We start from the raw sequence: 210,000 nt of genomic DNA, 5'->3' as shown, positions 1-210,000 counted from the left end.
AATGATCCAATGTTGACCTAAATGACTAATGATGATAAATACAATCCACCTGTGTGTAATCAAGTCTCCGTATAAATGCACCTGCACTGTGATAGTCTCAGAGGTCCGTTAAAAGCGCAGAGAGCATCATGAAGAACAAGGAACACACCAGGCAGGTCCGAGATACTGTTGTGAAGAAGTTTAAAGCCGGATTTGGATACAAAAAGATTTCCCAAGCTTTAAACATCCCAAGGAGCACTGTGCAAGTGATAATATTGAAATGGAAGGAGTATCAGACCACTGCAAATCTACCAAGACCTGGCCGTCCCTCTAAACTTTCAGCTCATACAAGGAGAAGACTGATCAGAGATGCAGCCAAGAGGCCCATGATCACTCTGGATGAACTGCAGAGATCTACAGCTGAGGTGGGAGACTCTGTCCATAGGACAACAATCAGTTGTATATTGCACAAATCTGGCCTTTATGGAAGAGTGGCACGAAGAAGGCCATTTCTTAAAGATATCCATAAAAAGTGTTGTTTAAAGTTTGCCACAAGCCACCTGGGAGACACACCAAACATGTGGAAGAAGGTGCTCTGGTCAGATGAAACCAAAATTGAACTTTTTGGCAACAATGCAAAACGTTATGTTTGGCGTAAAAGCAACACAGCTCATCACCCTGAACACCATCCCCACTGTCAAACATGGTGGTGGCAGCATCATGGTTTGGGCCTGCTTTTCTTCAGCAGGGACAGGGAAGATGGTTAAAATAGATGGGAAGATGGATGGAGCCAAATACAGGACCATTCTGGAAGAAAACCTGATGGAGTCTGCAAAAGACCTGAGACTGGGACGGAGATTTGTCTTCCAACAAGACAATGATCCAAAACATAAAGCAAAATCTACAATGGAATGGTTCAAAAATAAACATATCCAGGTGTTAGAATGGCCAAGTCAATGTCCAGACCTGAATCCAATCGAGAATCTGTGGAAAGAACTGAAAACTGCTGTTCACAAATACTCTCCATCCAACCTCACTGAGCTCGAGCTGTTTTGCAAGGAGGAATGGGAAAAAATGTCAGTCTCTCGATGTGCAAAACTGATAGAGACATACCCCAAGCGACTTACAGCTGTAATCGCAGCAAAAGGTGGCGCTACAAAGTATTAACTTAAGGGGGCTGAATAATTTTGTAAAATTCAGTTTTTGATTTGTTAAAAAAGTTTGAAGTATCCAATAAATGTCATTCCACTTCATGATTGTGTCCCACTTGTTGTTGATTCTTCACAAAAAAAATACAGTTTTATATCTTTATGTTTGAAGCCTGAAATGTGGCAAAAGGTCGCAAAGTTCAAGGGGGCCGAATACTTTCGCAAGGCACTGTATGTATATATATGTGTCACAACCAAAATATTCATTACGTCAATTCTGTTCCAGAACATTTCTTAAACTGTGGAACGGAAATGGAACGAAACGGGGAGGGACCTACCTGAATTGGTCCAATAGAAACTCTTGTTTTAAACTAATTTGGACTAATGATTACACCCCCGTCGTGACCTTTTTTTCTTTGCATTCCTTCTCTGTAGCATCAATGGCATTAGCGGAATCTAAACCAAACCTCAGCCATCTACAGGTGTCTGAGCTAGTGAAGAGGCTCTTTGACTTGACGCCGTCCCAGATTCACCCGCTGCCCAGCTACGATGACCAGAACTTCCACTTGGTGGTCAGTGAGGACAAAGAGTACGTCCTGAAGGTAATGAACTCTGAGGACAGTCAGAACCCCACTCTGCTGGAGCTGCAGACTCATGCCATGACCTTCCTGCACGAGAGGGGGCTTCCTGCCCAGACTGTCCTCCCCACCACCTCAGGACAAGTCATGAGCCTGGAGGACATCGGTATGTATGTATGAAGCTCACATGGTTTAATTGCATGTAATGCCTATTAACAAAAATCAGTGTCAGCTGGTTTTCTCTTCTTCCTGGTACCCAGTCAATCTATTTAGTAGAAATGGGCACCTATAGGGCATTCCATACGGGAGTGACACAAAGATATTTATAATGTTTTGGATCTTCCTGAAATGAAATCCATTGAAATTAAACCCAAAGGACCTTTCTATGGATTTCATTTCAGGAAGATCCAAAACATTATAAATATCTTTGTGTCACTCCCGTATGGAATGCCCTATAGGTGCCCAAAATATTTTGGCCGATCTTGTATGGAATTGCCCATATCGAAATCAATAAAATTGTTTTTGATACAATATACAGTGTGTTATACTACCATTCAAAACTTTGGGGTCACTTAGAAGTGTCCTTGTTTTTGAAAGAAAATCACTTTCTTTTGTCCATTTGAAATAACATCAAATTGATCAGAAATACAGTGCAAACATTGTTAATGTTGTAAATTACTCTTGTAGCTGGAAACGGCTGATTTGTAATGGACTATCTACATAGGTGTACAGAGGCCCATTATCAGCAAACATCACTCCTGTGTTCCAATGGCACGTTGTAATAGCTAATCCAAGTTTATCATTTTAAAAGGATAATTGATCATCCGAAAACCCTTTTGCAATTCTGTTAGCACAGCTGAAAACTGTTGTCCTGATTTAAAGAAGCAATACAACTGTTCTTTAGACTAGTTGAGTATCTGGAGCATCAGCATTTGTGGGTTCGATTACAAAATGGTCAGAAACAAATAACTTTCTTCTGAAACTCCTCAGTCTATTCTTGTTCTGAGAAATTAAGGCTATTCCATGTGAGAAATTGCCATTAAGATATTGTACAATGCTGTGTACTACTCCCTTCACAGAACAGCACAAACTGGCAATAACCAGAATAGAAAGAGGAGTGGGAGGCCCCCGGTGCATAACTGAGCAATACGACAAGTACATTAGAGTGTCTAGTTTGAGAAAGACGCCTCAAGTCCTCAACTGGCAGCTTCATTAAATCGTACCCGCAAAACACCAGTTTCAACGTCAACAGTGAAGAGGCGACTCCGGGTTTGTTGGCCTTCTAGGCAGAGTTGCAAAGAAAAAGCCATATCTCAGACTGACCAATGAAAAGATTAAGATAGTCAAAAGAACAGACACTGGACAGAAGAACTCTGTAATCTTTCTAGGGTAGGTGGGACGGTAGCCTCCCACCTGGCCAATATCCAGTGAAATTGCAGAGCGCGTAATTCAAAAATACTAAATTCAAATATTTAACATCCTTGAAAACGTGTTATACATCAAAATAAAGCTTAACTTCTTGTTCATCCAGCCGCCGTGTCAGATTTCAAAAAGGCTTTACGGCGAAAGCAAACCATGCGATTATCTGAGGACAGCGCCCAGCATACAAACACATGAAAATCATATTTCAACCAGGCAGGTGCGACACGAAAGTCAGAAATAGCGATATAAAAATGCCTTACCTTTGATCTTCTTCTGTTGGCACTCCAATAGGTCCCAGTTACATCACAAATGGTCCTTTTGTTCAATAATGTTCATCTTTATATCCATAAAAACTCAGTTTAGCTGGCGCGCTTCAGTCAATAATCCACCCAGTTTCACTCCTTCAAAATGCATACAAAATTAATCCCAAACGTTACCAATAAACTTTTCCAAACAAGTCAAACAACGTTTATAATCAAACCTTAGGTATCCTAATACGCAAATAAACTATAAAATTTAAAACGGAGAATAGTATGTTCATTACGGGAGATAAATAAGAAAGAATGCGCTTTCCTCCACGCGCTTGGAAACACTACAGCCAAAATGGGAGCCACCTAGAATAACTATAATTTCTGGGTCATTTTTCCAAAAAACAGCCTGAAACGCTTTCTAAAGACTGACATCTAGTGGAAGACCTAGGAACTGCAATTTGGGAGGACTTCGGCTTATAATTATCGTACTATCCATTGAAAATAGTGGTAAGCTATACTCTATCATTACATCTAACCCGTAACACACTATACTCCTCTATCACTACATCTAACCCATAACACACTAGTCACTACTCCTAATGCATTTTCTACAGTTATATACATACTAACACATTCTCAAATCAGTTAGTCAATATACATAATTCCCTCCTCTGGAACAATGAACACCCTCATGTTCCACGAAACCTAAAAACATATTGGCTTGAAAACGAAAGAGAGAAAGTACATGTTTAATAACTTAGCACCACTCATTGATGCGATGTAACATTAAAACTCTGAATACAGGGTAAAACTAAAAACTTCCGTGGTCGTCCCAAGCTGTCATCCATTTCCCCACCCCCTCCCCCTCCAAGCTGTCATCCAGCCCCCCTCCAAGCTGTTATCCAGCCCCCCTCCAAGCTGTCATCCATTCCCCCCAAGCTGTCATCCAGCCCCCCTCCAAGCTGTCATCCAGCCCCCCTCCAAGCTGTCATCCATTTCCCCCCCCCCCAAGCTGTCATCCAGCCCCCTCCAAGCTGTCATCCAGCCCCCCTCCAAGCTGTCATCCATTCCTCCCCTCCAAGCTGTCATCCACCCCCCCTCCAAGCTGTCATCCACCCCCCCTCCAAGCTGTCATCCATTTCCCCCAACACAAACCACCTCCCCTCAGAATGACACTTAGAGAAATGTTTCTGGAGACTCTCATGGTCGTCCCAAGCTGTCATCCATTCCCCCCCCCCCCCCCCCCCCCCACCCCCAACACAAACCACCTCCCCTCAGGATGACACTTAGAGAAACATTTCTGGAGACTCTCGGCCAAATGAATGTTATCAGCGCCCCTACCCCTCATCGTGCTTTAGCAATCCTCTCTCTCGCTGTACCCCAATCACAACTAAAACATTTTATAAATTATCCAACCCGAATGTAGAATGACAGAACTCAGTGCTGACTTTGAGTCTAGGGCTCTAATTCCAGTTTATCAACCTAGCACAGATCATCCCTGTTAGAACATACATTTATTAACAACTTTTTATTGTTGGTCACAACTCTTCTCAATACAGCCCCCCTTTGTCCCTCTTTTCCTGTCATGAGTAGCCTGGTAGCCCCCCCTCCCCCCTTTACGTCACTCGGCACTCATCATTCTAGCGTGTCTTCTTCAGATATCGTTTACAGTTCATTTTCCCAACGGCACTTGTAACTTTTGCCTGTCACATTTCATGGCCCTTAATCATGTCCCGATTTTAATATCCAAGTCGATACTTCCGTTTCCCGCACGTACAGGAGTCTCTTACCTGAGCTTGTTCTCTCTCTCTCTCACTCCACACACGCTCTCAGCACTCCAGCCCTGGTTTATGGCTTGGACTCAGATAGGAGTGGTAAAGGTCACTGTCTCTCATTGCCTGCCTTTGTCGCTCTTTCTTCAGCCGGTTAGGGAGGGTTTTGAGGTTTACACACACGGTCTATGTTCAAATTATTCCTCCCATGCATTAAGACACAATCTGACGTTACCTTCCATGATAACCTCAAAAAGCACAGATCATAACAGTTAAGTTCATTACATTTGTTTCAGGAAACTAGACAAACCTAGACTATATGACGAATTATGACATTAACCTTTTCTTAATAACATCTCTAAGACAAATGTCAAAAAGCATAACATACCGTTCCTGCTAAAAAAACATTTTCTAAAGTAGTCCATACTCCCTTATTCTACTGGCGACCTCTAGGAAGAGTTTCCAGATCATGAAGTTAGCACCCTAACCCCTCGCAGAATTCCCACTCCAGGATCCCAATCTGGTGGCGTTTGTATCAAAACACATGAAATCATCAATACATATATCACAATACATTTGAAGTAACTGTCATCCCTTATTAACATATTCTTCCCTTTCTATGTGCAGCCTGAACACAGTACCACTGTATAAGTACCACAAAGACCAGAACCTCAGGGAACTGGTCATTTTCCACTTTTGCTCATGTGACAAAAAAACAAAATAAACATGTTAAATCAAAAATAAACAAATTCAAATAACTAATCAACTTAGAATTATAACTCCCTACGGAAATAATAATCTAAAGTAATGGTACAATTTTGATAAAGACGGGTGATTTCTCATTAATTTTATAATTAAATCCCACTGTTCCGTTACTTTATAATGAGATCATTTCTCATTAGGATTTTTTTTTCTCTCCCTGTCCTCCGGAAACCATTTAAATACCTCTTCAAAACACTTCCATCATCCTGCAAACCCAATTTAACTGCATTAAAAAGACCCCTTCCAATAAATCCCACAACACGGCGACAGTATCTCTCCACCAAGTCTAACGATTCACTGGTCTCCTTTTCCCCATGTGGTTCTCCATAACCACCGCACCACATAAAAAAATGAAGTTATTTTTAGGTTTGGTAACCCCTATTCTAATTCCTCGTGACCCCCTCTTTTGTCCATTCTAGAACTCCATTCCAGAATAAGATGCCATAAAATGTAAATGTATAAAAAAAAAAAAACTACTTAACATATCTAATGATTTCAACAAACCCTAAGGCCTTCTGAGTTTGCAAGGAGTGTTTGGCCATATTTAAATGTGTTAACTTTAGAATCCATTCCCCTGGCATTTCGCCTAGAATCTTCAAATCTAATTTATTTATAAAGCCCTTCTTATATCAGCTGATATCTCAAAGTGCTGTACAGAAACCCAGCCTAAAACCCCAAACAGCAAGCAATGCAGGTGTAGAAGCACGGTGGCTAGGAAAAACTCCCTAGAAAGGCCAAAACCTAGGAAGAAACCTAGAGAGGAACCAGGCTATGAGGGGTGGCCAGTCCTCTTCTGGCTTCTGGCCTCTTCTGGTGGAGATTATATCAGAACATGGCCAAGATGTTGAAATGTTCATAAATGACCAGCAAGGTATAATAATAATAATAATAATCATCATCATCACAGTAGTCGAGGGTGCAATAAGTCAGCAGCTCAGGAGTAAATATCAGCTGGCTTTTCATAGCCAATCATTAAGAGTATCTCTACCACTCCTGCTGTCTCTCTGTCCGGTGAACAGGTCAGGGTTCCATAGCCGCAGGCAGAACAGTTGAAACTGAAGCAGCAGCACAGCCAAGTGGACTGGGGACAGCAAGGAGTCATCATGCCAGGTAGTCCTGAGGCATGGTCCTAGGGCTCAGGTCCTCAGAGAGAAAGAGAGACTTAGAGAGAGCATACTTAAATTCACACAGGACACCGGATAAGACCGGAGAAGTACTCCAGATATAACAGACTGACCCTAGCCCCCCGACACACAAACTCCTGCAGAATAAATACTGGAGGCTGAGACAGGAGGGGTCAGGAGACACTGTGGCCCCATCCGATGATACCCCCAGACAAACAGGCAGGATATAACCCCACCCACTTTGCCAAAGCACAGCCCCCACACCACTAGAGGGATATCTTCAACCACCAACTTACCATCCTGAGACAAGGCTGAGTATAGCCCACAAAGATCTCCGCCACGGCACAGTGACTCAACCTACTCAAGTGACGCACCCCTCCTAGGGACGGCATGGAAGAGCAGTGACTCAGCCCCTGTAATAGGGTTGGAGGCAGAGAATCCCAGTGGAGAGAGGGTAACTGGCCAGGCAGAGACAGCAAGGGCGGTTCGTTGCTCCAGAGCCTTTCCGTTCACCTTCACACTCCTGGGCCAGACTACACTCAATCATATGACCTACTGACCTGTATGTTTAGGTATGTACGGCAGGACCAAATCAGAAAGAAAGGTAGGAGCAAGCCCATGTAATGCTTTGTAGGTTAGCAGTGAAACCTTGAAATAAGCCCATGCCTTAACAGGAAGCCAGTGTAGGGAGGCTAGCACTGGAGTAATATGATCAAATTTTTTAGTTCTAGTCAGGTTTCTAGCAGCCGTATTTTGCACTAACTGAAGTTTATTTAGTGCTTTATCCGGGTAGCCGGAAAGTAGAGCATTGCAGTAGTTTAACCTAGAAGTGACAAAAGCATGAATAAATTTTTCTGCATCATTTATGGACACAAAGAGTCTGATTTCTGCAATGTTACGTAGATGGAAAAAAGCTGCTCTTGAAACAGTCTTGATATTAGAGGTCGACCGATTATGATTTTTTCAATGCCGATACCGATTATTGGAGGGCCGGGGGAAAAAAAGCCGATACCGATTAATCGGCCGATTTTGAAAATGTATTTGTAATAATGACAATTACAACAATACTGAATGAACACTTATTTTAACTTAATATAATACATCAATAAAATCCATTTAGCCTCAAATAAATAATGAAACATGTTCAATTTGGTTTAAATAATGCAAAAACAAAGTGTTGGAGAAGAAAGTAAAAGTGCAATATGTGCTTTGTAAGAAAGCTAACGTTTAAGTTCCTTGCTCAGAACATGAGAACATATGAAAGCTGGTGGTTCCTTTTAACACAAGTCTTCAATATTCCCAGGTATGAAGTTTTAGGTTGTAGTTATTATAGGAATTATAGGACTATTTCTCTCTATACGATTTGTATTTCATATACCTTTTGACTATTGGATGTTCTTATAGTCACTTTAGTATTGACAGTGTAACAGTATAGCTTCCGTTCCTCTCCTCGCTCCTACCTGGGCTCGAACCAGGAACAAATCGACAACAGCCAACCTCGAAGCAGCGTTAACCATACAGAGGAAGGGGAACGACTACTCCAAGTCTCAGAGTGAGTGGTGTTTGAAACACTATTAAGGCGCACCCCTCTAACTAGCTAGCCACTTCACATCACATCGTTACACCAGCCTAATCTCCGGAGTTGATAGTCTTGAAGTCATAAACAACAGAGCTGCTGGCACGAAAGTGCTGTTTGAATGAATGCTTATGAGCCTGCTGGTGCCCACCATCGCTCAGTCAGACTGCTCTATCAAATCATAGACTTAATTATAACATAATAACACACAGAAATACGAGCCTTAGGTCATTAATATGGTCGAATCCGGAAACCGTTCCGTATTTTATCTAACGGGTGGCATCCATCAGTGTAAATATTCCTGTTACATTGCACAACTTTCAATGTTATGTCATTATAACATTAATAATGGAACCGGTGCATCGTGCTGATTGGCCAGTGAGAAGCTTTGTCATATCATGCCTGATCTTCAACAGTAGCAGCCAGTAAAGATCTCCTTCCATGGCTCAGTGGTTTCGTGCCAAACGTTTGCACATTTGGGCTGTGTACTATGTGTTTTGGAATCACATCAGTGGCAGGCCTCTTCGATCGTTTGAACGCTCAATCTTTATTTTTGACCAGCTGCAGCTTTTCCCTTGGCTCTTCTGGCTGACCCCTATATACTTCTGCATTTAATCGTGTGTGTACAGCTTCTGAAGTTAGTACTTTTGAGGGTCTGTCTAATTTGATTGTGTTAGAACAGTTCAACAAATTCTGTGTCTGACCAGGTTGCTACATACATGAATGAACGTAAAGTTAAGTCTCCAAGTGATGCAGCAATCCTTGCAGATGAGTACAGGCTAACACATAAAAGCCATTTTGAGTCAAACAGTGACATGTGCCATAAAAATTACTTTACTCCTAGGAATAGTAGGTCACCTTTTTCTGGGGCTTCTTTCCAAAGACCTCAGCAGAAGTTTGGGTCTGGAGGACTTAAAGCACCGGTTAATGCTAATACCCGTCGCTACTGTTTAGTTGAAGGACATTGGAAGAAAGATTGTCCTCTGCTTAAATCAAACAAGTCATGTCAAGATAAACCTGCTGTGATGGCAGCTCCTGTTACAGCCTCTGACCACAAGGGTGAGCTTTTTCAGCCACTAGTTGAGTTTGCTTCTCAGTCTTCCCACTGATTTTTCAGCCTTTATTTCAGATGGTGTAGTGTCCCTGGTAGATGGCAACCAAAATGTTTCAATCAAGATCTTAAGAGACACTGGAGCTTTAGCTTATTTTATTCTGGAATATGTTTTGCTGTTCTCTAAAGAGTCTGATACTGGCAGTTGTGTAATTGTATGGGTTTAGTTCCATTCTCTTGTCCTTTTACATAAAGTTACCCTAAAATGTGGTCTGGTAGAGGGTGATGTAGATGTTGGGGTTAGACCCCAGTTGCCAGTAGAGGGAGTCCACATAATTTTGGGGAATGTCTTGGAAGGTAGTAAGGTGTGGGCAGATGGCAAACTAAACATCTGTAAGAAGCAACCTTCAGTGTCACCTGCAAGGGAATCGAGGGATCAAAACTGTTTGTCTCCCGAGGTATTTCCAGTTTGTGCGGTTACCCGCGCAGCCTCTCGTAAGGAGATTGAGAGTAAGCCAGAAAGTCTTGAGTTGCCGGTCAAACTCCAGACAGAACAGTTGACTAGTTCTAGAGATTCATTGATGGCTGAGCAAAAGGCCGATACTAACTTGGCTGATCTGTTTGATAAAGTTGTTCCTGATTCAGTGGTGAGGAATTAGTGCTCAGTGTTATTTTCTTCAAACTCCACATGGTGATGTGGCAGGTCATATGGGTGTTCGTAAAACTTATGATCGCATACTTCGTTCTTTTTTTCTGGCCACGTTTAACGTGGGATGTATCTCAGTCTATTACAACTTGTGATATGTGTCAGCGCACAAGCAAGCCAAACCAGGTTGTATAGCCAGCACCTTTGTATCCAATACCAGCAATATGGCAACCTTTTGAGCCTATTATTATCGATTGTGTTGGGCCTTTACCAAGGTCCAAGTCAGGTCATAGCTACTTATTAACTGTTATGTTTCAAGCAACCAGATATCCGGCAGCTTTGTCCTTGCGTACCATAACTTCAAAATCAGTAGTTACAGTGCCTTGCGAAAGTATTCGGCCCCCTTGAACTTTGCGACCTTTTGCCACATTTCAGGCTTCAAACATAAAGATATAAAACTGTATTTTTTTGTGAAGAATCAACAACAAGTGGGACACAATCATGAAAAAAAATCTAACTTTACCTCCCATTTATTTGCTCAGGTTCTCAAACAGCTTAAAGTTAAACACAACAAGTCTACTGCGTTCCATGCCCAGAGCCAGGGAGCTTTGGAACGTTTTCATCAAACTTTAAAATCCTTGCTTTGTGCATACTGTACAGAACTGTCTGCAGATTGGGAGGAGGGGTTACCTTGGCTGTTACTAGCTGCTCGCGAAGTAGTGCAGGAAAGCAGTGTTTAGCCCAAATGACTTAGTGCTTGGTCATACGGTGCGTGGACCTTTAGCAGTGTTGCAGGATGGTTGCTTGCCTGAGGAACCACCTCAGAACCTTATTAACTATGTAAATGGCTTTAGGTGGAAGTTGAATAGGGCTGGTGAACTGGCGAAATAAACTAAAATCTTCTCAACAGCAAATTAAACTGAAATATGACGGACAGGCTGAGTTGCGTGAGTTTAGTCCCGGTGATCGTGTATTTGCTCTTCTGCCTCTTGTAAGTTCACCTTTTCAGGCAAAATACTGTGGTCCTTTCAATGTGTTGCGTAAAGTGTCAGATTTGAACTCTCATTGAAACCCCTAGTCATAGGAAGTCCTCTAAATTATGCCATGTGAACCTGTTAAAATGTTATCACTCCCGGGATCTAAGCAAAGTAGAAGGCCCTCCAGCGGTGAGGTCAGCGTTGACTGCTGCTCCAGTCACTGCATCTTGTGGTTTTAATTTGGTGGAGGGGGAGAAGAGGAGGACGTTAGGGTTTCGGATGAGGTCTTACAAGGTCGGTTGAAAAACTCCCAGACTTTGCAAAACCTTGGGGTTTTGGTAGATCATTTAGACTCTGAGAAACGTGATGAATTGATAGCTCTTATTAGAAACTACCCTGTATTGTTTTCTGACACTGTTACTGTAATTTAATTATACCAATGTGTTTTCATTAATTGAATTCCCTTAATCTATTTTATGAGAAGTTGTAAGATTCTTGTTTGCATAAAATAGACGGAGACCAGTCTTATCAATAATAGGTAACATAGTTTATTCTCGGAGCGCGCTCCCACTTTACCACGAGCAACAGTTTATATACAATAACATGACGTCATTTCATTGCTCCTAAAATGAATCTCCCCCTCCAGACTTGGTCAAAGTGAACTTTAAAGGTTCATTCTGAGTTCATTCTGACCCCCCCAGCACATACACAGGACACACAACACAACTGAATTCACTTTTGACCCCTCAACATTATCGATCACCACTTAGCTGACAGTTCTAATTAACAGAACCTAGGAATGCACTCACTGTCTTATCTAAAACACCCCAGAGCTAAGTTTCGTCGGTTCAACCATAGGTTAACTACCTTATCTGTTTACTTAATCCACAACCCATTTCTTTCTTCCGGGTTGGAATGGTGTTCATTAACTTTAATTACTCCTTGTCTGTGTCATACAATCCCTTCTTATGAACTCATATTGTTAATCAGATATAATAAAACAGAGTATAAGTTTACTTAGTTACAGTTCTATTTAAAATGGGGATATTGTTTATTCATATTTCTAACAGACACTCCATCGCAAACCCACTTAATTGAGCATGATATAGACATTGGAGATGCTAAGCCTATCAAAAGGAGATTTTATCGTGTATCTGAGGAGAAGAGATTGAAACTGGAAACAGAGGTGCAGTATATGTTGGACAATTGTATTGCGGAGCCATGTTGTTCAAATTGGGCTTCACCCTGTCTTTTGGTCAAAAAGTCTGATTCTACTTTTAGACCTTGCACTGATGATAGAAAAGTTAACAATGTTACTAAAGCAGACCTTTACCCTCTTCCTAGGATGGAGGACTGTATTGATCAAGTTGGGTCAGCAAAGTATGTTAGCAAATGTGATCTTTTAAAGGGATATTGGCAAGTACCCCTTACCAAAAGAGCTTGTGAGATTGCTGCCTTTATAACTCTGTCTGGTTTGTTCTCTTATACAGTGATGCCTTTTGGCTTGCGGAATGCTCCAGCCACCTTCCAGAGGCTAATGAATCGGGTGGTCTCAGGTCTGGAAGGGTATACCGTGTATTTGGACGACATGGTCGTCTACTCGGACTCCTGGGAGGAGCATGTTTGGAGAGTGCAAGCCCTGTTCGAAAGACTGGTGTGGGCCAGGTTGACTATTAATTTGGCAAAATGCGAGTTTGCCAAAGCTACAGTCACATACCTAGGCAAGGTTGTTGGTCAGGGATTTGTCTGTCCCGTGGAAGCCAAGGTCCAGGCTGTGAAGCAGTTCCCACAGCCCTCCACAAAGAAAGAACTGATGCGCTTCCTGGGAATGGTGGGGTACTACCGTGCTTTCTGTAAAAACTTTTCAGTAGTAGTGTCCCCACTGACCAATCTGTTGAAGGCCAAGGCTTAATTTATCTTGTCCACCCAGTGTCAAGAGGCATTTGATGCAGTTAAGGCTCTTTTGTGTTTGGCACCTGTATTGGCAGCACCACATTTTAGGAAACCTTTCAAATTGCAGGTAGACGCCAGTCAAATCGTCGCTGGGGCTGTGCTTCTCCAGGAGAATGATAACAATGTCCAGTCAGTTTCTTCTCCCGGAAATTTAATAAGTATCAAACTATTCTGTGATTGAAAAGGAGGCTTTAGGTCTCATTTGGGCTTTACAGAACTTCGAGGTTTATGTCGGTTCTGGTTTGACCCCTTTAACTGTGTTACCCACAACCCACTTGTTTTTCTGCTCAGTCCCGTGCTCCTTTTACCTAGTTTGTATCTTCTCTCTGCTGCCCCCTACGGGCTGTCTGCGCCTCTTCTCTCTGCTGCCCCCTACGGGCTGTCTGCGCCTCTTCTCTCTGCTGCCCCCTACGGGCTGTCTGCTCCTCTTTCCTCTTAAATTCCTCCCCAGGTGCCAGGGCTGCAGAGTTTGTATCTTCTCTCTGCTGACCCCTACGGGCTGTCTGTGCCTCTTTCCTCTTAAATTCCTCCCCAGGTACCAGGGCTGCAGAGTTTGAGGGGTGGACGGTCAGTTGGGGGACATGGGGCTACTACTAGGAGCCGGGACTGGTATCCTTTTTTTTGTGTGGGGGGGGGGGGGGATTTGAATTGTTTTGAATATGTTGGAGGAAGTTGGGTTGAGGTTGGGACCCTCATTTTAAGGAGGGGGGGTGTCACGGCTCCTCTGCAGTGCAGGGGTGGTTCCTCCTGCAGGCAGAGGGTCGTTAGTGATTGGAGTCACCAGTGATTGGAGTCACCTGGGCTCTAAGTATTTAAACTGTGTCACTAATCACTTCTCTCTCTCTGCTCCTCCAGGTATGAACCTATTTTGTAGTTTTGCATTGTTTTCACTCAGTCATTCACACACACAGATTCACACATCCATGTACTTTACATACACCTTACATTATGATACTTCCACACCTCATACCCTTTTCTTAGTTTAAAGTTAATAGTTTGTTTATAATAAATAACTTTTTTAAATTGGCCTATACCTGTTTGCGTCCCCTCATTTTTGCCACAGGCTATGAGCCGGCCTGTGACACTTATGTCTGAAACACAAGCTTCTAGCAAGGGCAATTTTGGGGCTTCACCATGTTTCATTGAAATGTACACCTGTGTCATCCACATAGCAGGGAAAGTTGACATTATGTTTTCGAATGACATCCCCAACAGGTAAAATGTATGGTGAAAACAATAGTGGTCCTAAAACGGAACCTTGAGGAACACCGAAATGTACAGTTGATTTGTCAGAGGACGATCCATTCACAGAGACAAACTGATATCTTTCCGACAGATAAGATCTAAACCAGGCCAGAACTTGTCCGTGTAGACAAGATTGGGTTTCCAATCTCTCCTCATTGAGTTCCCCAATAGAATGTGGTGATCAATGGTATCAAAAGTAGCACGAAGGTCTAGGAGCACGAGGACAGATGCAGAGCCTCGGTCTGACGCCATTAAAAGGTCATTTACCACCTTCACAAGTGCAGTCTCGGTGCTATGATGGGGTCTAAAACCAGACTGAAGCATTTCGTATACATTGTTTGTCTTCCGGAAGGCAGTGAGTTGCTGCGCAACAGCCTTTTCAAAAATTTTTGAGAGGAATGGAAGATTCGATATAGGCCGATTTTTATTTGTTTTAAAAAAAAAGATTCTGGGTCAAGGTTTGGCTTTTTCAAGAGGCTTTATTACTGCCACTTTTAGTGAGTTTGGTACACATCCGGTGGATAGAGAGCCGTTTTAAAACCGCTTGGAATCCGCAATATTTACATGTGGTTCTCTAACACTTTCTCTCACCAAGGCAGCTGCCATTTCGTCTGCTTTACGATTACCTATGGCGATTAAAACAAATAATATATTTTTTATAACTGTACGACTAGTATGAGCTTCACCTTTTCACCACTGCTAATTTACTGGGTAACTGACATGCTTCTAATCATGTCTCTACCTCCAGACCATTTTATTTTATTGGTGTTCCTGTTGCTGTTAACATGCCCCGATGTGACCACAATGTACCGAAATCATGAACTACTCCAAATGCATACCACACAGTGTACCCCGTTACTCTGTTCCCTTCTGTGTTCATGGAACTAGAGCCATCTGTATACAATACTTTTCCAGATTCCAATGCTGTCTCTTACAAGTCAGGCCTAGGTTTTGGACCCCCCCCCCCCCCCCCCCTGTCCGTCCGTCAACTCTGGAAGTGTCTCAGCAATTTCAGAGACTGACTAAATAAAATGTCTAACAAAATTGAAAACTCCTAAAGTGTACCTGAGCGTGCGAGGAGTGTTTTGGCCATGCCAAACACTTGTGTATCTTGCTCTTAGAAATCGAAAATGCCAAATATGTTACTTCTTGCTTTGCTAGTTGTGCTCGCTCATACGATGCTATATGACCCTATTCCGCCAATGTGGTGAGGTCTCGCATGAGTTTCTTCGTCTTTTGACGCTAATAACAAATCATCCACGTATTGTACCAACACAGAACCTACCATTGACACCCTATTTATTTATCTTAACTTTGTTTAACCAGGTAGGCAAGTTGAGAACAAGTTCTCATTTACAACTGCGACTGCGACCAAGATAAAGCAAAGCAGTTCAACACATTCAACAACAGTTACACATGAAGTAAAACAAACATACAGTACAAAAACAAGTCTATATACAATGTGAGCAAATGGGGTGCGATAAAGGAGGTAAAGGCAATAAAAAGGCCACAGTGGCAACGTAACTACAATATAGCAATTAAAAACACGAATGGTAGATTTGCAGTAGATGAATGTGCAAAGTGTTAGAGTTGCATAAATTCAAATCTGGTATCAGGATAAATATAACAATGAGTCACCGATTTTATACTATGTATTTTTTATTAGCTAAGTAATAAATGGCAAATGCAACTTTCGTATATTCGGCCTCACTGTAATACAACGCAGGGCAGAACAGAGAACTGACAAGATGTATGTAAACAGTATTCTTTATACTGTGATAGGCCAACAGACGTGTTGGAACTGTCTATCACAGTAGAGACTGGGCGTGGTTTAAACTTGCCCAGCCTATTGCAGGCGCTCAGGCGGGTCCCCGCCTCTTGGTGCTTCTTGGAGTTCTCCCTCCTCGATGTATAGATCCTTACTGTTCTGGTATCGCAGCCTAGTTAGAACAGTTGCTCAGTTCCTGCTATTGTGTTGTTCAGTATTTTTCCATCTCAGTTAAACCTTGTGATGACCACCCCTCCCTATCACAACTTTGTAAGATGCAGCAAGTCACACCATGTGCTCAATATTGTTACATACAAACACAAGGACAAAGCATCTGCTGGGCTGTTATCTACAGTTTTGCAACATGCAGGTCACACCATGTTACTCAGTTCTTGTCACACACAAACAGGCAAGTAGTAAGCAGTTGTTTAATCTCATAATGATGCTCCAGTGCACAAATGCAGACACCTCACACAACCAACATCAGATAATATTTAATCATATATATCTAATGGCTATAATGTAAAACACAGGATCCAACAAAAGTAGAAATACTGGGGTGCAAGGGAGCTAAATAAATACAGTAGGGGATGAGGTAGTTGTTTGGGCTATTTATAGATGGGCTATGTGCAGTGATCTGTGAGCTGCTCTGACAGTTGGTGCTTAAAGCTAGTGAGGGATAAGTGTTTCCAGTTTCAGAGATGTTTGTAGTTCGTTCCAGTCATTGGCAGCAGAGAACTGGAACAAGAGCCGGCCAAAGGAGGAATTGGCCCTGGGGGTGACCAGTGAAATACATTTGCTGGAGCGCGTGCTATGGGTGGGTGCTGCTATGGTGACCAGTGAGCTGAGATAAGGCGGGACTTTACCTAGCAGGGTCTTATAGATAACCTGGAGCCAGTGAGTTTGGTGACTAATATGAAGCGAGGGCCAGCCAACAAGAGCGTACAGGTCGCAGTGGTGGGTAGTATATGGGGCTTTGGTGTCAAAACGGATGGCACTGTGATAGACTGCATCTTTTAACGATTGTTTCAATGCAAAATGATACCAAATCAAATGTATTTATATAGCCCTTCGTACATCAGCTGATATCTCAAAGTGCTGTACAGAAACCCAGCCTAAAACCCCAAACAGCAAGCAATGCAGGTGTAGAAGCACGGTGGCAAGGAAAAACTCCCTAGAAAGGCCAAAACCTAGGAAGAAACCTAGAGAGGAACCAGGCTATGTGGGGTGGCCAGTCCTCTTCTGGCTGTGCCGGGTAGAGATTATAACAGAACATGGCCAAGATGTTCAAATGTTCATAAATGACCAGCATGGTCGTATAATAATGAGGCAGAACAGTTGAAACTGGAGCAGCAGCACGGCCAGGTGGACTGGGGACAGCAAGGAGTCATCATGTCAGGTAGTCCTGGGGCATGGTCCTAGGGCTCAGGTGGGACTTTGTGTAAATCCCATCGGTACTCTACTAAAAGTGTTTGGTAAAACGTGACCTCATATGTCTTGTCCTCCATCACATAGAAACTGTAATCCCTATGAACCACTTATCGATCGAACAGAGACTATACACGCTGGATGGAAGTGCTAATCTCAAAATGATAAATTGTTGCTCTTTTGAAAAAGATGCAAACTCTTGTATAGCTGCATTTCCTGCTAATGCACTAGGTTCCAGTGTCACCTTTTACACTCAGGCTTCCAATGCCGATAGCTCCCCGTTTTTACATGTGGGGCCATATCCTTACGCTTTGAAGGGTTTTCTCTATGTTTCTTAGTCTATTCTCTGCCATTGAAACTATAGTTAGTGATTTTCTCTATGGCCCTATTAACCCCTCGGATGTCTGCGAGGTGAGTGGAGTCATAATCCACTCTCAAAACATCGTCTTGAATTAAATCTACTACCCCCACAATTACCGTTTTGATCACAGGGTTAAAACCAGCCATCAAAGTAGAAGTGCAAATTCTATCAATGCACTCCCATTCCCAGTCCTTCTGTAGTGGTGTACTGGTGTTACTCATTCTGGGTTTATCGTTATGCGTATGGTGTTGATAGAATGCTGACATCAAAATGCTGGTATATGGAGCTGTTTCTGTTATGTTTTTATGCCAAGTCATAATTGCCTCCCCTGTATTTAATTTTTTTATTTATTTGAATTCCCTGTCAGCAGGAATTTTTTTTAATCTAATATGCTAAATTCTTCCCATATTCCAGCCGCATTGGTAGAATGCTCTTCTTTTAGCACCTCCATGGCTTTATTCAACTCTGCTAGCTCTATATTACAGGGAGAAACAGGTCTGTTTGTCGCCATATCAATAGTTATTCTCTAAACACTCCCGTCTATAATACACTTCTATTAACTATTTTCTAAGATAGCACTACACACTTCTCCCAGATAATAATTCATTAGTGACGGCACTTAATAATACAATGTATTAGAACCGATACCATAGCGTCTGTGTATTTATTACTGGAGAATACGGATTTCTTTAATGGCTTGGTGCCGTATCACCACCCATATCCCTATTATTGATAACACACGCCACCAAAATTGTTCACACTTGTCTTCCTATTTCCACATAATCTGCCATGATTCACCACCCCAACAGGGGAACACAACTAACCTCCCATTCACACTTTTATGGCTACTACAACTAGACTCTCACCCCGTTATAGTTTATGTAAGGAACCAATCTCGCCGGATATACCTCCTAGGACTTACCCTTCGCAGGTTCACCTTCCGGGACATTATAGTAGGTAAAGGGTAAGTCCTAGGACTTTATAGTACTAGTAGGACTTACCCTACAGGTACCAGCCTGTATGAGTTTACTTTCCGGGCCTTACCATTTACTATAAAGCTATGACTGGTCGTTACACAATGGGCCTATAGAATTCAACTTTGGCTCTTCGTATCCCATAATTAGTTCAGCCAACGATTCTCATCTCTCCAAGATGTCAAAATGAATGCAAACAGATATAGGAACTAACCTACATTGTTTGTTGCCAGCTCTGCTCCACTGATCTGGACTCTTTGGTTTGACTATAATTCGTGGTGAACTCCTGGCAAGCTCGCCATCTGTTAGGTTCTTTATATTTCAGAGTAAATAACTCACGGACACTAGAGAAGCTTTAACCAAGTTTAATTCTTCCCAACGGTTCTGTACAGCTGTAATTTCATACAGCAAAACATTTCTCACCATCACAGTTATATACATCCCACTTAAGACACTCCTCCTTCTCTCCAATCCTCACATCTTATGATTCAACAGGAAAATGGTAACAGGATACCAAACCCTTATTACTCCCTTAAGGGAATCTGTCCTCACCTCCTGACCTCAACCCCTCCACCTAATCCACAGATGTGCATCTGTCTTCCCTATATCAACACGTTGCTCACCTCTCATCCACCCAACACATTCCAAACTCTTCTGTCTTTCTTCAGAGAACCCTTAACTTCTGACATAAAACCCTGTCTCTCTTACTCCTTTGATTCATTGCTGCTTTCCTATCATTTATTTAATATCTCAATGTTCAAAGTTTAGCCAATTCCAACAATAGGTTTGATGTCTTTTATTTTACAATGTCGAAAATAGTACAAATAAAGAAACCCTTGAACGAGTAGGTGTGTCCGAACTTTTGACTGTATATATTGCATTCTAAATGTATTTCCACCCCTTGACCTTTTCCACAATTAGTTTTTACAGCCTGAATTTAAAATTGATTACATTTATATTTTTTCGTCACTAGCCTACACACACTACCCCATCAAAGTGGAATAATGTTTTTGAAATGTTAATTAACTAATTAATGAAAAGTTGAAATCTCTTGAGTCATTTTAAATATTCAACACGTTTGTTATGGCAAGCAAAATAAGTTGAGTAAAAATGTGCTTAAGTCACGTAGTTTACATGGACTCACTCTGTGTGCAATAGTTTTAACATGATTTTTAAAATTACTACCTCATCTCTGTACCCCACACACAAAATGATGTTTGAAGTTCCATAGTCGAGCAGTGAATTTCGAACACAAAGACCAGGGAGGTTTTTCAATGCCTCGCAAAGGACACCTAATTTTTTTTAAAGCAGACATTACACATCCCTTTGAGAATGGTGAAATTATTAATTACACTTTGCAGGGTGTATCAATACACCCAGTCACTCAAAGATACACGCGTCCTTCCTAACTCAGTTGCCGGAGAGGAAGGAAACTGCTCAGGGATTTCACCATGAGGCCAATGCCCACTTTAAAACAGTTACTGAATTTAATGTCTGTGATAGGAGAAAACTGAGGATGAATCAACAACATTATAGTTACTCCACAATACTAACCTAAATAACATAGGGGCAGCATCCTGTTTGCAACAAGGCACTAGTACTGCAAGAAATGTGGCAAAACAATTAACTTTTTGTCATGAATTCAAAGTGTTTGTGGCCAAATCCAATACAACACATTACTGAGTACCACTCCATATTTCAAGCATAGTGGTGGCTGCATCATGTTATGGGTATGCTTGTAATCGTGTCTGCTTTATATCTTGTGAATTTGTCCAATTTAAGACCCAGACAACCAGGTTAGGGCAGTTCATAACTAATCGGTGACCTTAATTGATCTTTCAAGTATAAGGGAGGAGTGAACTTGCATATACAGACACTTGGCCGTCCAGCAATTTGAGTTTGTTTCGCCTGGTGTAAAAGTTATATTTAGTTTCTGGAAATATTAATAACAATACTGCATCACTAGAGAATCAGACCAGGGGAAACCTTCAATACTGCATCACTAGAGAGTCAGACCAGGGGAAACCTTCAATACTGCATCACTAGAGAGTCAGACCCGGGGAAACCTTCAATACTGCATCACTAGAGAATCAGACCAGGGGAAACCTTCAATACTACATCACTAGAGAATCAGACCAGGGGAAACCTTCAATACTGCATCACTAGAGAATCAGACCAGGGGAAACCTTCAATACTGCATCACTAGAGAATCAGACCTGGGGGGGAAACCTTCAATACTGCATCACTAGAGAGTCAGACCTGGGGAAACCTTCAATACTGCAGCACTAGAGAATCAGACCTGGGGGGGAAACCTTCAATACTGCATCACTAGAGAATCAGACCTGGGGAAACCTTCAATACTGCATCACTAGAGAGTCAGACCTGGGGAAACCTTCAATACTGCATCACTAGAGAGTCAGACCTGGGGAAACCTTCAATACTGCAGCACTAGAGAATCAGACCTGGGGGGGAAACCTTCAATACTGCATCACTAGAGAGTCAGACCTGGGGAAACCTTCAATACTGCATCACTAGAGAGTCAGACCTGGGGAAACCTTCAATACTGCATCACTAGAGAATCAGACCTGGGGGGGAAACCTTCAATACTGCAGCACTAGAGAATCAGACCTGGGGAAATCTTCAATACTGCATCACTAGAGAATCAGACCTGGGGGAAACCTTCAATACTGCAGCACTAGAGAATCAGACCTGGGGAAACCTTCAATACTGCATCACTAGAGAATCAGACCTGGGGAAACCTTCAATACTGCATCACTAGAGAGTCAGACCTGGGGAAACCTTCAATACTGCATCACTAGAGAGTCAGACCTGGGGAAACCTTCAATACTGCATCACTAGAGAATCAGACCTGGGGGGGAAACCTTCAATACTGCAGCACTAGAGAATCAGACCTGGGGAAATCTTCAATACTGCATCACTAGAGAATCAGACCTGGGGGAAACCTTCAATACTGCAGCACTAGAGAATCAGACCTGGGGAAACCTTCAATACTGCAGCACTAGAGAATCAGACCTGGGGGGGAAACCTTCAATAGTGCATCACTAGAGAATCAGACCTGGGGGGGAAACCTTCAATACTGCAGCATTAGAGAATCAGACCTGGGGGGGAAACCTTCAATACTGCTGCACTAGAGAATCAGACCTGGGGGGGAAACCTTCAATACTGCAGCACTAGAGAATCAGACCTGGGGGGGAAACCTTCAATACTGCATCACTAGAGAATCAGACCTGGGGGGGAAACCTTCAATACTGCAGCACTAGAGAATCAGACCTGGGGGGGAAACCTTCAATACTGCAGCACTAGAGATTCAGACCTGGGGAAACCTTCAATACTGCAGCACTAGAGAATCAGACCTGGGGGGGAAACCTTCAATACTGCAGCACTAGAGAATCCGACCTGGGGGAAACCTTCAATACTGCAGCACTAGAGAATCAGACCGGGGGAAACAAATCTTCAATACTGCAGCACTAGAGAATCAGACCTGGGGGGGAAACCTTCAATACTGCAGCACTAGAGATTCAGACCTGGGGACACCTTCAATACTGCAGCACTAGAGAATCAGACCTGGGGGGGGACCTTCAATACTGCAGCACTAGAGAATCAGACCTGGGGAAACCTTCAATACTGCAGCACTAGAGAATCAGACCTGGGGGGGAAACCTTCAATACTGCATCACTAGAGAATCAGACCTGGGGAAACCTTCAATACTGCATCACTAGAGAATCAGACCTGGGGGGGAAACCTTCAATACTGCAGCACTAGAGAATCAGACCTGGGGGGGAAACCTTCAATACTGCAGCACTAGAGATTCAGACCTGGGGACACCTTCAATACTGCAGCACTAGAGAATCAGACCTGGGGGGGAAACCTTCAATACTGCAGCACTAGAGAATCAGACCTGGGGGAAACCTTCAATAAGAGGTCAAACTGAAATCATACCAGTTGCACTGCATTTTAATGTTGAGGAGTCTGAGTATTATTACTAGAGGTCGACTGATTTAATCGGAATGGCCAATTTAATTAGGGCCGATTTCAAGTTTTTATAACAATCGGAAATCGGTATTTCTGGGTGCCTATTTTATTTTATTTGTTTACACCTTTATTTAATCTGTATTTAACTTGGCAAGTCAGTTAAGAACACATTCTTATTTTCAATGACTGCCTAGAAATGGTGGAGTTAACTGCCTCGTTCAGGGGCAGAACGACAGATTTTCACCTTGTCAGCTCGGGGGATCCAATATTGCAACCTTACAGTTAACTAGTCCAACGCAATAACGACCAGATTTTCACCTTGTCAGCTCGGGGGATCCAATCTTGCAACCTTACAGTTAACTAGTCCAACGCAATATCGACCTGCCTCTCTCGTTGCACTCCACAAGGAGACTGCCTGTTACACAAATGCAGTAAGCCAAGGTAAGTTGCTAGCTAGCATTAAACTTATCCTATAAAAAAACAATCAGTCATAATTACTAGTTAACTACACATGGTTGATGATATTACTAGATATTATCTAGTGTGTCCTGTGTTGCATATAATCTGACTGAGCATACAAGTATCTAAGTATCTGAATGAGCGGAGGTAGGCAGAAGCAGGCGCGTAAACATGAATTCAAACAGCGTTTTGCCAGCAGCTCTCCGTTGTGCGTCAAGCATTGTGCTGTTTATGACATCAAGCCGATCAACTCCCGAGATGAGCTGGTGTAACCGACGTGAAATGGCTGGCTAGTTAGCGATCGCTACTCGCTCTGAGCCTTGGGGTGGTTGTTTCCCTTGCTCTGCATGGGTAACGCTGCTTCGATGTGGTGGCTGTTGTCGTTGTGTTGCTGGTTTGAGCCCGGGGAGGAGCGAGGAGAGGGACGGAAGCTATACTGTTACACTGGCAATACTAAAGTGACTATAAGAACATCCAATAGTCAACGGTTAATTAAATACAAATGGTATAGAGGGAAATAGTCCTATAATTCCTATAATAACTACAACCTAAAAGTTCTTACCTGGGAATATTGAAGACTCATGTTAAAAGGAACCACCAGCTTTCATATGTTCTCATGTTCTGAGCAAGGAACTGAAACGTTAGCTTTCTTACATGGCACATGTTTTACATGGAACATATTGCACTTTTACTTTCTTCTCCAACACTTTGTTTTTGCATTATTTAAACCAAATTGAACATGTTTCATTACTGACTTGAGGCTAAATTGATTTTATTGATGTATTATATTAAGTTAAAATAAGTGTTCATTCAGTATTGTTGTAATTGTCATTATTACAAATACCTTTAAAAATAAAATTAAAATCGGCCGATTTAATCGGTATCGGCCTTGTTGGAGCTCCAATAATCTGTATTGGTATCGGCGTTGAAAGATCATAATCGGTCGACCTCTAATTATTACCTCTGGCTAGGTTAACGTTAACAGTCAGAGCTGCTTTTTAAAATCTACATTGCCAAGCATCTAGAGGCAGATTTAATTTGATCTTTGTTGACAAGGAGGTGGTGAAACAGGATGAGCTTATATTCCAATTTCCCCCAGAGGGCTGCAGATCTCTTCCAATTACTATTTTTTATTTTTCCCTGGTAGACTGCGGCTTTGGCATGCAGAAGTACGTGGTGAGACTGCTGACCTATTTACCGGGGACCACCATCACCAAAGTGCCCTGCTCTCCACAGATCCTGTATGAAGCTGGCAAAATGGCCGCCAAGATGGACACAGTCCTGCAGGAAGTATGATTATCTTCAATTAGTCTGCCTGAGGTGCGTTCAAGTAGGCTAATGTTTGCAAATGTTGCTATTTAAAGTGCATACAGTTCGGTTGGCAACATTTTAACTTGAAGAGGGTAAGACATAACACCTCAATTAAATGATGTCCCGTGACGTCAAAAATATTTTCACTGTTTGCAACCCTATATAGACCTACTATGTGGCCGTTGCTGTGGTGAGAGAGAGAGAGAGAGAGAAAAGCGCTCCTGTAGTCCAGTGTGTAGCCCAAACAATTCGGTTGGGAACTTAGGGGCCAATCTGTCAGTGAAAAGCATGCAGACAAAACAAGCCTTTTGAAATATTTCAACTACAATCGTGGGCTAACACAGGTTGGAAAGCAAATGGCTTCTGCTGAAAAGAGAAGACTAATCTGTCAACTGTAGGATACGACATATATTATATCAACTTCCAAATAGGCCTATAACACGAACAGTATTGTTTTACAAAGTTAAACAAGAGAGAGGCTTTGGGTATGAGAGCGAGGCCATCGCTGGTGAGTGAGCTGTGCATAAGTGGGTGAGTCAGTGAAACTGGAAAGCTTTTTTGGGACTATAATTGTCTCTGCGTACTGTACAATATATCTCACCACAGACCTAGGCCTAGGTTATTGATGGATTCAAGACAAGGTCGTTTTTTTATTGATCTGTTTGTCAGTAGCCTGTCATTTCGATCATTTGTGCAGTGTTTTAAAAAAAGAAAGATTCTGCCAGTCTCCACTCATGTAAAATGATGCATGAAATGTTTTTATATAAAACAACATTTTTTTCCCAGACCCTAGGCTACTAAAATTGTGCAACTTCTGTAAGCGCGACGGTACGAATGATAAATGATAAATAAATAATAAAGAAATAAATAATAATAATAAATACTTTATTATAAAAGTTATGTTCCTTTTTCATGCATTCCGGTACCTCCGAGACCACCAGGTCACTTTTTCATGCATTCCGGTACCTCCGAGACCACCAGGTCACTTTTTCATGCATTCCGGTACCTCCGAGACCACCAGGTCACTTTTTCATGCATTCCGGTACCTCCGAGACCACCAGGTCACTTTTTCATGCATTCCGGTACCTCCGAGACCACCAGGTCACTTTTTCATGCATTCCGGTACCTCCGAGACCACCAGGTCACTTTTTCATGCATTCCGGTACCTCCGAGACCACCAGGTCACTTTTTCATGCATTCCGGTACCTCCGAGACCACCAGGTCACTTTTTCATGCATTCCGGTACCTCCGAGACCACCAGGTCACTTTTTCATGCATTCCGGTACCTCCGAGACCACCAGGTCACTTTTTCATGCATTCCGGTACCTCCGAGACCACCAGGTCACTTTTTCATGCATTCCGGTACCTCCGAGACCACCAGGTCACTTTTCATGCATTCCGGTACCTCCGAGACCACCAGGTCACTTTTTCATGCATTCCGGTACCTCCGAGACCACCAGGTCACTTTTTCATGCATTCCGGTACCTCCGAGACCACCAGGTCACTTTTTCATGCATTCCGGTACCTCCGAGACCACCAGGTCACTTTTTCATGCATTCCGGTACCTCCGAGACCACCAGGTCACTTTTTCATGCATTCCGGTACCTCCGAGACCACCAGGTCACTTTTTCATGCATTCCGGTACCTCCGAGACCACCAGGTCACTTTTTCATGCATTCCGGTACCTCCGAGACCACCAGGTCACTTTTTCATGCATTCCGGTACCTCCGAGACCACCAGGTCACTTTTTCATGCATTCCGGTACCTCCGAGACCACCAGGTCACTTTTTCATGCATTCCGGTACCTCCGAGACCACCAGGTCACTTTTTCATGCATTCCGGTACCTCCGAGACCACCAGGTCACTTTTTCATGCATTCCGGTACCTCCGAGGACCACAGGTCACTTTTTCATGCATTCCGGTACCTCCGAGACCACCAGGTCACTTTTTCATGCATTCCGGTACCTCCGAGACCACCAGGTCACTTTTTCATGCATTCCGGTACCTCCGAGACCACCAGGTCACTTTTTCATGGCATTCCGGTACCTCCGAGACCACCAGGTCACTTTTTCATGCATTCCGGTACCTCCGAGACCACCAGGTCACTTTTTCATGCATTCCGGTACCTCCGAGACCACCAGGTCACTTTTTCATGCATTCCGGTACCTCCGAGACCACCAGGTCACTTTTTCATGCATTCCGGTACCTCCGAGACCACCAGGTCACTTTTTCATGCATTCCGGTACCTCCGAGACCACCAGGTCACTTTTTCATGCATTCCGGTACCTCCGAGACCACCAGGTCACTTTTTCATGCATTCCGGTACCTCCGAGACCACCAGGTCACTTTTTCATGCATTCCGGTACCTCCGAGACCACCAGGTCACTTTTTCATGCATTCCGGTACCTCCGAGACCACCAGGTCACTTTTTCATGCATTCCGGTACCTCCGAGACCACCAGGTCACTTTTTCATGCATTCCGGTACCTCCGAGACCACCAGGTCACTTTTTCATGCATTCCGGTACCTCCGAGACCACCAGGTCACTTTTTCATGCATTCCGGTACCTCCGAGACCACCAGGTCACTTTTTCATGCATTCCGGTACCTCCGAGACCACCAGGTCACTTTTTCATGCATTCCGGTACCTCCGAGACCACCAGGTCACTTTTTCATGCATTCCGGTACCTCCGAGACCACCAGGTCACTTTTTCATGCATTCCGGTACCTCCGAGACCACCAGGTCACTTTTTCATGCATTCCGGTACCTCCGAGACCACCAGGTCACTTTTTCATGCATTCCGGTACCTCCGAGACCACCAGGTCACTTTTTCATGCATTCCGGTACCTCCGAGACCACCAGGTCACTTTTTCATGCATTCCGGTACCTCCGAGACCACCAGGTCACTTTTTCATGCATTCCGGTACCTCCGAGACCACCAGGTCACTTTTTCATGCATTCCGGTACCTCCGAGACCACCAGGTCACTTTTTCATGCATTCCGGTACCTCCGAGACCACCAGGTCACTTTTTCATGCATTCCGGTACCTCCGAGACCACCAGGTCACTTTTTCATGCATTCCGGTACCTCCGAGACCACCAGGTCACTTTTTCATGCATTCCGGTACCTCCGAGACCACCAGGTCACTTTTTCATGCATTCCGGTACCTCCGAGACCACCAGGTCACTTTTTCATGCATTCCGGTACCTCCGAGACCACCAGGTCACTTTTTCATGCATTCCGGTACCTCCGAGACCACCAGGTCACTTTTTCATGCATTCCGGTACCTCCGAGACCACCAGGTCACTTTTTCATGCATTCCGGTACCTCCGAGACCACCAGGTCACTTTTTCATGCATTCCGGTACCTCCGAGACCACCAGGTCACTTTTTCATGCATTCCGGTACCTCCGAGACCACCAGGTCACTTTTTCATGCATTCCGGTACCTCCGAGACCACCAGGTCACTTTTTCATGCATTCCGGTACCTCCGAGACCACCAGGTCACTTTTTCATGCATTCCGGTACCTCCGAGACCACCAGGTCACTTTTTCATGCATTCCGGTACCTCCGAGACCACCAGGTCACTTTTTCATGCATTCCGGTACCTCCGAGACCACCAGGTCACTTTTTCATGCATTCCGGTACCTCCGAGACCACCAGGTCACTTTTTCATGCATTCCGGTACCTCCGAGACCACCAGGTCACTTTTTCATGCATTCCGGTACCTCCGAGACCACCAGGTCACTTTTTCATGCATTCCGGTACCTCCGAGACCACCAGGTCACTTTTTCATGCATTCCGGTACCTCCGAGACCACCAGGTCACTTTTTCATGCATTCCGGTACCTCCGAGACCACCAGGTCACTTTTTCATGCATTCCGGTACCTCCGAGACCACCAGGTCACTTTTTCATGCATTCCGGTACCTCCGAGACCACCAGGTCACTTTTTCATGCATTCCGGTACCTCCGAGACCACCAGGTCACTTTTTCATGCATTCCGGTACCTCCGAGACCACCAGGTCACTTTTTCATGCATTCCGGTACCTCCGAGACCACCAGGTCACTTTTTCATGCATTCCGGTACCTCCGAGACCACCAGGTCACTTTTTCATGCATTCCGGTACCTCCGAGACCACCAGGTCACTTTTTCATGCATTCCGGTACCTCCGAGACCACCAGGTCACTTTTTCATGCATTCCGGTACCTCCGAGACCACCAGGTCACTTTTTCATGCATTCCGGTACCTCCGAGACCACCAGGTCACTTTTTCATGCATTCCGGTACCTCCGAGACCACCAGGTCACTTTTTCATGCATTCCGGTACCTCCGAGACCACCAGGTCACTTTTTTGCTCCCACCCTCCCGATTTAAAAAAATAAATAATAATAAATAAATAAAATAAATATATATTTTTACAAATGAAGCACTGCATGACCCCCTTGTAGTATCATTCATAAAACCTTTTTTTATAACACATTTATTCAGTATCATTCATGAGGAAATAAAATACCCTTTTTCATGAGAGCTTCTTGGATGCAAAAGGAATTGATATGAAACCATTTCAAAACACAATTTTTATGAGTGTCTCAGTGTCAAATCAAGTGTATTTATATAGCCCTTCGTACATCAGCTGATTATCTCAAAGTGCTGTACAGAAACCCAGCCTAAAACCCCAAACAGCAAGCAATGCAGGTGTAGAAGCACGTGTCATATTCGCATTTCAAGTAAAGAATGAAGCCAGTAAAGTGTCATCTTTAAAAAAAAAATTGTTAGGTTTGTTCTCAGGGCAAACAAAATTAGCAGTGTTTTTGGAAGCTGTTGAAAAACCATCACAATACATATTATTCTAGGAGGTTGATGCTTATTCTGTGTGAGTGAATACATTTCTCGTACATAGAGAGCAAGAAAATGGGTTCTGTCAATTTGAAATTGTCACAATGGATTGAAATATGCATTGGACATAGAGTAATACTGAAGGCCGTATTACAATACTTGTTTATATGCTGGATTGTTTGTCTTTGAATGTGAGCTTTGAACGCACCTCTAAATGTCGACCTAACAAAATACTGTCATGATTTTACCCCCATTTCCCTGCATGCTCTATCAGATGATTTCAAGGACTTTTGGTTTATATATTATATATATATAACGATTGATTGGCAAACAAATATTTCAGTGTTAATTAAAAAACATAATACATAATTGCTCATAGCTGTACAACGGCATGTTTAAAAAAAAACAGTTCCCGGTTGATGAGTCTGTTTTCATAGATGGAGCATCCTCAACTCCATGTACTACAGAGGGAGAAGTTCATCTGGAGTCTGTCCAACATCCCTCTGCTGGAGCCGTACCTCCATCTAATGGACGGGGATCCTGTACAGCAGGTGGTCAAGTCAGTCATCCAACTGTACAAGACTTGTGTTCAGCCCAAACTCGGCTCCTTCCGCAAGTGTGAGTCTCTCCCTTCACCAGCTGTTCTGTCAGAGCTCTCTCTTTTGATAGACCTGGTTCAAATGGAAGAAAACAGACTTGAACAGCGTGGACGAGTTCATCAAGAGGCACAGGTTTTGTTTTCCATTGCATGCCACAATAAATATGACCTTCATTTTAACAAAGTAACCAGTCTGTTGTAATGATTGACAGGTCAGGTACTGAATGCAGGTGGAGAATGTAATGGTTTATAACTGAGCGGTGAAATCAAACCTGGGGTCAAATAGTATTGGTTTTCTTTCAAACTTTCACTGGGCATTATTGAGTTTACTCAGTGCAATGGAACCAATGAAATTGGCCACGAAAAGTACAAACCACGCCCATTTGGTACTCTAGGTAGACTCACGCAAACGCTCAAAACATTTGAACGATTTGAATTACTATTTGAGCAAACGTCTGCGCATATTTGATATGTCAAGTAAACATGCATTTGTCTCTATGTAGGCATCAACCATGGTGACTTCAATGACCACAACATCTTGGTGCAACCAGACGATTCAACCGCCTACAAAATCTCTGGCATCCTGGACTTTGGGGACATGAGCAGCGGCTACTACGTGTTCGAGCTGGCCATCACCATCATGTACATGATGATCGAGAACCCCACATCTCTGGATGTGGCAAGAGACGTGCTAGCCGGCTGGGAGAGTGTTATTCCCCTCAACGAAGCCGAGAGGGACGCACTCTACCTGCTGGTGCTCTGTCGCTTCTGCCAGTCCCTGGTTGTTGCCCGCCACACTGTGGTGCAGCACCCGGAGAACAAAGATTACCTCATGATCACCACCAAGACGGGCATCCGCCATCTTTGCCGACTTTGGGAACTGGGCAAGGAGGTGGTGGAGAAGAGGTGGTTTCAGAATGCCGCCCAGGATTCTGGTCTTCAAGCCCAAGAGGTTTAAGGGAAGCAGTCTCTCTTGAAGGATATTTCAGGGAGCACTTTCTTTTCATTGGCTGTGTCCCGATTTATTTTCCCTTCAGCCAGTGCTTTCACCAATCCAATGATGTTGAATCCATGTGGAGTCTGCAGGTGCACCTTTTTAAGTATTAAAAGGTACACTCAGCAATATGAAATCATTAAAAAGTGTGGCGTGCCTCAAGCTAATAGTTGGTTGTCATCCTGTTCTGCATGATCATTTCATATTGCTGAGTCTACCCTTTTAGCAGACCGACCATCTGATAAAAGGTAAACTCATTTAAACGTATTAACTGGAATCCATCAGTCTGGCAGTGTGACCTGAGGAAAATCTGACCCAAATCCTGTTCTAAAACGGTTTTGAATCTTGGTCAGTCTCAGATTTGTCTGAACCCATCCAGTTGAGAGAAGTATAGATTTGATTTTCTCTGTGATAACTCCGTTTAACATGCATTAAGTAATCTCTTAACACTCCCAAAGCTTTGATTTACGAATTTAACCCCCCCCTGCACGGAATTTGTGCTCTTTTCAAAACGGCATGTTGACATTGTCATACTGTGGATAATGTCTGTTGGGATGAAGGCCATAGGGGCGGCAGGGTAGCCTAGTGGTTAGAGCGTTGGACTAGTAACCGAAAGGTTGCAAGTTCGAATCCCCGAGCTGACAAGGTACAAATCTGTCGTTCTGCCCCTGAACAGGCAGTTAACCCACTGTTCCAAGGCCGTCATTAAAAATAGGAATATGTTCTTAACTGACTTGCCTAGTTACATAAAAGGTAAAATAAAAAAATAAAAATGAAATGAGTAGGTCGGATGATTTGAGGTGCTTATATGCATAGCAACAAGTTACTCTGAATCAGCTGTTGCAGTGTCCACAATCCACACTATGTCCTGTGTCAATTTTCATCATTCCATTTTTAGGGCTCACTTCAATTAGTGTAACTCACTTTACAAAATAAGCAATTCAGCAGCTATGACCTACATTTAACTGAAGTGCCTGTGTAAGGAGTCATTGATGTATCATGATCGTTTGTTAAAATCATATTTTGTAAGATTCATCTAATTCCGTTGCATAATAAACCTACAAATCTGTGAAATTAAGAAACTTTCAAAGTATTTATTTAATGAAACTGGATATATCAATCAATGAAGCAGTGTGGATATACAGGCATGTCTGAAATGATTGTCACCCTTGATAAAGATGAGCAAAAACATACAAATACTGAACGAATATTACATGCTAAAAAAAATTGTACTCTTTTTTTTTTTTTTTTACCAATACAATTGCTCAGAGAAACAGATTTTGTTAAAACAAAATCTAGGGGTAAAAATTATTCCCTGTTTTCAATACTTTTTCAATAAATCAAGTCTAATTTTAATTGTCACAGGCACCAAATACAATTTCACCTTACAGTGAAATGCTTACTTACAAGCGCTTAACCAACAATGCAGTTAAGTAAAAAAATAAAAATATCAACAATGCAAATAGTCTGGGTAGCTGTTCAAGAGTCTTATAGCTTGGGGTAGAAGCTGTTAAGAAGCCTTTTGGACCTCGACTTGGCACGCCGGTACCACTTGCCGTGCGGTAGCAGAGAGAACAGTCTAACTAGCGTGGCTGATCACGTTGAGGGTGAGGTTGTTGTCCTTGCATCACACGGTCAGGTCTCTGACCTCCCTCCCTATAGGCTGTCTCATTGTCAGGCCTACCACTGTTGTCGTCAGCAAACTTATTGATGGTGTTGGGAGTCGTGCCTGGACGTGCAGACATGAGTGAACAGGGAGTACAGGAGGGGACTGAGCACACACCCCTGAGGGGCCCCCATGTTGAGGATCAGCGTGGCGGATATGTTGTGACCTACCCTTACCACCTGGGGGGCGGCCCGTTAGGACGTCCAGGATCCAGTTGCAGAGGGAGGTGTTTAGTCCCAGGGTCCTTAGCTTAGTGATGAGCTTTGATGGCATTATGGTGTTGATCTGTAGTCAATGAATAGCATTCTCATTTGTGTTCCTTTTGTCCAGGTGTGTAAGGGCAGTGTGGAGTGCAATAGAGATTGCATCATCTGTACATCTGTTGACGCGTTATGCAAATTGGAGTGGGCCTAGGGTTTCTGGGATAATGGTGTTGATGTGAGCCATGATCAGCCTTTCAAAGCATTTCATGGCTAGAGATGTGAGTGCTACCGATCGGTAGTCATTTAGGCAGGTTATCTTAGTGTTCTTGGGCACAGGGACTATGGTGGTCTGCTTGAAACATGTTGGTATTACAGACAGGGAGAGGTTGAAATTGTCAGTGAAGACACTTGCCAGTTGGTCAGCACATGCTCGGAGTACATGTTCTGGTAATCTGTCTGGCCCTGCGGCCTTGTGAATGTTGACCTTTTTTAAAGGTCTTACTCACATTGACTGTTGAGTGCGTGATCACACAGTCGTCCGGAACAGCTGATGCTCTCATGCTTGTTTCAGTGTTTGCCTCAAAGCGAGCATAGAAGTAGTTTGTCTGGTAGGCTCGTGTCACTGTCACTAGTCCCGTATTGATGCTTTGCCTGTTTGATTGTTCGTCGGAGGGCATAGCGGGATTTCTTATAAGCTTCCGGGTTACACGGAACCCAAACCGGCTGTGAGCGTGCGCCATTGTGCATACATTTATTTTGTCCCCCAACACCAAATGCGATCAGGACACGCAGGTTAAAATATCAAAACAAACTCTGAACCAATTACATTAATTTGGGGACCAGTCAATAAGCAGTAAACATGTATGGCAATTTAGCTAGCTAGCTTGCACTTTCTAGCTAATTTGTCATATATAGCTAGCTTGCTGTTGCTAGCTAATTTGTCCTGGGATTGTTATTTTCCCTGAAATGCACAAGGTCCCCTCTACTCTGACAATTAATCCACACATAAAACGGTCAACCAAATCGTTTCTAGTCACCTCTCCTCCTCCCAGGCTATTTCATCTTTGAACTTATATGGTGATTGGCATCTAAACTTTCATAGTTTTACCACAACAAGCGGCAACAAAGTTTGTTTTTCAATCATCCACGTGTGTATAACCAATTGAGGAGATGGCACATGGGTACCTGCTTCTATAAACCAATGAGGAGATGGCACATGGGTACCTGCTTCTATAAATGAGGAGATGGGAGAGGCAGGACTTGTAGCGCGATCTGCATCAGAAATAGGAATTACTTCTATTTTAGCCCTTGGCATCGCAGACGCTCGTTGACGTGCGTGAGCAGTGTGGGTGTAATAATTGATTAACACAGATTCCTAAATTTATTTTGCAACGCACGCGGCGCGAGTGGTCTAGTCAGGGTATTAAGAGTCCCGCTCCTTGAATGCGGCAGCGCTACCCTTTAGCTCAGTGCAAATGTTGCCTGTAATCCAGGGCTTCTGGTTGGTGTATGTGCGTGAGTAGAGTCACTGTGGGGACGATGTCCTCGATGCATTTATTGATAAAGCCAGTGACTGATGGCTTTATCAATAACACATTTTTCTATAAAGTTAATATCCTGATTGGTGAATGATTCTGTCCTCATTATTGGTCATTTAAGACGTCCGCTACACTTGTTGCATACAAGACAAGATGCATGTTTTTGGAATCTTTTTATTCTGGATATTTGTGTTCTTTTCACTCTGTCATTTAGGTCATTATTGTGAAGTCACTACAATGACTTGGATCCATCCTCAGTTGTCTCTTGACAGCCATTGAACTCTATAGCTGTTTGTTTTTTTAAATCACCAAGCAGTTTCCTTCCTCTCCTGCAGCTCAGTTCAGGATGATTATCTTTCATGTTTCTGGGTGGTTTAATACATAATCCACAACATAATTATTAACTTGACCATGCTTAAAGAGACCATGCTTATTCAATGTCTGATTTGTTATTGTTATGCCATCTACCAATCACTGCCCTTCTTTATGAGGCTTTTGAAAAGCTCCCTGGTCTTTGTAGTTGAATCTGGTTCAAATTCAATACTTAACTGAGGGACCTTAGATGTTGTATTTATGGGGGACAGAGGAGAGGTTATTCAAACATCAATCCCTATTATTTACATTGACTCATTAGGATTGTTTTATTTTTAACTCCTGAACTAATTCAGGCTTACCTAAAGACGGGCTGAACACTTATTGCCTTCAGAAACTATTCACACCTCTTGACTTCTTCCAAATTTAGTTGTGTTACAGACATAATTTAAAATGGATAACATTTTGATTTCTCTTGTCACTGGCCTACACGCAATACCCCATAATGTCAAAGTGGATTTTTAAAAATATTTTTCTTCTTGAGTCAAGTATTCAACCCCTTTGTCATGGAAATGCCTAAATACATTCAGGAGTAAAACGTTTCCTAATATTTTTGAATGACTACCTCATCTCTGTACCCAACACATACAATTATATGTAAGGTCCCTCAGTCGAGCAGTGAATTTCAAACACCGATTCAACCACAAAGATCAGGGAGGTTTTCCAATGCCTCACAAAGAAGGGCATGTATTGGTAGATTGTTTTTTATTTTTTATACCAGACATTGAATATCCCTTTGAACATGAAGTTATTAATTACACTTTGGATGGTGTATCAATATACCCAGTCAGTAGAAAGATACAGGAGTCCTTCCTAACTCATTTGCCAGAGAGGAAGGAAACTGCTCAGAGATTTCACCATGATGCCAATGGTGACTTTAAAACAGTTACAGGGTTTAATGGCTGTGATAGGAGAAAACTGAGGATGGATCAAAACATTTGTAGTTACTCCACAATAATAATTGACAGAGTGAAAAGGAAGCACATCATTTTTATATTCCAAAACATGCAGCCTGTTTGCAACAAGACACTAAAGTAATACTACAAAAAAAATTGGCAAACCAATCAACTTTTTTGTCCTGAATACAAAGTGTTAAGCACAGGCAAAATCCTACAGAAAATCTTGGTTCAGTCTGCTTTCCACCAGACACTGGGAGATGAATTCACCTTTAAGCAGGAAAATAATCTAAAACACCAAGACCACATCTACACTGGAGTTGCTTACCATGGAGACCGTGAGAGTGGCTGAGTTACAGTTCTGACATAAATCTGTTTGAGAATCTATGGCAAGACCTGAAAATGGTTGTCTAGCAATGATCAACAATGAGTTTGACAGGTTGAAGAATTTTGAAAAAAAAGCGTAATAGGTAAACGTTTACAGAATCCCGGTGTGGAAAAGCTCTTAGAGATTTGCCCTGAAAGACTCCGTTGTAATTGCTGCCAAAGGTGCTTCGACAAAGTATTGACTCAGGGTTGTCATATCTATATTTCATTTTCAATAAATTAGCAACATTTCCACAATGTTTTCACTTTGTCATTATGGGGGTTATTGTGTGTAAATGTTTTGGGGGAAAAAACAAACATATTTAATCTATTTTGAATTCAGGCTGTAACACAACAAAATGTGGAATAAGTCAAAGGTTATGAACACTTGCTGAAGACATTGTATACCATTGTATACCAGTGGCGGTCAGTGCCGTTTATGATGAGGACAATATACCTTTCTCGTGAGCGTGACCTTATTTCTTTACAGCGTGTTGGATGACTGTCATTCATATTCCGTTCACCCAGTTCAATGTAACATCGATAGGTTTAGGCTACTACATGATACTCAAATTTTCCCTATACCCATTATGACGTTGCTACAACATTAGGTGCACACAGGTCGAGAGAAAGATTTGAGATGACAGGTAGTGACACATGGACAGACAGTGACACATTCAATACCGCCGTGCACACTCTTGCCTGCGTCTAGCTTATCTAGGGTGTAATCATTAGTCCAACAGTTGCAAATGAGAGGTTCTATTGGACAAATTCAGGTATTTTTATCCGTTTTCGTTCCGTTTAAGAAATGCTTTTCAACAGAATCGGCGGAATGAATACACTAACTGCATAAACACAGTTCACTTCCATAGCAGCCATGTTGTATTCATTCCAGGCCCCTATGTACTCACATTTTCCCTTCGTTTGTGGACTTCAACTAACACATCAGCCCTATGTGACCAGGCAAAAAAAACGAAGCCAAATCATGTCATAACCGCTACACACAGCCTACACACGTTACTTTAGCTAATCCATATTAGCTAATGTAACACCCTAGTCAATACAGCTAATAGAACTAATGCGTTATTAAACCCGCTATAATCATGCAGTAACGTTAGTGTATAGTCAGTAAGCAGTTAGCCAGGTGGGCCCTGGAAGCAATAAATTAATAAAACTAAAAGCTTACCATGACACGGAAGAGTTCCAGTGGATAGCCAGTTAGCTAACATAGAATCCCTCTGTTTGAGATGGGTTTTTGAGTAACTAAACTTGCCAAATGCATTTGCCAGCTAAGTGAAACTCAAAAAATTACTCTCGCTCTTGCTTCTCCTTAATTTTTAAAGAAATTAATTTGTTGAATTTTTGTCTGAGTCAACTACTCACTGCATCTTATGCACTGCAGTGCTAGCTAGCTGTAGCTTATCCTTTCAGTACAAGATTCATTCTCTGATCCTTTGATTGGGTGGACAACATGCCAGTTCATGCTGCGAGAGCTCTGATAGGTTGATGTCCGTCTTCATAATCACTGTAAGTCTATGGAAGGGGGTGAGAACCATGAGCCTCCAAGGTTTTGTATTGAAGTCAATGTACCAAGAGGAGGAAGGAAGCTAGCTGTCCTCCGGCTATACCATGGTGCTACCCTACAGAGTGCTGTTGAGGCTACTGATGATCTTCATTACAAGATGGTGTGTTTTAATAAATGATTTGTTGATGTGAATATATTTAGTATAGTTTTACAGTTTTTTTTATTTTATGAAATTCACTGTTGAGGAGGATGGTCCTCACCTTCCTCCTCTGAGGAGCCTCCACTGCTGTATTCCATTTATAAAATTGCCATATATTTGTTTAAATACAGACTTGCCCAAAAATAAGTGAAAAATATGATCCAATGGATTATGATCATTTTCTGGAGAAAACAAAATGGTGTAAAAACAAAAATGTGCTATTTTAATTCGCTCCCATGGCTCAGATAGCCAAGTACACACAGCTGTTTGGCTCATCTTAGTCACAAAGAGGAAGACATTTGCAGCTGTTAATAAATGAATGAACAATGCCATGCTGGTGAGTGGTAACAGTCAAATAAAACCCAGCCCTGAAACTAAATGTAGGCTCAAAATAATTTGTATGTCATATCATAGGAAAAGATACGCAAGTGGGCAGTTTGGATTTGTCACGCCCCCAAAATATATCATACTTTGACTAACACAAAGATTTATTGACTTAAATCATTGTGCAACATCATGGGTAACCTCCTGGTCATCATCTTTCAGCTCCAAAAAGTGGATTTCTACTGGTGTCGGGGCTCTTATGTGTACCAACCTTTACTGCAAAGAAGAGAGACTTTGCACGTTTTTTGAAAACACACCAATAACTCTCAGGGTTGATGTTTCCTTGAGTGGATGGACGGGGGCCGGAACACAGTTATAAATCATTTGCACACTGAAAATTGGCCGCAAGAATCAAACAAACAGGTATAGTATTTGACAAAAACAGAATCATTCCAAACCTTGATTAGGCTACGTTGGGATATGACATGCCTCTTTATTTATGCGTGGGGATACTTGGGAAAAGATTTCCTAAATCCTGGTGATTTTACAGAATTTGATGTCCAACAACAAGAATGAATAAACAAATAAAATGGTGTGTGTGTGTGTGTGGGTCACAAATTTGGTTCTAGGTATATCATCCTTTGCATCAATCACTGAACATGACAGTTGATGTGTGTTGATACCTGTACGATTAGCCCATTGCTGTATTACATGGCTTTTTGTCAATCTCTACTATTCAACACAATATTGACAACATGCTTTTCCTGGAAGAACCAAGACCAACAGCAGTAGCCGACGATGAAGTGTGATGTACCATCTCTTGGGCTAATCGCATCTAAGAACCATTTTGTCTTTCATGTTCACGCTATCGATCGAGCATTCTATTATTTCTAAACAACGGTATATCTATCGTTCTTCCTGTGTTTCTTCTCAAATAGCCTTCAATCAATGAACAACACGTATAGATAAAGGCGTTAGAAGTAAATTCATATTGAATCGATCATGCTTTACATGTCACATCTTGAATATATGATTGTGCTCACCACAATACGATTTTTGGAACGTGCAAAATGGACTCGTAAAACCACTCCCATTCAATCTCTATTGATACTACTGGTGGCTGCTTTTGAATTCTGACATGGGAGATTAATAAACTCCTCCTGATGGTTGAAACATTACTTCCGTCCAGGAATTTAGGGACCAACTTCCTCCTCATCGCACATTTTTACCTGGCGTCAAGCCATCGATCCAGGTTTTATACAGACTGTGACAACTGCCCCTGAGATGGTCTAGATTTGACAATCCAAATGAGCCACAAATGCATCACAAAATGGTGTTAGTAATTGTGTCTTGCTTGGTTATCTTGTTAACAGCTCTATTATTGAGGGGTATGGAAAGCTGTTTTAACAAATACAGTGCCTTGCAAAAGTATTCAGACCCCTTGGATTTCTTCACATTTTGTGTTTACATGCAAAAGTATTCAGACCCCTTGGATTTCTTCACATTTTGTGTTTACATACAAAAGTATTCAGACCCCTTGGATTTCTTCACATTTTGTGTTTACATACAAAAGGATTAAAATGGATTTGTCTTTTCCCCACCCCCCTCAATAATCTACACAAAATACTATGTAATATTAAAAAAGGGGGAAAAAAATATATATTTTTAAAGAAATAAAACAAATGTAATCGTTGCATACTGCATTCAGAAAGTATTCACAACCCTGGACTTTTTTCAACATATTTTTACAAAGTGAGATTAAAATGGATTTGTAATTTTTTGTCAATGACCTACACAAAATACTCTGTCAAAGTGTAATAAAAATTCTAACATTTGTAAAAATAAAATAAAATAAAAAACACGAATATATATATATATTGATTAGATAAGTATTCAACCCCGATTCAATACGTGTTAGAATCACCTTTGGCAGTGATTACAGGCATATTCCTACACACAAAGCAGCATATCATATCCCAATGTAGCCTAATCCAGGTTCGGAATGATTGTTTTGCAGTTTTACTTTAGTGCCTTATTGCAAAAATATATATATATATATATATATATATTTTAATTCTGTACAGACTTCCTTCTTTTCACTCTGTCAAATAGGTTAGTATTGTGGAGTAACTACAATGTTGTTGATCCATCCTCAGTTTTCTATCACAGTCATGAAACTCAGTGACTGTTTTAAAGTTACCATTGGCCTCAAGGTGAAATTCTTGAGCGGTTTCCTTCCTCTCCGGCAACTGAGTTAGGTAGGACACCTGTATCGTGGTAGTGCCGATGTATATTAATACACTATCCAAAGTGTAATGAATAACTTCACCATGCTCAAAGGGATATTCAATGTCTGCTTTAAAAAAATATTTCCCCATCTACCCATAGGTGTCCTTTAGCAAGGCATTGGAAAAACCTCCCTGGTCTTTGTGGTTGAAACTCACTGCTCGACTGAGGGACCTTACAGGTAATTAATTATATGTGTGGGGTACAGAGATGATTTTTTAAACGACTACCTCATGTTAAAACACTATTACTGCACACAGAGTGAGTCCATGCAACTTATTATATGACTTGCTAAGCAAATGTTTTACTCCTGAACTTATTTAGGCCATAACAAAAAGGGGGTTGAATACTTATTGACTCAAGAAATGTCAACTTTTTAATTCATTTCACTTTGCCATTATGGGGGTGTGTGTAGGCCAATGGGGGGGGGGGGAAACGACATGTAATCCATTTAAAATTCAGGCTGTAACAACAAAATGTGTAAAAAAAAAACATATTCAAGGGGTGTGAATACTCTCTGAAGGCAGTGTACATGTCAAGTGACCAACTAACTGAACTGCAATCAATGCAAGAGAGAAAATTTGATGTCGTAGTTGCATTTAATTGATCTTAAGTACACCAAAAAAAAACTAACTATTATACCCTTGAACTACTTGTGCATTGAAACTGACACACCGTCCTACTTTTGACACAGCTAAGTGCTCCAAATGTGCAGTGTTGATTTAATACGCTACATGACAAAGTTCATCTCCTCTAGTATGTATTCCTATGTGTGTGTTTATAAAAACCTTTTAGCTTTAGGCTTCACATTTAACAGTACAGTTAAAACCCCCTGCCTATCCCCATGGCGTGATGATATTAGTGCCACCAAAAACAATGTATCGGTATTTAATTTCCGATAGCACTAACATCGCTCCATATATTCCCATGGCGTGATGATATTAAGTGCCACCAAAAACAATGTATCGGTATTTAATTTCCGATAGCACTAACATCGCTCCATATATTCCCATTCACAGATGGGCAAGTGCTTTTTCCATCAGTCATAATTGCTGTCCAAAAAACAACCATAAAAAGGTCCCTCTTTATCATTTACCATCCAAGCAAGCTGCAGCTCAACTGAAATACTGTTCATTAAAATGTCATTAACAATAATTGTTACAATATTACATAAAAGATACCCCCATTAAATATTTATACAATTCATTTACAAAAATCCACACGCAGATGAAATTCCAAACACAATCCTCCAACAACATATGATACAATTATCTTATACTTCAAGAACGCCATGTATTTCCAAGTTTGAGATCTTTGATAAGTGGCATAAGTACTACCAACAACAATTTATGTCAAGATGATTTTAATCCTAAAACATTTACAAGCTGTTATTAAATAAGAACATGTCAAGATAAAGCTCTAGAAATGAAAGGCCTCCTTTCTTGCATCCATCTTGAAGCTGAAAATGTACACCGCACATTCAAAATTCAAAAAGCTTTTACCCAAGGCACCATATGATTCACATAATGTGGTTTGAATGGACTAAATAAGGCATTCTGCATCCGTCAGAACAGCTAACTAAAAACTGGACGATATGAAAACAACAGGGGGGACTGTGGTGTGCTTTAAGCGTAGTGTAGACTATGATGCATTTGATGAGTATATTATTTTCAACAGGACTATAGAGGTGTCGCCGTATCATTACAGTCAAATGAAGGTGGTTTTGTATAGCTCTACTGTTAGCAAGAGGCACAGATGCTAAAGAATAAATGACACAGCATTACTATACATGTAGCACACACCTCTAAGAGCCTTGCGGAGGGGTAAAGGGGCAGGTATGTCCACGGATGTGGACTGTGTGTTGTGCTCGTTGTGGTGGCTAGTGTTCCCAGTAACACCAGATTTAAGAGCTGTGGTTTCCAGTGTTCCCAGTGCCAGCCAGCAGTGTCATGGACACTGAGCCCAGAGTTTGACTGTCCTGTCTGCAGAGGAGGACAGGAAGGAGAGGTCGTGCGTGTGCCACCTACATTGGATGACCTTGTCACCGTGCTCCGCCGCCACCGTCAGAGGAAGCTGCTTCGTCAGGTCACCTGGTGATTCATTAACACACACACACACACACCATGAGGCACGTGGCCTCCACACTAACTGTAGGGCTACATCACCATGAGGCACGTGGCCTCCACACTAACTGTAGGGCTACATCACCATTCTTCACTCATCTCCTGAAGTGTGCACGAACACATGCCCCGTCATCTATTTGAAAGCTTTCACCTGGGGAGTTTGCACCCTTGTCAAATCCATGAGAATGAGTGGGAAAGTGCACACACTTCAGTGCACACTTCAGAGCCATGTAGAGACCGGGGGGGGGGGGCAGTCAGGATGATGATGATGTCAACATCTGACTACATGAGCAAAGCAGTCAAGACAAAAAAAAAAAACTACAAGTAAATCAAACAAAGGTCTTCACAATAGAGAAAGTAGTTGTGTTACACAGTATATAAAGCACTTGTGTGTTCGCGGATCAGGCGGTACCTTGTTGGGTGTGTGTGAGCGAGCGGACCAGGCGGTACCTTGTTGGGTTTGTGTGTGAGTGCGGACCAGGCGGTACCTTTTTATTTTATTTTTATTTTACCTTTATTTAACCAGGCAAGTCAGTTAAGAACATATTCTTATTTTCAATGACGGCCTGGGAACAATGGGTTAACTGCCTGTTCAGGGGCAGAACGACAGATTTGTACCTTGTCAGCTCGGGGGTTTGAACTCGCAACCTTCCGGTTACTAGTCCAACGCTCTAACCACTAGGCTACGCTGCCGCCCTCGCTGCCGACCTTGTTGGGTGTGTGTGAGCGAGCGGACCAGGCGGTACCTTGTTGGGTTTGTGTGTGAGTGCGGACCAGGCGTTACCTTGTTGGGTTTGTGTGTGCGCGAGCGGACCAGGCAGTACCTTGTTGGGTTTGTGTGTGCGCGAGCGGACCAGGCGGTACCTTGTTGGGTTTGTGTGTGCGCGAGCGGACCAGGCGGTACCTTGTTGGGTTTGTGTGTGCGCGCGGACCAGGCGGTACCTTGTTGGGTTTGTGTGTGCTCGCGGACCAGGCGGTACCTTGTTGGGTTTGTGTGTGTGCGCGAGCGGACCAGAGGGTACCTTGGTGGGTTTGTGTGCGCGTGAGCGGACCAGGCGGTACCTTGTTGAGTTTGTGTGAGCGGACCAGGCGGTACCTTGTTGGGTTTGTGTGTGCGCGCGGACCAGGCGGCACCTTGTTGGGTTTGTGTATGCGCGCGGACCAGGCGGTACCTTGCAGGTCAGTGATGATGACTTTGTTGTCGTAGGAACCCGTGAGCAGATAGTGTGCCCCGGGAGAGAAACGGACAGAGCGCAGGTCGCTGGTGTGTGGGCGGTACGTCTGCACCATCCGGCCTCCTCTGATGTCATAGAGCATGCAGCTGCAGTCCTCTTGTCCCGTTGCCAAGAGACGAGCGCTGGGGTCAACAGCTACAGAGGCCACTGCACTGCCTGAGAACAAACAACAAGGGTCTGTCCATTAGGGCACGACGTAGAAAAACACTTTGCAACAGGAAACACAAATGTATGTTCTTATTGGACAAGTTCTGTTATAAGCTCAACATCTTCACCCTATTGAACTCAACCCATTTGTAACATTTAAGGCTAAGGTGAATGTTAGTCCACTGACAATACTATCAGTGCCCCCTTGTGGGTAAACTGTATCATTACACAGACATATTTTCCAGCCTTCGGCTCAGTCTTGCCCAGGTAGATGAAGAAGACTGGGCAGAAACAGAGTTTTAAAACGGATGCTTATCACCATGTCATCTCCAACTCTTATCCAGTCGGACCAGTTGCCTGGTGTGCCAGTCATATTGACAGGGACTAGCAGAATGCCTACCAGAGCCATGCAGGGCTGTCCCCACCACCCTCACACAGCTGGGGACTCTCAGGTCCCAGAAGCGGACAGTCTTATCCTGGGAGCCCGTGGCGATCATCCAGCCACCCCACGTGTACAGAGACAGGATGTGGCCTGGGAGAAGGACACATGGATACAGTATAAACGTCATATTGTTAATGAATTACCGTCATGTGTTTTGAAGGACTCTGTTGCTATATATGACAAAACTGAAATGCTGAATTGTTTCAATGAGCACTTTGTATCATCTGGTAGGCTGTTTGATTCAGTGTCCTCTGTCTCTGTACAACCCCGTGTGGATGAACCAGTGAGAGCTGGTCAAACTTTTAGCTTTTTGCCATTCTCAGTGCAGGTGGTACATAAATCCCTGAAAATCCTTAGATCAGAGAAAGCCTGCAGGTCCTGATCTTTTGGATCCCTGCTTTTTAAATCTGGCAGCTGATTTCATAGCTGAACCACTTACATCTCTGTTCAATCTAACCCTGGAATGTAAATGAAATTCTGAAAATCTGGAAATCAGCATTTGTCCTACGACTTTTAAAAAGGGGGAGATCAAACTCTTAAATAATTATAGGCCAATCTCAAAGCGCTCACCCCTGGTGAAAATACTTGAAACCCTTGTAAGTGAACAGCTAAAATAGTTTTTATTTAGTAACTCTATTTTATCAATGTACCAATCGGGCTTCAGGAAGAAGCATAGCACAATTACAGCAGCCATGAAGGTTTTAAATATCACTGAAGCCCTTGACAAAAAACAGCACTGTGTCTCACTTTTTATTGATCTCTCTAAGGCGTTTGATACAGTTGATCATGCTATACTAAGGCAGAGATTGTCGAGTGGAGGTCTTTCGGAGCATGCAGTTGCATGGTTTGCTAACTATCTGTCGGATAGAACTCAGTGTACTCAATTTGATGGTCTGTTAAATTGTCTGTCTGTAATGGTGTGCCCCAAGGCTCTGTACTTTGTCCTCTCTTATTCACTATTTATATAAATGATTTAGACAAAATGTCCAAAATGCACAACTTCACATTTATGCTGATGATACTGTTATTTACTGTTGTGCCTCGTCTCTTACAAAAGCTTTCCAGAACATGCAAACTGCTTTTTATACTGTTCAACATACCTTGTGTCAATTGAAGCTTATCCTCGTCAGGCTCAGTCACTGGTATACTTTTATTTACAAAGCCATTTTGGGTTTATTACCTTTTTATTTGTGCATTTGTATTGTTCAGAAATGTGGTGGGTACTTTCTTCGTTCGCTGGACTTTATATCCTCCTAACTGTTCCAAATGTCCCAACTGAATCTGGTAAAAGGGCTTTTTCGTCCTCTGCGCCATCGTCTTGGAACGCCTTACAAAATACTTTTAAACTGGAAGAACTTGTCCTGATTGGTGTTTTTAAATCACTGATGAAGGATTTTGAGGCTGATTCCCTGACCTGTCAATGCTTTTAATTTGCTGTTTTATACTCTTGTGAATTCAAATGTTTTTTACTAGATTACTTGTAGTTTTTCATGTTGTCTGTCTGTAATTTGTTTGTAATGACTTGGTGCTGCCTATCTTGGCCAGGGCGCTCTTGAAAAAGACATTTTAATCTCAATGAGCCCTTCCTGGTTAACTAAAGGTTAAGTCAAATAAATACAAATTGGATACTGTCTAAATGAAGCATTTGGAATTTGATTAGTCTGATATTATTATTATTACATTATAATCTCTCTGGTTAAGTGTTAATAGTTAAGTGCTTGTTCAAGTGGACTGTGTGTGTGTGTGTGTGTGTGTTTGTACATACACACACCTGTATGCCCACTGAGAGCGTGCAGCCCCTGTCCTCTCTGACAGTCAGTGGTGTAGATGTTACAGTCTCCGGCTCCGGCGCTGATCAGGATGGATCCTCCACTCTCAGGACCCTCCATGAACGCCAGGTCTCTGATGGTGCCGTCATGCATACTGAACTCCAGGTCTGGCCCTGCACACACACACACACCCTCAGTCAAAAACGGCAGGCAGTGTAGCCTAGTTGTTAGAGCGTTGGACTTGTTAATCCAAAGGTTGCAAGATTGAATCACCGAGCTGACAAGGGAAAAATCGGTCGTTCTGCCCCTGAACAAGGCAGTTAACCCACTGTTCCTAGGCCGTCATTGAAAATAAGAATTTGTTCATAACTGACTTGCCTAGTTAAATAGGAGGTTAATAAACATTTTTTTTTTAAAGATGACAAATGCAGACACATGAAAAATAACACACACACACATACCTGTGGCATTGCAGGTTTCTGCGTTGAAGGGCAGCACTTTGACATATTTATCATTGGAGCCTGTGGCCAGCAGTTGTCCACAGTGACTCCAGGCCACACAGTAGATGGAACCCTTGTGATGCTTGTTCCTTCTGAAGCGCACCACCGGCTGCTTGACTGGGCCTGACCCACTAGAGGGAGACAAATCAAGGGGAGAAAACATACAACAATTAAACAGCCAATGGGCTTCAGAAAGCTTCATCTGTTTTGCATAAAACCTGGTTCTTTCCAAACACTTGTTGGTCTTTGAGAGAAACAGTAAGTAGCAGGCATTTGTTCTAGCCCAGCACTAATACACCTAATCTGTGAATCAGGCATGTCAACACTAGGCTGGACCAAACACCTGCACACCCTGTAGTTCTCTAGGACCAGGGGTTTGTGGCCACACCTTGTAGTTCTCCAGGACCAGGGGTTTGTGGCCACACCCTGTAGTTCTCCAGGACCAGGGGTTTGTGGCCACACCCTGTAGTTCTCCAGGACCAGGGGTTTGTGGCCACACCCTGTAGTTCTCCAGGACCAGGGGTTTGTGGCCACACCCTGTAGTTCTCCAGGACCAGGGGTTTGTGGCCACACCCTGTAGTTCTCCAGGACCAGGGGTTTGTGGCCACACCCTGTAGTTCTCTAGGACCAGGGGTTTGTGGCCACACCCTGTAGTTCTCTAGGACCAGGGGTTTGTGGCCACACCCTGTAGTTCTCTAGGACCAGGGGTTTGTGGCCACACCCTGTAGTTCTCCAGGACCAGCGGTTTGTGGCCATTTGGGGTAGGAACTTTGTTAGTTTTGGGACCGGTCTGAGTACAGGTAGTTCGTTACCTTGTGTTGAGGGAGTCTGGGTAAGCACAGACGCGCAGGGTTTTGGAGTTGGAGCCCACGGCGTACAGCGCCCCCGTGGGGTGAAAGGCCACAGCGCGCAACGCCTGCGTGTCCTCCAGACTGTTCACTGCCACAAACTGGGCCTTGGACTTCTCCATCTGAACACACATGAATCCATTATGAATCAATTAGATTTTTAAAACCTTTTTATACAATGCCTTCAGAAAGTATCCATACCACATTTTGTTGTGTTACAGCCAGGATTACATGTATTTTCTCACCCATCTACACACAATATCCCATTTTTTTGGGAATTTTAGCAAATTTATTGAACATACAGAAATATCTAATTTACATAAGTATTCACACCCCTGAGTCAATACTTTGTAGGAGCAACGTCCACAGAGATTACAGCTTTGAGTCTTTCAGGGTAAATCTCTAAGAGATTTCCACATCTGGATTGTACAGCATTGGCCCATTATTATTTTCTAAATTCTTCAACCTCTGTCAAATTGGTTGTTGATCATTGCTAGACAAAAATCTGCATGTCTTGCCATAGATTTTCAAGCAGATTTATGTCAAAACTAACTCGGCCACTCAGGAACATTCACTGTCTTCTTGGTAAGCAACTTCAGTGTAGATTTGGCCTTGTGTTTTAGGTTATTGTCCTGCTGAAAGGTGAATTAATCTCCCAGTGTCTGATGGAAAGCAGGCTGAACCAGGTTTTCCTTTAGGATTTTGCCTGTGCTTAACTCCATTCAGTTAATGTTTTCTCCTGAAAAACTCCCCAGTCCTTAACAATTACAAGCATACCCATAACATGATGCAGCCACCACTATGCTTGAAAATATGGAGAATGGTACTCAGTAATGTGCTGTTTTGGATTTGCCCCAAACAAACACAAAAAAAGTTAAATCGCTTCCCACATTTCTTGCAGTATTACTTTAGTGCCTGGTTGCAAACAGGATGCGTATTTTGGGATATTGTATTCTGTACAGACTTCCTTCCTCAGTTTCTCCTATCACAGCCATTAAACTGATTTAAAGTCACCATTGGCCTCAGTGAAATTCTTGAGCGTTTTCCTTCCTCACCATCCAAAGTGTAATTAATAACTTCACCGTGCTCAAAGGGATATTCAATGTTTGGTAAACTATCTACCAATAGGTACCCTTCTTAGCAAGGCATTGGAAAACCTCCCTGGTATTTGTGGTTGAATGTGTCTTTGAAATTCACTGCTGTAACACAAAATGTAGAAAAAAGTCAGAGTGTGAATACTTTCTGAAGGCACTTTATAAGTAATTGTCACAAAGTTATTCTCAGTAACCTGGACTATACTCAGTAGGAGTGAGTGGACAAACTCCCTACGATGAAGATACCTAGAGAGGAACCAGGTTCAGAGGGGAGGTCCACTCAGGGTTAGTCTCTCAGTCCACTGGAAGCCTACCTTCTGAGAATTGTTGCGCATTGGGGAGCCGCCCGAATCATCCTGAAGAGTAGGCAGAGTGGCCCTGTTTCTTTGATCACCGAGGGAATCAAAACACACAGAGTTTATGTTATTGTGTACCAGTGGACTTACTTCAAATCCTCCCAAACAAGGGGACCATAGTGTCTGTATATTGTTTAGAACAGTGGTTGCCAAACTTTCCACCCCTAGTGACCACAAGGAAAACCTTGAGGGTCCCGGTGGATCCTAGTATGTTCCTTAACCACAGGAAGCATTTTAGGAAAAAACAGATTCTAGTCTGGCCCTCTTCGTGACCTCTCACCTCTGAGTGTTCTGGACAGGGGACTCGTTGAAGGAGGGCATGCCCTGAGACCCTGCCATAAGAGGGGTACTGCTGACCCCCCCCGGCTTGTCCCTGAGAGGGCCTGTCTCTTGGGTGTGGGTACTAGAGTTGGGTCCAGGGGTCCCGTTACACTGCTGGCTCACAGACTGGACCCCCCCCTCTCCCACATTGTCCATTCCCACATTCATCTCCTCCAGCTTCTGGATGGACCTACACACACACACACACGTCATCGATTGGAGTCAATGAAGCAGCTGAGAAATGATGCATTATTCCACACTAACTGAAACACAAGCTCATTGAACTACTGTGACACAAATAAATTACTATTTTAGATCCATAACCCCCCCACTCCCCCCTTTTTTAATTATTTTTAACACAAATGGTAATTGGGCAAATTTATTTTTTGAGCGTGTCAAAACCTAATCTACGAATAAAATGATGAGAAGAATAACGGATGTATGGATTAAAGAAATAATGTATGCCTGGAGGGATAAAGAAGGATAATGATAGATAGAAAACTAAAGGAGGGATAAAGAAGGATAATGGATAGATAGAAAACTAAAGGAGGGATAAAGAAGGATAATGGATAGATAGAAAACTAAAGGAGGGATAAAGAAGGATAATGATAGATAGAAAACTAAAGGAGGGATAAAGAAGGATAATGGATAGATAGAAAACTAAAGGAGGGATAAAGAAGGATAATGATAAATAGAAAACTAAAGGAGGGATAAAGAAGGATAATGGATAGATAGAAAACTAAAGGAGGGATAAAGAAGGATAATGATAGATAGAAAACTAAAGGAGGGATAAAGAAGGATAATGGATAGATAGAAAACTAAAGGAGGGATAAAGAAGGATAATGGATAGATAGAAAACTAAAGGAGGGATAAAGAAGGATAATGGATAGATAGAAAACTAAAGGAGGGATAAAGAAGGATAATGATAGATAGAAAACTAAAGGAGGGATAAAGAAGGATAATGGATAGATAGAAAACTAAAGGAGGGATAAAGAAGGATAATGGATAGATAGAAAACTAAAGGAGGGATAAAGAAGGATAATGGATAGATAGAAAACTAAAGGAGGGATAAAGAAGGATAATGGATAGATAGAAAACTAAAGGAGGGATAAAGAAGGATAATGATAGATAGAAAACTAAAGGAGGGATAAAGAAGGATAATGGATAGATAGAAAACTTAAAAGGAGGGATAAAATACATAATAGATGAAGGGGTGGAGGGCTGAAACAAGATATTTGTTAAAGATCTTTTCACTACAAAAAGAAAACTCAAAGCTCCTGAAAAAGCAAAACAAACAAGAATGAAATAATACAGATCTATGATAGAGTAAGATTGGACTACGATCTTCAGACAGAGCTGAACGCTTAGTCTTTCAAGCCTCCGACAGTCGAGATGGGAGCCACATAGCTGGAGCAGAGGGAAGAGGTGACATAATGACAGGTGAAAGAATGTGTCTGTAATGGAAGGAAGGACTCATTTAGGTTAGAGGGGTTAATGGCTAGATAAACAGGAGGTTGAACTGGTGGGTAATAGATATTATGCAGTTGATATGATTGAAAGGCTTAGAGGCTAGAATGTGTGATGTCATCGCTGATTTAACAATGGGAGCTTTAGAATGCTGTAGAAAATACCATTCAAGTGATTCTCTGGTTCCCGGGAATTTTGAATATTAGTAAAAAAAAAAAAAATCTGAATTGTTTCCCCATATACTCTAACCTTTCTTGGGCTTGTGTGCAAGATATTTACCTAGCCGTTTATTGAAACAAACAAGGAAGCTCATCTGTGTCAATCAAGATGACATCAGCCTGTCAACTTTCAGGAGTTTTTTTTCCTGCACATTGTTTTGTGAAATGAATCCCAGGGGGCCTATAAAAACACTGGAGGCTCCTTGTATGTGGGAGATCATCAGAATACACACAAGGCTATCCTCTATCACAAGTTCAGCACCCACCGATCCCTGGGATGTGCTTATGTCAACTTTCACCCGGAAAGCAGATGCTGAGTGGACTCTGGAGACATTGAAGTGGACAAAGGAAAACCTATGCGTATCATTTGCTATCAACAAGACCCTACCGTTAGTAACGTCTCTCTGAACAATCTTGATAAGTCGATTTTGCAGCATAACCCTGTACAACACCTTCTCCATCATCGGAGACATGAGCTCCTGCAAGGTGGTTTGTGATGAGAATGGCTCTTCAAAAGGGTTATGGTTTTGTGCACTTCACAACAGCATGATGCTCAATGAGATAAAAATGTTTATCAGACCCTTTAAGGATGCCCAGAGGATGAGTGATGCCATACATTATAATTACCCTCTAGATGTAGAATAGAGCTCAGTGTCTGAGTCTAGTGTCTCAATCACTATATCTGACACCCTCAGGCAATGGAAGAAATGTACGCGAAGGAGTTCAACGGGAGGCGGATCTATCTGGGCCATGCCCAAAAGAAAGGAAAGCGCCAGGCAGAGCTGAGACACAAGTTTGAGAAGAAGAAGAAGTAGGAACAGGAGGAGATGTTGGGTGAGTCTTGACGTCCCTCTGTTCGATTTACTTCACTAACATCATTCAGGAAATTGTAATCCTGGGTCCTTACAGATGGTTTGTGTCTCCCTCCAGGTGAGGTCTACCCCTGCATTCACAACAAGCATCCCGGTCTGGCTGGGAGGAACACAGGCATGGAGAAAGACAACTGAGTCCCTGTGATAAAAGATGGATGAGGCAGTGGCTTGGTGGCTCCCAGTCGCTCTTTTTATGTGGAAGCTAAAGTGTCTCAGCTTGACACTTGTCTGACCGGAACACAAATGTAATATCGAAAAATATGAAACTCCAAAAGCATTAAAATTATTTATTTAAAAAAAAATGATTGCATGATTCACCGTCTGGCCAGGTATAACATCTAGCATCACTGGATACATCTTCCTGCTGAGCGGCCTTTCAGGTTATGTCGATATAGGACTCGTTTGACTATGGATATAGATACTTTTGTACCTGTTTCCTCCAGCATCTTCACAAGGTCATTTGCTGTTGTTCTGGGATTGATTTGCACTTTTCGCACCAAAGTACGTTCATCTCTAGGAGACAGAACGCGTCTCTTTCCTGAGCAGTATGACGGCTGCGTGGTCCCATGGTGTTTATACTTGCGTACTATTGTTTGTACAGATAAACGTGGTACCTTCAGGTGTTTGGAAATTGCTCCCAAGGATGAACCATTCAGTGGTCTGAATACTTTCAGATTGCACTGTGTGTGTGTGTGTGTGTAATTATATATATATATATAAAGATAATGTGTGTATACATTTTGTTATGTTTACAGCCTTATTCTAAAATGGATTCATTTGTATTTTTTCCTCATCTAAAACACAATACCCCACAATGACAAAGCAAAAACAGGTTGTCATTTTTTGCAACAAAAAAAACAACTGAAATAAGTATTCAGAACTTTGGCAGCGATTACAGCCGCGAGTCTTCTTGACGCTACAAGCTTGGCACACCTGTATTTGGGGAGTTTCTCGCATTGTTCTCTGCTTATGTATAGGTAGGCTACTTTGTCAATCACCACATCCTCATCGGCAGACTCGACAGCCTTGGTTTCTCAAATGATTGCCTCGCCTGGTTCACCAACTACTTCTCTGATAGAGTTCAGTGTGTCAAATCGGAGGGTCTCTATGGGGGTGCCACAGGGTTCAATTCTTGGACCGACTCTCTTCTCTGTATACATCAATGATTACGCTCTTGCTGCTGGTGATTCTCTGATCCACCTCTACGCAGACATCACCATTCTGTATACTTCTGGCCCTTCTTTGGACACTGTGTTAACAACCCTGCAGGCAAGCTTCAATGCCATACAACTCTCCTTCCGTGGCCTCCAACTGCTCTTAAATGCGAGTAAAACTAAATGCATGCTCTTCAACCGATCGCTGCCCGCACCTGCCCGCCCGTCCAACATCACTACTCTGGACGGTTCTGACTTAGAATATGTGGACAACTACAAATACCTAGGTGTCTGGTTAGACTGTAAACTCTCCTTCCAGACTCACATCAAACATCTCCAATCCAAAATTAAATCTAGAATCGGCTTCCTATTTCACAACAAATCATCCTTCACTCATGCTGCCAAACATACCCTCGTAAAACTGACCATCCTACCGATCCTCGACTTCAGCGATGTTATTTACAAAATAGCCTCCAACACTCTACTCAGCAAATTGGATGCAGTCTATCACAGTGCCATCCGTTTTGTCACCAAAGCCCCATATACTACCCACCACTGCGACCTGTATGATCTCGTTGGCTGGCCCTCGCTTCATACTCGTCGCCAAACCCACTGGCTCCAGGACATCTACAAGACCCTGCTAGGTAAAGCCCTGCATTATCTCAGCTCACTGTTCACCATAGCAGCACCCACCTGTAGCACGCGCTCCAGCAGGTATATCTCACTGGTCACCCCCAAAGCCAATTCTTCCTTTGGCCGCCTCTCCTTCCAGTTCTCTGCTGCCAATGACTGGAACGAACTGCAAAAATCACTGATGCCGGAGACTCTTACCTGCCTCACTAGCTTTAAGCACCAGCTGTCAGAGCAGCTCACAGATCACTGCACCTGTACATAGCCCATCTATAATATAACCCATCCAATCTACCTCATCCCCATACTGTATAAATGTATTTATCTATCATGCTCCTTTGCACCCCGGTATCTCAACTTGCACATTCATCCTCTGCACATCCTACCATTCCAGTGTTTAATTACTATATTGTAATTACTTCGCCACCATGGCCTATTTATTGCCTTACCTCTCTTATCCTACCTCATTTGCACACACTGTATATAGATTTTGCTACTGTATTATTGATTGTATGTTTGTTTATTCCATGTGTAACTCTGTGTTGTTGTTGTTTGTGTCTTGTGTTTAATATATCTTGGCCAGGTCGCAGTTGCAAATCAGAACTTGTTCTCAACTAGCCTACCTGGTTAAATAAAGGTGAAATTATATATATATTTTTAAAGATCCTCTCAAGCTCTGTCAGGTTTGTAATCGTTCCTGTTATGCAATTGTTTCTACTCACCACCAGATGGCAGTATATAGCCACAAGTTCATTATTTTTTTATTTTACTATTCATCACGACCTCATGTTAACTCATTAACACACGTTTTGTTTTATTTACTACATGAGTGGTCAGTTAGTAGTGATGATGTTGTGATTTGAGTAGAGATGAGCAGAGTTTTGGGACCTACTGGTTAACAAACACTTCTTATTCGTATTACTACACAATTCCAACCTAAACCTATTGTTTTACTGTTGGCTGTTTGGGAATCTACTACTTAATAGCTACTAAGCAGTGTGGTAACTACGCAATTGTGTTCATGCTAACATGGTTTAATTGATATCACAATATGTAATACAATTTATTTATATTATCATTTATATTTATTTAATCATTTTTGAAGCCACAACAATCTGTTGCTGGGGAATTCAAAATTCATAAATGGAGCTGTAGATCAAAGATCAGGACAGTCAATGAGATCAACATGAATGTTGAAATTTTAGACTGAATGACAACAAAAATATTTTTTTTTATTTTTTTTTTAAAGTTACAGACCAAATAATTTTCGAACTCAAATAAATCAAAATATGCTTTCAAAACAAATAACATGTTCGCTGTGGAAATCGTTCTTCTTGCAAAGCATGTAAATGTTTTCATCTAACTATTAGTTCATTCGGGAAGTATTCAAACCCCTGGACTTTTTCCACATTTTGTTACATTGCAGCCTTATTCAAAAATTGATTAAATTGCCCCCCCCCCCCCCCCCCCCCCCCCCCCCCCCCCCCCCCCATCAATCTACACACAATGACAAAACAAAAACAGGATTTTAGACATTTACACTACCATTCAAAAGTTTGTGGTCACTTAGAAGTGTCCTTGTTTTAGAAAGAAATGCTATTTTTTTTGTCCATTAAAATAACATCAAATTGATCAGATTCAGTGTAGACATTGTTAATGTTGTAAATGACTTTTGTAGCTGGAAACGGCAGATTTTTTATGGAATATCTACATAGGCGTACAGAGGCCCATTATCAGCAACCGGCACATTGTGTTAGCTAATCCAAGTTTATAATTTTAAAAGGCTAATTGGTCTTTAGAAAACCATTTTTGGTTACTACATGATTCCATATGTGTTACTGCATAGTTTTGATCTCTTCACTATTATTCTACAATGTAAAAAATTGTAAAAATACAGAAAAACCCTTGAATGAGTAGGTGTGTCCAATCGTTTGACTGGTACTGTATTATTTATACAGTCTATTTCGGCCCCTCCTGTGTGTTAACCCCTCCCTCCAGGTGTGTGTGTGTGTTGTCTCTAACCTGTTGAGGAACTTCTCAGTGAGGTTATGCTGGGCATCTGGCCCCTCCTGTGTGTGAACCCCTCCCTCCAGGTGTGTGTGTGTGTTGTCTCTAACCTGTTGAGGAACTTCTCAGTGAGGTTATGCTGGGCATCTGGCCCCTCCTGTGTGTGAACCCCTCCCTCCAGGTGTGTGTGTGTGTTGTCTCTAACCTGTTGAGGAACTTCTCAGTGAGGTTATGCTGGGCATCTGGCCCCTCCTGTGTGTGAACCCCTCCCTCCAGCAGCATCTGCTGGTACAGCTGTCTCTGCTGCTGCTTCTGCTCCAAGTGCTGCTGAACACGCTTCTTCTGTCTGTAGTACTCCTGGATCTGCTCACCGTCGTGCTGTTGAGGAAGACACACACGCATTTAGAAAGAGAGACGAATATAGTACACCAAGACCGAAATACACCATTATGTCAGGTCATGAGGTTACCTCCAAAACACGCGGCAAACTACAGTACAGCCCTCTCTACAAGGCCTCAAAGCTAATCCACATGAAAAGAAAAAATCGCCATCAAACACACAACGGGCCAACTCTTCATCTCTCTAACGTGACTCTATGCATGCACAGAAAAATCCAATCTAAAGCTGCTGGGCTTCCGAGATATATTAAAATGAGCAATGAGTGTGCTCGCAGGCTGGCTGTGTCAAGACCAGCCATCAAAGCAGATTGTACACCGCTGTCTGTGACCCTGTGTCGTCAAATTATGGCCCCCGCATAAAATGAGGCGGTCGGCAGTAGCTCATAGACTCCCCCGTCAGGTGACAGGGTGTCTGTGGGGTCGACTCCCCCGTGGACGAGGTCGTTGGATTTATGGGTAACTAAAGTCAGTGGGTGAGGAGATGGGGGTGTGGGGGATACCATGAGAGAGAGACCATATGAGAGACACACACAGACAGACAGACAGAGAGAGAGAAAGAGAGAGAGAGAAACAGAGAGAGAAGAGACAGACAGACAGAGAGACAGAGAGAAACAGACACAAAGAGAGACAGACAGAGAGACAGACAGAGACACAAACAGAGACAGACAGAGAAACAGACAGAGAAACAGAGAGAGAGAGAGAGAGAGAGAGAGAGACAGACAGACAGACATCAATATGTATTGCCTTTTATAATGTATGTCCTAATGTTTTTTTCCTGAATGGCCAGATGGGGGTGCAATCTTGTTTGCAGGAAATGACAGAAATACATAGAAATGTTAGTGATGGGCATTTACAGTTATATGCGCTGGTCTCGCTAAACCTAAATCATCACAGGAAATGCCTTGCGTGATACAAGGGGGTGAAATTACCTCTTTTTCGTTTGGCGGCCCACCGTCCGCCCCGGGGGCCAGAGGGGTGCGCATGACATTTGGTCCACTGGAGGCCAGAACCAGAACCGGTGGGACAATCCTGTTGACACAGGGACAAAATATCCACATGACTATAGGCTTGGCAGGAACAGGTTTACAGTGTCCTCTCCAAAAATGGCATAAACTGCTAAACAAGCACACTTTCAACCAATCCCAAACCAGCCCCTACACCCTAGGGAGGTCTAGTACCATATTGCGTATAGACTATCATCATCATCGTTTGGCTACAGAACAGTCGACCGGTACAGACCGCATATACCACAGAGCATATAGGAAAATAACTATCTATTAATTCCTTTCAGATCTACACAAGTGTAGGTAGGACCCTAATGGTCGATTTGCGCATCTGATTTTCTTTTGACTAATGTTTTCGTACTTCATTTCACAGTTGCCTTTACAGACTACAGTCAGCTAGTCAGTGAACCAGCACGCGACACGGTGCCCGACGCACGCGACACGGTGCCAGACGCACGCGACACGGTGCCAGACGCACGCGTCACGGTGCCAGACGCACGCGTCACGGTGCCAGACGCACGCGACACGGTGCCTGACGCACGCGACACGGTGCCAGACGCACGCGACACGGTGCCAGACGCACGCGTCACGGTGCCAGACGCACGCGACACGGTGCCCGACGCACGCGACACGGTGCCCGAAGCACGCGACACGGTGCCCGACGCACGCGACACGGTGCCCGACGCACGCGACACGGTGCCCGACGCACGCGACGCGGTGCCAGACGCACGCGACACGGTGCCAGACGCACGCGACACGGTGCCAGACGCACGCGACACGGTGCCAGACGCACGCGACACGGTGCCAGACGCACGCGACACGGTGCCAGACGCACGCGACACGGTGCCAGACGCACGCGACACGGTGCCAGACGCACGCGACACGGTGCCAGACGCACGCGACACGGTGCCAGACGCACGCGACACGATGCCAAACGCACGCGACACGATGCCAGACGTACGTCACACGGTGCCAAACGGACTCCCTAGAGGACTGATCAAGCTTGTAAACACATGGCTCAGCTTTACATCACAACAATAAAGACCTTAATGCTGATACAGCCTCTATTAATACCTACAACTGCAAAAACAACATTCACTACTATGTGGTCAGTCTTTATATATAGATATATATAAATATAGATATTTAAAAACTAGCTATCTTACCAGATATAAATGACAAACAGAAATAGTCACATTTTCCAATAGGTGTCAGGATACTGAATGTGGCCACTAGTATGTTTCCATCTCTATACCCAGCAGCCTCGACGGGCTCTTTGTAAGAGCAGAGTGGTGGACCTCTCAGGACAGTGGTAAGACACTGTCTCTCAGGACAGTGGTAAGACACTGTCTCTCAGGACAGTGGTAAGACACTGTCTCTCAGGACAGTGGTAAGACACTGTCTCTCAGGACAGTGGTAAGACACTGTCTCTCAGGACAGTGGTAAGACACTGTCTCTCAGGACAGTGGTAAGACACTGTCTCTCAGGACAGTGGTAAGACACTGTCTCTCAGGACAGTGGTAAGACACTGTCTCTCAGGACAGTGCAGCAAAGCTATAATGTATGATAAAGCATTGGTAACAGTATTATTAGTAATCGTGTTAAGGCTAAATATAATACAGTGCCATATGCAGAGATTCCCTATTTGGTTCAATGGCTAAATATAATACAGTGCCATAACTGGTCTAGGAACAGTGGGTTAACTGGCCTAGGAACAGTGGGTTAACTGGTCTAGGAACAGTGGGTTAACTGGTCTAGGAACAGTGGGTTAACTGGTCTAGGAACAGTGGGTTAACTGGTCTAGGAACAGTGGGTTAACTGGTCTAGGAACAGTGGGTTAACTGGTCTAGGAACAGTGGGTTAACTGGTCTAGGAACAGTGGGTTAACTGGTCTAGGAACAGTGGGTTAACTGGTCTAGGAACAGTGGGTTAACTGGTCTAGGAACAGTGGGTTAACTGGTCTAGGAACAGTGGGTTAACTGGTCTAGGAACAGTGGGTTAACTGGTCTAGGAACAGTGGGTTAACTGGTCTAGGAACAGTGGGTTAACTGGTCTAGGAACAGTGGGTTAACTGGCCTAGGAACAGTGGGTTAACTGGTCTAGGAACAGTGGGTTAACTGGCCTAGGAACAGTGGGTTAACTGGTCTAGGAACAGTGGGTTAACTGGCCTAGGAACAGTGGGTTAACTGGCCTAGGAACAGTGGGTTAACTGGTCTAGGAACAGTGGGTTAACTGGTCTAGGAACAGTGGGTTAACTGGTCTAGGAACAGTGGTTAACTGGTCTAGGAACAGTGGGTTAACTGGTCTAGGAACAGTGGGTTAACTGGTCTAGGAACAGTGGGTTAACTGGTCTAGGAACAGTGGGTTAACTGGCCTAGGAACAGTGGGTTAACTGGCCTAGGAACAGTGGGTTAACTGGCCTAGGAACAGTGGGTTAACTGGCCTAGGAACAGTGGGTTAACTGGCCTAGGAACAGTGGGTTTAACTGGCCTAGGAACAGTGGGTTAACTGGCCTAGGAACAGTGGGTTAACTGGCCTAGGAACAGTGGGTTAACTGGCCTAGGAACAGTGGGTTAACTGGCCTAGGAACAGTGGGTTAACTGGCCTAGGAACAGTGGGTTAACTGGCCTAGGAACAGTGGGTTAACTGGCCTAGGAACAGTGGGTTAACTGGCCTAGGAACAGTGGGGTTAACTGGCCTAGGAACAGTGGGTTAACTGGCCTAGGAACAGTGGGTTAACTGGCCTAGGAACAGTGGGTTAACTGGCCTAGGAACAGTGGGTTAACTGGCCTAGGAACAGTGGGTTAACTGGCCTAGGAACAGTGGGTTAACTGGCCTAGGAACAGTGGGTTAACTGGCCTAGGAACAGTGGGTTAACTGGCCTAGGAACAGTGGGTTAACTGGCCTAGGAACAGTGGGTTAACTGGCCTAGGAACAGTGGGTTAACTGGCCTAGGAACAGTGGGTTAACTGGCCTAGGAACAGTGGGTTAACTGGCCTAGGAACAGTGGGTTAACTGGCCTAGGAACAGTGGGTTAACTGGCCTAGGAACAGTGGGTTAACTGGCCTAGGAACAGTGGGTTAACTGGCCTAGGAACAGTGGGTTAACTGGCCTAGGAACAGTGGGTTAACTGGCCTAGACAGTGGGTTAACTGGCCTAGGAACAGTGGGTTAACTGGCCTAGGAACAGTGGGTTAACTGGCCTAGGAACAGTGGGTTAACTGGCCTAGGAACAGTGGGTTAACTGGCCTAGGAACAGTGGGTTAACTGGCCTAGGAACAGTGGGTTAACTGGCCTAGGAACAGTGGGTTAACTGGCCTAGGAACAGTGGGTTAACTGGTCTAGGAACAGTGGGTTAACTGGTCTAGGAACAGTGGGTTAACTGGTCTAGGAACAGTGGGTTAACTGGTCTAGGAACAGTGGGTTAACTGGTCTAGGAACAGTGGGTTAACTGGTCTAGGAACAGTGGGTTAACTGGTCTAGGAACAGTGGGTTAACTGGTCTAGGAACAGTGGGTTAACTGGTCTAGGAACAGTGGGTTAACTGGTCTAGGAACAGTGGGTTAACTGGTCTAGGAACAGTGGGTTAACTGGTCTAGGAACAGTGGGTTAACTGGTCTAGGAACAGTGGGTTAACTGGTCTAGGAACAGTGGGTTAACTGGTCTAGGAACAGTGGGTTAACTGGTCTAGGAACAGTGGGTTAACTGGTCTAGGAACAGTGGGTTAACTGGTCTAGGAACAGTGGGTTAACTGGTCTAGGAACAGTGGGTTAACTGGTCTAGGAACAGTGGGTTAACTGGTCTAGGAACAGTGGGTTAACTGGTCTAGGAACAGTGGGTTAACTGGCTAGGAACAGTGGGTTAACTGGTCTAGGAACAGTGGGTTAACTGGTCTAGGAACAGTGGGTTAACTGGTCTAGGAACAGTGGGTTAACTGGTCTAGGAACAGTGGGTTAACTGGTCTAGGAACAGTGGGTTAACTGGTCTAGGAACAGTGGGTTAACTGCCTGTTCAGGGGCAGAACGACAGATTTATACCTTGTCAGCTCGGGGGTTTGAACTTGCAACCTTCCAGTCCAACGCTATAACCACTAGGCTACCCTGCCGCCCCAGAGATCCACTATTTGGTTCAATGGCTAAAGATCTGTAGTCCCTTTTGGGCGGTTAATCACCACCTGCTCCCGAATGGCGCTAGATATAAAGCACTGCATCGCAGTGATAGAAGCGTCACTACAGACCCTGGTTCGATCCAGGGCTGTATCACTATCGAGCCGTGATCGGGAGTCCCATAGGGCGGCGCACAATTGGCCCAGCGTCGTCCGGGTTAAGGGAGGGTTTGGCCGTCACTCTATATAAGAATTTTGTTCTTAACTCTCTTGCCTAGTTAAATAAAATGTAACAAATATATATACTTTAAAAAAGATTAAACAGCACACACACAGCGATGCTTAATGTCTCACGTGGATCTACAACAGAATAAACAGGTGTTCCACGTGGATCTACAACAGAATAAACAGGTGTTCCACGTGGATCTACAACAGAATAAACAGGTGTTCCACGTGGATCTACAACAGAATAAACATGTGTTCCACGTGGATCTAGAACAGAATAAACAGGTGTTCCACGTGTTCAGGGGTGAGGAAAGGTTCAGGGGTGAAGAAAGGCGTTTGGACCTGAATGGAATTGGGGTTCATTGTGAATCCTGGTAAGGAGTGTATCTGTTGATGGAATTTATATGAATGACTAGAATATTCCACCCTGAAGCCATATAATCGTATGAAATTGATTAGAATTATGTTAGTGTGACTGTGAGTGTGTATGTTAGTGTGACTGTGAGTGCGTATGTTAGTGTGACTGTGAGTGTGTATGTTAGTGTGACTGTGAGTGCGTATGTTAGTGTGACTGTGAGTGTGTATGTTAGTGTGACTGTGAGTGCGTATGTTAGTGTGACTGTGAGTGCGTATGTTAGTGTGACTGTGAGTGTGTATGTTAGTGTGACTGTGAGTGCGTATGTTAGTGTGACTGTGAGTGTGTATGTTAGTGTGACTGTGAGTGCGTATGTTAGTGTGACTGTGAGTGCGTATGTTAGTGTGACTGTGAGTGTGTATGTTAGTGTGACTGTGAGTGCGTATGTTAGTGTGACTGTGAGTGCGTATGTTAGTGTGACTGTGAGTGTGTATGTTAGTGTGACTGTGAGTGTGTATGTTAGTGTGACTGTGAGTGCGTATGTTAGTGTGACTGTGAGTGCGTATGTTAGTGTGACTGTGAGTGCGTATGTTAGTGTGACTGTGAGTGTGTATGTTAGTGTGACTGTGAGTGTGTATGTTAGTGTGACTGTGAGTGCGTATGTTAGTGTGACTGTGAGTGTGTATGTTAGTGTGACTGTGAGTGCGTATGTTAGTGTGACTGTGAGTGTGTATGTTAGTGTGACTGTGAGTGTGTATGTTAGTGTGACTGTGAGTGTGTATGTTAGTGTGACTGTGAGTGCGTATGTTAGTGTGACTGTGAGTGTGTATGTTAGTGTGACTGTGAGTGTGTATGTTAGTGTGACTGTGAGTGCGTATGTTAGTGTGACTGTGAGTGTGTATGTTAGTGTGACTGTGAGTGCGTATGTTAGTGTGACTGTGAGTGCGTATGTTAGTGTGACTGTGAGTGCGTATGTTAGTGTGACTGTGAGTGCGTATGTTAGTGTGACTGTGAGTGCGTATGTTAGTGTGACTGTGAGTGCGTATGTTAGTGTGACTGTGAGTGCGTATGTTAGTGTGACTGTGAGTGCGTATGTTAGTGTGACTGTGAGTGTGTATGTTAGTGTGACTGTGAGTGTGTATGTTAGTGTGACTGTGAGTGTGTATGTTAGTGTGACTGTGAGTGTGTTTGTTAGTGTGACTGTGAGTGTGTTTGTTAGTGTGACTGTGAGTGTACCTACCCATTTCATTAACCCTTAAATGAACCCTGAAGGGCCTAGTACCTACCCATTTCATTAACCCTTAAATGAACCCTGAAGGGCCCAGTACCTACCCATTTCATTAACCCTTAAATGAACCCTGAAGGGCCTAGTACCTACCCATTTCATTAACCCTTAAATGAACCCTGAAGGGCCCAGTGCCTACCCATTTCAATAAACCTTAAATTAACCCTGAAGGGCCTAATGCTGTACCTTTCTGGCGAGTCGTCGTCCAGCTGGTGCACGTTATTCTCCACCATGCTTTGGCTGAGCGCCGGTCTCACGCTGCCCTCCGTGCCCCTCTTGTTCTGGGCCTGGGCCGCCAGGCCATGGGACAGCCCGTCCAGCACCGGGTTCAGGGACCGAGACATGTAGGTGTCTGCCGACTGGGGCCTCTGCAGGGGCGAAGAGGGACAGGGGGAAAGCCGGCTGATGAGGGGGGTGAGCAGGTCGGCGTGGCCGGCCTTGGTGGGCTTGACCAGGCGATCCACGTGGATGGCCAGGGTCTTCTGCTGAAAGGCGCAGGAGAAGGCGCCTGGCGAGAGGTTCTGGAGCCACGAAAGCAGGGAGAGGTCGAGTTCGTCGCAGCCATTGCCACACAGCATGTCCACGCCCAAGAGCACCTCGTCCTCCGTGATCTCCTCCCCCGTGGCTTTGCTCTGGAAGAGAACAGTACAGATACGTTTAATAATGGCTCTCTTTTTGTCTCCTTTCCCTCCATCTGAACTGGTATTACCGAGGCAAGAGACAACTCCTGCTAGTCATATTTCTATATTAACTTCACCTATCCTGTGTTTTCAGATCAGCATAATATTTTTTTTTTTTATTTTACCTTTATTTAACTAGGCAAGTCAGTTAAGAACAAATTCTTATTTTCAATGACGGCCTAGGAACAGTGGGTTAACTGCCTGTTCAGGGGCAGAACGACAGATTTGTTCCTTGTCAGCTCGGGGGTTTGAACTTGCAACCTTCCGGTTACTAGTCCAACGCTCTAACCACTAGGATACCCTGCCGCCCATAATAATGTAGACTGATCTACTGTGAAGCTCCCCTACCATTGTGTACGTGGTGGAGTGCCTCATCCTTGGGACCTCTGTAGAGTTTCAGAAATGGAGAACAATGTTGTGTTTCAAAAGGGACATTTTCAACCCTTTTCTCAAAAGCACTTGACATTCTGAAACAAGGTTAGAAAACTGGCCTCATTCACCTCCAGCCAACACATTGGCCATATTTACTGAGCCTGGATTCTTCTCTAGGTGACTACCTTCTAGGGAGTTTTGACTGGCCACTGTGCTTCTGCTTCTCTTTAGGTCGTTGGGGTCCTGGTTAACTAACGTAAAGCACTGTGACACCTGCTGATGTAAAAAAAAGGGCTTTATAAATACATTTGATTGGCCAACACTGACCTGACAGAACTCCACACAGCACTCGTACAAAACTCCTTTGATGAGCAGCTGGAAGAGGCGGTTGCCGCTGGCCCTGAACCCAGCCTCGCTCAGCTTCCTGTCGGCAGGGATGAACTCGGCCACCATGGCGCAGGCCTCCTCGAAGCAGTGCACCCGGGCCGTGCTGGGGTTCCAGTCCTTGAACTCAGCATGTTGGGTGAGGCAGGGCAGCGTGAGGAGCAGGCATAGTTTACTGTAGTCCTCTTTAGAGGGACAGAACCCCTCCAGGCTGTGGAGACATCTGACCGCCTCTTGCATGGACAGCTCCAGCTGTCGGGCAGCATAAGGAAAGGGGGTGGAGATTAATTCACTGGCGTTTACTGAGTAAAGTCGTACTAAATAGATATAGCATAACCCACTACTTCTAATAGATATAGCATAACCCACTACTTCTAATAGATATAGCATAACCCACTACTTCTAATAGATATAGCATAACCCACTACTTCTAATAGATATAGCATAACCCACTACTTCTAATAGATATAGCATAACCCACTAATTCTAATAGATATAGCATAACCCACTACTTCTAATAGATATAGCATAACCCACTAATTCTAATAGATATAGCATAACCCACTACTTCTAATAGATATAGCATAACCCACTAATTCTAATAGATATAGCATAACCCACTACTTCTAATAGATATAGCATAACCCACTAATTCTAATAGATATAGCATAACCCACTACTTCTAATAGATATAGCATAACCCACTACTTCTAATAGATATAGCATAACCCACTAATTCTAATAGATATAGCATAACCCACTAATTCTAATAGATATAGCATAACCCACTACTTCTAATAGATATAGCATAACCCACTAATTCTAATAGATATAGCATAACCCACTACTTCTAATAGATATAGCATAACCCACTAATTCTAATAGATATAGTATAACCCACTACTTCTAATAGATATAGTATAACCCACTAATTCTAAGACAATTTAAGATCACTGAAATGTAATTCATCAATTAGGAAGTGCTTATTATTTTATTTTTTCATTGAACATGAAATTTACTTCCAAATTACACTGGAAAAGTCCCGGTTTCCTTCCTTGGTGATGTTTTTAGCTTGCTACACCCGAAGCATAAAAACAGAGACCGAAATCATAAGCCATCTTATCAGTTGATCACTTCAGAGACTTGTAGAAATACTTGAAATGGATCTTGCTCAACTGACGGTTGGCTTTTGCTGCCAGTATCTCAGTATGTCTATTTGAATACGGTCGTACACGCAACGCTTGCGGTATAGACTGGCTTGTCCCACTCACGTTCTGAGGGTCGTCAGCAGCTGACATGGCGTTATTTACACACAGGGCCTCCAGAAATGTTTGTTTCAGGACGATGTAGCGGAACCTAGACAAGCCAGGCAAGATCACAAGACACATTTATAACATTCAGTAAACATTTTTTTTTAAATGCCAAAATTGAAAATGTGCATTTCTTCATATGTAATTAAACAAAATGGCTTGACTGTACAAAGATAACATCTAATTTCACCTCTCGGTCTCGACACCTCACTCTTGACTGGCTAATCAAATCTCTGAAGAGTTAACCTGTGACCTGTGTGTCTGGCAAGAGTTAAGATTCACATTTGGGTGGAAGACATTGGATCAGATAAGCATGAAAAGAAAAAAGGTTCTCTCACCTCTTTTTGTCAAACTTCTCCATGCCTTCTAAAGGCTGAATGAATTGTAGGACCTCTTCCCATTGGCCATCTAGAATCAGCTGCCTGTGACACAACATGGGAATAGCTATCAGGTCATAGAGTTAACCTGGGTTGTGTCCATTAAACAAAAACAAGATGTTTTACATTTATTTTTTTAGTTCAGATCATTTCACTCCGTTTTGGGTCGTTTTCTTCCGTGTAGTGAACAAGACCCTGTTTGACCTTCATCCATTCACCTTGTACCTTCTGGTAGCAGAGTGGTGACTAGTAATATGATCTGAGTTGTTAGTTACAGAGGTTTTATGAAAAACTGTACAGTTCTCCTTGAATGCTGTTAGTATTTGTGTGTAGTACTGCAACAGAGCATCCTAATGTGTTAGTATTTGTGTGTACTACTGCAACAGAGCATCCTAATGTGTTAGTATTTGTGTGTACTACTGCAACAGAGCATCCTAATGTGTTAGTATTTGTGTGTACTACTGCAACAGAGCATCCTAATGTGTTAGTATTTGTGTGTACTACTGCAACAGAGCATCCTAATGTGTTAGTATTTGTGTGTACTACTGCAACAGAGCATCCTAATGTGTTAGTACTTGTGTGTAGTACTGCAACAGAGCATCCTAATGTGTTAGTATTTGTGTGTACTACTGCAACAGAGCATCCTAATGTTAGTATTTGTGTATAGTACTGCAACAGAGCATCCTAATTTGTTAGTATGTGTGTACTACTGCAACAGAGCATCCTAATGTGTTAGTATTTGTGTGTACTACTGCAACAGAGCATCCTAATGTGTTAGTATTTGTGTGTACTACTGCAACAGAGCATCCTAATGTGTTAGTACTTGTGTGTAGTACTGCAACAGAGCATCCTAATGTGTTAGTATTTGTGTGTACTACTGCAACAGAGCATCCTAATGTTAGTATTTGTGTATAGTACTGCAACAGAGCATCCTAATTTGTTAGTATGTGTGTACTACTGCAACAGAGCATCCTAATGTGTTAGTATTTGTGTGTACTACTGCAACAGAGCATCCTAATGTGTTAGTATTTGTGTGTACTACTGCAACAGAGCATCCTAATGTGTTAGTACTTGTGTGTAGTACTGCAACAGAGCATCCTAATGTGTTAGTATTTGTGTGTACTACTGCAACAGAGCATCCTAATGTGTTAGTATTTGTGTGTACTACTGCAACAGAGCATCCTAATGTGTTAGTATTTGTGTGTACTACTGCAACAGAGCATCCTAATGTGTTAGTATTTGTGTGTACTACTGCAACAGAGCATCCTAATGTGTTAGTATTTGTGTGTACTACTGCAACAGAGCATCCTAATGTGTTAGTATTTGTGTGTAGTACTGCAACAGAGCATCCTAATGTGTTAGTATTTGTGTGTACTACTGCAACAGAGCATCCTAATGTTAGTATTTGTGTATAGTACTGCAACAGAGCATCCTAATGTGTTAGTATTTGTGTGTACTACTGCAACAGAGCATCATAATGTGTTAGTATTTGTGTGTACTACTGCAACAGAGCATCCTAATGTGTTAGTATTTGTGTGTACTACTGCAACAGAGCATCCTAATGTGTTAGTATTTGTGTGTACTACTGCAACAGAGCATCCTAATGTGTTAGTATTTGTGTGTACTACTGCAACAGAGCATCCTAATGTGTTAGTATTTGTGTGTACTACTGCAACAGAGCATCCTAATGTGTTAGTACTTGTGTGTAGTACTGCAACAGAGCATCCTAATGTGTTAGTATTTGTGTGTACTACTGCAACAGAGCATCCTAATGTTAGTATTTGTGTATAGTACTGCAACAGAGCATCCTAATTTGTTAGTATGTGTGTACTACTGCAACAGAGCATCCTAATGTGTTAGTATTTGTGTGTACTACTGCAACAGAGCATCCTAATGTGTTAGTATTTGTGTGTACTACTGCAACAGAGCATCCTAATGTGTTAGTACTTGTGTGTAGTACTGCAACAGAGCATCCTAATGTGTTAGTATTTGTGTGTACTACTGCAACAGAGCATCCTAATGTGTTAGTATTTGTGTGTACTACTGCAACAGAGCATCCTAATGTGTTAGTATTTGTGTGTACTACTGCAACAGAGCATCCTAATGTGTTAGTATTTGTGTGTACTACTGCAACAGAGCATCCTAATGTGTTAGTATTTGTGTGTACTACTGCAACAGAGCATCCTAATGTGTTAGTATTTGTGTGTAGTACTGCAACAGAGCATCCTAATGTGTTAGTATTTGTGTGTACTACTGCAACAGAGCATCCTAATGTTAGTATTTGTGTATAGTACTGCAACAGAGCATCCTAATGTGTTAGTATTTGTGTGTACTACTGCAACAGAGCATCCTAATGTGTTAGTATTTGTGTGTACTACTGCAACAGAGCATCCTAATGTGTTAGTATTTGTGTGTACTACTGCAACAGAGCATCCTAATGTGTTAGTATTTGTGTGTACTACTGCAACAGAGCATCCTAATGTGTTAGTATTTGTGTGTACTACTGCAACAGAGCATCCTAATGTGTTAGTATTTGTGTGTAGTACTGCAACAGAGCATCCTAATGTGTTAGTATTTGTGTGTACTACTGCAACAGAGCATCCTAATGTTAGTATTTGTGTATAGTACTGCAACAGAGCATCCTAATTTGTTAGTATGTGTGTACTACTGCAACAGAGCATTCTAATTTGTTAGTATTTGTGTGTAGTACTGCAACAGAGCATTCTAATTTGTTAGTATTTGTGTGTAGTACTGCAACAGAGCATTCTAATTTGTTAGTATTTGTGTGTAGTACTGCAACAGAGCATTCTAATTTGTTAGTATTTGTGTGTACTACTGCAACAGAGCATTCTAATTTGTTAGTATTTGTGTGTACTACTGCAACAGAGCATCCTAATGTGTTAGTATTTGTGTGTACTACTGCAACAGATCATTCTAATTTGTTAGTATTTGTGTGTAGAACTGCAACAGAGCATTCTAATTTGTTAGTATTTATGTGTAGTACTGCAACAGAGCATTCTAATTTGTTAGTATTTGTGTGTACTACTGCAACAGAGCATTCTAATTTGTTAGTATTTGTGTGTAGTACTGCAACAGAGCATTCTAATTTGTTAGTATTTATGTGTACTACTGCAACAGAGCATTCTAATTTGTTAGTATTTGTGTGTACTACTGCAAGAGCATTCTAATTTGTTAGTACTTGTGTGTACTACTGCAACAGAGCATTCTAATTGGATAGTATTTGTGTGTACTACTGCAACAGAGCATCCTAATTTGTTAGTATTTGTGTGTACTACTGCAACAGAGCATCCTAATGTGTTAGTATTTGTGTGTAGTACTGCAACGGAGCATCCTAATATGTTAGTACTTGTGTGTAGTACTGCAACAGAGCATCCTAATGTGTTAGTATTTGTGTGTACTACTGCAACAGAGCATTCTAATTTGTTAGTATTTGTGTGTACTACTGCAACAGAGCATCCTAATTTGTTAGTATTTGTGTGTACTACTGCAACAGAGCATCCTAATTGGATAGTATTTGTGTGTAGTACTGCAACAGAGCATCCTGATTGGATAGTATTTGTGTGTACTACTGCAACAGAGCATCCTAATTGGATAGTATTTGTGTGTAGTACTGCAACAGAGCATCCTAATTGGATAGTATTTGTGTACTACTGCAACAGAGCATCCTAATTGGATAAGCCTGATGGAAAACAAAGAGGGGTAAACAACGACTCTGAAAATCGTATTATAGTGAAACGTTTATGTAATCAGCCACTTACTGACGCTAAATTGAATAATGTCCCGAGGGGGATCTTTAGATTAAGTCTCTCTGGTGAAGGTCACGGAGTACTGTACAAGGTGCAGTGCAGCATGAAATAAGATTTGTGTAAAAAAAAAACGGCAGGACCTCACATACGCCAACACTATCGGTGTACTTAAAAAGGGGACATATCATTCCAAAAATGCTGTTTTCAGTATTTAAAATGTTGTCTCATATCAAGATGAGTTCACATCCCATGCCAGCAGTTCGTGTAGATTCAGCTCTATGCCTCCGGCCTCAAATTTATAGAAAAGATAAGCACTGCAAATCTGGAGATAATATGGTGCTTAACTTTTCCATTCATTTTTGGATAGCTGAATCTACAAAACAGATGGTCTGGGACATGGACTTGTTTACAGAGTCGTGGAGCGTGATTAATATTATTATTTTATTTAACTAGGCAGTTTCAGTTAAGAACAAATTCTGATTTACAATGATGGCCTACCACCGGCCAGACCCTCCCCTAACCCGGATGGCGCTGGGCCAATTGTGTGCCGCCCTATGGGACTCCCAATCACGGCCGGTTGTGATACAGCCCCGGATCGAACCAGGGTCTGTAGTGATGCCTCTAGCACTAAGATGCAGTGCCTTAGACCGCTGTGTATCAGAACTGGGCTGGAGGAAAAACCTGCACATTAAAAAGAGTCCTAACGGGGTGGTCTTTCTGAAGAGTCTTCTTCCTGATGGAGGCATGCCTAGCTGGGTGTTATTCCCATACAGACTGCAGAATGACGCTGTGTTTGTAGCCATGCTGGTACCTGAGGAAGAGCATGTCGTCAGAGTAAAGGCCATTAATGACGCCACTCTCCTTCTCCAGAGACAGCATGCTGATGTGAAGCTTCCTGGAGTTGAGGAAGTCCAGCATCAGCTTGATCACCTCCACCTCTTTGATGTTAATGGTCTCCTCTGCTGTCATGGCGACAGTCTGTCAGGACAGGTGGAGAGAGAGAGTCTGTCAGGACAGGTGGAGAGAGACAATCTGTCAGAACAGGTAATGAGAGAGACAATCTGTCAGAACAGGTAATGAGAGAGACAATCTGTCAGAACAGGTAATGAGAGAGACTACCTGTCAGGAAAAACATTTTAAATTTAGGGCAGCTGTTCCAATGTATTCCCACGAAAAAATACACGTGATCGTGTCTCAATGTATTAAATATTGTTTTAATTTAAATACAATTTATATTTCAGGCTTAGTTAGTTAAGGTCAATTTACAGTTCATTTACAGTGTACAAATGATTATAATGCTGTACCTGCCCCCTCCCTCACACCATCTGCTCTGACAAAAATCATTCTGCCAGACAGTGTTGCCAAGGACTACCTTGAAAACAATGTTGCAGGTGAAAATGTATTGTCGCGGGTGTTGTGTTTTTGGGCCAATTCTAAACTGCACCGTGGCATTTCTCTTAGAAATGTATATATTTAACTGTGACCTGCTGCTGTTGACTATCAGGCAGTGAGCAGGCTGTTACGGAGTGAGTGAATGGTGGAGAAGAGGAGGGCTGGAGGGGTGTGTGTGTGAGTTGAGAGCACTGGTTGAGAGAGCGCTGCAGCAAGAGGCCGCTGAGTCAGGGAGACAGCAGGACAAATATGTGACACATTTTTATCAGTTGTAGGTAGGCTATTTATTTACACTGAACAAAAATATAAAAACGCAACATGTAAAGGTGTTGGTCCCATGTTTCTAGAGGTGAAATAAAAGTTCCCAGAAATGTTCCATACTTATTTCTCTCAAATTTTGGCCACAAATTTGTTTACATCACGGTTAGTGAGCATTTCTCCTTTGTATTGCCAAGATAATCCATCCACCTGACAGGTGTGGCATATCAAGAACCTGATTAAACAGCATGATCATTACACAGGTGCACCTTGTGCTGGGTGACAATAAAAGGCCACTCTAAAATGTTCCGTTTTTTGTCACACACACAATGCCACAGATGTCTCAAGTTTTGAAGGAACGTGAAATTGGCATGCTCGACCAGAGCTGTTTACAGAGAATTGAATGTTAATTTCTCTGCCTCCAACGTAGTTTTAAAGAATTTGGCAGTGCAGACCACATGTATGGCATCGTGCGGGCTACTGGTTTGCTTTGCCCCATTGCTGTGGTGGGGTTATCATATGGGGCAGGCATAAGCCACAGACACCAAACACAATTGCATTTTATTGAAAGCAATTTGAATGCACAGAGATACCATGAGGAGATCCTGAGCCCCATTGTGAGGCCCATTCTTTAAGGTATCTGCAATCAACAAATGCATATCTGTAATCCCAGTCATGTGAAATCCATAGATTAGGGCCTACTGAATTAATTTCAATTGACTGATTTCCTCATATGAACTGTAACTCAGTAAAATCTTTGAAATTGTTGCGCTTATATTTTTGTCCAGTATAGATTGGTCATTATGGAGACACCATTTTTCCATAAAACATAGTAACGCAATAGAGCTGATAAAAACGGCGACAAATAATTGGAAAACGACTTTAGGCGCACTAGAGCTCTTTAGATAAATTAGCTCAAAAAGGTGGTTTAAAGTAAACTGCATTCTAATGTCGACTTCTCTAACGGATAACAGTATCAAGCGAAGGGTTTTACTCTTGCTCGGTTCTAGGGTCTGGAGCGCTGCACCAGTGGAATTAAAATAATGGAAGTTCTGGAACTCCCTCGCGGTCTTGTATTATGGGGGGAAAGTCCACAATGAAAATGACATTAAAATGTGTCGAAAGACAAGCTACATTTGCATCTGTTGGCCATCAAGTAGGCTATTCATTTATATGCCATTGTAAGCTACCATTTCCTACAATAAATACATATTGAAATTATGATATTACTGGAGTCGTTGCAAATCAATTCGTGCCACATGTGTATCCTACCTGGAGCTGGCAAACGGATTGAATAAATAGCCTGTAACTCCGTTTGAGTTTGTTGTAGCCTTGCGTTATTATGCAATTATTCATGGCCATGTTAAATTAATTCAATTGGAAGTTATGAATTATGATCATAGATCTATCGCAAATGTATCATTGTCCATATTTTAATGTCAGTTTTATCGTGGATTTTTCCCTGAAATTAGATGTCCTATCAGGGACTATAGGCTTCCTGCATCTAGCTCAGCAAACCATGGCAAAATTGAATTGCAATTATAAACCCAGATTTTAGTCCGTAATCTATGCGTATTGAAATAACAAATCAATCTCGCAAATAATCCATTTATAACTGTTTTGTAGTCTTAACATCTGGCCCATAATAATGGCACAATTACCCGAAAATCACCAAACATTCATTTCTTGAAGTTCGTCCAAGTGTTTCTTCACAGAGATTTCAAGATCCTCTGTCCAACTTTTATCACTCAAACTCTGCTGTCGGATTGACCTATAGTTATGCACATGCGCAAAATGGATTTATTTCACGCAATAAGGCACAAGGGGGTGTGGTATATGGCCAATATACCACGGCTAAGAGCTGTTCTTAACCACGACGCCACGCTGAGTGCCTGGATACAGCACTTAGCCGTGGTATATTGGTCATATACCACACACTCCGAGGTACCTTATTGCTTTTAAAAACGGATTACCAGCGTAATTAAAGCAGTAAAAATAAACGTCATACCTGTAGTATACGGTCTGATATACCACAGCTGTCAGCCAATCAGCATTCAGGGCTCGAACCACCCAGTTTCAAAATCATTTTGGGGGGCAAGTTTTAAGGCCTTCTGGGCGGGTTTTCAGAGGTCATTGGGCAAAACTTTTTGCTAGACCTAGTAACCATGCACAATAGTTTCCTACCCCTTAGAAGGTTTCTTCCTAATAGGCCTACAGACATCTTGGGGGAGCTTCTTACCACTGTTCGTTAGTAAGCCTTGACTTGTATTTTCCTTTGCGATGTGTTTTAAACGTGGTACTAGTATTACCAATATAATGTGATTGATGAAAAACAAGCATAGGTGTGTGTGTCAATAAACTCAAGAGGATTGTCAGGGGGAAAGATTAAGATGTTGTCAAGGGAAAGCAAAATTATGAACCAAAAACTGTAAAAGATATGGCCTAGTACCAGGTCTACATTCAATGCTGTGGTAAGGAGAACTACATTCTGCAACACCTAGTTATAAAGGCCTGCCATCGGAGTACAAGTTGTAAACACGGGTACATCATCCTCTCTCTACCTTCCATGTTTACACCATACTATCTGAAATCAGTGGCACCAGCCAAAAGCGGTCTGTTGATTCATTTGCATTGCAAACATCTACTGTGGGCTACACATGACTGCTGGTTGAGTAGCTAAACAACTTACCTTATGTGTGCTACCTGACTTGTCGCTGGCATAGACATTAGCACTGCACACGTACAATGATTATTATAGCCGAGTAGGCTAGCACCAGGAACAAGTGACAGATAGCCTACTAAATAACCATGCTAGATAATAGAATGCATCACGTTTATAGAGCCGGTTAGCAAAGCATGTATTGATTGAGCTGCAGGAATAAAAACACACTATCAACCACCAACAGCCGCCACCCAAAAACAAATGCAACCTTCTCACCTGTTTATCCCTACAAATAACGTCACATAAATTGCGAATGTAATCCGCAGGTTCGCCAGCAGATGAGAACGTTTACAATGTATTTTAGCAAGGATATTTTATACAAATCTTCGTTTGTTTTTTCTCTCGCTTTCCCACCGTATTTCTAGTAGCCTATACACAACCTCCGGTTGCCAAGTGCACAGCAGCAAGCCACCAATCAACCGGAAGATACGCTGCGGTTTCACACACCTACGACGGTGCATCCCGCGGTCCGCTCAACAACTTTCAGCTCGATCACAGTCAGCTCACGCAATTCATATATATTGTCACTTAGTCCCTTAATAACGGCATTGCAACTGTTTACATCCCTGGCAATTGCTTTTCCAGACATTATCTAGCATGTTCCAGCCGTTAGATGCAGTGGAATAGAGGAAGACAATGGCAGGGAAGGGCATAAAATCCCTTGGCAATTGGAAGGTGTGCCGTTTGTGGAACGAATATTTTTTAAGATTGACAAAATGCACAATTGCATAAGAAAGTACGTATAGACTTAATCATAAAACCTACATTTTATCAGATTTTCTGATCGTACATTTATAACCTAAAGCCATTGTATATATATATATATATATATATATTTTAGTCCCATTGGGTAAAATAAGGGTTGATTTTGGAGTTATTGCAGTATGCGTTGGGGGATATCACCTAGCAATATATCACCTATTTCCATTGCACAAAGCATTATAATTACAGCAATCCTCAAGAGAATTGTCTTGAACAATACTGATGGAGCAAGGCAGGAGACAATCTGTGACCTTAGTTTCTTATGACTGGTTATTACGGTTGCAAAATCGTGGTAACTTTCCCCAAATTCCTGGTAATGGATTTCCTGCATATTCCATTCTAAACTCTGGGAATTTTCCTAAAGGGATTTCCAGAAAACCTGGGAAATTTTCACCGCTGATTATCCAGGGAGAATATTTACATGACAATTGAGGAACGAACACTTTGAGGACACGCTTCATTTTATTCAATGCAAAACAAACCAAACCTACAAAGTTCAGCAGTAGGTTGAATGACAGCACAGCGTCTGATAAACAACATGGAAGCAGTTCTTTGTCAGGAGTGATGGACAGATGAATTTACGGCAGCCCTGCACAATGTCCACTTATACCCATTTAAACAATTAAATAGCCATTCATCTTGACCTTAAACAGTCAAATACAACAACTGTGACAGTGGTCCCACTGTAACATCCCTTTCTACAAAATTCCTGGAACTTCATAAAAACGTGATAATAATCGTTACATTTCCAGAGACATATGCAACTCCTCTTTTGGTAATTCCTTAAATATATCCCTGTGAAAACCAAACACCAATGTGTGTGCGTATAGTATTTGTCGTCAGATATTTTCATCCCCAACCTTCATAAGTTGTTGCTCGAGGAGGCTCCTTTCGAGTAGTTTTAAAGACGGAAAGGAACGTGTTGAAGACTCTACCCGTATGTACTAAAAGTCTGTCACATTCTGCCTTCACAGGTCTCTAAAAAAGTACTTTATCAAAAGTACTTTACCTTACCAGAGTATGTTTATCGAAGAGAAGAAGTGTGGCATCTACCACAAATTTTAATTGACTTAAAATGAAAAGGACATATTTGGATTTTTCTATTCATGATGAATGTGCAAAATAATAAATAAGCCGTATCCTAATGTCACCGTAGCCTGGTGTCAAGCAGTATCCTAATGTCACCGTAGCCTGGTGTCAAGCAGTATTCGAAGGTCACCGTAGCCTGGTGTCAAGCAGTATCCTAATGTCACCGTAGCCTGGTGTCAAGCAGTATCCTAATGTCACCGTAGCCTGGTGTCAAGCAGTATCCTAATGTCACTGTAGCCTGGTGTCAAGCAGTATCCTAATGTCACCGTAGCCTGGTGTCAAGCAGTATCCTAATGTCACTGTAGCCTGGTGTCAAGCAGTATCCTAATGTCACCGTAGCCTGGTGTCAAGCAGTATCCTAATGTCACTGTAGCCTGGTGTCAAGCAGTATCCTAATGTCACCGTAGCCTGGTGTCAAGCAGTATCCTAATGTCACTGTAGCCTGGTGTGATAAGTCATTTGACATTGAGAGTTTTAAAAGGAGAGGATTCTGAAAACGTTTGGGAGGTCTACTAATCAACTGAAACAAAATGAACGATAACTACTGTTTATCAGCCATTCCATATTTCAAAGTACACAAATCTAAATCCTTTAAAACAATGTTCTATATAATGAATTTATGGCCACAATTTGTAATACTAAATCTAAACGCATTTTCAAAAATGGTCCAAATCATTACGGACAGACCTATCTGATATTTCACCAAATCTGCGTCCATTTTTGTGACAATTGAAAGGAGATAACATAGATTTGAGTTTATTTTTGGTTCACAAACCTGCTCTGAACCCACAGCATTAAGGAAGTTCAGTCTGGTTTAACACTATAAGAGGAGGAAGAAGCTATAAAAAAACCCAGATAGAAATAGACTCGGCGTAGTTGTGGAATACTATATCGGACTTATAGATGATTTGTGAGGATAACGCTAGCTGTATGCTTGCTGCAAGGTATTTCACTTTTTTTTGCCCTCAATCTTGTGTATAGCTTTATGCAGACGTATGTTGCATTTGAACCCGACAACATGGAAAAAAATCCTCTAAGGTATAGTTTTACAATCAGCTTATTGCACTGACGAAAGAAAGAAAGAAAGAAAACAAGCTTAAGGCCACACCATTTCAACAGATGAGTAACATTCAGTGCTTTAGTGTCCCTGATAAAACATTGTAGGTACCCTTCTCCTTTTCGTCTCTCTTTGGGCAAAAAAAAAAAAAAAACACACACACGCGTGCTGTAATAAAATTACTCGAAATCAGACAAATCTCTTACACTAAACCGATCAGTGACATTCATTTACACATATTAAATAGTGTTTTCACATTCCAGTTGTGCATTTCTTTAACTGAGTCCCCGTGTCCAGTTTGGAATTTCAAAAGGAAAATGGACAGGAATGAAGAGAGAGAGAGAAAGAGAGAGAGAGAAAAAGAGAGAGAGAGAAAGAGAGAGAAAAAGAGAGAAAGAGAGAGAGAGAGAGATAATAAAGAAGTATGCGTTCGTCTAACTGGCATTGCAGGTGCTGAATCCTCATGGAAATTTACAGTGAAGTGCAAATTGAATGTGGACCGTTCAATTTGAAGAGAAATGGCGGGGGTGGCTGGGAGTATACGGTAAGTTCCATTAGGACTTGGCAGGTAACGCTTTCTTGGGGGTGGCTGGTTTCCTGGTTTGCCATAGGTGGCCGTGGATCGTGATGGCATCCACACTCGCCGACATGGTCTTGGCGGGAATCTGGCTGAACTGCTTCCTGTCCGAATTGTACTTGTAGAGGCCCTCGATCATCTTGCTCATAATACTCTTGGGCCCGATGCCCGTCAACTTGGTGGCCTCGTCAGTTTCGGGGCTGTATACGTACAGGGAGCGGAACTGGCAACCCCCGTCCCTGAACAACACCAGGAAGTTGTTGGCTTCGGATTTCTCCATTTCCTGCAAAAGCGAAGCAAATAAATGATCATCATCATACAAGACAACAGACGTGTCGTGATGATTTTCATTGTGACCTCTTGCTGCTTTTAAAAAAAATACAGTGACTTCTGGAGGTAAAAATGTCAGTTTTGAATATGAACACTAATCTGCATATTCTTCGTAAATCATCTATTATAATTTGCCATTTAGCAGACTTTTATCCAAAGCAACTTAAAGTCATGTAAATATCACCATGATCAAATGAAAACCATTAATCTGAGAAGTTACTTTATTGTATTGATGAGCTGTACATTAAGATGACCAACACTGTAGAAATAGAATGACCAGATTACCTCCACAATCTTGTTCTTCTGACCTTCGTTGACCTTGCCCGCCAGGCAGCAGTGGGCTAGCGCGTTCTGGATTATATGCTTGTTTGATTTGGCACTCGGCTCCTTGTACAGTTTGGGCCCTGTGCACACCAAGGGGGAAAAAAAGGATGATCAATCGTCATAGCAACCACTCTACCAAGGGCCTCGGAGGTTGTGCCAGCAGTTTGTCAGTAAATCATTTATAGGCGTCATCTTAACATCCTTCATCATGGAATCTCAAGACCAAGGGCCTTCTACGCTATCATCATCCTCTTCTTGATCATTTCAGACTGAAATTTTGCTGAGTTAATTACACTCTGTTTGTGCTTGTCTCAAGTCAAAATCAATAAATAATGCACAACAATCATATATGCACGTTAGATTCAACATGTTACTCAACCAAATGTGCAGAGTAGGGGTTCGCAAAATTGCAGTAACTTTCCCAAAATGCACTGGTTTCTCAGAAATTCCAGTAACTTTCCCAAAATGCACTGGTTTCTCAGAAATTCCGGTTGGAAGATTCCTGGAATCGAGAGAGAATAAGCAGAACATCTGGGAATCCGCCAACCTGGAATTCTGGAAAACCAGGGTGTTTTGGTTAAGTTATCAGAATGTTCCTACCCTAGTGCAGAGTGACAAAAACGTAACTCAAGCTGTTAGTGGTATTAAAATTTTAAATATGAAAAAATATGATAGCGATTTGAAATGATGAATTGGACACAAAATCAAAATCAGATGTCATAAACAGCATGTCCCGTTGTATTTCAGAACTTCACAGAGATAATCAAGATCAATTATAAACACAGCTAATAAATGTGTCTTAGTGGCGATGAGGTGACCACCCACCGGTGTACTCAGTGTTTGACTTCACAGATGAGGCAGTGGAGCCATTCTCCCAATCGTCCTCCCCAGTCCGGCTCCCAGATCGACAAGGGGACAGAAAACCATCTGCAGAATCAGGCCTGACACACACACACACACACTTAGGTCACCTCTCTCCACGGGTAAAGCATTGTTACCTCATATGTAGAGTATAGCCTCTTTAAGGGTTTCAGTACAGGCTGTGTGTGTGCAACGTACAAACAGTGTCTACCCTAAAAATTTGATAATTGTGACAGGGATGGGCTTTGGCCAGTACTGTTTTTTTGTATACCAAGTACAAGCGTTCTCAAAAGCTCTACACAGTCTAAGCAAACGGAGCCGTTGGTGGTCCGTTTTGAGTCGCGTTCCAAAAAAATTCAGCCGCACAAAATGTACGTGACTCCGTTTTCTTAGACTTCAAACAACTGTGAAGCAATGTGATGAAATCAAGTACTCTATGGGGATAGTTACTACAAACACCTATATATCTCAACCAGCACATCTGGTTGAGACAGACTTAGCATGGGGAAGAGGTGACGGTCTGTTAGTGAATGCAGCAAGTGGAATATAGGCAGGGATATTCCCTGTTTTGTGTAGAGAGGGCAACAAGCATTAAAGCAGCAGTTGATGGCGAGATCTGACAAGGTCACAGTGAAGGGTTTTGGTGGGACCATGAGGCATCACATGGTTCACGTTCATTAGGCACCAAACGGATGAAAACATTGCAAACGTGCTCCTTTGCACGCCCTAATGAACATAGCCCTGTACTTGGTATTGGCCCAGTGTCTTACGACTTGCCATTAGAACTCACGTTCTTACATTTACATTTTAGTCATTTAGCAGACACTCTTATCCAGAGCCACTAAACAGTAGTGAGTCATACTGGTCCCCCGTGGGAATCAAACCCACAACCCTAGCATTGCAAGCACCATGCTCTACCAACTGAGCTACACATCTACAGAAGCTGGGAGAGTGAGGTGGCTTCAGGTTTAAACTACTACCCCAGGAACTAACCTTCTCCTTCTCAGTTTAGGAGAGCTCAGTAAGAAGCACAGACTGCCAGAGTGTAAGCTGGCACTTCTGACAGTTCCAGAACATTAGGAGTTCAAAGAGAGAGTACGTAAGAAAAGAGAGGGTACGTAAGAAAAGGAGAGGGTAGGTAGGAAAAGAGAGGGTAGGTAAGAGAGAGTAGGTAAGTAAAGAAAGGGTAGGTAAGAAAAGAGAGGGTAGGTAAGAAAAGAGAGGGTAGGTAGGAAAAGAGAGGGTAGGTAAGAAAAGAGAGGGTAGGTAAGAAAAGAGAGGGTAGGTAAGAAAAGAGAGGGTAGGTAAGAAAAGAGAGGGTAGGTAAGAAAAGAGGGGGTAGGTAAGAGAGGGTAGGTAAGAAAAGAGAGGGTAGGTAAGAAAAGAGAGGGTAGGTAAGAAAAGAGAGGGTAGGTAAGAAAAGAGGGGGTAGGTAAGAAAAGAGGGGGTAGGTAAGAAAAGAGGGGGTAGGTAAGAGAGGGTAGGTAAGAAAAGAGAGGGTAGGTAAGAAAAGAGGGGGTAGGTAAGAGAGGGTAGGTAAGAAAAGAGAGGGTAGGTAAGAAAAGAGAGGGTAGGTAAGAAAAGAGAGGGTAGGTAAGAAAAGAGAGGGTAGGTAAGAAAAGAGGGGGTAGGTAAGAAAAGAGGGGGTAGGTAAGAGAGGGTAGGTAAGAAAAGAGAGGGTAGGTAAGAAAAGAGAGGGTAGGTAAGAAAGAGGGTAGGTAAGAAGAGGGTAGGTAAGAAAGAGAGGGTAGGTAAAGAAAGATAGGGTAGGTAAGAAAGAGAGGGTAGGTAAGAAAGAGAGGGTAGGTAAGAAAGAGAGGGTAGGTAAGAAAGAGAGGGTAGGTAAAGAAAGAGAGGGTAGGTAAGAAAGAGAGGGTAGGTAAGAAAGAGAGGGTAGGTAAAGAAAGAGAGGGTAGGTAAAGAAAGAGAGGGTAGGTAAGAAAGAGAGGGTAGGTAAGAAAGAGAGGGTAGGTAAGAAAGAGAGGGTAGGTAAGAAAGAGAGGGTAGGTAAAGAAAGAGAGGGTAGGTAAGAAAGAGAGGGTAGGTAAGAAAGAGAGGGTAGGTAAAGAAAGAGAGGGTAGGTAAAGAAAGAGAGGGTAGGTAAAGAAAGAGAGGGTAGGTAAGAAAGGAAGAGTGCAGAGAATATAGAACATGTTAGCTGGGTTAAAAGCTGTTGGTGGGAGAAAGGGGTTAGCAAAGTAGGTCAGAAGTGATACTCAAGTTCAATGAAACAGTGTCAATCGTGTAATTTTAGGACGAATCCTAATTTACACTTAAGTCAAATTGAAAGGTCAAGTTAGGATTCACTACTTAAGAGTAGAAGAAATGTTAAGATGAAATTCAAGTACGCCTACATATGAATCATTTTTATATACTGTAAACAGAAAGGTGTCTTACCTTGGTGTTCTCTTCTCAGATTGCACAGTGTCGCTGTCCCCCAGGTTGAGAGAGGCCAGAGACAAGCTGTCCCCCAGGTTGAGAGAGGCCAGAGACAAGTTGTCCCCCAGGTTGAGAGAGGCCAGAGACAAGCTGGGCACTGAAAAAACACGAGGTTGTGAAACCTAGATGTGAAACACAAGTTTGGCCAAAGACTGGACCACAAAGTTACACCACGATCACAGACACGATGCCGTCCGTCACACTTTGTGCCCACCTTGTCACGACTATCTGCAGCATCATCTGATGTGCACAAACTAAAACACACCTGCTGATTTGGAGTTCACTTTCATAGTTAAAAACGGACATTGGTTGCCTAGGAACCCACCCAGAGTCCCACATAGCATAATGAAGTGTCTTTGCCAGACTACCAGAGATCGATTCATGCAACACATTACAAGCTCAAATGAGTCAAATTGGTTTGGCAAAGCAGTTAAGAAATCCGTCAGGGTTAACTACTGCATTTAAAATGAGATGCTTTCACAAGGAAGCAATGCAAATGGATAGTAGCACTAGTAGATGGCATGCATATCTCTACTACAACTATAACAGTCTCTGGTTTGCCATAAGAAGCCAAGCTGAGCTGCAGAGAAACAGTGTTTTATCACAGGAGGCACTGAGCTGCATAGAAACAGTGTTTTATCACAGGAGGCACTGAGCTGCATAGAAACAGTGTTATCACAGGAGGCACTGAGCTGCATAGAAACAGTGTTTTATCACAGGAGGCACTGAGCTGCATAGAAACAGTGTTATCACAGGAGGCACTGAGCTGCATAGAAACAGTGTTATCACAGGAGGCACTGAGCTGCATAGAAACAGTGTTATCACAGGAGGCACTGAGCTGCATAGAAACAGTGTTATCACAGGAGGCACTGAGCTGCATAGAAACAGTGTTATCACAGGAGGCACTGAGCTGCATAGAAACAGTGTTATCACAGGAGGCACTGAGCTGCATAGAAACAGTGTTATCACAGGAGGCACTGAGCTGCATAGAAACAGTGTTATCACAGGAGGCACTGAGCTGCATAGAAACAGTGTTATCACAGGAGGCACTGAGCTGCATAGAAACAGTGTTATCACAGGAGGCACTGAGCTGCATAGAAACAGTGTTATCACAGGAGGCACTGAGCTGCATAGAAACAGTGTTATCACAGGAGGCACTGAGCTGCATAGAAACAGTGTTATCACAGGAGGCACTGAGCTGCATAGAAAGTGTTTTATCACAGGTGGCATGCTCAGGCACAATCGCAACGCCAACACAACACCACCATTGACTCCTGACTCTTGAGAGAGGTCGTCTCCACGGTTACCTGCTGCCCTGGCCGGGGATCTGGAGGAGTCCATGCTGTCCCGGTGGATGGACCTGGGCCGGGCTCTCCTATGCTTGGCGCCGGGCGGCCGCTGCGGCTTCATCACCGTGTCCATGTCCTCCATGAGCTTGAGCTGCTTCCTCCTCAGGTACTCCTGCTTGATTAACTCCCGGCGACTTTTCTCATCTTCCTTCCTCGCGTGCTCTTCCTCCGCCTTCACTCTGAGAGGGAAGAGGAATGGTCGTTTATGAGCGTCAATAGAAGACAGTAGATTATACTAGATGAAGAACAGCTAAAACTATGACCGAGACGTAATCGTACATAAACTATGGGATGTAATTGTTGAGAGATGAGACCAAACAATCAGTAGTAAATGTACTTCAATCCATTACATCACCATTTGATGTACTTTGACAAATACAATTTGATTAATTAACATTTAAAAAAGGCATGATACAATGTATGACAGGCTTTTAAAACAACTTATTTTTTGTTGTTTAAGTTTCCTCTACAATCAAATGGGAGTGTCTGGACGTGGATTTGCATATATGTATGAGAGCACGTGTGTGGTGGAAGGGAATACATAGTATGTACCGTGACTCCTCCTTCTTCCGCTCTAGCTCCGCCTCCTGCTGCAGCTTCTTCTGCTGCGTTTCCTTGTCCCTCTTCAGCCTCTTCTCCAGGAGAGCAGCTCTCTTCTGAGCCATGTTGTCTTCCCCGTTCCCATCACCCTGCGAGCAGAGACAGTCAGTCACAGCCAGAAACCCACTACAGGGTCGCAAATTCAGAAAACTTGTATGTAGAACAAACATGACATGTAGAATAAGGAAACACCATTGGCTCTATTCATGGATTTTCTATCTGCTACGTAGTGTGGCTACTGAACGTAGTCCAGGAATTCCCTGGCTAATGTGAGCTGTTGTTGTTGTTGTGTTTTTTTTTTTCTGGTACATTTAAAGGAGCAGTTTCACAGACCAAGATTATACAGTACTTATTCCTCTGGACTGAAAATCCCTTTAAGTGGAGACTCCCCCTGAACACGCTAGCACTGTCAAAGGAGACTTTTAATTGATCTGCTGCTCTTTAATTATTTGTTATTCTTATCTCTTACTTTTTTTGAGTGTGTATGTGGAGGGGGGGTTGTATTTTCGTAACACTGTTGTTGGTTAAGGGCCTGTAAAGTAAGCATTTCACTGTATTTGGGGCATATATAACAAATACAATTTGATTTGATTGAGCATGGTTTTTAGTCTAAGAGTCTGAGCAATGGCCCCTTGTTGAGGGTATTAAAGTAATTTTACAACTAAACTGTGAACGGTGCTCTCCCTATTAGCATCACCTGTGCTGACCAATGTTTCTTACTATAGCACACTCAAGATCCAATACCACGTGCAAAAACGGATCATTTGATTTCAAATGTGACCTCCTCACAACTATCCAACAACTAGCTCAACATCCAACCCACTTCCAGCAGCTGCATTTGAATAATTCACAAGCTCCAGTTTCGTGACCTAGATGAAGCCACAGACGACTGGCTAGTTACCGTCCTCACAATAGGAAGGACCATGTTGTCCTCAGCCCGACCTATTTAAAGAGCCATTCCTCATCTCGTATTAAAAAACAGTGTTTCCTTTCCAAAAAACAAAGATGGCTGCCAACAGAACCAAAGCAAATTGCTTTGTCATAGAACTGGGGCACAGGTTTTTTTTCTTCAATTACTTAGGAAAAATAGTAATTTTTGGCAGCCAAATGTCCAGAATCTGTCATTTACACACTGATGTAATGGCTATTGTTTTGGAGATTTATTCAGACGGAAAATATTCCTTAACATTAAAGCCATTCCAACTGTACAGTGAGTGAAAACAGTTGAAATAGCAACGTATTAAAAAGGTCATACAGAACATTTGCCTCTGGGGGACACTCTTGAGCCAAAAGGGGTTCTCTAAATGGACAGAAATATTGAAATGACCAATGGAGGCTGCTGAGGGGAGGCCGGCTCATAATAATAGCTTGAATGGAGCAAATTAAATGGCATCAAACACATGGAAACCAATGTGTTTGATGTATTTGATACCATTCCATTTATTCCACTCCAGCCATTACCACGAGCTCATCCTCCCCAATTAAAGGTGCCACCAACCTCCTGTTTCTCATAACTATTAACAACTAAACAACTTCCATAGTGTATCTTATTACTTCCTACCTTAAAGAAAAAGCCACAGGACATTTTCTCGGTATCGCCATAGGTCCCCTGCATGCCTTCACTCTCCTCCATTCCCTCTCCCTCCAGGGGCTTGAGCACGTACAGAGGCACCTCAATCAGGTTGCTTCTGGCCTGGCCAAACATGTCTGAGATAAGGGGGGTCTCTGTGGGGGTGACCGTGAAGGACTCTTTCACTGGCTGGGCCAGCACTTCAGATATGGTCGACACTATTACGGGTTTAATCTCCTCCATTTTGTACTTGTGCTTCTCCTCCTCCACATCATCCTTCTTGGAAATCTCTAGTGTCCCTTGTTGTGTTCTCTGGTTGTTTTTGGCTGGGGAGGAGGGTGACGATGCACTAACAGCCTCTCTCTCTGGGGATAGCACATGCTCAGTGTCTCCGTCTCCGATCTCAGGGGTTTCACCGGTGGGTGTGTCCCCCCCCATGTAGGCCTGACATGGGAAGAAACGGCGCAGACGGGGGAGGCTGTCCACGGACTGGGGCGCTGTCAGGCAGCGGTTATAGGGCGCCAGCTTAAGCTCGCTGGGGCGAGGCGTGCGGGGGTTCCGTGAGTGGAAGGAGGGCGACTTCCTCTTGATGCTGGTGGGCGAGCGGTGGGCGGAGCGAGGCGAGTCTGTCGGGGAGGGCGAGTCGGAGGAGCGGACAGAGGCGCGAGCATATTTCTGGGGTGAGGGCTGGGTCTCGGGAGGGGGAATGACCCAGGCCTGTTGATGCCGTTGTTCCCTCATGGCCATGATGACCTCCTGCTGCTGGGCCAGGCGCTGCATCTCCATCTGCAGGAAGCCCAGTGAGTGGTTGAGCTTCTCCATGGAGCGTGTGTAGTTCGCTAGATCCACCTCGCTGGGACCTTGACCTCCCTCTTCTCCCGTGCTTCTTCCTGGGGATTTCAGCCAGCAGACCCCGAAGGGCGCCTGCCCCTGCTCGGCCCCGTCAGGCGTGTCCACTTTGCTCCTCCCAGTTTTCCTCTCCTTCTCTGCAGTCATCTTCCCCATTTCCTCCTCTCCTCCTCCTACTGAGGCACAGTCAGCCTTCCTCTTGGCCACGTCCAGGAAAGTGGAGTGGTCCATCCTCTGGCGGTGAAGCGTAAACGCTGCCTCCACCTTCTTCTTCTGCGTCTCAATGGCTTTTCGCTTCTCCTCCAGGCACATGTGCAGCTGAACCATCTCTGTTGCCATGGCCTGAACCGGGTCACTAGGTGGAGGGGCCAGGGCTGGCCCAGTGGGAGGGGCTTGGGTAAGGGGCATGCTCTGTTGATGAACGGGGCTGTGCTCTGGGGTGGGTGCCCAGGAGACGGACAGGGGGAGGCCCAGTTCTGAGCCCTCGGGGGTGGTCTTGAGGGAGCTGCCCCCCCCGCTGCTGCTGCTGCTCGTTCTTCTCCCTGATTCGGGTTTGCTGAGCTTCCGGAACTTCTGCTCTGCGAAGCTGGTCATCTTGATGCCGGAGCTTGAGCTGCTGAGGCAGGGGCTGAGTGTGTCCATGTCCAGCTCTATGCTCGTAGCTTCCCCCAGCGAAGAGTCCTCGTCCAGCATCTCGGCGATGTCCTCCGTTCTCAAGTGGATGTCTGTGTCCACCTCTGTGGTTTTAGTGGTGTTCAGTGAGTCCAGGTCCATGTTCTCCTGTTGGGCCTTGGGGTGCAGGCCGACTACACCTCTTCCTCGGTTTTGACTGTGCAGGAAGAAGCCATGGTTGATACCCTCCGTCAGGGAGCATTGTGGAGGCTTCCTCCCGATGTTGTGGATGATCTGCAGGGCCTCCTCCATGCTGGGTATGGCTGCTCCTTTTCCATGCCCATCCAGGGCTGAGGAGCCATTGGGTTGAGGTCTACCAGGCTGTCTTGGCAGATCGGGGCCTGCTAGGCTGTCCGGGCAGCCCTCCTCCTCAATGCCCACGCCCTGCCCATTGATGGGCTGGAAGGACAGGATCCTCTTCATGCCCCGGGGCATTTGGTGGATCTTGAAGCCCTCTGTGCTGGTAGAGCGAGTCATGGCATGGCCAGGGGGAGTAGACGTCTGGGTGTCCTCTTTGTCGAAAGGAATGTCGAAGGATACCCCGTAAGGCCCAGACCTGGTAAAAACAAACAGTCCATCCATCCATCCATTGTTGTGTGTGTAGTGCATTTAATAACTAAACCAGTGTAATGTAAGCATTACAGGTGTACGATTTCACATCAGAAACATCCTACTCATATACCAAACGATAATGTCAATTTATTCACATAGTCCGTGACACTCACCTTTTCTCCTTGGGCCAGGTTCCTACGTCCACAAAGGACAATGAGGTCGATCTCTTCATTTCACCTGGATGATGAGAATGAACAAAATAAAACAGTGAGTATCAGATAGAAGGGACTCCATTCAAATTCAATTGTTTATTAATGTTGAAAGACAAAAGTTTGAAGTGATCTTGTTACCCGAGTTCCTAGGTTGAGGCCGGAGAGGCAGACTAGAGAGAGACATTTAGAAAATTAGATTGACAAATCATGAAAACTTAATGAAAGCTTTTCTTTATTTTTCTAAAGCTTTGGCCCCCATAGCTTGAGCAGTATATCATGTATGTCCAACACAGAATACCATTCCATATAAGTTTGTATAACATCTACCCAATATCCCCTGTAGTTGCTATAACTTTTAACAGATAACCACATCAAAATAATCCAGGTCAGAAGAGCTTTGGTGTGCTGTATTGTACTGAACTGTAGTGAGCTGAACCGAGTTGTATTGAACTGAGCTGAACCGGGTTGTATTGAACTGAGCTGAACCGAGTTGTATTGAACTGAGCTGAACCGAGTTGTATTGAACTGAGCTGAACCGAGTTGTATTGAACTGAGCTGAACCGAGTTGTATTGAACTGAGCTGAACCGAGTTGTATTGAACCGAGTTGTATTGAACTGAGCTGAACCGAGTTGTATTGAACTGAGCTGAACTGAGTTGTATTGAACCGAGTTGTATTGAACTGAGCTGAACCGAGTTGTATTGAACTGAGCTGAACCGGGTTGTATTGAACTGAGCTGAACCGAGTTGTATTGAACTGAGCTGAACCGAGTTGTATTGAACTGAGCTGAACCGAGTTGTATTGAACTGAGCTGAACCGAGTTGTATTGAACCGAGTTGTATTGAACTGAGCTGAACCGAGTTGTATTGAACTGAGCTGAACTGAGTTGTATTGAACCGAGTTGTATTGAACTGAGCTGAACCGAGTTGTATTGAACTGAGCTGAACCGGGTTGTATTGAACTGAGCTGAACCGAGTTGTATTGAACTGAGCTGAACCGAGTTGTATTGAACTGAGCTGAACCGAGTTGTATTGAACTGAGCTGAACCGAGTTGTATTGAACTGAGCTGAACCGAGTTGTATTGAACCGAGTTGTATTGAACTGAGCTGAACCGAGTTGTATTGAACTGAGCTGAACCGAGTTGTATTGAACTGAGCTGAACTGAGTTGTATTGAACCGAGTTGTATTGAACTGAGCTGAACCGAGTTGTATTGAACTGAGCTGAACCGAGTTGTATTGAACTGAGCTGAACCGAGTTGTATTGAACTGAGCTGAACCGAGTTGTATTGAACTGAGCTGAACCGAGTTGTATTGAACTGAGCTGAACCGAGTTGTATTGAACTGAGCTGAACCGAGTTGTATTGAACTGAGCTGAACTGAGTTGTATTGAACTGAGTTGTATTGAACTGAGTTGTATTGAACTGAGCTGAACTGAGTTGTATTGAACTGAGTTGTATTGAACTGAGCTGAACCGAGTTGTATTGAACTGAGCTGAACCGAGTTGTATTGAACTGAGCTGAACTGAGTTGTATTGAACTGAGCTGAATTGAACTGAGCTGAATTGAACTGAGTTGTACTGAACTGAGCTGAACTGAGCTGAATTGAACTGAGCTGAATTGAACTGAGTTGTATTGAACTGAGCTGAATTGAACTGAGTTGTATTGAACTGAGCTGAATTGAACTGTATTGAACCTGAGCTGAGCTGAATTGAACTGAGCTGAATTGAACTGAGCTGAATTGAACCGAGTTGTATTGAACTGAATTGAACTGAATTGAACTGTACTGTATTGAACTGAACTCACCTAAGTAATAGAATGTGTGCTACTGCAGTTCTATTGTAGTTGTTCGGTCATTATTGTAAAAGACAATGTTTTCTTCATAATTCCCACAGTGGAGCATGCAGGGCACCTTGGGTCTGGCGAGAGAGACCAGACTTCTCAATAACCAAACGCAACATGTAAAGTGTTGGTCCCATGTTTCATGAGGTGAAATAAAAGATCCCAGGAATGTTCCATATGCACAAATTTTGTGCATACATTTGTTTACATCTTTGTTAGTGAGCATCTCTCCTTTGCCAATATAATCCATCCACCTGACAGGTGTGGCATATCAAGAAATCGATTAAACAGCATGATCAATACACAGAGTTTTGAGGGAGCGTGCGATTGGAATGCGGACTGCAGGAATGTCCACCAAAGCTGTTGCCAGAGATTTGAATGTTCATTTCTCTACCATAAACCGACTCCAATGACGTTTTAGAGAATTTGGCAGTAAGTCCAACTAGCTACACAATCGCAGACCATGCGTAACCACGCCAGCCCAGGACCTCTAAATCCAGGTTATTCACCTGCGGGATCATCTGAGACCAGCCACCTGGACCGCTAATGAAACCGAGGAGAAACTGTCTAAAGCCTTTTTGTGGCGGAAAACTAATTCTGATTGGCTTGGCCTGGCTCCCAAGTGGGTGGGCCTACGCCCTCTAAGGCGTCACTGCCCATAGATTAGGGCCTAATTCATTTAAATTGACTGATTTCCTTATGTGAACTGTAACTCAGTAAAATTGTTGAAATTACTGCATGTTACATTTACATACAGTACCAGTCAAAATATTGGACACCTACTCATTCATCTTTTTAAAACTATTTTTCTACATTGTAGAATACTAGTGAAGACATCAAAACCATCAAAATTACACATATGGAATCATGTAGTAACCAAAAAAGTGTTAAACTAATCTAAATCTATTTTATATTTGAGATTCTTCAAAGTAGCCACCCTTTGCCTTGATTACAGTGTTGCACACTCTTGGTATTCTCTCAACCAGCTTCACCTGGAATGCTTTTCCAACGGTCTTGAAGGAGTTCCTACATATGCTGACCACTTGTTGGCTTGCTTTTCCTTAACTCTGCGGTCCAACTCATCCCAAGCCATCTCAATTGGGTTGAAGTCGGGTGACTGTTGAGGCCAGGTCATCTGATGCAATACTCCATCACTCTCCTTCTTGGTCAAATAGCTCTTACACAGCCTGGAGGTATGTTTTGGGTCATTGTCCTGTTAAAAACAAAAAATGATAGTCCCATTAAGCGCAAAGAGTTGGATGGGGAGCTTTGCTGCACAGCTATTTTCAGGTTTCTCCAGAGATGTTCGATCGGGTTCAAATCCGGGCTCTGAATGGGCCACTCAAGGACATTCAGAGACTTGTCCCAAAGCCACTTCTGCGTTGTTGCTGTGTGCTTAGGGGTTTTGTCCTGTTGGAAGGTGAACATTTGCCCCAGTCTGAGGTCCTGAGAAGGTTTTCATCAAGGATATCTCTGTACTTTGCTACATTAATCTTTGCCTCGATCCTGACTAGTCTCCCAATCCCTGCCACTGGAAAACATCCCCACAGCATGATGATGCCACCACAATGCTTCACCGTAAGGATGGTGCCAGGGTTCCTCAAGACGTGACCCTTGACATTCAAGCCAAAGAGGTCAATATTGGTTTCAACAGACCAGAAAATCTTGTTTCTGAGAGTCCTTTAGGTGCCTTTTGGCAAACTCCAAGCGGGCTGTTATGTGCCTTTTACTGAGGAGTGGCTTCCGTCTGGCCACTCTTCCATAAAGGCCTGATTGGTGGAGTGCTGCAGAGATGGTTGTCCTTCTGGAAGGTTCTCCCATCTCCACAGAGGAACTCTGAAGCTCTGTCAGAGTGACCATCGGGTTCTTGGGCACCTCCCTGACCAAGGCCATTCTCCATCGATTGCTCAGTTTGGTAGGGGCACCAGCTCTAGGAACAGTCTTGGTGGTTCCAAACTTCTTCCATTTAAGAATGATTGAGGCCACTGTGTTCTTGGGGACCTTCAATGCTGCAGAAATGTTTTGGTACCCTTCCCCAGATCTGTGTCTCGACACTATCCTGTCTCGGAGCTCTACAGACAATTCCTTCGACCTCATGGCTTGGTTTTTGCTCTGACATGCACTGTCATCTGTGGGACCTTATATAGACAGGTGTGTACCTTTAAAATCATGTCCAATGAATTGAATTTACCACAAGTGGACTCCAATCAAGTTGTAGAAAAATCTCAAGGATGATCAATGGAAACAGGATGCACCTGAGCTCAATTTTGAGTCTCATAGCAAAGGGTCTGAATAAGGCTGTAACGTAACAAAATGTAGAAAAAGTCAAGGGGTCTGAATACTTTCCCGAAGGAACTATATATACACTGTATTTGCCATTTAGCAGACACTTTTATCCAAAGGGACCTACAGTCCACTCTTGGAAAAAAAGGGTTCCAAAAGGGCTCTTTGGCTGTCCCCATAGGAGAACCCTTTTTGGATCCAGGTAGAACTATTTTGGGTTCCATGTAGAACCCTCTGTGGAAAGGGTTCTACATCAAATGAAGTTGTATTTGTCACATGCGCCGAACACAACAGGTTAACCAACAATAAAATAATAATAATAACGAGGCTATATACAAGGAGTACCGGAACCGGGTCAATGTGCAGGGGTACGAGTTAGTCGAGGTCATTGAGGTCATATGTACATGTAGGTAGAGGTAAAGTGACTATGCATAGATAATTAACAGTGACTAGCAGCAGCGTATGTGAAGAGTGTGAAGGAATGTGAATGTACGTGTGTTTGTGTGGCGTCAATATGCATGTGTGTGTGTGTGTGTGTGGTGTGTTGGAGTGTCAGTGTAGTTTGGGTGAGTGTGTGGTTAGAGTCGAGTGAGTGTACATCGAGCCTGTGCAAGAGAGTCAGTGCAAATAGTCCGGGTAGATTAACTGTTCAGCAGTCTTATGGCTTGGTGGTAGAAGCTGTTTAGAAGTCTCTTGGACCTAAACTTGGCGCGCCGGTACCGCTTGCCGTGCGGTACCAGAGAGAACAGTCTGACTTGGGTGACAATTTTTAGGGCATTCCTCTGACACCACCTGGTATAGAGGTCCTGGATGGCAGGAAGTTCGGCCCCAGTGCTGTACTGGGCCCTACACACTACCCTCTATAGCGCCTTGCGGTCGGATGTCGAGCAGATGCCATACCCGGCTGTGATGCAACCATCATGCTCTCGATGGTGCAGCTGTAGAACCTTTTGAGGATCTGAGTTCAAAATATCTTCAGCCTCCCGAGGGTTACCCCACTGTTGGAGCTACATCCACAATAACATCTGCTAATGTGTATGCGACCAATAACATTTAATTTTATTTGAATAGGTGTTGTCGTGCCCTCTTAACAACTGTCTTGGTGTGTTTGGACCATGATAGGTCCCATAGTGATGTGGAACTCAAAAGGGTTCTTACCTGGAAACAATAGGGTTCTACCTGGAACCAAAAATAGTTCTACCTGGAACCAAAAATAGTTCTACCTGGAACCAAAAATAGTTCTACCTGGAACCAAAAATAGTTCTACCTGGAACCAAAAATAGTTCTACCTGGAACCAAAAAGGGTTATTCAAATGGTTCTCCTATGGGAAGAGTGCAGTGTGTGAATACATTTTCTTATGGGTTCCCCCAGTGGGAATCAAACATGCTGTAACAACTGAGTCACACTGGACCATTAATGAATAACAAATAGTACCTGGGTGGTTCTGGGCTGGGCGGTCTCTCCATGAAGCTCTTCTTGGTGACATTGGAGATGGGAACTGAGGGAATGTTCCGCAACGATGTGAGGGCTGGCTCTGAAAACACAAACATCATAACTCTCCTTAAAACAAATCCATAGAGGAGGAATGATTTCACTGGGATGACTGAAGGTTTGCCCAATTTTTTTTTTTAAATAAACAGTTCTGAAGTACGAAACATCTTACCTTCAGTATCCAGAACTCTTGGTTGTACAAAGGAGGGTTTCACCTCTTCAAACCAACAGAACAGCTCGGCCAGGAACACAAGGTAGTTATTCTGGAAAAGACCAAAACACAGACAGGATATGGGGTTGAGGCATGTAGTAAATAGAAAGAGGACTGTCTGCAAACATTAACCTTAACATTAACAGTGCCCAACACCTGCCAAAATAATCCTGCAACATGAACTCGTTGAGAAAAGCATGACAGTTCATAATTGTCAAATGTAGTATACCTGTGCATCCACAAGATGTCTCTGTTAACTTCAAACTGTTTTTGTTTTTTTTAATCAGTCAGTACACATCATAAATACTTTATGGTCAGTTACGGTCAGTTAGTACATTGAAATTCTCTTCACAAAAAACACTTTATTATAGACCCAAGTCAATCCACCAATCTTTTAAGGGTAAGAATGTGAGCTCCCTCAGTTACTTCTCTCATCTCAATTATACAGTATTTCCCCCTATTTTTTTATTTATTTTACCTTTATTTAACCAGGTAGGCTAGTTGAGAACACCTTTATTTAACCAGGTAGGCCAGTTGAGAACACCTTTATTTAACCAGGTAGGCTAGTTGAGAACACCTTTATTTAACCAGGTAGGCTAGTTGAGAACAATTTCTCATTTACTGTGACCTGGCCAAGATAAAGCAAAGCAGTGTGACACAGACAACGACTCAGAATTACACATGGAATAAACAATAAACAAGCCAATAACACAATAAACAAGTCAATGACACAGTAGAAAAAAGGAAGTCTATATATAGTGTATGCAAATGGCGTGAGGAGGTAAGGCAATAAATAGGCCATAGGAGCGAATTAAATACAATTTAGTAGATTAACACTGGAGTGATAGATGAGCAGATGATGATGTGCAAGTAGAGATACTGGTGTGTAAAAGAGCAGAAAAGTAAATAAAATAAAAACAATATGGGGATGAGGTAGGTAGATTGGCTGGGCTATTTACCGATAGACTATGTACAGCTGCAGCGATCGGTTAGCTACTCAGATAGCTGATGTTTAAAGTTGGTGAGGGAAATGTAAGTCTCCAGCTTCAATTTTTGCAATTCGTTCCAGTCATTGGCACCAGAGAACTGGAAGGAAAGGAGGCCAAATGAGGTGTTGGCTTTGGGGATGGGTGTTGTTATCGTGACCAGTGAATTGAGATAAGGAGGAGCATTACCTAGCATAGACTTATAGAGACGTGGAGCCAGTGGGTCTGGCGACGAGTATGTAGCGAGGGCCAGCCGACTAGAGCATACAGGTCGCAGTGGTGGGTGGTATAGGGTGATTTGGTAACAAAATGGATGGCACGGTGATAAATCAATCACACTGAAAACAACAGAGGTGTTTTTCTTTTCTTCATATATCCCCAAGGGTCACGTTTTTTTTTTTTACAATACAAGAGTGATCGTGATAACTTAATCTATCATTTAGATAATGACATGTGGTACTAATGACACTCAAATATGCCTCAGTGGGAAAAAAATATATATGGACCAGCCTAGTTTCTGCTATTCTCCCGGATGGGCACAGAACCAAATGAATAGGACAGTCTGTGGATGTGTATGGCCAGACCACCTGTACACAGAACCAAATGAATAGGACCGTCTGTGGATGTGTATGGCCAGACCACCTGTACACAGAACCAAATGAATAGGACCGTCTGTGGATGTGTATGGCCAGACCACCTGTACACAGAACCAAATGAATAGGACAGTCTGTGGATGTGTATGGCCAGACCACCTGTACACAGAACCAAATGAATAGGACCGTCTGTGGATGTGTATGGCCAGACCACCTGTACACAGAACCAAATGAATAGGACCGTCTGTGGATGTGTATGGCCAGACTACCTGTACACAGAACCAAATGAATACAAAATACTTTTCTATACCATTTTTTAAAGCGGTTCACAATTTTTTGGCCCCCTTTCACCCTGCCTTGGAATCAGAAGGCTGATGGCACTATAGTGTGATAAGAGTATCTGCTAAATTATTTAAATGTAAAAATGAACTCTTGCAAAGCATGCTGGGTATTATTCTAATGAGCTCCACCCCTGAAACAAGGACAATAACAATACCCAGTGTACTTTGCAATTTATTTTTGATTTTTTTACATAAACATTTAGGTCATTTAGCAGACTTATCCCGAGCGACTTACAGTCGGTGCATTCAACTACGGTAGATAAATAACCACATATATAGGGCTGTGAAGTAATGACATTTTGGATGATAGTAATTGGCCAGCCAAATGACAGCGGTCACCGTAAAACCCTTTTAAAAATGTTTTTATTACGTACATTTTCTCCTCTCCTCCACTCCTGACTGCATGTTCTGGAATTGAAATTGAATTAATAGAATAGGCGTCCCCAATGATGGCATGATGGGTGGATTCGGCGGCCATTGCGAGTTTACCCACAGGCACAAAGCAGGAAGTAAAATATGTGCTAAAATACGTGCTGTGATTTGTTGATTCAACTCAACTGACATTCGAAAAAAATACATTTCATTACATGAAAACGCACCAGTTAGCATCATTTGAATGAACATTCTACATTACAATGGAAATGATTGCATCACAATACCAGGCAGTCATTGCGAGTGTAGCCATGAGTTTACCAGTCCAATGGCCAGGGTTAGAGGAGATTCCCTAAAAACACGCCACTTCAATACAGCTACGACGTTTCCGTAGCAGTTTAGGATAACTCACACAGCAGGTTAGGAGAATTAGGTTAAGGCTAGGCATAATAAATACAACTAGTACTATTTTAAATGGAAACCGTGAGCAGGTTTTTGGCCATGCAGAGCATAGCATGTATCCATAAATGAATTCTAAGAGCATAGCATGTATCCATAAATGAATTCTAAGAGCATAGCATGTATCCATAAATGAATTCTAAGAGCATAGCATGTATCCATAAATGAATTCTAAGAGCATAGCATGTATCCATAAATGAATTCTAAGAGCATAGCATGTATCCATAAATGAATTCTAAGAGCATAGCATGTATCCATAAATGAATTCTAAGAGCATAGCATGTATCCATAAATGAATTCTAAGAGCATAGCATGTATCCATAAATGAATTCTAAGAGCATAGCATGTATCCATAAATGAATTCTAAGAGCATAGCACGTCCTGTTTTTACATTAGCCAATAATCTCTTCAACCCAAATAACCAGCGATGCAAAACCAGAGCATCAGAATCACTTTGCTCAATATTACAAGGTGGTGATAATATTAATAACGTTTGTTATGAGGCTAACGTTTAAATATTTTAATCTCTAATGAATCAGGACAGATTATACAGTAGCCAAAGCATTGACAAACAACCATTCGGCCAGAACACCGACAAAAACACAATTATCTAATGGCAAACTCTGTATACAGTACCAACTGAACTACAGAAAACATGGTCACAATGATTATGATTCATATATTGTCAACCAAGTTTAATCATTCAAAGTACATTGCTACTTCTGAACAGAATCCCCCCCCCCCCCCCAATAGCAATCTCTAATCCTATAACATACAGTATAAGAAACAATATCAAGCATTTCTCAACTGCATGTAGTTTCTTCTGGCCTGCTGCACTATTTCTGTAGCCTGGTCCCAAATCTGTTTGTGCCGTCTTGCCAATTCCTATGGTCCTTGTCACACTAGACTGATCTGGGACGAGGCTATAATTTATATAGCTAGCAGTTAGCTGCAGTAACCAGCCTACCTTCTCCAGGTCTGTCCAGCTACAGTAACCAGCCTACCTCCTCCTAGTCTGTCCAGCTACAGTAACCAGCCTACCTCCTCCAGGTCTGTCCAGCTACAGTAACCAGCCTACCTCCTCCAGGTCTGTCCAGCTACAGTAACCAGCCTACCTCCTCCAGGTCTGTTCAGCTACAGTAACCAGCCTACCTTCTCCAGGTCTGTCCAGCTACAGTAACCAGCCTACCTCCTCCAGGTCAGTCCAGCTACAGTAACCAGCCTACCTTCTCCAGGTGTGTTGCGGAGGCCCTCCCATTAGATTGTGAAGTGATATCTCTCCTAACATACTCTCCAGTCAAAACAGCCAGTCTGTTCTGTCCCCCGGTTTCCTACTGATCTCCTACTCACAACACCGCAACCCTGTCGCCTGACAATACCTCGACTCCGTTGCCAGATTTCCCTGTCACTCACTGTTCAGTGGCGGGTTGCCAGATTGGCAGATTTCAGCGTGTCAGTCCGTGTCTATGAAAAGAGCTCATTGGTTACCGAATGCAAACAATGTTGACGCTAAAAATGGAGGGATAATCTGTTTAGCAGGGACCACACTGGTAAACCCGACCCCTCGGTGGGCGCCCACACACATGGTTACCAAAGAGCTGTGATGCCATTAAAATCACTTACTGTAGCCCCCCCCCAAAAAGAGGGTGATTAGACTACAGACCTGTGCGACTGATAGGAAGACAGAGAAACACAGCCCTCTTATCAGCCAATAGGTTAAAAGCAAGACAGTAGTTTATAAAAAAAACGGTGAAACTACAACCGACCTCCACAGAGAAAACTCATCATGTGTTCCTCAATAGATAGCAGCACAATTGTGATTAAGCTTGTTAACGTTAGAAGATTCAACATGTCTTTACTCTCCTTTTCATTTTCAGTCTGCAGATGGCAATTTAGATCGGCAGTAAATTCATTAAATATAATGTGAGACTCAAAGTGAGGAGGTTGACATGATTTAGTACCAAGGCTTCTAATCATAAAAGGAAGAGACTGTCACGTCCCTGTGTACCCAGAGATAAACACAAAACAGCATGCCGTTTACACACACACACAGGTCCCTTCAACCTCTCAAATGACTCCATGGGGTGGCAGGTAGCCTAGTGGTTAGAGGCAGGTAGCTCTAGTGGTTAGAGGCAGGTAGCTCTAGTGGTTAGAGGCAGGTAGCTCTAGTGGTTAGAGGCAGGTAGCTCTAGTGGTTAGAAGCAGGTAGCCTAGTGGTTAGAGGCAGGTAGCCTAGTGGTTAGAGGCAGGTGGCTCTAGTGGTTAGAGGCAGGTAGCTCTAGTGGTTAGAGGCAGGTAGCTCTAGTGGTTAGAGGCAGGTAGCTCTAGTGGTTAGAGGCAGGTAGCTCTAGTGGGTAGAGGCAGGTAGCTCTAGTGGTTAGAGGCAGGTAGCTCTAGTGGTTAGAAGCAGGTAGCCTAGTGGTTAGAGGCAGGTAGCTCTAGTGGTTAGAGACAGGTAGCTCTAGTGGTTAGAGACAGGTAGCTCTAGTGGTTAGAGGCAGGTAGCCCTAGTGGTTAGAGGCAGGTAGCCCTAGTGGTTAGAGGCAGGTAGCCTAGTGGTTAGAGGCAGGTAGCCTAGTGGTTAGAGGCAGGTAGCTCTAGTGGTTAGAGGCAGGTAGCTCTAGTGGTTAGAGGCAGGTAGCTCTAGTGGTTAGAAGCAGGTAGCCTAGTGGTTAGAGGCAGGTAGCCTAGTGGTTAGAGGCAGGTGGCTCTAGTGGTTAGAGGCAGGTAGCTCTAGTGGTTAGAGGCAGGTAGCTCTAGTGGTTAGAGGCAGGTAGCTCTAGTGGTTAGAGGCAGGTAGCTCTAGTGGGTAGAGGCAGGTAGCTCTAGTGGTTAGAGGCAGGTAGCTCTAGTGGTTAGAAGCAGGTAGCCTAGTGGTTAGAGAGAGGTAGCCTAGTGGTTAGAGGCAGGTAGCTCTAGTGGTTAGAGACAGGTAGCTCTAGTGGTTAGAGACAGGTAGCTCTAGTGGTTAGAGGCAGGTAGCTCTAGTGGTTAGAGGCAGGTAGCTCTAGTGGTTAGAGGCAGGTAGCTCTAGTGGTTAGAGGCAGGTAGCTCTAGTGGTTAGAGGCAGGTAGCTCTAGTGGTTAGAGGCAGGTAGCTCAGTGGTTAGAGGCAGGTAGCTCTAGTGGTTAGAGGCAGGTAGCTCTAGTGGTTAGAGGCAGGTAGCTCTAGTGGTTAGAGGCAGGTAGCTCTAGTGGTTAGAAGCAGGTAGCCTAGTGGTTAGAGGCAGGTAGCCTAGTGGTTAGAGGCAGGTGGCTCTAGTGGTTAGAGGCAGGTAGCTCTAGTGGTTAGAGGAAGGTAGCTCTAGTGGTTAGAAGCAGGTAGCCTAGTGGTTAGAGAGAGGTAGCCTAGTGGTTAGAGGCAGGTAGCGCTAGTGGTTAGAGACAGGTAGCTCTAGTGGTTAGAGGCAGGTAGCTCTAGTGGTTAGAGGCAGGTAGCCTAGTGGTTAGAGGCAGGTAGCCTAGTGGTTAGAGGCAGGTGGCTCTAGTGGTTAGAGGCAGGTAGCTCTAGTGGTTAGAGGCAGGTAGCTCTAGTGGTTAGAAGCAGGTAGCCTAGTGATTAGAGAGAGGTAGCTCTAGTGGTTAGAGGCAGGTAGCTCTAGTGGTTAGAGGCAGGTAGCTCTAGTGGTTAGAGGCAGGTAGCTCTAGTGGTTAGAGGCAGGTAGCCTAGTGGTTAGAGGCAGGTAGCTCTAGTGGTTAGAAGCAGGTAGCCTAGTGGTTAGAGAGAGGTAGCCTAGTGGTTAGAGGCAGGTAGCGCTAGTGGTTAGAGACAGGTAGCTCTAGTGGTTAGAGGCAGGTAGCTCTAGTGGTTAGAGGCAGGTAGCCTAGTGGTTAGAGGCAGGTAGCCTAGTGGTTAGAGGCAGGTAGCTCTAGTGGTTAGAGGCAGGTAGCTCTAGTGGTTAGAGGCAGGTAGCTCTAGTGGTTAGAGGCAGGTAGCTCTAGTGGTTAGAGGCAGGTAGCCTAGTGGTTAGAGGCAGGTAGCCTAGTGGTTAGAGGCAGGTAGCTCTAGTGGTTAGAAGCAGGTAGCCTAGTGGTTAGAGGCAGGTAGCCTAGTGGTTAGAGGCAGGTAGCTCTAGTGGTTAGAAGCAGGTAGCCTAGTGGTTAGAGGCAGGTAGCCTAGTGGTTAGAGGCAGGTGGCTCTAGTGGTTAGAGGCAGGTAGCTCTAGTGGTTAGAAGCAGGTAGCCTAGTGGTTAGAGAGAGGTAGCCTAGTGGTTAGAGGCAGGTAGCGCTAGTGGTTAGAGACAGGTAGCTCTAGTGGTTAGAGGAAGGTAGCTCTAGTGGTTAGAGAGAGGTAGCCTAGTGGTTAGAGACAGGTAGCTCTAGTGGTTAGAGGAAGGTAGCTCTAGTGGTTAGAGAGAGGTAGCCTAGTGGTTAGAGACAGGTAGCTCTAGTGGTTAGAGGAAGGTAGCTCTAGTGGTTAGAGAGAGGTAGCCTAGTGGTTAGAGACAGGTAGCTCTAGTGGTTAGAGGAAGGTAGCTCTAGTGGTTAGAGAGAGGTAGCCTAGTGGTTAGAGGCAGGTAGCGCTAGTGGTTAGAGAGAGGTAGCCTAGTGGTTAGAGGCAGGTAGCGCTAGTGGTTAGAGAGAGGTAGCCTAGTGGTTAGAGGCAGGTAGCGCTAGTGGTTAGAGAGAGGTAGCCTAGTGGTTAGAGGCAGGTAGCGCTAGTGGTTAGAGACAGGTAGCTCTAGTGGTTAGAGGCAGGTAGCTCTAGTGGTTAGAGGCAGGTAGCTCTAGTGGTTAGAGGCAGGTAGCTCTAGTGGGTAGAGGCAGGTAGCTCTAGTGGTTAGAGGCAGGTAGCTCTAGTGGTTAGAAGCAGGTAGCCTAGTGGTTAGAGAGAGGTAGCCTAGTGGTTAGAGGCAGGTAGCTCTAGTGGTTAGAGACAGGTAGCTCTAGTGGTTAGAGACAGGTAGCTCTAGTGGTTAGAGGCAGGTAGCTCTAGTGGTTAGAGGCAGGTAGCTCTAGTGGTTAGAGGCAGGTAGCTCTAGTGGTTAGAGGCAGGTAGCTCTAGTGGTTAGAGGCAGGTAGCTCTAGTGGTTAGAGGCAGGTAGCTCAGTGGTTAGAGGCAGGTAGCTCTAGTGGTTAGAGGCAGGTAGCTCTAGTGGTTAGAGGCAGGTAGCTCTAGTGGTTAGAGGCAGGTAGCTCTAGTGGTTAGAAGCAGGTAGCCTAGTGGTTAGAGGCAGGTAGCCTAGTGGTTAGAGGCAGGTGGCTCTAGTGGTTAGAGGCAGGTAGCTCTAGTGGTTAGAGGAAGGTAGCTCTAGTGGTTAGAAGCAGGTAGCCTAGTGGTTAGAGAGAGGTAGCCTAGTGGTTAGAGGCAGGTAGCGCTAGTGGTTAGAGACAGGTAGCTCTAGTGGTTAGAGGCAGGTAGCTCTAGTGGTTAGAGGCAGGTAGCCTAGTGGTTAGAGGCAGGTAGCCTAGTGGTTAGAGGCAGGTGGCTCTAGTGGTTAGAGGCAGGTAGCTCTAGTGGTTAGAGGCAGGTAGCTCTAGTGGTTAGAAGCAGGTAGCCTAGTGATTAGAGAGAGGTAGCTCTAGTGGTTAGAGGCAGGTAGCTCTAGTGGTTAGAGGCAGGTAGCTCTAGTGGTTAGAGGCAGGTAGCTCTAGTGGTTAGAGGCAGGTAGCCTAGTGGTTAGAGGCAGGTAGCTCTAGTGGTTAGAAGCAGGTAGCCTAGTGGTTAGAGAGAGGTAGCCTAGTGGTTAGAGGCAGGTAGCGCTAGTGGTTAGAGACAGGTAGCTCTAGTGGTTAGAGGCAGGTAGCTCTAGTGGTTAGAGGCAGGTAGCCTAGTGGTTAGAGGCAGGTAGCCTAGTGGTTAGAGGCAGGTAGCTCTAGTGGTTAGAGGCAGGTAGCTCTAGTGGTTAGAGGCAGGTAGCTCTAGTGGTTAGAGGCAGGTAGCTCTAGTGGTTAGAGGCAGGTAGCTCTAGTGGTTAGAGGCAGGTAGCCTAGTGGTTAGAGGCAGGTAGCTCTAGTGGTTAGAAGCAGGTAGCCTAGTGGTTAGAGGCAGGTAGCCTAGTGGTTAGAGGCAGGTAGCTCTAGTGGTTAGAAGCAGGTAGCCTAGTGGTTAGAGGCAGGTAGCCTAGTGGTTAGAGGCAGGTGGCTCTAGTGGTTAGAGGCAGGTAGCTCTAGTGGTTAGAAGCAGGTAGCCTAGTGGTTAGAGAGAGGTAGCCTAGTGGTTAGAGGCAGGTAGCGCTAGTGGTTAGAGACAGGTAGCTCTAGTGGTTAGAGGAAGGTAGCTCTAGTGGTTAGAGAGAGGTAGCCTAGTGGTTAGAGACAGGTAGCTCTAGTGGTTAGAGGAAGGTAGCTCTAGTGGTTAGAGAGAGGTAGCCTAGTGGTTAGAGACAGGTAGCTCTAGTGGTTAGAGGAAGGTAGCTCTAGTGGTTAGAGAGAGGTAGCCTAGTGGTTAGAGACAGGTAGCTCTAGTGGTTAGAGGAAGGTAGCTCTAGTGGTTAGAGAGAGGTAGCCTAGTGGTTAGAGGCAGGTAGCGCTAGTGGTTAGAGAGAGGTAGCCTAGTGGTTAGAGGCAGGTAGCGCTAGTGGTTAGAGAGAGGTAGCCTAGTGGTTAGAGGCAGGTAGCGCTAGTGGTTAGAGAGAGGTAGCCTAGTGGTTAGAGGCAGGTAGCGCTAGTGGTTAGAGAGAGGTAGCCTAGTGGTTAGAGGCAGGTAGCGCTAGTGGTTAGAGACAGGTAGCTCTAGTGGTTAGAGGAAGGTAGCTCTAGTGGTTAGAGAGAGGTAGCCTAGTGGTTAGAGGCAGGTAGCGCTAGTGGTTAGAGAGAGGTAGCCTAGTGGTTAGAGGCAGGTAGCGCTAGTGGTTAGAGAGAGGTAGCCTAGTGGTTAGAGGCAGGTAGCGCTAGTGGTTAGAGAGAGGTAGCCTAGTGGTTAGAGGCAGGTAGCGCTAGTGGTTAGAGAGAGGTAGCCTAGTGGTTAGAGGCAGGTAGCGCTAGTGGTTAGAGACAGGTAGCGCTAGTGGTTAGAGACAGGTAGCTCTAGTGGTTAGAGACAGGTAGCGCTAGTGGTTAGAGAGAGGTAGCCTAGTGGTTAGAGGAAGGTAGCTCTAGTGGTTAGAGAGAGGTAGCCTAGTGGTTAGAGGCAGGTAGCGCTAGTGGTTAGAGAGAGGTAGCCTAGTGGTTAGAGGCAGGTAGCGCTAGTGGTTAGAGAGAGGTAGCCTAGTGGTTAGAGGCAGGTAGCGCTAGTGGTTAGAGACAGGTAGCGCTAGTGGTTAGAGACAGGTAGCTCTAGTGGTTAGAGGCAGGTAGCGCTAGTGGTTAGAGACAGGTAGCGCTAGTGGTTAGAGACAGGTAGCGCTAGTGGTTAGAGACAGGTAGCGCTAGTGGTTAGAGACAGGTAGCGCTAGTGGTTAGAGACAGGTAGCTCTAGTGGTTAGAGGCAGGTAGCGCTAGTGGTTAGAGACAGGTAGCGCTAGTGGTTAGAGACAGGTAGCGCTAGTGGTTAGAGACAGGTAGCGCTAGTGGTTAGAGACAGGTAGCGCTAGTGGTTAGAGACAGGTAGCGCTAGTGGTTAGAGAGAGGTAGCCTAGTGGTTAGAGACAGGTAGCTCTAGTGGTTAGAGACAGGTAGCGCTAGTGGTTAGAGACAGGTAGCTCTAGTGGTTAGAGGCAGGTAGCTCTATTTTTTTTATATTTTTTTTAATTTATTTTACCTTTATTTAACCAGGTAGGCAAGTTGAGAACACCTTTATTTAACCAGGTAGGCAAGTTGAGAACACCTTTATTTAACCAGGTAGGCAAGTTGAGAACACCTTTATTTAACCAGGTAGGCAAGTTGAGAACAAGTTCTCATTTACAATTGCGACCTGGCCAAGATAAAGCAAAGCAGTTCGACAGATAAAACGACACAGAGTTACACATGGAGTAAAAACAAACATACAGTCAATAATGCAGTATAAACAAGTCTATATACAATGTGAGCAAATGAGGTGAGAAGGGAGGTAAAGGCAAAAAAGGCCATGATGGCAAAGTAAATACAATATAGCAAGTAAAATACTGGAATGGTAGTTTTGCAATGGAAGAATGTGCAAAGTAGAAATAAAAAATTATGGGGTGCAAAGGAGCAAAATAAATAAATAAATAAAAATTAAATACAGTTGGGAAAGAGGTAGTTGTTTGGGCTAAATTATAGGTGGGCTATGTACAGGTGCAGTAATCTGTGAGCTGCTCTGACAGTTGGTGCTTAAAGCTAGTGAGGGAGATAAGTGTTTCCAGTTTCAGAGATTTTTGTAGTTCGTTCCAGTCATTGGCAGCAGAGAACTGGAAGGAGAGGCGGCCAAAGAAAGAATTGGTTTTGGGGGTGACTAGAGAGATATACCTGCTGGAGCGTGTGCTACAGGTGGGAGATGCTATGGTGACCAGCGAGCTGAGATAAGGGGGGACTTTACCTAGCAGGGTCTTGTAGATGACATGGAGCCAGTGGGTTTGGCGACGAGTATGAAGCGAGGGCCAGCCAACGAGAGCGTACAGGTCGCAATGGTGGGTAGTATATGGGGCTTTGGTGATAAAACGGATTGCACTGTGATAGACTGCATCCAATTTGCTGAGTAGGGTATTGGAGGCTATTTTGTAAATGACATCGCCAAAGTCGAGGATTGGTAGGATGGTCAGTTTTACAAGGGTATGTTTGGCAGCATGAGTGAAGGATGCTTTGTTGCGAAATAGGAAGCCAATTCTAGATTTAACTTTGGATTGGAGATGTTTGATATGGGTCTGGAAGGAGAGTTTACAGTCTAACCAGACACCTAAGTATTTGTAGTTGTCCACGTATTCTAAGTCAGAGCCGTCCAGAGTAGTGATGTTGGACAGGCGGGTAGGTGCAGGTAGCGATCGGTTGAAGAGCATGCATTTAGTTTTACTTGTATTTAAGAGCAATTGGAGGCCACGGAAGGAGAGTTGTATGGCATTGAAGCTTGCCTGGAGGGTTGTTAATACAGTGTCCAAAGAAGGGCCGGAAGTATACAGAATGGTGTCGTCTGCGTAGAGGTGGATCAGGGACTCACCAGCAGCAAGAGCGACCTCATTGATGTATACAGAGAAGAGAGTCGGTCCAAGAATTGAACCCTGTGGCACCCCCATAGAGACTGCCAGAGGTCCGGACAGCAGACCCTCCGATTTGACACACTGAACTCTATCAGAGAAGTAGTTGGTGAACCAGGTGGTTAGAGGCAGGTAGCCTAGTGGTTAGAGGCAGGTAGCCTAGTGGTTAGAGGCAGGTGGCTCTAGTGGTTAGAGGCAGGTAGCTCTAGTGGTTAGAGGCAGGTAGCTCTAGTGGTTAGAGGCAGGTAGCCCTAGTGGTTAGAGGCAGGTAGCCTAGTGGTTAGAGGCAGGTAGCCTAGTGGTTAGAGGCAGGTAGCTCTAGTGGTTAGAGGCAGGTAGCTCTAGTGGTTAGAGGCAGGTAGCTCTAGTGGTTAGAGGCAGGTAGCCTAGTGGTTAGAGGCAGGTAGCTCTAGTGGTTAGGGTGTTGGGCCGGTAACCAAAAGGTTGCTGGATCGAATCCCTAAGCTGACAAGGTAAAAATCTGTCGTTCTGCCCCTGAACAAGGCAGTTAACCCACTGTGCCCCGGTAGGCCGTTATTGTAAATAAGAATTTGCCTTCAATTATTATTATTTTTTTTAAAGTGAATCATGGCCACAACGAATGGGATCATTACATCATCATACTGCAACGCTGAATCTCTCTCTCTCAGCATGATGGGAACTGCACTGTACTGGCGACTAGGGTGTGATGAGCCCACAGAAAACTGGGTCATCACATAACCAGCTCTGGATTCCACTGTCCTACAGTACAGAGCTGAGAATATGTTTGGAATATGGCCGCCGGGCCACCCAACATAGAACATTGACTTGAATGGGAATGTAGTTCTTGTAAATCAAATGTTATTGTGGTTAGCATAAACCCAAATCCCAGTACCATGATAGATACAGTAGAACATGCCTTCTCAGTGTCAGTAAGTTCTGTTTTGCCTGGTTCGCAGCACTGAACCAAATTCCCTCCAAAGTGGATCCGATTCCAGATCCGATTCCAGATCCGATTCCAGATCCGACAGCAGTGTCCGTTTTCAATGCTTGTATTTCTGGCTTTTTATTTTAACGGAAATATACTGTAAACAATTGTTAGTCTACCGGGTCGTTCCACCCACGGCTGCAGGAAGTAGGGGGTGCTGAGGCAGCCAGAAATACAAGCATTTCACTACACCTGTAATAACATCTCTGAAAATATGTACGTGATCAATACATTTGATTAAAAATATATATTTTCTGAAATGAATGTATTAGAATGGCTATTTTGTTTTTATTCACAGGTATTCATCCGTTTGAGCCTTCATCCGTTTGAGCCTTCATCCGTTTGAGCCTTCATCCGTTTGAGCCTTCATCCGTTTGAGCCTTCATCCGTTTGAGCCTTCATCCGTTTGAGCCTTCATCCGTTTGAGCCTTCATCCGTTTTAATCCTTCATCCGTTTTAATCCTTCATCCGTTTTAATCCTTCATCCGTTTTAATCCTTCATCCGTTTAATCCTTCATCCGTTTATTCCTTCATCCGTTTAATCGTTGGTTACACGGTTATACAACTACCGTGCCAGCCCTAATGAACTCAACTCCAAACTCACCTTTGGACACGGGTACTGCTCTACGACAGCCCATGCCTAAAGAGTCCGTTTTCAGGACAGTACTTCTGAGGCCGTCCTCTACAAGGATACAGAAAACTGGGCTATAGTGAATGAAGAGCTGTTTGTTTCCCAATACATTGGCAACAACACACGTGGCCAACACCCTCTATTCACAGCCTAGGAGACAACAACACACAGCATGTGTCCATCCATTCTACTCAGCCTAGGAGACAACACACACCATGTGTCCATCCATTCTGCTCAGGAATACAAACCCATATAAATGGCTTCCAGTGAAAAATTAAGGGGGGAAAAAATTAGAGAGGAGAGAGAAGGCTAGCGAGAGAGAGGAGAGAGAAGGCTAGCGAGAGAGAGGAGAGAGAAGGCTAGCGAGAGAGAGGAGAGAGAAGGCTAGCGAGAGAGAGGAGAGAGAAGGCTAGCGAGAGAGAGGAGAGAGAAGGCTAGCGAGAGAAGAGAGAGAAGGCTAGCGAGAGAAGAGAGAGAAGGCTAGCGAGAGAAGAGAGAGAAGGCTAGAGAGAGAAGAGAGAGGAGAGAGGAGAGAGAAGGCTAGAGAGAGGAGAGAGAAGGCTAGAGAGAGGAGAGAGGAGGCTAGAGAGAGGAGAGAGGAGGCTAGAGAGAGGAGAGAGGAGAGAGAAGGCTAGAGAGAGGAGAGAGGAGAGAGAAGGCTAGCGAGAGAAGAGAGAGAAGGCTAGCGAGAGAAGAGAGAGAAGGCTAGCGAGAGAAGAGAGAGAAGGCTAGTGAGAGAAGAGAGAGAAGGCTAGCGAGAGGAGAGAGAAGGCTAGCGAGAGGAGAGAGAAGGCTAGCGAGAGAGAGGAGAGAGAAGGCTAGCGAGAGAGAGGAGAGAGAAGGCTAGCGAGAGAGAGGAGAGAGAAGGCTAGCGAGAGAGAGGAGAGAGAAGGCTAGCGAGAGAAGAGAGAGAAGGCTAGCGAGAGAAGAGAGAGAAGGCTAGCGAGAGAAGAGAGAGAAGGCTAGCGAGAGAAGAGAGAGAAGGCTAGAGAGAGAAGAGAGAGGAGAGAGGAGAGAGGAGAGAGAAGGCTAGAGAGAGGAGAGAGAAGGCTAGAGAGAGGAGAGAGGAGGCTAGAGAGAGGAGAGAGGAGGCTAGAGAGAGGAGAGAGGAGAGAGAAGGCTAGAGAGAGGAGAGAGGAGAGAGAAGGCTAGCGAGAGAAGAGAGGAGAGAGAAGGCTAGCGAGAGAAGAGAGAGAAGGCTAGCGAGAGAAGAGAGAGAAGGCTAGCGAGAGAAGAGAGAGAAGGCTAGCGAGAGAAGAGAGAGAAGGCTAGCGAGAGAAGAGAGAGAAGGCTAGTGAGAGAAGAGAGAGAAGGCTAGAGAGAGGAGAGAGAAGGCTAGAGAGAGGAGAGAGGAGGCTAGAGAGAGGAGAGAGGAGGCTAGAGAGAGGAGAGAGGAGAGAGAAGGCTAGAGAGAGGAGAGAGGAGAGAGAAGGCTAGCGAGAGAAGAGAGAGAAGGCTAGCGAGAGAAGAGAGTAGGCTAGAGAGAGAAGAGAGAAGGCTAGTGAGAGAAGAGAGAAGGCTAGAGAGAGAAGAGAGAAGGCTAGTGAGAGAAGAGAGAAGGCTAGAGAGAGAAGGCTAGAGAGAGAAGGCTAGAGAGAGAGGAGAGAGAAGGCTAGAGAGAGAGAGGAGAGAGAAGGCTAGAGAGAGAGAGGAGAGAGAAGGCTAGAGAGAGAGAGGAGAGAGAAGGCTAGAGAGAGAGAGGAGAGAGAAGGCTAGCGAGAGGAGAGAGGAGAGAGAAGGCTAGCGAGAGGAGAGAGGAGAGAGAAGGCTAGCGAGAGAGAGGAGAGAGAAGGCTAGAGAGAGAGAGGAGAGAGAAGGCTAGAGAGAGAGAGGAGAGAGAAGGCTAGAGAGAGGAGAGAGAGGCTAGAGAGAGGAGAGAGAAGGCTAGAGAGAGGAGAGAGAAGGCTAGAGAGAGGAGAGAGAAGGCTAGAGAGAGGAGAGAGAAGGCTAGAGAGAGGAGAGAGAAGGCTAGAGAGAGGAGAGAGAAGGCTAGAGAGAGGAGAGAGAAGGCTAGAGAGAGGAGAGAGAAGGCCTAGAGAGAGGAGAGAGAAGGCTAGAGAGAGGAGAGAGAAGGCTAGAGAGAGGAGAGAGAAGGCTAGAGAGAGGAGAGAGGAGAGAGAAGGCTAGCGAGAGGAGAGAGGAGAGAGAAGGCTAGCGAGAGGAGAGAGGAGAGAGAAGGCTAGCGAGAGGAGAGAGGAGAGAGAAGGCTAGCGAGAGGAGAGAGGAGAGAGGAGAGAGAAGGCTAGCGAGAGGAGAGAGGAGAGAGGAGAGAGAAGGCTAGCGAGAGAGAGGAGAGAGGAGAGAGAAGGCTAGCGAGAGAGAGGAGAGAGGAGAGAGAAGGCTAGCGAGAGAGAGGAGAGAGGAGAGAGAAGGCTAGCGAGAGGAGAGAGAAGGCTAGCGAGAGGAGAGAGAAGGCTAGCGAGAGGAGAGAGAAGGCTAGCGAGAGGAGAGAGAAGGCTAGCGAGAGGAGAGAGAAGGCTAGCGAGAGGAGAGAGAAGGCTAGAGAGAGGAGAGAGAGAAGGCGAGAGAGAGGAGAGAGAGAAGGCGAGAGAGAGGAGAGAGAAGGCTAGCGAGGAGGAGAGAGAGAGGAGAGAGAAGGCTAGCGAGAGGAGAGAGAGAAGGCTAGAGAGAGAGGAGAGAGAAGGCTAGAGAGAGGAGAGAGAAGGCTAGCGAGAGAAGAGAGAGAAGGCTAGCGAGAGAAGAGAGAGAAGGCTTTAGCGAGAGAAGAGAGAGAAGGCTAGAGAGAGGAGAGAGGGAGAGAGGAGAGAGAAGGCTAGAGAGAGGCGAGAGAAGGCTAGAGAGAGGAGGCTAGAGAGAGGAGAGAGGAGGCTAGAGAGAGGAGAGAGGAGGCTAGAGAGAGGAGAGAGGAGGCTAGAGAGAGGGAGGAGAGGAGGCTAGAGAGAGGAGAGAGGAGGCTAGAGAGAGGAGAGAGGAGGCTAGAGAGGAGAGAGGAGAGAGAAGGTAGCGAGAGAGAGAAGGCTAGCGAGAGAAGAGAGAGAAGGCTAGCGAGAGAAGAGAGAGAAGGCTAGCGAGAGAAGAGAGAGAAGGCTAGCGAGAGAAGAGAAGAAGGCTAGCGAGAGAAGAGAGAAGGCTAGCGAGAGAAGAGAGAAGGCTAGAGAGAGAAGAGAGAGAAGGCTAGTGAGAGAAGAGAGAAGGCTAGAGAGAGAAGAGAGAGAAGGCTAGAGAGAGAAGAGAGAAGGCTAGAGAGAGAGAGAGAGAGAAGGCTAGAGAGAGAAGGCTAGAGAGAGGAGAGAGGAGGCTAGAGAGAGGAGAGAGGAGAGAGAAGGCTAGAGAGAGGAGAGAGAAGGCTAGAGAGAGGAGAGAGAAGAGAGAGGAGAGAGGAGAGAGAGGAGAGAGGAGAGAGGAGAGAGGAGAGAGAAGGCTAGCGAGAGGAGAGAGGAGAGAGAAGGCTAGCGAGAGGAGAGAGAGAGAGAAGGCTAGCGAGAGAGAGGAGAGAGAAGGCTAGCGAGAGAGAGGAGAGAGAAGGCTAGCGAGAGAGAGGAGAGAGGAAGGCTAGCGAGAGGAGAGAGAAGGCTAGCGAGAGGAGAGAGAAGGCTAGCGAGAGGAGAGAGAAGGCTAGCGAGAGGAGAGAGAAGGCTAGCGAGAGGAGAGAGAAGGCTAGCGAGAGGAGAGAGAAGGCTAGCGAGAGGAGAGAGAAGGCTAGCGAGAGGAGAGAGAAGGCTAGAGAGAGGAGAGAGAGAAGGCTGAGAGAGAGGAGAGGAGAGAAGGCGAGGAGGAGAGAGAGAAGCGAGAGAGAGGAGAGAGAGAAGGCGAGGAGAGGAGAGAGAAGGCGAGAGAGAAGGAGAGAGAGAAGGCGAGAGAGAGGAGAGAGAGAAGCGAGAGAGAGGAGAGAGAAGGCTAGAGAGAGAGGAGAGAAGAAGGCTAGAGAGAGGAGAGAGAGGCTGAGAGAGGAGAAGAGGAGGCTAGAGAGAGGAGAGGAGAGGAGGCTAGAGAGAGGAGAGAGGAGAGAGAAGGCTAGAGAGAGGAGAGAAGAGAGAGAAGGCTAGCGAGAGAAGAGAGAGAAGGCTAGCGAGAGAAGAGAGAGAAGGCTAGCGAGAGAAGAGAGAGAAGGCTAGCGAGAGAAGAGAGAGAAGGCTAGCGAGAGAAGAGAGAGAAGGCTAGCGAGAGAAGAGAGAAGGCTAGCGAGAGAAGAGAGAAGGCTAGAGAGAGAAGAGAGAGAAGGCTAGTGAGAGAAGAGAGAAGGCTAGAGAGAGAAGAGAGAGAAGGCTAGAGAGAGAGAGGAGAGAGAAGGCTAGAGAGAGGAGAGAGGAGGCTAGAGAGAGGAGAGGAGAGAGAGGAGAGAGAAGGCTAGAGAGAGGAGAGAGAAGGCTAGAGAGAGGAGAGAGAAGGCTAGAGAGAGGAGAGAGGAGAGAGAAGGCTAGCGAGAGGAGAGAGGAGAGAGAAGGCTAGCGAGAGGAGAGAGGAGAGAGAAGGCTAGCGAGAGGAGAGAGGAGAGAGGAGAGAGAAGGCTAGCGAGAGGAGAGAGGAGAGAGGAGAGAGAAGGCTAGCGAGAGAGAGGAGAGAGAAGGCTAGCGAGAGAGAGGAGAGAGAAGGCTAGCGAGAGAGAGGAGAGAGAAGGCTAGCGAGAGAGAGGAGAGAGAGAAGGCTAGCGAGAGAGAGGAGAGAGAGAAGGCTAGAGAGAGGAGAGAGAAGGCGAGAGAGAGGAGAGAGAGAAGGCGAGAGAGAGGAGAGAGAGAGAGGAGAGAGAAGGCTAGAGAGAGGAGAGAGAAGGCTAGAGAGAGGAGAGAGAAGGCTAGAGAGAGGAGAGAGAAGGCTAGAGAGAGGAGAGAGAAGGCTAGAGAGAGGAGAGAGAAGGCAATAGAGAGAGAGAGGAGAGAAGGCTATAAACAGAAGAGAAAATAGAGACATCAAACTCCAACAAACCAGAGCTGTGGCTTGTGAGGACAGAGTTGACTAGATCTATTCCAGACAGATCAAATTGTCCACCATGCTTTGTATTACATAATATGAATATACACACTGCACACACCAGATGCCTGTCCGTTTGCCTGGTTTACCCAGTGTCCTTAGCTCTTTGGACTGCCTTAGTTCCATAATGATAATTGTATTTGCAAAGTCTCTTGGAACTTTGTGCCAACATGACCTTTAAACATGAAGTTGACCCAACTCTGTGTACAGTAATACCCTTTTCACACCCTTTAAACAGGAAGTTGACCCAACTCTGTGTACAGTAATACCCTTTTCACACTACTGACATGAGCCGGGCCACGAGGAGCTGTACTGTGCTGGTATGGTGAAGCACGCAGCCTAGTTGTTGGAACTGTGCTTAAAATAACAATCAGAAAAGAATGTATCAGAGGCCAGCACAGTACAGTAGTGAGAACAGAGTATTCATATCAGAGCCAGCACAGTACAGTAGTGAGAACAGAGTATTCATAACAGATCCAGCACAGTACAGTAGTGAGAACAGAGTATTCATATCAGAGCCAGTACAGTAGTGACAGAGTATTCATATCAGAGCCAGTACAGTAGTGAGAACAGAGTATTCATATCAGAGCCAGCACAGTATGGTAGTGAGAACAGAGTATTCATATCAGAGCCAGCACAGTACGGTAGTGAGAACAGAGAATTCATATCAGAGCCAGCACAGTACAGTAGTGAGAACAGAGTATTCATAGAGCCAGCACAGTACAGTATAGTGAGAACAGAGTATTCATATCAGAGCCAGCACAGTAGTGAGAACAGAGTATTCGTATCAGAGCCAGCACAGTACAGTAGTGAGAACAGAGTATTCATATCAGAGCCAGCACAGTACGGTAGAGAGAACAGAGTATTCATATCAGAGTCAGCACAGTACAGTAGTGAGAACAGGGTATTCATATCAGAGCCAGTACGGTAGCAATAACAGGGTATTCATATCAGAGACAGTACGGTAGCGATAACAGGGTATTCATATCAGAGCCAGTACGGTAGCGATAACAGGGTATTCATATCAGAGCCAGTACGGTAGCAATAACAGGGTATTCATATCAGAGCCAGTACGGTAGCGATAACAGGGTATTCATATCAGAGCCAGTACGGTAGCGATAACAGGGTATTCATATCAGAGCCAGTACGGTAGCAATAACAGGGTATTCATATCAGAGCCAGTACGGTAGCGATAACAGGGTATTCATATCAGAGCCAGCACAGTATGGTAGCGATAACAGGGTATTCATATCAGAGCCAGCACAGTACAGTAGTGAGAACAGGGTATTCATATCAGAGCCAGTACGGGTAGCGATAACAGGGTATTCATATCAGAGCCAGTACAGTACGGTAGCGATAACAGAGTATTGATATCAGAGCCAGTACGGTAGCGATAACAGGGTATTGATATCAGAGCCAGTACAGTACGGTAGCGATAACAGAGTATTCATATCAGAGCCAGTACGGTAGCGATAACAGGGTATTCATATCAGAGCCAGTACGGTAGCGATAACAGGGTATTCATATCAGAGCCAGTATTGTCGCGATAACAGGGTATTCATATCAGAGCCAGTACGGTAGCGATAACAGGGTATTCATATCAGAGCCAGTACGGTAGCGATAACAGGGTATTCATATCAGAGCCAGTACGGTAGCGATAACAGGGTATTCATATCAGAGCCAGTACAGTACGGTAGCGATAACAGGGTATTCATATCAGAGCCAGTACGGTAGCGATAACAGGGTATTCATATCAGAGCCAGTACGGTAGCGATAACAGGGTATTCATATCAGAGCCAGTATGGTAGCGATAACAGGGTATTCATATCAGAGCCAGTATGGTAGCGATAACAGGGTATTCATACCAGAGCCAGTATGGTAGCGATAACAGGGTATTCATATCAGAGCCAGTATGGTAGCGATAACAGGTATTCATATCAGAGCCAGTACGGTAGCAATAACAGGGTATTCATATCAGAGCCAGCACAGTACGGTAGCGATAACAGGGTATTCATATCAGAGCCAGTACAGTACGGTAGCGATAACATGGTATTCATATCAGAGCCAGTACGGTAGCGATAACAGGGTATTCATATCAGAGCCAGCACAGTACGGTAGCGATAACAGGATATTCATATCAGAGCCAGTACAGTACGGTAGCGATAACAGGGTATTGATATCAGAGCCAGTACAGTACGGTAGCGATAACAGAGTATTCATATCAGAGCCAGTACGGTAGCGACAACAGGGTATTCATATCAGAGCCAGCACAGTACGGTAGCGATAACAGGGTATTCATATCAGAGCCAGTACAGTACGGTAGCGATAACAGGGTATTCATATCAGAGCCAGTACGGTAGCAATAACAGGGTATTCATATCAGAGCCAGTACGGTAGCGATAACAGGGTATTCATATCAGAGCCAGCACAGTATGGTAGCGATAACAGGGTATTCATATCAGAGCCAGCACAGTACAGTAGTGAGAACAGGGTATTCATATCAGAGCCAGTACGGTAGCGATAACAGGGTATTGATATCAGAGCCAGTACAGTACGGTAGCGATAACAGAGTATTCATATCAGAGCCAGTACGGTAGCGATAACAGGGTATTCATATCAGAGCCAGTACGGTAGCGATAACAGGGTATTCATATCAGAGCCAGTACGGTAGCGATAACAGGGTATTCATATCAGAGCCAGTACGGTAGCAATAACAGGGTATTCATATCAGAGCCAGTACGGTAGCGATAACAGGGTATTCATATCAGAGCCAGTACGGTAGCGATAACAGGGTATTCATATCAGAGCCAGTACGGTAGCAATAACAGGGTATTCATATCAGAGCCAGTACGGTAGCGATAACAGGGTATTCATATCAGAGCCAGCACAGTATGGTAGCGATAACAGGGTATTCATATCAGAGCCAGCACAGTACAGTAGTGAGAACAGGGTATTCATATCAGAGCCAGTACGGTAGCGATAACAGGGTATTCATATCAGAGCCAGTACAGTACGGTAGCGATAACAGAGTATTGATATCAGAGCCAGTACGGTAGCGATAACAGGGTATTGATATCAGAGCCAGTACAGTACGGTAGCGATAACAGAGTATTCATATCAGAGCCAGTACGGTAGCGATAACAGGGTATTCATATCAGAGCCAGTACGGTAGCGATAACAGGGTATTCATATCAGAGCCAGTATTGTCGCGATAACAGGGTATTCATATCAGAGCCAGTACGGTAGCGATAACAGGGTATTCATATCAGAGCCAGTACGGTAGCGATAACAGGGTATTCATATCAGAGCCAGTACGGTAGCGATAACAGGGTATTCATATCAGAGCCAGTACAGTACGGTAGCGATAACAGGGTATTCATATCAGAGCCAGTACGGTAGCGATAACAGGGTATTCATATCAGAGCCAGTACGGTAGCGATAACAGGGTATTCATATCAGAGCCAGTATGGTAGCGATAACAGGGTATTCATATCAGAGCCAGTATGGTAGCGATAACAGGGTATTCATACCAGAGCCAGTATGGTAGCGATAACAGGGTATTCATATCAGAGCCAGTATGGTAGCGATAACAGGGTATTCATATCAGAGCCAGTACGGTAGCAATAACAGGGTATTCATATCAGAGCCAGCACAGTACGGTAGCGATAACAGGGTATTCATATCAGAGCCAGTACAGTACGGTAGCGATAACATGGTATTCATATCAGAGCCAGTACGGTAGCGATAACAGGGTATTCATATCAGAGCCAGCACAGTACGGTAGCGATAACAGGATATTCATATCAGAGCCAGTACAGTACGGTAGCGATAACAGGGTATTGATATCAGAGCCAGTACAGTACGGTAGCGATAACAGAGTATTCATATCAGAGCCAGTACGGTAGCGACAACAGGGTATTCATATCAGAGCCAGCACAGTACGGTAGCGATAACAGGGTATTCATATCAGAGCCAGTACAGTACGGTAGCGATAACAGGGTATTCATATCAGAGCCAGTACGGTAGCAATAACAGGGTATTCATATCAGAGCCAGTACGGTAGCGATAACAGGGTATTCATATCAGAGCCAGCACAGTATGGTAGCGATAACAGGGTATTCATATCAGAGCCAGCACAGTACAGTAGTGAGAACAGGGTATTCATATCAGAGCCAGTACGGTAGCGATAACAGGGTATTGATATCAGAGCCAGTACAGTACGGTAGCGATAACAGAGTATTCATATCAGAGCCAGTACGGTAGCGATAACAGGGTATTCATATCAGAGCCAGTACGGTAGCGATAACAGGGTATTCATATCAGAGCCAGTATGGTCGCGATAACAGGGTATTCATATCAGAGCCAGTACGGTAGCGATAACAGGGTATTCATATCAGAGCCAGTACGGTAGCGATAACAGGGTATTCATATCAGAGCCAGTACGGTAGCGATAACAGGGTATTCATATCAGAGCCAGTACAGTACGGTAGCGATAACAGGGTATTCATATCAGAGCCAGTACGGTAGCGATAACAGGGTATTCATATCAGAGCCAGCACAGTACGGTAGCGATAACAGGATATTCATATCAGAGCCAGTACAGTACGGTAGCGATAACAGGGTATTGATATCAGAGCCAGTACAGTACGGTAGCGATAACAGAGTATTCATATCAGAGCCAGTACGGTAGCGACAACAGGGTATTCATATCAGAGCCAGCACAGTACGGTAGCGATAACAGGGTATTCATATCAGAGCCAGTACAGTACGGTAGCGATAACAGGGTATTCATATCAGAGCCAGTACGGTAGCGATAACAGGGTATTCATATCAGAGCCAGTACTGTAGCGATAACAGGGTATTCATATCAGAGCCAGTACGGTAGCGATAACAGGGTATTCATATCAGAGCCAGTACGGTAGCGATAACAGGGTATTCATGCGTCAGGTGTACTACAGTGAATCATTTAAAAGCCGTTGCCACATGGACTCACTTTGAGGGACGAGGAGACGTACACCATGTCCTCCAGGCTGAAGTGGCAACAACGGTTCAGATGCTCCTGACAGAAGTCCTGCACCAGCTGCAGGTTGTACAGGCTGTCCGCCAGCGACATACACTCCTTCAGACAGATATCTGACAAGGACAAAGAAGGGTCTGAGAGACAAGTGCTGCACCAATCAACTTGGAAGAGAATCAGGAAGTGGAATGTCTGTGATGATGAAGGCAGTTAATAATGTAGATCCCTTCGTTGTCTGGGATTTACCGATCAGGGATCAGGATAATGGATGTTTTGCACAAGGTACTCAAGCCGTTTTCGTAGTGTAAACAGAATCTTTAAATCAATCATCACTGAGTTGGTGGGGTTCAGTACTGAGCTGTGTGTGTGTGTGCGCGCGTCCATATATATATATATATATATATATATATATATATATATATATATATATATATATATATATATATATATATGTGTGTGTGTGTGTCCCATCCACTTCATCAATAGGTTCATGAGATTAAGGATGAGTTGATTATGAGGTTTGATTTTCATCACTAATGGCTGATGGCTCACTCAGTCCTCCTGGGACATGAAAGGCCAGAGGAGAGGCCTTAACACCTTCAGACTCAGTGAGGCCCCTGCAGAGGGTCATGTGTTGATCAGATCAAATTAATGTTTATTGGTCACAGTGAATCGCTTGTCAACTCTTCTCAACAATGCAGAAAAATAATAATATCAATCAAGAATGAAATGCACACACACTCTCCCCTCTCTAACACACACACGCACTCTCCCCTCTCTAACACACGCGCGCGCACACACACACTCTCCCCTCTCTAACACACACACACACTCTCCCCTCTCTAACACACACACACACTCTCCCCTCTCTAACACACACACCCCTCTCTAACACACACACCCCTCTCTAACACACACACACCCCTCTCTAACACACACACACCCCTCTCTAACACACACACACACACACACACACACTCTCCCCTCTCTAACACACACACACACTCTCCCCTCTCTAACACACACACACTCTCCTCTCTAACACACACACACACACACACCCTCCCCACCCCCACGGTGGTACTGTGTAGAGGTGTACCTTCCAGTCTGATTAGCTGTGGGCAGTAGAAGTGCAGCAGAGCGGCCAGGGCGCAGCCGTCTACGGTGTCCTTCAGCAGGTTATCGACAGGGGGGATCCAGGGCACCTGCTGGGCAACAGTCTGCTGCTCCTTCCTGGAGCGAGTCTGGAGCGCCATGGGACGATACACACATACACACGAAAAAAACAAAGAAATACACAGACAGACATGTTGGAATCACCGTACAAAATGTGTCTCAGTGTACGTTTGACATTATTCTGAAATTGTTTGAAAATAAAGGAGAGCGACACACTATAGGAGCTCAGATGCAAAAATGTGTTTGCCAACGTTTCGACAGCCAAGCTGTCTTCATCAGGGTATATAATGCAGGGAGACACCATGACAATACTACATCTGACATCAAAAACAAGACATAATGTAATCATATCCAACAATATAAGAGACAAAAATCACCCTGCTTCAATCACATGTTCAGTAACCTCCTAATCTAATTCAGGGAAACTTGGACGAAAACTTGAGTTAACTGCAAAAATAAAGCGTCACCAATAACTGCAATTACATGTTGATGTTCGTGTGTGGAATGATGACATTTACCATGGAGATGGCGGTGAGAGACAGTCCCTATGGAAACAGACAGATGGAGGGGGGGGGGGGGACTTCAGGAGCCGAGAAAGAGAGAGGCATAAGATAAGAGACACAGAGAGAGAAAGAGACATACGAGATAGACATATGAGAGAGAGAGACCTAGAGAGAAAGAGAGAGAGAGAAAGAGAGAGAAGAGAGAGAAAGAGAGAAAGAGAGAGAAAGAGAGAAAGAGAGAGAAAGAGAGAGAAAGAGAAAAAGAGAGAGAAAAAGAGAGAGAGACCTAGAGAGAGAGAGAGAGAGGGAGAGAAAGAGAGAGAGACCTAGAGAAAGAGATAGAAAGAGAGACCTAGAGAGAGAGAGAGAGAGAGAGAGAGAGAGAGAGAGAGAGAGAGAGAGAGAGAGAGAGAGAGAAGAGAGAGAGGAGAGAGAGAGAGAGAGAGAGAGAGAGAGAGAGAGAGAGAGAGCTAGAGAGAGCTAGAGAGAGAGAGATAGAGAGAGAGAGATAGATAGAGAGAGCTAGAGGGAGGGAGAGAGAGACAGATGAGAGAGACAGCGAAAGAAACAGATAGACAAGAAGAGAGGTATAGTCCAGTCAGCATTAGACTTTGGGTCTGTTTTGCTGCCGAAGATGTCAAACAGAGGATCCTCTCATGTCAAAACAGACATCTTTCCTTGAGACAGCTAACTAGTACAGGACACACAGCAGAAACCAGGAGGATTTGAAGTCTAAATTGTGACTGTTCTCCCAGTTGAAGAAACCATGTTAGTAGATGTGTTTTTGGTTCCTGTATTACTGTGGACATTGCTTAGTGCCTTTCGTGGGATGGTCACTTTTATCAAATCAAATCGTATTGGTCACATACACATCGTTAGCAGTTAGCAAGTTATTGAGAGTGTAGAGAAATGCTCCTAGATCCGACAATGCATTTCTATAGTAAAATGGCGCCGGAGATGAAGGCAGGTTTTTTGTTTGTTTATTTCTGCTGTTTGTAACTTTTTAATTAATTAATTAATTAATTAACATATTTTGTACATAATGTTGTCGCTACCATCTCTTATGACCGAAATTAACTTCTGGGCATCAGGACTGCGATTAAACACCATGGACCTGCAGAATCCTTTTTTTCCTTTAACAAGTCTGATGAGCCCGGCCTGAATGGTATACTGCTTTCTCAGGAACAGGCCCAGATCCCCATCATTTGCGTGAAGAGGAGGCGGAGAAAAAGGGCCCGGAGGGTGGGCTGTCTTCAGAGAATTTGTAGGCGATTGAATAAATCCCCACTCCCTTCCATTCTGCTAGCAAACGTGCAATCTTTGGACAATAAAATAGGTGACCTATGCAGAAGATTAAATTACCAACGGGACATTCAAAACCGTAATATCTTATGCTTCACGGAGTCGTGGCTGAACGACAACATTATCAACATACAACTGGCTGGTTTTACACTGTATCGGCTAGATAGAACAGTGGCGTCTGGTAAGACAAGGGGCGGCGGACAATGCCTTTGTGTAAATAACAGCTGGTGCACTATATCTAAGTAGACCTTACAGTGACCTTACAGGTGCATGTTATCCAAGGAAGTCTCGAGCTATTGCTCGCCCAAGGTAGAGTATCTCATGATAAGCTGTGGACAACACTACCTACCTAGAGAGTGTATCTGTATTTTTCGTAGCGGTTTACATACCAATAAAAAATAAAAAATGTTTATTTAACTAGGAAAGTCAGTTAAGATCAAATTCTTATTTACAATGACTGCCTACTGGGGAACAGTGGGTTATAACTGCCTTGTTCAGGGGCAGAACAACAGATTTCTACCTTGTCAGCTCGGGGATTCGATCTAGCAACATTTCTGTTACTGGCCCAACACTACAACCACTAGGCCCAACACTACAACCACTAGGCCAACACTACAACCACTACAACCACTAGGCCCAACACTACAACCACTAGCCCAACACTACAACACTAGGCCCAACACTACAACCACTAGGCCCAACACTACAACCACTACAACCACTAGGCCCAACACTACAACCACTACAACCACTAGGCCCAACACTACAACCACTACAACCACCTGCCGCCCCGACGAATGTGCTGTCTTCCACCACAAGCAGAGAAGAATACGCTCACCGAGAGGCGGAGCTCCTGGTAGCCGGGAACTTTAATGCAGGGAAACTTAAATCTGTTTTACCAAATTTCTATCAGCATGTTAAATGTGCAACCAGAATGGAAAAATCCCCAACTCTAGACCACCTTTATGCCACACACAAAGAGGTGTTCATAGCTCTTCCTCGTCCTCCATTTGGTAATTCTGACCATAACTCTATCCTCCTGATTCCTGCTGACAAGCAAAACTTAAAGCAGGAAGGACCAGTGACTTGGTCTATAAGTGGTCAGATTGAAGCAGATGCTAAGCTATAGGACTGTTTGACAGCACAGACTGGAATATGTTCTGGGATTCCTCCGATGGCGTTGAGGAGTACACCACATCAGTCACTGGCTTCATCAATGACGTCGTCCCCACAGTGACATATATGCTGAGGAACTTATTCAGCTCCATCCATGGTGGTCTTGAAAAGCCTCCCTAAACCATGTTACTGATCAAATACTAATTAGAAGTGATGGTTTGATGCTTTCAAACCAATTACATTTTCTGCTTTCAATTATGGTTGGCATGTCCCAGCAATGTCTGAGAAGGCTACAGGGCAGGGCTATGGAAGGCTACAGGGCAGGGCTATGGAAGGCTACAGGGCAGGGCTATGGAAGGCTACAGGGCAGGGCTATGGAAGGCTACAGGGCAGGGCTATGGAAGGCTACAGGGTAGGGCTATGGAAGGCTACAGGGCAGGGCTATGGAAGGCTACAGGGCAGGGCTATGGAAGGCTACAGGGCAGGGCTATGGAAGGCTACAGGGCAGGGCTATGGAAGGCTACAGGGTAGGGCTATGGAAGGCTACAGGGCAGGGCTATGGAAGGCTACAGGGCAGGGCTATGGAAGGCTATAGGGGAGGGCTATAGGGCAGGGCTATGGAAGGCTACAGGGCAGGGCTATGGAAGGCTACAGGGCAGGGCTATGGAAGGCTACAGGGCAGGGCTATGGAAGGCTACAGGGTAGGGCTATGGAAGGCTACAGGGCAGGGCTATGGAAGGCTACAGGGCAGGGCTATGGAAGGCTATAGGGGAGGGCTATAGGGCAGGGCTATGGAAGGCTACAGGGCAGGGCTATGGAAGGCTACAGGGTAGGGCTATGGAAGGCTACAGGGCAGGGCTATGGAAGGCTACAGGGCAGGGCTATGGAAGGCTATAGGGGAGGGCTATAGGGGAGGGCTATGGAAGGCTATAGGGGAGGGCTATGGAAGGCTATAGGGGAGGGCTATAGGGGAGGGCTATGGAAGGCTATAGGGGAGGGCTATGGAAGGCTATAGGGGAGGGCTATAGGGAGGGCTATGGAAGGCTATAGGGCAGGGCTATGGAAGGCTATAGGGGAGGGCTATGGAAGGCTATAGGGGAGGGCTACAGGGCAGGGCTATGGAAGGCTATAGGGGAGGGCTATGGAAGGCTATAGGGGAGGGCTATAGGGGAGGGCTATGGAAGGCTATAGGGCAGGGCTATGGAAGGCTATAGGGCAGGGCTATGGAAGGCTATAGGGGAGGGCTATAGGGGAGGGCTATGGAAGGCTATAGGGCAGGGCTATGGAAGGCTATAGGGCAGGGCTATGGAAGGCTATAGGGCAGGGCTATGGAAGGCTATAGGGCAGGGCTATGGAAGGCTATAGGGGAGGGCTATAGGGGAGGGCTATGGAAGGCTATAGGGGAGGGCTACAGGGCAGGGCTATGGAAGGCTATAGGGCAGGGCTATGGAAGGCTATAGGGGAGGGCTATGGAAGGCTATAGGGGAGGGCTATAGGGGGGGGCTATGGGAGGCTATAGGGGGGGGCTATGGGAGGCTATAGGGGAGGGCTATAGGGGGGGGCTATAGGGGGGGCTATGGGAGGCTATAGGGGAGGGCTATGGGAGGCTATAGGGGAGGGCTATGGGAGGCTATAGGGGAGGGCTATGGGAGGGCTATGGGAGGCTATAGGGGAGGGCTATGGGAGGCTATAGGGGAGGGCTATGGAAGGCTATAGGGGAGGGCTATGGAAGGCTATAGGGGAGGGCTATGGAAGGCTATAGGGGAGGGCTATGGAAGGCTATAGGGGAGGGCTATGGAAGGCTATAGGGGAGGGCTATGGAAGGCTATAGGGGAGGGCTATGGAAGGCTATAGGGCAGGGCTATGGAAGGCTACAGGGCAGGGCTATGGAAGGCTACAGGGCAGGGCTATGGAAGGCTACAGGGCAGGGCTATGGAAGGCTACAGGGCAGGGCTATGGAAGGCTACAGGGCAGGGCTATGGAAGGCTACAGGGCAGGGCTATGGAAGGCTACAGGGCAGGGCTATGGAAGGCTACAGGGCAGGGCTATGGAAGGCCACAGGGCAGGGCTATGGAAGGCTATAGGGGAGGGCTATAGGGGAGGGCTATGGAAGGCTATAGGGGAGGGCTATGGAAGGCTATAGGGGAGGGCTATGGAAGGCTATAGGGGAGGGCTATAGGGGAGGGCTATGGAAGGCTATAGGGGAGGGCTATGGAAGGCTATAGGGGAGGGCTATGGAAGGCTATAGGGGAGGGCAATAGGGGAGGGCTATGGAAGGCTATAGGGCAGGGCTATGGAAGGCTATAGGGGAGGGCTATGGAAGGCTATAGGGGAGGGCTATGGAAGGCTATAGGGGAGGGCTACAGGGCAGGGCTATGGAAGGCTATAGGGGAGGGCTACAGGGCAGGGCTATGGAAGGCTATAGGGGAGGGCTATGGAAGGCTATAGGGGAGGGCTATGGAAGGCAATAGGGGAGGGCTATAGGGGAGGGCTATGGAAGGCTATAGGGCAGGGCTATGGAAGGCTATAGGGCAGGGCTATGGAAGGCTATAGGGGAGGGCTATGGAAGGCTATAGGGGAGGGCTATGGAAGGCTATAGGGGAGGGCTACAGGGCAGGGCTATGGAAGGCTATAGGGCAGGGCTATGGAAGGCTATAGGGGAGGGCTATAGGGGAGGGCTATAGGGGAGGGCTATAGGGGGGGCTATGGGAGGCTATAGGGGAGGGCTATGGGAGGCTATAGGGGAGGGCTATGGGAGGGCTATGGGAGGCTATAGGGGAGGGCTATGGAAGGCTATAGGGGAGGGCTATAGGGGAGGGCTATGGAAGGCTATAGGGGAGGGCTATGGAAGGCTATAGGGGAGGGCTATGGAAGGCTATAGGGGAGGGCTATGGAAGGCTATAGGGGAGGGCTATGGAAGGCTATAGGGGAGGGCTATGGAAGGCTATAGGGGAGGGCTATAGGGGAGGGCTATGGAAGGCTATAGGGCAGGGCTATGGAAGGCTATAGGGGAGGGCTATGGAAGGCTATAGGGGAGGGCTACAGGGCAGGGCTATGGAAGGCTATAGGGGAGGGCTATGGAAGGCTATAGGGGAGGGCTATGGAAGGCTATAGGGGAGGGCTATGGAAGGCTATAGGGGAGGGCTATGGAAGGCTATAGGGCAGGGCTATGGAAGGCTACAGGGCAGGGCTATGGAAGGCTACAGGGCAGGGCTATGGAAGGCTACAGGGCAGGGCTATGGAAGGCTACAGGGCAGGGCTATGGAAGGCTATAGGGTAGGGCTATGGAAGGCTACAGGGCAGGGCTATGGAAGGCTACAGGGCAGGGCTATGGAAGGCTACAGGGCAGGGCTATGGAAGGCCACAGGGCAGGGCTATGGAAGGCTATAGGGGAGGGCTATAGGGGAGGGCTATGGAAGGCTATAGGGGAGGGCTATAGGGGAGGGCTATGGAAGGCTATAGGGGAGGGCTATGGAAGGCTATAGGGGAGGGCTATAGGGGAGGGCTATGGAAGGCTATAGGGGGAGGGCTATGGAAGGCTATAGGGGAGGGCTATGGAAGGCTATAGGGGAGGGCAATAGGGGAGGGCTATGGAAGGCTATAGGGCAGGGCTATGGAAGGCTATAGGGGAGGGCTATGGAAGGCTATAGGGCAGGGCTATGGAAGGCTATAGGGGAGGGCTACAGGGCAGGGCTATGGAAGGCTATAGGGGAGGGCTATGGAAGGCTATAGGGGAGGGCTATGGAAGGCAATAGGGGAGGGCTATAGGGAGGGCTATGGAAGGCTATAGGGCAGGGCTATGGAAGGCTATAGGGCAGGGCTATGGAAGGCTATAGGGGAGGGCTATGGAAGGCTATAGGGGAGGGCTATGGAAGGCTATAGGGGAGGGCTATGGAAGGCTATAGGGGAGGGCTACAGGGCAGGGCTATGGAAGGCTATAGGGCAGGGCTATGGAAGGCTATAGGGGAGGGCTATGGAAGGCTATAGGGGAGGGCTATAGGGGAGGGCTATAGGGGGGGCTATGGGAGGCTATAGGGGGGGCTATGGGAGGCTATAGGGGAGGGCTATGGGAGGCTATAGGGGAGGGCTATGGGAGGCTATAGGGGAGGGCTATGGGAGGGCTATGGGAGGCTATAGGGGAGGGCTATGGAAGGCTATAGGGGAGGGCTATAGGGGAGGGCTATGGAAGGCTATAGGGGAGGGCTATGGAAGGCTATAGGGGAGGGCTATGGAAGGCTATAGGGGAGGGCTATGGAAGGCTATAGGGGAGGGCTATGGAAGGCTATAGGGGAGGGCTATAGGGGAGGGCTATGGAAGGCTATAGGGCAGGGCTATGGAAGGCTATAGGGGAGGGCTATGGAAGGCTATAGGGGAGGGCTACAGGGCAGGGCTATGGAAGGCTATAGGGGAGGGCTATGGAAGGCTATAGGGGAGGGCTATGGAAGGCTATAGGGGAGGGCTATAGGGGAGGGCTATGGAAGGCTATAGGGGAGGGCTATAGGGGAGGGCTATGGAAGGCTATAGGGCAGGGCTATGGAAGGCTATAGGGGAGGGCTATGGAAGGCTATAGGGGAGGGCTATAGGGGAGGGCTATGGAAGGCTATAGGGGAGGGCTACAGGGCAGGCCTATGGAAGGCTATAGGGCAGGGCTATGGAAGGCTATAGGGGAGGGCTATGGAAGGCTATAGGGGAGGGCTATAGGGGGGGGCTATGGGAGGCTATGGGGGGGGCTATGGGAGGCTATAGGGGAGGGCTATGGGAGGCTATAGGGGAGGGCTATGGAAGGCTATAGGGGAGGGCTATGGAAGGCTATAGGGGAGGGCTATGGAAGGCTATAGGGGAGGGCTATGGAAGGCTATAGGGGAGGGCTATGGAAGGCTATAGGGGAGGGCTATAGGGGAGGGCTATGGAAGGCTATAGGGGAGGGCTATGGAAGGCTATAGGGGAGGGCTATAGGGGAGGGCTATGGAAGGCTATAGGGGAGGGCTATGGAAGGCTATAGGGGAGGGCTATAGGGGAGGGCTATGGAAGGCTATAGGGCAGGGCTATGGAAGGCTATAGGGGAGGGCTATGGAAGGCTATAGGGGAGGGCTATGGAAGGCTATAGGGGAGGGCTATGGAAGGCTATAGGGTAGGGCTACAGGGCAGGGCTATGGAAGGCTATAGGGGAGGGCTACAGGGCAGGGCTATGGAAGGCTATAGGGGAGGGCTATGGAAGGCTATAGGGGAGGGCTATGGAAGGCTATAGGGGAGGGCTATGGAAGGCAATAGGGGAGGGCTATAGGGGAGGGCTATAGGGGAGGGCTATGGAAGGCTATAGGGCAGGGCTATGGAAGGCTATAGGGCAGGGCTATGGAAGGCTATAGGGGAGGGCTATGGAAGGCTATAGGGGAGGGCTATGGAAGGCTATAGGGGAGGGCTATGGAAGGCTATAGGGGAGGGCTACAGGGCAGGGCTATGGAAGGCTATAGGGCAGGGCTATGGAAGGCTATAGGGGAGGGCTATGGAAGGCTATAGGGGAGGGCTATAGGGGAGGGCTATAGGGGGGGGCTATGGGAGGCTATAGGGGGGGGCTATGGGAGGCTATAGGGGAGGGCTATGGGAGGCTATAGGGGAGGGCTATGGGAGGCTATAGGGGAGGGCTATGGGAGGGCTATGGGAGGCTATAGGGGAGGGCTATGGAAGGCTATAGGGGAGGGCTATGGAAGGCTATAGGGGAGGGCTATGGAAGGCTATAGGGGAGGGCTATGGAAGGCTATAGGGGAGGGCTATAGGGGAGGGCTATGGAAGGCTATAGGGGAGGGCTATGGAAGGCTATAGGGGAGGGCTATGGAAGGCTATAGGGGAGGGCTATAGGGGAGGGCTATGGAAGGCTATAGGGCAGGGCTATGGAAGGCTATTGGGGAGGGCTATAGGGGAGGGCTATGGAAGGCTATAGGGCAGGGCTATGGAAGGCTATAGGGGAGGGCTATGGAAGGCTATAGGGGAGGGCTACAGGGCAGGGCTATGGAAGGCTATAGGGGAGGGCTACAGGGCAGGGCTATGGAAGGCTATAGGGGAGGGCTATGGAAGGCTATAGGGGAGGGCTATGGAAGGCTATAGGGGAGGGCTATAGGGGAGGGCTATGGAAGGCTATAGGGGAGGGCTACAGGGCAGGGCTATGGAAGGCTATAGGGCAGGGCTATGGAAGGCTATAGGGGAGGGCTATGGAAGGCTATAGGGGAGGGCTATAGGGGGGGGCTATGGGAGGCTATAGGGGGGGCTATGGGAGGCTATAGGGGAGGGCTATGGGAGGCTATAGGGGAGGGCTATGGAAGGCTATAGGGGAGGGCTATGGAAGGCTATAGGGGAGGGCTATGGAAGGCTATAGGGGAGGGCTATGGAAGGCTATAGGGGAGGGCTATGGAAGGCTATAGGGGAGGGCTATGGAAGGCTATAGGGGAGGGCTATGGAAGGCTATAGGGGAGGGCTATGGAAGGCTATAGGGGAAGGCTACAGGGCAGGGCTATGGAAGGCTACAGGGCAGGGCTATGGAAGGCTACAGGGCGGGGCTATGGAAGGGTATAGGGCAGGGCTATGGAAGGCTATAGGGCAGGGCTATGGAAGGCTATAGGGCAGGGCTATAGGGGAGGGCTATAGGGGAAGGCTATAGGGCAAGGCTATGGAAGGCTACAGGGCAGGGCTATAGGGGAGGGCTACAGGGCAGGGCTATAGGGCAGGGCTATAGGGGAGGGCTACAGGGCAGGGCTATAGGGCAGGGCTACAGGGCAGGGCTATAGGGGAGGGCTATAGGGGAGGGCTACAGGGCAGGGCTATAGGGCAGGGCTATAGGGGAGGGCTACAGGGCAGGGCTATAGGGCAGGGCTATAGGGGAAGGCTATGGAAGGCTACAGGGCAGGGCTATAGGGGAGGGCTACAGGGCAGGGCTATAGGGGAGGGCTACAGGGCAGGGCTATAGGGCAGGGCTATAGGGCAGGGCTATAGGGGAGTGCTACAGGGCAGGGCTATAGGGGAGGGCTATGGGGGAGGGCTACGGGGGAGGGCTATAGGGGAGGGCTACAGGGCAGGGCTATAGGGGAGGGCTATAGGGGAGGGCTACGGGGGAGGGCTACGGGGGAGGGCTATAGGGGAGGGCTACAGGGGAGGGCTACGGGGGAGGGCTATGGGGGAGGGCTATAGGGGAGGGCTACAGGGCAGGGCTACAGGGCAGGGCTATAGGGGAGGGCTATAGGGGAGGGCTAAATTGGGGATAACACACAGCAAAGACAGAGCTAGGCAAGACTCCCAATAAAACCCCTTTAAAGAGCCCTTAGGCTTGGTCCTAATCCCAACCGTCCACCACATCAATCAACTTGCTGTCCTGTTCTCGCTCTCTGACAAGTCACTTCCTCTTCAAAAAGACATGTTCAATTTATCCTGCACAGATGTGCAACTTAAAAGGATTACTGATGTGTTTTACTCTGCTCTACCATTGCCTTCGCATTGACAGTGTCTGTTTGGTTTCCCAGCATACTGTGCTGCAGCTTAAAATAAAACCTGGGTCACCCTAGTCAGCTTTTCTTTGTCCCGATGACTGCAGCACATCTGTCCTGGCAGGGTACACGGACCTGAACCAAACCGGCAACTCAAAGAGCGGGACAGATTTTGGGAGCGACTAGAGCTAGTATCTAGGTCACAGCGCCCGGAGAGAGAGAGAGAGAGAGAGAGAGAGAGAGAGAGAGAGAGAGAGAGCGAGAGTGGGAGGGAAGGGAGCGAGAGAGGGAGGGAAGGGAGCGAGAGAGGGAGGGAAGGGAGCGAGAGAGGGAGGGAAGGGAGCGAGAGAGGGAGGGAAGGGAGCGAGAGAGGGAGGGAAGGGAGCGAGAGAGAGGGAGGGAAGGGAGCGAGAGAGAGGGAGGGAAGGGAGCGAGAGAGAGGGAGGGAGGGAAGGGAGAGAGAGAGAGGGAGGGAAGGGAGAGAGAGAGAGGGAGGGAAGGGAGAGAGAGAAGGAGAGAGAGAGAGGGAGGAAGGGAGAGAGAGAGAGGGAGGGAAGGGAGAGAGAGAGAGGGAGGGAAGGGAGAGAGAGGGAGGGAAGGAAGGGAGAGAGAGGGAGGGAAGGAAGGAAGGGAGAGAGAGAGGGAGGGAAGGAAGGGAGAGAGAGAGGGAGGGAAGGAAGGGAGAGAGAGAGGGAAGGAAGGGAGAGAGGGAGGGAGGGAAGGGAGCGAGAGAGAGAGGGAATGGAGCGAGAGAGGGAAGGGAGAGAGTGTGTGCGTTCTGTGTTGATGGGGGTGGGGTTAATAACCCTTACTTAATCTGTGTGTCATCTAGGCTAACACACACACACATAATGTGCCAGTAACATTGTTACAGGAACAGAGTGCTTTCAACAACAAGCACATCGGTCTGGTGAACATTGTAATGTATTGGGAAGTGGCAGTGGCTGGAGTCTAGCAGTGGCTGGAGTCTAGCAGTGGCTGGAGTCTAGCAGTGGCTGGAGTCTAGCAGTGGCTGGAGTCTAGCAGTGGCTGGAGTCTAGCAGTGGCTGGAGTCTAGCAGTGGCTGGAGTCTAGCAGTGGCTGGAGTCTAGCAGTGGCTGGAGTCTAGCAGTGGCTGGAGTCTAGCAGTGGCTGGAGTCTAGCAGTGGCTGGAGTCTAGCAGTGGCTGGAGTCTAGCAGTGGCTGGAGTCTAGCAGTGGCTGGAGTCTAGCAGTGGCTGGAGTCTAGCAGTGGCTGGAGTCTAGCAGTGGCTGGAGTCTAGCAGTGGCTGGAGTCTAGCCGTGGCTGGAGTCTAGCCGTGGCTGGAGTCTAGCCGTGGCTGGAGTCTAGCCGTGGCTGGAGTCTAGCCGTGGCTGGAGTCTAGCCGTGGCTGGAGTCTAGCCGTGGCTGGAGTCTAGCCGTGGCTGGAGTCTAGCCGTGGCTGGAGTCTAGCCGTGGCTGGAGTCTAGCCGTGGCTGGAGTCTAGCCGTGGCTGGAGTCTAGCCGTGGCTGGAGTCTAGCCGTGGCTGGAGTCTAGCCGTGGCAGAAGCCTAGCAGTGGCAGAAGCCTAGCAGTGGCAGAAGCCTAGCAGTGGCAGAAGCCTAGCAGTGGCAGAAGCCTAGCAGTGGCAGAAGCCTAGCAGTGGCAGGAGCCTAGCAGTGGCAGGAGCCTAGCAGTGGCAGGAGCCTAGCAGTGGCAGAAGCCTAGCAGTGGCAGAAGCCTAGCAGTGGCTGGAGCATGGCAGTGGCTGGAGCATGGCAGTGAAGAAACATTTATTTCACCTTTATTTAACCAGGTAGACCAGTTGAGAACAAGTTCTCATTTACAACTGCGACCTGGCGAAGATAAAGCAAAGCAGTGCGACACAAACAACAACACAGTTACACATGGAATAAACAAGTGTACTGTCAATAACACAATAGAAAAAATAAAGTCTATATACAGTGTGTGCAAATGGCATGAGGTGGTAAGGCAATAAATAGGCCATAGTAGCAAAGTAATTACAATTTAGCAAATTAACACTGGATGTGCAGATGATGATGTGCAAGTAGAAATATTGGTGTGCAAAATAGCCAATGGGGTCAATGGGTGCTCTGTTCTGGGGTCAATGGGTGTTCAGCCCAGGGACAGCTCTGTTCTGGGGTCAATGGGTGTCCAGCCCAGGGACAGCTCTGTTCTGGGGTCAATGGGTGTTCAGCCCAGGGACAGCTCTGTTCTGGGGTCAATGGGTGTCCAGCCCAGGGACAGCTCTGTTCTGGGGTCAATGGGTGTTCAGCCCAGGGACAGCTCTGTTCTGGGGTCAATGGGTGTTCAGCCCAGGGACAGCTCTGTTCTGGGGTCAATGGGTGTTCAGCCCAGGGACAGCTCTGTTCTGGGGTCAATGGGTGTTCAGCCCAGGGACAGCTCTGTTCTGGGGTCAATGGGTGTCCAGCCCAGGGACAGCTCAGTTCAGGCATGCGGGGGAGCAGGAGACTGCCTCTGTACACTGACAGCTCACATCAGCATCAAACAGCCGCTATCTTCGCCTCTAGACAGGGTGGAGTGGGGAACACACACACACACACACACAGCCAGCCACTTCATGCCAGGTTACTGCAGGCACATTCTGGTGGGACATCAGTGACATATCCTCCAGAGAACTATATCACACAGCCAGCCAGCCAGCCACAGACATTTCCTCCAGAGAACTATATCACACAGCCAGCCAGCCAGCCACAGACATTTCCTCCAGAGAACTATATCACACAGCCAGCCAGCCAGCCAGCCACACAGCCAGCCAGCCAGCCACAGACATTTCCTCCAGAGAACTATATCACACAGCCAGCCAGCCAGCCAGCCACAGACATTTCCTCCAGAGAACTATATCACACAGCCAGCCAGCCAGCCAGCCACACAGCCAGCCAGCCAGCCACAGACATTTCCTCCAGAGAACTATATCACACAGCCAGCCAGCCAGCCACAGACATTTCCTCCAGAGAACTATATCACACAGCCAGCCAGCCAGCCACACAGCCACACAGCCAGCCACACAGCCAGCCACACAGCCAGCCACACAGCCAGCCACACAGCCAGCCACAGACATTTCCTCCAGAGAACTATATCTAAGAGTTTTCTCAAGACTCCTTAAGAGATGTAATATCTCTCTCTCTCCATAGAACATGTTCACTAAAGGGGTTGTGACGCAGAGGAGGGAACAGTCTGGCAGGCCCAGCCTCTGGCAGACCAAGCCACACTAACATGGCAGGGTTAAGACCAGGACAAGCTGCCATGATAGGGGTTACGACCAGGACAGGCTGATAAAAAAACATTTCTAGATGGGCACGCAGAGAAGAGAGGAGAGACGTTGGATGGGATGGGGGAGAGGAGAGGAAGGGGAGTGAAAACGAAGAGGGAAATCAGGAGAGGAATCAAGGGAAAGAAGGGGAGGAGATTAGGGAAGAGGAGGGAAAGAAGGGAAGGAGATGAGGGAAGAGGAGGGAAAGAAGATGACATCATCTCTTTCTCCCTCACTTGCCAGTTGTGCTGTGTCAGAGACCATTTTACCATGTCAACCCTGCTGCTCAGCCGACCATAAAACTGAACCAGCCTGCCTGATGACATGATTGTTCAGAGCCAAAGAGCATGATTCAGCTGGCACAACAACCTGTCGGCATCAGAGAAGCCTCACGTAGCATGTTTTATGAAACACGCTAGCTAGACACAACAACTCCTAGATAGGTAGTCTGCTTTCTTGTTTGACCTGTGTGTGTGTCCCAGACTAAATGACTTGTCTTGTAAGTATCATTGAAAGGACTTGACATAAAAATGTTCACTGTGTGGGGTGTGAAGAAAGTACAGGAGAGAAAGTAGCCTGGTCCCAGATCAGTTTGTGCCAATGGGGCATGACAATAAACAGAGGAGTTGGCAGGACACCACAAACAGATCTGTGACCAAGCTGAGTAAGGGCATTGCATAGACATATCATGCTGTTCATGTTGACAATGAGCTTGCCTGGTGCTGCTATAACATAAAATAGAAATATTGAGGCTTAAATATGGAATGATATTAGTGACAGCAGAGATTGAATTTGAATACAATAATGTTCCATTTGTATTTAAAAATTGAATTCCAATTCAAACCGTTTTGAATCTGTATTGCAAAAAATAATAATAATGATTAAATGCATACATTGAATTTGAAACAAGTGCATATCTAACTGTAAAACCAGGTCATTGAAATGTAGAAGATGCTCCTAAAACCAGAATAAAAAGGATGGAGTGGAGTGGGTAGGAAAGAAGGCCGAAGAAGATAGGAGGAGACACTCACCCCTGGCCTGCCAACAAGCTCAGCTCTCTTCCTTTCTCTCCTCCGCTCCTGACCAATGATATCCTTCAAATACTCATTTACCTGATTAAAAGAGGGAGAGAGTGAATTATCTTGTTAATTGGAGGGCTTCCATGACCTTTGACTGTACAGAATCTTGTTTTACCACAATACATTGCCAACCCGAAATATGTTTCTCTTAGTTCTGCTAATATGGTATTTAACCTTTATTACATTCTTACTGTTATGTAAGAATGTCACAACTATGATATAAGAAAGGTTTACAAAAGTCCCTTCAAAAGATTACAAACCTTCCAGCAATTTGACTTGCCGAGTTAAATAAAGGTGAAATAAAATAAAATAAATGAAAATGTCCCTGTAGTTGAAAGATACATTATTGGAGTTCAAAGGTTATCAATGTCTGCAGTGTGCCACACGCTTTCCCCGAAAGATTCCATGACAACACCAGTTATTGTGTGTGTGTGTTGTGTCATGTGTCTATATGATTATCCAAAATTAAATCTAGAATCGGCTTCCTATTTCGCAACAAAAGCATCCTTCACTCGTGCTGCCAAACATACCCTTGTAAAACTGACCATCCTACCGATCCTCGACTTAGCAAATTGGATGCAGTCTATCACAGTGCCATACGTTTTGTCACCAAAGCACCAAATACTACCCACCACTGCGACCTCTATGCTCTCATTGGCTGGCGTTTGCGTCATATTCGTTGCCAAACCCGCTGGCTCCAGGTCATCTATAAGTCTCTGCTAGGAAAAGCTCCGCCTTATCTCAGCTCACTGTTCACCATAGCAGCACCCACCCGTAGCACGCGCTCCAGCAGGTATATTTCACTGGTCACCCACAAAGCCAATTCCTCCTTTGGCCGCCTTTCCTTACAGTTCTCTGCTGCCAAAGACTGGAACGAATTGCAAAAATCACTGAAGCTAGAGACTCATCTCTCCCTCACTAACTTCAAGCACCAGCTGTCAGAGCAGCTCACAGATCACTGCACCTGTACACAGCCCATCTGTAAATAGCCCATCCAACTACCTCATCCCCATACTGTTATTTATTTATTTTGCTCCTTTGCACCCCAGTATCTCTACTTGCACATTCATCTTCTGCACATCTATCACTCCAGTGTATATACTTTTTTTTATATACTTTTTCTACTGTATTATTGACTGTATGTTTGTTTTACTCCATGTGTAACTCTGTGTTATTGTATGTGTCGAACTGCTTTGCTTTATCTTGGCCAGGTCACAGTTGTAAATGAGAACTTGTTCTCAACTGGCCTACCTGGTTAAATAAAGGTGAAATATATATATATATATATACACATACATACACACACCTGGTTAAATAAAAATAAAAATAAATGAAAAATGTCTGTGTACAGGTGTGGAGTGGTGTGTGTATAAATAGGTAAGATAGTATCTAAGACTGTGTGTTTTAGTGTTTGGGTCTCCAGCAGGCCAGAGCTGGACGCCACCCAGTGTTCCCAGTACAGAGGAATGTAAGGCCCAGTACAGAGGAATGTAAGGCCCAGTACAGAGGAATGTAAGGCCCAGTATAGTCCAGTACAGAGGAATGTAAGGCCCAGTACAGATGAATGTAAGGCCCAGTATAGTCCAGCACAGAGGAATGTAAGGCCCAGTACAGAGGAATGTAAGGCCCAGTACAGAGAAATGTAAGGCCCAGTATAGTCCAGTACAGAGGAATGTAAGGCCCAGTATAGTCCAGTACAGAGGAATGTAAGGCCCAGTACAGAGGAATGTAAGGCCCAGTATAGTCCAGCACAGAGGAATGTAAGGCCCAGTACAGAGGAATGTAAGGCCCAGTACAGAGGAATGTAAGGCCCAGTACAGATGAATGTAAGGTCCAGTATAGTCCAGTACAGAGGAATGTAAGGCCCAGTATAGTCCAGCACAGATGAATGTAAGGCCCAGTACAGAGGAATGTAAGGCCCAGTACAGATGAATGTAAGGCCCAGTATAGTCCAGCACAGATGAATGTAAGGCCCAGTATAGTCCAGCACATAGGAATGTAAGGCCCAGTATAGTCCAGCACAGAGGAATGTAAGGCCCAGTACAGAGGAATGTAAGGCCCAGTACAGATGAATGTAAGGCCCAGTATAGTCCAGCACAGAGGAATGTAAGGCCCAGTATAGTCCAGCACAGAGGAATGTAAGGCCCAGTACAGATGAATGTAAGGCCCAGTATAGTCCAGCACAGAGGAATGTAAGGCCCAGTACAGAGGAATGTAAGGCCCAGCACAGAGGAATGTAAGGCCCAGTACAGAGGAATGTAAGGCCCAGTACAGAGGAATGTAAGGCCCAGTACAGAGGAATGTAAGGCCCAGTACAGAGGAATGTAAGGCCCAGTACAGATGAATGTAAGGCCCAGCACAGAGGAATGTAAGGCCCAGTACAGAGGAATGTAAGGCCCAGTACAGAGGAATGTAAGGCCCAGTACAGAGGAATGTAAGGCCCAGTACAGATGAATGTAAGGCCCAGTATAGTCCAGTACAGAGGAATGTAAGGCCCAGTATAGTCCAGCACAGAGGAATGTAAGGCCCAGTACAGAGGAATGTAAGGCCCAGTATAGTCCAGCACAGATGAATGTAAGGCCCAGTATAGTCCAGCACAGAGGAATGTAAGGCCCAGTACAGAGGAATGTAAGGCCCAGTATAGTCCAGCACAGAGGAATGTAAGGCCCAGTACAGAGGAATGTAAGGCCCAGTACAGAGGAATGTAAGGCCCAGTACAGTCCAGTACCATCGATCACCACATTCTTTTGGAGAGATTGGAAACCCAAATTGGTCTACACGGAAAAGTTCTGGCCTGGTTTAGATCTCATCTGTCAGAAAGATATCAGTTTGTCTCTGGAGGGTTTGTACTCTGACAAATCAACTGTAAATTTCGGTGTTCCTCAAGGCTCCGTTTTAGGACCACTTTTGTTTTCACTATATATTTAGCTCTTGGTGATGTCATTCGGAAAAATGTTAACTTTCACTGCTATGCAGATGATACATAGCTGTACATTTCGATGAAACATGGTGAAGCCCCAAAATTGCCCTCCCTAGAAGCTTGTGTTTCAGACATAAGGATGTAGATTGCGGCAAACGTTCTACTTTTAAACTCGGACAAAACAAAGATTCTAATTCTAGGTCCCAAGAAACAAAGAGATCTTCTGTTGAATTTGACAATTAATCTTGATGGTTGTACAGTCGTCTCAAATAAAACTGAAGGACCTCGGCGTAACTCTGGACCCTGATCTCTCTTTTGACGACCATATCAAGACTGTTTCAAGGACAACTTTTTTCCATCTACGTAACATTACAAAAAAATCTGAAACTTTCTGTCCAAACAATGATGCAGAAAAATGTATTCATGCTTTTGTCACTTCTAGGTTACACTACTGCAATGCTCTACTTTCCGGCTACCTGGACAAAGCACTAAATAAACTTCAGTTAGTGCTGAACACGGCTGATAGAATCCTGACTAGAACCAACAAATTTGGTCAGCCCTCACTCACACTAAGGCAGCATCTCACTCACACTAAGGCAGCATCTCACTCACACTAAGGTAGCATCTCACTCACACTAAGGCAGCATCTCACTAACACTAAGGCAGCATCTCCCTGTCCCCTATATAGAGCACTAGATTTGACCAGGGCCCTGTGGGACGCACCCTAACACTCCCCCCTCCACTGTCACAGAGACAGGCCCAGGGCAAGACCGCCCCCACACAGAACAACATGCACAGTCGGTCCCAATTCACCCCCTAGCCTTTTCCCTTGGCCCCATCCCTTTGATTCATTTCATTTATTCATACAGGGTGTGTGTGTGTGTGGGGGGGGCCCTTCTCAGTAGACATTGTACAGATTTTCAGAGGGTGTCTTGTCCTGCAGACGGGGAAAGAGTGTCGCCTGTCCTGCAGAGGGGGAAAGAGTGTGTCGCCTGTCCTGCAGAGGGGAAAGAGTGTGTCGCTTGTCCTGCAGAGGGGGAAAGAGTGTGTCGCTTGTCCTGCAGAGGGGGAAAGAGTGTGTCGCTTGTCCTGCAGAGGGGGAAAGAGTGTGTCGCTTGTCCTGCAGAGGGGGAAAGAGTGTGTCGCTTGTCCTGCAGAGGGGGAAAGAGTGTGTCGCTTGTCCTGCAGAGGGGGAAAGAGTGTGTCGCTTGTCCTGCAGAGGGGGAAAGAGTGTGTCGCTTGTCCTGCAGAGGGGGAAAGAGTGTGTCGCCTGTCCTGCAGAGGGGGAAAGAGTGTGTCGCCTGTCCTGCAGAGGGGGAAAGAGTGTGTCGCCTGTCCTGCAGAGGGGGAAAGAGTGTGTCGCCTGTCCTGCAGAGGGGGAAAGAGACGGACAGAAGCAAAGTAGCAAGATGCTGTGCAGCTCAGCTCAGTAGTGTGAAAAGGGAACAAATGTATGATGCCCAGCTGGTCTAGACTGTAGGTGGTCCTATTCGTGTGTGTGGGTGTGTGTTAGAATGCCGTGCAGGTAAATACCTTGTTGATCCAGCTGGTCTAGACTGTAGGTGGTCCTATTCGTGTGTGTGGGTGTGTGTTAGAATGCCGTGCAGGTAAATACCTTGTTGATCCAGCTGGTCTAGACTGTAGGTGGTCCTATTCGTGTGTGTGGGTGTGTGTTAGAATGCCGTGCAGGTAAATACCTTGTTGATCCAGCTGGTCTAGACTGTAGGTGGTCCTATTCGTGTGTGTGGGTGTGTGTTAGAATGCCGTGCAGGTAAATACCTTGTTGATCCAGCTGGTCTAGACTGTAGGTGGTCCTATTCGTGTGTGTGGGTGTGTTAGAATGCCGTGCAGGTAAATACCTTGTTGATCCAGCTGGTCTAGACTGTAGGTGGTCCTATTCGTGTGTGTGGGTGTGTGTTAGAATGCCGTGCAGGTAAATACCTTGTTGATCCAGCTGGTCTAGACTGTAGGTGGTCCTATTCGTGTGTGTGGGTGTGTGTTAGAATGCCGTGCAGGTAAATACCTTGTTGATCCAGCTGGTCACGGCGTCCTCGGTGTCGTACGGTGTGTCTGCATCTTCATCGTGGTGGGAGGAGTACCGAAGGATGCACGCCACCACCTTCTCCGCGCTCACCGTCTCCACCGTGTACGCCATCATCAGTGTGTCCATCATCGCCAGGTGGGCACTCTGACAGAGGAAACAGGAAACGAGGTAATTGTGGATCTGAAAAGGCTTTAGGTCAGTGATGTTAGTAGGGAATTCTATCATGGGGACACGTTCTAATCGGGTTACTCTGGTATCCTCCTTAGTAGGGAATACATCATGGGGACACGTTCTAATCGGGTTACTCCGGTAAGCTGCCTTGCTCCCTATACACTTGTTAACTGGTACCACGAACCTATACGTTTTTTGGGCCAGGCACAAAAACACCAGTGTAAACCCCAAGCACCCGTGTAAATACAACCCCAAGCACCCGCGTAAATAAAACCCCAAGCACCCGCATAAATAAAACCCCAAGCACCCGCGTAAATAAAACCCCAAGCACCCGCGTCAATAAAACCCCAAGCACCCGCGTCAATAAAACCCCAAGCACCCGCGTCAATAAAACCCCAAGCACCCGCGTCAATAAAACCCCAAGCACCCGCGTAAATAAAACCCCAAGCACCCGCGTAAATAAAACCCCAAGCACCCGCGTAAATAAAACCCCAAGCACCCGTGTAAATAAAACCCCAAGCACCCGTGTAAATAAAACCCCAAGCACCCGTGTAAATAAAACCCCAAGCACCCGTGTAAATAAAACCCCAAGCACCCGTGTAAATAAACCCCAAGCACCCGTGTAAATAAAACCCCAAGCACCCGTGTAAATAAACCCCAAGCACCCGTGTAAATAAACCCCAAGCACCTGTGTAAATAAACCCCAAGCACCTGTGTTAAACACTATATTGGAAAAGCCCTAGAAGAGTATGGAATATGGTGGAAGCTAAACCTGGCCTATCAGAAGGGTGGGTGGAGCTATTGCAACCTTGATTAGACCCATCAAGATCTATCCAATCTACAAAACGAGGTAAGGGAGCAAGTTATGGGAATGGAATTGAACCACGGAGTCCTAGCTACCCCTCCTCCATATAGAGTCTAGCAGTTCTCAGTTGGCCGTTCCCCAGTGGCTGTTGCCCTGAAAACACTTGGGTCCATCCCTCATTCAGCGACCCAATTAACTTTGTGTTCTCACACCCTGAAGGGAGAGAGAGATAGAGAGAGAAGCCTACACCAAGCCTGCAGCCTGGGTCAGGAGTTGAGTGTGTCTGTCTCAACCACAGTAGTACAGTAATATCATGCATCTCTAGTACAGTAATATCATGTATCTCTAGTACAGTAATACAATATACAGTGGCTTACGAAAGTATTCACCCCCCTTGACATTTTTCCTATTTTGTTGCCTTATAACCTGGAATTAGAATATATATTTTGGGGGTTTGTTTTTTATTTACACAACATGCCTACCACTCTGAAGATGCTAAACATTTTTTATTGTGAAACAAACAAGAAAAGTTGGGCAAAAAAAAACAGAAAACTTGAGCGTGCACAACTATTCACCCCCCCAAACGTCAATACCTTGTAGAACAACCTTTTGCTGTAATTACAGCTGCAAGTCTCTTGGGATATGTCTCTATAAGCTTGGCACATCTAGCCACTGGGATAAATGCCTGTTCTTCAAAGGTAAAACTGCTCCAGCTCCTTCAAGTTGGATGGGTTCCTGCTGGTGTACAGAAATCTTTAAGTCATACCACAGATTCTCAATTGGATTGAGGTCTGGGCTTTGACGAGGCCATTCCAAGACATTTAAATGTTTCCCCTTAAACCACTCGAGTGTTGCTTTAGCATTATGCTCAGGGTCATTGTCCCAGTCTCAAATCTCTAGAAGACTGAAACAGGTTTCCCTCAAGAATCTCCCTGTATTTAGCACCATCCATCATTCCTTCAATTCAGACCAGTTTCCCAGTCCCTGCCGATGAAAAACATACTCACAGCATGATGCTGCCACCAACCTTGCTTCACTGTAGGGATGTGGTTCTCGGGGTGATGTTAAGGCAAGGGCTGATTTCAAGGTTTTACTGCTAACCTACAAAGCATTACATGGGCTTGCTCCTACCCATCTTTCCGATTTGGTCCTGCCGTACGTACCTACACGTACGCTATGGTCACAAGACGCAGGCATCCTAATTGTCCCTAGAATTTCTAAGCAAACAGCTGGAGGCAGGGCTTTCTCCTATAGAGCTCAGTTTTTATGGAATGGTCTGCCTACCCATGTGAGAGACGCAAACTCTGTCTCAATCTTTAAGTTTTTATTAAAGACTCATCTCTTGAGTAGTTCATATGATTGAGTGTAGTCTGGCCCAGGTCTGTGAAGGTGAACGGAAAGGCACTGGAGCAACAAACCGCCCTTGCCGTCTCTGCCTGGCCGGTTCCCCTCTCTACACTGGGATTCTCTGCCTCTAACCCTATTACAGATGCGATTTATTTATTTTTACACCTTTATTCATCCTTTATTTAACTAGGCAAGTCAGTTAAGAACACATTCTTATTTTCAATGACGGCCTACGAACAGTGGGTTAACTGCCTTGTTCAGGGGCAGAATTACAGATTTTTACCTTGTCAGCTCGGGGATTCAATCTTGCAACCTTACAGTTAACTAGTCCAACGCTCTAACCACCTGATTACATTGCACTCCACGAGGAGACTGCCTGTTACGCGAATGCAATAAGAAGCCAAGGTAAGTTGCTAGCTAGCATTAAACTTATCTTATAAAAAACAATCAATCATAATCACTAGTTATAACTAATATCAACAAACATGTGAAGTTATCTAGCGTGTCCTGCGTTGCATATAATCGATGCGGTGCGCATTCGCGAAAAAGGACTGTCGTTGCTCCAACGTGTACCTAACCATAAACATCAATGCCTTTCTTAAAATCAATACACAGAAGTATACATTTTTAAACCTGCATATTTAGCTAAAAGAAATCCAGGTTAGCAGGCAATATTAACCAGGTGAAATTGTGTCACTTCTCTTGCGTTCATTGCACGCAGAGTCAGTGTATATGCAACAGTTTGGGCTGCCTAATTTGCCAGAATCTTACGTAATTATGACATAACATTGAAGGTTGTGCAATGTAACAGGAATATTTAGACTTAGGGATGCCACCCGTTAGATAAAATACGGAACGGTTCCGTATTTCACTGAAAGAATAAACGTTTTGTTTTCGAGATGATAGTTTCCGGATTTGAACATATTAATGACCACACCTTTCTGTGTGTTATTATGTTCTAATTAAGTCTATGAATTGATAGAGCAGTCTGACTGAGTGGTGGTAGGCAGCAGCAGGCTCGTAAACATTCATTCAAACAGTACTTTTGTGCATTTTGCCAACAGCTCTTCGCTGTGCTTCAAGCATTGTGCTGTTTATGACTTCAAGCCTATCAACTCCTGAGATTAGGCTGGTGTAACCGATGTGCAATGGCTAGCTAGTTAGCGGGGTACGCGCTATTAGCGTTTCAAACGTCACTCGCTCTGAGACTTGGAGTAGTTGTTCTCCTTGCTCTGCATGGGTAACGCTGCTTCGAGGGTGGCTGTTGTCGATGTCTTTCTGGTTCGAGCCCAGGTAGGGGCGAGCAGAGGGACGGAAGCTATACTGTTATACTGGCAATACTAAAGTGCCTATAAGAACATCCAATAGTCAAAGGTATATGAAATACAAATCGTATAGAGAGAAATAGTCCTATAATTTCTATAACAACTACAACCTAAAACTTCTTACCTGGGAATATTGAAGACTCATGTTAAAAGGAACCACCAGCTTTCATGTGTTCTCATGTTCTGAGCAAGCAACTTAAACGTTAGCTTTTTTACATGGCACATATTGCACTTTTACTTTCTCCAACACTTTGTTTTTGCATTATTTAAAGTTTCATTATTTATTTGAGGCTAAATTGATTTTATTTATGTATTATATTAAGTTAAAATAAGTGTTCATTCACTATTGCTGTAATTGTCATTATTACAAATAAAAAAATGAAAAACTAAATCGGCCGTTTAATCGGTATCGTTTTTTTTTGGTCCTCCAATAATCGATATCGGCTTTTTTTGGTCCTCCAATAATCGATATCGGTATCGGCGTCGAATCATAAAATCGGTCGACCTCTAATGTACATTACATGACATCCAAATACAAATCTATTTCAATTACAGGTTGTAATGCAACAAAATAGGAAAAACGCCAAGGGGGATGAATACTTTTGCACTGTATCTCTAGTACAGCACTATGATGCATCTGTAGTACAGCACTATGATGCATCTGTAGTACAGCACTATGATGTATATCTAGTACAGCACTATCATGCATCTCTGGTACAGCACTATGATGCATCTGTAGTACAGCACTATCATGCATCTCTGGTACAGCACTATCATGCATCTCTGGTACAGCACTATGATTTATATCTAGTACAGCACTATCATGCATCTCTGGTACAGCACTATAATGTATTTCTATGGTCTCAACATCCCTCCAAATAATATGAATATCATTTTTCCTACTTATATTACTTCTATGAAATGTAAAATACTTGTTTGTGACTTGTTAAGAGTACATCATAAAGCTGTTGGAGATGTGGAGAAAGAGGCCGTGATTACTATAATGAACACAACAGAGAGGCAATACTTTCCAGAGACACTAATGAAACATGGCTGACACACCACTGAGACACGGCTGGGACACGGCTGGGACACGGCTGTAGAGTCAATAGACTACATCTTCTGCCATGACTCAGGACACAGGCAACACAAAAGAGAATGTGGTGTTCAGTCCACCGACTCGACTGGCACTACACGTCTTCTCCTCTCAGTGGCTGGACTGACTGACAGCCATGTGCTGCAGGGTCATACACTGATTCACAGACCCCCCCCCCCCCCCCCAGAACAGGAACCAGGCCATACAGCACTAACAGACCAGCAACCAGGCTATACAACACTACCAGACCAGGAACCAGGCCATACAGCACTAACAGACCAGGAACCAGGCTATACAGCACTAACAGACCAGGAACCAGGCTATACAGCACTACCAGACCAGGAACCAGACTATAGAGCACTAACAGACCAGGAACCAGGCTATACAGCACTACCAGACCAGGAACCAGGCCATACAGCACTACCAGACCAGGAACCAGGCTATACAGCACTACCAGACCAGGAACCAGGCTATACAGCACTACCAGACCAGGAACCAGGCCATAGAGCACTAACAGACCAGGAACCAGGCCCTACAGCACTACCAGACCAGGAACCAGGCTATACAGCACTAACAGACCAGCAACCAGGCTATACAGCACTAACAGACCAGCAACCAGGCTGAACAGCACTAACAGACCAGCAACCAGGCTGAACAGCACTAACAGACCAGGAACCAGGCTGAACAGCATTAACAGACCAGGAACCAGGCTATACAGCACTAACAGACCAGGAACCAGGCTATACAGCACTAACAGACCAGGAACCAGGCTATACAGCACTAACAGACCAGGAGCAAGTATGTCCTCCAAATGTTTATAAGGAGTCCTACTACCAAATATTTACAGCACGTAATTATGTGCACACGCTTTGAGTTTTTCCATGCACTAACTCAATTCATCACACTTAACCTTTCAATGAATGGCCCCACTGTAGCCAATATACTATTTACATTCTAGCCATTCCAAACACACCAAGACAGTCGTGAAGAGGGCACGACAAAGCCTTGTCCTCCACAGGAGACTGAAAAGATTTGGCATGGGTCCTTAGATCCTCAAAAGGTTCTAAAGCTGCACCACCGAGAGCATCCTTACAGGTTGCATCACTGCCTGGTATGGCAACTGATCGACCTCTGACTGCAAGGCACTACAGAGGGTAGTGCAAACAGCCCAGTACATCACTGGGGCCAAGCTTTCTGCCATCCTGGACCTCTATATCAGGCGGTGTCAGAGGAAGGCCCTAAAAATTGTCAAAAGACTGCAGCAACCCTAGTCATAGACTGTGCTCTCTGCTACCACACGGCAAGCGGTACCAGAGCGCCAAGTCCGGTACCAAATCATTTTTTTCACTTAGCAATTTGTACTATTTTGTGTATGTCCATTACATGAAATCCAAATAAAAATGTATTGAAATTACAGGTTGTAATGCAACAAAATAGGAAAAACACCAAAGTGGATGAATACTTTTGCATAGCACTGTATATACAGGGTATTACGGTACAGAGTCAATGTCGAGGCTATATACAGGGTATTACGGTACAGAGTCAATGTGGAGGCTATATACAGGGGGTACCGGTACAGAGTCAATGTGGAGGCTATATACAGGGGGTACCGGTACAGAGTCAATGTGGAGGCTATATACAGGGGGTACCGGTACAGAGTCAATGTGCGGGTGCACCGGTTAGTTAAGGTAATTGAGGTAATATGTACATGTAGTTCGAGTTAAAGTGACCATGCACAGATAATAAACAGAGAGTAGCAGCAGCATACAATAGGGGTCTAGATAGCAGTTTGATTAGCTGTTCAGGAGTCTTATGGCTTGGGGGTAGAAGCTAAGGCCATTATTGAACATGGGGTGAGACATTCTTACTCATTTGTAAATAAAGCCAGGTTATTATTGAGAATAATTTCAGTGTTTAGGAGGGAGAGAAACAAAAAGCCCACCGTGCCAATTTTTCGAAAATGTCAAGTGTAATTCCCCCATTGTCCAGGTTCTCTCTGAACTCCAGGACCACCGACAGTTTTTGTTGTTGCCTGATGCAGGACACTAGTGCCAGAGAAGAGACTCTCAGACTGAAAACACCTCCATTCATTTCCTGAAAAGATAGTCAATTTGTGCCATAGTTTAGACTACCGATAGATTTAAGCATTATAACTCCCCCTTGTGATAGTGTGGTGCAATGACAGAATGACACCATCTACCACTAACGGGCATAAACTCAAAACTTCTAAAGGAAGAACCACTGTAAATAGCTACACAGACTACCTGCATTCACCCTTTTTTGCACTAACTCTCTTGCACACTGGACTCCTACACAGTCACACATACAGTACTTACACTGACACCCTAACACACACACACACAACATACTCCCACACACACACTACATACTCCCACACACACACACACACACACACACACACACACACACTCGAAAAGGCAATGTAACTGAGGACTTGGTGGACTGTATAATCTTTAGGCTATGTTTTACTTGGTGTTGTCACCCAGGATAAGGGCACCGATGACAACACATAGGACTATGGTCGAGGTGGTATAATGCCACGGATTAGCACCGCCATCTTCAGCAGACAACTGCATAACGAACTCAATACCTCTAAAACACTGAAATGAAATACCCACATAAACAATATAACATCTATAGAGTTACAGGGCATATAAACAAAATAACAGGGGACAAGAGCATCCAGTCCCCGAGCATCCAGTCCCCGAGCATCCAGTCCCCGAGCATCCAGTCCCCGAGCATCCAGTCCCCGAGCATCCAGTCCCCGAGCATCCAGTCCCCGAGCATCCAGTCCCCGAGCATCCAGTCCCCGAGCATCCAGTCCCCGAGCATCCAGTCCCCGAGCATCGAATCCCCGAGCATCGAATCCCCGAGCTAACTAGGTTAAAATTCTGTCGATGAGCAAGGCACTTAACCCTAATTGCTCCTGTAAGTCGCTCTGGATGAGTGTCTACTAAATGACAAAAATGTCAAATGTAAAAAATGTCAATAAACATGTGAAAGATATTAAAATATGTACTTACACTTCAGCAAGGACACACACGGGCCTTGGCTAACACAACGAGAGCTAACAAGTGGGAAAACACAGGAGCTGGAACTGTCTCTCACTTGACATCTCTTTGAGCTAACGTTCACTGAGCTGGAGATCTCCCAGCATGCTCTCCTCCACTTCACAGGTGGGCGGAGCTACAGCGCTGATATTATGAACTTGATCTATTCTACTATGATAACTACTATTTCTTCACAGCCTTTTGTACAAGGAGTACAGGAGGGTACTAAGAACACACCCCTGATGGGACTCTGTGTTGATGGTCAGTGTGGCGAATGGGTTTTTGCCTACTTTCAGCGCCTGGGGGTGGTCGTCCAGGATCCAGTTGCACAGGTAGGTGCTCTGTTCCTGAACTTGGTGATAAGCTTGGAGGGGACTATGGTGTTGAATGCTGAGCTGTAGTCAATGAACAGCATAGGTACATAGGTATGCCTTGTGTGATTTGATTTGATTTGTCCAGGTGGGTGAGGGCAGTGTGGAGTGCAATAGAGATTGCATAATCTGCGGCTCTTTTGGGGCGGTATGCTAATTGGAGTGGGTCCAGGGTGTCTGGGATGATGGTGTTGATGTGAGCCATTACCAACCTTTCAAAGCATTTCATGGCTATAGCTGGTAGTCATTTTAGGTAGGTTACCTTGGCATCCTTGGGCACGCGAACTATGGTGGTCTGCTTGAAACAAGTTGGTATTACAGACTGGGTCAGGGATAGGTTGAAAAGGGATCGGATGAATCTCGGAACACACTCCAGTCTGGGCCAGCGAAACAGTCCTGTAGCTTACCATCCGCTTCACTGGTACTTCCTGTTTGAGTTTTTGCTTGTGAGCAGGAAGGAGGATAGAGTTATGGTCTGATTTGCCAAAGGGAGGGCCTTGCATGCGGAATAAAAGGTATTCTAGAGTTTTGTCGCCTCTAGTTGCACAGATGACATGCTGGTTAAAATGAGTTGAGACAGATTTCAGTTTCCCTGTATTAAAATCACTGGCAACGCCAATTTGGACTGACCAATATAGACGTTTTCAAATACATGCCAACTTAAAAGTTTACATCACGAAATGTCGATCTGAAATCTTTTAAGCAATGTTGAGAGAATCCTATTTGAGCCAGAAAAAGGAAACCTTGCAGTCCAACTCACAATCTCTCAGAAAAAATGAACTATCAAACTGAGCCTATACAAAAAATATGAACTATCAAACTGAGCCTATACAAAAAATATGAACTATCAAACTGAGCCTATACAAAAAATATGAACTATTGGAACCAAGACTTAAAAACTGATATTGGCACAAGATGGAGGGAGTGTTGGAACATACCTAACACAATTACAGTTAACAAAATGTAGGCTTAATCCAGTATAAATGAATGAATAGAATTTATAGAATTTACAAGAGTCAAAATGAATACATTCTACAGCATAATGGCAGAGCTATATCTTAAGTATACAATTAACAATGATTCAATAATTCATGCCTTCTGGGAGTGGTATAAAGTCCCAAAGTTATGGGCGGAGTTAGAAAGTTGGCTGTCAGAAGTTTTACAATGTAAATGTACCATACTTTTCTCATTAATACATTTTTAAAATTTATTTTTTACTTAACTGGAAATCAAGTGATCCTCCATTGCTGGGATGATAGAAGAATCAAATGCATTATTATGTGGCCATGTGGCATAGTCTTGCAGGCGTTGGAGATGGATACAGTGGGAACATGTGGGTCAGGACTAGAGGTCGACCTCTAGTCAGGACAGGTGTGATGTCGTTGATGTTTCTATGGGTCTGTCTGTTTGTTGTCTGTGTAATTTTAAATAAAAAAATAAAATACACGTTTTTTTAAAGTAAATTTAAAATTATTATAATATTTTTTTTAAATACACCGGCCACGAGAAACACCCTCTGAATGTTGGCTTATGGCCATATACAGCTCGCTTGAGTGCAGTCTTTGTGCCAGCATGGTTTTTTCATGGTAAATAGACCGCAATGAAAAATATTGATGATAACTCTCTCTGTAAATAGTATGGTCTGAAGATTATCATGAGGTATTCTAACTAAATAGAGTGGAAATCATATCCGGATCCTAAATAAATATCTAGGCCCAGGTTCATACCAGAACAATTCTATGATTGAGCCCTTTAGCGCACTTTAAGTCCAAGCCCCCATTGCAATGGAGCTACAGCAGCTGGACCCAGGAAATATGGAGGGGGAAGGAAGGGAGGGAAAGGAGAGAGGGATGTAGATTCCAGTTCGACTTCAGAGTCGGTTAGCCTCTTTCACTCGAGTAGGGGCGAAACTGTTGCCTAAAACAAGATGGCCTTTCTCCCTTTAACAAACAGCCTTTTCGCCAAAAAACGAGATGCCGCGCCTCCACCTCCTAAGGCGAGACGCCCTTTTCCTCCTAAAACGAGACTCCCTTTTCCTCCTAAAACGAGACGCCCTTTTCCTCCGCCCTAAAACGAGACGCCCTTTTCCTCCGCCCTAAAACGAGACGCCCTTTTCCTCCGCCCTAAAACGAGATGTCCTTTTCCTCCGCCCTAAAACGAGATGCCCTTTTCCTCCGCCCTAAAACGAGATGCCTTTTTCCTCCTAAAACAAGATGCCTTTTTCCCCCTAAAACAAGATGCCCTCCTAAATGCACTGGGACATTCTTGTATGCTCATCTCAGGCTAAGTCAGACATGAGCTAAGATGAGGATTATTGACAATATCCCTTTTGGCATTAGCACTAGTATTAGCGTTTTATGTGCTAGAACTGCAGGCTCCATGTTACGCCCCTGAAAAGGGGGAGAAATACTAGCCACTGCAGCACAGAGGTGCATTTTGCTTTATCCTTTAAACTGATTACATCTATATTTCCTCTGTGGTAAGAGATGCTCCCCTGTTGTCAATATCCATATTTTACTGCCAGGCTAAATCACTGCTGGGATGTGTTCATTAAGTTCTGCAAACAAATGTCAAATAAAAAAAAACATGCATTAGTTCAAGTCCAGGTAGTAGAGTGCAGTTTCTTCTGTTTGCTCAATGAACATGACCCATATGTGTATTTTGCTGCAGAGCTGTTTGCATACCTTCCCATAGAGCCGTTGGGAAGACAAAGCATACCAGACAACCCTCCATTGAAACCAGCTTAAACAGAGGACAAATGAGGGGCAAATATGTACAGTCTCAGTCTGCCATGTGATCTGGGTGATACATGACAATGTTGAAGTAGTTGAACAAACGTTTGTTGTGTATAAGAGGCCTGACCTGCTAGTAACCTCTACTGGGAGAGCTGTGACCTCTACTGGGAGAGCTGTGACCTCTACTGGGAGAGCTGTGACCTCTACTGGGAGAGCTGTGACCTCTACTGGGAGAGCTGTGACCTCTACTGGGAGAGCTGTGACCTCTACTGGGAGAGCTGTGACCTCTACTGGGAGAGCTGTGACCTGCTAGTAACCTCTACTGGGAGAGCAGTAACCTCTACTGGGAGAGCAGTAACCTCTACTGGGAGAGCAGTAACCTCTACTGGGAGAGCAGTAACCTCTACTGGGAGAGCAGTAACCTCTACTGGGAGAGCAGTAACCTCTACTGGGAGAGCAGTAACCTCTACTGGGAGAGCAGTAACCTCTACTGGGAGAGCAGTAACCTGCTAGTAACCTCTACTGGGAGAGCAGTAACCTCTTTATTTAAAATTGTATTTATTTAACCTTTATTTAATTGGCAAGTCAGTTAAGAACAAATTTCTATTTACATTGACGGCCTACCCCAGCCAAACCCGGACAGCGCTGGGCCAATTGTGCACCGCCCTATTGGACTCCCAGTCACGGCCGGATGTGATTCAGCCTTACTAGGAGAGCTGTAACCTGCTTGTGGGAGACTGAGCTAGGGCCCTAAGGACTGGCTGGCTCTCAAAGCACACTGTGCCAGGGGGAGGAACCAGTATCCCAGTGTGTAGTGTATATAATATGGTCATTTAGCAGACTGGTCTGGTAATCTGAGTTGCTGGAGAGCATCCTCTCGTTCAATACGACAGTCTGGTACGGTCATCTGAGTATGAGGAGCAAAAGCAAAATGACCCGAATAGTAAACACAGCCAGCAAAGTAACCGGTCGACCACAGGCACATTTGAGCATTCCGTTCCACAATGTAACCAAAAAGAAGACACTGCCTGTCGTTGGCGACACCTCCACAACCTCAGTTGGAGAGGCTTCCCTCTGGCCGTCGCTTCAGAATGGCTACGGCCAAGAACATGCATTAGTCTCTCACACTCACACACACACACACACAGTGGGTAAAAAGGCCCACTGTGAGAGGCAGGAGAACACCAACAGGCAGGGTCATCCGAAGCTTTCTTACTTTCTACTGTAGGTCATTCAAAAATAATGTCAAACACTATTATAGTGTTAAGTCCATGCAACTTATTATATGACTTGCAAGCAAATGTTTACTCCTGAACTTATTTAGGCTTGCCATAACAAAAAGGGGTTGAATACTTATTGACTCAAGATTTGCTCAAGCTCATTCAATATGGTTGTGAATTAGCAAATTTACGTCAGGTCCGAGACTAGGTCACTTTGGAACACTCAACACCTCTTGGAAAGGCTTTCGTGTGTGTCTTTGGTGAGGCCCAAAAAATGTGTGTAGGTGTCTTGCTGGAAAAAATAAATCCCATTCTTCTGATCCTGACAAACTAACTCCCAGTCCCTGCCGATGACAAGCATATGTAACAGTATAACTTTAGACCGTCCCCTCACCCATACCCGGGCGCGAACCAGGGACCCTCTGCACACATCAACAACAGTCACCCACGAAGCATCGTTACCCATCGCTCCACAAAAGCCGCGGCCCTTGCAGAGCAAGGGGAACCACTACTTCAAGGTCTCAGAGCAAGTGACGTCACCGATTGAAATGCCATTAGCGCGCACCACCGCTAACTAGCTAGCCATTTCACATCCGTTACACATACCCATATAACATGATGCTGCCATCACAATACTTGAAAATACAGAGGGTTTCACTCTGTTGTGTTGTATTGGATATGACCCAAACCTGTAGTTTTTAATTTAGGCCAAAAAGGTAATGTCTTTGCAGTGTTTTGCATCATTACTTAACAGCATCACGTTATGGGTATGCTTGTCACCAGCAGGGACTGGGGAGATTGTCAGGATGATAAGAAAAATGAAAGGAGCAGAGCCCAGGCAAGTTAGAGGAGACCCTGACATAGTCTTCTGAAAACCTCAGGAAAACTACCAAATCTTTATGCTAAAGAATGACTTTCCAGGAGGTGTTGAGTGTTTCAAATGGTCTAGTCTCCTACCTTCCTAATACGGATTTGCACCCCCTTTTGCCGTCAGAACAGCCTCAATTTGTCAGGGAATGGACTCCAATGCTTCCAACAGTTGTGTCAAGTTGGCTAGATGTCCTTTAGGTGGGGGACCGTTCTGACATACTGAAACCGGTACACCTGGCACCTACTACCATACCCTGTTCAAAGGCAATTACACACACATATACATACATATACATATATACATACACACACATATGTATACATACACACACATATGTATACATACACACACACACACACACACACACACACATAATATATATATATATTTTTTTTTACCCCTTTTTCTCCCCAATTTCGTGGTGTCCAATTGTTTTAGTAGCTACTATCTTGTCTCATCGCTACAACTCCCGTACGGGCTCGGGAGAGACGAAGGTTGAAAGTCATGCGTCCTCCGATACACAACCCAACCAAGCCGCACTGCTTCTTAACACAGCGCGCATCCAACCCGGAAGCCAGCCACACCAATGTGTCGGAGGAAACACCGTGCACCTGGCAACCTTGGTTAGCGCGCACTGCGCCCGGCCCGCCACAGGGGTCACTGGTGCGCGATGAGACAAGGACACCCCTACCCAGAGTCTCTGGTGGCGCAGCTGGCGCTGCAGTACAGCGCCCTTAACCACTGCGCCACCCGGGAGGCCTGCAATCACATCTTTTGTCTTGCCCATTCACCCATTCTGAAAAGGCACACATACAAAATCCATGTCTCATTTGTCTCGAGGCTTAAAAATCCTTCTTTAACCCGTCTCCTCCCCTTCATCTATAGTGATTTGAAGTGGATTTAACAAGTGGCATCAATAAGGGATCATAGCTTTCACCTGGATTCACCTGGTCAGTCTATGTCACGGAAAGAGCAGGTGTTTCTTATGTTAATGTCCACTTAGTTGTGTAAGGTTGGTAGAATCTTATTCAACATGATTCCCAGCTGTAATGGCTGCCAAAAGGAGCTTCCAACAAGTATTAATAACACTGGGGTGTGAGGACATACGCAATCAGAATACAAAATAAGGTTGCACTTAGTCATTTGGAAACAGTTCTAGAATTGTGTAGATCGATTGGATTTTTAAAAATCCTATCGAATCCCTTTTTTGAAATGTATGTTTAAAAGGCAGCAAAATGTGAAGACTGTGAAAGGGGAGTGTTGACCTTTACCACCACCTGTATGGCCATATACGGCATGATCACAGTAATCAGAGCGGTATCCACGGCAACAGAGGTGACAAGGATCCATGTATCGGAGCTAAGTGGAATAATGACCCTTTTTATGCCTCCCTCAAGAAATATGAAACATATCCAAGATTATATTATACACCGACTCTGAACGGTTTATCATCATTACATTAATTTTCTGTTCATCGTGAAGATCATGTTTTTATTGATGGGGAGGATAAATCTGGTGCTAGGCTGAGGAGAGGCTTAACACAGTAACACACACACACACACACACACTACTGCTAATGGTGGCTCCCAAATGCAGAGCACTGTCCACGTGCCAACCACTTGGTCTAGATATACCACACATTCTGCTACAGGGACCACTTCAAACCCCCTTAACTGCAGGCAATTACAGTCATATACTGTAGAGTACAATACACCCACACACACAAGAGCAAGACCTAAGCCTAATACCCCAGAGTATAGCAAGAACTCCATGCCAAACACAGCTAAATTACCAGATCGGTCGTTTACACAATGCTATTACTTGCAGACGTCTATATAATTCACAGATTCGAAAACACACAAAGACTGCATGTAATATTCATAAGCTATACAGAATGACAACACAGCCACAGAGAGGACCCTAGTGATACCGGGAGGTTACAGGGCCTGACTGTAACTACAGCTACACTGGGAGGTTACAGGGCCTGACTGTAACTACAGCTACACTGGGAGGTTACAGGGCCTGACTGTAACTACAGCTACACTGGGAGGTTACAGGGCCTGACTGTAACTACAGCTACACTGGGAGGTTACAGGGCCTGACTGTAACTACAGCTACACTGGGAGGTTACAGGGCCTGACTGTAACTACAGCTACACTGGGAGGTTACAGGGCCTGACTGTAACTACAGCTACACTGGGAGGTTACAGGGCCTGACTGTAACTACAGCTACACTGGGAGGTTACAGGGCCTGGGTTGGCTGACTAAAGTTTACTATAGCAATTTGGAATCTCTAGCTAGTTAGGTGTGTGGGCTAGTTAGCTGTGTGGACTAGTTAGCTATGTAAGTGTTGTTAGGTGTGTAAAGTGGAGTTAGCTAGTTAGCTGTGTAAGCTAGTTAGCTGTGTGGACTAGTTAGCTATGTAAGTGTGGTTAGGTGTGTAAAGTGGAGTTAGCTAGTTAGCTGTGTAAGCTAGTTAGCTGTGTGGACTAGTTAGCTGTGTAAGCTAGTTAGCTGTGTAGACTAGTTAGCTAGTTAGCTGTGTAGACTAGTTAGCTAGTTAGCTGTGTAAGCTAGTTACCTGCTTGACAGATTTCCCTTCCCATGTCAGCAAAACTGTTAGGAATTGTTGTAGTAGAGATTCCATTTCTGGACACAAACCAAAAAGGCCTGACAAGAGAGCAGAAAACCTCCGGACCGGGCTCAGCAACCTCTCACGTCAGTAGAGCTAAGCATCCATCCTTTCATCCCTGGGCAGAATTGTCTAGCTCTGCACCATTATCCTCCCGAATGTTAATCCTCCTTAAAACATGACACGGGATTGCTGAGTTACAATTCAAATGACGAAAACTATTTTCAAACTACTTCCTGCTGTAGACCTACTGTATCTGTTGAGTATCTAACTGTGCGGTGTCCATACTAGGATTGAGGCTGTCCTAATATGGACACCGTTGTTAACAGTTGATGTTACTCTTCAATAACACAGACCCCAAAGCAAATCAAGGGGACGAAAAATTTGTTTATTCTTATTCAGAGGACGAATCATGCGAAGAGGTAGATGTTAGATGTTCATTCTCCCCTGTCCTCAGTGATGCTTTCCTGTGGTTCTCTCCACAGAACAAATGTGGATGCAGTTTATAACCCAGCCCTAGCCTGTGGTTGACCAATTAGAATTCCTTGCAATAAAACCTGGGCCAATGGCAAAATAACAAGTATCCTATTTCAGGCTCACTGTATAGACAAATTCCCCCCCATGTCTCTGACCCATTTCTCATGAATCCCCTATTACACCATTTCCATTGATCTAGTACTCTATGGACTTCTCGTCCTCTACGTTGTGTATTTATCGTCGAAATATTCCTACACCGTATAACTATTCTTACACCGTATTCACCTAGTAAGAAACCCTTCGGGAAAGTGCAATGGTTTTCCATTGATGAGTTGAAAGCGATAAGCGATCAAAAGAGATATCGTTACAAGAAGAAATAGACAACAAAAAAAATGGACTATGGCGAAGAGCAGAGCGCGTTGCTCAAATTGAGCAATGTACTTGATCTACAGCAGTTGATCATCAATTCAATATGACTTGTAGGCTATAATGCACGTCATAAGAGTGACAAGCTAGATTAAGACTGGACATTTAGGCTGTGTGTGAGTGAGTGAGTGAGTGAGACCCCAAAGCAAACTGCTCTATACCACGGGTCTGTTTCTAAAAGGCATGCCACAAACTGTACTGTTGTGTGTGTTGTGTGACCATAAGTGTGTGTGAGCAGCAGAGTTGATTTGTGTACATCATAGTGAGTAATGCAACATGTCTGTGGGTGTGTGTGTGGGCGGGCAGCAGCTGCAATCTGGAGTGCTTTGTCTTCAGATGTGCGAGTCCATCACAGAATCACATAAATTAAAAGAAAAAGAACGAGAGAGAGAGAGCTGCATTGCCGAGAGCTTCTGTTTGGCAGACCAGCAGAAAATGGAATCAAATCTGTTTTGAACACAACATTATCCCTTACATGAGAGGTCATAGCATCACACAGCAGATAAGGACAACAGAACTCCGCCATCTCAAAAACAACACAATTTCACTAAATACTGTAATGTACGTCTTATAGAAAAGACTTCCTTCACATTATTTTGTGACACAAAGAATGACCACAGGTGACCAGGTAGGCTAAATTTCCAATGTGGGTGTGTCAAATCGCAGGGCCTGTTGTCCGGACCTCTGGCAGTCTCTATGGGGGTGCCACAGGGTTCAATTCTCGAGCTGACCTTTTTCTCTGTAGATATCAATGATGTAGCTCTTGCTACTGGTGATTCTCTGATCCACCTCTACGCAGACAACACCATTCTGTATACTTCTGGCCCTTCTTTGGACACTGTAACCTCCAGACAAGCTTCAATGTCATTACAACTCTCCTTCCGTGGCCAACCGTTCTTAAACGCCAGTAAAACTAAATGTATGCTCTTCAACCGATCGCTGCCCGCACCTGCTCGCCTGTCACTACTCTGGACAGTTCTGACTTAGAATATGTGGACAACTACAAATACCTAGGTGTCTGGTTAGATTGTAAACTCTCCTTCCAGACTCACATTAAGCATCTCCAATCTAAAATTAAATCTAGAAATCGGCTTCCTATTTTGCAACAAAGCCTCCGTCACTCATGCTGCCAAACATACCCTCGTAAAACTGACTATCCTACCGATCCTTGACTTCGGCGATGTCATTTACAAAATAGCCTCCAACACTCTATTCAGCAAATTGGATGTAGTCTATCACAGTGCCATCCATTTTGTCACCAAAGCCCCATTACTACCCACCACTGCGACCTGTATGTTCTCGTTGGCTGGCCCTCACTACATATTCGTCACCAAACCCACTCCAGGTCATCTATAAGTCTTTGCTAGGTAAAACCCCACCTTATCTCAGCTCACTGGTCACCCGTAGCACGCGCTCCAGCAGATAGATTTCCAGCAGGTATATTTCACAGGTCACCCCCGAAGCCAATTTCTCCTTTGGTCGCCTTTCCTTCCAGTTCTCTGCTGCCAATGACTGGAACGAATTGCAAAAATCACTGAAGCTGGAAACTCATGTCTCCCCCACTAACTTCAAGCACCAGCTGTCAGAGCAGCTCACAGATCACTGCACCTGTACATAGCCCATCTGTAAATAGCCCATCCAACTACCTCATCCCCATACTGTTATATATTTTGTCTCTTTGCACCCCAGTAGCTCTACTTGCACATTCATCTTCTGCACATCTATCACTCCAGTGTTCAATTGCTATACTGTAATTATTTTGCCACTACGGCCTATTTATTGCCTTACCCCCCTTATCCTACCTCATTCGCACACACTGTCAATAGACTTTTTTTTAATTATTGACTGTGTTTGTTTATTCCATGTGTAACTCTGTGTTGTTGTTTGTGTCGCACTGCTTTGCTTAATCTTGGCCAGGTCGCAGTTGTACATGAGAACGTATTCTCAATTAGCCTACCTGGTTAAATAAAAGGTGAAATAAAAAAAAGATAAAAATAAAAATGTCTGACTCTCATAAAAATAAAAAATACAAATAGTACAAAATAAATACTCCTGTTCTTCATTGCATTGATCTGAATGAAGTGACCAGGGTTAATTGGGTTAATTGGGTTAATGATGAGCTTTCACCATACTGTTTTTCACTAGTCAACTTTTGTCCAAGTCTTCCAATCAGTGCAGATGAATGGAGAGCTTCTTCTTCAAGTGTGGCACATCTTCACACTTTTTTTTGTCTTCACATCAGACAAAATATGTGGTATATTACCTGTTTAAAAAATATACGGTTCATAAACGCAGCAAAAAAAAAGAAACGTCCCTTTTTCAGGACCCTGTCTTCCCAAATAACTTCACAGATCTTCATTGTAAAGGGTTTAAACACAGTTTCCTCCGGACTGGAGGACGTCGCTGGAGGCTCCGGGCTGGAGGACGTCGCTGGAGGCTCCGGACTGGAGGACGTCGCTGGAGGCTCCGGACTGGAGGACGTCGCTGGAGGCTCCGGACTGGAGGACGTCGCTGGAGGCTCCGGACTGGAGGACGTCGCTGGAGGCTCCGGACTGGAGGACGTCGCTGGAGGCTCCGGACTGGAGGACGTCGCTGGAGGCTCCGGACTGGAGGACGTCGCTGGAGGCTCCGGACTGGAGGACGTCGCTGGAGGCTCCGGACTGGAGGACGTCGCTGGAGGCTCCGGACTGGAGGACGTCGCTGGAGGCTCCGTGCCATGACTCCTCACTGGAGGTGATGGTGGGTGGGGTAATTCGTAAAAAGCCAAATAACTTCACAGATCTTCATTGTAAAGGGTTTAAACACGGTTTCCCATACTTGTTCAATGAACCATAAACAATTAATGAACATGTACCAGTGGAACAGTTGTTAAGACACTAACAGCTTACAGACGGTAGGTAATTAAGGTCACAGTTATGAATACTTAGGACACTAAAGAGGCCTTTCTACTGACTGAAAAACACCAAAAGAAAGATGCCCAGGGTCCCTGTTCATCTCTGTGAACGAGTCTTAGGCATGCTGCAAGGAGGCATGCAGACTGCAGATGTGGCCAGGGCAATAAATTGCAATGTCCGTACTGTGAGACTCCTAAAACATCACACCTGTGGGACAGGTACAGGATGGCAACAACAACTGTCTGAACACACCAGGAATGCACAATCCCTCCATCAGCGCTCAGACTGTCCGCAATAGGCTGGACTGAGGGCTTGTAGGACTGTTGGAAAGGCAGATCCTCACCAGACATCACCGGCAACAACGTCGCCTATGGGCACAAACCAACCTTCGCTGGACCAGACAGGACTGGCAAAAAGTGCTCTTCACTGACGAGTCGCGGCTTTGTCTTACCAGGGGTGATGGTCGGATTCGCGTTTATCGTTGAAGGAATGAGCGTTACACCGAGGCCTGTACACTGGAGCGGGATCGATTTGGAGGTGGAGGATCCGTCCTGGTCGGGGCCGGTGTGTCACAGCATCATCGAACTGAGCTTGTTGTCATTGCAGGCAATCTCAACCCTGTGCGTTACAGAGAAGACATCCTCCTCCCTCATGTGGTACCCTTCCTGTAGGCTCATCCTCCAGCATGACAATGCCAGCAGGCATACTGCAAGACAGGAATGTCAGTGTTCTGCCATGGCCATCGAAGAGCACGGATCTCAATCCCATTGAGCACGTCTGGGACCTGTTGGATCGGAGGGTGATGTCTAGGGCCATTCCCTCCAGAAATGTCCAGGAAATTGCAAGTGCCTTGGTGGAAGAGTGGGGTAACATCTCACAGCAAGAACTGGCAAATCTGGTGCAGTCCATGAGGAGGAGATGCACTGCAGTACTTAATGCAGCTGGTGGCCACACCAGATACTGACTGTTACTTTTGATGTTGAATCCCCCCCCCCCCTTTGTTCAGGGACACATTATTCCATTTATGTTAGTCACATGTCTATGGAACTTGTTCAGTTTATGTCTCAGTTGTTGCATCTTATGTTCATACAAATATTTACACATGTTAAGTTTGCTGAAAATAAACGCAGTTGACAGTGAGAGGACGTTTCTTTTTTTTGTTGCTGAGTTTATGACCCTCTTTCAAACAGACTCTTATTTACCACGTTCTTACAGGTATACCCCTTTCATACATGTCAGTGGGTAACTGGAATATTGGAAGGGGTGGGAAACTATAATATTTGTGTTGTGGAGAAATGACCAGGCAGGAGACGGGAGTACAGTTAGTTCCATGGGGACTGTTTCACATTTCAGATTAGGGAGTAGTTAAACAATGGAAGTCTTGATCAATGTACCTGAACAAACAAAAAAAACAGAACCATTCACACAGACCAGAAACCTGTATCTTGTAAGAGGGTCTATGAAAATGCAGTTATCATGTGTAAGCAGGTTTAAATTTTCCTTCTTTTTTTTTTAAAACCACCCTTTTCAGATATACAAAAAAAGCAGGCAAAAAGAAGCAGGCATGATACAGTAGTGGGATTTCGGTCTGTGTATGAAAGAGATACTAGAGACTGAGAAAACCCGGCTTTCATATCTGCTCTCCACAAAGCCACATCTTCAAAACACACTCTCACTGCAGCCACTCACCGTTAAAATCCTTCACAATTAAACATCCCTTGGGCTGCGTTTAGACAGGCAATTCTGATATTTCTTTCCACTACTTGGTCTTTTGACCAATCACTTCAGATCTTTTTCAAAGCTGATATGATTGGTAAAAAAAAAGATCAGAATTGGGCTGCTTGTGCAAACACAGCCAATGTCCCACAGTAGACATTGATAAAGACTGACCTGTGTTGTTGTTGTTGTTGTTGTTGTTATCTAAGACTGCATTGATTTGCCGCAACTATTCAATCAATACAGATAACTGTTATGAAAGTTGTATTGTCAATTTTGTTTTGTCTTTAAAAACGCCACTTTAAATGTGTACATGACACTGCAACAAAATTTCCCCATGGGGACAACAAAGTCAGTAAGTATATACTGATTGACTTTGAGATAGGAGATTTCTGAAGGTAATACCCTTTCAAAAGTGATTATTTTGTTCTAACCAACATGTCCAAAGTGGAGGGAGTTGTCACTTGTTTTACAGATCAGCAGGCCCCTGATCACAGTGCTCAATAACACTACCGGTCAAACATTTTAAAAATAATAAACATCTTTATTTTTACTAATTTTCTACACTGTAGAATAAGAGTGAAGACATCACAACTATGGCGGTCCCCATGAGAGCCAGTTTCATCGTAGTGCTTGATGGTTCTTGCGACTGCATTAAAGAAAAAAAACTTAAAGTCCATGAAATGTTCCGTATTGACTGACCTTTATGTGTTAAAGTAACGATGGACTGTCGTTTCTCTTTGCTTATTTGAGCTCTTCTTGACATAATATGAACTTAGTCTTTTACCAAATAGGGTTATCTTCTGTATACCACCCCTACCTTGTCACAACACAACCGATTGGCTCAAACGCATTAAGGAAAGAAATTCCACAATTGAACTTCTAACAAAGCACACCTGTTAATTGAAATGCATTCCAGGTGACTCATGAAGCTGGTTGAGAGAATGCCTAGAGTGTGCAAAACTGTTATCAAGACAAAAGGGTGGCTAATTTGAAGAATCTCAAATATAAAATATATTTAGATTTGTTTAACACTTTTTTTGGTTACTACATGATTCCATATGTGTTATTTTATAGTTTTGATGTCTTCACTATTATTCTACAATGTAGAAAATAGTAAAAAATTAAATAAAACCCTTGAATGAGTAGGTGTTCTAAAACTTTTGACCGGTAGTGTCACCGCCATTTTCACTCATTTATAAATGGTTCCTTTAAGGCTAGTTCATAGAGCCCACTGATTACACAGTGGAGGATGATGACTCAATCCTGGGCACTGAATCCATGAAATCTCTGTAGCACTAACATGTGGTCTCTGATTGTGACAACCACAGCAGCTAATCATGCAGAGAAGGACGAGAGGAGCGGAGGCCTACTCAACGGATGAGAGGGAGGGAGGAGAGAAGAGAAAAGAAGAAAAGAGAACAGAAGGGAGGGACGGACAGAGGACTTTCACAATCCTTTCACAGTTCTCTTTAATCACGTTTTTTGGAGGACCTGCTCACTGACTTGTACAATATCACTCCATGGCCAACTGGACCGAAAGTGAGCATGAACCAAAGAAGAATATGTCAAAGATTACGCCATAGAAGAGACGGTGAGCATGACATAAAACAGGATCAGGACAATTATACAGTATGGAAGATTATGGAACTGCATACAGTGTGTGAGCCAGTGGGCTGATTCATTTCAATCATTCTGTTTCAGTGTAGAAATGCTTCTTGAGGAAAGCTGCAATATAATTCTCTCTTTTTATTTGATTCTACTGTGGAACACGGAAACTGTTGTGTAATGAGGACACACTAGGGTAGCCTAGTGGTTAGAGCGTTGGACTAGTTATCGAAAGGTTGCAAGTTCGAATCCCCGAGCTGACAAGGTACAAATCTGTCGTTCTGCCCCTGAACAGGCAGTTAACCCACTGTTCCTAGGCCGTCATTGAAAATAAGAATTTGTTCTTAACTGACTTTCCTAGTTAAATAAAGGTATAATAAAAAAATAAAAACAGAACACGTTGTAACATATACCAGAGATAATGTGGTTTTTACGGTGTTTCCACTCAGTTGTCAAACGTACTGTACTAAACTATTGGAAGTGCTTTACACAGCACACCGTGAAAAACACGAGTGCATTCGGAAAGTATTCAGACCCCCTTGACTTTTCCACATTTTGTTACATTAAAGCCTTTCCTCATCAATCTACACACCCTATAATGACAAAGCGGAAAAAAAGTTTCGAAAAGTGTGCATATTTATTCAAAATAAAAAAACAGAAATATCTTATTTATTTAAGTATTCAGACCCTTTGCTATGAGACTTGAAATTGAGCTCAGGTGCATCCTGTTTCCATTGATCATCCTTGAGATGTTTCTACAACTTGGAGTCCACCTCTGGTAAACTCAATTGATTGGTCATGATTTGGAAAGCTGTCTATATAAAAGGTCCCACAGTTGACAGTGCATGTCAGAGCAAAAATCAAGCCATGAGGTCGAAGGAACCGTAGAGCTCCGAGACAGGTTTGTGTCGAGGCACAGATCTGAGGAAGGGTACCAAAAAATGTCTGCAGCATTGAAGGTCCCAAAGAACACAGTGGCATCCGTCATCCTTAAATAGAAGAAGTTTGGAACCACCAAGACTCTTCCTAGAGCTGGCCACCCAGCCAAACTGAGCAATCGGGGGAGAAGTGCTTTGGTCAGGGAGGTGACTAAGAACCCAATGGTCAGAGTTCCCCTGTGGAGATGGGAAAATCTTCCAGAAGGACAACCATATCTGAAGCACTCTCCAAAGCAGGCTTTTATGGCAGTGGCCACACGGAAGCCACTCCTCATTAAAAAAGGCACATGACAGCCCGCTTGGAGTTTGCCAAAAGGCACCTAAAGGACTCTGACCATGAGAAACAAGATTCTCTGGTCTGATGAAACCAAGATTGAATTCTTTGGCCTGAATGCCAAGCATCAAGTCGGGAAGAAACCTGGCAACATCCCTATTGTGAAGCATGGGGGTGGCAGCATCATGCTGTGGGGATGTTTTTCAGTGGCAGGGACTGGGAGACTAGTCAGGATTGAGGGGGGAAAAAATCAGAGCAATGTACAAAGAGATGCTTGATGAAAACCAGCTCCAGGGCGCTCAGACATCGTCCAACCGGACAACGACCCTAAGCACACAAAGACAATGCAGGAGTGGCTTCGGGACAAGTCTCTGAATGACCTTGAGTGGCCCAGCCAGAGACCGGACTTGAACCTGATCGAATATCTCTGGAGAGACCTGAAAATAGCTGTGCAGCGATGCTCCCCATCCAACCTGACAGAGCTTGAGAGGATCTGCAGAGAAGCGTCCTAATCACTGACAAAGTGAAAAGGTGGTTTTTAATTTATTTTACTTTTATTAAACCAGGTGGGCCATTTGAGAACAATATCTCATTTCCAATTGTGACCTGGCCAAGATAAAGCAAAGCAGTACAACAATAACAACAACATAGAATTACACATCGAATAAACAAGCGTACAGTCAATAACACAATAGAAAAATCTTTGTACTGTGTGTGCAAATGTAGAAGTGTAGGGAGGTAGGCAATAAATAGGCCATAGAGGAAAGGCGGCCAAAGGAAGTGTTGGCTTTGGGGATGACCAGTGAAATATACCTGCTGGAGCACGTGCTACGGATGGGTGTTGCTATAGTGACCAGTGAGCTGAGATAAGGCGGGGCTTTACCTAGCAAAGACTTATAGATGACCTGGAGCCAGTGGGTTTGGTGACGAGTATGAAGCGAGGGCCAGCCAACGAGAGCATACAGGTTGCAGTGGTGGGTAGTATATGGGGCTTGGCTTTGGTGACAAAACAGATGGCACAGTGAAAGACTGCATCCAGTTTGTTGAGTAGAGTGTTGGAGGCTATTTTGTAAATGACATCACCGAAGTCGAGGATCGATAGGATAGTCAGTTTTATGAGGGTAAGGAGGCTTTGTTGCAAAATAGGAAGCCAATTCTAGATTTAATTTTAGATTGGAGATGCTTAATGTGAGTCTGGAAGGAGAGTTTACAGTCTAACCAGACACCTAGGTGTTTGTAGTTGTCCATATATTCTAAGTCAGAACCGTCCAGAGTTGTGATGTTAGTCGGGCGGAAGGGTGCGGGCAGCGATCGGTTGATGAGCATGCATTTAGTTTTACTAGCATTTAAAAGCAGTTGGAGGCCACGGAAGGAGTGTTGTATGGTGTTGAAGCTCGTTTGCAGGTTTGTTAGCACCGTGTCCAAAGACGTGCCAGATGTATACAGAATGGTGTCTTCTGCATAGAGGTGGATCAGAGAATTACCAGCAAGAGCGACATTGTTGATATATACCGAGAAAAGAGTTGGCCCGAGAATTGAACCCTGTGGCACTCCCAAAGAGACTGCCAGAGGTCTGGCCAACAGGCCCTCCGATTTGACACACTGAACTCTATCAGAGAAGTAGTTGGTGAACCAGGCGAGGCAGTCATTTTAGAAGGCAAGGCTATTGAGTCTGTCCATAAGAATGCGGTGATTGACAGAGTCGAAAGGTCAATGAAGACGGCTGTACAGTAAAGTCTTATCGATGGTGGTTATGATATTGTTTAGGACCTTGAGCGTGGCTGAGGTGCACCCATGACCAGCTTGGAAACCAGATTGCATAGTGGAGAAGGTACGGTGGGATTCGAAATGGTCAATGATCTGATTTGTTAACTTGGCTTTCAAAGACTTTAGAAAGGCAGGGCAGGATGGACATAAATCTATAACAGTTTGGCTCTAGAGCGTATGCCCCTTAGAAGAGGGGGATGACCACGGCAACTTTCCAATCTATTGCTTCAATAAAGTACTGAGTAAAGGGTCTGAATACTTATGTAAATGAAAAATGTCAGTTTAAATGTTCAATACATTTGGAAACAATTGTAAAAACAGTTTTTGCTTTGTCATTATGGGGTATTGTGTGTAAATGTAATCCATTTTAGAAGAAGGCTGTAATGTAACAAAATGTGGAAAAAGTCTAGGGGTCTCAATACTTTCCGAATGCACTGTACATGCATATGGCTGAGCAACACGCTATGCAACACCCCATGTCCCTCAGTCAAGCAGTGAATTTCAAACACAGACCACAAAGACTAGGGAGGTTTTCCAATGCCTCACAAAAAAAGGCTATAATGTTTTTTTTTGTTAAATCAGACATTGAATATCCCTTTGAGCATGGTGAAGTAATTAATTACACTTTGTATGGTGTATCAATACACCCAGTCACTACAAAAATACAGGGGTCCTTCCTAACACAGTTGGCGTAGAAGAAGGAAACTGCTCAGGGATTTCCCCACGAGGCCAATGGGGACTTTAAAAACAGCCATTTTCAAGTCTTGCCACAGATTTTTAAACAGATTTTCAAGTCAAAACTGTAACTAAGACATTTAATCTTTTCATTTTGAATTCATGTGTTAAATGGAAGCATAATTCCAAAGTAATGTTATGGGGTATTGTGGGTAGGCCAGTGACACAAAATATAAATTCAATCCATTTTAAATTTAGTAACAAGACAATTTTGAAAAAGTCAAGGAGTGTGTATACTTTCTGAAGGCATCTACAGTATAAACATATATACATACAGTACCAGTCAACAGTTTGGACACACCTACTCATCCAAGGGTTTTTCTTTAATTTTACTATTTTCTACATTGTAGAGTAATAGTGAAGACATCAAAACTATGAAATAACACATACAGAATCATGTAGTAACCAAAAAAAAAGTGTTAAACAAATCAAAATACCTTTGCCTTGATGACAGCTTTGCCTTGATGACAGCTTTGCCTTGATGACAGCTTTGCACATTTGGCATTGTCTCATCCAGCTTCAGGTAGTCACCTGGAATGCATTCCAATTAACAGGTATGCCTTGTTAAAAGTTCAATTGTGGAATTTATTTCCTTCTTAATTAATGCATTTGAGACAATCAGTTGTTTTGTGACGAGGTAGGGTTGGTATACAGAAGATAGCCCTATTTGGTAAAAGACCAAGTCCATATTATGGCAAGAACAGCTCAAATACACACAGAGAAACAACAGTCCATCATTACTTTAAGACATGAATGGAGCTCAATCCGGAAAATGTCAAGAACTTAAAGTTTCTTCAAGTGCAGTCGCAAAAAACCAAGCGCTATGATGAAACTGGCTCTCATGAGGACCGCCACAGGAAAGGAAGACCCGGAGTTACCTTTGCTGCAGAGGATAAGTTCATTAGACTTTACAAGTCTCAGAAATTGCAGCCCAAATAAATGCTTCAGAGTTCAAGTAACAGACACATCTCAACATCAACTGTTCAGAGGAGACTGTGTGAATCAGGCCTTCATGGTTGAATTGCTGCAATGAAACCACTACTAAAGGACACCAATAAGAAGAAGAGACTTTCTTGGGCCAAGAAAAACAAGCAATCGACATTAGACCGGTGGAAATCTGTCCTTTGGTCTGATGACTCCAAACTGAGGATTTTTGGTTCCAACCGCCGTGTCTTTGTGAGACGCAGAGTAGATGAACGGATGATCTCTGCATGTGTGGTTCCCACCGTGAAGCATGGAGGAGGAGGTGTGATGGTGTAAGGGTGCTTTGCTGGTGACACTGTCAGTGGTTTATTTAGAATTCAAGGCACACTTAACCATCATGTCTACCACAGCATTCTGAAGCGATACGTCATCCCATCTGGTTTGCGCTTAGGTGGATTATAATTTGTTATTCAACAGGACAATGACCCAAAACACCTCCATTCTGTGTAAGGGCTATTTGACCAAGGAGAGTGATGGGAGTGCTGCATCAGATGACCTGGCCTCCAAAATCACCTGACATCAACCCAATTGAGATAGTTGGGATGAGTTGGACCGCAGAGTGAAGGAAAAGCAGCCAACAAGTGCTCAGCATGTGGGATCTCCTTCAAGACTTTTGGAAAAGCACTCCAGGGGAAGCTGGTTGAGAGAATGCCAAGAGTGTGCAAAGCTGTCATCAAGGCAAAGGGTGGCTACTTTGAAGAATATAAAATATATGTGACTCACCACATGGATTTGGCCTTGTATAGCAAAATGTGAAATTGTATTTTTTACATTAGATAAAATTAGACACTCAGAGCTACAAAATTGTGTATCATACACTGCATGTGAGGAACAATGAGAAACTAATTCTGTTTTGAAAGTTGATCAACTTGTAAACTCACTTTTGAGAAAATCACCTTTGAATGTTTTGCTATCTAGTGAAGAGCTCTTCTTTGTCAACACCCATTCAGCATCGTTCACACCCTCTTAAGCTTTAGCCCCACCCATCTTGTTTTGCTCTCGAAGCACACACTTGACGCTCTGGCCGATGATTAGTTTACCTCTAGATATGAAAACATCCTATCAAGCTCTGCTGGCAACAATTTCATTACGCTTTTTTGCAGACGTTTACTGACACCAGCCATATTCAATGGGTGTTGTACACACGTAAGCTATCGAGCCAGCCAGCTAGCTAATGTTAGCTAGTTAAACAACAATGAACAGTGCCAACAATGACACAGTGCTGGGAGCTAACCAACCATGTTCAATGTTAGCTAACTAGAACAGCAAACGGCTTTGGGAAACAAATGATAACATCAGCTTGGGGGCCAGCCAGCTAATGTTAGCTACAGTAGGTAGCTAACAGTACACTTTAGCTTGAAATGAAGCCATTTTCTGTCAAAATTGCCGAGAGAGTAGTTCAGATTGGTCCGCCATAGAAGGCTTCTGTCCATTTGAGTTCTTTAATCTGTGTTGGTAATCATTTGGATTTAAAAATACATTTTATGTTCAAACGGCTGTCCTGTGAAGTCGTGACTTGCGATATTTGCTTAGTTTCCCAAATCGGGTCACATACATGTTTCACACTTTTTTGGTTACTACATGATTCCATATGTGTTATTTCATAGTTTTGATGTCTTCACTATTACTCTACAATGTAGAAAATAGTAAAAATAAAGAAAAACTCTTGAATGAGTAGGTGTTCTAAAACTTCTAAAACTTTGACTGGTACTGTACAATCAGTATATGTTTTTTGACTTATAATGGTTATTGTACTTACATGATAGTCTTCATCCATAACTGTCCTTTACACAGTAATTGTGCCCTAATCTCTACTAAATGTCATACTGTTAGCAGTCGATAGTGACTGGTATTAGGACAGCAATACAAGCGAAACACAACGGAATTATGGTTGACAATTACTCATGCAAATAGTCAACGAGGAGAGGGTAGAGTAAACAAAATGTCAATCAGTGAAAAACTAGGAATTTGAACAACAGCCTCATTTGCATATTCAATTCAAATAAAAACATCCCTCAATCCAAAACCAATCAGGTGAAAAAGGCCTCCTATTGTGACTGAGACATGGCATAATGATTGCTTCTCATTTCAACTCGATAGGGCTGCCTGCCTAGCCTAGTCATTTCTGTCCCGAGACAGCCTACAGGTCTGTGTAAGGTGGCACCGACAGACATGGCAGCTCTGCTTCTCTAAGCAACTTTGTAGTATTTGTTTTTTTTTGTGTGTTTTATTTATTATTATTAGCCCAGAATGTTTTTTGTGTTATTACAGGAATAACTTCTGGATTACGGAAATAACTTCTGGATATCAGAGCGGTGGTAACTCACCAGAAATATGACTTTCACGAATTGGATCCTTTGTTCATACCCTCCAGGGCAATTGAAATTTTCCCGAGGCTGCTCCAAGACACCACCGGCCAGGAAGAGGTATTCGAAGTGGACTTCTAGTCTGACTCAGGAGCCATGTACACCATCCACCGCTTCTGAGTATATTACTCGCTAATGTTCAGTCTCTGGACAATAAAGTAGATGAGCTCAGGGCAAGGATCTCCTTCCAGAGAGACATCAGGGACTGTAACATACTCTGTTTCATAGAATCATAGCTCTCTCTGGATATACTGTCCCCGTCCATACAGCCAGCTGGGTTCTCAGTACATCGCACAGACAGGAATAAAGCTCTCTGGGAAGAAGAAAGGCTGTGGTGTATGTTTCATGATTAACTACTCATGGTGTGATTGTGATAACATACAGAACTCAAGTCCTTTTGTTCACCCGACATAGAATACCTAACAATCAAAGGCTGACCGTATTACCTCCCAAGAGAATTATCTTCGGTTATAGTCACAGCCGTGTATATTCCCCCTCAAGCTGATACCATGGCAGCCCTCAAGGAACTACACTGGACTTATTGCAAAGTGGAAACCACATATCCTGAGGTCGCATTTATTGTAGCTGGGCATTTTTACAACGCAAATTTGAGAAAAACACTACTGAAGTTCTATCAACACACTGTATATTGGCTCTGGAAAAACTCTCGATCACTGTTACTCCACCTTCCGGGATGGCTACAAAGCCCTCTCCCACCCCCCCTTCGGCAAAATCAGATCATGACTCCATTTTGCTCCTCCTTTCCTATAGGTAGAAACTCAAGGAAGTACCCGTGCTAAAGGTCTATTCAACAACGTCAGTACAGGCAAAACTTCAGTGCAGAGACAAACTGGAGTCACAAATCAATGGCTCAGACACGAGACGTATATGGCAGGGTCTACAGACAATCACAAAGGGAAAACCAGCCATGTCGCAGAGACCGAGGACTTGTTCACGGACAAGCTAAACACCTTCTTCGCCCGCTTTGAGGATAACACAGTGCCACCGTTGCGGCCTGCTCCCAGGGACTGTGGGCTATCGTTCTCCATGGCCTATGTGAGTAAGACATTTAAGCGTGTTAACCCTCGCAAGGCTGTCGGCCCAGATTACATCTCTAGCAGTGTCCTCAGCACATGTGCAGACCAGCTGGCTGGAGTGTTTACGGACATATTCAATCTCTCCCTGTCCCAGTCTGTTTTCTCCACTTGCTTCAAGAAAAGGTAACTGAACTAAATGACTATCGCCCCGTAGCACTCACTTCTGTCATCATGAAGTGCTTTGAGAGGCTAGTTATCACCTCTACCTTACCGGACACCCTAGACACACTTTTGCTTACCGCCCCAATAGATCCACAGATGATGCAATTGCCATCGCACTGCCTGTTCCTATCTGGACAAGAGGAATACCTACGTAAGAATGCTGTTCATTGACTACAGCTCAGCCTTTAACACAACATTAAGCTCGAGGCCCTGGATCTGAACCCCGCCCTGTGCAACTGGGTCCTGGAGTTGCTGACGGGCCACTCCCAGATGGTAAAGGTAGGAAACAACACCTCCACTTCGCTGATCCTCAACACAGTGGCCCCACAAGGGTGCTTGCTCAGCCCACTCCTGTACTCCCTGTTCACCCATGACTGCGTGGCCACACACGCCTCCAACACAATCATCAAATTTGCAGACAACACAACAGTAGTAGGCCTGATTATCAGCAATGACAAGACAGCCTACAGAGAGGAGGTGAGGATCCTGGCAGAGTGGTGCAAGAAAACAACCTCTCACACAATGTCAACAAAACAAAGGGGCTGTTCGGGGACTTCAGGAAACAGCTGAGGGAGCACGCCCCTATCCACATCGATGGGACCTCAGTTGAGAAGGTGGAAAGCTTCAAGTTCCAAATATACCCCGTTCCCTATATACCCCCCCTTTGACCAAAGCCTCATGGAGAGAGGCAGAAAGATAAAACAGGGGAATAGAGAGAAAGAGTAGTAGAGATACAAACAGCTACTACTTACTTAGACGAGACAAGACGACAAGACAAGACCAGACAGACAGACGGTCCACCCTGAAAAATAGTGGGCTGATTTCAAAACGATGTGGGTACTGGGCATTAACATGCTTATGCTTATGAGGGTATTCTGATTAGGCCAGGGGAGTTTCAAGTAATTCCGGTAAAACCCCTGCCAATCAAATCCTGCAGGTGGAGACTGCTTCAATAAAAGTCACAATGAGAAGACCTAGGCTATAGAGAAGTACAGAGATGAGAGAGAAAGACAGATGCAGATAGCAAGACAAAGAGAGAGATCGACACTAAAAGGCACTAAAACAGACTGAAAGAAGTCACAAAAAAAACATGGAGGGAAAGAGATCCACAGCCACACACTATCCCCCAACCCAACCCCTCTCCCTTACTATCTGTAGGGGCCTCTTGCGGAGGTCTCTCTCAGTAGCCAACCCACAGCCACACACTATCCCCCAACCCAACCCAACCCCTCTCCCTTACTATCTGTAGGGGCCTCTTGCGGAGGTCTCTCTCAGTAGCCAACCCACAGCCACACACTATCCCCCAACCCAACCCCTCTCCCTTACTATCTGTAGGGGCCTCTTGCGGAAGTCTCTCTCAGTAACCAGACCCACACTATCCCCCAACCCAACCCCTCTCCCTTACCATCTGTAGGGGCCTCTTGCGGAGGTCTCTCTCAGTAACCAGCCTCGTCTGGTCTGTGACGTGGAGTCCCTTCTGGGCCAGGGCCTGGATGACAGCATCGTGACCAACCAGGGGCTGGGTGACAGCATCGCGACCAACCAGGGGCTGAGTGACAGCATCGTGACCAACCAGGGGCTGGGTGACAGCATCGTGACCTCCACTTGTCAGGATGAGGCTCCCGGCTCTGCAGTAGAGCTCAGCAGACAGCAGTAGGCTGACTACTGCAGGCTTCAGATGCTCCTGTTCATACTGGTCTGTGTAGAAGGGCTCCTTCAGGTCGGCCGGGACACTGTCTGTTTAGGAGGGAGAGGTAGAGAGGTCAAAAGAGAGAATGCTTTGGCACATACTACATTTTTCTAAGTCAAGAGTGAATCGGTGAATATACCATTTGCTCCCAGGAAAAATGATAATTAACTTTCTAAATGTTGTAATGCAAAAGGGAATCATGCGCAGTAGTTAACCGTTAACTAGACAACCGTTCCACTCCTAAACCAGCTCATAGTACCTGATACAGTGTTGTTGTTCCTGATATAAAACGAGATTAGGGTGTCAATATAGTATTGAACAAGTCAACACGACTGATAGTAATTGAGTCTACTTCATTGTTTCCTCGTCCAAAAGACATGGTGGTTATATCCGTTATGAAATACACTATGGATGAACTGCAATGTGTGTTACCATGGAAACTACAGTAGGAAAGGAACCTGATCAGAGTGTGTGTGTGTGTGTGTGTGTGTGTGTGTGTGTGTGTGTGTGTGTGTGTATCTCAGTTGGCCTGGAGTTCAAAAATGTATTTCTTCCTTGTCAGACTTTCACAGGGTGCTGAGAAAAAAATGGGGACGGTATAAAAACCAGAGACTCTGTATCCACAAAACAACAAGCTATAAAATAACCTGATTTTCACACCACTCAAGGAGCTGCACATTAGGAGTGTGGCTGAAAGTAGATTGATTCCTTCACGATGTAACACTCTGCCGCACACACACACACACACACACACACACCAGATGGGTGTTCGTTATGATCGGTGAAGCCACAGTAAGAGGGAACTTCTCAGCTTCACACCCTTCATCCACACTCACACCACTCTGGGGATCATATTAGACAGGCCAAGTCAGCAGCTCATAACAGAGACACGCTATCTAATTAACAAGGTCACCAAAGGGTACTTGAGGTAGAAGTTGCTATTAATTGCAGATCTAGGATCAGATTACCAACAGTCCTTACCTAAACCTTTAGCGGGATGAAGAAGTAATCTGACCCTGTTTCATTGTCATTTTAGCAAGCCAGATTTTTCTGAAATCTTTTTTTAGTAGTTCGAAGATGAGCATTCCTGAAACATTATTTTGTTGACATTTAATATGATTTCTGAGAAATTGATTGCACCCAAATTGGCACTTTCAATGTACATAATTTATATCATATTCAAATAATTCAATTAATTACATCGTATTCAAAAAAAATCAGCGATGAGCAAATTTGAGGTCTGTAGTAGCCAAGTAGGCTACTGTGGCTATTTGATCATAATGTAGAGTGACTGAAAATGTTGTGTTGTTTGATACAATAAAACACTTTATAAAATGCATTAATATTCCCATACCATTATTACAGAGAATCAGACAAATTATGCTACCCTCTGCCTATTGGCTACGTAGCTTATTCAAGCCGGTCTCAAAATACAACACTGCCTCTTTAATACGAAAATTGCCCTATAACTGGACTAATAACTCACTAACTAGCAAAGGATAAAAACAAATATGTGCACACGTGGCTACATGCAGCTCATGCTGTAAACACAGTCCAGTTCAAAGTGAATGGCACAGTTCCATATATGGCAATGGTCTATTTACATATAGGCCTACTGCAGGTCTGACTGGTTATAGCGCACTGGTCTGTTTAGAGAACGGGCTTGAGTAGTGCTTGTCATTGCAATAGAATCTTACTCCGATGCGTTCGGCCTACAACAAAAATCTCTTGCATAGTTTGTTTTGTTTCGGTATGTTGCATTGAAAGTGGCTAATTTTGTGTTGATTTGATCACAATTGCCACAGTAATGGGAAACGTTGATAGTGTTAACGGGGAAAACTCTAGAACAGTGGTCACCAACCTTTTCTGAGTCAAGATCACTTGGAGTCAAAATGCAAGCCGAGATCTACCGGTCAGATTTTTTTAACGACGTAAAAAAAACATAAGCCTATTCAACATTAACCAATTATAAACAGTTCTGTAGCAATGAGGTTTGTGCAGTAGACTATAGGCCCAATACAGTATCACTGCATACTGGCTTTGCCCTGCCAATGCATTGTTGTTCGGGACATTTTTTTAAATTATATTTCAAAATTTGAGGTGGACTATATGATCAAACCGGTAATAGATCCATTGTTGTATGACTTGTGAAGCGCAGCTGAATGAGCATTGTGGTGGTGCCTGCATCTGATGGTCAGGCTCAGTGGAGGGAGAGAGCAGCAGACTGAGGGTCCGTCTCAGCGGAGGGAGAGAGCAGCAGACTGATGGTCCGTCTCAGTGGAGGAAGAGAGCAGCAGACTGAGGGTCAGTCTCAGCAGACTGATGGTCCGTCTCAGTGGAGCGAGAGAGCAGCAGACTGAGGGTCAGTCTCAGTGGAGGTAGAGAGCAGCAGACTGATGGTCAGTCTCAGCAGACTGATGGTCAGTCTCAGTGGAGGGAGAGAGCAGCAGACTGATGGTCCGTCTCAGTGGAGCGAGAGAGCAGCAGACTGAGGGTCAGTCTCAGTGGAGGTAGAGAGCAGCAGACTGATGGTCAGTCTCAGCAGACTGATGGTCAGTCTCAGCAGAGAGAGAGAACAGCAGACTGATGGTCAGTCTCAGCAGAGAGAGAGAACAGCAGACTGATGGTCAGTCTCAGCAGAGAGAGAGAGCAGCAGACTAATGGTCAGTCTCGGCAGACTGATGGTCAGTCTCGGCAGACTGATGGTCAGTCTCGGCAGACTGATGGTCAGTCTCGGCAGACTGATGGTCAGTCTCGGCAGACTGATGGTCAGTCTCGGCAGACTGATGGTCAGTCTCGGCAGACTGATGGTCAGTCTCGGCAGACTGATGGTCAGTCTCGGCAGACTGATGGTCAGTCTCGGCAGACTGATGGTCAGTCTCAGCAGACTGATGGTCAGTCTCAGCAGACTGATGGCGTCATGCACAAATTCATGTTGTTACTCCTATTTACAGAGAAAGTGGTCCTTAGTGCGACCATTTAAAAAAAACAAGCACACATAAAACCTGAAAAAGCCATACATGCACATGAATAAAATCATGGAGGATAACACACAATACAGTCTGGGACTTATTTCCATTGTTAAATCATGGAGGACAACACACAAAGTCTGGGATTTCCATTGTGGTCCTCTTGAGACAAGATGGCTGGACAAGATCCAACACAGTTAAACACAGTATGGCAGTGAAACAATAAAACAAAAACAGAGAAGAAGAACATCTATCTCATCAAAAACAGAGAAGAAGAACATCTCTCATCAAAAACAGAGAAGAAGAACATCTCTCACATCAAAAACAGAGAAGAAGAACATCTCTCACATCAAAAACAGAGAAGAAGAACATCTCTCTCATCAAAAACAGAGAAGAAGAACATCTCTCTCATCAAAAACAGAGAAGAACATCTCTCTCATCAAAAACAGAGAAGAACATCTCTCTCATCAAAAACAGAGAAGAAGAACATCTATCTCATCAAAAACAGAAGAACAACATCTATCTCATCAAAAACAGAGAAGAACATCTCTCTCATCAAAAACAGAGAAGAACATCTCTCTCATCAAAAACAGAGAAGAACATCTCTCTCATCAAAAACAGAGAAGAAGAACATCTATCTCATCAAAAACAGAGAAGAAGAACATCTCTCTCATCAAAAACAGAGAAGAAGAACATCTATCTCATTAAAAACAGAGAAGAAGAACATCTATCATCAAAAACAGAGAAGAAGAACATCTCTCTCATCAAAAACAAAGAACATCTCTCTCATCAAAAACAGAAGAACATCTCTCTCATCAAAAACAGAGAAGAAGATCTCTCTCATCAAAAACAGAGAAGAAGAACATCTATCTCATCAAAAACAGAGAAGAAGAACATCTATATCATCAAAAACAGAGAAGAAGGACATCCATCTCATCAAAAACAGAGAAGAACATCTATATCATCAAAAACAGAGAAGGACATCCATCTCATCAAAAACAGAGAAGAAGAACATCTATCATCAAAAACAGAGAAGAAGAACATCTCTCATCAAAAACAGAGAAGAAGAACATCTCATCATTCCAGTTACATCATAGGGGTTATTCATATGGACAACACATATTTATAGTTTATTTTTAAAGTGTTCAATGGTAAAAGTCCCAAACATACACTGTTTACTGTTTTGTATTGCTATTGGGTTTGGTTCAATGGTAAGTATCACTAATCCCACTACATATAGCAATGTTTTCTAAACATTTGAATGAAAAACATACAATGCATTATAAAATTTTACTATTTTATTCATTTATTTATTATCACAACATTTTAGTCACTAGCCCATTTCTCCATCAAAGTTTGGAGCTTGTAGGAAAAGTCTTCATATGAGAATTGTGCAGATAGCACGCTCAGACAGCTGCCATTTGTTGGACTCTTCAAGGAGTTGGGTTGAAGCACAAGGTTACCAAGTGAAGGACAAACTGAATTGCTTTCATTGAGGACATTTGAGTGTCGCAGCGGTCTAAGGCACTGCGTCTCCATGCAAGAGGCGTCACTACAGTCCCTGGTTCGTATCCAGGCTCTATCACATCCGGCTGTGATTGGGAATCCCATAGAGCGGCACAGAATTGGCCGCCCAGTGTCGTCCGTGTTTGGCCGGGGTTGGCCGTCATTGGCCCAGCGTCGTCCGTGTTTGGCCGGGGTTGGCCGTCATTGGCCCAGCATCGTCCGTGTTTGGCCGGGGTTGGCCCAGCGTCGTCCGTGTTTGGCCGGGGTCGGCCGTCATTGGCCCAGCGTCGTCCGTCATTGGCCGGGGTCGGCCGTCATTGGCCGGGGTCGGCCGTCATTGGCCCAGTGTCGTCTGTGTTTGGCCGGGGTCGGCCGTCATTGTAAATAAGAATTTGTTCTTAACTGACTTGCCTAGTTAAATAAAAATGATTTTTTTTAAAGGACTGGATTGACCACTTAATTGAGCCCACCATTTATTTTCATCATGAGCAAAAGATATTGGTTTTCTAACCAAAGTTGCAAAGAAGGAACTGATCGTCCAAATCGAATGTTAGGTACTATATTTGTGGTAGATTAAAGAATCCTATAAATAAATACAAAATGGCCAATTTGGGTGTAATCCATTAGCTTGATTTCTCAGAGATGAAATTATATTTCAACAAAATAATGCTTCTGGAATACAAATCTTTTATCTTGTTTCTACCTACAGAGACAACTTCAAAACAATCTGATATGGTGAGTGTTGAAATCCTCTTGTGAGTTTTGAGATGGAATGACTCCGTGGTTATATTTGGGGCAACTCCTTGGCCTACGCCTTGAGAAGAAGCAAACTGACCAACAGAGAACCAGTGGTGGAAAAAGTACCCAATTCTCATACTTGATTAAAAATGGAAAATATACCTTAAAAGAAAATGACTCAAGTTAAAAGTGAAAGTCACCCAGTAAAATACTACTTGAGAAAAAGTCTAAAAGTATTTGGTTTTTAAATATATTTAAGTATCCAAAGTAAATGTATAAATAGTTTCAAAATTCCAATTATATTAACCCAGCACGATTATTATATATATATATATATATATATATATTTAATTTACGGATAGCCAGGGGCACACTTCAACAGTCAGACATAATTTACAAATTAAGCATGTGTGTTTAGTGAGTCTGCCAGATCAGGGCAATAGGATGACCAGGGATGTTCTCTTGATAAGTGTGTGAATTAGACATTTTCCCGTCCTGCTAAGCATTGAACATGTAACGAGTACTTTTGGGTGTCAGGGAAAATGCAAGGACTAAAAAGTACATCATTTTCTTTAGGAAGGTAATGGAGTAAAAGTAGTCAAAAATATAAATAGTAAATATACAAATATCCCCAAAAACTACTTTAGTACTTTAAATCATTTTTACTTAAGTGCTTTACACCACTGCAGAGGATCAATCGGGGGGGTGGACGCGGCTCCCAGAGGATCAATCGGGGGGGTGGACGCGGCTCCCAGAGGATCAATCGGAGGGGTGGACGCGGCTCCCAGAGGATCAATCGGAGGGGTGGACGCGGCTCCCAGAGGATCAATCGGAGGGGTGGACGCGGCTCCCAGAGGATCAATCGGAGGGGTGGACGCGGCTCCCAGAGGATCAATCGGAGGGGTGGACGCGGCTCCCAGAGGATCAATCGGAGGGGTGGACGCGGCTCCCAGAGGATCAATCGGAGGGGTGGACGCGGCTCCCAGAGGATCAATCGGAGGGGTGGACGCGGCTCCCAGAGGATCAATCGGAGGGGTGGACGCGGTTCCCAGAGGATCAATCGGAGGGGTGGACGCGGTTCCCAGAGGATCAATCGGAGGGGTGGGCGCGGCTCCCAGAGGATCAATCGGAGCGGTGGGCGCGGCTCCCAGAGGATCAATCGGAGGGGTGGGCGCGGCTCCCAGAGGATCAATCGGAGGGGTGGGCGCGGCTCCCAGAGGATCAATCGGAGGGGTGGGCGCGGCTCCCAGAGGATCAATCGGAGGGGTGGGCGCGGCTCCCAGAGGATCAATCGGAGGGGTGGGCGCGGCTCCCAGAGGATCAATCGGAGGGGTGGGCGCGGCTCCCAGAGGATCAATCGGAGGGGTGGGCGCGGCTCCCAGAGGATCAATCGGAGGGGTGGGCGCGGCTCCCAGAGGATCAATCGGAGGGGTGGGCGCGGCTCCCAGAGGATCAATCGGAGGGGTGGGCGCGGCTCCCAGAGGATCAATCGGAGGGGTGGACGCGGCTCCCAGAGGATCAATCGGAGGGGTGGACGCGGCTCCCAGAGGATCAATCGGAGGGGTGGACGCGGCTCCCAGAGGATCAATCGGAGGGGTGGACGCGGCTCCCAGAGGATCAATCGGAGGGGTGGACGCGGCTCCCAGAGGATCAATCGGAGGGGTGGACGCGGCTCCCAGAGGATCAATCGGAGGGGTGGACGCGGCTCCCAGAGGATCAATCGGAGGGGTGGACGCGGCTCCCAGAGGATCAATCGGAGGGGTGGACGCGGCTCCCAGAGGATCAATCGGAGGGGTGGACGCGGCTCCCAGAGGATCAATCGGAGGGGTGGACGCGGCTCCCAGAGGATCAATCGGAGGGGTGGACGCGGCTCCCAGAGGATCAATCGGAGGGGTGGACGCGGCTCCCAGAGGATCAATCGGAGGGGTGGACGCGGCTCCCAGAGGATCAATCGGAGGGGTGGACGCGGCTCCCAGAGGATCAATCGGAGGGGTGGACGCGGCTCCCAGAGGCGAGGACAGTAAATAAAGGTTAGGGGTGGGGCTAGAGTCCTTTGAGGCGATGACACCATAATGCCCACCTCGATCAAATAATCTACATTGACAAGGGATAGCCTACTCCTCTCTCACTGGACCTCACCTAGTAGCATTCACAAAGGGAAAAAAACAGAACTCCCTACTGTTCAATAGATCACTTTATGTAAGTCTCTGACCTCTCCTACCTCGAGTCTCCTACCTCGAGTCTCTGACCTCTCCTACCTCAAGTCTCTAACCTCTCCTACCTCAAGTCTCTAACCTCTCCTACCTCAAGTCTCTAACCTCTCCTACCTCAAGTCTCTAACCTCTCCTACCTCAAGTCTCTAACCTCTCCTACCTCAAGTCTCTAACCTCTCCTACCTCAAGTCTCTAACCTCTCCTACCTCAAGTCTCTAACCTCTCCTACCTCAAGTCTCTAACCTCTCCTACCTCAAGTCTCTAACCTCAAGTGCTGAGCAGAACTGCATTATATGTTCCACACAAGTTACCATAGCAATCCGACGTGCTTCTACACCTGCATTGCTTGCTGTTTGGGGTTTTAGGCTGGGTTTCTGTACAGCACTTTGAGATATCAGCTGATGTACGAAGGGCTATATAAATACATTTGATTTGATTTGACAACACCGAAATCTGATATATTCCAGATTCATTATCTGTGTGTGTGTGTGTGTGTGTGTGTGTGTGTGTGTGTGTGTGTGTGTGTGTGTATATATATATATATATATATATATATATGTGTGTACTCTCAAACTCTGCTTAATTGCTTATGTGCCTGAAAGTATTCTGAGCGGTAGCAGTGTACGCTGGGATCTGAAGACCAGATCTGCCTCTCTACCTTTGGGAACATGAGACAGTATTTTTGGAATCATCCCATTTCATTCAGACCCAATTGAAAATACGGTACACGGAGGGATCTGGTTAGAAGCTCATGTATTTTCCAATATTACAGAGCAACAAAACCTAAAATCGTCTCACTGGCAACTGCAGTAGAATATTCTGTCTCTCCGAGGCCCGAATCCAACTGCATCACCCTTGGTCAAGGGGCCAATTGTATCAAGTGTCTCAAAGTAGGAGTGCTGATTCAGGGTCAGATGTAACTTTTAGATGACAACGAATCAAATAACAAGGATAAAGGGGACTTAATTATTCTGTCACTGGAGGTGCTTGATACATATAGCCCCCAATCAAATTAGTGAAATTAATTCAATGAGATGTTCCACTCAAAAAAACAAAACAGAAAAGGGTTGTACTCGTACCCGAGTGTTCTCGGGTACGAGGATATATTTGACTGTTCTACTATGCTACAGTGTGTAGATCTGTGTCGGTCTTTATGAATAAGAGCTAAGACAAGATGATCTGTTCAGTTAGTCAAAGGAATACAAAACAGATGTCTTGTCGAGGTTGTGCTAGATTCAAAGCGCAGTTGTTTTTAGGAGTGCTTATGCCACGTGCAATTTATTTATTTATTTCCACCCCGGGGGTGGACTCAGCCGCGGGCTGAGTGTTGTCAGAGTGGCTGGTCGAGGGGTCGGAACATAGTTATGCTAATTTGTACACTGCAAATTGACCACAAGCTGGTCAAGGAATTAGATAGTATTTGAAAATAACACCATTTCGTACCTAGATTATGTGAAGTTTTATTTGTGGGGATGTTTTTGGGGGCTGAATTTATGATGATTTAAAAAAAACTTTTTTGTTGTTGTACTAAACACTTCGGTCCCCAAAAACGACTTGTAGGCCGGTTTTGGCCCGTGGGCCGCCTGTTCCCGACCCATGTTATACCCTAATACACCCCAGTAAAACAAGCTCTCCTATTGGTTCCTGTATCTAATAGTCAACGTAGGGCATTAAAAACACAAGCACAACAGAGGGCAAATTAAATACGACCAGGTCACGTACTCACAAAGAAACTAAGTGAAGGAGTACTGATACAGGATCAGTTTTTCCCTTTTAGAGCATAATGAATACACCTTATAAAAGGACAGAGGGGACCTGATCCTGGACCAAGGCTACTTTGAGATGCTATTGGAATACGGACGCAGCTTTTCATGACAACAGTTGGGAGTTTGAATGGGATTGATTTACAGGCAGTTACTCTCTGAATCGTATGCTTGTGTATTAGATGTGTGTCAGAATTGATGTAACTTTCTCGTCCATTTATTGTTCTTATTCATACTGTCAGTGGTCCCGTGTTGCTCCGTTGGTAAGGCACGGTGCTTGGAACTCCAGGGCTGTTGGTTCGACTCCCACAGGGGACCGGTGGGATAAGAGCATCTTTTTAAAATGACCAACAAAAAAAATTTAAAACGTAAAAATGTCTGTGAGACAAAGGACAAAATTGTGTTAAATGTTGCATTCAGAAAGTATTCAGACCCCTTGACCTTTTCCACAGTTTGTTACGTTACAGCTTTATTCTTTCTCATCAATCTATACACAATAACAAAGCAAAAACAGGTTTAGATTTTTTTTGTGCAAATTTATAATAACTAAAAACTGAAATATGACATTTACATAAGTATTCAGACCCTTTACTCAGTACTTTGTTGAAGCACCTTTGGCAGCATGATGCTACAAGTTTGGGACACCTGTATTTGGGGAGTTTCTCCCATTCTTCTCTGGAGATCCTCTCAAGCTCTGTCAGGTTGGATGGGGAGCGTCGCTGCACATGTATTTTTTAGGTCTCTAAAGAGATGTTAGATCGGCTTCAAGTCCGGGCTCTGGCTGGACCTCAAGGACATTGAGACTTGTCCCGAAGCCACTCTTGCGTTGTCTTTGCTGTGTGCTTAGGGTTGTTGTCCTGTTGGAAGGTGAACCTTCGCCACAGTCTGAGGTCCCGAGTGCTCTGGAGCAGGTTTTCATCAAGGATCTCTTTTTACTTTGCTTCGTCCATCTTTCCTCCGATCCTGACTAGTCTCCCAGTCCCTGCCGTTGAAAAAAATATCCCCACAGCATGACAATGCCACCACCATGCTTTCCCTTAGGGATGGTGCCAGGTTTCCTCAAGACGTGACGCTTGGCAGTCAGGCCAAATAGTTCAATCTTGATTTAAATCAGACCAGAGAATCTTGTTTCTCCTGGTCTGAGAGTCCTTTAGGTGTATTTTAGAAAATCGGGCTGTCATGTGCCTTTCATTGAGGGCCGGCTTCCGTCTGGCAACTCTACCATAAAGGCCTAATTGGTGGAGTGCTGCAGAGATGGTTCTCCCATCTCCACAGAGAAACTCTCGTGCTCTGTCAGAGTGATCATTATGTTCTTGGTCACCTCCCTGACCAAAGCCCTTCTCCCCCGATTGCTCAGTTTGGCCTGATGGCCAGCTCTAGGAAGAGTCATGGTGGTTCCAAACTTCTTCCATTTAAGAACGATGGAGTCCACTGTGTTCTTTGGAACCTTCAATGCTGCAGACATTTTTTGGTAACCTTCCCCAGATCTGTGCCTCGACACAATTCCTTCAACCTCATGGCTTTGTTTTTGCACTGACATGCACTGTCAACTGTGGGACCTTATATAGACAGGTGTGTGCCTTTCTAAATCATGCCCAATCAATTGAATTTACCACAGATGGACTCCAATCAAATTGTAGAAACATCTCAAGGATGATCAATGGAAACAGGATGCACCTGAGCTCAATTTCTAGTCTCATAGCAAAGGGTCTGAATACTTACATAAATAAGATATTTCTGTTTTGCAAACATTTCTAAAAACCCGTTTTCCCTTTGTCATTATGGGGTATTTTGTGTAGATTGATGAGGAAAAAAATAATTGAAATCAATTTTAGAATAAGGCTGTAAACGTAACAAAATGTGGAAAAAGTCATGGGGTCTGAATACTTTGCAAATGCACTGTATCTTTACAACTTCTAACATCTTATCAAAAGTTATGTTAGTGAACAATGGTTATTGTATCTAGTCCAACTATTAAAGTCTCATATCAGACATTAGCTTTGTATCTGAGGAGACATGTAGACCCCCCCATACATCTCCTTACATTTGGCACATTCACCTTCTTTTTTTTTTTGTACCTTTATTTAACTAGGCAAGTCAGTTAAGAACAAATTCTTAATTACAATGACTGCCTAGGAACAGTGGGTTAACTGCCTGTTCAGGGGCAGAACGACAGATTTTTGTCAACTCAGGGATTTGATCTGGCAACCTTTTGATTACTAGTCCAACCTTCTAACCACTAGGCTACCCCCCACCCACCCCACCCCCCCCTGGTGCAAATACTACATACATAAATAAATGAACCAAAATAACAGTATTAGCATACATATTTGACTGGCTATTTCAAAAGCACAATGAGGACATGAAACATAATTAATTGTCTTGCATCAGTGAGCGGATGGTGTAGTGGGAAAGGGGGATACCTAGTCAGTTGTACAACTGAATGCATTCAACTGAAATGTGTCTATCGCATTTAACCCAAACCCTCTGAATCAGGGAGGTGCGGGGGGGGGGGCTGCCTTAAAATCGACATCCACATCTGGGGAATAGAGGGTTAACTGCCTTGCTCATGGGCACAACGACCTTGTCAGCTCGGGGATTTGATCCAGCAACTTTTCGGTTACTGGCCCAACGCTCTAACCACTAGGCCACCTGCCGCCCCCCTCTAACCACTAGGCCACCTGCCGCCCCCCTCTAACCACCTGCCGCCCCCCTCTAACCACTAGGCCACCTGCCGCCCCCCTCTAACCACTAGGCCACCTGCCGCCCTCCTCTAACCACTAGGCCACCTGCCGCCCCCCTCTAACCACTAGGCCACCTGCCGCCCCCCTCTAACCACTAGGCCACCTGCCGCCCCCCTCTAACCACTAGGCCACCTGCCGCCCCCCCTCTAACCACTAGGCCACCTGCCGCCCCCCTCTCTAGGTTTCTTCCTAGGTATTGGCCTTTCTAGGGAGTTTTTCCTAGCCACCGTGCTTCTCCACCTGCATTGCTTGCTGTTTGGGGTTTTAGGCTGGGTTTCTGTACAGCACTTTGAGATATCAGCTGATGTACGAAGGGCTATATAAATAAATTTGATTTGATTTGATTTGATTTAACCACTAGGCCACCTGCCGCCCCCCTCTAACCACTAGGCCACCTGCCGCCCCCCTCTAACCACTAGGCTACCTGCCGCCCCAACTACTATGTTCCCTTCTGTAAAGCAAATCTCTGCATCTGCTCTATGGCCTTTAACAAACAGTAGGCTTGAGTACACGGAGTAGGTTATACAACACAATCATCCTTCAGGCAAACTGCTGGCTATTACCAAACTCTAAGGTTTAAAACAGATCAAAGAAGAGAGTATAAGATGTGAAGTACTTTCTCCCAGAACGTGTGCTGTTTGAACTGCTTTCAAAAGGTCACATATTGTCCCGTGACTATGAGGCTTTTAGCAATACTGCATGTCTTGGAATGAAACTCAAGGTGCAGTAATTAAAATGTATCGAAAAGACCCCTAGAGCCAGATTCCCAGGCACAGATTAGACTAAAATGCTCTTTCAGTGGAGAATCTCGATTGAACATGCTTTTTAGCCCAGGTCTACTATCAATCTGTATCCGGGGAAACCAGACCCACACAAGTACCTCTTGACCAGCTTCAAGCTACATTCCACATCATTGAGCTGGGCCTTGCTTCACAGATGAGTCATGAGATCTCTAATCTGGTCATCAGTGACCATTGGGACTCAATGCAGTTTAGAGCAATGGGGTGAGGTGGAAAACAATTGGATTGTGACAATTCACATCTTATATATATATATATATATATATAAATAATGGCCTGTACACCCCCCTACAAAGTGACAAAAGGTTTGTGTTCAGACTCAAATGTATATCCAAATGAATTTATATTACCACCACATAAAACTGTTGTCTTTGTTGAAGTACCTAAATGGCTAACCAAACACAACTGTTACTGCTCTGCTATTTGTTACTACGGTAGACTCAAATGTGACTCTCGTGACTAATACTGTAACTAGGTCTACTGTAGATATAGCCACCAATGTGAACCCGAGTATCAACATTATCTTTACTGTTAGACATAATAATAATAATATGAGTCACATGCTCTTACTATAGAGGCTTACTGATAACCATGGTAACACCTATAACCATTTGATTGCGAAAGTAGGATGGCATCAACAGCCATCTAGATCTGATATTATGGTGTGGGTGGTGTCATACTCAAGAGGCATAGCTCTCAAGCAGGATACATTCACAATCTCTGGCACCGTTTCACTTCACACCCTCATGTTTATAGCCCACTGCCAATGAACGGAACTGAACTAGATAAGAATTGATCACGCAGCTGTTCTGGTTCTTAATTAGCAGAGGTCTATTTGAGAATGATGCCTGCTTGTTTTGGATGGATGCTTCTCTCAGGGATTGTAAATACAGTGGTTTTACAGTATATATATATATATATACATACATACATACATACACACACACACACAACATACACATCAATTGCACTTTAAAAATGCATATCTTGTTAGCTTGAATGATGTGGTGTGTGTTATTTGTATAGCTGAGCTATAATATTGCAATGGGGAAAACAGCCACATTGCTGACAAATATGTTTGAAAACCAAATAGATGTAATTATTGACAAACTAAATGAAACAATGCAATTTATAAAAACAGAACACCACCTACCTGTCCCAAATGCTTTGGCCACCAGCCACGTGAGGCTACAGTAGATTTTTGCTCGAGAACAATCATAGTGACCGGAAGACTTTATTGCGGGAACAATAAAGGTATTTTTAATTTCCCTGGCGTCCGTCACTTCACCCATCATAACACCCTGAAGTGTCAACAGCCTTCGGCAAACACAATGGTTACTAACTATGTCGCAATAGAAGTCGATGACATCCCACCACAAAGGATTTGAATGCACTACACGTTACTTGATTTGCAAGCCTTCAATTGCCTATGTAAATGTACAATTCGTTGGAGCAGACATGGAGGGTAGACTGCAAACCGTCCGTATGGTATTGTCTAACTCCTTTGAGTCAAAATGAATAGTGCAATTAGCGACTCTGCCTGTATTTTTCAGCCATTCTGCTGCTACCTGGGTTGTAATCATTAGTCCAAACAGAGTTTCTATTGGAGAAATTCAGGTAGGTCCCTCCCCGTTTCGTTCCGTTGGCTTACTTTTAAGAAAAGTTTTGCAACAGAATCGGCGTAATGAATACGCCCCAGTTTAAATGGGGTTCGCCTAATAGCTGTCAACCTATTTCAGAAGAATCTCACTGAGGAAGGCGCATATTTTCTTCATATAGAGAGACAAAACATTCCGATTCCCATTCAAGTCTTTGTTTTCAAACACAAGTTGGTTCCCCTCTGCTTTCCTCGCTTGTTGCGGTTCTCCTGCAGCACTGTGGCTAAGAAAGGGCTGCGCTATTGCGCGTGCGCGTACCACCCAGCCACTTCTGCACAACATCAAAAGAGGCCATCATGCTTTTACTACAGTTAGAAATTGGACAGAATCTACGCATACATAGCTTGATTTGTTTGGATAAAATGCTTATGTTCTGTAAAATGCATCCCAGGATAGATACACATTCTAACTAACCAATGAAATAGATTAGCCTGTCGAGTTTGGGACTATATGGTTCTATCTGCAAAAAGATGATTCTGAGATCTGGGCTTTAAAGTTCCAAACCCTCATTGATTTGGTGTCAGCTATTTTTTATATGTTATTATTTTGAACTTAACAACATGACTTGGGGGTATTTAGAGTCATATGTAGTTAGAGAACATTGGACAGAACACGGATATATCAGTAACTAAGTTTGAACATAAATTCAGATACAACCTTGATGAATTTGCTTAATAATTTGTTGTGGTTCAGCCTTGTATTGTCAGTTGCAAGTATTTACATGATATATAATGCATCATTCCTTTATTATGTGGATTTGTAGTCCTAAGGCAGAACAGTTGAAACTGGAGCAGCAGCACGGCCAGGTGGGCTGGGGACAGCAAGGAGTCATCAGGCCAGGTAGTCCTGAGGCATGGTCCTAGGGCTCAGGTCCTCTGAGAGAGAGAAAGAAAGAGAGAATTAGAGAGAGCATACTGAAATTCACACAGGACACCGGATAAGACAGGAGAAATATTCCAGATATAACAGACTGACCCCCCGACACATAAACTACTGCAGCATAAATACTGGAGGCTGAAACAGGAGGGGTCGGGAGACACTGTGGCCCCATCCGATGATACCCCCGGACAGGGCCAAACAGGCAGGATATAACCCCAACCACTTTGCCAAAGCACAACCCCATACCACTAGAGGGATATCTTCAACCACCAACTTACCATCCTGAGACAAGGCCAAGTATAGCCCACAAAGATCTCCGCCACGGCACAAACCTGACAGGAAGATCACTTCAGTGACTCAACCCACTCAAGTGACGCACCCCTTTCCAGGGACAGCATGGAAGAGCACCAGTAAGCCAGTGACTCAGCCCCTGTAATAGGGTTAGAGACAGAGAATCCCAGTGGAGAGAGGGGAACCAGCCAGGCAGAGACAGCAAGGGCGGTTCATTGCTCCAGTGCCTTTCCATTCACCTTCACACTCCTGGGCCAGACTACACTTAATCATAGGAACTACTGAAGAGATGAGTCTTCAATAAAGACTTAAAGGTTGAGACTGAGTCTGTGTCTCTCATATGGATAGGCAGACCATTCCATAAAAATGTAGCTCTATAGGAGAAACCCCTGCCTCCAGTTGTTTGCTTAGAAATTCTAGAGACAGTAAGGAGGCCTGCATCTTGTGACCGTAGCGTATGTGTAGGTCTGTACGGCAGGACCAAATCAGAAAGATAGGTAGGAGCAAGCTCATGTAATGCTTTGTAGGTTAGCATTAGACCCTTGGAATCAGCCCTTGCCTTAACAGGAAGTAAGTGTAGAGAGGCTAGCACTGGAATAATATGATCAACAAAAACTATTTAATTCGATTTTAAAAATATACTAATCCAGATGCAGATTTTTTTTTTTACATTTGCGTGGATTAATGTACAATTTCCCTTCTCCCAATGGATATTTTTTATTTTTTTGTAAATGTTTGCACCCCCGTTCGGTTGGTGGCGAAAACACACCTTTTGCGTGTAGTTCGCCATAAAACCCAAAGAAGAAGAAAAAGACTAGAGACGTCATCAACATGAGTCTGCTTTCTGAGTGAGTTGACGTTGGATTAGATGCTTTATGCTCGCTAGCAGCTAGCTTCAGTTTGGGGTGTTTACGTCGATATCTTTGTGTTTTTCATCAGCAATTAATAATTAGTTTTGTGTGTTTACTTGCGTCGTTTTGATCTATAAATCGCAATGTAATTGCGCCAAAACCTGGTGTTGTTTTGTATCGCTAGCTGGCTAGGTTACTAGCGTTTGCTAGCTGATGCCCACTCATCCGTGTACAGGTGGCATTATCACTGAGATAGTCTTTGATTAACGTTAAACATCGTGTATATCGTATTCGTAACCGTCTGTCACACCCATTCATGCTCTTTAGGATAATACTTTGGAAACATGTTTATGCCAAGAGCACTGAAGGTGAAGAGACCAACAGACAACACAAGTCAGGTGCTTAAGAAGAAGTGCAAGGTGAGCCAGGAGGGAGAAAAGGAAGGCAGCGATGGCACAGGACAACCCCCCAACCACAGCCTAAAGACTTCCACTACAGCTCCCTATGAGAGTGTAGAGACAGACATGAACGCTGAGACACAGGTGAAGCCTGATGACCAGGACACACACCTTCCAACCCTGGAGCAGGGTACATGGAGTCCTGTACAAGCACCAGAGGACCAACAGTCCTCAGAGTCTGAGTCCAGCACCGAGGAAAGCGAAGAAGAGGAGCCTGTAAAATCCTTCAGAAAGAGCCAGAGATGGCCCGAACCGGGGGAGCCCGTCTGCGTCATGTGTGCTCGCTTCGGGGAGTACATCTGCGACAGCACTGACAATGATGTGTGCAGCCTAGAGTGCAAGGCCAGTCACCTGGCTAAAATGGGCATGGGCACAGGGGAAGATGCCTTTAACCGAGATGACACAGAGGAGAAGAGGACTTCACAATGTGGACAGCCAGCCGTTGACAGAGCTGGCGATACTGTTGAGGATGTATACAAGGACTATTCCTACAAGGAAGATGCATTTATCTCTGGGTTGACAGAGGAACAAGTGCAGCGAGTAAAGCAGGAGCTGGGCATTGTGACAGAGGGCAGGGAGGTGGGCAGGCCCATCATAGAGTTTGAGCAATGTAACCTTCCCTCAACTCTCAGTGCCAACCTGAAGAAGGCAGGGTATGAGGCGCCCACCCCTGTTCAGATGCAGATGGTGCCTGTTGGCTTGGCTGGCAGGGACGTGATTGCCAGTGCTGACACGGGTTCTGGGAAGACGGTGGCCTTTCTGCTGCCAGTGGTAGTGTGTGCTTTGAAGGTATAGTGAAATACAGTTTTTGTGGCTGGCTTGATTATTACACTGTTTTATCACACTGAACTGAACTATGCTGGGTCTGAAAGTGTTTTTCTTTTCACGTGGACCTTTTCAGCAACTTTGGTGGATGCATACCTACAGTTGAAGTCGGAAGTTTATATACACTTAGGTTGGAGTCATAAAAACTCGTTTTTCAACCACTCCACACATTGTTGTTAACAAACTATAGTTTTGGCAAGTTGGTTAGGACATCTACTTTGTGCATGACACAAGTCATTTTTCCAACAATTGTTTACCGACAGATTATTTCACTTATCATTCACTGTATCACAATTCCAGTGGGTCAGAAGTTTACATACGCTAAGTTGACTGTGCCTTTAAACAGCTTGGAAAATTCCAGAAAATGATGTCATGGCTTTAGAAGCTTCTGATAGGCTAATTGACATCAATTGGAGGTGTACCTGTGGATGTATTTCAAGGCCTACTTTCAAACTCAGTGCCTCTTTGCTTGACATCATGGGAAAATCTAAAGAGATCAGCCAAGACTTCAGAAAAAATTGTAGACCTCCACAAGTCTGGTTCATCCTTGAGACCAATTTCCAAAAGCCTGAAGATATCACGTTCAACTGTACAAACAATAGTACGCAAGTATAAACAACAACATCTCAACCATGAAGCACGGGGGTGGCAGCATCATGTTGTGGAGGTGCTTTGCTGCAGGAGGGACTGGTGCACCTCACAAAATAAATAGCATCATGAGGAGGGAAAATTATGTGGATATATTGAAGCAACATCAAGACATCAGTCAGGAAGTGAAAGCTTGGTCGCAAATGGGTCTTCCAAATGGACAATGACCCCAAGCATACTTCCAAAGTTGTGGCAAAATGGCTTAAGGACAACAAAGTCAAGGTATTGGAGTGGCCATCACAAAGCCCTGACCTCAATCCCATAAATTTGTGGGCAGAACTGAAAAAGTGTGTGTGAGCAAGGAGGCCTACATACCTGACTCAGTTACACCAGCTCTGTCATTAGGAATGGGCCAAAATTCACCCAACTTATTGTGGGAAGGTTGTGGAAGGCTACCAGAAACGTTTGACCCAAGTTAAACAATTTAAAGACGATGATAACAAATACTAATTGAGTGTATGTAAACTTCTGACCCACTGGGAATGTGATGAAATAAATAAATCGTTCTCTCTACTATTATTCTGACATTTCACATTCTTAAAATAAAGTGTTGATCCTAACTGACCGAAGACAGAATTTCTACTAGGAGATAATGTCAGAAATGGTGTAAAACTGAGTTTAAATGTATTTGGCTAAGGTGTATGTAAACTTACGACTTCAACTGTACCTAGTACAGCTTTGTACAGGCTCGGCTTGGTTGTGGTGTGAAAAGCTCATTAGTGTTTATCTTTCATGATACTTTTTTGGTTTCATGGTTGTGAAAAATACTGAAATGATTTTTCTCATAATATTGAGTAACAAAGGAGGAACTTTTTAAAGTTGAAAAAAAAAGAGAGAGAGAATATCAAGGTTTGTCAGAACGGACTCTATAACATAACAAGTATCAAGGTTTGTCAGAACGGACTATAACCAATATCAAGGTTTGTCAGAACGGACTCTATAACATAACAAGTATCAAGGTTTGTCAGAACGGACTATAACCAATATCAAGGTTTGTCAGAACGGACTCTATAACATAACAAGTATCAAGGTTTGTCAGAACGGACTATAACCAATATCAAGGTTTGTCAGAACGGACTCTATAACATAACAAGTATCAAGGTTTGTCAGAACGGACTATAACCAATATCAAGGTTTGTCAGAACGGACTCTATAACATAACAAGTATCAAGGTTTGTCAGAACGGACTATAACCAATATCAAGGTTTGTCACAAAGGACAAATATCAACCTCACTGTGTTTCAACCTCACTGTTGGCACCGTTTTCAGCTAGAAGTACCTCGGCTAAACGTTGAAAATCCAGCACCGCTGTTAAACCCAATTTTGAACCGGTCTCTCACTGGCGACTCCTTGAAGCAACAGCGATGAGTAATTCATATGCACAGGCCTGTTTTATGTTCTGTAGCTTAGCTACCCCTTACGGAGGCTAACCCTTACGGAGGCTAACCCTTACGGAGGCTAACCCTTACGGAGGCTAACCCTTACGGAGCCTAACCCTTACGGAGCCTAACCCTTACGGAGCCTAACCCTTACGGAGCCTAACTCTAGGGTTGTTTCCAGAAATGAAAACTAAAAAGTGTGGAAGTTACTTGAAATTTGCTACCCTTAGACCAAAAAGCTATTTATTGTTAATAAATATTGTCTTGATTCCTCCCCAATCAGAGGCTAGTGGAGGGTGGTCTCGGTGGTCCGGCAGCTCTCATCCTGACCCCCACCAGGGAGCTGGCCATTCAGATCGAGAGGCAGACTAAGGAGCTGGTGATGGGCCTACCTAACATGAGGACTGGCCTGCTGGTGGGAGGCATGCCCCTGCCCCCGCAGCTCCACCGCCTCAAGAGCACCATCAAGGTACAACGTTACCTCAACGTTTCTCATGATGCTGTACAATAGTGTACAACGTTACCTCAACGTTTCTTATGACGCTGTACAATAGTGTACAACGTTACCTCAACGTTTCTCATGATGCTGTACAATAGTGTACAACGTTACCCATGAGGCTGTATAATAGTGTACAACGTTACCCATGAGGCTGTATAATAGTGTACAACGTTACCTCAACGTTTCTTATAATGCTGTATAATAGTGTACAACGTTTCTCATGATGCTGTACATTAGTCTACAATTGTTACGTCAATGTTTCAAAGAGAGTACTGGACAGTATTAGGTCAATGTTTTACCAGACATTTTCTACATGATGTCAATATTAAATTCCCATAACCTTGCAATGAAGGCCCTCCATAGCTTAGCTACAATTTCAAATGACAGGCTATACTATTTTTATTTTTTATTTTTTCCTTTATTTAACCAGGCAAGTCAGTTAAGAACAAATTCTTATTTTCAATGACGGCCTGGGAACAGTGGGTTAACTGCCTATTCAAGGGCAGAACGACAGATTGTCAGCTCGGGGGTTTGAACTCACAACCTTCCGGTTACTAGTCCAACGCTCTAACCACTAGGCTACCCTGCCGCCCTATGCAGATAGCCATGAGAAGGGACGACTACAGCCATTAAACAACGGATGCAAATAGACTTCTTTCTATGTGCAAAGTAGAGTTACCACTTGCCTTAAGAAACATTACGTTTATTTATTTAATTAATACAGTTTGATTAACCAAACTGTATTTGCTTTTCTCTGAAGTGCCCTCTAGATAATAATCGCCTCCTGAAGTGCCCTCTAGATAATAATCGCCTCCTTAAGTGCCCTCTAGATAATAATCGCCTCCTTAAGTGCCCTCTAGATAATAATCGCCTCCTTAAGTGCCCTCTAGATAATAATTGCCTCCTTAAGTGCCCTCTAGATAATAATCGCCTCCTTAAGTGCCCTCTAGATAATAATCGCCTCCTTAAGTGCCCTCTAGATAATAATCGCCTCCTTAAGTGCCCTCTAGATAATAATCGCCTCCTTAAGTGCCCTCTAGATAATAATCGCCTCCTTAAGTGCCCTCTAGATAATAATCGCCTCCTTAAGTGCCCTCTAGATAATAATCGCCTCCTTAAGTGCCCTCTAGATAATAATCGCCTCCTTAAGTGCCCTCTAGATAATAATCGCCTCCTTAAGTGCCCTCTAGATAATAATCGCCTCCTTAAGTGCCCTCTAGATAATAATCGCCTCCTTAAGTGCCCTCTAGATAATAATCGCCTCCTTAATTGCCCTCTAGATAATAATCGCCAACTTACCTGCCTTCTAGATAATAATTGCTACCCCAGGACGACTGCTGGAGATCCTGAAACAGAAGGCAGTGCAGCTGGATGGAGTGAGGGTTGTGGTGGTTGACGAGGTAAATATGTCTTCTCATAGCATTAATGAAGAACACTATTGTGCCGTCATTTTGAAATGATTTAAAAGGACACTTCCCTTTTGTTTAACGAAAGACCGTGCAAATTAATCAACATTTCAGTATTCACATCGATGTAAATGTACCAGAGTTGGCAAAAGAGCATATTTTTGTAGATTGACTTAATTGAAATGGGATTGACCTCCATCCCGTGTACCAGTAATACTATTTCGACATTGTTCAGCAGAATGAAAAATCATTTGTCCTCTTATGAGTGCAGGCAGACACCATGCTGAAGATGGGCTTTCAGCAGCAGATCCTGAAGGTTCTGGAGAACATCCCGGAGGAGCACCAGACCCTGCTAACATCTGCCACCATCCCCAAGGGCACAGAGCAGCTGGCAGCCCGACTGACCCAGGACCCGGTACGTATCGCCATCGGGGACAGGAACCAGCCCTGCGCCGACATCCGGCAGATAGTCCTCTGGGTGGAGGAGCCCTCCAAGAAGAAGAAGCTCTTTGAGATTTTAAATGTAGGTGATTTTTCAATAGCTTTTCTTCAGTCTCCTGGGTTGTGTTCATTAGGCAGCAAACGGAAGAAAACAGACTGAAACAGGGAGTTCTTGTTTTCTGTTGTAAAATGATTTAAAATGTTATCCGTTGAGTGGCCTCATGAACACGACCCAGGTGTAAATGACATTTTAATTGTTAATTTGGGAATTTTAATGACAGGTTACTGGCATTTTCTGTATAGTGTCATAAAGCATATGCTCTCAGCAATGAGTGTTATTAAAGACCTGCTCTGAAACTTTGGCAACTACTATGTATTTTTTAAACCTCCCTCTTTGGGCTGGATGTGTCAATGTGTAATCCCTAGTTTGAAAGCAACTGTTTTTCTTGAATCTGTGCTGTGCCATTTACCTTACATTTTCCCCCCATGTGGGCCAGCCCCCTAGCAAATTGAGTTCTAGCCAATGAGCTTCCGTCTCTCTGCATTTGAGTTGACAGCTAGCAAGGCTCACACACAGCATAGTGAGAAAGAGCAATGACGTGGTGCACATATCGGCATGTGATGTAGTACGCAATTTTCTGCAACCACTTTTAGCTTGTGAGTGCTACTGGCTAAAAAATTCTACAAAAGTACTAGAGAATCTCTTAACTCTGTCAAAAGTGGGAATTCCTGCAGTATCCTGAAGACTCCCACTGGACGATATTAAGACAGCTGCCCCCCTCTCCAGAGGAAATGGGTGGGACCTCAGCCATGGCTTTGCTCCAGGAAACTGAGAAACGGTTCATACCATTTATATAAGGTAGGGGAGTGGGAAGAGGCTGTGCTTTCACAGACCCGTTGGCGAAATGGCATTAGATCTGCTTAGATCAGTGTTACCATCCAGGGGGATGTTGACTTGTACTCCTATATTTGACCTGCAACCCACAGTCTATTTTCCAACAATTTAAATAAACTTGTTTTCTTCTATACTGAACAAAAATATAAACCCAATATGTGCTGAAATAAAAAATTACAGAAAATGTTTATTGCGCACAAAAAGCTTACCTCTAAAAGTTTCTGCACAAATTTGTTTACTTCCGTGTTAGTGAGCATTTCTCCTTTGCCAAGATAATCCATCCACCCGACAGCTGTGTCATATGAAGAACCTGATTAAACAGCATGGTCAATACACAGGTGCACCTTGTGCTGGGGGACAATAAAAGGTCACTCTAAAATGTGCAGTTTTGTCACGCAACACAATACCACACATGTCTCAAGTTTTAAGGGAGCGTGCGATTTCATGCTGACTGCAGGAGAGCTGTTGCCAAAGAATTAAACGGTTTGTCGAGATCGGTGTGGAAGAACCTGACCACAGCCCCATCGAACACCTTTGGGATGAATTGGAACGTCAACTGCGAGCCAGGCCTAATCGCCCAACATCAGAGCCCAACCTCACTAATGCTCTTGTGGCTGAATGGAAGCAAGTCCCTGCAGCAATGTTCCAACGTCTAGTGGAAAGTAGAGTGGAGGGTGTTATAACAGCAAATAGGGGACCAACTCCATATTATGAGATGTTCAATGTAATGTATTGTATTTCCTCATTACCTGTGTGTTTGTTTTGCCCACCCAGGACGGAAAGCTGTACCAGCCTCCGGTGGTTGTGTTTGTGGACTGTAAACTTGGGGCGGACCTACTGTGTGAGGCCGTGAAGAAGATCATGGGCCTCAACACGGTGGCCATTCACTCAGACAAGACCCAGTGGGAACGCAACCGCATCCTCAAGGTGAGGCCTGTGGCAGCCAGCTATTTCTTTGTTCATTAGCACCAAACGGAATATGACAGACTGGAACAAGGAAAGGGAATGCCAGGACTTGTCCAATAAGAAACACTCATTTTCATTTACAGATTTAAAACATTAAGAAATGTTGTAATTTGCGTCGTACCCTCGAGGTATATTCAGTGGAATGTTTAAAGGGTTTCCTGGGTACTGACCATCAGTGGCAGGCACCATCAGTCCAGTAACAAAAAGACAGCAAATTATTTAAATTTCTCCTCATTCATCTGTGCCAATACAACAAATGATCTATTACCAGTGTGATCATATACCCACAATTTTTGTTTGTTTGTTTATATCATTTTACAATGGTCTGAGAAGAACATTGTCAGGGCATTTCAAGTATAGACAATTTTCAATGATACTGTATTAGGCCTATAGCTTACTGCACAAACCTCATGGTTACAGAACTTTTTTTTTTAATAGCCTAATGTTGAATAGGTTTTTACGTCTGAGCGGTAGATCTCATTTTGACTCAGTGGTCTCGACTCAAAAGTTTGCACCAGGATCAGTTTATCCTTTTTAAATATCATAATGAATCGGATTACATGGATAAGACCTGATCTTAGATCAGTGCTCCTACTCTGAGATTCTTTATGAATACGGGCCCAGGTCTGGCTATTATGGCTCAAACAGAAAAGCTAGTCACAGGCAGTGTACTTCCATAAAGAGTATTCAACCGTTAAGCTGTTTTGTACCTCCTCAGGGTCTACTCGAAGGGGACTTTGAAGTGGTGGTCAGCACTGGCGTACTGGGCAGAGGGCTCGATCTGGTCAATGTCAAACTGGTGGTCAACTTTGACATGCCGACCAACATGGATGAGTATGTTCATCAGGTGGGTCAATTTGCTATTGTTGTGAATGGGGAAAATCTGGTGTGCTTTTGTCATATAAAATCAATGTCTGAGACAATACCTTCTTGCATCTTGGGGTGAGCATCTGGCACAGAATCTTTTCTGTATAGTATTGTCTACAAATGGATGAAAGTGTGTGTGTGGGGGGGTTAGCTACTCAGGTGTCATTGCAAATGGTTCTGTCCAGTGTGACTTTTACACTCCTGCCTCCCAGGTGGGCAGAGCAGGCAGACTGGGCCACCGGGGCACGGCCATCACCTTTGTCAACAACGACAACAAGCGTCTGTTCCTGGAGGTGGTGAACCGGGTGAAGCCCACAGGTTCCCAGCTTCCCCCCCAGCTTCTCAACTCCCCCCACCTCCATGAGCAGCAGAGGAGGGACAAACAGAAAGCCAAGCAAAGGGGGGAGGATGACATCATGGTCACCAAGAACAACCTCCTCAGCATCATCCGGAAACACAACAGGAGCTCAAAGAGATAGACAGATTATGCTACTTTGTGTTTGTGTGTATATCTGGGTAATTTGTCAATTTTGAATAAATTTATATGAACTTGATTGAGTTGTAATTTCGAGTTGACAATTTTATATAGTTGTGCATTTTGGAAATACTGCCATCTACTTGTCAAACACGGGCACGGCATGTTTGGGATTTTTTGCTGTGGATGGAAACGTAAATTCTGTCTAGAAAATAGCAAATCGCTGATCGGGGTTTGAAATCGACGCGGCGAAGACAACCACGACAGTGAAACGGTAAAACAAACACAACTGAGTTGAATCTCCTGTCTTGATGAGGTAGTTGGCATATATTGAATGCCCAAATTATATTTTAAGTAAACTGATCCGATTATCATTCTCAGCTTTGTAATGTGTGTTTTTAGACAGCTAACCTAACGTCGCCAACTAACCTAAGAGTTAGTTGCCTAATAGTTCCTGTTTCATTACATGTCCGAATTATCCCGTTAACTTTAAACTTTTTGCAGGGGAAGATGTGCAATTTTAATAAACGTGTCTACGGATAACGTTGGAAACATTTAATTGACGAAGGATTTGTATATTTTTTTTAACAGTACCATGTACTTTATACTCGATACCAAAGGAAAAAGCACATAATGTCTTGACACCAAGGGACCCTGACGCCCGAAAATCTTCAAAGATCAGCGTTGAAGTTCCACGAGAAAATATAAAATACGAGATCATTGGATAAAACCCAGTAGTTAAACACGACCTGTCTTATCTCTGGCCTGTCACCCTCTCTTGCCCTTCAGAGGAGGGAAAACGACAAGTGACAACACTATGGAAATCACTCCGAATAGCACACCTGCATCTGAGAAAACACCGTCATTGCAACACAGAACCAGAACAGGTTCAATTGACAGCAGCGCAGGCAAAGACATCCGCAAAGCAGAGGGCTCCAGACAATGCTGGGTCAGCGGTACCGACTCTAATCAGTCTAAAGTTCTCTCTGAATCAAACCCCCGAACGACAGGAAATGCAGCTGTATTACGGTCATTTAGTCTTAGGGACACCTCATCTAAAAGTAAATCGAGAGAAGCTGTTAACCTTTTAAACACTCCAACTAAAGGAGTTGAAAGGTTTCCGTCTAGATTTGCGCCAAAACAACCAGCAACCCCGGGTAAAGTAGACGTGACAAAACCAGAGGACCAGCCCGCCAGGCAGCAACGTGGAGGAGAGCCTGAGCCCAGCGGTCACAGCAATGTGGAGGAGAGCCTGAGCCCGCCAGGCAGCAACGTGGAGGAGAGCCTGAGCCCGCCAGGCAGCAATGTGGAGGAGAGCCTGAGCCCAGCGGTCACAGCAACGTGGAGGAGAGCCTAAGCCCGCCAGGCAGCAATGTGGAGGAGAGCCTGAGCCCAGCGGTCACAGCAACGTGGAGGAGAGCCTAAGCCCAGCGGTCAGCAACGTGGAGGAGAGCCTGAGCCCGCCAGGCAGCAATGTGGAGGAGAGCCTGAGCCCGTCGGGCAGCAACGCGGAGGAGAGCCTGAGCCCAGCGGTCAGCAACGTGGAGGAGAGCCTGAGCCCGGCGGTCACAGCAACGTGGAGGAGAGCCTGAGCCCAGCGGTCAGCAACGTGGAGGAGAGCCTGAGCCCAGCGGTCAGCAACGTGGAGGAGAGCCTGAGCCCAGCGGTCACAGCAACGTGGAGGAGAGCCTGAGCCCGGCGGTCTTTGGAAATTGCTACTCCACATTTCCTGTTCTTTTGGCGCCAGGGGGAGCTCTTGCAAAGGCTCTATTTTACACGGGATGAGGAAACGGTGCAGATATTGTGACCATCTACCTTTTTTATGGTTTAGTACCATATGTGTATTAAACAGAGGAGGCTGGTGGGAGGAGGTATAGGAGGACGGCTCATTTGTAATTGCTTAAATGGAACTGGATCAAACGTATGGGAACCATGTTTATTCCAGTCATTACAATGAGCACGTCCTCCTATAGCTCCTCCCACCAGCCTCCACTGGTATCAAAAAGGTAGGCTACTGTTTGACAGTCATACATGTGATGTAACAAAAGCTCATACAAAATGGTACCTAACTTTTTTTCTCTGTTTCAGCAGCAATTTAACAATGTAATTTGTGTGGGTCTTTGTTACTCGAGCTGAAAGCTGAGGTAGAGAAGTTACGGGCGGCTCAGATGAGCTCTCAGTGCAACGAGCCGGAGAAGATGGGCCTCTTCCAGCAGGAGATCTTGGCTCTGAAGAGCCAGCTGACGCAGCAGGAGAGGGAGATGGCCGAGGCCCACAGGTGACAACCATAAAATCTGCACACATCTTGTCCCAGAGAGGCTCTGTGGCAAAAAATACTACAACTGTTTTTAGTTCAACTTGAATCTGATTCCTTCACCTCTTGTCAGAGCGTGGAGAGAGAAGCTGGAGCAGGCAGAGAAACACAAACGCGAGGAAACCGAAGAATTACAGGTCAGCTTATAACCGAACTAAAAGCCTTTATCTTCATAATCAGTGTTTCACTCTACTGTATCGAGCTACCTTCCACATTCCTTTGGCACATTTCAGAATATAATTTCCCTAAATTCATCTGCTTCCCTCTCTTCTCCCCATCAGGAAGCAGGCGTCACATTTGCTGTGGACAACCGACTACCCAACTTGATGAACCTGAACGAGGACCCACAGCTGTCGGAGATGCTGTTATACATGATTTAAGGAGGGACAGACCAAGGTCGGCCAGCACAAGTCCAAGTCCCCCCACGACATCCAGCTGTCTGGGGCCCTTATCGCCGACCACCACTGGTGAGAAGGACTGACCCACCACCACCTCAAAAACCATAGCCTCGTTTAGCCTTCTAATGACTCCCGGTTGTCTCACTTGTTGCTGCTTTTTTTAAAAACATTCATACAGGAAACTCCCCCATTCCAGTACTCTTTTGTCATTCTTACATGTTTCAGGTTTGTTATGAATTGACTAACATCGTCGTTTCCAATGTAAATGGTGAGGTCGGCATCACTCCCATGGAAAACGCCTTTGTCAACGGGAACCTGGTCTCTGACACCACTGTCCTGCGTCTTGTACGTATTGTCTTGTGTTATGTGCGTCTTGTGTCATGTGCGTCTTGTGTCATGTGCGTCTTGTGTCATGTGCGTCTTGTCTTGTACGTATTGTCTTGTACATATTGTCTTGCGTCTTGTATGTATTGTGTCTTGTGTCTTGTACGTATTGTGTCTTGTGTCTTGTACGTATTGTGTCTTGTGCGTATTGCGTCTTGTGCGTATTGCGTCTTGTGCGTATTGCGTCTTGTGCGTATTGCGTCTTGTACGTATTGCGTCTTGTGTCTTGTACGTATTGCGTCTTGTGTCTTGTACGTATTGCGTCTTGTGTCTTGTACGTCTTGTGTCTTGTACGTATTGCGTCTTGTACGTATTGCGTCTTGTACGTATTGCGTCTTGTGCGTATTGCGTCTTGTGCGTATTGCGTCTTGTGCGTATTGTGTCTTGTACGTATTGCGTCTTGTACGTATTGCGTCTTGTGTCTTGTACGTATTGCGTCTTGTGTCTTGTACGTATTGCGTCTTGTGTCTTGTACGTATTGCGTCTTGTGTCTTGTACGTATTGCGTCTTGTGTCTTGTACGTATTGCGTCTTGTGTCTTGTACGTATTGCGTCTTGTGTCTTGTACGTATTGCGTCTTGTGTCTTGTACGTATTGCGTCTTGTACGTATTGCGTCTTGTACGTATTGCGTCTTGTACGTATTGCGTCTTGTGCGTATTGCGTCTTGTGCGTATTGCGTCTTGTGTCTTGTACGTATTGCGTCTTGTGTCTTGTACGTATTGCGTCTTGTGTCTTGTACGTATTGCGTCTTGTGTCTTGTACGTATTGCGTCTTGTGTCTTGTACGTATTGCGTCTTGTGTCTTGTACGTATTGCGTCTTGAACGTATTGCGTCTTGTACGTATTGCGTCTTGAACGTATTGCGTCTTGTACGTATTGCGTCTTGTACGTCTTGCGTCTTGAATGTATTGCGTCTTGTACGTCTTGCGTCTTGTACGTCTTGCGTCTTGTACGTCTTGCGTCTTGTACGTCTTGCGTCTTGTACGTCTTGCGTCTTGTACGTCTTGCGTCTTGTACGTCTTGCGTCTTGTACGTCTTGCGTCTTGTACGTCTTGCGTCTTGTACGTCTTGCGTCTTGTACGTCTTGCGTCTTGTACGTCTTGCGTCTTGTACGTCTTGCGTCTTGTACGTCTTGCGTCTTGTACGTATTGCGTCTTGTGTCTTGTACGTATTGCGTCTTGTACGTATTGCGTCTTGTACGTATTGCGTCTTGTGCGTATTGCGTCTTGTGCGTATTGCGTCTTGTGTCTTGTACGTATTGCGTCTTGTGTCTTGTACGTATTGCGTCTTGTGTCTTGTACGTATTGCGTCTTGTGTCTTGTACGTATTGCGTCTTGTGTCTTGTACGTATTGCGTCTTGTGTCTTGTACGTATTGCGTCTTGAACGTATTGCGTCTTGTACGTATTGCGTCTTGAACGTATTGCGTCTTGAACGTATTGCGTCTTGTACGTCTTGCGTCTTGAATGTATTGCGTCTTGTACGTCTTGCGTCTTGTACGTCTTGCGTCTTGTACGTCTTGCGTCTTGTACGTCTTGCGTCTTGTACGTCTTGCGTCTTGTACGTCTTGCGTCTTGTACGTCTTGCGTCTTGTACGTCTTGCGTCTTGTACGTCTTGCGTCTTGTACGTCTTGCGTCTTGTACGTCTTGCGTCTTGTACGTCTTGCGTCTTGTACGTCTTGCGTCTTGTACGTCTTGCGTACACATGAAATTAATAATAAAAACTCACAGTATTAGAAACCTGACTGAGATCACTTATGTTTTGGGGATCTTTCTCTTGGTGGTTTCCAGGGCAGCAGGGTGATCCTGGGCGGAGACCACTACTTCCGCTTCAACCACCCGGCAGAGGTGCAGTCTGGGAAACGCGTGTCATGCTGGATGGGAGCGGGCGATGGCCAGAAGGACTTTGAGTTTGCCAAAAACAAGCTGCTCTCCGCTCAAAGAGCACAGTGAGTTGATCGCAAGATTCGGGAAATGATATGATTCCTATCACACATCAATGTGAATACCTCACATTTGTACTCTGTGGAAAGATGTGTGGATGCTCACATTAATAATGTGTGATACTGGGAAGAAAAGAAAACGGCATTCTGAAACTCGTTAATGCATCTAGGCGTCCATTTTGTTTCCGTGTAGACTGGAAGAGGAGATCGAGGAGGCCCATCTGAAGGCCAAAGAGGAGATGATGCAGGGAATCCAGGTGGCCAAAGAGATGGCCCAGGAGGAGCTGTCGGACCAGAAGGCTCGTTATGAGAACAGGATCAAAGCCTTGTTAGAGAGAACTGGTACGTCCACTATGGCTTTACCAACCAAATGTGTGAAATGAAAACACTGACAAATCGAGGTTGATGACCTCATGTTCACATCAGAACCTTCTTCTTTTCTTTTTTTAACAATACAATAGTGTCTTCACTGTCTGTTAAAGGGAGTCGTTTGGTGTTATGGTGTAATGTTAACTGTATTGTATAACGACTAGCTAAATCAGACTCATTGTAAACTTTTTCAGTTGATGGCACCAGCACAAGGTTTGGTCGCTCACAAATGTTCTGCCGCCGCACGAAGATAATGACCTGACTTCCTGTCCCTTAATGAACCGACATTCCACACAGAATTAGGCTAATAATGACTAGCATGATTTGCCAGTGGCAAAACGGGCCAGGGCCAAATGAAAGCTTCTGGCTGGAAGTAAAATAATACTGGCGAATGATTTGCGAAACATATTTTTAAATTTTAATTTGTGGGCTGAGCAAGTAGCCTACAATGACCTACTCTCCATACACAAATAATTACACTTCAACGTTACAATTTCAAGGAAAGGGTGTTATTGTTAGCGATTTTGAACAGTCAGTCTACAGTTTACAGCCCTATAATATCAGTAAAATTATTTTGGGTAAATTCCATTTTCCCAGTTTCTTTGTTTTTCAGGATTTCACTCCTCTGATTTTATTTATATTTTCATGGGGGAAAACTACAAAAATTTGAACAGCCAAGTCCACAGTAGTCATTAAATCACATTAGAACAGCCAAGTCCACAGTAGTCATTAAATCACATTAGAACAGCCAAGTCCACAGTAGTCGTTAAATCACATTAGAACAGCCAAGTCCACAGTAGTCATTAAATCACATTAGAACAGCCAAGTCCACAGTAGTCATTAAATCACATTAGAACAGCCAAGTCCACAGTAGTCATTAAATCACATTAGAACAGCCAAGTCCACAGTAGTCATTAAATCACATTAGAACAGCCAAGTCCACAGTAGTCATTAAATCACATTAGAACAGCCAAGTCCACAGTAGTCATTAAATCACATTAGAACAGCCAAGTCCACAGTAGTCATTAAATCACATTAGAACAGCCAAGTCCACAGTAGTCATTAAATCACATTAGAACAGCCAAGTCCACAGTAGTCATTAAATCACATTAGAACAGCCAAGTCCACAGTAGTCATTAAATCACATTAGAACAGCCAAGTCCACAGTAGTCATTAAATCACATTAGAACAGCCAAGTCCACAGTAGTCATTAAATCACATTAGAACAGCCAAGTCCACAGTAGTCATTAAATCACATTAGAACACCACTTTTGGAGTCTTGAAAAATTCCGCCTGAATTTTTGGGAGGTTGTAGTTGTCCTTTTAATAAAATTTAGCACAGCAAAAGACCATTGTTTGCCTAGCAGTGTTTTTGTAGTTTACACTGTACAACGGTGCTTTCCTTCCCCCAGGAGGAGGAGAGCGAGAGGAAGTGGCATTGGGAGATGGACCAGCAGCAGGTAACCTCCAAGATGGAGGAGCTGCAGTCGGCCAAGGTGGAGCTGGAGCAGGAGGTGGACACGCACAAGACACGTCTCCGCCTCCATATGGAGGCCCAGGCCACACGGCGGGCCATGGCCGGCCACGGTGTCCGACAGGCCAAGGTGGTGGAGGCCCTCGAGGCAGAGAAGTGGAAGATCGACAAAGACCTCGAGGAGATGCAGACAACTGCCGTTGAAAGGAAGCAGGACTCCGAGAAACGGTACACCATCGTTAAGGATTTTCATCTTCTGGGTCGTATTCATGAGAAAACAGTCCGAAACGAGGAGGGACTACCTGAACTTGTCCAATAAGAAACCGTTGCAACAGCGTGCACTAATGAATACAAACCAGGTGTGAAGTATGAATCAAAGATGAGATGTTATTACAATAATAGGAGAGGCATAACTTATTGTGGTAGCAAACAAATCACATTTTATATATATCAAATGGTTCGGAAATAACAGGTGTGGAATAGCAGTTTCATACCACTAATACATATGTTGTCCATCTGACTTTAAAGAGCTGTGTTTGGTGTGTTTATTGTAGTGTGAATGCCGTCTATCTCAATCACGTTGTGTTACACAGATTAGTTACGGTAATTATATATTTATGAAGCCTTTTGGACAGCTGGTTAATGTAGTTGGTAGTTAACATACCGCTATCAGATAGATTTAGACTGCGTTCTCCCTCCCTGTCGGTCTCCCTCCCTGTCGGTCTCCCTCCCTGTCGGTCTCCCTCCCTGTCGGTCTCCCTCCCTGTCGGTCTCCCTCCCTGTCGGTCTCCCTCCCTGTCGGTCTCCCTCCCTGTCGGTCTCCCTCCCTGTCGGCCTCCCGCCCTGTCCGTCTCCCGCCCTGTCCGTCTCCCGCCCTGTCCGTCTCCCGCCCTGTCCGCCTCCCTCCCTGTCCGCCTCCAGCCCTGTCCGCCTCCCGCCCTGTCCGTCTCCCTCCCTGTCCGTCTCCCTCCCTGTCCGTCTCCCTCCCTGTCCGCCTCCCTCCCTGTCCGTCTCCCGCCCTGTCCGTCTCCCTCCCTGTCCGTCTCCCTCCCTGTCCGTCTCCCTCCCTGTCCGTCTCCCTCCCTGTCCGCCTCCCGCCCTGTCCGCCTCCCTCCCTGTCCGCCTCCCGCCCTGTCCGCCTCCCGCCCTGTCCGCCTCCCGCCCTGTCCGCCTCCCTCCCTGTCCGCCTCCCGCCCTGTCCGCCTCCCGCCCTGTCCGCCTCCCGCCCTGTCCGTCTCCCGCCCTGTCCGTCTCCCGCCCTGTCCGTCTCCCACTCGCAGCAAGAACAACAGTATGTCAGTCCTCTGTGGATTTTACCGGTGCTCATCTAATTTACAAAACACTTATTTGTGCATGAAAGAGGGCCGTTCCTGTCGTTTCTCATGAAGCTGAATAAATGACCGGGGGTTAATTAAAATGTTTTCTCCCTCCCCAGGGGGACCGCAGCGCCTCTGAAGATGACGACGTGTTTTACGACCCCAATGATGAGTGGGAGCAAGATATATCTGCCTCCTCAACCGCCGCCTCCTTTTCACGCAGAAGGTACATTTCTAGTGTCTCCTTCAAGTGGCACCCTATTCCCTCCAAGTGGCACCCTATTCCCTCCAAGTGGCACCCTCAACAGTAGTGTACTTTGGGGACACAGACCTAGTCTCTCCTCTTTTCAGTGTCTCTGTCCTCGATTGACCTCAAGCACAAATGTGACAGAAGTTGGAAGGAAATCGAACATGATGAATGTTGAAAAACCCTGTTTTTGAGGTGACCTCAAAAGTCATACAAACATTTGAAACGCACTAGTGTTGATATTTCCACAGTTGTATTTACTACTTGGCATGCCCTGGAAGTTCAATCTGTCCATATCTTCTTCCTCAATATGAAATAACCATACAATCATTTTTCACTCGTTTCTTCACAGAGCCTCTGTTTTCATAATGTAATGCGTGTAGCTCCTAGAGTTCTATAAAGGATACTATTTACCCTAAATCATTATTTTCCTTGTCGACCATGTTTATGGGCTTGGTTGCTGACGGAGAGGAGGCCAAATGAAACTTGGCAGGCGTGTCTGTGGTTCTCTCTGTATGTCTGTCCTCTCCTCCATCTGCTCTGAGAAGATAGCACAGTTGAATGAGATGTGGCTCGTGCGTGGTGCTTGTCAATCATCATGAACTGCTTTAGACCGTTGGGATCCATTCCAAGACACATTAGTCATGTGTTTTTTTTGTTCCCTGTAGGAGCAGAATCCTGTTGAAGAGCAGGAGGATTTCAGGGCGTCTCTATGAAATCAGAGTGCACCCTATTCAGAGCCTTCATTATAGCAACTTGTCACAGTCCTCTGGTCAGCGTGTGTGAGGGAAGGACTTTGGTAAAAAAATAAATAAAGACAGACAACCACATATAGGACAGTATATCGTTAGCTGTTGGAAATCACTTCCTCATAGTCACATGGAGACTCCGTTATATTTCACCTAACTTGTCTGTCTTTGTTTTGTTCCAGGTCTGTTAGGTGTGGCCAAACCACCCTCTCTGCACCCAAGCTCGTCAGACTCCGTCCTGCCGGGGATATGCAAAGATCTGATTGGTCAGACGGTAGGGCGGCTGCGCGAGTGCCATAGCCACGAGGAGAGCATGGCAGACAGGCCGACCTCTGACCTCTGCTGCGTGTACACGGCCGTGACGACCATCTCCGACCTGTATGACGGCCTGGATGTTGACAGTCAGGAGAACAGTAAGTCTGCGTTGCGACTAGGAATGGGCATTTGACATTATTTCATTTAGTGCATGGGCTGCGGCTCAATCCACCACATCTGTGGTAGAAGGTGGTCGGCGCGACAACGGTGTTTGTCACACTTTGACACATCACGAAAATCGGTCTTCTCACAAGGACGTCTGTAGCGTCCAAACGGTTTGGCCTACAGACTAATATGACTCCTCTGTGGAAGGGTGAGACTCATGAACATGCACATGTTGGTTGTTTTGGTCTAGGACGCCCGCAAGACTCGTCTGAAGGTACCAGTTTAAATGTTTTTATGGAAGTATACACTGAGTGACCATAGATGACCAGGTGAAAGCTATAATCCCTTCTTGATGTCACTTGTTAAATCCACTTCAATCAGTGTAGATGAAGGAGAGGAGACGGGTTCAATTGAGACATGGATTGTGTATATTGTGCCATTCTGAGGGTGAATGTGCAAGACGAAAGATTTAAGTGCCTTTTGACTATGGTATGGTAGTAGGTGCCAGGCGTACCAGTTTGAGTCGAGAACTTCAACGCTGCTGGGTTTTTCCACGCAGTTTCCCGTGTCTATCAAGAAGGGTTCCACACCCAAAGGACATCCAGCCAACTTGACACAACTGTGGGAAGCATTGAATATCCCTTTGAGCATGGTGGAGTTATTAATTACAATTTAGATGGTGTATCAATCACCCAGTCACTACAAAGATACAGGCATCCTTCCTAACTCAGTTGCCAGAGAGGGAGGAAACCACTCAGGGATTTCACCATGAGGCCAATGGTGACTTTAAAACAGAGTTTTTAATGGCTGTGATAGGAGAACTGAAGATGGATCAACAACATTGTAGTTACTCCACAATACTAACCTAATAGACACAGTTCAAATAAGGCCTGTACAAAATAAAAAAATATTCCAAAAACATGCATCCTTTTTGTAATCAGGAACTAAAGTAATACTGTAAAAAATGTGGCAAAGAAATACATTTTATGCTCTGAATACAAAGCTGACTACGCTTCATATTTTCAAGCATGGTGGTGGCTGCATCATGTGGCAAAGAAATACATTTTATCCCCTGAATACAAAGCTGACTACGCTTCATATTTTCAAGCATGGTGGTGGCTGCATCATGTGGCAAAGAAATACATTTTATCCCCTGAATACAAAGCTGACTACGCTTCATATTTTCAAGCATGGTGGTGGCTGCATCATGTTATGGGTATGCTTGTCATCGATTAAGGACTGAGTTTTCTGGATGATTTATTATTTTATTTTTGTATGGAATTAGAGCTAAGAACAGGCAAAATCCTAGAGGATAACCTGGTTGTCTGCTTTCCTACAGACACAAATTCACCTTTCAGCAAGACAATAACCTAAAACACAAGGTTAAATACACACTGTTGTTGCTTACCAGGACATAATGGAGTGTTCCCGAGTGGCCTAGTTAGATTTGACTTACCTCCTTAAACCTATGGCAAGACTTGAAAATGTTTGTCTGGCAATGATCAACAGTCAACTTGACAGAGCTTTCGTCTGGCCACTATCCCATAAAGTCCTGATTGGTGAAGAGACTGTTGTCCTTCTGGCAGGTTCTCCCGTCTCAGCCAAGGAACTATCAGAGTGGTCATTGGGTTCCTGGTCACCTCCCTGACCAAGGTCTTTGTTGCCTCGTTTTGTCGGACAGCCAGCTCTAGTCAGAGTCTGGGTAGTTCCATATTGTTTTTCCCAATGATGGAGACCACTGTGCTCTCGGAAACTTTTCAACATTCTAGAAATTGTTTCATAACCTTCCCCATATATTTTCGTCAACACAATTCTATCTCTGAGATCTACGGTCAGTTCATGGTACAGTTTCTACTCAGACATCCACTGTGGGACCTTTTTATATAGACAAACGGTTATTTCTCAATCATGTCCAAACAATTGAATTGGCCACAAGTGGAGTCCAAGTTGTAGTGACTTGTCAAGGATGATCAAATGGAAGTGGATGCACCTGAGCTCAATTTGGAGCGTCACAAAAAAGGGGTGTGAATACTTATGTAAATGAGATATTTCTGTATTGCAATTCTCAATACATGTCTAAAAACATGTTTTCACGTTGTCATGATAGAGTATTGTGTGGAGATGGGTGAGAGGGGGAGAAAACTCTATTTAAAAAAAAATGAATTTAGGCTGTCGTGCAACAAAATATGGAATAAGTCAAGGGGTATGAATACTTTCTGAAGGCAGTGGTTTTCTCCCTGCTCCTTTTGAAATACTAACCTGATTTGTTTTATTCTGTCTGTTCCAGTGTTTGAGGCTGAAACACAGAGCCAGCTGGTGAAGGCCACCTCAGCCATCCAGAGAGCCGTGTTCATCACCATGCAGTGGGGGACCAGTGTCGATCCTGGAACCGGAACGCTCTACATTAATGCAGAGGAGCTCAGACCCCAAGTCAAGAGAATGGGAGGCTACTTTCAGCTTCACATCCAGGTTAAACAAGACCCCAAGTCAAGAGAACGGGAGGCTACTTTCAGCTTCACATCCAGGTTAAACAAGACCCCAAGTCAAGAGAATGGGAGGCTACTTTCAGCTTCACATCCAGGTTAAACAAGACCCCAAGTCAAGAGAACGGGAGGCTACTTTCAGCTTCTCATCCAGGTTAAACAAGACCCCAAGTCAAGAGAACGGGAGGCTACTTTCAGCTTCTCATCCAGGTTAAACAAGACCCCAAGTCAAGAGAATGGGAGGCTACTTTCAGCTTCACATCCAGGTTAAACAAGACCCCAAGTCAAGAGAACGGGAGGCTACTTTCAGCTTCTCATCCAGGTTAAACAAGACCCCAAGTCAAGAGAACGGGAGGCTACTTTCAGCTTCTCATCCAGGTTAAACAAGACCCCAAGTCAAGAGAACGGGAGGCTACTTTCAGCTTCTCATCCAGGTTAAACAAGACCCCAAGTCAAGAGAAAGGGAGGCTACTTTCAGCTTCTCATCCAGGTTAAACAAGACCCCAAGTCAAGAGAAAGGGAGGCTACTTTCAGCTTCTCATCCAGGTTAAACAAGACCCCAAGTCAAGAGAAAGGGAGGCTACTTTCAGCTTGAAAAAAGAGATTGTGATGTTATCCTGGGTAAATAGGTTGGATAAAGTTTTGAATTGAATAAATGTAGACAAAGACCCCGTCACCAATCGGAGAAATGATTCAGTAGAGTAGCAGCTGGATGTGGCTGTGCAACATACAGACGGAGCTTTGCACCAGCTACATTCATATGCACTTTTTGTACAGCACAACATATGCATTGTTGACTGGTTTAGTGCAAATCATTTCATGGTGAATTACAGTAAAATACATTCTAGAAAAATCTCTGATTTTTGTCTCAGTTTATTTGAAAAGACTCAAAGGTACTAGAAGGCAAATCCTTTCAGTTTGACACCTTACTGGCTCTATCAAAATTCACATCTGTGATTGACAGGTTTTAGCTTTGAGCTGTTTCACTGCTCGTATGGAAATGTATGAGCATAGGGGAATTCTCAACCTTGAGTCAAATAAATATATACAAAATTCCAATCCAGTACCAGCACTAAACATATTTTTGAACCTTCTCCACCCTTAATATTTTTCTATTTATTTATTTTACCTTTGTTTAACCAGGTAGGCAAGGGGGGAGTGGAAGAAAAAACCGCCTGGAACATGACAGCGAGTTCAGTTGACTTGAGCGCAGCCTGGTTAGTCCCCAGACCTCAACCTCATAGAGCATGTTTGGGATGAGATGAAACGGGCTGTTCACAGCATGACTGTACCGCAGTCCAATCTGCAGCAACTGCGTGATGCCATCGAGTCAGAATGGACTTATATTCCCGTGGAACATTTCCCACACCTTGTAGAATGTCCCGAAGTACTCGATGGGTGTACCTAATAAACTGTCCGGCGAGTGTCGTAGTTGTGTATAGATGCCTGGGTGCTCTACCACATTCGTTTGTGGGGGGGTCAAATGTTGTGGTTTCATTCTGATACCACCCTCCAAATTGCTCGTAGAGAGGCTAGAACGGGCCAGAAAAGCTTTCAAGATAGTGCAGAGGCCTACTGACTCTATGAACACTGGGCTTAGTCAGTTGCTCAAGGTCTCTCTATTTTCCCTCTCTCTATTTTCCCTCTCTCTTTATTTTCCCTCTCTCTATTTCCCTCTCTCTCTCTCTATTTTCACTCTCTCTCTCTCTATTTCCCTCTCTCTTTATTTTCCCTCTCTCTATTTTCCCTCTCTCTCTATTTTCCCTCTCTCTCTCTATTTTCCCTCTCTCTCTCTATTTTCCCTCTCTTTATTTCCCTCTCTCTATTTTCCCTCTCTTTCTATTTTCCCTCTCTCTATTTTCCCTCTCTTTCTATTTTCCCTCTCTCTATTTTCCCTCTCTCTCTCTATTTTCCCTCTCTCTCTTTATTTTCCCTCTCTCTTTATTTTCCCTCTCTCTCTTTATTTTCCCTCTCTCTCTCTTTATTTTCCCTCTCTCTTTATTTTCCCTCTCTCTCTCTATTTTCCCTCTCTCTCTATTTTCCCTCTCTCTCTCTCTCTCTATTTTCCCTCTCTCTCTATTTTCCCTCTCTCTCTCTCTCTATTTTCTCTCTCTCTCTATTTTCCTCTCTCTCTCTCTCTCTCGCTCATCTCCTCCCCTCGTCTCTCCTCTCTCTATTTTCCCTCTCATCTCTCTCTCTCTCTCTCTC

The 210,000-nt window shown here is 44.8% G+C and overlaps 5 protein-coding genes across 5 annotated transcripts in view; 3 read left to right on the top strand and 2 right to left on the bottom strand.

Moving 5' to 3' along the window:
• hykk.2 (hydroxylysine kinase, tandem duplicate 2) overlaps window positions 1-32,287 on the top strand; it is a 35,288-nt gene extending 3,001 nt beyond the window's left edge. Inside the window, exons 2-5 of the mRNA XM_031822351.1 lie at window positions 1,563-1,871; window positions 24,615-24,757; window positions 30,051-30,231; window positions 30,715-32,287. Of these exons, the coding sequence (XP_031678211.1) occupies window positions 1,568-1,871; window positions 24,615-24,757; window positions 30,051-30,231; window positions 30,715-31,169 (1,083 nt within the window). The 5' untranslated portion in view covers window positions 1,563-1,567 and the 3' untranslated portion in view covers window positions 31,170-32,287. The remainder of the gene's footprint in view (window positions 1-1,562; window positions 1,872-24,614; window positions 24,758-30,050; window positions 30,232-30,714) is intronic.
• Window positions 32,288-41,071: 8,784 nt separating this feature from the next.
• On the bottom strand, window positions 41,072-75,025 carry LOC109888505 (WD repeat-containing protein 47-like). The gene is given in 17 exon segments (XM_020479677.2): window positions 41,072-42,670; window positions 43,876-44,094; window positions 44,486-44,617; window positions 46,299-46,469; window positions 46,758-46,927; window positions 47,609-47,766; window positions 49,053-49,122; window positions 49,375-49,605; window positions 55,779-55,864; window positions 55,866-56,141; window positions 57,091-57,190; window positions 63,320-63,765; window positions 64,513-64,821; window positions 65,841-65,925; window positions 66,218-66,301; window positions 70,835-71,028; window positions 74,612-75,025. Coding segments are annotated over 16 exon segments (2,838 nt in total). The 5' UTR covers window positions 70,993-71,028; window positions 74,612-75,025; the 3' UTR covers window positions 41,072-42,527.
• Window positions 75,026-75,600: 575 nt separating this feature from the next.
• Window positions 75,601-185,030, bottom strand: LOC109889016 (calmodulin-regulated spectrin-associated protein 2). The gene is made up of 17 exons (XM_020480158.2): window positions 184,314-185,030; window positions 170,143-170,474; window positions 137,630-137,794; window positions 132,639-132,719; window positions 117,885-118,029; window positions 116,762-116,901; window positions 93,423-93,513; window positions 93,194-93,293; window positions 87,777-87,808; window positions 87,600-87,663; window positions 85,345-87,430; window positions 83,736-83,872; window positions 83,142-83,362; window positions 81,793-81,931; window positions 79,360-79,475; window positions 78,496-78,614; window positions 75,601-78,163 (listed from the first exon to the last, which is right to left on the bottom strand). The coding sequence occupies exons 1-17, from the start codon at window positions 184,453-184,455 to the stop codon at window positions 77,858-77,860; spliced, it is 4,416 nt and encodes a 1,471-aa protein (XP_020335747.2). The 5' UTR covers window positions 184,456-185,030; the 3' UTR covers window positions 75,601-77,857.
• Window positions 185,031-186,727: 1,697 nt separating this feature from the next.
• On the top strand, window positions 186,728-195,777 carry ddx59 (DEAD (Asp-Glu-Ala-Asp) box polypeptide 59). Its single transcript, XM_020480159.2, has 8 exons — window positions 186,728-186,836; window positions 187,167-188,086; window positions 190,433-190,618; window positions 191,959-192,048; window positions 192,326-192,577; window positions 194,165-194,317; window positions 195,075-195,203; window positions 195,436-195,777. Exons 2-8 carry the CDS (start codon window positions 187,184-187,186, stop codon window positions 195,700-195,702), a joined length of 1,980 nt encoding a protein of 659 aa, XP_020335748.1. The 5' UTR covers window positions 186,728-186,836; window positions 187,167-187,183; the 3' UTR covers window positions 195,703-195,777.
• Window positions 195,778-197,797: 2,020 nt separating this feature from the next.
• LOC109888503 (kinesin-like protein KIF14) lies at window positions 197,798-208,647 on the top strand (the record flags this gene model as incomplete). Its single annotated transcript, XM_031822214.1, is given in 11 exon segments — window positions 197,798-197,976; window positions 198,086-198,149; window positions 198,294-198,389; window positions 198,391-198,479; window positions 198,659-198,755; window positions 200,583-200,740; window positions 200,928-201,108; window positions 202,516-202,805; window positions 204,013-204,119; window positions 205,072-205,302; window positions 207,597-208,647. Coding segments are annotated over 11 exon segments (1,791 nt in total), but the record flags the coding sequence as incomplete, so codon positions are not given.
• Between the last annotated feature and the right edge of the window lie 1,353 nt (window positions 208,648-210,000).

This window comes from Oncorhynchus kisutch, linkage group LG4 (assembly GCF_002021735.2).
Source record: "Oncorhynchus kisutch isolate 150728-3 linkage group LG4, Okis_V2, whole genome shotgun sequence".
Lineage (NCBI taxonomy): Eukaryota > Metazoa > Chordata > Actinopteri > Salmoniformes > Salmonidae > Oncorhynchus > Oncorhynchus kisutch.
The sequence above is the reverse complement of the archived record's forward strand: the minus strand, read 5'-3'. Positions and strand labels throughout refer to the sequence as shown.

Coding starts and splice junctions, on each gene's coding strand:
- LOC109889016 (XM_020480158.2), bottom strand. CDS start 184,455: ATGATGGGTGAAGTGACGGACGCCAGGGAAATTAAAAATACCTTTATT. Junction 79,476..81,792: donor TCTGAGAAGAGAACACCAAG/GTAAGACACCTT, acceptor TGTGTGTGTCAG/GCCTGATTCTGCAGATGGTT. Junction 78,615..79,359: donor GTCAAACACTGAGTACACCG/GTGGGTGGTCAC, acceptor TGGTGTGCACAG/GGCCCAAACTGTACAAGGAG.
- ddx59 (XM_020480159.2), top strand. CDS start 187,184: ATGTTTATGCCAAGAGCACTGAAGGTGAAGAGACCAACAGACAACACA. Junction 192,049..192,325: donor GGGTTGTGGTGGTTGACGAG/GTAAATATGTCT, acceptor TTATGAGTGCAG/GCAGACACCATGCTGAAGAT. Junction 192,578..194,164: donor AGCTCTTTGAGATTTTAAAT/GTAGGTGATTTT, acceptor TTGCCCACCCAG/GACGGAAAGCTGTACCAGCC.